Genomic DNA, 284,787 nt, shown 5'->3' on the forward strand with positions numbered 1-284,787 from the left:
TGTCCTACAGAGGTGCAAAGGACCAGCCCAGGAAAGCCCAGCTGCCTTTGGGCCCAGAGCAGCCCTGCAGACATCAGCCGGGGCAGCGTGTCTTGGACAAGGCAGAATCTTCACCATGTGGATGAGCAAGGCTTCTCTTGGCCCCAAATCACAGCCTGCAGGTGCTGGTGATGCCATGTGTGCCTCCTTGCTTTTAGGATCCTGCAGGGGAGCAGGATAAGCTCAGCCAAAGACCTGGCCCTTCCCAAAGCCTGACCACTGGCTCTGCAGACTTGTCCCAGCATTGCACCCCCAGCACCCAGGGACCTTCTGAAAGAACCAGCAGAAACTCCTGGCCCTCTTGGCCCACCCACTATGTGTTATTCCCCCCCTTTTTAGCAGCATCCTCAGGTGATTCAGAGGCAGTAAGGACCATCCTGGCTCTGACCATCCAGGATTCACAGCCCCTCACAGCAGCTCTTCCCTCAGCCCTGTTGGAGAGCCCATAGGCCAGTGGTGTTCAGGCTCTTGTGTGGCCTCAGTCATTGAGAGGACAGAACCTCATCCATTCCCCAGACCCAATTTCAGAACCTTTAAATGGGTTTCCAACCCTGACATCCCAGCATTGTTTTGGGGATTCAGCATCTCAGTGGTGACTGACTGCTGTCCCCAAGGCTGAGGGTTCTGTGGTGAGGGGGGCTCCAGCAGCTTGCTGCACCTTTCTGGCAAGCAGCCCCACCCAAAGCCAGACCCCCAATTTCTGCATGTCCACCCCCTCTCTGTGGCTCACACCAAGCTTCCAGCACCTGCCCCAGTGCCATGGGGAATGCTGAGCGGGTGACAAGGGACATGGCAGGAGTGCTGGGACAGGCACAGCCTGGCAAATCCCCATCTATGCAGGACTCCCTGGCCCCATCCACAGCGGGTGCAGGGGCACAGGCTGGAGGAGCTGCTTCTCTCCAAATCCTTTTTTGCTTTTGTATTTTTCTTTCTTCTTTTCCTGCCTTCTCCAGAAGGGCCCAGATGCCTTTACTTTGGCTGGGCTCCCTTGGCCAGCAGCCCATGGAGGCACCAGGAACGCCGTGTGTGAGTGCGTGAGCCTGTGTGTGCAATATTAATACACAGAAATGGAAGACGACCAGCACATAAACATTCTTTACTGTTTGGGTCACAGCCCGGGGAGCTGTAAGAGCCTTTCTGCTGGTTTGAACACACAGACTAAATACAGAGGGAGCAAGTAGAGCAGAGAGGATGATAAGCTGGGAGAGACAGGGTGGGAGGATGAGCAAGAAGAAGTGAGGAGGACCCCCTGCACACCATGGGGTCTGACAGGAGTGGGCAGGGGAGGTGTTGGTGCAAGGCTGGGAGCTCCCAAGGACACCCACATCTGCTCCACACAGAGGGCTAGGCTGGAGGTGGGAGACAGATCAGCTTGGGGCTGCTCATCACGCATATTTTTCTGCATTAAAGGTAAAATAATAATAATGATGGAAGTTGGCTGAGGGCTGAAATAACCAGGATTCCTGTGCAGATCTCGTTAGAGTGGCTTCAGTGTCAATTTGGGAATAAGGAGGAGGGGGCTATGCTGGAAGTATTTCTGCAGCAGGCGAGGGGAAGGACGGTCTCTCCGGAGCTAACAAGACCCAGCTGGCTCCCAACTGCGGCCGAGAGTGTTAAATCAGAAACTATTCCGTCAACAGCCAGTTTGGCCAAATATGAAACATTTCCAGGGAATCAATGGCCGGTGCTGGTGACGCAGAAGCCAATAGTCTTGACTTCTTTTCCAGAGCCTCCAGAAATACGCTCGTCATTTTGGACTTAAAGGGACAGGCTGCACTTTTGCCGCTCATCTCGGCGGCGTTGGGCTGAGAAATCCACATGGAGCAGCGAGCACGGCGGCTGGGCTGGTTTAATCCACTGGTTAATGCTTGCAAAGGGCCCCAGGGGGGTTGGACCTGCCAAGCTGCTCCACATGACAAATCTGAACTGGCCGTGTTGTCCTCCCCAAATGTTTTCCGTGGAGATGAGCTCAGACTTGATCTCCGTGCGGCTGAGCTCCGACCGCTGCTGCCCTCATCCTCCACCGGGGTCTGAGCCTTTGACCCTCACCTGTGCAGAGCACGATGGAAAACAAATGTTCAGGCTGGGCCCATGGGGCTCCAGGAGAGCAGGGAGCCACCAAACCCTCTGGCACAGACAGGGCTGACGGGTGTCTGCCTCTGCACTTGGTGACACATTAAAGTCCCAGTCTGCACAAGGGCGAGGCCAGCAGCAGGGCTGCAGCCAGCATGTCTCAAGAACATTTAGCTCTATTAGGAATAAAACAGGGCAAATGGTGTAACTTTTTCTCTAGGTCTTCAGCCACTCAGGTGTTCTCCCAGTTTCCAAGGCACTGAGATATCCCAGTGGTTTGTCCCAGACTTCCTTCCAACCTGGGTCACACTCATCCCATCCCAGCAGGGAAGCACCACCCAGGGCACCTCATAAGGCACAGCTAAGCAAGGCAGATAAATCAATAGAGTATAAAATAGTGACCCCTGGGGATAACATCTTGAGGAATACATTGAGTGCAGGTAGCCTGGTGTGCAAGCTGCAGGAAAGTTTCCTTAACAGACAGAAGGGGTAAAAAAAAAAAAAAAAAAAAAAAAAAAACCACAAAAAAAACCAAAAACAACAAAAACCTAACCCAGTATCAGATAATAGTAAATAACTTGACAATGCAGCAATAAGGTCTGTGGAGCTGTACTTGCTGCTACTTGGCCTATACTGCTGTTTGGAGCAAGGCAAAACCTGCCCAGGTCTGAGCTTTGCAGTGCCCATGCATCCATTCCCTTTGGCATCTTCCCTGTCTCAGAAAGCTCCTTCCCCATTCCTGTCCCTGATGGGTCATCAGGGATCTTCCTCCTAAATGGAATTTGGTTGAGGACATGCCCACAGCTGCAGCTTGGTGCTGTAAGAAAGTCCTAAAAACCAACCTCCCACCATGGGTAATCAGGATTTTCTTCCACATAGCCAAAAGCTGCTGATCAGGGCTCCCTGGAGCAAAGCTGTCCAGCTGCTGGGACACTGGTGACATGGTCTGGCTTTTCCCAGGGTGTGCTGAAGCACACGAGGCTCCTCCTGCTCTGCACAGCTCCCAGCTCGAGCAGGTGAAGGGCACTCTGCATCCACAGCATTGCCAGCTGAATGTGTACTCCAGTCGTGGCTGGACTTTAAAGGCTGGGTTGGTGGTCTCCTCTGGTGATCATAGCTTTTATCAGGGGCCAGGGAGCTGGAAAAAGGAGCCAAGCATCCTGTTTCTTTTTTTCTGCTGTAAGCAGCCTGCATTCCCACCAGCTGCTCCAGCCACAAAAATAATCCTGGGAGTTCTCCTGTTGAACAAACTTGGGGAAAGAGTGAAATGGAGAGGTTAACCTGGGGTGGGGGGCAGCCAGAAGCTGGGCAGCATTAGAAGCAGAGGAGGAGGCATTTGGAGCTCCCTGTAGAAAGGGGCTCTGCTGGGGTATGGCAAGTGTGTCCCATTGCTTCAGGGGTGAAAATAGAACAACTTCTGTCCAGAGGGAACTGGGGTGGCAAATGCCCTTGACATGGCAAGGGATCAGCAGGGCTAGCAAGCTCCTGGGTGGCTCCTGGGCAAGAGCTCTGCCAGTTAAGGGCAGAGCAGGGCAGGGAGACTTGAGCTGATGGGTGGAGAAGGAGATTGTGGCCATGCCACAAGGAAAACTGAGAATGAGCCATGAACCCACAGGTTGTGTCCTGTTCCCCATCCCTTGCACCCTGCTGTGCCTGCACCTATCATTCATGTTGATGCTCCCCTCCACTGTTTCCAGAGGTACTTCCAGCATGGAACGTTCTATTTAAAGGGAATTTTTCCTTTCTCTTTCCTTTCCCCCCCCCCACCCCGGTTTGAATGAGAAGCCAAGGGGCTGTAAAATGCAGTTTCCCACCTAGCTGAACCAGAGGAAATGATGCTGACAAAAAGTTTAAGTTACCCCATTGCAGCAGTAAGAAGCACCAGTTTTTGGAGATGGACAGAAAAGCTGGAGTGGATGAGGTGGACCTTGACTTGGGAGAAGAGGGGCTTGGCTCTCCCACTGCTTCCTAAACAGCACGCAAGGCACAGCTGGGAAGATGCAGGGGGCTCAGAACAAAAGTGTCCCCCCAGCTCCTCTGCTCCTGGCAGCTGCCATGGCCCAGAGCCCTGTGAAACACCTCGTGCCTCCATGTACAGATCAACCTCCCGCTGGAGCTGGGCACTAACAGGCAGAGCAGAGCAGAGCAGAGCAGAGCAGAGCAGAGCAGCTCCTGCACCTCCCATGGATCCAGGCCACCTCTCCCCAGATGGTTTCTCCTCCTGGGATGCCCCTGTGGAAGGGATGTCCGTGCCAAACCCTGTCCATCCCGGTGGGCTGGCTAATGAACCAAGCCCGGTTTGGCTCACCCGGCGTTGGGCAGGGAGGTCAGCCAGCTCCTGGGGAAGCTCTGGAAGCTGGCAGGGGGCAGGTCTGCCAGGGGCGCCGGGAGGAGGTCACTTCAGCCGGGTCCCCTCGGCCAGGGGCTGCCGAGAATAGTTATTTCAGGGAATACTTTGCTCTCAAAGTCACAGAGCCACCGATGGGACACGAGCAGGCACCAGAGAGGGACAGTGAGAGCCTGTATCCATCTGCTGCTGCTCCAAACAGGCAGGGATCTAAGCAATCTAAGCATCAGGAAGGCAAGAAACACCTCAGTGTCCCTGCAGGCACCAGCAAAGTGATGTGCATAGATGCAAAAGAGGTCAGGGGCAAATCTCTGCTCCCAACAGAAGGGCAGTTGAGATATTTGGGGTATTTTGGCTCTCCTGAAAGCTTTTTTCAGACTCCAAACTGCCAGCTGCAATGAAAATGAGCACTAGGACCATCCCATGTTGCATGAGGGGTGAGCTAAGGAGTGCCAATGCAAATGCCTGGGGCAGGGGGCCAAATCCAGCTCCAGTTGAAGGTTTGGCTATGCTGGCACTGCCAAGGAACACAAATCCTGGCCCTGGATGCAGTGGCCAGTGGGTAAATAAGAGGCAGCCCCTCCTCCCTGAGCAGTCACAACTCCACAGCATTTGCAGGCAACAGGGTCTGACCAAACGCTGGAGGTCAGGACCTCCTGGAGTCACTCATTCCCAATTAACAAGTCAGCTGCACACCAAGATCTGCCAGGTTTTGCAGAAAGCATCCAGGGACAGATACAGGCTGGCTCTGTGAGCATTGTACACCTCCACCATGGGACCCTGCCTCTGGCCAGAGCCTCAGAGCTCTTTCTGGGCCAGGGCCAAGCTCCCTGGGGATGCTCCAGAGAGCAGCTGAAGATCCTGGACTTGTTTGCACCCTTCAAGCCAAGCACGACAGGATCTTCTGCTCTGCTTCCATTCTCTGGCCTGGGTGGATTTTGGGATAGCACTGTCTATCCTCAAGTTCTCAGCTGCTGAATGCCACTGCTGGACTCATGGCTGGGATATTATCCCCTGTACATGTTGTCCTCAGCCTCTGAGACTGCCCAAACTCCATGACTCTTCAAGCTTCAATTTTGGGAAAATTCTGGCACTTGCTGCTTGGGTCTCTCTCATACTGTTCTCTTCTCATGCTGAGCCCAGCAATGGTCCAGTCACACAGGCAGATCCCCCTTTTATTCAGAACAAAGCAAAGAGGCAATTATTTTCAAGTGTTCTTGTTAATGGTACAACCTTGTTTGCAGTCCTCTTGGATATAAGGAATTCTGCCTGGGATGTGCTCCATCCTCTCTGGATGATGCCTTAATGAACCTTTAACAGCAGTGGTAGTCAAAGCATGACCCCTCCTGGGGCAGTGTCCTTCCTGAAGGCTGAAAACTGCCTTGGGGTTATAATTTTCTACACCAGACTCCAGTGATGGGGAGTTTGAAATTCAGACTCTCCCTGGTGAAATCTGGACATGCTGCAGCTCTGCCCCAGCAATGGCTCTAAACTGTGCTACTCCAAGCTGTGAAATATTTAGGACCTAATTGTGAGTTTACCTCCTCCTGCTCCAGATTCAGAAGCCACACTGGTCAGCCCAGTCAGCTTTGCACGCTGCTACACTGGGAGAAAACAGAGATAAAAACATCCTGTAGGGCAGGAGCAGGATGGTGATTAATCCTTGGAAAAGGCTAACTGACGTGACCATCAATAACTACAGTAACTTGTTATGGCTGCCTCATTCCAGGAGGATTACATGCCTGAACACTCCTTAAAACATCTAATGAATGTCATTTTGTTTTTACTCTCGGTGCTCATGCAAGTGAAGCACTTGGCAGCGCCAGCCAGAACCATGGGGAGAGCCGGCAGGGCTGCCCCAGCTTCCCACACGCCGGTGCTCCTGCACCTCCCTGCTGCCCTGAAATATCCTTGCTGGGTGCTCCTGCTTTCCTGCTGCCAGCTCTGTCCCACCAGGATCCTTGCTGTGCCCAAGTGCTGGCTGTCCCTGGCTTCAGCTGCCTTGGGTGACATCTGGCTGCAGGACACCTTCACCCTGGCACAGGCACCGTGGCTCTCACCTTGCTCCTGCTCTGAAAGCAGAGTGTTAATCAAGCAGAACATGGGTCAGATTTTTTCCTGCCTCGCCCCCATTTGGGGGATTTCTATGGCAACATTCACAGAGAAAGATGGCAAAGGCACAAGGGCTGACACAAGTTGTGTTTCACAGAATCACAGCATCACGAAGGGCTTGGCTTGGGAGAAGACTTCAAGACCATCAATTCCAACCCCCCTGCCATGGGCGGGGACACCTTCCACTAGAACAATTTGCTCAAACCCCATTGGACCTGAACTTGAACATTTCCAGGGATGGGGTTTGTCTGCTCCACCCTCATATTCCTCCTCCTTGTCCCTGATGAGAAAGCAAACCAAACCAGCCACAAATCTGCCATTGAAGACCAATAGCCACGAGCCCTGCAGGCATCAGCAAGCCAAGGCAAGGTGTGGAGTGACAAGGGAGGGTTTTCCAGCCCCAAGCTTGTCTTGGTATGCACCACCACAGCCATGAAAGTTACTTGCATCTGTGAGATCCATTTCCTCTTAATTTTGCCAAGGAATGTTCTTTAAAAAGGAAGAATAGTGAAAGCAAAGCTGTGAAAGGTGTGTTTTGCACTGCAGGACTGTATCATTTTGCCTCTTCTGAGCAGAGAAGCAATGATGAACTGCATCTCAGCAGGCTGGGCTAGGAATCACTGCAGACATGCTCACATCCCTGCCACATTTCAGGGAGGGGCAGAGGGAGTTCTGGAAAAGGTTGTGTACAGCTCCAGATCCTGAGGGTTAATTCTCTGCCTTGTTCATGCTGGACAGGGGCATTATCAGTGAAATACAGGAGCCACTGTTTTTCTCCAAAACCCCACCATTAATCCATTATAGCTCCAAGGAAGGCTTTTATATTTTCTGCTGGCAAGGCTGTCTGGATTCGTTCCAGACTCACCCCTCATCCCCACACCAGGGGCAGCCAGGACTCCTGCCTCACCCTGCTGTGGATTCATTTTTTCAAGGTGCTGACAGTTTCTTGCCTGCTGATGCTGTGGGAGACTTTCTGGATCCCGAACAAAGGTTTTTGAAAATGTCTGGAGATGCTCTCTGGAGTCACAGTGTCTGACCCCACCGACAGCCTGCAGCCAAGCAAAGAGACCTTGGCACTGTCGGGGACATCAAAGCAGATCCAGACTCTGGGAACCCACCCCGCTCCTCCCCACATCCTGCCAGTATAAGCAGCCTCACCAGTTAGTTACTGGGATTCCTTAAACGAGGCTGTCTGCAGAGGTGCAGCCCAGCCCAGCCCTGTGCACAGCTCACACCTGACCTTCCCTGATTTCTGCAGCCCTGGGCTTGGCTTTTCCTATTAGCAGAGGACCTTTCTGCTGCTTCTCGTACTCTCAGCCTCATATTTCAAATTCCTTCGCAGCTGTGTCTGGTTTTCATTTGAACAGATTACATTTCGATAGATCTATCTATATATAATACAATGAGAAAGGATTTTCAAGGTAATAAATGGAACATGTGAGCCTAATTATTCAGGATGACCCAATGCAATTCGGTAAGTCCAGCGAGCTGTTTATATTGGCAAGATGAGAACAAAATATCATTGGGTATGGTCATTACTCTTATAAGATTTCAATATATATACATTGTCAGGAGTCCCTGAGTTATGAAGTCCTCCTCACTGGAGGAATAAACATGCTGGGTAGTAATCCTGGAAGCAATCAAAATGCCTTCAGCTCAGTGCCTGCAAAGCCCTTCTCTCTGCAGCCAGCCCTGAGCCCGTGGGCCTTGCTCACAGCCCAGACTCACCCACAGATGGTTTATCTCGCTCTGAGGCCCTGGGCAGAGCTTGGAGAGTGAGCAGAGAGGCAGAAATAGGATTCTTGGCGTTTCAGGTTGAATTACTGGAGCTGTCTATGAGTGGCCCCACTGGTCAAATAGGAAAAAATAACATGAGGGAGTTGGCTTCGCTTTCAATATGGCTGGGGGAGCCTGACGGGAGTCTGCTCCTGCCTGCTGGCCTGGGAATGGCCTCAGGTGTCCTGGGATGGGGCAGGCAGGACTGGCTGCTCTGTGCTTTGTCCAGGACATCCCACCTGGGACTCTGTCCCTGTTCCCCACCCAGCTGAGCATGCCTGGGCAGCAGCTCCTCCATTTGTGGCTGCAAGAGTGGGCTCTGCTGGGAAGGATGCATGGAAAAGGGCTGGCCTCCACTCCTACCTCTTGTGCATACCTTCCTGCCACCTGAGAAAACTTTTGGAGCTTCTTTATTGCCGTCCTTCACCTGTGATCCAGGGAAGTGGGACACTGTGGGGATGCAGGTTAGGGCAGCACTCACACAGCAGATGCCAGAAATGCCACATCAGCCCTTCAGCTTCCACAGGAAGCCTCCAGCTGCACAGGAACCTCTCTGTGATGGTGGAGCCCCTCCAAGAACCAGGGAGAATGGCACTCTGCCAGCTCCTGGGTGCAGCCCTGGCTTTGCCCTGGGACCCCAGGGAGTGTCACAGGGTGCAGGGGCATTGGGGCTGAAAATACTCAAGTCCCAGCTGTGGTTACTGCCTGTCCAGTGACACACAGCTTAACCCCCACAGCTCAGCCCCTGCTTGTTCCCAACAGGGCACCCAGGAAACTCCTGGCAAGGTTCTCCAATGGCTAAAGGACTCAGCCCTCAGCTGCTCCTTTATCTGGGGGGTATAAATCAGCCCAATAGACAGCATTTCTCTTTCAGAGAGAAGTTAACTTTCCACTGAATACACTGAGCTGACAAGCAGTGAAGCCTTGGCTGTTTACCCCAGAGCCCAGGCGTCATGGTCCACATGGCTGGAAGTCTCAGCAGGGCTCTATTCACTTTGATTTTACACCAGGGTTAACTAGACCCCGGCAATTATCCCCTTTTAACAAGGCAGTGTTTACACCTATGAGAAAGGGTCAGCTCCTGACTTGCTCACTTCGGCTGGAAGGAGAGTATTGCTCATGGCAGCTGGAGAGGTGATGTGACCGCAGGGGGGAAAGAAAAGATGGGAAGAAAGAAAAAAGTGGAAATAGGAAAGGTGATCTTAAAGCTCAGATGAAAAATATCCCCCATGATCTTTGACTCCACAGCTTTCTCCCTCCCCATCCCTCCTTCCCCCACCAGGATGCGACGCAGCCTCGGAGTGCACACAGAGATAGTTGGAAGCTGGGATATGTTGATGGATTTCTTAGCTCCTGGGCTATTAAATGTCTGGACCAGCTAATTTCAAAGCAAACAAGCAAAGGCCAAATGACAAATGGTTTGGGAGGCTCTTCAGGAGGAGGATGGAGTTTTACGACCACCAAGGGCACAGTTGCTGCCATTAAATCTGTGGACAAAGGGGAAAAATAAGATCTGATTTATTTGGTGATGGTGGAAAATATTATCCACGCTAGAATTTATTGATCATTGCATCCTCCCAGTTTTCAAGGCCTCTTTCTTGTGCATATGGAACATATACATATCTTTCTGCACATATGAGGCTGAATACATAGTGGCTCCTGCACCTGAGGAATTTTTGCAGGCTCTGCTGGCCGTGGGGCAGGAGCCAGCAGAGCAGGACTGTGGAGCAGCTCTCTACAGTGAGGGACAGGTCACCGTGGGGCTGGGGCTGCTCTTCAGCCAGACAAGGGGCTGTGGAATTATTGGGAATTACTTGACCCTGGCAGGTCTCTTCCTTCCTGCTGGGCACTGATCAGCAGGTCACTGCTGTAGGATCCTTCCTCTCCCATCCTGCCCCCTCAACCCTGTGCCTGCCCTGCCTGCTGTCCCCAGAGCACTGTGGAGACACAGAATCGTGTTTGGAAAACCCTGCAAGGTCACCAAGTGTGACACAGACATGGGACACAGACATCATTAACCCAGCACTGCCAAGGCCACCACTGACCTGTGTGTGCCCAAGTGCCACATCTGCACATCTTTTAAATCCCTCCAGGGATGGTGACTCCACCACTGCCCTGGGGCAGCCTGTGCCAAGGCTGGATAACCCTTTACATGAAGAAATTTTTCCTCATCTCCAGTCTGAACCTCCCCTGGCACAAGCTGAGGTCATTTTCTCTTGTCCTGTTGCTTCTTGCTTAGGAGAGACCGGCCCCTGCCTCACATCCACGAGGAGGAATGCTGTCCCTGGGGAAGGATAAACTGGCCCAAGCAGCCCTGCACACCCATGGTGAGGGGAAAGCAGACCTTGAGGAGGTTTAGTCTCTGCAAAAGGGAGCAGGGACACACTGCAAAGTACTGTCAGCAGTGTTTCCCAGTGCTCCCAGCCAGGCTTGGGGGCCCGGGGAGCCCAGCTGCCTCTGTTACCTGGCTCAGGGAGCAGGATTGCTTCCCACAGCCAGCACGGGTGGTGGGAGCAAAATTCAAGATGGCAAATGAAAAGAGGGCAGGTTTGGGCCCCCGGGAGCCTTTCTGGAGCTGGAGGCTCTCTAAGCCAGTCCATCTGGAGAAGAGAGAGCCAGGCTCTGCAGGGATAGCCGGAAATAACAGCAATTTATGCAGTTATGTTTCCAGATTTTTTTCCTCTAACTATCAAATAATACCATAAGGAAAAAATAAAAAGAAAAAAAAGGAGAAAGGAAATAGAAAAAGCAATATAGGGACTAGAGCTTTTAATCCTCTCTGCGTTCCCAGAGAAATCCAGGGGCTCTTTCCACCCTTTAACTCACTCCTGCTCTCCATTAAAGCCTCCTCCAGTAGATCCAGGGAGAGAAGCCCAACTGTTCTACACACGTTCTGGGACACCTTTTCCCTCTGCAAACCATCAGATGCCAAACCTGACCCCTGCAGCTTTTTTGGGTGACCACGGTGGCTCTTCTGTGGCAGGTGACATCTGCAGAGCCTCCAGCCCGGCAGCCCAGGGAAAGCAGGAGCTGCTGCTGGGGGATGTGTGGGAGCCAAGCGCTGCTCCTGGAGCAGCACCGAGTCCTCCCGCCGTGCCAGGACCATGCTCCCCGGTCAGCCCCGGCATCCCGGGGGTGTGTCCATCCCACGGCCCCGCGGTGCTGCTGAGCCGCTGGGGAATGACAGGAAAATTGCTTTTACAGAGGGAGGGAAAGGCTCCCGGCCCTGCTCCACAGCCCTGTGCTACCTCTGAGTGCTCGGGATGTGCTTTGGCTCAGAGCAGAGCCCTGTTCCCTCTGCTCCCTGCAGTCACCATCGCCCAGCCCAGCCCAAGGGCTGTGCCCAGGTGCCAGGTGTGATGGCACGGAGTGCCTGCATCCCCAGCATCCTGCTGGGAAGGAGAGACAGGCAAAAAGCAGCTGGGGAGGCAGTGAGGCAGAGAGCCCTGCGAGCACAGAGCCCCTGCAGTGCCACACATCTGTTTTCCTTGATTTGGGGAGCAAAGGCCAGGGCAAAGGTGGGTTGCCCAGACCACCCACAGCCCTTGGTGGTGACAGGGAGTGATGAGCCACAAGGGACCTGCCATCCCCTCCACAGCAGAGCCACAGCCAGGCAGGCCATGCAGAGGGGATGGATTCCTCTGGTGGTGCCTGCTCCCAACAGCCTGAGGATGGGTGAGGGCCTGCATTGCCTGGACAGCAGGGTTAGATCCAATAAACCATAAACAGCACAGTCTGCTTTTCCTCTAGCATAGCATCTGGAAATGAGGTGAGGAAAACAGTTTTGGGTGGATTGAGTGCTCCCATTGCACCTCTCAGGTTGGGAATCAGGGAGAAGATGGTTAACTGTATCCTCCCACCTGTCAGGCAGAAAATAAACAGTGCTCAGAGAGCTGCTGGAGCTCTTGCCTGTGACACAGATGGACTAGGGTACAGGTGCTCATACCCAAATCTCCCCTTTGGAGACCACTGAGAGTATTTAAGTGAGTGGAATGCCCCAATGAACACCTCTTCCTAAGGCTCCTTTCTTGCTGGGGTAGGAGCATGTGATACCCAAGCAGACTGTCCTGATCAGTGAGGATGGGGGGCCCTGGGAATGATGATTTTCTGCCTCAGCCCTGAATTAAACATCAAATTTTTTTTTTCTTTCCTTGGAACAAACTGGGAAGAGATTTGTGCTGCTTCCAGGAGAGAGCAGAGCCTTTCAGCATGCTCATGCATCAGTTGGACTCAATGCCCAAAGCACGGTGCAGGATTTCTGGCATCACCCAGGCTTGCTGGATGAGCTTCCCAAGGGACAGACAGAGCTCGGGGTGAGCCAGGCCCTGTCAGCACAGACCCCCCTCGATGGGTGCAGACAGAGGACATGCAGCCCGCACACTGTGCAAACAGCAGAGGATCTCTCTTGGCACTGGAGCTGTTTTCTCTTCCCAGAGTAAAATGCCCAAGTACTTGCTATATTTAGAGCCCGGAGTTTTTCAGGAAACACAAAGAAGCTTGTGTGAAGCTCCATATTTACCTCTGGAGATGGCTCCTGGCCTCCTGACTAGAGCTGGCTCCAAAGCCCACTGTTGCATCGGTGCCAGCCCCACGTGTCCTTCCTGCCCCACCAGGCATCCCACAGGCATTGGGGGTCCCTGAAATGCCCTTGGCCCAGGGCAAGCTCTGTGGGCTCTGACCAGCCGCCTTTTCACGGGGGAAAAGCTTAGGAAAGCCGGCAGAGGGCCAGGGCTGCAAGGGGAAGAGCAGCAGTGCCTGACTCCTGCTGCCACCCAGCCCTGGCAGCGAGGGCTGCTGGCGCTGGATGGCAGAGGGCACTGGAGGTGGCAAAGCCATCCCATAAAAAAAGCTTCTCCGGCTTTTAATGTTTTTACCTCGAGAGGAAAAGGAAAAGGTTGCATTTTTGACTAAGTTAAAGCCTTGCCACCCCTCCTTGGCGTCCCCATCCCCATCACCCACCCGCAGCTGCAGGGCAGCCTCCCTCCAGCGCTCCCCTTTCCCAGCTGGATGGCTTCCCAGCAAGGAGCAGCAGGAGAAATCTTGGCTTCTGGTGGGGAAAGGCAGCCAGCGGCAGGGAAGGGCGGGGAGGGAAAGCGATGCATTCCCAATGCCGAGCGCAGCATCCTCGCAAGCATCCCCGTAATTGCAGCCACATGCTGGCTCCCACAGCCCTCTCCTCCGAGCCCCAGATCCCCTTCTCCGCTCCTGGGGCTGCCGTACAGCCCTCCCCGACCCAGACATGCCTTTCATCTCCTGCTTTAGGCCGAGAGAGAGCTGCACCCGTTCTGCATCACGGACCTGTAAACCCAGCGGGGGCAGCGGGGAATTTCCAACACACCCTTAGGCCACAGAGAAAAATGATGGACCCTGGATTACAGCGGTCCCCAGGCCCTACTTTCTCTTTCTTTCCTCCCTCTCTCCTCCAACATGAATATTTATCCCCTCGTCTGGGCTGTCTTCTCGGCGGCCGTCGCCACCGGCATTCCTGCAGGAATTTCTCCTTCTCCCGCCGCCGAGCGCAGCCCGGGGCCGGGGCGAGGCGGGGGCAGCGCTTTTCAGCGCCAGTCCCCCATCCTCGATGCAGAGTAAACATTGTCCCTCTCACAAAGGCGGGCATTGTGGCAGGACCGGGGAAGGCGAGCGGGAGGAGGCGCGGGGGAGATGAAGTGCGAGCTGCAGGGAGGGAGGGCACGGCAGAGCCCCCTGAGAAGAGGGCGAACGGGATGTGAATATAAATTCTGTAAATATTTTCTTTAGGGTGCTGCATGTAATCCCAGGAAATAGATCCAGTTTCACGGGAGAGTGGGGGGAGCGGGACTGGCTTTGCCACGGGTTTCTCCACATTGATCGAAAACCCGATGGAGAGGTGGGGGAGCAGCCCAGGCAGCTCGGGAGAGCACCAGAACCTCCCTCTGCCACCGTCCTGCCTTCCCTCCACGCCCAGCCAGCACCAGCAGTGCCTTGCCCCCTGTGCTGTCCCCACTTGCACTCTTTAGGCTCTTCTCCCTCCGGGTAACACCTGGCCAGGATGGTAAAGCAGAGGAGAAGGAGGGTCCAGCTCTGAAGCAAAGGGTTTAGACTCCATCAGCCACATCACCCTGAGCAGGGACAAGGTTCTGAGCCGAGCTGGGGGCACGTGGCGCCCAAAACAGGGGTAGGGACAGCTCAGCCTGGCCATGACCCAGTAAGTCAAGCGCCAAGCTTGAGATTTATCTAAAGGGGACAACCCTGGTGTGCTATGGGCAGCAGCAGCAGCAGCAGCCATGGGACAGCCCCACCATCCCCCTTCCTGCCCAGGAGCTGCTGTGCCCTTTCCTCACCCACCTGGGCCGGCTGCCCTTTGCCAGCGAGGGGACAGGAGGTGGGATGCCTCGGGCTGGCCATGCCAGAGGGGAGCTGCTGCCTGTCCTGGGATGGGGCAGGGGCTTTCCCAGCCCTCCCACAGAGCTGCTCCGGGAGGATGAGCCTTTACCCCGTTCCAGTTGGACGAGCCATTGAGTCTCCTTCAGAAAAGGATTACCAAACCATCCAATTATGCTTTCCTTTCTGCCTGTCTCCCCTCCTTTGATGGCCTTTGTTGCTGTATGAAACAACTGTGTCCAGAAGTCAGGCTTTCCACGGACACTTCCCCTAATGGTGGCTCTCCACATGCCCAGGTCCATCCCGGGAGCCCCATTTACCCTCCTGCAGGCACAGCTGCTCTCCCCACCCCACAACCCGCTTGCCTTAGGGCTCTGAGCAAAGCACCCACTGCTGGGCAGGAGCCAGGACCATCTCTGCATCCCATCACTCCTGTGGCAGCTCATCCACATCCTCAGGTCAGGCCTCTGGGGCTGAGGATCTCCTGATGCTTTTGGTTATCCCACATCATCCCCCCACAAAGGGCAGAGGCCGGGAGGCAACCATGCTCCACCCGCTCCCTGAGCCGTGTGCAGGCACAGAAACCCCTGATTCTGAGGCATTTCTAGGAATTCAACAGTTAGTCTACAATTATTATTATCCCCTTGCTCACAGGGGATCCCTGCCACCACCAGCTGGTCCCCCATGGCCCCGGGGGAATGACTGCATGCCGTGGTCACAGTCCCCTGTCACCAGGGCCACCATGAAAAGTGGCATTGGTGGTGGGGCAGTGGGGAGGTCAGAAGTATAACTGCATTGCAGAAGAGATTAGAGCAGTTCAGGGAGGTCCTGGGGGGCTGCAGGGGGCTGACCCAGAGGTGTGCCTCACCCTTTCACTGCCAGGAGCATCCCTGCACACTTACTTCATTCCTCCTGTCCCAGTGCCTGTCGCTGGCTCATAGTTGAGAGGTGATGTGGGGCTCCCCAGGCCTTTGATCTGCTGCAGCACAGCTGTTCCCAGACCTTTATGTAAGGGACAAGAAATGTGACTGAAATAACCGACAGGGTGAGCAGAAGCAAGTGTGAAAGGCTATAAATAAATATGACACAATAGCTGTGGTCACTGCTAAATAAGTTTTAAATTGAATTGATGGTATAAATAGAGTGGAAAGCAAAGATGCCACCAGCAGGTGACACGGATTGGAGTGGGGAATGACCAGGGTGATGCAAGTGCAAACACATGGAGGCTCCACATGTTCTCATTGCCCTGCTCCATCCTTGCTGTCTGTCAGCCATGGAAGTGGTTGTTTTGCCCTCTCCTGCTTTACAGGGGATGTTGAGCAACAGCCAGTACCCATCAGTGAGTCCTCCTGAGGGTCAGAGTGCCCCTGAGAGGGGAGAGGGCTACAGGGGGATGGGGAAAAGCCAGTGGGACCAGAGGCTCCTCCTTCCTTACCTCCCCTTGGCCATGCTGGACCTGGGTGATCCAGGCAGGGTGGGATGTGCCAGCCCAGCCCTCGAGGTACATGAAGAAGGCTGAGCCCCTTTGAGGGATGTAGAAGCTCAGGCTCCTCTTACCACCCTCCCAGAGCCCCCTTGGACAGCTGACAGCCTCACATGTGGCATCCATGCAGCCATTAAATGGAGTTTACATTTCACTTTCAGTGTTTAAAACCTTTTCTGCCTTTCCTTTCTTTTCTTTCCCCAGCAAATGTGTTATCCCTTGCTCCAGCAGGTCCTGGCCCTTCAAGGGGCTGCAACACTTGGCAAAGAGCTGTACCTGCATTGACTCCCTTGCTGGCTGATGCAGAAGCCTTGTGAGCTCCTTAAACCAGCCATTTCGCACCTATCCTCCAAATTCCAGAGGCACAAATGCTTTGGACACCTCAGTTCCAAACCCAATTGAGAGTGCAAGGGCTGCTTCTGGTATAAGCACCGCACTTCCCACGTAACCAGGGCAGCATCCCATGTGCTTGGCCACAAAAACAGACCAAGGAGCAGAGCCAGGGACCTGCCCCCCTTGGCTGACCTTACTCTTCTGGGCACAGCAATTCAGCAATGCCCTAGAGACTCTCAGCAAACACTGAACACTGAGATCAGCCATGGTGGGGACAGTGATGTGCTGCTGTCCAAGCTGTGCCACAAAGGGGCCCGCTCTGCCAACCTCCATCAGTGCCAGCACAGGATGCTGCCAGCTCCACAAAGCTCAGCAGCACGTGGGAAGACATCCCATCCGTGCTTGGTGGGGCAGAGACCTCTTCTGATTTCATCCATGGATGATTTGCCCAGCTCAGATTCACAGCAATCCTGGCAAGCTGGAAAACTTCACCACTCTTTTCTCCCTCTTTTCCACCTTCCTTGCTGTGGGTGCAAACCAATCTCTCTCCCAATTAATATTTTGGGCAAACACCCCCCTTGGCAGAGAGCTCTGGGCTGGTTCAGCTCCATGCACGGGCGCAGCGGGAGAACAGGGGGGAACGTGTGGGAAGGGGCGAGGGGCTGCAGATCAGGGCTGATATGGCCTGGCATTTTGGCAGAATTTTCTAGGACAGTTTGTACAGTGTCTTGCCCATACAATGGTTATGTCTAGCCGCTGCACTGCAGCTCTCATTTCCATGAGCAAGGAATTCAACCGAAAAGTAAACAGGAAAAAACGTTACATCTCGCAGTTTATAAATATATACGGAATTATTTAGGCAGTCAGGCCAATTTGCACAGATGCCGCATATATGCTGTGACAGATCTCTGTGTTGTTTTGGAGCCACCCCTTGTGAATGGGAAACAGGGCTGGTTTCTTGCCATGTCTGCATGAAATATCGGCATCCTCCTGCAAGCTGGCTGCCAGCAGCGAGTGCTCCGGCTCTTGGGAACAGCTCTGTGAGCTGATGTGAGCTATTTGCACGTAGTGCTCACAGACTCGAGCCCCCACGTTTCCAACTTGGGCTGCACAAGGCCTTGGGAAGAGGCAGGGGAGTTTTTCCTGGGGGTTGCGTTGGGGATTTCAGCCTGAGATCCGATGGGACAGACCTTTGGTGGGATGGGGGAGGGATTGTCCTGGCACAGACATCTCCAGGGTGAGTCAGCATTCTGGAGTCCCAGTTCCCTGTGTCTGACAGCCAAGGGTTCCCAGGGCCTGGGACACAGATGGGCACAGGCAGGGCAGAGTTGCCTCCAACCCCACACTGCCCAGGGGAACAAGGGACCTTAGCCCTCATCCCATCAACCTCCTCCTCAGGGAGCATCCCACTGTGCCCTCCTCCTGGAGCCACAGTTCAGATCAAAATGATGGGAGTGGGCTTTTTCACTTCCTCCCCCTCTTACACCCAGCCTGAGCCCAGAGGTTTATTCAACCTGACAGGCGAGTGACTTGAGTGTTTGAAGTGATGTCTTAATTGCAGGACATCCTCCGTGGCGTTTTCTGGCTACGGCCAGTAAAAGAAACTTCTCTTTGCCGTCCTCCCTGTGCCCCCCCAGCACCACTGAGCCGTGCCCAGCCACGAGAGCTGCTCAGACAGTGGGGATATTGTTTTGGCCATTGCCTGAATGGCCCAGCCTCCTCAGCTGTAAAATTACCTAGAGGATAACTAAACAAATCACAGACAAACACTTCTTTAAAGGCACTGCTTACTTTGCAGCAGCCATTTCCCGCTGCCCGCCACATGTGCTCATGCTGGGTTTTTTTTTCCTCCTCCTCTCAAGGGTGACACAGTTGCAATGCCCTTGCAGGGCTTTGGATGGGGAAGAAGGGACGTGAGGGAGCATGGGGGATGCCATAGGCTCTTCTGGACCAGGCTCTGCTCAGCCCAAACCCAGGAGATGGAGATTTTACAATGCCAAGGCATCCACAGCAAACAGAGATCAGCTCCATGGGCAGGTCAGTGTTGGAGCTGGGAAGAGGATGGTGTTTCTAAAGGTTCAACTCTAACCCATTGCCTGCAGAGTCTGGGTCTTTTCCTAAAGGAATACTGGTCCAAAGTCCACTGTAGTCAGTGGAAAAGCTGTCCCAGATTCCAGCACCATTCATGACCCAAAGGGGTTGCAGAGCTCCTGGGGACACACCCAAGAGTTAAGGGATGATAAAACCCCTCTGGACTGTACTGGTTAAACAGGGAGGTCAGCACAGGTCCCCTCTGGGAGGTTTTGCTGCTTTCCAATTCTCCCTTATAAATAGGAGAAAAGTTCTGGCCAAATCCTCCTTCAGAGTCAATCTAAGCATTTCCTGAGTCGGTGTTGATTTCACAGATTAAAACTGGTCAAAAACAACCTGGTTGCAATCCAGACAGCATTAATTTTAGGAAAAAGACCTTAAGGAATTTCCTTTGAGTTTGTTCTGATGGTAGGGGCTGCGCTCTTCCCACCCAGAACCTTGTTTGCTTTTGGAATACGTGCGATAAACACATGGACGTCGAGCCCCAGCTACAAGCAGGAAGGCTGCCTTCTGCTGCAAAGGCTTTATTTTTTTCTCTTTTTTTTGTAAAATTATGGGTTCCTAGTTAAGCTGAGGTTATGCCTTTAATTCCAGATCTGCCAGTGTGCCACTAACCCAAAGTATGACAACTGCACCCAAGTTTCCATGTTCATGAGGGCTACAGTAAAAGCCTGGGCTTTGGCGTGGGGAAGCAAGAAAGGAATTTAGGATCAAAAATCCCATTGATCCCATAATAAAGGGATGTCAAATAAATCCCTCTGTATTCCTGCAGCCTGTCAGAGTGAGACTTTCCTTTCTGTTGTAGTTTACCCATTCAGAGAGAGCGTGCCCTTGCAAAGACAGAGGTGGAAATCTAAAACACAACACCACAGCGTGTGCTGTGAAAATATGCGCAGCCCAACCAAGGCAGATCCCAAACTTTGGCAGATTCCTAAGATCAGGAAATTCCTTGAGAGTTCGGGAAATTCTCCAGCACTGAACCCAAGCCATTTCACTTGCAGAAGATATCAAGTTCTCCTCCTCCTCCTCTTTTTTCTGTTTGTTGGTGATGGGTCAGTGGGACCTTGGCGAGCGCACGTTGCTGTACAGTGAGACAGAGGATTAGCAAACCCTGCCGAGGGCCAAGCGCAGATGCAGGGCCTGCAGGAACAGCTGCTTGCAAAGGGAAGAGGGTGAAGCCAAGTATCAGCCATGAGCTCCAAGCAGGTCTGGAAGGAGCCCAAGCTGGTATCAGTTACTCTTTCTTCCCTGTGCATAAATAACCACCTGTTATTTATGGCCATCCCCATCGCACCCGCGTGCCTGCGGTGTCGCCTCAGGGGATGGGGCAGAGCTGGCTGCAGCAACAGGACATGAAGGGCCCCTCTTTGAACCCAAAAATAACTGCCACTCATCCCCTTGCCTCAAGTGATGTGGATGATGGCAGGGTTTCAGCCCAGCTGTTCCCACATTAGGTATATCCAGAGTCACCCAGTGCTTGGGGTCACGGGAGAGCTGTGCTGCCCATGGCTTGGAACAAGCAGGTCATGGCCACAGCCAAGAAAAAGCAGGGCTGAGATATGGAAAAACTTCCTGCTGTCCCAGGACCCCATCTCCAGGCAAAATATCCATGGCTAGGCAAAAATAGGCACAAAACAGATTCAGATGTGCAGGATAAATTAATCCCAGGTGGGCTGCTCTCCATCATTCACCGCAGAAGCATTCATTTGCCATTGGGACAATCCTCATCCAAGCAGGTGCATCCCAGGAAGTTCTGTGTGCCTTGTGCCTCTAAAATGCAGGAGATGGGAGAGAAGGGACAAACCTCAGGCTGTTTCTTCACAAGTGCAGCCTCTGCACTTGGCCATCACCCCTGTGGGCCCACCATGTACAGGGAAACCTGTATCCACAGCTGTCCCTCATGTCCCTCTCTCTTGCTGAAGTCACCCCAGCAGACCTGCCTTGCTGTCGTTCCCTTGCCTGCATGAACTAGGTGCCTGTGGGTGAATTTACAAAAAAAAAATCACCTAAGAAGTTTGTTTGTATTGTTGCCCTTCGATATTCCCCACATCCCAAATTAAAAAGTATTTTCTTTCTGCTCCTGTGGTGCTTTTCTTCCACTGTGCGCAGCAGTGAGGTCACTGAGCAGAGGTTTTGTGACTCAGTTGCTGGGTGGCTGACATCATCCTGTTCCCAGGAAAGGCAAAGGTGACTCAGCTGGACATACAGATAAGGAAGAATATGGATCTTCCTAAAATCCAAAGGCACAGCTCTGCAAAGACCAGGCTGAGCCATGCAGAAACAATCAAACATATCAGCTGGTTTGGGCTGGAAGGCACCTTAAAGATCATCTAAACAGTTCTGGGATGTTTCTTTAGCCCAAAAGCAGTGAAAATGTTTAGTGTACCAGGGACAGTCCCTAGAGCACACTGACACAGGAGCCCTGAAGCCACACAATTCCCCAAAGCCAGGGCTCCTCAAGCCCTGCAGACAGCAGAGTCTATAGGATAATGTGATTATCTGGGGATGAGCTGGCACCAAGCCCTGTCCCACATCCATGGATCCAGCATCTCAGGCACCTCTTCTCATGGCTGATCCTCTCTGAGGGCACCAGGGACCCCCATGGTCTCAGACAGGCTGAACAAGCCCCTGACCTGCCAGAGCCCTCTCCAGCAGAGGCAGGATGGACAGGAATTGTCAGGATGGACAGGAATTGCCTTGCAAGGAGCCCTCCTGCCAAAGCTCCCCAGCTGCACCAGTACCTTTCCTCACAGCCCATGGCTTCAGCTCTGCTCCTGCCAGCACAGCTCTGTGCCTGACACAGCCTCAAGCCTGCACTCCAAAGGCATTTTCCCCTCTAACACCTTCCTTTGGCTTCAGGGATATCCTTTCAGATAGGCAGGAGCTGACTAACTTTTTTCTTGCCCTAGGGATCTCTCTCAGATCTTTACCTGCTCACAGAGCAACCTTTTCTCTCATACCCTGGATACCCTGGGAAACAAAACCCCTGCTCCTCCCCTAGCCCTGGCATCAACCTTTTATAGCATTCCCAGGCTCCTGCTCAGATGAGATCAGGGCTGCCCCTCCTTGGGGCTCCCAGGGCCAGCACCCCACCACCACAGGTTCCCAGAACCCCAGCATCAACGTGGGGTTCAGTGGGAGGGTGTGATCTCCTCCTTTCCTCAGCCTTCATCCTCTTCACCCTGACCTGTGTGCTGCTGAATCCTGGGACTGCTCCCGCTCCATCTCCTTGGCTGTTGCCTGTTAATGCTTTCATCCCTGGAATCCTGGCATAGCTGGGGAAAGTTTTTTTATGCACATCACCTCCTGCCTGCCCCTTCATCCTTGCTAAATCTCCCACTGCCAGTCTCCCTGCACATTTTCCTGAAGGAAAGATGCTAATGGATATATAAATAAAGCAACCTGCGTATTCTTTTCCCTGCTCAGAGCTTGTATAACCTGTGGTTGACCCCTCCTAGTCCTCCCTAAACCACAAGCCCAGTATGTGCTGCCGCCGCTGCTGCTGCTCTGGCATTTTTATGAATGGCCGTGAGCCCAGGGAAGAGACGTGAGCCTGGATTTGGAACAGCTCCATCCCTTCCACCGCCGCGCTAATCTTGACAAACGATCAGCGTGTGCCTTTCGAAACCAGAGATAAGGCTGCCCGACCACTTCAAGTTACTGCACTTTCCCACGAAGAAAGGGATTTTGTTCTCAGCCCCTGGCTTCCCCCAGAGCCTGGGCGAGCCCAGGTGCCCCCAGCCCACAGTCTGGGGGACACACTCTGCAGTCACAGCCCTGGGACTGCGGCCAGGGGCTAGTTCACAACAAAGCCCTGGCAACCTCCAAACAAGGCAGATGTGACTTTGCCTGGGTTTCTGATGCACCAGGGATGCCTCCTACCTGCACACATGCATCCCCTTCCTGTTGAGACCAAAGGGAGAAGTGGTCCACGCCCAGCAAGGAGCAGGGATGTGGCAGAAGCACGTGCTGGGAGCCAAAAAGAGCTCCCAGTCCTGTCGCTGAATCATGAGCATGGTGGACTTTCTTTGAGCTCAGTTTTAGCTGGGAACTGGAGCACCTGCAGAACTATCACTGCTCTGCTTGAGCTGGTACCCCACTGCACTGCCGTGGCATTTGGGACATGCATCCTGCCTGGAAGTTTGGGCAACACAGTGTCCCTGTCCCTCCCTGGGGCTGGGGAAGCAGTGTGGGATAGCTGTGGGACCTTCCCAGGGATTGTGACACGGGAGAATGAGCCCTGAGTGGGTCCTGATGGATGTGCACCTGGGAAACCCAGGCTGTCCAGAAGGGTCCCTTTCTCACACAGACACAGACACGCTGCCAAGAGAAAAAGGCCTCTGTGAGTGCCAATTCAAGGAATGCCTTTGATCCAGTGGGAATCACTAGGGAGAAACTCTGCCTCTAAATAGAGCTGCTCTCTTGCCTTGCCACTTTGGGAAATGAATTTGTACTTGGAAAAAACTCAGGCTGGGAGAGCTCTTGGGAAGCCATCCAATCCATTTCCCTACCCCAAATTGGTCCTGACAGGTTTGTTTTTTTTTTTTTTATCTAACCTTTACTTTAAAATCTCCAGATGGCTCAATACAGTCTCCTCCAGGGCTATATTATTTTTACTAGCAGATACTGTTTTATTACTAATATTCAACTTAAATTTCCCTTGCTGCAATCTGCTCCTATCCCATGGCAACAGAGAGAGCAACTGCCCTCTTACTGCCCAGCATGGTGGGGGTTTTTCCACCAGTGGTACCTATTTAAAGCTCAGCATTAAGGTGGGCAAGGCTGGTCCTGGCCAAGATCAGGCTGATTGCAGAGCTCCTGGGCTGTGCTATCACTTTTGCTGTCTCAGTGGGTCTGGTGGTACAAGAGCACACAGCACCCCTGTGCAGGCACCAAACCTCGTACCCAGATGGGAATGGGAGGTCAGGGGCTGCTGGCTTGTTGACCCATGAAGGGAGGCAATTACTCAGCTGATTGGGCCATGCAAGTGTTAATTAAAAAGCATGGGAAGCAGACCAGGTCACTGTTTGGTGTCATCCACTTGTGAAATTAGCCTCGTGGTGGTTCCCCCAGCCCTCCCCAGGAGCTGGGGCAGGGCAGCAGCTGCCTGTAGAGCCTCTGCTCTTGCTCTCATCTCTTCCTGCTCAGCTCCTGCTTCTGGGTGCCTCCTGTGTCCTGCATAATGTTCCCTCTGGATCCTTGGTAGGAAAAACTACCTGTTTGTTTCTGGAGTGGCTTGGAGCATAGCTGTGCAGGAGTGAGAGGTGGAACCAAAATAATCAGCTCCTGATAGTCCAAGTGGAGAGGGAAGCTCCCTAGGCACATGGTGAGCCATTGTAGGATGTGCTCATATGGAATCACCGATGGACACAACCCTCCTGGTTAGATCCCTGTGGGTAGGGTTTTCCCAGCATCCAGATTCGAGCAGCTGCAGCAGCTCTGATCTGATCCCCTTTACTCTCCAGGTAAAGCCAGGGGAGAAAGCAGACCTTTCCTCTGGGAAGCACCAGGGGCTGGTGCTCCCTGACCAGAGAGCAGCTCTGCAGAGCCTTCTGGCAGACGTTCAGTGTGGCAAAGCCCTTCCATCCTGCTGGAGAGCTCAGTGCTCAGCATGTACTTCACAGCTCTGGGAGATGGGGTTTGGCATCTTCTCTATCAGCCCTGGGACATGCCAAGGTTGGGAGGATGCCCTGGGAGAAAGGAGTCTCCTGTTGGTTCTCCACATGAGACCTCTCCAAAGCCAGGTTGCCATGCCAGGCTCCTCATGGGCACCCTCCTGTGCCTGGCCAGGGCTTGCAGTGTGGTGGGGACTGGCAGAAGCACAGCTGAGCACCAGAGAGTTCAACCTGAGCTGCTCCCTGAGAAGAGCAACTTCACAAATCCCAGCTTCCTGCTGCTCTGTGTCTCATGGCTGGATTAGCTCACAGCTAATAGGGCACATGAGAGTTTTCCCCATTATTTGGGGCACCCATAATGGCTCTTTCCTGTACGGATTCCTTGATGTCTTACAAAAGAGTTGATGATGAATCCATTTCCTCAGTTGGGACCTAAGTTTGGCGTTCTCTTGTCTACTCAGATGTCTTTTTTCATAAACAATTAGACAATAGAACAAGAAAATGGGATTCAGTATCTCTGAGGATCCTGCCTCACTCTGAAATCTGGCAGAAAGGGATTTGGTGCTTCAAAGGTGGGTTTGGACAGCAGTGCCAGCCAGGCAGACACACCCACCCACGAGCAATGGCTCCCACCTCCCCTCCTTTCCCAGCCAAGCTGGTGAGAATGAACGAGCACTTTTACCTCAGCCCCGTGGTGCCCATTCAGCACAGCACAGCTCCAGGGCTGGGGCCAAGGGCTCTTTCTGAAACCCTGCAACACCAGATGTTTTTTTCCGGAGGCCTCAGACACACACGTGCAGCATGCTGTTATTAGAACTGGCTCACACTCCCTGCGCACAGGGAAAAAAAATTAAGGCTGTGCTCAAGCTTCGTTCTCCACTTTGGCATCCAGCATTCAAGCAGGCAGGCTCAGTCGGCTTTTGTTTGGTTTTATAGAATTGCTTGTGGACCATCCCTCCTGCAGCATCCCAGTGGAGCGGAACGATTCAATGCACCAGCTGGAGGAGGATTGCTTCATGTGCTGCCAAATGTACCACGTACAAACCATGCTGCAGCACCTCTGGGGTGCAGCCTGACAGGCCAGGGCGGCTCAGCAACACCCTGCAGCAGCTTGAACCAAGAGGATGCGCTGCTTCAGTGCTCAGGCTTCCTCCTCTTGGTTTTCTGCCTGGTCTGTCCAGCTTGCCTCTCCCAGCTCAGCCTTCTGATGGATTTTTCTTCTCCTGATAATGTTTCCGTACTCACCTCAGACCGAGCCAAAGACACATTTTAACTGAAAAAGGGCGTTTGTCTCAGTGTCTTATCATCTCTGTCTCAGCCCAAGCCTTGATGCCTCCTTCCCCCAGCAGCAGGTTTCATTCCTTCATTTGGAATTTCACACAACCACCTTTTCTTAGCCACCTCTTGTTTTTCTCCAAGAATTTCGGAGAAGCATGGCATACCTTGTCATGGTGCTTCCTTGGCTTCTGAGGAGTCTCATAAAAAAAACCTCTGGTGAGGTTTTGGTGGGATGCTCAAGGGTGTAACTGCCTACATATATCACAAAATTTCCTGCTCCCTGGCACAGCTTCACCTCTGCAGGGCTTCAATATGACCTCCACTGGGTAGCACCGGGGATGTTACCCCCTCCCAAAATGCCCAGTGCCCCAGGTGGGGGCTTTTTCCCCCTTATCTAACAGCCGTGGCTCACACAAAGGGTCCTGGACCGCTGTGGTTAATGGTGTGGAGCCTGGGGAGGGCTGGCAGGGCAGGGCAGGGTGCTCAGGGTGCACCCTGTAGTGGGTCACCTGTGGGTGGGGGCATCGGGGTGTGGGATAGCAGGGATCTCTGCAGGGCAGCATGGCAAGGAGACACAAACATGCCTTCCAGAGCCATGAAAGGCGAAATGTGCTGGGCTATGGGACATCCGGGGCTCTGCAGGGAAAGGTGAGCGACTCCCCCCTCACTCCTGGAGCCTGGAGCCAAAGCCACAATCTGGGGAGGGCTCCAAAACAGCACCACTTCCCTCTCCCCCTTCCTGCAGGGGCTGGTTCGCTGGGAGATGCTCGATGCACCAGGTTGGTGCTAGCCGTATGATTGACATGACTGACATGATTGACAGCTGCCAATCTCCAGCAGCACAGAGTTAGGGTCGCTTCGGCCTTTGTCTCGCTTGTGCTCCGGGATGAAGCGGGGCAGAGCTGGGGACTGGGGGGAACCAGAGGGCTCAGAGCCCGCTGCACCTGCTACCCCGTGGGGCAAACGCCCAGTGCGCAGGGATGGGGCATGGGGAGAAGGGGAGAAGGGGAGAAGAGGGGGCCGGGAGAGGGTGGGAGCCCCTCGCAGCCCCCGCCGGGGTCGGCGGCGAGCTCCGCCCGCTGCAGCAGCGCTGGCAGGGGCTGCACGGGGGGAGAACGGGGGTCGGGGGGCTTCGCTTTGTCTCCCCGCCCGCGGGGCCGGGGTCGGCGGCCGTGGGAGGGCGGGAGGAGGAGCGCGGCCCGCCCCCGCCGCCGCCGTACAAAAGGGGACGGGCGGGCGGCGGAGCGGCGTGTGCCGCCGGGCAGGGCCGGGCAGGGCTAGGGACAAGGACAGGGACAGCGACAGCGACAGCGACAGGCAGGGCCGGGGCCGGGCAGGGCGCAGCGGGCGGCGCTCCGCTCCCCTCCGCAGCGCTGTCCCGGCGGGGCCTTGCGTCTGTCCCGCCCCGTCCCATCCCATCCCGTTATCCCATCCCATCCCGTTATCCCATCCCACCCCATTATCCCATCCCATCCCATTATCCCATCCCATCCCATCCCATCCCATCCCATCCCGTCCCGTCCCGTCCCCTCCCGTCCCGTCCCATCCCATCCTGCTCCAGCGCCGGGACCATGCGGCGGGCGCGGGCGCTGCGCCGCCGCGGAGCGCTGCTCGCCTGCCTCTCCTTGGGGACGCTGCTGGCCCTCGCCGACGCCAAGGGTGCCTTCTACCCCCCCGCCGCCCCCCTGCCCTACGGCGGCAGGTACAGCCTCTACACAGCCGGCTCCAGCCCGCAGCTCGGCCCCGGCAAGCCCGTGGGCAAGCACAAGTAAGCGACCTCCGGCCGTGGCCGCGCAACCCATCCGGAGAGCACCGGGAGCCGCCGTACCCGGGCACCGAGCCGGGGCTCCATCCCTTACCGGGAGCTGACCGCGGCCGCCGGGCACCGGCCACGCGTCTGGGCTCTCCGGGCAGCATCCTCGGGGGACGGGCTGCCGCGGGTACTCAAACCCCGGTGCTGACCGTGGGTACCTTCCGCAGGGCATCCCTGGCTGGGCAGGAGTCCCTGGGTACCGGCCGCGGCATCCCTCGCTCCGTATCATCCGCCCGGTACGGAGCGAGGGCTGGCGGCAGCGCGGCACTGTCCGAATGTCTCGGTGGCCCCCTCCATCTAGAGGAGGGTCTGGGAGTTGTATTTCCAGGGCTGGGGACACGTGTGCGGTGCGGGACGGGGCTGGAGGAGGCGGGGATGGGGGTGCCCGTGTGCGGTTTTGGGGAAGGTGCGTGTACCTGCCCTGCGTGACATCGGCGCGGGGGCCGGGGGGCGATGTGCGGGAGGGGAGCACGGCAGCGCACAGACCTACGTGTGAAAACAGCTTGCTTTGGAGGGAATTGCTTGTAAAATACATACACACTGGAGTTTAAATATGTTTTCAAGAAACCTGGAAAGCTCAGGCAGTGAGGAATGTGGGTTTTACACAAACTGTAGACTTTTTTCCGTTCAGTTGCATAAGAGCTGTTACATTGGGGGTGGAGAGGGGGGTGTTGCTTTCCTCTCTGCTTGTTTGCTAGAGCAGTTTCTGCCGGGCTCCTATGAAACAGGGAGGATGTGGGGTTACAAACAAGCTGAAACGAATAAAGTAACACTAGAGATGAACAATACTGGCAGTGCCAGTGAGAGCTTTCAAAAACCCATAACATTTTCCAGCTGCTCACTCTAAAAACATCAGGCTGGAGCTATAAAACTGCTTGCCACAGGTGTGTGAGAAGGGAAGGGGTTCTGAGAGGGAGAGTGAGCCAGAACCCACTAACCCGAGCAGTCACAGGTAGGCAGGGCTTATTAGTAGTGGCTAGTAGATCTGCCTGCATTAACTACCAGCTAACTTAGAGGCAGCTGGTGGTGTGTTTGTAAGCAGGTCCTGGATTCATGGATAGACAGTGATCCTAAGTTTCCACACACATACATGAACTCCCTTGCCTCCAGCTGAGAGAAGTGGCCAGCCTTCCTTCTCCTGTGGTCCTGTGCACGGATGAATGAGTCACTTGAGGAGCAGGGAGCAGCACAGTGCCCTGCTCATCCTCTGAGCCTGGCAGCCCCTTGCCAGGGCAGAGCTGCTCAGGTCTGGGCAGGAAATGCCAGTCACAAATGGGAGTGGTGTGCCCATCCCAGGGGATCAGAGAGGGCTGGGGTGGCTGTGCTGCTGCAGCTCCTGGAGGGAGCAAGTGGGATGTGCTGGGGATGTGGGATCAGGGCATCCCTGCTGGAAGGGAGCAGAGAGAGGCTTGGAGGGAGGATGACCCTGCTCACACCTTGCTGCTTCACAAAGAGAGCTCCTGCCCTGGGTGGGCTGTTGGAGATGGTGCAGTCTGCTCAGGGTCTCTGAATGGGGGCACTGGGAGGCAGCTGGGGTTGCTGCAGCTCAGCTGCCTGGTCTCAGGCTGGGATGCAGTCAGAGTTCCCTGGCATGGCCATCACATGGCCTGTGGAGAGCAGCCTCGGGGCTGAGCACAGAAACGAGCTGCAGGGCCTCAGCCCAGCTCTCATGGGCTTGCCATGATAGTCTAGATGATGCTGAGGCACTTCTAGCAGATGGAGGTACAGGAAAGGGACTGTGACTGTCAGGATGGAGCAGAAGGGTTTGGTAAGAAGGGCTATGGTGTCTCCTGTTTGAATGTTTGTGTGTGTACGCATGCACAGGGTGTGTGTGCACAGCCCTCCCCCAGCCCCCCATGTCACACTCAGGGGCCAGAGCAGCAGCACTTTGGCTCACCCTGAGTGGAGAAAGATCAGTGAAGGAAGGACAAGCACTGATGGCAAACAGGTGAAAACAAAGTACGTTCCCTACCCATCCATACCACCTCCCAGCTGGCACAGGGGAAGCCACGTCCTCCCGCCTCACTGAACACCTCTCCGCACCTGCAGCTTGCGCTGCCCCATCTGCTCCATCCCGCTGACCTCCTGCCTCAGCTCTGCTCTGCACCGTGGGCCTGTGCCCTCCTCTCCTCCCGCTCTGCCGTCTGCCACGTCCCCCTGCCCTTAATCCCTGCCTTACCACACATCCCTGCTGTCCCTGCCCCTGTGGACCAAGTCCATCTGCTCCTGCCGGCAGCCCTGCCTTCAGCTGGAGCAGCCTTGGCCTCCATCTGTCCTACCAGCAGTCCTCCATCCTTCCCACACGCTGCCTTCCTCCCAGCCAGCCCATCCTCAGCGCCTGGCTTTGCTCTTGGCTCAGGAAAGCTGACTGGTACCGGTGGCACTCAGCTGCAGGCAGATGGCAGGAGGGAAGAGGCTCTCTGCACTCACTGTCCTGGAGCTCTGAGCGGGTTTCCAGCCTCCACCACAGATCTACTCTGTGTCCCTGCCTCCCTGATGGAGGGACCCATGGTGCTGGAGCAGCATCTCCTCTCTGTGCCTTGTCTGTGGCAGCACCCACAGCAAGGGCTGAAGGCTTTTGGGTTGGGTCCTGCACTGGTAGCACTCCAGGAGCTGCAGCAGGATAGACCACCCCTGCCAGGCACTGCTGGAGCTATTTCTGGGATGCTACTCCTGCAACTGCTGCTGCTGGGATTCTGATTGTCCTCACAGCCTGTCTCACCACACAGTCCATACTGTGCCAAGCACAGCCCAGCTCTGGGGACACCACCAGCACTGGTGACAGCATGGCTGTGACTGTGACAGGAACCCCACTCCTGCAGCATGGTTGTGCTGCCCCTCCCTAGCAGCTGCCCGAGCTGGGGGGCTCCTTCCAGCTCCTGTCCCCACACCTCACTGGCAGTGCCTGGCAGTGCAGGCACTGCTGTCTGTGGGCAGGGGGTGACAGTGCCTCGCTGTGTTTCCCCCAGGAGCTACTGTGCCTACGTGGTGCAGCGCAACGTGACGTGCACGCTGCAGGACGGGGCCGAGAGCTACGTCAAGGCTGAGTACCACAAGTGCAGCTGGGGACCCAAGTGCCCAGGGAAAGTGCTGTGAGTATGGGTGACACTGGGGCATGGCTCCCTTCCCCTCCCAAAGACCTTTATCTCCTGTGCCACCTTTCTGACCATGAGCCCACTTTCCAGAGGACAGTGAAAGGGGCTGAAGGACTTTTCCTGGACATGGCAGTCAGTGGCAGGGCAGTGGTGTTGGGAGGAGGCGAGGTGGGATCTGTCAGGAGGGAGAGGGAGTTCTATCCCTCCTCAGAAACCATCAGGGGAGGTTTAGATTGGATATCAGGAGAAGGTTTTCACCCAGGTGAACACTGAAAAAGGCTCCCCAGGGAAGTTGATCATGACACCAAGCCTGACAGAGCTGAAGAAGCATTGGGACAATGCTTTCAGGCACATGGTGTGATTTTTGGGGGTGTTCTGTGCAGTTGCTGGGCACAATTATCCTTATGGGTCCCTTCAAACTCAGGATATTCAACGATTCAGAAATAAATCTGGAAATCATGGGAAGTGGGAAGGTGCCTGTGCAGGTGTGTAGGAAGGCAGTTTGTCATGGATCTGCAATGTGGCAGAATGATGGCAACTTAGTGAGAACCTGGCTATGAGGACAAGGAAATGGAGCCTGTGGCTGGGGATGGCTCAATGCTTCCTGCTCCAGGAAAATGCTTGCAAAACTCTACCACCTCGTCAGTGCTGGAGGGAAACACTTTAGTGTGCCACAGCTGGAGCCGCTGGTGGTGCAGGGCAGACACAGGGCTTTGTGCCTCACCACCCTTCAGGGATGCTGCTCCGTGTGGAAAAGCTGTTCTCTGCATCCTCCGCAGGCTGGAGGAGTGGAGCAGAGCTGAGCACAGAGGAAAACTGGGATGAGAGAAGGTTTTGTCAGAGCTTAGCACCCATCCTGTGGCAGCTGGCTGTGACTCTCCATGTCCCAGTGGTGCCACGGGCTCTGCTCACATCCTCTCCTGGCGGAGACAGGCAGCCAGACCCACTCGCTCACTTGTTCTTCCCATCACAAGTGTTTTAGCAGCATTTGGGGACGTCAGGACATCCTGCAGCTGCTGGTACCCATGGAGGAGATCTCCAAAGCCTCTCCCATCTCCACGATGTCCTGTTTGACTCCTTCAAACAAAGGCAGGGTGAAACCAGAGTGTTTTCTGAGGGCAGATGGAGCCACAGCTGAATTTTCTGCGGAGCCTCAGATGCTGCATCTATGGACAAAATGGAACATGAGTTTTCCACGTGCCAGGGCCATCAGCAAATGTTTGTGCAGCTGGCTGCAAATACTTCCCCTTGCTGTTGTTTGGAGCAGGGGTAGAAAGATTTGGAGGTGCCCAAGGCTCTGAGCTCCTCTGCAGAGGCTGGGATGACACAGAGAAGGTGCTGGGATGACACAGAGAAGGTGCTCTGCCTTGTGGATGCCACCCTCCTCCTTTCTTCACCCCCTGACAGTGTCTGGATCAGGAATCTCCCATGGTACATCCAGGCAGGTTTCTACACACTACAACAGAAGGAAAGATCATTGAAACTCAGCAGCATCTGTGAAGAGGTGTAATAAGGAGAGCTTGTTTTGAAACTGTCCCTTTGGGAAATTGATGTTGAGAAATTTTGAAGAGATTCAAAGAGCAGAGGCCTTGAGTTTGGTTCATCCCCCTGCCCTGTGGTGTGTATGGAGGTGGCTGTATCTCGCTGGGAACCGTGTGGCAGCAGCACTGCCAGGGGCTGCAGCCTGGGCTGGAGACACTGTGGATTCAGACAAGGACATGGGTGGCAGGGAATCAGCCCCATGTGCTGCCCTGACTGATGGATTAGTGCCTTCTGCAGCCCCTCTGCAGCACGGATGGCTGCGCTGCTCCTCCAAGACCTTCTGCTGAACATGCTGGAGAAGAACAAGAGGCTGATGGTGTGTGTTGTTGCGAAAAGCAAACTTCAAGATTTTCAGGCCCTGGTAAATTCAGATTGGAAATTTCCAAAAGGCAGGCTTAAAGCTTTGGTATTTAGGGGTGGTGAGAAAAGTGCTGTGTTCAGCTCTGTAGAGCTCAGCTCAGCTGGTGGGGGAGCAGAGGGGCCAGCAGGGCCCAGTTCCATCACTGCTGCCTCACAGGAAAGCAGGGAGCAGCTGAATCCTCCCCCACGGCTGGTGGGACCCCATCCAGAGCGAGAGCAGAGGAAGAAGGTGTGAGGTGGGCTTGCACCCTGTGTGCTGGTTATGGGAGGACCAATGCTGTAGTACCCAAATTCGTGATGGAGACACTTCCCAGAGCATCCCAGCTGGGGCAGGAGGCACTGTAAAGAGCCATCCCTCCATGCACTTCACAGCATCACCCTGGAGACCCTCACCAGGCCAGCCTAAGCCCCTTTAGGCTTCCCAGCAAACTGATGCCCTGCACACAGAGAGAAAACACCTTTCCAAAGGTATTTCAGCTCTCATGGCTTCCAGACAGGATTACAGTTGAGAAGAGGATTTTTTTGATCCCACTAGGAAATTCTATAGGTAAATTCAAAGTGCAAGCCATTTTTACAAGCAGTCCACTTCCCTCTTGGAAGCGATGTGAGCTTGCAGGGCTCTTGAAATCAGTTCCATCATTTCATCTTGTGCTCTGCTGGCCAGAAGTTGCCAAACAGTGTGGCATCTGTCACAGTGGTCACCTCTGAGGCCAGGGACTGCAGCAATACATTAGAGCTGCAGCTCTAAATCAACACAGTACCCCAGGTTAAAAAATAGTCGGCCAGAACCCCACTGTAATGCTGCACTGATCTATGGTGCAGCAAGAGCTCTTGGAGGAGATGGGCCATGGTCTGCAGGTGCAGCACAAGGGTTTCAGCCAGGCTTCCCCATGTGCCCAGATCTCCCACATCCAACAGGACTGTGACCCTGCTCTATTGACCCTGCTCTACTGCTTGATGTTGAGGTTCCTTCTCTAAACTGTTTTCTCTCTCCTGGCAAGGTACCGCACCTTCTTCAGGCCCAAATACAAGATTGGATACAAGACAGTGACCGAGCTGTCCTGGAGGTGCTGCCCAGGCTTCATGGGAGAAGGGTGCCATGACAGCCCAACAGACCAGCCTGGCCTTCTGCCCCAGCATCCCAGCCCTAAAATGCCCCCTGGGCAAAAGATGTTTCCAATGCCCAGACTTCCTCCCTATCCCAAAAGCCATCCTGACCTGTTTCCAGGACCAAAGAAGAATCAATATGGTGAGATCTTACTTCATGTCCCCAGGTCACCACACCACTGTCATGCACTCAAACCTCCAGGTTCTCTCTGTTCCAGAGCAGAGCATGAATCTGGCAAAAATTCAGTTGGTGACATGTTTTCTATCAGAGACCTGACATTTGATTGCTTTGAGAACCATTTGCTTTTAAAATTTTGTTTCTTTTAAAACATGCAGCTTCAAAATTGCCTTTCCTCATTGATTCAGAGCATTTTCCCATTAATTATGGGGTTGATAGGGTGCATCTCAAGATGAAGCTCTCTGGGCTGTTGTCATCACCTGTTGTTGAACTTGGGACAGAGGGCTGGATCCCAAGAGGAAAGAGGGTTTCCTGATAGCTTTAGGAGAGGTGTGGGCTGAGATTTTGCTGAAATGACAATAACAGAGGGCAGGACACAAGGTTATTATGGGAAAGGACTCGAAGGAGGGAAGTTGCAGGAGCACCACAGCCCTCACTGTGCCCTCTCTATTTCTTTCCCTGTGCAGGCAGGAAGCTGCCTGGCCTCTTCGGGGACCGCCTGGATCGGCTGGAGGAGGAGGTGAGGCGCCTTTCCCAGTCCTACGACAGCCTGCACACCATGGTGAGCGGGCTGGGGGACCGCCTGCGGTTGGCCATCCAGGAGGACACCACCAAGATGATCGGCTCCCTGATGAACAGCCCGGGCACGCCAGACTCATCCGTGGGCTTCGGCATCATTCCCGACGGGCTGGTGGATGTGGCAGACAAAGCCGACATCGCCACGTACCCTCCCGTAGGGGAGATCCTGACCAAAGTGACCGAGGTGAGCGACGTGCTGAAAACCAAGGCAGATCTGCTGCACGAGGTCCAGGGCATGGTCCTGGACCACGACGGGCAGATCAAGCACCTGCTGGAATCTGCCCGGCCCTCGCCCCTCACGTCCATCGACCTGCTGGAGGAGTATGTGGACACGAGGCTGAGCAACCTGCGTGGAGAGCTGCTCGACGGCTTCGAGAAGAAGCTGGGCAAGATCCAGACCACGTGTGATTTCCGCATCCAAGAGGTGCGGCAGCAGTGCGAGGAGGAGAAAGCTGCCAACCTGCGGCTGCAGCAGACACTGGATGGGAAGGAGCTGGAGATCAAGAAAGAGATCTCTCAGCTGGAGACCCAAATCCAAGGGCTGACGGTGGTGGAAAGCTGCTGCAGCAACCTGGACTACCTCACCGATCGCATGAACATCCTCGAGAAAGGCCTTCACAGCATCTCTGAGTCCCAGAAGAATCTGCACTCACGCCTGGATGGAGAAATCTCCACTGTCACCCTAGGGAACCTCTTTGAAGGGCGCTTTGAGGACCTGGAAGCCAGGCTCAATGCTACAGAGAGAGAAACTGGGAGCTGCTGCTCTGGTATAGAGGACAGCATGAAAGGCACAGTGATGGCAGAGGTGGATGGCATGAGGACTGCCTTTGAAGACAAAATGCAGACCCTGGAGGACAGGTTCATGACCATCGTGGGGGAGCTGAACAATGTCAGTTCTCCCATGGGCATGGACGGAGCAGTGGTGCCTGTGCTGGAAGGGGAGCTTGCCAGCATGAGGAAACGGACAGATGAAACACTGGAGGTGTTGCAGAATCGCCTCATCACGCTGGAGAACACCTGCTCCCTGGGCTGCACCTCTGCCTCCAAAGATGTGGAGACCTTTCGGACAGAGATCGAGGACTGCCAGAACAAGAACCAGGACCTGCTCCTCCGGATGGACAGCAATTATGACCTCCTGCGCAAGCTGAACGCCACCATCCTAGAGATCCAGCGGCGAATCGAGGAGGAAGCATCGGGAGCTTTGCAAGGGGAGATCACCTTGCTAAAAATCAACCTGAACACTGTGAGCAAGTCTCTGACAGGGCTCAAGGACTCCGTCTCCCAGTACTCAGACACCGTAACACACGTCAACTCCTCACTAGATGAGCACGAGCGGAAGATTGAGGATGAGGTCCACTCCATCCAGGAGAAAGTCAACGACCAAGGTTCCCAGCTTTTCTTCAGCAACCGCCGTGTCCTGAACCTCAAGGGAGACCTGGAGCGGCTCAAAGCCAGGATTGTCAGTGACCTGAGCTCCTGCAAGAACGTGGCCCACAGCCTGCAGCAGGAGGTCTCTCACTTTGACGAGCGGGTGGCGCGGGTGGAGAGCGCCTGCGGCAGGCTGGGGGCCATCACCGGCAGCCTGGACGACATCAGGGAGGAGCTGGAGAAACACACGGGCAGTCTGTGGGACTACATGGACCACATGAACGGGACACTGGCTGCCCACTCTCAGGAAATAACAGGACTGAAGGACAACTTGCTTGACTGCCAAGCCAAGGTCTCTGAGCTGGCGGAACAGGTCGGGCACTTGGAGGAGAAGGCGGAGAGGAGGCAGCATTAGCCACACTGCCATGCCACGTGTCTTCCTTCTCCTGTGAAGGACAGGATTAAATTATATCACACAGACTCGCTCCAATGTGACAACAGTTCTTGGGATATTTTTTTTATGAAAAGCTGCTACATTTTGTTCCCCCTAATCTTTTTGGTCCCACTTCTCCTTAACTCCACCATGCTGGTGCTCCCCTGCTGATGCTCAGCAACTGTCCTGACCCTGGTGCAGCAGTGTCACTCCCTCCTGGCTGGGGGTGTTTCTTTGGGTCCTGGGCTGATGACTCAAGAAGGACAATTCAAGAGTAAGCTGGAGGCAGAAACTTTTTTTTTTCATTTTATTTTTGTGGATTTATCATTTCTTGAACAATAGAACCATGTAGTTATCAGCTGAGGAATAGTTTCTCTGAGCTAAAGACCACCTGCATCTTAATTCAGAGACTGAGTAGAGCCAGGGTTCCTTGCAGGGAACAAAACTCACCACAGGAATTGTTGATTTCAAAGAACACACGTATTCACACGTCCCTCCGGGAACTGGCTTCCCTTCTCCGAGATGGCAGCCCTCCTTGTGTATGGTAAATCCATTTATAATGCTCCCTCCTCCATGTAGATGCATATGCCTTATGGAGCATATGAGGGTGTGCATTAGGAAAACACATATGCATATATATATATATATATATATATATATGGTATGTGTATGTATATTTTTGAACAATCCTGTGTCATGGTGCCTATCTGATTCCAGTTTCCTAATGCTGCCCCCATATCCTTTGCCATATTCCAAAGACCACACTGAGCAGTCAAAAGCTGTGGCAGCAGTGTTTGGAGAGAGCCCCATGGTTCTGGGGGCTTTGCAATCCCACTTTGCTGGGCTCTCTGGTTACACCCGGGACTGACATGATGGTGATGGAAAACACGTGTCTTCCCTGAGGAGAGCTGTGTCCATAGGTCTCTGCAGAGATCAAGCTGGGCACAGAGCAGTCCTGTCCTCCAGCTCTGGCTCTCTCCTGTTTAATTGCTTAAACTGTGAACTCCATCATCTCATCCCAGGCAGGGGAGTTACAGCTGCTCCAGGGTGGGAGTGCAGCAGTGGAGGAGCAGGAGCCTGTGTCCTCTTCATGCTCTTCTGATCCCACTGGGATGCCAGTAGCCCTGGGACCAATACCAATGTGGAACAAGGCAGGGCATCTGTGAGAACACCTCTGGAGACCTGTCCTCAGCTCAGAATGAAAAACTCACATAATTTACCCAGGCTGACTCTGGTTTCCTACAAATAGGCAGGCTGCAAAACATTGTCCATGTTCCTGAGCAGCTCCAGCCTTGCCCTACAGAGCTGTTGCACACAGAATCCACCTGTCCCCAGGAGCCCACCATGGGCACCCTCCGCTGATCAGCCAATGGGGACTTCATTACTGGGATGAGGAGGAAATTAAAGAGCCTCCATCCAAGCAACTCTGGCACTTTATAGCAGAGGAACATACTTTTCTCTCAGCATTGTAGCTCATGAAGCCTTCCACACCAGCCAGCCTTTGGCTCTCAGTGCCTGTCACCCTCACCAGGCTGTCCCTGTTCTTCTGCACCATGATTCCCTTCTTGAGCCCCGATTGCATAAAGGAGCAGCTCTGTGCTCTGACTAGTACAAACCAGCAGCAGCTCCCAGCAGAGATTCATCTGTGTGGTGGTGTGCGTTTTGTAGGATTTCACAAAGTTTTGTTATATGCGTTAGGAGTTTAATGCTAGGAAGTTTCAGTTGGTATTGTTCCTTGTATCCCCATTCCTTCCCCTCACAATAGCTTCTCCCAGGTTCTTCACTCCTCAGTCTTCCCACCACTCGGCTATCCCTCAGAGTGCCAGTGTCCCTGTTCCTCCCCTCTTTCCCTTAAATAGATGTGTCAATCCAGGTTGTGCTGCCCACCTCCCCTGTCTGTCATTGTATCCGACCCCATTTGGTTCTGGAAGATTCCCTGTCTGTCACCCATGTTCTCATAGTTGGCTGGTCTCCGAGGCTTCTCCCCTCCCCTGTCTTTTCCTCATTTGTTGTAACCCATGATGTGATTCTCCTGTAATCTGTCTCCATTGGTATCCCATGTTGCCACCCCTTCACACCCACACCCTTTATAAACTGTAGCCGGATCCCATTTTCCTTGGCACTTGTCCCTGGAATGAAGTCTCTGTGGGCTTCACACAAGTGTCTTCTCCTTTATCCCTTCACCTTGGCCCCTCGTAGCACCTCAGCACTGCTGCACACACCGCCCCTGGTAATCTCAGTGCAGACCCAGGGGCAGCCACCCTCCTAACCCTCACCGGCCACACCGGGGAATTGCTAGCTGGCACCTTGACACCCAGTGGCTGCACAGAAGCTGTTACACATCTGGGCACTTTTTCTCTCCCAGAACATCTGGGTGAGCGCCCTTAAACATGCTTGCAGGCTAGGGAGTACCACAGGGATCACTGAGCCCAGTAGCCACACCATGTTCCCCTGAGGCAGTAAAAGCTCAGTCCCCTTCCAGAGGAGCATGATCTGTGGGAGCATAAAGAGGACACATGGCCCTCCCATCACTTGCCCAGCCCTGCCAGCTCACAGCACCAGAATTCACTCTCACTGCTCTGGGCTTTGCTGATTTGGAGCTACTCTCCAGCTGCTGAGACACTTCTCCAGCTGCTGAGACACTTCTCCAGCTGAGGAACAACCTCCTGCTGCCACTGGGCATCCTGCAAAACCTGCCCTTTGACAACAAAACCTAATTTTTTCCTCCAGCCTAAGGAAGGAGTCTCAAGCCAACCCTGAGTGCTTTGTGATGGGCCAGGGGAGCCCTCACCCTGCAGGAGGAGCATCCTGCCTAAGCCCCTTTGCCATCCCGTCACACCAGGGAGAAAACCAAAGAGGAAACCAAGCCAAGGGCCAGGCTCCCTGTTCCCCAGCCAGGGCTGGGTTAGAGTGGCTGAACAGGAACAACTTCCCCAGGAAAGAGGGAGCCAGGACTGGCCATAACAGAAATAGGACAATGAAGAAGTCTGACCTTCTGGAAAATGGTGCTATGTTTAGACTATTCCTGACTAGTCACTTGAAGCTATGGACAGTTTGTTATTTTCAGTTCTCAGCTATTCATGTTTAAAAAGTGAAAGGAACTTTGTAAAAAACTGGGCATTTTTTAAAAATTGCTTGCAGAGTAAGGAATTACTGGCCATGGGATTGTCCTTGCATGGGCAGCTTCCTAAGGCGGTTGATAACTGATCCTGTTAAAAGACTGTGTTCTATTGTTTTTAAAACCATGTCTATTTGTTCAGATTTTAAAAGCTGAAAAACTGTTTGTACTGGAAAGGAAAAAAAATAAAGTATTTCTTGCTGAGGTTTCCAGGATCAAAATTACTTGTGTGGCTTCCAGAAGTGGTAGACAAGGAGATGAGTTACACTCACACACAGGGGTCAGGGAAGGAGAAGGTAGATGGCAGACTAGAGGAAGGAGCCCAGCAGTGCTTCTGCCTTTGTTTTACTTTATAACCTCCCATGAAGAAAGAGTTTGGGATCCTCAGGCTGGAAAAGAGAGGGCCATGGGGGGCCTCACTGCAACCATGCAGGACTTGAAGGGTCCCATAGGAAAGACAGGGACAGTATTCAACAGGGTCTGTGGTGGGAGGAGAAGGGGGGATGGCTTTCAGCTGCAGGAGGTCAATTTAGGTTGTATCTAAGAAAACTGGCATTTTACTAAGGGTGGTGAAGCATAGGCCCAGGCTGTGCACAGAGGCTGTGGATGCCCCAGCCCAGGGAATGTCCAAGGCCAGGCTGGATGAGGCGCTGAGCAACCTGGTCTGGAGAGAGGTTGCTTGGGTTGGAACAAGATGAACTTTAGGGTCTTTAGGGTCCTTCCTGAGCAAAATCATGATAGGATTCCCTTTTTCAACAGCCACCATTGCCCAAATCTGAGTGGTCCTGGAGCTCCTGTGAGTCATGATGGAACATAGCAAGTCTCTAAGACAAGCAAATGATTGGCCCGGTAACCACCCCACCCTGATCAAAGTACAACATGCATGAAGGGAAAAGTGCCATTGGTGACACTTGGCTGAGTCCAGATATCTTCCTGCTGCCTGGATTCTTGCCATCCATCCCTGCAGGATGCCCACTTTTGTCCCAATGAAGGTACAGTGCCATTCCATGGAGGTGGAAACCTCCAAACTGCCTGGGTGGGCTGGAGCTCTGTGGGGTTGGTGTGGGACAGGGACCCCACTGTGAGGTTTTTCTCCCTGTGCAGGCTGTCACAGACACTGAGGAGGAGATGGAAGTCAATGTGAAGATTGATAGAGAAGAGAAGATGGGTAAGGTTGATAGAGAAGAGAGTATGGCTATAGATGTTGAAGAGAATGGAGATGAAGAAATGGAGGTGGATGTGGAGGATTATGTTGAAGACATGGAAGTGGATGAAAAAGGTGAGGAGGAGGCCATGGTCTTGGGATGAAGACCAAGCCCAGCAGCAGGACAGGCAGGTGCTGCCGTGCCCTGCCCAGAGGCAGGGTGGGTCCCCTGCTGCCAGGCTGGGGCTGGGCTGGGTGGCCCCGCTCAGGGACACGGTGCCTGGGGGCCCCTGGGTTCTGGTGGCACAAGCACCACCCCAGCCTGCCCTGCGCTCACTTTGGGCCATGCTTTGGGTGCCACTGCCTGGGGCCCTGCCCTCAGCCCCTGCCAGGCTCAGTGCTGGCAGCAGAGTCCAGCTCTGCCTGGGTCCCAGGCAGGCTCAGTGCTGGCAGCAGAGTCCAGCTCTGCCTGGGTCCCAGCCTGGGGGCACAGGGAACAGCCCTCTGTGCCTGACTGGAGTGACCGTGTCGCTTGTTTTTCTTCCAGGACTGATGGAGGCACCAGGCAGCGATGCCATCCTTCTGGATATATGTTTTAGAGTTTTATGTTAAGTTTTAATCTATAAATTCGTTTTAGAGTTTCTTATTCTCTTCTGTACATAAATTTCTTACATTGTTATATAGTTTTTTGTAATGTAAATGCTTTTTATAGGTTGTTGTTATAAAGATCCTTACATTGAAAATATATTATGTAGTTTGTTTTTGTTGCTCTTCTGTAACTAAACAATCTTTATTTTTCACACCCCAGCTCTATTTACATTTGCTTTGGGCACAGGAAACATTTGCAGGGTTGTGGGTGCCTGGGGCTGGAGGTCCCTGGGGCTGCTGGCATGGCCACGCTGGGGCAATTTGTGCACAGAAAGGTCCCATTGACAGGTCACACTCTCCTTGCAGTTGCTTTGGATGTGCATGGCAAACGTAGAGGCAAATCCCAGCGGGGATCCCATGGGGGAGCAGGGCTGAGCCTGTGTGGAATTGCAGAGCCTCATCCAGGGCTCTTCCCTGTGTGTCCCTGGTGCTACTGACGCTGTGCTGGGCTGCAGGCACCCCCTGCTCCTGGGCACCCTGAGGGGCAGGAGACAGCCTGGAGTGAGCCTCAGCACACGGATCTCTGGCTTTTGCAAGGTCTCCTGTCCATTCAGCCCCATGTATGTAGAGAATAAGCCTGCATTTGTTTTCTGTTTTAATTAATTTTGCTACTTTAGCTAAATGTAGTAATTAAAAAAAAAAAAAAAAAAGGAAAAAGAGCCATTTTCTAGAAGCTGATCCCATGACCCCAAGACCCACTTGGTAGGATGCTTGAGCAGAAAAAACCTAATAACATGTAAGAAAGGACTTGGATCCTGGCTCCCACTTCTATGCACATGGCTAGAGCAGACAAGAGGCAGCCTGGCTTAAGGCACTATTTACTATTGGTTTTTGTTAAAAACATGCTGTCGTGCAGGGTGGCTGTGGCAGGGGCGTGACTGTCCCCCTGCGAGCTCTGCAATTCCCAGTTATGGGCTGGTCCAGCACAGGGACAGATAACGACAACACGGGGCTTAGCGTGTTCCAGAACGGGTTTATTGGGTGGAGAAAATGGAGCCTCAAGACCAGCTTGGAAGGGCAAACAGAAGGTTTTATACAGAAACTCAGAAGCCGGGTGTAGGAACAATAACCAATGAGGGTAGAACTGGGGAAGAGTCTAAGGCAGGACTAACATATCATAAACTTATCAGGGGAAATAGGGGAGTGGAATAACACAAAGTAACAATTAGGGTGTAGAGTGTAACTAAATGGACAGGGAACACTCTGGAAGAAGGGGAGGGGACTAGAAGGAGTGACAGGGAATGTTTTAGGGAAAGGGGCAGGGAAAGGGAGGATTGACAATTTGGAGGGGAGAAGGTTAGGGAAGAGCTTGGGAAGATTGACAACTGGGGAGGGAAGGAGATTAGGGAAGAGAATGGGGGCAATCCTGAACTCTAAAACAAAACACACCACAACAACACTCAAAACCCCAGCATCTTCCATCGACCTTTACAAGCTGGTGGGCAGTTTCAGCTACCAAACTGCAGGTAGCTGGACTGTCTGGAACACTGGTCATACCAGAGGTAGTAATAGCTATGTCAGAGGTTCATCAATAAATACAACAGTGAACAACCAGAACCTTTTAAAAAGAGCCAGACTTTAGAGAAACTACAAACACCAGAAGAGACCCAACTTTCAGGAATTTGTGTTTAGCAACTGGAGTTTTTGTAGAGTCAGAGCTCCCTCTTACTCCCTTTGGCTTCCTGCTAAGGGGTGTCATGGCCTCTATTACAAGTGCAAAATACTCAAGCAGCAAACAGGGAGGACAAGGTGCACCTGGAGCATTTAGTCCTGGCAAAGAACATGCAGGACAGCTCTGGGTCAGCTCTCCACAAGGATGGGGTTAGGGCAAGCCATCCAAGTCAGCATCAGGCAATGGAGGTCTCCTGTAGGCAAAGTGGCTGTACTGTGGGGACACCAGAGCAGTGCTCCCCCTCTGTCCCACAGGAGGGAAGAAGACCTCCACCAGCTCCGACAGCTGCTCATACCTGTCGGGGTAAGAAAGAAGTTACATTGGGGTCATTGAATGTTTGTTTGATGCTTCTCTGCATCAAAGCCAGGTCGTCCCAAAGATGCAGAGGAAAGAACACTTTGCTTACGTTGACTTTTGGTTCTTTGAGAGCTCCTGGATCAGCTCTCCCTTGGGGTTTACAGTGAATATGTGGCTCTCTGGCAGCCCCACTTGCTTGTAAGTGTAGACATCCTGCCCAAGGAAGGCCAGCATGGCATGAGAGCTGCAGGAAGGCACCACCACCCAGCCTGAGCCCTCCCTGCACACTCGAAGACCACTCACATTGGGCCTGTTCCCAAAGCCCGCGTAGAAGGGACACTTTGTAGTAAACAATTTTTGGATGTCTGTCAGGCAGGTGACCTTGAACACCTCTGGCTTCTTCTCAATCACTTCCCTGCAGCACAAGAGACACGGTCACAGTGGCATCAGCTGGCCAGGACTGTGGGCACCAAACCTGTCTGGCGCTCAGGGAAGTGATTTGAAGGGTAAAAGGTTTTGTGCATCAGAAGCTTCACTGTGAAGCTCCAGCAAGGTCAGGCAGCTCCCCTGCTGCCTCCCATTAAAGTCATTGTGCACCAAGAAGGGTAGAGTATTTTAGGGCTGGGGCATCCCTCAGGGTCAAGCTGGGGAAGGGGGTGCTGTCCTCAGGGATATATGAAGTGCAGGAAAAGACAGTACCTGTGGAAGGCAGACCAGAGGCTACTGGGGGACAGCAGCATGGGGCCCATGGGGAGGCCACAGCCTTGCTCATTGACCCATTTGAGGTAGCCTTTGGTGATGTGGGCCATGCCAATAGCCCTGGCTGAGCAGTAGAGGAACTTATAGCCATTCCTAGAGAGAATACAGGGAGCCTCTGTTGAGTTGTGGCCTGGGCAAGGCATTCTCCTGCTCTGAGGAGGAAGAGGTAGCCAAGTACCTGGCCTAAGACCAGTAAGTAAGGTGGCTCCACAAAGAACATGAATCCCTTATCTGGAAACCCAGACTAAACCCAATCCCCACCTGCCTCACACTGGAAGCCCCTGCACCACCCTCCATGCTCGTCCCAACAGCCGCACACCCACCCAGCCCAGCAGCACGGCCCCCATTGCTGCTCAGCACCCTCACACAGCACTTTCATCCCACAGCACTTCCTGTCAATCGGGGAGGGCTGTACCCAGCCCTTGCAGACACCCGGGCGGGGGACAGCTCGGCAGAGGTGGTACCGGGTGGCCAGAGGCAGCAGAGATGCCAGTCGAGTCCCTGCAAGCCTCGGGAGTGCATCTCTCCCACATTCCTCCAGGGCCAGAACGAGCCATCCACAGGCCCACAGTGCCTCTCAGTGGCTACGGGAGTCAAGCACCAAGCTAGAGGCTCCGCAGGGACTCACTGCTGGTGTCACCCCTCGCAGGTGAGTCCCCTGGGTTGTAGGAAGCGATCGCTGGGTGCCCAGAGATACCAGCACCACAGTGTTGGAGACCCTCGTGCCACCTCTCCCAGGTATGACTTTAGGTGGTCTTGTCTCCTCTGCTGCTCAGCTATATCTTCCCAGCAAAGCCTCCACTGACACACACTCCTTCCAGGGAAGGTAATGCCAGCATCTGCTCCCACGGGACCCTCTGCTTTCACCCCTCAACATCACATAGGCAGTGCAGCCAGCATCAGCCACCACTGAGAGCAGGTAGTGCAGCTATCTGGGCCTGCATCAGTGAGTAAGAAGCCCTGACTCTGACTCAATCAGCTTCCCACTTCCCCTTGAACTCAGCTGATCCAATACCTACAGGTGGATTTTGTGGAAGAGTTTAACAATCCCACGGTGAGTCCAATCTTTACCCAGCTGTGGCAAGATATGTCCAAGAGTATCCGATCTCAAAGGAAAAGAGGCCAGGTTAGTGTCATCCAACGTGGCGAGTATCCACCCCCACCCCAGTCAGGTTTGTGCTCCCTTCTCCCTTCCTATGCAAGCCTTTAAAGGAGACTTTCCCCTAACAGGGGAAAACAAGGATTTTGGGGTGGGAGAAAGCCTTTTACTTGGTGATGGTGCCATCGATGTCTGAGATCACCACTTTTTCGTTCCAGTTCCACAGGTAGATGGTGGCCTCACAGCGGCACGTACCCTGGTACTGAGTCGTCACGCTGAATGCCACCTCGTTGGGGCCATCCTGCAGATTTAACCTTCCCTGGGGCAGAGTGGCATCAAAAGTGTTACACCAGCACCAATTCACACCCCTCCAAGGCTTGCCAGAGGCCAAACTGCCACCCAGCCAGGCCAGAGATCTCAAGACTCTACAGGGCGGTCAATAAGGGCAAAATATTTGGATGTCCTATGAAAACATGAGGTCAGGAGTAGAGAAATCCCTGTTTAAGGGTTGTCTCACCCCTACACACATGGACAGTGAAGATGGAGGAATAAATACATACAATTTGCTTAGAGGAGAGCCTCAGGGATTTCTTGAAGGTTGGCAGGGGATTGTGAGTGGCAGTTTCCACTGTGGATATGTCCCCAGGGTGCTGGGGCTCATTGTCACTGGGTGACTCCATTTCCTCCCACCTACACAAAAAAGGGAAGGGGTCAGCCAGAGTCCTAAATAAACTTTCTACCCTTTTTTATTAGGCAAACCTAAGAATAATTAGTCACATAGGAGAACAGGAGTATCCAGACTCCAGAAGATGGCCTGGGAGGAAGGCACTCGCCTCTGCTGAGCAGTGTCACACCACAGTGTCCCCACGCTGGCTTTCCTTGGCCTTGGCTGCTGCTGCAGGCAGGGAGCGGTGTGCTGGTTCTGGTTAATTTTCTTCAGTGACTGACATGTAGCTGTGTTCTGAATTTTCACAATATTATCAACACTGTGTTGAGCTGTGGGCTCAACACAGTGTTGATAACAGAGATGTTTCTATTATTGCTGAGCAGGGCTTGCACAGAGCTTAAGAGCAAGAGCAGGGGCTGCTTTGCTTTTCTTCCAGTTGAAACAGAAATGCCAAAAGAGGTATGGCTGCAGTCCCTGCCTTCACAGGGACACTCTGGTGGAAGGGGAAGCACAGCCTGGTGCTGTGGTGGGACAGAGAGACCAGCAAGCACATGTGGCGCCCAGGGACCTAGCATGATGGGCACATAGCAGGAGGTCTCACCACTACAAGGTCCACATTACTGCATTACCAGGTGCTGCTCTGCTGCTCAGGCATTAACAGACCAAAGGGGACAAATAGCAACCTTAAGAAGTCACCTTGTCAGGTCCTGGAGGTCCTCATAGTCAACCTCAGGCCATCCCTAGGACCCTGCTGCCACCCCTGCCAGCCAGCAGAATGATGCCTGTCCCCTGGGGACATGGTTGCTACACCCACTGCTGCAAACATACCCCCTCTGTTGGGAATTCTCTCCTCCTCCAGGACAACCAATACCTCCTCTCTTTCTTGGGCATCTTCTCCTTTACCAATTGGTCAATGATGTTCTGTGAACATGGCAGAACAGGTCAGTCCTCAGCCCAGACCCTGCTGAGAATTACAGCCAGTAAATGATGATACCACTGACCTCAGGAATGTTCCTCTGGAAAGCCTGCAGGGCCAGGACTATGGGACCAGCCACTGCCCAGTTGTAATACCTGCAAAAAGAGGGATGAGTACATGACCATCCTGCAGCATGGCCAGGTCCCACAACTACTTTGGTACAATCATGCTCTGGGATGGAGTCACATTCCTACAGGAAAGTTTCCACAGGGACAAAGGGGACATGCTGACCATTGTGGGATGAAGCAGCAGGAAGAGCAGGCCACTCACTTCTTGTTGACCATTATCACCAGGTTTGGGTCACTGATGAGCCTTGGATTCTCAGCAAACTGCTGGTAGGAAACCATGTGTTCCATGAACTTCTCTGGTGGGACAAAGGCTGTGTCATGCCATTGGAGGATAGAAAGCATTTCAGGGCTGCAGACTGCCCCTCTCCTCCTGCCTACCATGAGAGATTGGCCTGTTGCCCCTGAGGCCCCCACACAGTGACAGGGCAACTGTGGGCATCGAGTCAGAGTCCATGGGGCTGTTGGCAGGCAAGGTGGATGGCAGCTGGATACACACAGGGTTGTTGGGGTCTGTCACAGGCCTCAAACTCTGCTCTGTGTCACTGTCAGCAAGGGAAGAAATGGTGGTGACACCAGAGAATAGCTTTAAACATACCTCCATCCTTTGTGCCAGGGGAATTGCTCAAAAATGTCTGAGCTTGGCCACCTGGGGCAACTCATACCTCCTGGCCAAATAGAGAGCCACTGGCTTCTTGTCCAGCTCAGAGAAGTCTTCCAGGTTAATGGTACTGGGATCCAAGTGAGGACTTCTTTTGATGGATCCTCAATGCAGAGACAGAAGAGAGAGAGCTTAGCTGAATCTCCTTTACAATCACCCCAGCATCTACTGAGAAAGCCAAAAGCATTTTCCTTATATCCATGAACCATATAAACAGGGCAGACATTTTCCTACTGGAAAAGCTGCAGTAAGTCAACAGCAACAGAAGTGCCTCAAGACACCTGCACAAACATGATCCCTAAATACACTGTGAAGGAGGGCACATTAAATGCTTCTCTGCTATTTTCCCTGACTTAGCAAAGTCAGGATGAAGACAGAAGTCAAGCCAGGAGTTACATTGAAGGGACAACCCAGGTGCTCATCTGAGTCAGACATATCTGCAGGCTTAAACACCACTTCAAGCAGCACCAGTCACCTTCTTACCTTGTCTTCTCTGCCTCTCCAGCTGGGACGTGGGGCTTTCTGAGCCCACCTGCCTTGGAGCAGTGGCTCCCTCAAAGGCCTCCACATCTGGCTGAACCTCTGGCACAACATTCACATCTCTCTTCTGTTTCTCTTGTGGGACTGAGTAGGCCCCCAAAAATCTCTTTGTCCTGACAGCATGGAGGATGTTCCTCAGCCTGGAGATGCTGTTCCCAGCCTGGGGTGCAAGTGTTGGCTCAGTTGCAGACACAGCTGAGGAATGGCCCTGAGATTCTGCTGGGCTTGAATCCCCTCCCAGATGTTCAGAGGTGGCAACAAGAGGGGTTGCCTCATCCACTGGGACCAGTGTTGCAGAGATGGTGGTTGCTGCAGCAGCAGTGATCTTTGTGGAATTGGTTGATTCAACTTGCACCAATTTATTCATCTCAAGGAAAGCAGAAGAACAGGTTTGAGGGTGGGAAGTTGCCCAAAGCATCACACAGAAAAGGACAACTTCCCTAAGGCTGTCTGGCCACAGCCTCCTCTGCTTTCTGCAGGTCTTTTGGACACTCATTCCCAGCAGAAGAGCAAGAGGAGGGACTTACCTGAGGAAGCCTTCCCCACATCCACTTCATGTGGGATTCAGCTGCTAGAGAAAAACTTTCCCGTGGTTTGATCTCCAGTTCAGAATCACTTTTGGAAGAATACTGATGGCCCAACATGAAGCTGCAGGAAGAGAAGGTGATGTGAGGCCTCACGTACGCTGCAGCCCCATGCTGTCCTATCAGTGCAAGGACATTTAGGGCCAAGAACCCTGTAATGCTGGTTTCTCATAAAGTCACTTCTACCCTATAAGACTGTCACTCCTAAAGGACCAAGACCTATGGAAGCTGAGGCCCAAGGAAGCAAAGTGCCAGCAGCTGCCCAGAGTGGCTCATCAGCAGACAGCCCTGTGCACACAGGCTTCTCACACCTGTGACCATGTCCACAAGTGTTCTCTGTGATTTCTGAGCTTTCCTGCAGCCACATCATGTCAAGCTAGAAAAGCTCTCTTCTCCTGACACCTTCAAGTCACTTTTCTACATCTCTTTCCCTACCATGGTGTGTGTGCCCTACTTCCACCAGAGCTGAGCAGAACACCTTGGCTCTGCCCATTACCTGTCCACTTTGAGCACCACCCCATCGGAGCATGGGTATATCTCTTGGGGCTGCAACAACCCAGTTACTTCAACAAGATCAACAAGGGATAAATGTGCTGCACCACTGCAAAGGAGGAAAGAGAGGGAACTTGTGCTACTCTCAAGCAGCAGTCTCCTCTCCACAAAACTGGTAATACCCAGTTTCACCATTCCCCCTGGCTTTCTACTCCATGGGCCCCAGCTTGCAAATGCTTTCCTCCTATTTCAGTACTTCTGGGCATCACCAAATGAACCCACAGGCTTGACCTACTACATCACTCTGCCCAGACCTAGCAGCTCACCTTGGGGCTGGCAGCTCATTTTCGGTCTCATCACAGCTGTCAGAATCTGAGTCCAACACCTCTTTCTTCTTGGGCCTTCTCTTGTGTTGCCTCCTCTTGTGCAGGATCACTCCAATGCTCGAGGCCTCCTGCCCACAGGAGGGTTCAACAGCATCCTTTGGGCACCGCTTCTTGCAGATGGGGGATGTGCAGAGGAAAAAAGGGATGCTGCCGTGGAACAGGGATGGGACAGAGCCCATCAGCTCCCTCCAGCAGACTCCTTTTCAGCCTAGCACTCCTTGCTCTCTGTAGAGTATATTACAGAACTGCACAACCAACACCACAGAACCCTCAGCTCAGTGATTTTGTGGCCTGGCCTAAAAGGAAAGGATTTGTAGCTACAACATGTGAATAAAGGAATGTTAGGATGATCCAGCCACAAGCTAAAGACATCCTTAACATGGGCAAGGAGAGACAGGCAGAAGATGGCACCACAATACCAGAATTACCAAGGTTGCAGATGGGATTTGGCTCCAGTGCCCTTTCCTACTTCCAAACCCAGCCCAAACCAGCAGTGACCACAAGTATGCCTGAGAGAAGAGCTGCCAGGATTTCTGTAAGCCACAACTATCTCATCCCACTTCCCACTGGAGTGGGCAGCCTGCCACAGCATCTGTCTCATTCTCATCTCTGTCACAAGATCCTCTGAGAGGCCAAACTCCAAGATATCCACCTGTCTGGCCAGCAGCCATGCCCATTGGTGGAGGCCAGTCTGGGATGCAGATATTTGGTCTAATAGTCCCTCAGAGTGCAGCCACGTGGGTTGCAAGGTCCTTTGAGCAGGAACCTTTCCAGACACAGAAAACATCAGATGGGACAATGAAGTCACTCTGGGGAAGAGCAGCATTCCAAACCTGGTCATTCTAACTCAACACGGCACTTCCAGGGAGTCAACCATGACACAGACATTCAGCACCTCCTCATAACCAACCTCATGCTCCTCTAACTCCTCGACAAAGAAGGCTTCTCCATTGTTTCCCAGCTTCATGTGCAGATCCACAGGCTTTCCATTGATTTCAATGTCAACCTAGCAAGGGACAGAAGCAGCCTTTCCATCTGAACCCCTTCATCCACTGGAGCACAGGGGCACTTCCAGATGGAGAGGATGGGTTGAAGTTGCTCACAGGGCTGACAGCCACGCAGCCTTTGAGGCAAGGGACCTCTCCCAATTTTCCTGGAGAGCACATTCCTCCCTGGAAATGGAATTCCTCCCTGGGCTCCATTTGGGAGCTTCCCCTCAAAAACTTGGGAAGCACCCCTTTCAGTGGTCTCCCATTCCCCTCAAAGTCTTTCCATAACCTGTGGGTTATAGAAGATCCCGGGTCTAGAGACACTGGAAAGGAAGCGTGGCCCCAGGGCAGGCATCACTTACCACCTTCTCCTTGGAGCGCAGCACCCCCAGCTTCCCAAAGCGCACATGAAATGGGGAGCACTTGAAGGAGTTGTCGGGCTGCCTCACCACGACCACATCGATGCAGCCTGACAGGGTGGCGGGGTTCAGATCCTGGTACAGCTCCTTCACTGTGGCAAAGACACTCTCAGCCAGCTGCCCCACATAGTTCATGGTTTGAGACTGCAAGTGAGAGACATAAATAGACCCATGTAGGGGAAGAGAACTCCAGCAACTAAAGGCAATGTGAGTTAACTGTAGGAGAGTTATATCATGGCTGCAACACAGTCCCATCATGGGGACAGGTAAGCCTCTAGAGAAACTGAGGCAAATACCTGAGGGCTTTGATGAAGATCAGCTAGTGCCTCCAGAAACAGAAAACAGGACAGAAGCCAGAGCATGAGTTATTGCATCCAGCTTGGAGGAGAGATGCCCTTGCCATTGGGATACACCATCACATTTCCTCCTTGAGAGGGCAAATACAACCTCATAGCAGCACCACACAGTCAAGCTGTCAACATCCCATTCAAACAAGAATTGGGCTGGCAGGAGACATCCTGTCCTGCACTGTCCTTAGAAATTCCCAAACAACTCATGTCAGAGAGGTAGGAAGTCTGAGCTGCTCCATACACCACACACTCACTCCGAAAAAAGTCCAAACCTAACATTTCCCACTCAGAGGGAAAGGCATCCCACTTAGGCATTGCAGAATTGGCCAGATGTGGCTCCTCTACAAGCCAGAACTCCTGTGCTGGACAGCACGGGCAGGTGATGGTGTGGTGTTCCCAGAGAGTCGCAGCACAGCACCCAGTGCACACTCAACCCAAAGGGCAGCTGGGGGGAGTTGGTTCCTTACCCAAAGGGATGATGACAAGCATGTGCCACTCGACAAGCCCTCTGCTCCAGCAGGTATCCAGCCTCTCTGATCCGTTTTGCATAAGCTCAGCCCTGTCCCATTCCCAGACATCCCTCCTGGAAGGCAGTCTGAGTGGGCAGATGTGGTTCCCACTCAATGTCCCGTCCCTCACCTCTGCCTGGCAGCCAGGAGTAAGCCCAAATCCCAGATCCTCTCTGGAGGGTGATAGCAGGGAAATGCTAGCCAGCTCCCGAAGCTTCGGTGGCTCCATCAGCTCTGCTGTGGGCAGGGCTCGGATCATGGGGCCTCTCACCAACCTGCTGAGCCCAGCTTTTCCAGGCATTGCTGCTGGGGCAGGCAGCCCTCCAGCTGCTTTCCTGCCTTGCCAGAGGGCCTAGCAGCAAACGAGAGACAGCTCCTCTCTGCATATGGGGGCAGTTTTGGAGAGGAGGAATGATCAGACTGACCCTGATGCTCCCTGGGCAGCACTTACAAGCTTCCAGTTGAGACATACACTGACACAGACCTGGGAAGTGCATAGGGAAAGTCTTGGGCAGAGAAATCCCAAAGGATTTAGGGTGGGGGCTTGGAAATGATCCCCAGATATGATGCACTGAGCACCATCTTCATGAGCAGGGTGCAAGAGCTCAACACAACACTGCAGCCACACAGCAAAACAAGTGCCAGGGCCAGGTCCCCTCTGCAGAACCACTGTCCACCCTTGCCTCAATGGGTAGCTGCCCCCTCCCCAAGCTGCAGACTGCATGGTACAGTTTTCAGCTCAATGAATTTAATTCCCTATGGGCCTCACCTGGGAAGGCTTGAGGAGGGCAGGGAATGGAGAGAAAGAGACTTTTCCCTGCAGGCCTTGGCCCCACCATGGACGGAGCAGGCCTGTCAGGGAGGTGAAGGGTAGGTTATAGTCTGGAGAGACATTAATAGGCAGACATAGCAAAGGAAATGGACTTCAAGTAATATTTAATAAATAATCTCTCTAGAGGAATGGGGCATCTCCAGCGCTCAGCCCCCAAACCTGCCAGGATCCACCATGCAGCTCTTGTGGAGTATGAAGGGGACAGTCCTCCCCTGTCGACAGCTCACATCAACCTCCGGACCCAAAGAGCTGCCCAAATAAACCTGGTGCTTTGCTGACACCCGTGTGCTTTGCTCCTGGGACACCCTGCCAGTGGCACACCCTGCCCACATCCACAGACACATCCACAGACACATAAACACCCACATCCACATCCACAGCCACATCGATATCCACATCCACAGACACATCCACATCCATATCCACAGACACATACACACTGACATCCACATCCACAGCCACAGCCACAGCCACATCCACATCCATATCCACAGACACATACACACTGACATCCACAGCCACAGCCACAGCCACAGCCACAGCCACATCCACATCCATATCCACAGACACATACACACCGACGTCCACATCCACACCCACACCAACATCCACATCCACATCCATATCCACATCCACACCCACACCGACATCCACATCCACATCCACACCAAGATCCACATCCACACCCACATCCACACCCACACCAACATCCACACCCACACCCACACCCACACCCACAGCGCACTCCCATCCATCGCACACTGCAAGCCAGCAGTGCCTTCCTCCCCCATTACCTGGGCAGGTGCTGGGCCTCAGCGGCTCCTCGGCTCCGGGCAGGGAGAGCCCGGGCTGCCCTGTGCAGGGCAGGGCACAGCGCTGCCGCTCGGCTCCCGTCCGCCGGCCGCCGGGGCGGGCCCAGCAGCCGCGGGCCGCGCAGCCCGAGGGCCCGGCGGGCCGGCGCTGCCGGGGCTGGCACCGGCCCGGGGCCATCCCGCGGCCCGTCCCGCGGCCCCTTTGCTCCAGCAGCCCCGGCACAGTGCCCCGTGCCCACGGACACCCTTCCTGCCCCAGCCCGCCGCCCCGCAAGGACACGCTGAAGCCACATCAAGGGTGGCCAAACCCCAGGGGCTCCTCTGCCCTGCGTTGTCTCCATGGGGATGGGAAAAGAGGGCACGCTGAAAGGAAAGCACGTCAAAGCAGACACTTTAAGAAAAATTGATGCTCTCCAGATCTCAGGGAGCCTGAGGGCAGTGGGGAAGTGATGTGGGAGTAGATGGGTGGGCTCAGGTGGGAAACTGAGGTGGTGGGGCTTTTTTGTGGCCCCCAAAAAGCGCATTGACGCCCACCATACTGTAACTACAGGGCAGAGATGTGTCTGGCGTGGGCTTTGTCCTGTATTTCCCTGACTTCTGTGCTGCAGCCTCTCTGCTGGGTTTTGGAGTGATGGGGATTGAGTGGTGGCACTTTAGGGATGGAGGTTGTCCAACACATCACTCATGGAGATGACATTGTGCTGTGAGGGCAGGGAAGCACCAAAGATTGAGGGTAGCTGCTTAGGACATCTTTAGACCCTGAGAAGAAGGATCCAAAGCTTGTTGGTCCCAGATGATGGGTTGATCGGCAGAAATGCCACAGCTCATTCCTAAGTAAGCCCTCTTAGCACCCAGTGCCTCACTTTCCTCATCCTTGCTGATGGCAACCAGAGGCACAAGTTGGAGACACAGTTCCCCTTCTGCCTGTCCAGTGCCAAGCATGGCCTGAGCACAAGTCCCAACATGGGAACTTTCCTGAAGGCTGTGACAAATCTGCTGAGGAATGAAGCTTATTTTCCAGCCGCTTAGTCTCCTGAGAGTTCTGCCCCTCGGTGAAATTGGACTGAAAGCAGCTATTGTGGATGGCCTGGCATGGCTGCAGTCCCTGGGGAGGGTGGGCTGGCACTGCAGGGCAGGCGGGTGACACTTCAGGTGATGTCCTTAGACTAGTGCTTGCTAATGCCACTGGAGTGGGTCTCACCCAGGACAGGGGTTTATATTCTGGAAGCCCTGAGGGTGTAACACAAACCCCAGGGCTGGAACACGAAAGCAAGGACAGATCTCACTGCAGATGTCTGGTAACTGGGGAGACTGCAAATACCTGGTAACTGATAAAAAATGCTGCAGAGGACATTCAGCAAAGGACATCTGAGCACAGGACACCATTTCTTCCTCAGCCAGCTGAGTGCATATGCAAATGAACACGGAGAAGGAACAAAATGCCAGCAGGAGCAAGCGGGCAGCTCAGCCTTGCTGTGGCTCCAAGCCCCCACCCTCTGCATACAAGGATGAGCTCCTGGCACTTGGGCACCCTGCAGAAGTACAGACCTCTTCGCTTACCTCCAAGGCTTCTTGCCCAGCTGGTTTTCCCCACCAATCTGTATTCCTGGTTCCTGACACACCAACCTTTGCTTGTGCCCCCATGCCCCTGCAGCAGATCCCCAGGTGTGCCATGGCTGTTCTGAGTGATGGCTGTTCCTCTTTGCATCCTTCCCTGCAATCCTGGCTTTTACTTCCCTCTCCTTTCTTTCTTTCTCCTCCAAAAAGCCTAGAACACTTTTAATTGACATGGTAATTTTTTTGCAAAGCTATAAAATCATCATTGGTTCCTGCCAGCTGCTTTTCATACTTCCTTTACTCCCCTTTTCTCTTTTTTGGAAGGTGAGTCTTGCATATCCATCCCTACTTGTGCTTGCAATCCTGCACCCCCCAATTACTCTGTGAATCTTGTACATCCTCCCCCAGGAGCTGCTCCATCAGGGAGAGGTTTCTTCCCTCTTTTGGGAACTCCACAACCCACAGATGTTTGCAATGAGCCTTTGCATAACAGATTTCTTTATTAGTCAACTGAGACGCAGTATTTTCAGCTCCTTGCATTCCATGTAGCTCACAGGCACATCCAACTTAGCAGCTTTTGTCCTGCATCCCAGCACTCCCCATCCTTTCTGGATGGCAGCCTTCATCCCTAAAGGAGCACCTCTGCCTTGTGAGTTCCCCATACCTCCACTGACTGTTGTGCTGAAAGCCCTACATCCTGAGATCCTGAGCTCCTCTAGGAAAACTCCATCCATCCATCCATCCATCCATCCATCCATCCATCCATCCATCCATCCATCCATCCACTTATCAGTTGGGAGCACCCACAAACTGCCCAGAAGCCTCCTAAATTTTCCTCTCTCCCAAAAAGCAATTTATGTCTTCAGTCACAGGGTTGGAGAGTGGACAAACTGTGTCAAAAAGATGGGCTTCTTCTTCCCCCTCTTCACATTTTGACAGCTGCTGCAGCCCAGCCAGGCTACAGCAAATTCTCCAACTGCCTCCAAGGTGGGAGTTCATGAGGGGTTTGCCTCCTCCTTTGACCAATACATTATTTCTCTGGGATTTTCTCAGCTGTTTGATTTAATATTTGAGCTGCCTGGGATGCATCTCCTTGCATCCTGCCTTGCTCCATGCCTCTTCAGAGGCCTGAAATGTCACAGGGAGGTCAGATAATCCAGCAGTGAGGCCGACTCACTGGCCAACCCACCTGGCATCATGCTGGCTGACACCTGACACAGCTCAGCTCCCAGAGATGCTGCAGAGGACAGGAGGGGAACCAAGCTGACTAAAAAAAAAAGGGTCTTACTTTGCTTTTTAGACAAGCAAAGCTGGGGCTGGAACAGGAGAAATCCCTCCAGCTGTGGGGCTCAGCCAGTAGCTGGGGACACCAGTACTATTTGCTGGCTGGAAGCCCACACTGCAAACCCCTGCAGCATCTGAATCCTCTTTTCGCCCCAGAGTGAGGAAGCTGTGTTCTCCTGTTCCCTTTCCCACCTGGAAGGATGCTCCAGAACCTCACTGTTCTGTGGCACAGTCCTCTGATGACTACTAGCCTGGCTCCTTTCTCCCTGGGTCTGCTGTCTTTACCTTCACCAGTGTCCCCTTCACATGGGGGTTTCTGGAGATGCTTGCAAAATCCAGGCAGCAGCCAGGCAGGCTGAGGCACAGCTGTAAGGATGCCTTTTCCTGAATGCTGTGCACTGAGCAGATGCTGCAGGCACCACATGTGTGGTGAGGGATGGCCAGAGCGTGGGGCTGGGTGACAGCAGTCAATCAACCCATCACGTCCAAGGTCCTTGTGCCAGGCAGCTCCCAGGAGCAGCTGCTTGCTGCTGGCAGGGTTTTCATCCCTGACTGACATTCCTCTGCTGTGACCCTCCAGGGAATCACTGCCAGACACTGGGATGTGAAAGGGCTTTCTCATTATCGTGGCCCTTTCTCCCAGCACGGAGAATCAGCATTTTAAGAGGAGGGGGAGCATCAGGAAGGTTGGCAGAGCTTCCCGACCCTCAGCTGACTGGGCTGGGGCTCCCATTTCCTTTCCTGGACCAACAAAGAGCTCCAGAGGCTTGTGAAAGGAGTGATTCAGCAAAACAGGATGAGAGGAGAGGCAGAAACACCAAGTCAGCACAGCTGGATGGGTACAAATTCTCATCCTGTGAAAGCCGTGGGGAGCAAGGCTCAGGTGTCCTACTCCCTCAGGCACAGGGACAACTCCTGAAAATCCAGCTGTTCTGCATACTAGCCCTGGAGACAGGAATATAACAGGAAAACAGTGTTGGTTTTGTTTTTTCTTTCCCATTCCCAGAAAAATCAAGTCAGACTGGCCTGGCATGTGATGGAGTGGGTGGGAAAGCCATTTTGTCTGAAGAGGAGGAAATGCCATCCTCAGTCCCCAGTCACAAGCATTGAAAAAGCTGAATTACAGCAGTAGGACTGGTTGAAACCATCCACTCTGGTTTAAAAACATGCTCTGCTGATTTGGCTCCTAGTTTCTGACCTGTTGGAAGTTCACATTTCTTCTGTAAACACAAAGGGTTCAAGCTTACTTAATAAAAAAAAAAAAAACAACCCAGAAAGCTGCAATTCCCATGCAGTTGTGTGACTCCAAGAGCCAGGGCTTGCAGAGAAATCCAGCAATACCCTCAAACCGAGACAGCTGAGAGCCCTGAGCAAAACATGGTCCTGAAAAATGAAGTCTCTGAATTGCGAGCCCTCAGCTTTTGCATCCCAGCTCCTAACAATCCAGCCAGGATATGCACTCTAAAGCAAATAGCTTTAGATAAGCAATACATTTACATCAATGCAACTGACCATCAGCTCCAAATCCAGGAAGAGTAAGATAATGTGCACATTCAGGCAGCTGGAAAATCTTTTATCTTTTGTCCAAAGCTGGTGTCTGATTTCAAGACAAGATCTTTCCAAGACACACTTTGTTTAGACGAAATAGTTTGTGCTCGGTTCGGTTCCTGACCTGTTCACAGCAGGCTGGGAATAACGCTGCCAAAGCCTTGGGGTGTAGTGGTTTGGGCACCCCAAGCACTTCTCCACTCCGGGGAGTGCCGGGGGCTCTGGGGTCCAGCCCCCAAGCGCAGCTCACCCCGTGGCTGGAGCCTGCCCGCAGCAGCCTCCCTCCCTCCCGGGGGGACAGTCCCACCTGCCCGGGGGACAGCGGCTGGGAGAGGGGAGAGGCTGGGGACTTCCAGCCACAACCATCCGTGCCGGCTCCACGCCTTGGGCACCGTGCAGGGCTGTGCCCCGAGCCGCCCGCGGCTTGACAACGCTGATGGAGATCGCGGACCGACCGGACTGTACTCGTCGCCCTCCTCCGGTTCCACCGGAGCCCGGCGCCGGCGGGCCGGTTGAGCTCCCTGCGGGGAGCGGGGGACAGCGGGGTGCACCGGTGTGCATCGCTCCGTGCCCGGCCCCGGCTCTGGCCGCACGCCCACCACCCTCCCCGTGTTCGGTGCCGCTCCCCGGTACGCGCACCCCACGGGCGCTCGGGGGCTGCTGCGAGCACTCGGGGGCAAAGCCCCGGTGCAGCCGCCCGCCGCACTCCCCAGTGCCCGGTCCCGGTCCAGATCTCAGTCTCGGTGCCCGGTCCCTATCCCGATCCAGATCCCAGTCCCAGTGCCCAGTCCCGGTGCCCTGTCCTTATCCCGATCCCGATCCCGATCCCAGTCCAGGTGCCCTGTCCCGATCCCGGTCCCAGTCCCGATCCCAGTCCCGGTGCCCTGTCCCGGTCCCAGTCCCGATCCCGATCCCGGTGCCCGGTCCCAGTCTCGATCCCGGTCCCGGTGTCCTTTCCCGATCCCGATCCCGATCCCAGTCCCGGTGCCCTGTCCCGATCCCGGTCCCAGTCCCGATCCCTGTCCCGGTCCCATTCCCGATCCCAGTCCCGGTGCCCGGTCCCGGTCCCAGTCTCGATCCCGGTCCCGGTGCCCTGTCCCGATCCCGGTCCCGGTCCCGATCCCGGTGCCCTGTCCCGGTCCCAGTCCCTGTCCCAGTCCCGGTCCCGGTGCCCTGTCCCGGTCTCAGTCCCAGTCCCGATCCCGGTGCCCTGTCCCGGTGCCCTGTCCCGGTCCCGATGCCCGGTCCCGGTCCCGATGCCCAGTCCCAGTCCCAGTCCCGATCCCCGGTCCCGGTGCCGGTGCCGCTCCCGGGACTGCCCCGACCCCGGCGGGTGTCCCCGCGCGCACGCGCGCTGCGGCCGGCTGCGGTGACGTCACGCCGCCCGCCCGGCGGCGGAGCGCGGCTGATGCCGGTGTGTGTCGCGCCCGCCCGCCCCGCGCTCCCCCCGCCGATGCCCGCGCTCGGCGGCGCCCGCCCGCCCCGCCGCGCCGCCCGCCCCGCGCTCGGGGCCGGGGCCTCCGCCGGACCGCACCGCCCCGCACCGCCCCGCACCGAGCCCCGCCGAGCCGCCGCGACCTGCCGCGGGTGAGTGCCCAGCGCCCGGCGCGCCGGGGAGGGTCCCACGCCCCGCGCTGCTCTCCCGCCCGCACCCGCTGCCGCCGGTACCGCACAGCCCCGGCAGGTGCGGGGCAGCGGGGCCGAGGCGCTCGCACGCCCCCGTGCCCGTGCGGGGCGCCCACCCGAGGATCGGGACACGCGTGGAGCCCCCCGCCCCGCCGCCGCCCCGGTGCGCCCAGCCCTGCCCTGCCGCTGGCCGCGGAGCGGCGGGGCCGCGCTGCCGTGGGCTCGCCAGAATTAAAATTTAAATAAATCCACATAAAAATCGGGTCCCGCCGCTCTGGGAGCTTTGCGTGAGCACCCGGCTGCGTGGGGCGGCCCGGGACCCACTCAGCTGCGTGGGGCGGCTCGGAACCCCTCCTCTCCCGGCGTGGTCTGGGTTGTTTTTCTTTTAAGCCTGGGTTTTTAGAGGAAGAGAAGTGCTTTTTTCTAGCTGTCAGTGGCTGCTCGCTCTGTGGGCAGCAGACCCCACTCGTGTCGCAGCTAGGGGCTTGGAGGGCCGGTCACAGTGGGGATTTGGAGCTCTTGGTGTTGAGCAGTGCCAGGTTTAAAGTGCCGGTGCTTGGGACAAACCGGGATGTGAGCAGACGGCATCTCCGTGTTCTCACAGGTAGGAGAACCGAGCGGCCGCTAAGTGCCGAGCCCGAGGCCGCGCAGGAAATCTGTGGCGGAGCCGGGACTAAACCCCACATTTCCCGTTCGGTGCTTTTCTTGCCTGGCGGGGGACCGTGGTTTAACCTCACCCTCTCGGGCTGCCGGGGTAAAGTCCTGCCCGGGCTATGCCAGCTCCTAGCCAGGGCTCCTGCGGTGGCAGCCGGGCGTGTGGCCAGGTGCCAGCAGAACGACGCCTCTCCGCTGCAAGAGGTGGATTTGGAGAGCAGAGATGTCCCTTTGGATGGATGCAGGTCCAAGGTGGAGACTGACTTTGTGCAGCTCGGGTGTCACATTGGCTTGGCAAGCTGGCCTGTGTGAGAAGTGGCCTCATCCTGCTGCTCAGACAATACAGTTTTTCAAAGGAGTTCTCTGCTATTCTGATTACCTGATGGGAAACTTTTGGGAGAGTGGGAGGTGATGTGTCTTGTAAGGCCATGTGGTGTACCTAGAAAAGCTCATATACAAGCCTTCCTTGATCTGATTTTTCCCATTTCTGCCGACTAAAGGCATGAACTCTGCCCAGCCATGGGCTTTCTCTCTGCACAGTGCTGTAGGGTGGCTCCAGTTGAACAGGGAGGGTTTCCCTGCTCTTCTCCCTGACCACCTACTCTGGCTGCAGTCCCTGAACAAGGATCATGGTGTCCTGAGGAACACTTCTCCATGGATAGGAAGCCAGAAGTTTACTTCATTATCTGGAACAGTTTATTCTAAACTAATCTCTCTTTAGGAGATGAAGGGAAAAACACCCAGATGCTCAGATGCATTTTATTTACCGTAAAAGAAAACAGCAATTTAATGATAACTTCTATTAACTAGGTTGGGTCTGTGACCTTGATGTATTTTACAGCGTAGCTGAGAAGAGGGAGCAGACTGTTCCAGTCTGTTTATTGTTTCCTCTTAGTGCATCCCAGTAACTCGCAACACATGGATGCCCACACAGTTCTGGAGTCCTGACCCACCTTTGGGGGTGGGAAAGAGGAGGCTGTTGGATCTGATTTGTTTCAGATACAACCTAATCTGTAGCTGGTGTTAATTATATTATAGATGAGTTGGGATTTAGCATAGGTTTTTGTGACAGGGCTCAGCCTCCACAATTCTTGCTACTGTAGAAAAGCTGTAGTAACTTGAAGCCCTGAAGTCACTCGTGGGAGCACACCCCTATCAATAAATTCCTTGTTGTAAAGCCAAGTGAAACCAGCCCCATGGGGACTGCTGGCTTTCATCGGGGAGGCACAGGGGTGGATGCAGTTGGTGCTGCCGCCTGGAGCAGGGTAGCCTGCAGCAGGTGAGCCAGGCTGGTACCAAGAACCATCTGGGTTGTCAGTGTGGGGAGATTTAAACAGCAGTGTGGCTCCAGTTCTCCTTTATACAAGTGTGTCTCCTTGCTCTGCAGGGTTTTCCTTCTATTTAGACCTCCCTCCTGCTCCTCCTCTCCAAAAGCTCTGTCCCCTGGTGTATGCGAGCTTCTCCCTCTGCTTTGGTTACTATGGTGTTACTATGTAAAAACAGCTCATCTCGTAGCTCCTGGAATTATCTGCACCTTGGGTTTGCATTCCAGCCCTGGGACACGGGCCTGTGTCCATCCCTTGTCCAGCCTTTCCCTGTCTGTGTGATGGGACAGGTCTGGAGGCAGTGTTGTCTGCAGGGCACGGCTGTGCCTTGGTCCCATGGGACCTTCTCCAGGTTTCTGGGCACCAGGACCCCTCTGCTTTGTGCCAGGCTGTCACACACGTGCATCTCTTGCTATTCCTCAATGTGGGACAGTACCTGGGCTGTGATGAGCCCTGCAAGACCCGCTCACATTCATCCCCTCCAGGGACTGGGCTGATGGCAGAGAGGGCATCAGCTCTCCGTGAAAACTGTTGGGAATGGAGACAAACAACTGAGAGTCTGTAGAAACCTGTGCAAACAAAAGGCAGAAGCGGGGAGCAGACATCTCCTCCCATCCTGCTCAGCCCCCCCCAGCTTGTGCAAGTTAACCCCCATGGGCTGGCTTGTTGCTGCACACTTTGAGGCAATGGGTCTTTTGCTTCCAATCGCCTGCTATTGTTATTCCTTCCTGTGTTTCCACCTGATTTGCATGTAAAAAAGCATGAGGGAGGTTCACCCCGTGGAGAGGTCCTTGGTTTGCTCACAGCTAATGTAAATTATTGTCTCTGTCATTCTTGCAGGGGGCTGGGATCACCCTGCAATAGAAGGATTTTGTTGGGAGAGCAGGAGCCCAGAGCCAGGTCCAGGTTCCCCCCGCCCTGCTCATCCTAAGGGTGATTTGCCCCATGCAGACACACAACCATGCTGAGTTGTTTATGTCTTTGCATTAACTACATAAGAGATCAGGAGGATTATGTTAATAACTGAAACACCTGCTCCAGGTGGAATGAGTCTAGTCCTGCTATGGACACTATTTTGGAGATCCTGCTTGCTGGTGCCTGATGGTCTTTGTGGTGCAGGTCAGCAGCCTCTCTCCCTCTGGCAGCTGTGATGACTCTTCTGCTTCATAGAGCGGGATGATGCTTCTAATTATAAAGGAAAAAGTCTTGTGCTTCTCCCCTCCTTTGTTTGTTTGCTTTTTCTCTTTCTTTTTTTTCTTTTTTTCTCTTGACAAATGTTCTGAATAACAATGCTTAAAATGCAAATGTAGTGAGCTCGCCGAAGTGGTTGGGAAGGCCTGGTTGTGGTGGAGCTCAGGAGCTGGTGATGACACATGGCACAAGAGCAGAGCCCAGAGCTGGCTTGTCACCAGAGCAGTCACAGCCATGGCAGCCGTGGCTCATCTCCACATGGGGGACACTCTCATGTCCTTCAAAGGCTTTGTGGTTTCTCTTTCCTCTCCCCATTCAGAGGGACTCTGAGAGTGCCCTCTCCTTGTTCTACAGGCACAAGAAGGGAACATTTAACTGGACTCCCTTTTATCTGTGTGTTCTTCACCTCTTATTACTATATTTTTTTTTTTAATTAGAAATAGAAAAATTGGACAATGAGCCTTCTAAACTGCATGTCCAGTTGCAGTCATGGCATCTGTAAGGTTCCTCCTACTGCAGGCCAGCTTTGCCCTTGCTGTTCCAGCCAGGTCCCTCATGTGTTTTAGCACTTGCTTGGGGAAAAAAAAATGAAATAAAATAACATGGTGTTGAGGTTGCAAAAGTTTCCATTATAGCTCCACCCACACTCCTACCCAGTAATGCTCAGAAAATTCAGTCTGGGTGATGGGGCTTCCCTGCCTGCTTTGCTGCTGGGCTCTTGGGGGGAAGGGGAATGGCTTTTTTTTTTTTTTTTTTTTTTTTTTTTTAAATTTAATACAGAGATGCTTGAGAGCCATGTCAGGAATAGGGTGAGGAATGAGCTCTGGCGCCTGGCTCCTCAATGAAGAGCCTGGGTGGTGCAGGTTTAATGTGAGAGCACTCAAAAATTCACTGAGGAACAGGCAGATAAATCAGTGGAAAGGGACTTTCATGGGGGCAAGGTGGTTCTTTGCTCTTTGTGTCAGTGTTGTTTAACTCTTCTTCTCCTGAAGAAGTGCCTTGATGTTGTTTTCAGGCTGATTTTGTCCCACTGGTGTGAAGGCATCAGTTTGCTCCTCTGGGAAGGATGAGAAGGGAGTTAGTTGCTCCTGGAACATGGCTTGGTGTGCAGGATGCTTCCAAATGCTCTGCTCTCATGCCTCAGTAAATAAAAAGGTTTTCATGGGACTTACAAAAAACTTCTCTTTTGGAAATAGGTCAAGCAAATATTTATTTCCCTAAGGTGTCATGCCAGTGTTGCACAAATACTTGATTGGGTAGTCATTTTATTTTTCCCTGCTTTGTTTCTTCCTAAGCACATTCAGTTCTTTTTTTCCAGTGGTTTAAGGACACATATTAATAATTGTATGTAATCAGTCCTGTCCCTCTCTCCATCTGGAAGTCTGTGCATCTTCTGTGGGCTTGTGCCCTACCATTGCAGTGCTGTAAATTGGAAGCTGTGACACTTTTTTCTTTACATCCAGATGCTTCTCAGCTGTGAGAATAATTTTTGTTTTCCAAAAGAGTTTCAGGTCAGCGGTGGTCCAGCTGCTGCAATGAATTTAAAAACAAAACTCCCAGAATACAGCAAAGCTCAACAAAATGGCCATTCTGGTGTCTTGCTTTCCTGTCCTAAAGCCTCAGCTGTGGTATTGCTGGTGTCCTTTTGGAAAGGAAGTCCAATGCTTGGGTTAACCCACAAATGGAGAATGCAGTTACTGCCAAAAGCTTGTGCTCTGCTGTCTGGTGGAGCTTCTGTCTTCCCCAAATAATCAGGGATCATTTGGTATCTGTCTTTAAAGAGGCATTGAAACTTCTTGCCTGCTCTTAAAATGGTAAAAGTAAAGTTTAGTTAGGAGGACCAAAATTAGGCTTGAAGTCTTGGATACTTGATCTTAGAGCTCTTCAGCTCCAGATGTCCTCAGTGTAGGAGTAGCAAGGGTCTGAGCTGGAGTGCACTGGAGTACTTGGAGTATACTTTGTGTAGGAGGATGTTTGAGATGAGGTTGTCTTGGACGCTTTTTGATGTGTAGCATATTTAATGAACTGAAGTCTTGGGTCTGTGTGTGAAGGATCCAAATGGATTCCTGGCTCCTTGTGCTTGTACACAGGGTAGGCTGCAGTGGCTGAAGACCATCCTGGTGACTCCAGGTCCTGCCTTGGGGCATGGGAAGCACAAGGATCATTCCAGCTTCCAATGATGGAAAGCACTGGCCTTGCTCTTACAGCCTGCAGCCTTCAGGCTCTGGTCAGCCTTGCAGAGGTGGTCACCTCTCAAGCAGCACCTTGAGCAGGTGGCTTTGGACCCCTTGAAGGGGTGAATGTGATGCCATTTTTCTTAGCCCTGCTAAGACAGGTGTTTACACTTTGCATTAAAGGTTAATTGGCTTTTACACTGCTTCCTGGTTGTGGGGTGGCCCTTGGAGATGGATCAGCCTGACCTGTGCTGGAAGTTGTGCAAGCCTGCTGTGTGCTGTGCTTTGATTTGTTAAACAGGATGTAAAAGCAGGGTCCCCATCTGAAATGTATCCTGCTCTTTCTTTCTTTGCTAGGAATCATTTCCACGTCAGAAAACATTTAAGAGAAGGGAAGTGTCTCTGTTTTATAGAGGCAGAGCTGACTTAAACCCAAAACTCTGAGCACAGACACCCTCAGCTGTGCTGGCACAGGGGAGGCAGGCTGTGGTCTGGGCTGTGAGCAAGCAAATGATGTGAATATTTCATTTAGATCATAATCCACCTGTTGGGCTTTGCTCCCCCAGCCCTGCATGCACTGGGAAGTGCAGCAGATGTTTTAAATGGCAGCCAGCACTCCCTGCTCCAGTGTCTGGCATCTCCATGTTGCTTTGCAGGCAGGAAAGACGGAGACTGAGGATGATGTAGCAACTGCTGCAGGTCCTTTTTTTTTAGTTATTTTTCCTCTGTCCTGTCTGCCTCCGTGGTGTGGTGTTGTCCTGCTCTCCCAGCCTGTGCTGAGCTGTGGTTACTGTGCCATGTGCCAGCATAATTTCTGGAGGTTGGAAATTTGGCCCTGGGAACACAGTAGGGCTTATTAGAGCACTAGAAATGAAGGTTCTGTGGAGTTGGTGTACTGGGGGTTAATTTTACAAAACTCGTGTCCAGTGAGCAGTCACTGTGTGTCCACCTGCTCCTAACCCTTTTCCAAGTTCCTTTTGCTACTCTGTGCTCTCCTGATTTTCCTAGCATCTCTTTCTTTGTCAGTTCTTTAGATGTGTTTTTTCAATCTTATTTTCTGCTGTGGGTTCACCTGTGTGTTTCCCTTTGGTGTTGCAGGACTTTGCTTTTCTTGTAGAACAGGATTTAGGTCTCCGAGCAGTTTGTGGGTGCTGAGCAATTTGTGGCAAGCAGGAGATTGGGGTGTTAAAGGAATTTTTAAAAAGCCTTCGTGGTCCTACTTTGATCTTCTCTGGCACCCGGGATAGGTTTTGATTGTTTGTTTTGGTGGGGTTTTTTTGTGGTTTTTTTTTTTTTTTTTTGTAGTTTTCAAGGGGATGGTTGGAAGGGAGAGCATTGGGGTGAGAAGCAGCCTTTGCTTTGAGGGGTAACCACAAATAAACAGTGCTGCAAGGCAAACACTGCATCCCTTGTGTGCTCAAAGCCCTGCTGTTGACAATATTGTTGTGCTTGTCCAGGTGAAATGAGATGGTAAACAGTATTTGAGATGCAGCAGTGAAATTAGGGATCTCTCTAAAAAAAGGGTTTCCATAAGGACAACCTGAGAGCAGGATAAGGTGGTCCTTGCTGCTGGGTGTTGTTGGGCTGGGGTTGCTCTGCCCCTTGTGCTCTTCTGGTGTGAGGATGAAGCCACCGCAGTCCCCCAGAGCTGCTCAAGGGCAGGGGACATCATTCCTGCCTCTCTGTGGGCATTTCAGCATTGCTGGAGCCTCAGCCTTGGAAATGGGGGCTCGTTTCAAGTGGAACAGGCTATGGTTGGTGTGAGGCAGTGGAGGATGGGGGGAGCAGCAGAGGTGTTGATGAACATGGGAGGATTGCATTGCCTTCCCAAAATACCTGCTCTGTGGATTTCATTTCTGCTCCAATCCTTAATGCTGGGAAATGCCTTGTGCATCTGCTCTGCTGGGGCTGTGTTTGTCAGGGCATTGTAGGCATAAGGCTGGGAACAAAATGGGAAAAAACACCCCCATGCTGAATGTAAAATGTCATTGATTTCTTTCTCTGTTTTTTTTGTATTTTTCTTCTAATTTAATCAATTCCCTACTGGGTTGTAAATTCCGAATGTGAATGGGAAATAATCTCACCAGTACAATAATTAGCATGTAACCAGCAGATGAAGAAAACCCAAACTGCTGAGCTGATTGGTGAATGCTGACTGTTTTCTGAATTAATTTCAATAATCACATCTCCCATTAAAAAGAAGACAGGGTGGGGAGGAAGTCTTAAATTTTCGTCAAGCTCAATGTAGCGAAAAATGGTATGTGCAGTGTTGCTGTTCTGCATGTGATTAGAAAAAAGAGCTGAGGGACGTTCTTGGAACTGAATTAGCAACAAAGTATTGCTAATTTTACAACCAAGTAAATTAGCTCAATTTCACCTGCTTTTTTGGGAAGAGAAATAGAATTTTAAGTCAAATATCCATAATTTTATGTAGGCGTCTTAACAGTGTTTTCTTCTGGTAGAAGAAAACATTCCCTTGCAGTCGTGCTTTGTTGCAAGATGCAAAAACAAGTCCACTGGAATAGTAGTGAAATATGGTCATTAGTAGTGAAATACATTAAGTGTGCATCCATCCAGCTCCCAAATATTTTGTTCTTGTGCTTTGAAGGGAGAGCTGGAAATTGGTGTTTGGGAAGGGTGATTTCAGAGCTTGCAGGAGCTGCACACCCCCTTGGCACAGGGATCTGCAGCCCTGCTCTGCTCTGCCTTCCACTCCTGCTTTTTTTGGGCTGGTTCTGCCCCAAAGTGGGTGGTGTTTGGAGGAGGTAGAAATCCTCTCTCAGCCTTGATACCTCCATGGTGTCACACCCAGACAGCACAAGGAAAGGTCACCTCTGCAGAGCTGTACCTGGCAGCTGGTCTAATTATGCACCTGAATTCGAAGTCAGGATGAGCAGAGATGATTTTATCTCCTAATGATGTTTTTCCCCTCATGGCCATGGCCACCTCACCCTCAGGGCTTGTTTTTCCAACAGCAAAGCACAGGTGATGCTGCTACCAGCTGTTGGACCAGAGCATCACTTTAGAGATGCTTTTTCATTCCAGTTTAAACTCAGTTTTAGGAACATTTGTGAAGTTATGATAGAGCTTGGTGCTTGAAGGCTTAATTTTTTTCATTTATAAGTGCAGGGATTATCTGCTGAAATCCTGGGCATACAAGAGGTGGGGCCACATGTGCTGCAATGGTGGAAATACTGGAGTGTGTGATGGAGCCACCTTCTAATTAATGCAAAATGCTCATTCAGGCATGAGGCTGGTGATTCCATGTGCTCCCTGTTTTCATTGTGAGGAATGACACCTGCCCAGAGACAGGGCACTGACAGCCAGGAGGGAGAGCAGGTCCCACAGAGCATCTCTGGTGTGTGGCACTCAGGTCCTGTCCCTCCCAAAGCCTCAGGATGTGCTGGTGTATGATATTATTGTCATATATTATTTAAAAAACAATTTGAAAAAGCCAGGCCAACCCATGTGCTTTGAAACAGAATTTGTTATTTTATCAATTCGAGCTTGGGAAGGTCTGCAGGTGGAGCAGTATGGGATTTTTGTTGCATGTTTTCCTAATGTTAGAGACTGTCTCAAAAATGTATCACATTGCTTCATTTCCCCTCCACACTTGATTTTTTTTTTTTTTAAAGCTAATGCCAACAACCCTACAATAACCAGTGTGGGAATATGCACATTTTGCACCCAGTTAATTTTTTTTTTTTTTTTTTGTGAAAAGCAAGATTTTGCTGGCAATCATATTATTAGCTATGGATAAAAATATATGTTTTAAACCATCTCACTGATGGCTTCTGATTTTTGCCTTTTAAAAATGCAATTAATCAAGTTAGAGACTGAAAAAAATCAAAGTAGAGACTGAGAAAAGTCATTTGAGGTGAGTAAAGAAATTGGCTTTTTTTGTTTAATGAAAGTTCAAAAAATGGCCCACTGCCACTGCGTATGTTAAGGTTACCTTAAATACAGAGTGTCCTTCAGTGCTGACAGGCATCCCAAACACCTTTTATAATAAACCTCTAATTATAGCTTAGTGACTTTGTAGGTTCTCTGGATCAGCTTGGGAATATTGCACTGAAATCAGGGAGAATTTTTATATTTTCTGTGTCTTATGTGTGACCAGATTCAGAGCTGGACTTGTTGAGTCCACTCTGAGCACCACACTGGTGAGTGTAGTACACAGTGATGCATTTATGCTGTGTTAGAGAATTGTGCTTGCTGCTTCATGATGCAATTTTGGGGTTAAACTCTGCATTTTGGGAACTACTTCCTGAATGCAGCAGTGTGGATTCCCAAATCCAGACCCCAGCTGAGCTGGTTGGAAAAGGGCTGGGCTGGTGGCCAGTGCCTGCAGCCCATGGCTGCCTCCTGATGTCTGGCTCTTGGATTACAGCCCAGCACTCAGAACCAGAGACCTCAGTGAAAATCTCGGCTTCTTAAAGGGAAACAAAACCTCCAGAGCTTTGTGGTTGTGGAGAAAAGCTGGGAAATGGGAATTCTTGGGCAGAGAGTGGTAGGGAGATGCATTAACCTGGTTGTTTCCCACTATTCCAGACTGGGAGCAGGGCCATGGGGTCCTGGGCTTGACTTTTGGCTTTAGAAGCTGGCATGGCAGACACTGCTAGGTTGGTTCTTTTCTCTTCTGTTTATTTGTTTCTTCCCTCCTTCATTTTAATACTGTCTCCTGGGAGATTCCAGCTGAAGTCTATGAATTGCTGGGATGTTTCTTTTCCCCGTCTCGTGGACGCTGGGTCCAGTTTGGCTGTGGGTTGTTTCTGGCACAAAGGGAGGAGCAGCAGGACAGAGGAGCTGTGCTTGTGTTGGGTGTGTGTGTGTCTGGATGTCCTGCAGAGGTGCCCTGAAGGTGTTACACACTCGAGTTTGGGCTCAGCCACGCTTCCACAGCAGCAGCAGAGCCACTGCTCTGTGCCACCGAGGCTTGTCCCCCATCAGGAGCTCGGTGTGTCCATCCCCCAGGTTTTGATGGACCTTACTGAGTCAGTGTGGGGTTTTACTTCCATTTATATTTCTCTTACAAACCTTGGAGGTTTGTGAGATGATTGATCTGATGCTAAGGGATAACTTTGGACAGCTTTCTGTTGGTCCAGAAACTCTTGGAGAGGCCTGGGAGGTTCCCCCCAAAAAGTAGTCACCAGTGGGACACTGCAGAATCCTGAGGATGGATCAAATCAAGTGATAGTTCATCAAAAGTTCCTTCTGCTTGGCCATCAGTCCTTGAAAATCTAGATCACTTTGCCCTCCTACTAGAGAGATTTTCTCCAGAACTGTGTATTTTTTCCACATCCTAATCAATTTAAGGTCCTCATGACCTCAGGAGATGGAGCTTCTCTTATGCTGATGCTCCCTGCAAAGGGCATCTTTTCTCTCTCCAACTATTTTGGAGCTCGTGATAAAATTGCAAGGCTTTGGCAGTGCCCGTTTGGGTGCTATTTGCGTGCCAAAGCCTGCTGAATACATCTTTTATCACAGATTTGTAACAGTAGCTGTTGGAGGGGAGCTTCACGGGAGAAGTGCTTTCAGAAGAATGCTTTTGTAAGAGAACACTCTCCTGAAAAAAAAAAAAAAAAAAAAAAAAAGGAAAAAAGGACAAAAGAAAAAAAACCCAACATTTTTCATGTTGTAAAATTTGCCCATTAATTTGGGTGAATCAGGTTTTGCTTCCATTTCTAGACAGTTTGGTCTGTCCTCTTTGTACAAGCAACCACTGTTATTCTCCAGGCATTTTTTGGGAAAAAAAAAAAAAAAAAAAGACATGTAGATTCATCTAAGAAATGCCAGAATCCTTGTTTTGTGTAACTGTCCCCAGGCTGAGCCCCAGCCAGGTCCCTGCAGGAACTGGGATTGGGACCCAGCTGGCACTTTGCTCAGGCTGGCCTGGTTCATGGTGTGGAGGAAGAGGGATCTGTTCATCTGGTCCATCTCAGTAGGAGAATTTAAGGAGAAGAAGAGGCAGGAGGGTTTCTGAGCAGCAGATGGAGTGGCAGTGAGGAGGTGCAGCCTCTGGGACAGGGCTCAGCTCTTGTCCCTGCTCGGGGTCCCACTTGGCCCTTTGTGGCTGCTGTCTCTGCAGAGCCTGGTGTTCCTCAATGGCAGAAACATGAAGCTTGTCCTCCCACCTCTGCCTCACAATTATCAGTGCTTTTCCTTTAATAAAAGGATTTTTCGTGGGAAAACTTGCCTTCAAATCACTCTAGAGTCCAAAAGTGTTCTGGCTGCTGAGCATCCCATCTCCAAGGAGGGGGACACGGTGCTGTGCTCCATTTCCAGTTTTGGTTTGGACCATCATACATTGTTCTTAAGTAGCCATTTACTCTCCTTCCCATCACTCTGGCACAGGAGCAACAGAATAAAACATTAAAAAAGGAATGTGATTGTAATCCTGTAAAAACTGTCAGAGGAATTTGGCAGTGGTTGCAGCCTGTGAGTGTAATACATAATATTATATTCATTTTTTTAAATTATTAAATTTCAAGCTGACAGTTTAAATGACAAATCACCTTAAAAAGATATTATGGACAGTGTAAAGATTGTCAATGTGTTTTTTCTTTGTTAACTATGGAGTTTTCAAGGTCTATGCACCCCCCAAAAAATAGGAACCTTTGGTTTTTGGCAAGCTGCACGTGGAAGCTGAGAGCAATGAGGTCTCTTGTATTAATAATTTGTATTATAATAGCATTGTCACTGCTGGTTCCCAGGCTTTTTTTATCCCCGAGTTAATGGCAGGGCTGCCTGTCAAAGGGATTCTTTCTGGAAAAAAATTATTTTTGCTTTTGTTGTCTCTTTGCTCCCAGAAAATCATGTGTGAATGGCACCAGTAACTGCAGCTGGGAGGGGCTGGACTTAAGGGCAGAAGAAGTGTTCAGCCATGTTATTGAATGTATTGACAGTTTAAATGTGGTGTTCAGCATGGGAAGCAGATCCCGGGGGACTGACAGAGTTCCCCATCCCAGAATATCCCAGCTCACAGCAGGAGCTGAAGTTAAAGATGCCAAAACCTCCAGGCAGTGCAGGAATGGAGCCACAGCTTCCCACATCCTGCTGTAGGCCTGGGATTTTTGGATGAAAGGTGCTCTGCTGTTTCCTCAACTGGAAAATCATACAGATGATCAGAGCCCCATCAGGCTTTGAATAAAACATGGAACAAAGTGATGATTACTGCTCTCAAGTAATAGATAGTTAAATTTCTCTTTGTGTCCCCTGTGGTTCTCAGAGCATCTTTTGGGTAGTGAGATGAAAATGAGAGGAGTGGGAGTCTGTTGTTTCCTTTTCTTGGATGACAAGCTGACTATCATTTGATGACTTTTAATGCTCTGTGTTGTATACACCTGTTTGGTTGTTTTTAAACCCAACCTGAATAGTCTTTGAAATTTTTAATGCTCTGCAGTAGGAACTTTTAGCGTCATGGGAATATTCCATCATTCCTTCTCTTTGCAATGGAAAAAATTATTCTCATAGACATGGATTGGACCATGACCTGCTTGTAAATTCTTGGGGGTTGGGCATAGAACTCAACTGAAAATAAACATCAGCATCAGGAGTAGTATAGTGCAGAAGGATGGGGGAAAGTGTCCTCATCTGGTCCTGGCAGGAGAGAGAAGAGGAGTTTGGCTGGAGGAGACCCAGAGAGTTGTAAGGAGATTGGAGGTCTAGAAATCCCTCCTCTGAACAAACCTGTTTGGTCGAGATGGTAGAAGAGCAAGGCAGGATATATATCTTCAGCTGCCTGAAAGGGAAGGGGGTGGTTGTTTTCTGCATACACAGTGGGAAGAGCAAGAGGTCACACTCCTAAAATTGCAGAGAAAAAAGTTCAGATTAAATAATGGGCAAAATTAAGGCAGTACTTTGCCTGAAAGTGACAACAGGATTTGATGGTCTGAAGAGTTTGTGAAGCACCATTTGTTTGAAATTAAATCAACTTGGAAATATCTTTCTGATATTTCTTGATGGGCATTGATGCATGAGGAAGATGCAGTTTATTCCCCTGAAGTGGGAGTTGTCTCACTGCTGTCCTGTGCTCCCTTCCCTCCTGGCCTGGAGTGGTGAGGCTGGAGAAGGTTGTTTTTGGTCTAAAATAAGCAAGAGATGAGAAATTACGTTCTGTGGCTTAAATTTTCAGGCACTTAAAAAGATTGAAGCGACTAAACATAATGTAAATTTGCACACTTCCCTACAAAAGCAGATGTTGCCTAGAAATTTTTTATGCTCTTTGGTTCTGAAATTGAATGTTATGAACATTAAATTGTACAACTTGCCTCTCTCAGTGGTGAAGCTTTTCCAGGACACTGGTTCACTTGAGTTGAGAGACAGAGAGGGAAGTGAATGATGTTGCCTTTAGTACACCTATTTTTCTTTAAAGAAATATCTGTGAAGTTGAGTTCCCAGCCCTGTAAATACTGGAGAAATAGAAACAGCCACTTCAGAGATCCTGAATGGTGACTTGTCAGTCCATTAATTGTACCTTGGGAATGGTAACTTTTTAAAATCAGTGTTCCACAAACAGCAGGGGCTGCAGGACCAGACAGTCTCTGCTGGGCAGTGTCAGAAGGTCTCACATGTCTGAGAAGTTTTCTTCAGGTCCATGTGGACACTTCAGGAAGGTGCCCATCTCTCCCAAAGCTGGAATTTTGCAAAGTGTCTTCAGAGCTCAGCGATTTCCTAGTTCTGAGAACTGCAAGAAAAGATGAAGGATCCCTCAATGTCTCTCCTTTGGAGACTGGTGGGCAGGGGAATTGTTTATGTCTTTTTCTGTATAATTTTGTTCTTCCTCAGCCCAACCTCTGTGTGGACAGAGAGGTGGGCTTGGGACTGCTGTGTGTGCTTGTGTGAGTCTCAGGTTAAACCAGCCTTTGCTCTGCAAGGAGGCTTTATTCTGGGACAGCCTAGTTCCCTTTTCAGCCACATTAAAAAAAATCCCAAAAGAGAGCAAGAAGATCTGTTAAGATCCCAAAAGGGACTCAACGGCTGTTAAAAAAAAAAAAAAATCTGAGGTGGGGTTGTCAGGTAAAAGAAAACAGAATAATCTCTAGTTTTGAGCCTTTGCAGTGGATTTGGTTTTGAAATGTTCAATCCCTCAGTGGATCTCACACAGGGGTGCTGCCGGGGGCTGGAATTTTTATCTCCCCCTTCTTGAGCCCATTGGTCCAGCTGGTTCAGACACTGCAGTGCCAAACCTCCAGGTACAGTAAGATGGCTTACTGTGCATGTTGAATTTGCTGTTTGGGGCAGTTCTCCATTCTGGAGCTGTTAGCAGGTTTTGAGCTGCTCAGTCAAGCCTTGGGAAGCCGTGAGGACAGCAGTGGGATGGTAATGATGGCTGTGGTTCTGGCAGACAGTGCAAATAACTGAGACAGAAGGACCTCAGTGTATCTTGGCTGTTGGATGCTGGGATTTTAATATCTGAAAGAAGTTAGGGGAAAAGCATGCCTTGGTTGTCCTTGTTGCTGTTCCAGTTTCAGTGATAAGCAGCTGAGCTGTTTGCATGTTCTGCTCCGAGGAAACCCCAGTCCCTGCCCTCTCACCCCAGCCCCTTCTATGTTATTCTTCTTGAAGCAGCAATTCCAGGGAATTTAAGGAGGAGCTGCCAGGGTAATCATAGCTCATGGTGCCAAATTTGCAGGGGCTTTACTCCATATTTCAGAACAGGGTTTTGGAAGACTCAGATTTATCTCAGCCTCCAGCTTAAGTTTCTATTTCAGCCACCTTTAATTTCTAGAAGCGCAAAGCTGTTCTGACTGCTGTGATCGAGGTCACTCTTTAATTTAGGTACTCCAAGGAATGCCAAATCTTGTTTGTTAAAATCTTAGGCATATGCTGAATCCCTGAAGCAGTGTGTGAAGGATATTAAATGTACCATGGAGAGGGGCAGCACTGTTACAGGAGGAGGAATGGCAGATAAGCAGTGGGGCCATGCTGTTATCGCTCTGTTGGGAGGTGCTGGGGTTGTGCAAGTCGATATAGGACATTTACACAAATTGCTGGAATAAAAACCCACTCCATCAGCAGTCTACTATTTGTTTCTTATTATATGTTAAATTTTTTCTGGCACAGCAAAGTTTGTCACCTGTTATGTCAAGGTCTCGGCATTCAACGCTGGGATCTTTCCAATATGTGCTGAAACCTAATTGGTTAGGGGTAAGCCTTCCCTACATTTTAGGGGAGGAAAAAAAAAGAAAAGCGAGAAAGAAAAGAAAAAACTGTGGCATCTAGCAGGCATTGAAAGCATTTTTTCTTGTTCTGTCAAGTCTTGTGATTTGCCAGACTTAGGCCTCCTGATTTTCTCCCGCCTGGTTCTGGGCTTGCTTTGCTTTTCCTGTGAATTAAATTGGGAGAATAACATATAGCAAATAATGTGTAACAAATAACATTGAGCAGCCAGCACTGCAGGTCTGGGGAAAGCTTTTTCCAAGCATGGCTCTGCAGCAGGGAACGTCGAGATACCTGAGTGCTTAGTGAGGGAAAAAAACTTTGTGTCCTTCTACCCTTGTCCAATTGCTTTTTTTTTTTTTTTTTAATCCTGTTGAGTTTGGTCTGTAAAATTACAGCCAAAGTGGGAATTTCTTGTCTGCAGGGTTTTGGATGGGTTTGGGGAGCCCTTTCTGAGTTGTAATGCATCTGTGCCAGTTATTAGGTGAAATCTCTCTGTGCCACTTACTTATTTAATCCAAGAAATGCAACATTTGTGTGCAAAGCATGTGGTCATCAGGATCCAACCTGAGAAGCAGATCAGTGGGGCTCTGGCAGGGTACTTTAGGGGCTGGAGCTGGCTGAAGCACAGGGACACTTCACAGAATCTTAGAATCACAGAATGGTTTGGGCTGGGAGGGACCTTAAAGATCACATAGTTCCAGCCCTCCTGCCATTGGGCATGGGACACTTGGGACATGCTGCTGGGAGAGGAGGACCTGTCACTGCTCAGGCAGGAGCAACAAAAGTTTAAATTTTCCTTTACTTGGACAATCACAATCTAATTTTCCTTGTTTTCATCCTTGTTCCAAGCTCTAGCTCACCTTTTTCTAGGGTGACGCTTTGTTTTTCAATATGCTGTTTTCTCCCCTGATCTGAACTTAATCCCAGAAATCCACTTGGCTGCTTATCTCTTTAGACAGTAAAGTTTAGAATTTAGGAAATACATGGAGCTGGCTCTGCTGCTTCTCCAGTAGTGAGGGAACAGGGATTGGATGGCAGTGGGGGAAATGAAGGGGAGAAAAGAAGGCCACAGCTACGAGCAGAGCTGCACGTTATATTTAGCTGCTGCTGTGGCAGTCAGGGTGCTGTGGTTGCTGCTCCAAATATGTTCTGGCCAGTTGAGGTTTCCAGCCCTGTAATGGACCAAGTCCCCAGGGAGCTGGGCAGCAGTGTCACTGGTTTCCAGCTCACTGCAGCTGGGAGATTGCTTTCATGGGGTTCAGGGCTTGGTGATAATTCAGCAGACTTGGTTAACTTCTGAAAAATAATGTCTTTACTAATTGAGAGGGAGAATAAACCCCCAAATATGGGTGTTTAGGGTGCTTCAGTGGGGATATCCTGTGGGAGCATGGCAGGGTGGACACCTCCAACTGATCAGTGTTTTGTTTTTGCTTTTAGCCTTTGCTAACCAAGGGCTGCCTTCTCCTTTAGGGGTGCAGCAGTAATTTTTGGTGTAATGTCTTCTCTTCCAGCCCTGAATCCTGGTGCTGCTGAGGCAACTGCAGGCACTTTAAAGATGTGGGTGAGCACAGAGGAGGGGCAGGAGAACGACAGGCTCAGGACGTGTTCCCTCGAGCAGGTAGGACACTGCTGTCACCTCGGGCACTGTGTGTGATGTGGAACTTTCTGTCCTGTGCAGCCTGGATAGGGAAATGTGGTGTATTCCAGTGTGTCACAGAGATCTCTGTGCAGGCTGCTGGAGCCTGATGGCTGAAGGAGGTGATGCTGCAGTGATTGGCTCTGCTGCCTTGAGAGCAGGGGTTACTCTGTGGTCAGATCAAGCTTGGCTTATGCTTCCAGGTGTCCCTGAGAAGGGGGAAATTTTTATTTTCTTTGCTTTTGGATATCACTCCTTGAACAAAGCAGAGTTAAGACAGCTTGTGTGTTTGTACTTTTCTCCTGGCTGGCTCCTCTTTTTGTGTGCTAGTTGCTGATTTACTTTATTTCCATATCACTTAATAAATATCCATCTGTCCCATGGTGTGGATGAGGGGTCAGGAGAGATGCTTTTTCCCTTTGGCTTCTGTGGATGGAAGAAGTGTGCTTGGAAATAACATTCCAGTTTTCCATTACACGTTCCAGGCTTTTGAAGAAGAAATTGGGTCTCATAGCAGAGCCAAGCTATTTTATTTGTACAAAAAGTAAGCTCCATGGTTGGACATTAGTGAGCAGACTAGCAGGGAATTTGTTCACCCAATTCATGGCTGTGTGATAAATGACAGTGTCCCTGTGGAAATGGGGATATTCAAACTCTGGAGTGGTTTTTACCCAGCTTGTGCTGCATCTGGAGACTGCTTGTTTCTAGAATTTATTAAATAATCAGCGTTGGGAGTGCAGGAACTGGACTAATGCTGTTTGCTGCAGCTTTCCTGACACACTTCCAGTTCTGTAGCCTGTTAAACTGGTCAGAATAAACTAAGGTACCCTGCTGAAGCATGTGATGTGCTGGGATCCACGTGCACCCTCAGCCTCCTGAGAGCTGTCCTCCTTGAAATTCCCTCCATTAATTTCATCTAGATGGGTCCTCAAAACCTTATGGCAGTAATTGTGCAAATGCAGTGAACATTGTGGCTCTCTGGTTGTCTGTTTTCCAGGAGGAAGAGGGTGAAGCTTTGGTAGCTTCACTCTGCCTTTGTAAACAGAGTCAGTCTCTTAGGAGGGAAAGCAGGGAGAAGGGCATTAAATTTTATATCCCTTGGTATCTGCCATGGAAAGACACCAATAATGGATGTGGAAGGTTCATATGAAAGGTGTCTGGGTAAATAAGAAGGATCCCTTTATGTTCCAATTGCAGAAAAAGACATTGTTCATTACTGAAGGGCTAGCACCCAGAGATGGCTTGTGTAGTGTGCCATCCTCCCTGCAAGCTCACGGTCCTGTCTTGGCCCACAAAGGCTTTTCAGTGTCTTCTGGGGGAGCTTTAAGAACCAAACTGAGGATCTTTGCTGCTGAAGTTGGCCCCTTTCTCTCTGCTCCTCTTTTTCCCCCACCCTCCTGTGGTGTCCTCTCCCTCCCAATTCATTTGTTTTTAAAATGATTGTGCCATTGTGTGCATCAATACGTGCATGGCCTGTCTTGTTTTTCTCTTGGCCTGAAAGTCCAAAGCAAATCTGTTTATGGTTTTGGTGAGCTAATTCTTCCCCACCCTAGATTTTTAAATAGACTCTTTCTTTACCAAGCTTGCAGAGCTTGCAGGATGTATTGAAGTAATGGGAAAAATATGTTGTGTGTTAACCTTCCTTTTTTTGTAAAACTTTATTTACAAGACCCTATTCCTGGCAGCGCATCTGGGAAGTGAATATCTGGATGCTGGAGAAAGTAGAAAACTTTGAAATACCAAAATGGGCATTTAATGCTTTTGGGAAGGAAATGTTTTGAGTTTTCCACGTTGAGTGCTTGCATTGTGAAGCAAAGTCTAGTGAGCTGTGCTCAGTTGTCCCTTTAATTATTTATCTTCTCTTGCAAATCCCAGTTTCTAGGCTAGGCTGTTCCCTGGGCTGTCTGTTACCTTCAAACAGGCTCCTCCAAGGCAGCTGCTGACCCAGACCTTGCAGCTGAAGGTAAGAGCAGCAAGGAATGCTCTTGGCCTGTAAATAGTGCCTTGGATAAAGGGCTTGGTATGTCACTGGTGTGTTGGAAATGTTATTTTTGCCTCTTGATTTCATCCTTCCTGCAAATCAATCTCAGACCTGTGTGTTTAGGTTAGCAGCCTTCCCTGCATCCTTGTGGGGGTTGCAGAGCTCCGTGTGCAGCATTTTCACCAGGGTGCTTTGGCTGCTGGAGGCAGAGCTCAGCTCTGCCGTGGGAGACTGGAGAAGCCCCAGGGACACCCCTGGCCATGATGCCTGGCTGCTGGCTTCCTTCCCAGCCCTTGTGCTGGCTCTCTCCTGTAGCCTGTAGCCTGCCCTGCCACGGCACCTCCTTGCCTTCAGCCTGGCTGTGAGTTATTTCTACTGAAAACTCTGAACTGCTTGTGGCTGCCATAGGGCAGGAGCTCTTTGTGGAGATGTGGGGCTTTGTGCAGCCTGTCTTGTCTTTCTCTTGTCCTGAAAGTGCTAAGCAAATCTGTTTATGGTCTTGGTGAGCTAATTCTGTGTGGGGTTGCTGTCCCTGCCCATGGCAGCAGGGCTGGACTGAGGTGATCTTTAAGGTCTCTTCCAATGCAAACCATTTTGTGATTCTATGGCCATTACATGTGCAAATGCACTTCTGCAGCCCCAGCTTTTTAGGGCTCGGCTGTGCCTCTGGGTACTCCTGTAACATAAATAAGCAGGAGTAGGATTTCAAAGCAAGCAAATTTTTGACATAGTTGATGTCACGCCTCTTCAGCCCTGTGTTTAGGGCCCAAGGATCTGCAGGCCCACAGCTGCTAGTTTGGTCTTGTTGCTAATAACCCTCTGGAGGTGTTTCTGCTGAGCTGGTTCTTGCAGAGGGCTGAGGGGTTCACCCTGATCTGGTGGTGTCAGGGAAGACAGGACCCGTGGTGGGAAAAACAGGAGGTGCTTTGACAGAACTGGGTGCCCTGCATGAAGCTGCAGCACTGGACGTGCTCCTCACTGGGGTTTATGGTGTGGAGGGACAGCAAGGACTTCTGGTGAGTAGCCTTAAAGCAGAAAGGGCTGGGGCAGGGTTATCCCACTCATGCAGCCCTTCTTCCACCCAGAGCCTCTGCTCTGCCAGTGAAGAACAGATGGGGAAAAGAGATTTCATTTCCTCACCCTGAGAGGTAAATTTTTCACTGGAGTTTTGTTCACCTGCGAATCTGCAGCAGAGCTCAAGCAAAGAATTCCCCACACAAAGGCTTTGCAAAACGGGATTGTCCTTTGCCCATCTAATTTGGTAGCACGTGGGGTTTTTTTCTGTGACAGAGTCTTAGAAGAGGTGAATCTGTCTTTTTTCCTATTCTCTCTGTTAAACTGGCAGTGTTTGTGCTCTCTAGGAAGGTGATGGCTGGGGGCTGGCACTGACCAGTGCCCCTCAGTCCCCAGGCAGGGGCTGTAGCCCTGAGCATGGAGCTCTGAAGCCTCTCTTAGCTCCTCTTTTCCTCTCTCCCTAGTCACTGTGTGTAACTGCAAAGTTTCCCAACTTGCAGATCAGATGGGGTTTTCCAAATGCTCTTGCATCCTTTTCCCTCATTCCTCCCTTCCTGCTCTTACTTCTTACTGACCTATTTGCTCAGGACATGTATACAATATCAGTGTGACAAATTAAATTGCTTGTACTCGGAATGATGAGGCCACTGGATGCACAAACTTCTTGGCTAGCCCCGCACTAACAGTTTTGACTCCTGCCCCTCACATTGTATTTTGTGAAAGGCAAATTCCATCCTGCATATCCCTTTCCAATCCTATTGCCTAACACTTCCACTATTTGTCATCAGCTGAAAGGGATCTGAGCACTGCAGATATCCACAGATGTGGTTTGATTGTCTGCTGTGTTACAAACCACATCTGTGTATCAGGAGGGCTTGGCTTTGCTGTTCCCTTTGCAGGGCTTCTCCCCGTGCTGAGGTTTGGGATGTGCAGTGGTTCTGCTGCTCCTCTGGTGAGGTGAGCAGTGCCTCAGGAAGGCAGGAGGCTCCCAGGAGCAGCCAGGCTGGATGCTCCAGAGATGCCCCCAGCCAGCCCTGTCTGGCAGGGGTGCCCTGAGGCTGGGGAAGGCTCCAGTGGAGGCTGTGCCCAGCCTCTGTGAAGCAACTGGGGTATGCTTGAACAGGTTTTATTTATGAAGGGAAAGAACTGTGCCTGTGGCCTGTGAAAGTCTGGATAAAGTCCATTCTGTAGTTTTGTACCAACACAAACCAGTGGCACGTCAGGTTCAAGGAGAGGCCTGATGCAAAGGGAGAGGCTTTGGGATGTCTGGCTCAGAGCTAAGGCAGCAAATATACTGGGTCCTCAGAGGTATTTGTGAAAGAAGACATAAATCCAAGGTGAAATGGCGAGTTCTTACTCAGCACTCTTCAAACTGGACTGGAGGCCACTCCTTAAAACAAAGGGATTCACTGCAGAGGAAAACCAGCTTTATTAACCAGCTTTATTTCCCAGCTTGATCTGGAGCCTTGTAATCATTTTGGTGGTTCAGCTCTCTGCAGCACTGAGGAGTTGTCTGTTCCAGTGCACTGAGCACACTGCAAGTTTTATTTTATTTCCAAAAAAGCCCTTTAAGCATGTTGGGCTGTAAGGGAAACTTGTAATAATTCCCTCTGCCAGTATAATTCAGTGGCAGTGAAACTAGGAGGGTGTCTGACTAAAGGTGACCCATTAAAGGGTGATTTCTGATAAATAACTAGACTGGAGACTCACAAATCCTGAGTTTAATTACTGACTTTGCTATAAGCTTCCTGTGACCTTGGGCGAGTTTTAAAATTGCTTTGTGCCTCATTTCCCTTTCAGTAACACACTGGTGACAGCATTTCCCTTCCAGCCAGGAGCTGTGGCAGTGGGAAGGTGTCTGTACCCTTTTCTATAGCTGCTGTGTGAAGAACCTGGATGGACTAGGAAGCATGACCATCTCATGGGCCTCTTTTCTGTTTTCCTGGGGAAAACAGAACAGGATATCAATTTAAAGGGTTTTTCAGGTACGCAGGGAATATGTTCCATTAGGTCCTGGGGCTCCTGGCATAACTGCACTAGCAAGGTGGTTGTTCCTTGAGTTGTAAAGGCTTCCTTAGCACTGCTCTCAGCTCTTGAGCTTTAAATTGATGCCAGTTTGGGCAGAGCAGGATTCTGGTGCTCCTGTGCTGCCTTCCTGCTTTGGACCTGGGTGAATGCTAAGGAGAGGCAATGGCTGTGGGGATAAAGTATTGTGGCTGCCATGGGGCAGGAGCTCTCTGTGGAGGTGTGGGGCTTTGTGCAGCCTGCTATGGGGTTGCTGTCCCTGCCCATGGCAGCAGGGCTGGACTAAGATGATCTTTAAGGTCCCTTCCAATGCAAACCATTCTGTGATTCTATGGCCATTACATGTGCAAATGCACTGCTGCACTTCCCCATGACAGTGTGCAGACAGACCTTGGGCAGATAATTTAATTTCTCCCTGCTTCTTCCCTGTCTGCTCCTTCCCAGTGTAGGGTAACAGCACTGACCACCCCTTTTCCCACTCCCTAAATGCCAGGAGAAGCTTTCCAGCATGCTTGAAATGTGCTAAAACCTCGTGGTTGGAATAGCAGACATCTAGGGGGAACAAGGGGCTGGCTGTCTCCTGTGTGCTGCTCTGAAGGCTTCCTGCCATTTCCATGGGATGAGCTTTTTGAAGCCCTCACATGACAGCTGCCCTGGGGGAAACTTCCTTCTGGCTGCTCTGTTCCAGGTACAGCAGAGCTGAGAAGGAGTGATGCTGAGCCTGCTTTGTCCTGGGGACATGCAGCCCCTTTCCCTTTGCCAAATCCAGGGGAATCTGCCAGCTTGAAACCCCCACCTTGTGGCAGTGAGTGAGCTCCAGCTGGTGTGGGATGCTGTGGGTGGATGGAAATGACATCTTTGGGATGTGGCAGAAATCAGGCCTCGTGGTGGTTGTGGGTGGGAAAATGCTCTTGGGGACTATCTGACTATCCAGAAATATTAAAAATACTGTTATCTGTATTTCCCTCTGGTCACACAGTTGGTCCAGTGGTTTGTGCAGGCTGTTTAGAACAAGCATTGTAAATTGTGGCCACTCTTTCATCTTTGGTGTGAATATATCATACAAAATTTCTATCAGCTGTGCAAGAGGCATGGCCCAGCAGCTGGAAAAATCCATCCATTTTGGACAGAAGCTTTGCTTTCATCTCCATCTTTCTCTTCTCAAGAGCCAAAACCCTAACCCCCTTCTCCTTCAAGGTATCCTGAGTTACTGACTGTCCTGCTGGGATGCTGCAAGGCTGGGCAGCTGGCAGCATGTGGGCTCCAGGGCACAGCAACAGGCTGGAGCTGCTTCTAAACCAGGGATTGTAAATCTCAGGCTACAGGTAGGTCTGTCTGTTCCCTCAGCCTCTGCCTGTAACTAGGAGTAAAAATGTCTTGAACAGCACCCCTGACACTAGTGAAAGGGAAGAAATTTAATTCAATGTACAGGATGTGGTATCATTAAGCACTTCTGCTGTCTAACCTTCTTGTTTTTCCATTTTGTGGTTTGTGTGATCTTCCTGCTGGGCCAACAAACATTTAAGGCTGTGGATTTTTCCCCAAGTTGTGAGACTTTTAGTTGTTCAAGCCACACTTTGTGTGTGGGGGAGGGTGAGCTCCAAGCTGATGTGTGTGGAAGATCACACGGATGTGTGACTTCTAAAAGTCTCCAGGGTTGTCTGTTGGAGGATCTTGGAGCTCTGGGGAGAGGCTTTGCACATGTCTCTTGGGAAATTCTAAAATGCCATGGAAATAACTAGTGACCAAGGAAGGGAGGGATGTGGGGAAGATGCCAGGCAACAAGGAGGAGGCTGGCAGCAATTTCCTAATGGAGCTGAACCCTGGTGAATGGTTTCAGAGCACTGATGTACTCTGGGGGATGGCAAGGGACTGTACCCTGAATATCCCACAGAAAGGGAGCTGCCATCCCGTGGGACCTTGCCCAGGATGGCAGCTTGACTCATTTAAACAGTGAGGATGTCTCCTGCACTGGCAGCTTCTCAGCACTCACCAGCACTTGCAGGTGATGATGAGACTTGTGTCAAATTTGGGAAGGGTGGAGAGGATGAAGGGTACAGGGTAGGAGAAGCCACCCGTGAATTTTGCATGTTTCCCCTGTGGTTGCTGCTTGCTTTTGATGTGAAAACAGATGGTCCAGAAGAACCCTAAACACGGTGGCAGTGCTTTGGACAGTGCTGCCAGCCATTCTCCCAGCCATCCCTGGCAGGCATGTGCAGTGTTACAGCAGAAATCCACGGAGAGCTCCCTGAAGGAGCCCTGCTGCTCTGCCTGCTCCGGCCCTTCGGGAGGCAGCTCCATGTGGAATTGATGGCAAGGGTGTTGCTCTCGTGGGTTCCTCTGCCCTGTCTGCTCCCGACGGGATCAGGGACGAGTCCTGCAGCGTGTGAGCACTGTCCCCTGGCTGCCCTGACGTGGGAGGCTTCTATTCCCTTGATCCTGTGTGGTGGGTGAGGATGGGCTTGTGCTTGGAGGGAGCTCCCGCTGTCCTGAGCTGTATCCAGCGTGACACGCTGTCATTTTGGTGCAGCATCATGAAGATGCTCCCAGCTCGGTTCACTCCTAGCCCAAAGAAGAGGGCAGGTGCCTGGAGGACCACGTTCTCCTAACCTGGCTGTGATTTTGGGCTGCTGGCTCAGAAATGAAATGCTCCATCATGGCATTACCAGTCGGTCATCCCCATTCCTGTGTGTGCAGGCTGCCTGCTGACACAGCATGCATGTTTTTACCTTACTATCCCCCGTGCTGACTCCTGCAGTTTACTTTATCCTGCTGTTTTCTTAGTGCTGTGAAACACAGTTAATTATGTTGCTGTGCCCTTTACCCTAACGAGGATAATGGATGTTTTAAACTACTGTAATGAGACAACCCTTCATTTGTATCTGAAAAGCCAGAAGGGGTTCTTGATTTCTGTCTTGCTGGAGTTCTAACATAGTCATAGTGATGCCTTTGGTGTAAATCAGAAATATTTCTATTATTCAGGGAACACTTTGCAATGAGAACTTTTCCATGTTCATTTCAAGGGCTAGGAAATTTTAAATTTGCAACAGATGGATTTTTTCTAAAGGCTTCGGGTTAAGTCAGCTCTAAGGAAAGACAGTCTTCATATTGCAAACTGATTTTTTTTTTATTGACTCTTATTTCTTTTCATTCCCTTATTCCCATGAAGGATGTTGTTCCCCTCTGCTACTCCTGCACCCAGTCTAACCTAAGTTCATGCAATTGTTTGTGAAGGGTGGGATGGTTTCAGGAGGGCAAAATGCAGCAGTCAGCTCTCCTGTGAGCACTGTCATGGTAGGAAACAGGCACAAATCCTTTTTGTTTTCTCTCATCACTCCCCTTTGTCACCTGTCTGCAAGTCTGATTTGGCAAATAGAGCAGCTATTAGTGAACTCCTCACTGTGAACTGGGGTGGTGAGATGGTAACAAAGTCTCTTTGCACTTGTATGGACATATAAAATACTTAGAAAAGTAATCTAGTACAGCTATTGGAGATGTACTAGTAGGTTCACACCTGGCTGCATGCACAGAAAATGAGGATTTCCTTGGGCTGTCATTTCTAGGGATGGATTTTTGAAGCCTGTGGCCAAGACCTGAAGATAGGTTTGCTATCAGTTGGTGGTGATTGGGCTGTACTTGCATAATGATAGTAATTTCCTTCTTCTTATATCCTAAATTTGATTTATAAGACCATACTGCAGTGTGACTTTTAAGTGTTTGTCTCTGCTGGCAGCTGGCAATGTATTAGCTGTGATCCTTTACAGAAATAAGTGTTCAGTGTTGGAGCTAAATTGAATAATATGGTGGTGTTTGTGTCTTAATCTTCCAAATAGCTCTGTTAAGTTTGCTACATTGAGGTCTGAAAGGCTTAAAAATAATAAACTCCGGTGTATAGAGCTTTGAATGCAGAGTGGAAGCTTAGTAATTGCTGGCAGTTCATGGGCCGACTCACTAAAACATGGCAAGGAGGCAATTCTCCCAGCATGCCTGAATCTTTTAAAAGAATCTTCTTGTATCAAGGCCTTGTTATCCACAAGGTACAAAGTACATCCATTTGAATTCAGGCTTGTGGGACTCAGTCCAAAACCCCAAACCCTTTAGTTGCAGTGTCATATAAATTTAAAATTTGCCTTTTGTCCTCCTCATCAGTTTGCTGGGAGCTGCTTGCATCCCGAGCTTTTGGGCAGGTTAGGTGGAGTGGGCTCATCTTGGTTGTCAGCAGAGAACTGAACTCCTGAGCCCCCATCCCAGTTCCCAACCTCTTGCTCTTCACAGGAAGTGGGGAAAAAACCTAAATACATGGTGGTTTGTTTCTTTTTAATGAGGTTCTCAGGGAATCAAGTGTCAAAGGAAGAGCTCTGAAATCAGGGATCTGGCTTTGCTGTTTCTTCTTAGAAGATGTCTGTGGTTCCCCTGCATCCTTGTGAATGAGTTTTTAAATGAGGAGTTGCAAACAGCAACTAAGGAAAAGGCTGGTTGGACTAGCAGGAATGATTTAAAAAACAAACAACAAACAAAAAAAACCCAAAAAACCAATCCCCCCTCCAGCCCCCCAGGAAAAAAAAAAAAAAAAAAAAACAAAAAACCCAACAAATCTCAAAACAAAACAGGAGAAGGAAAGGAGGAGAATGTGATTTGTTTATCACAACTGAACTTGAAACTAATTTTAAATGTCTGTCTTCTGGGAGTAAGGAAATTCCCTTAGCTTCCAGCAGTAAATAACTGGGATGCTTTCAGCTCACAGCTGATCCAGAGGATGGTGAATTTTCAACTTAAAAAAATAATTGACTCTCCAGTAAGGCCACTCCATTCCAAGTGTCACTAAACAGCTGGAGGAAGAGGAGAGTCCTGTCTGGCATGGTTCATTTCACAAATAACCCTTGAACTTTGTTCTGTGTCTCTGAGTTCTGTCCAGAGTGTCTTGACAAATAATTTTGAACAAATACAGTTTCTAACCAGGGAGCAAATGACCAGGATTGCATCTGGGTGGCAGGTGCATGATCCAGATGCCCAGATTTTGCCCAGAGAGATCTCAAATCACGTCTCAAATCCATTTTTCTCTTGCTATCAATCCTAAAAGACATGGTGGGTATTTCAGAGAAAGGGAGAAGGTTGTCCCTTGGAAAATCTTGGGGGTCAGTGAATGAGGGTGTGGTGGTAAGGATGGTTGTTCTCCGTGCCAAGCTCTTCTTGGCAACTGAGTGGTGAAGGATTTAATGCTGGCTATGGTGAGCAGGATTTCCAAAATTCAGCTTCTCCCCAGGCTCATCTCAGCAAAGGGTTTGGCTGTCAGAATACTGAGCTCTCTTAATGGTCTGCCCTCTCTGTGCCAGCAGGGCCTGTCCTGTGCAGTCCAGTTGGGATTTCTGGAAGTCTGTCACTTATGTAGGTGCTAAAAAGGAACTGAACTTATTTGGGAACTGGTGTTCCAGCTGAAGGAGCTGAGCACTTGCCAGTCTGACCATATGCTTCTGAAGTCCTTGTGGTTCAGTGCTTTAGTCCAGGATATTGTCTATTTAAGGCAATGGAAGGAAGCCCTGTGCCACTCTTGCAGAGTAGGTATGTGAACTTTAAGCACCAGGACCAAATGGTAGTTCTAGAATTAGATGGTGTCCCTAATTTCCCTCTTCAGTTTTAAGTGGATGCAGCATTCTTCACTTACAGCCTCGACTGTTGTGTTGCATTGTTGTATGGGGTTGAACATCTGCCCCTTCCAGCCACAAAAGTGGCTGTGTTCCAGTGGTGGGTGGTTTCTTTCTATTCAGGGATCCTCTGAGGCCTGGAAAAGCTTGAGTATTAGGCATGACATACTGTCAACTGCTGCAGATCTCCTTGGCTCCGTCCTCCCAACATCTGCAAGGCCGGAGTTGTCCACCTTGGCCTGTCCATGTACAGTGCACAGAGCAGAAAGGCCCAATTCCTACCAGCTGCTGCTGAGCAGGGAGTGGGACCTCACCAGGAACCTGCCCATCCCATGGAGGAAACATTTGTGGTCCCAGCCTGTAGCAGAAGAGAGGGAAGAGCTATCTCCAGCTCCCTCAGGAGGGGTGTGTTGCTGGGACCACAGTCCTGGGATCTTTCCCCACTCGCAGCACCCTGGTTTGGGATGCTCATCCTCCATCCAGCTCTGCTGTAGCCCTGCAGTCCTGTGGGGTGGCAGGGGATGGAGCAGGCAGAGCAGCAGACCTGGCAGGAGCACCGTGCACCACATTAAAGGCTTGGATGCTAAAGCAGAGCCCTGGTGAGGGACAAGGTGCCTGTCTCACACAGGTCTCTCAGCCCAGTGCTTTTTTCCCTGCAGCATTGTTTCTCTGATTGACTGGCAGTTGGCTTGGCAAAAGCCTTTTGAATATTCATTTGGCTGACGGGAGATGAGAGTGTGGTAGCTCCTTGAAATCAGCTTGGGGAGGGGAAGCAAATAAGACTGTCTTTTTCTCACTCCTAGTGCTACTTGAACTCTCTCAAATGCATGCTTCACATGGATAAATGATTGTGGATGCCTCAGCCTACCTAACAAGCCTGTTGTTGTACAGCAAAAATTATAGTGCCTGCATACTTGCCATCCTCATTTAAAAGCCCATTCCTCATTAATATCACTTTATACATATTATGGCAGCTCGAAGTGCCATTCCTCTTCTCCCCACCCATTTCCTTGTCTGGCTGTGACATACAGGAACTACACCCAGTGCTTGACTCGCCTCTCCTGACCTTTTGTAACTTGGCTCCAAACTCCTTTTTTTGGGTCTTTTGCAAAACACTGTCAGAAGGGAAAAATCCTTTGTTAAAACACAGCCAACTCCTGCCTCAACGTGGAACAGTTTGTTCTGCTGAAAGAATGAGCCAGTTCAGTGAGCAGAAAAACATTGCCATAAACCAGCGGGCTCAATAAGCTGCAAACGCCATCGGCTGCGCGCAGCGTCTGAAAGGACGACTCTGAAGCAGAATGCATGGGGATGGAAAAAAATAATCCACAATCCCAACCTGCCAAACCCTGCTTCTTTGCTTTCAGACGAAGTATTTTGCAGTTTTCTTTTTGGTTATAGCAACTGTAAGTGGAGGAATGGGAGCTGAGGCTGAGCCAGGATGTAACACAGCTCTCGAAGCTGTATATTGCAAAAGGGCACAGGGGATGAAGTAATCCAAAAATGCTCAGCTGGGAAGGGGCTGCAGCACTCGTAGTCATCAGGCTGTGCTGCAGATGATCAGCTCCAGCGCCTCTGGTACTGTTTAGTAGCTTGGTTTAGTCCTTCCCACCCACATCTTGTTTTAAAGCTCTGGGCACTCTTTACTTCCCTGGAATTGCTGCGGGTCTGTCCATTTTGTGGCTGCTCAGTAACTGGGGATCAGCCTGGTGATCAGCCTGGCTTCAGCAAGAGCTTCTTCATTCCACAGGGGACTTGGATGCTTGGTGAGAAACCTGTGTGACAGGCTTTTGGGGTTGTGTCTGCAGTGGGGTCATTTTGGTGCTGGTATAAAAGCTGACACTGGTTTTCTTTTAACAGTAAATGTGCTGGCATTAGAGCTGTGGTTCCCAAATTTGGGGTGATGGCCCCTTGATTAAGGTCACCCGTTTGGAGGTGATGGTGCAAGCCTGGCAGTGGGGTTGTGAGCAGAGGTACATCAGAAAGGTGGGCTCCAAGGCTTCTCCAAGCTGATTCCTTGCGAAGGGGCAGGCTGTAGCTGTGCTGAGAGCACAGTGGGGCTGTGGCATCTGTGCCTACTCTGTTGCCATTGGGTGCTCACACCTGTGAGCTCCTCAGCAGTTCAGCCAAGTGTTCCCTGCTGATTTAAAAGTCTCAAGTATCCTTGTTGGAAATTTGACGTGGGTCCATGCAGCATTGGGAGGGGACGAGAGAGACATGGACAAATATCTACCTCTGGTGCTTATTCATTCCTCTGAGTTCCCCAGTAGATTTTTGTCTTGGAGCCAGTTCCGTAATTTCAGATAGTAAAACACAAAGAAGTGTATTTTAGGTGTAACCTATACATCTTCACTTATATTCTGAAGGGCTGCATCTGCCAAAGCTGGCCGTGTCCTAGGGAAATGGTGGTGCTTGACCATGAGCTCCAAGGGTGGATCACAAGGTGTGTGGTACATCTGAAGGTGGTGTGGCAGGATATAATTGATGTGTGAGGTACCTGTGTTTCAGATGGAATCACAAACAAAGCCCTGACAATGCAAGCAAAGATAAAACATCCTAGAGAAATCACAAGGGGCTGAAATGGGAGCTCCAGTGTGTTTGCCAGCATGGTCATACCGTCCTGTTCAGGCACAAACCAGCCTGCTGGCAGTCACCAGCTGAGTGTGAGGTGACGGGACACCCACAACGTGATGAGCTAAGGGACTTCTTTAAGCTCCATTAATGCTATCTGGTGTCCTCTGCTGGTAGTGCTAACCTCTTGAGCTGGCTCTGTTGGGATGTGATTATCTGTCTGCTGGGCCTTTTGCTTTGGGGGAATGCCGGGAATGTTTTGCAGCATGGACAGAATCTTTGGATGGAAGCTATGGAGGTGGGTGCCTGGATTGCTGGAACTGTGAACCCTGCTAAGGTAGTGCAATGCAGAGCTAATCTGTAATGAAGCTTCTGTGCCAAAAGAGATTATTACTTTTTTGGAAGATGTTAATGGTATGATTACATAACATTTATTTTGTGCTCAATCAAATGGATGAAGGCAGAGGAAAAGGAGTGAATTAATGTTAGTGATGTTCAAACAGAAGCACGCAAAGCTCTGAGGGATGATCAGTGGTTTTGTTTTGATGTGCATTGTGGTGGTTGTTTTTTATTCCTCACATTCTCTTGAAATATAGCACACAGGCTTGTCTCTAAGGGGGGCACGTTGCCAGTAGTCTAAAGGTTATATTATCCCAGTGACCTATTTTTATACTCTAATCGTGTTCTGTTTCAGCCAGCTCTTTCTAACCTTCCATCTTGACCAGTTTTGTGCTTGTCTGGGGAAAAAAAAAAAAAAAAAAAAGGCAGACATAATTGCCCTTAGTCCCTGAGTGCTGAAGCAGCCTCTGCCCAGATACCAACACACAGGAGAGGTGCTGCTGTTGCAGCACAAGAGCAATCCAACCACACAGCTCGGAAATGGGTGACTAGTTGAGACAGGGGGATGAGGAGCACTGTGGGGCAGAGGAGAGAGGGCTTCTCTTAAAGGCAGGTTTAAAATGGAGAAGTCCAGCAATTTGGAGAAGGGTGAAATTTTAATGAATAGCTCTGTTTAACTGGTCTAAATGGAAAAGACACTTTTCTGCTCTAGGCCTGCCAAGGGATGGAGAATGAATACGATTGTTCGGTCATCCGGCTCCCACTGCATTTAGACTGTACCCACAGATTCAAAGCCAGGCTTAAGCTACAAAGCACCCTGACCAGTTGGCATAAAGAGAAATTGTTCCTTAGTACAAACGTTGACTGTGATGCTGCTTGAAGCTGAAAACTGCTGAAATTTGTGCGTGTGTTTGTACATTTGTGCCGTGTGAAATAATAAGATGTGAAGAGCCTTTCTTGCCTGCGTGGCCTCTCTGGGGCTGAGGTTATTGTATGGTTGGAGTGCCTGCAGAGTTAGTGTGGTACCAATCTGCTCTGGAGGGGAAAATCTCACTAACTGCTCATTGATGAACTTGCAGTCCTGAATGGGGTTAAAGCCCCAAAGAATTAAGTGTGTCACAACCTTGGCCTGGGTTATGAGCCAGGCTTTGGTGGCAGACACTACCTCCAGGTGCAAGGGCATGGCCTGGGGATGTGTGCCAGAAGCCAGGGTGATGCTCTGCTGCTGGCATTTTTAGGCTGCTGGAGATGTTCCCGTGCTGCGACTTCCTCCCAGCTGCAGCCTCTGCAGAGCTCCTCAGGGAGGGTGCTGGACTCCAGCTAGCTGGGATGCACAACTGCAGAGTGGGAACAGAGGAGCTCAGCCCTGCCAAATCCTGCCCTTTCTTTTCCTTCACAGAGTCACGCTGGCACAGCTGGCAGAGAGGTCCTTCCCACACCTCAGAAGTTTTTCTGGAGAGGTGATCTGTCCCTAATGGCTGTGTCTGTCCATATGGAATGACAGGGATGTGGCTTGGAGAGGTCTTTGCTGAGATGTCCATCCACACAGTGTGTCCCTGGGATGGATTAGCAGGAGCCCCCACTGGGCATCTTTTAGCAATAAATAATTCAGGCTGGTGGAATTCCTACATGACTTCTCATGAACAGATTGCAAAGGCAGAAGGAATGTTAATGCCCAGCCAGAGAGGAAGAGTCCCAGGACTCCCTGGCTGGCAACAGGGTGGCCATGGGCCTGCACCCCAAATACCTGTTTATCCTCCCTTCTCCAGCACCATGGCAAGTGCACCCAGTCCCAGGCTACTGAGCTGGCTCCCAGGGCAAACTGAGTGCCTGTCATGCTGGGGGACCTGCTGTCAAACACAGTGGGATGTTTGTGGGGATGGGAAGGGGAAGGGGGCTCAGCCCTCAGGTTTGGGTTGATGGTGCTGGCCACAGGGATCGTTTATTTAATGGCCTGGCTAATTGCAGTGTGATTGGGCAGTCATCTGGAACTCCCAGAGACAGTGCTGCATCTTTGGACCCTGGCTGGAGGTAGAGCCTGAAGGGGAGAGGAAAAAACCTCAAAAACATCAATTTTTTCTCGTCCTTTGATTTTTTTCTCTTTCCCCCCTCATATGATGCTATCAGCTGGGGCCTGCAAAGCTTCAACTTAAAAACAAACCACTTTTATTTCAAGTGCCAATATTGTGCTTGGCTCCATATGAGACAGAAACATTAACTTTGTCTCTGACCTGGGGAGCATGTCTGCCTGCCTAGCAGGCACTGAAAGTGTTGAGAAAACTGTTATTTTTCTTCTATTTTGGTGCCGATTTTTTAAAATCTGATTTTTTTATTGATTTCATTTTATTTTAACGGAGCATTCCCTCTTCAGCAAAGCACCAGAGCCCACAAAGCACGCAGCCATCCTTTTGTGTCCCCATGGAGCTTTGTCCCTGGTGTCAGTGTTGGCACCCAGGAGCTGGGGCAGGGGAGGGCAGCTGTCCCTGTATTCCCATGCCTGGGCAGTGGGACTGGAGCTGCTGTGTCCTGGTGCTGCTGCCTGGTGGGTTTTCTGGTCGCTGTTTCTAGGCGAGGTTTGCAAAAGGTCACAAAAAATTAATCTGCTAACTGGGGACCTTGGCGCTGCATGCAGTGAATGTTTTGCATTAGCAACCTAACTCGTTAATTCAGTGAAACATTTAAAACCAAACCAGTTATATCCAGCCAAGCTGGAAAAAGCTGAAAGTTCATACTCAGCAGTGCAGATTTCGAAACCTCCCTTTGTTAATCTCTGTAGAAGTAAATTTTCTGCTATTGCAGAGCTCACTGTGCCTGGTCTGGGCATTGTTTCCCTCAGCAGAGGCAAAGCTGCTCTGCAGAGGGTTGGTTTTGTACCTGGAACTGCCACCTTTCCCTCCAGCCTTAGTTTCTGTGAGCATCACTGGGAAAGAATTGGTTTTACCCTGCTTTAAGTCAGTTTTCCATCAAACTTCCAGCAGCCGGGATGGTTTAGGTGCATTGAACATTTCACCTGCTTACTCTGCTACCTTGCTATTAAATTAGCAGGTATAAATTAAATAGGAACCATGAATTTTAAGTAAAATAACTTTGTCTTCCTGGCTCCAGGTAACTCTTCCATTCAGCTTTGTTTTGTTTTCCAGTTAATCATAAAATAATTCATAGGAAATGGAGTTCTTCACTCAAAGCTGTGCAGATGGGTCTGAGTGGTGATATATACACTGAGATCAGTTATAAGGATCTTTTTCAATTGATTATTTTTTCTGCCATTAATTTACCCTATCCCTTAGAACAGCCTCACTTACTTTAATGAGGGAGAAATCAGTGAATTATCCATTCTGTTATATATTAGTGGTGTATTAAAGTATTAAGTGCATTCCAGAAGGTGAGCAGTGACTAAAACATGCTCCCAACATGTAGTTATGCAACTGTTCTTCCATGGAAATGAAATGGACAAACAGTACACTTGATTAATTTTTTTTCCCCCAGTAAATTGCCACTGTGATTCACTTCCAGCTAAAATTTGCAATCTGGGTTCTCAGATGGCATTAAATACTGGAGCCCCGCAGGAGAGATGTGGTGGCTGGGGTTTCTTTGATTGCATTTTTAAGGAAAGTTGTTGGAGAGAGCACAGAGTTTGATGCAAATGTGCTGGTAAATGAAATGCAGAGCTTTCAGGTTCTCTGTAGGTGGGTCAGGCCATTCACACTTACCCAAAATAACAGCGATGGAGTGCTGGGAAGAGGCACTTTGTTAATGTGGCACAATGGGGGTCTTTGTAAGTCGCAGTTGCTTTGTATCCAATTTACTCTGTTGACAGATAAAAATCATCTTTTTGATATCTGGAGACTCCATAAACACTGGGTCAGATCTATCAGGGACTGGAGCTATGTCAGTAATAGAGACTCTGGAGTTTGCTGGAAAGAAAAAAGGTTGCAGAGGGCCCAGCAGCTTCTCTCTGTGCTAAAGCTGCAGGATAAAATGAAATAAGTATTCTCTTTTACCATCGCTTCCCTGACATGAAACTCCTCTCAGCCTTTAAAGCTGTATTTTGTAGCCTTCAGGCTGATCTTACTGCTTTTTCCCCAATTGACTCGACTTGGAAAGGTCATGGCAGCCTGCTAGACTGTGTAATATTTAACTTAGCATCAAAATGAGGATCTCAGGATTGGTGTCAAATGGATGCTGTTCCCCTCTGAATAGCACAGCCCATTCATAGTCATCCAAATATTCCACTTGCTAATGCTAATGAATAACTTTCTGGCCCTCTGCAGAGGGCAGGACTAACCACGGGAAGGTGGGATGAGAGTGGCACAAAGCAGGTATTGAGATGTGCAATCCTCACTGCCTAAATCCAGTTCACGCCTTTAATACCTGGTTTATTTATAGAATTTTTTTTTAAAGTTATGGCTTCTAGCTCTTCACCATGCCTGAGCCTAGTAAGCAGTCTTTTCTGATGCCAAGTTCAGTGATGACTAACAGTGTTTACAGGACTGTTTTGTAATCTCAGATCAGCCCACATTAACGGGAAGTTGCGTTTTCCAGTCAGACTTTCAAACGGTGCCTGAGAGCTGCTGAGGCCAGAGCCAGCCATCCAGGCTCTCCCGTTTGGAAAAAATTATGTCAGCTTTCAGAACAAGCTCTTTAAAAAAATCTAATAAAGTTAGGGAGGTCATTTGAAATTGAACTTCCTCCATTTGATTTTTTTAAAAATTTCTTTTGCATGAGGATCTTTCATTCCTCTGTTGTAAAAACTACCAACAAAACTAAGCACAGGAGGTATTGCATAAGCACCAACAAGGCATTTGCCTGGTCTGCATTTCTCAGTGCATGAGATCAGCTCCAAATATCTGATCTGAGAAAGCTGCTGGTGCACAACTGCTTTAACTGATAGGAATTACCTCTGTGAGTCATCTCATAGGATGGTAAGTGTGTTTGGTTTGGTTTTTTTTTTAAAGTTCAAGTTTTTATGAGTGTTTTTATAAAGCTCAGTTGCTGTTACTGTAAATCTCAGGGAAATCTGGCACAGAGTCTTTGTAATATGAATCAGTGCGTCCATATGCCTCCAAGTGACCTTGCAGTCTGGAAAAATACCATTTTATCCCTCTGTTGAAGAGGAAAAAAAAGCAGAGTTGCTGTAGAAAAGGTTGACAGAGGGGTGTCACCAGGCAGATGATTCCTGGTGCCTGCTACAGCAGCTTTACTGCCCTGGGGTCATGATCTCAAGCACAGAGCATTTGCTGTGCAAGTGAGAAAGCTACATCAGGCCAGGAATAAGGTTGTGGCTAATGCCTCAACCAGCCCTGACCTTCCACAGGCTGGAGCATTTCAGGGTCTGCTTTAGCTTCAGAGGAGGCAAAAAAAATAAAGGAAAAAGTTATTGTTGGTTGGTCGGGTTTTGCTTATTTTTGTTTAGTTTTGGTTTTAAATGTAACAAATCTCTGGTTAGCCCAAGGCCAGTGAGATGGGCTTGCACTGACGAGAAATTACACTTTGTTAGGGAATACCCCAGTGCACTGGGGGTGTGACTGCCAAAAGCTGCAGAGGTGGTGGGAGGGGAAGCCTAGGAGCCAGGAACATTGTGATGCTGCTCTTGAGCTTTGAGGCCTTTACTTTGCCTTGCAGCTCCACATGAGGACTCACAGATGGTGTTGGAACAGGAATGAAGTGTACACAGGATGGGAAGGGCATCTCCCAAATGCTTTGCAGGCTTGCTGAGCAAGGAGGGCTAAAATACTGCAGCCTCCTCGCTCGTAGCAGCAGCTCTGGGTGTCTGCAGAGACTCTTGGCACAGGCACAGTGCTCTGAGCTGGCAAGAAACTTCCTGACAGGGTGGATAGAAAATGCTGATTTTGAAGAAATTTAAGTGTTCTGGGGGGAGTATGTGCATTTTTCATCCTTTTTTGTGATGGAAAGCAGGCATTTTTCCAGGGGACCCTGCCTGGTGTCACCTCCTGTGTGAGGCAGAGCTGGGACCTGGGCACACAGGGAGCCCAGACACTGCTCTCCCTGCTGAAACACCAAGGATGGGTCTTGACAGGGTAGAATGAGGAGAAAATTCAGTGGTTTTTCTCCTTAAATGAGAATTTGATGTGGACTGTAAAAGTGTTTGTGTGTTTGGTTTGAAACAGGTAGTTCACAGGTTTAGGTGTGAAAAATACAGTAAATCCAAGGTCAAGTTAGATTTGTCCAATAAAACAAGAAAAATTATTTATTGAGTGAAGCAGTTAAATACTAGAGCAGTTGTACTTTGTCTAATACTGAGGGAACTAACCCCTCCTCCCTCTCTTTATCCTCAGGTTCAGTGGCAAATATGAACATTTGTCGATAACTCCTTGGGACATCATGAGTTTGCTGGAATCTGGACCACAGAGCATTTGCAATAGTGCTTTCTAAATTTGAATTTCATTTAAATGAAAGAAAAATAGTCCTCTGGATCAACTGTAGCGATGGCTAGCAAAAGGAAATCCACAACTCCCTGCATGATACCAGTAAAAACCCTGGTGCTCCAGGAGACCGAACAGGATGCTGGAGAAGATGATCCTGAAGGAACACAAGCAGAGGCTCCTGCAGAAGGACCAGCAGCGAGTGATGCTGGGGCCAGCAACAGCAATAGTGGAGCTTTGTCCAACGGGCACCGCGGCATTGCCGACGGTGACACTTACATCTGCAAGCCTTGTGACTTCGGGTCTCAAGACCTTCACCAGTTCTTTGGGCACTTGGAGTCTGAGCACTCAGACTTCAGCAAAGACCCCGCGTTTGCGTGTGTCGGGTGCAGCTTCCTGGCCAACAGCCACGAAGGGCTCTCCCACCACAACACCGAGGCGCACGCCGGCGAGACCGGCTTTGTCTGGAGGCTGGTGAAGCAGGACAGTCGTACAACCGTGGAGCAAAGTCTCTGTGAGGCCACCAGCAGCCATGACCTGCCAGGAGAGGTCCCTGAGGAAGGAGCAGACGGCCAGTGTGAAATTATCATTACCAAAACCCCTATCATGAAGATAATGAAGGGTAAACCCGAGGCCAAAAAAATCCACACGCTGAAGGAGAATGTGTCGAGTCAGCTGGGTGGTGAGTCAGAGATGAAGGATGGAGAGCATTCATTCTCAAATGGGTCGGTGCCAGTCAGCCAGCCCACTGCAAGTTCATCAAAGTCATCCCACATAGTGAATGGCTCCATCATAGGAAACGTGCCTGTTCTGCCGGCGGGTGTTGCACAGCTTGTGTCTCTGCAGCAGCAGCCCCCCCTGCATCAGCAGCTCCCTACATCCAAGTCCCTTCCCAAGGTGATGATCCCACTGAGCAGCATTCCCACATACAATGCCGCCATGGACTCCAACAGCTTCCTGAAAAACTCTTTCAACAAGTTCCCCTACCCCACCAAAGCTGAGCTCTGCTACTTGACTGTGGTGACCAAGTACCCAGAGGAGCAGCTGAAGATCTGGTTCACTGCCCAGAGGCTGAAGCAGGGCATTAGCTGGTCACCAGAGGAGATCGAAGATGCCAGGAAGAAGATGTTCAACACTGTTATTCAGTCTGTGCCACAACCCACCATTACAGTGCTGAACACGCCCCTGGTTGCAAATCCTGGGACTGTTCCCCATCTTATCCAGGCAACTTTACCAGGCCACGTGGTGGGGCAGCCAGAGGGGACAGGGGGGCTGCTGGTCACACAGCCCATCATGGCAAACGGGTTAAAGGGCACCAGCTCCTCTTTCACCTTGGCAGTGACTTCTGTCCCCAAGCCACAGCCGGCAGCGCAGCACAGCACCGTGAGCTCCAGCAACACATCCGGGGTCAAGGTGGTCAACAGCGCCCAGACCCTGCTCACCGCCTGCCCTGCCATCTCCTCCCAGACCTTCCTGGATCCCAATGTCTACAAAAATAAGAAGTCGCATGAGCAGCTCTCAGCCCTCAAAGGCAGCTTCTGCAGAAACCAGTTCCCTGGCCAGGCTGAAGTCGAGCGGCTGACAAAGATCACGGGTTTGTCCACCAAGGAGATCCGAAAATGGTTCAGCGACAGGAGGTACCACTACAGGAATGTGAGAGGCGGCCGGGCCGTCTTCCCTGGAGACAGTGCTCTTGATTCCCTGCCCGAAATCACCTTAGACGTCCCACCCAGAGGAGCTGAGCTGAGCCCTGCAGCAGTGGCGGCTACGCCGGCCCCTCACCACCCAGCACGGCGGCAGTCGTGGCACCAGGCGCCTGACTTCACCCCAACCAAGTACAAGGAGCGAGCGCCGGAGCAGCTGAAGGCCCTGGAGAGCAGTTTTGCCCAAAATCCACTTCCTGCAGAGGAAGAGGTGAACCGCCTGAGGGGGGAGACAAAGATGACACGGAGGGAGATCGACAGCTGGTTCTCGGAGAGGAGGAAGAAGAAGGTGGCGGAGGAGAATAAGAAAGTGGAGGAGGTGGCTCAGCAGGAGGACGAGGAGGCAGAGAATGGCGGCGGGGAAGGGGAAGACTCCTCGGATGAGCAGAAGGCCACGAGTGAAAACGGCTCAGTCGACGCCTCCGGCAGCAACCCGAACTCGGCGGAGCGGAAGGTGAGTCCCATCAAAATCAACCTGAAAAACCTGCGAGTGACCGAGTCCAACGGCAAAAACGAGGTACCGGGGACCGGCGCAAATGAAAAGGGGGACGGCAGCTCCAGCCGGCCGCCCACCCCTCCCAAAACCAAACTGAACTTCAAAAAAACGGCCCAGCAGCGGCATCTGCTGAAGCAAATGTTCGTGCAGACCCAGCGCCCCACGAACCAGGAGTATGATGCCATCGTGTCCCAGACGGGCCTGCCGCGGGCCGAGGTCATTCGCTGGTTCGGGGACAGCCGCTATGGCTACAAGAACGGGCAGCTGAAGTGGTATGAGAACTACCGGCGGGGGGTCTTCCCCCCGGGGCTGGTGGAGGTCAGCCCCGCCGGCCGGGAGGTGCTCGAGGACTACTACGAGAAGCACAAGGGGCTGCGGGAGGAGGACGTGCCCGGCCTCTGCGAGCGCGCCCGCCTCGGCGCCCAGCAGCTCAAGGTGTGGTTTGCGGCGAAGGCCGAGGAGGAGGGCAGGGGCTCCGGCCCCGAGGCGGCCGGCAGCGGGACAGGGCCGTGCGGAGCCGGCGCCGAGGCGTCGGAGAGCAGCCAGGCGTGGGAGCCGGGCGGCCGGGAGGGCAGCGCCGGGACCCCCGACGCCCCCGGCCCACCGCCCGCCACTGGGCTGGGTAAGGCCCCTGCCTCGGCGTGGGAGGGCTGGGGTGGCACGGGGCTCCCGTGGTTCGGAGGCAGGCTCGGCGAAGAGCTTCGTGGTTGAGGTTTGACTGAGGAAGTGGTGAGCGGGTCTGTCTGAAGGAAAGGCGTAAAGGAAGGACAGTGAGGAGGGTCTGGCAGGATGGTATGAGCGCCACTGCCTGCCTGCCTTTCCTGCCTTGGTCAGAAGAGAAACCGAATCCTGGCTTTATTTCAAGCTGGAGTAAAACTTTAGGAGTGTCTGGTTATTTTAGAAGATGACCCATAGATTTATTTATTTATTTATTTATTTGGGAAGAAAGGGTCCTGGCTGCTTGTCCTGTGCCACTAGTTCCTTCCATGTGCCTGCCTGATCTCCAGCAGCAGTCACAGCAGCCTGCCTTTCTCTCTCCTGCTGCCTGCTTTCCAGATGTGAACATCCTTCTTTGGTGTGGAGAAAGGTGAAGGTGGTGAAGGTGGAGGCTGCAAAGGCAAGGAGGGGACATGGAGTCTCCAGAAGTCACTTTTGGAAGGCGGTGTGTCTGTGTGTGTATGTATGTGTGGTGGAGAGGAGAGCTATTTTCCAAGCCCTTTGTGGGCTTTTCTGCAGTGCAGCTGGGGGCTGCTTCCTGCCTGGTAGGGTTCCCACCAGATGGGGATGGCTGAGTGCTGACCCTGTCCCATGGTGGTCCATGCATGCAGCTCCTTGCTGGCCAGCTGGGATCTTCTCCAGTCCCACTGCCTTGCTTTGGAGCTTCCCACACTCCTCTGCTATGGCTGCAGGCCTTAAAAAAATAATTCTAAGAATCGAGTAAAATTCATTGCTTCCCTTCCCATCTAATTTGGAGAAGGTGGAGCATGGGTCCTGAAGGTGTGGATGGGTCTTGGCTTTGCTGTACATCCTCCCCCTTTGCAGGGGAAGGATGAGTTTGGGAACTCGTGGGGAGCCAGCTTTTGTGCTGAGGAGGTGCTGTGCCCCTGCTAGTGCCCTCTGAGATGGCTTTCTGCCAGCCAGAGCGAGGATCCTGTCAAATCTCGTGGCACAGAGGTCCTTAGCAAAGGTGCATCCCTCCTTAGGGGCACAAAGCCAACTCCACTCCCTCAAGGATTTCGGGTTTCCCGGCCCCTCTGGATGTTGCTAGCCCTTCTTTGCAGCTGACTCTATCAAGGCTCCTGATCTTGCCTATCCTGAGACACTCCTGCATCCCCTCCTTCCCACGTGGAGCAAGGCCAGGAGCATCTCTGACACCTCTGTTCTTTTTCAGAAACAGACTGAACCCAAGCCAGCAGCCCCGGAGGATCCGCTCTTACCCTTGAGAAGAAATTTGTGATCTTTAAGAAACCCATGGGCCGGCCTGACCCAAGCCTGAGGAGCAGGACGTGGTGACGAAGCACTGCCATACCTGAGGCCTTTGGGCACAGCACACGAGGCAGCACGTGCTCGAGCTGGGCACTCGGTGCTGAGCTCTGGGTGGCCCAGAGGAGGGGCTGGGAGCTGGCTGAGGCAGGGGCTCAGCTCGCACCCAGGAAATAGGATGCTCCTGTTTGCTTCCCAGTGACAGACTTTCAGATTTCATATTCATATACCGATGCCTACAGCTGCCTATACAAGCATAACAAATCTCAGACATTGTGTAAACAAGGTCATTGCTTAGATATGGACTATCATGGCATAGTACTTGTTTCTTTTTTCTTTTTTTTTTCATCTGTCCATTATGGTGTTTGTTCTCTAAAGGTTGGCATGGCTGCATATATCCCTCTGCCCTTTCTGATCCTTAAGCCCTGGCAGTGAAGAGCTTTGTGGGCACATAGGTGTGAGTGTATTAGGAAGAAAACTGTCAATCTTGAATTTGAGTGAGATTCTCATCCCTCCAGATGAGGTTAGAGTGAGCATTGCATACTCTCTGATAAGCAGCAGGTTCCCAGACCTAGGCAGCAAAGGAGATGGAGTTTGGTGTCATTTGTCCCTTGCTGGCTAGAACACTTTCCCCTGTGCTCCTGGAGACTGACTGTAACAGGCTGTTAAATCTCCAAGTCTCTCTTTAATATCTGAGAACTAGCACATAATAATTTTTGCATCCTGACCTGGAATCCTTTTCATTGTTTGGAGAGAACAGTCTGTTCTTCAGAGAACAAACGCAGAGTCACAGCGTGGCTGTGAGTGGTTCAAGTCATTGTTGTCACCAAGGCAGCGGCTCTGCTGCCACCAGGAAGTTTTCTTCTTGCAGCCCTACATGGCAGGTCCTCCTGCAGCACCGCTGGTGATTTCAAGTGTTTGTTCCAGTCCTTTTTGTTTCTCTTTTCTCATTTTTCTGCTTTTTTTTTCCCCAGGCCATGTGCAATAGTTCTGGCAAAGGAGCAAAATAAATTTCCCAGTTGTCCTGCCTGCTGCCCAGTACCTGTATGTTTTTAATGTGTGTTGTCTTGTGTGGTTGCTCTGTGATGCAACTGCTTGAACATTTTTGCTTTAAATATTCTTTTCTAGTAGAAAACAAAGTCTAGAAGGGAAACTCTTGAGCTGAATAGTCCAGCCAAATGCTGTGTCAGATCATTCTGTCACAAACTAATCAAATCCCAACTCCAAATTGGTTCCATGTTTTGCCTTCACTTTTGCTCTTGGAAGGCTAGTCCAGAAATTGACTGCCTTTGAGTGGTTAGAAACTGTATTTAAATTTCTAGTTTGAATTAATTTGTGGCTGGTACATTCCTGGTTTGTTTTGGAGCCAACATTGTCCTTTAACTTAAATAGTTTTTGGTGTTTATCTGCTGATGTATTTATGGAGAGTAGTCATAGCTCCCTATTTTTTGCCAAGCCAACTCAGCCAAGCTTTTTCAGTAGAAGGTTTTTATTTAGTGAGAGCTTTTTAATGTGGGAGACTTTATTGTTGGTGGTAAATGATATTTATTAGGAGGGTGGGTAGCAAACCCCAAAGGATCGGATCCAGAGATTTACAAAAAATCTGTTTTAAAAACAAAAAAGCTCTTTCAGAACCTCTTCCAAAGATGGTGTCTGATTTCTACCTTTAATTGCCCTTGCTTTTGCAATTCTTTCTTCGCCCCCTCTTCTAGAGGCCGCCTTGCTCAGCTGCTGGAAGGGGCTGTGGCTGCTCAGTGCTTTGGCAGAGGCTTCCCCTCGCCTGGTGGGATGTGCTGGGTGCTTGTGCCTGAGCTCACAGGGCTTCCCAGGTGTGACACTGTGGCCAAGTGTGACCGTCTGCTCCAGACAGAGGTGACCTGCACCCCACAGAGAGCGGGGTGACACCTTGGATGTGGCACTTGCACTGTGCATCCCACAGCCAGACCAGCCACCCCACCACGCTGTGAGCAGGGGTGGCACTGACCTGGAGCAGCCTGTGTGGCACCAGGCTCCCTAAATTTGCCTTTGGGAGCATTGCTGATGGTCATGACACAGCTGGAGGCATGGCCAGCAGCCATCCCACCTTGGCTGGAGATGGCTCAGCTGGTGGCATCCCCCTGGCTCTCTTTGGGGACAAGGGACAGCTCCAGGGGTTTACCCTCATGGGTGCAATCCTGTGCACCCCAAAATATCAGAGAGGGTGGCAGAATCTGGGTGGTTCTAGAGCTTTGAAAGCAGATCTGGGAGTTGTGCAGCCTGAGAATGTGGATGTATGTACAGTGTCACCTTCAGAGAACAAATACAGGTAGGTCAATTTACTCTGTAGTGTCTGTGTACATGCAGGTTTATTTAACTACACATATATACAGTTCAAATATGCCATTGATTCTTTATTGCATTATGATGTACATTAAAAATGTACACTTTAACTAACTACTTGCTATATAAATACGTTGGAAGTGTAGTTTGCCCATTCAAGGTGATTTTCTGTGGGATTTTTGGTGTACACTTAAGGGCCTATGGCTGATTGGAAGAGTGATCCCCACTCCATCTACAGGAATGCTTAAGGACTATGGTATGAACTGGTCCCTTCAAATCATGTTTTGATACACTAGCTGAAATATTTTGCACTTGGATTGCATTCAAACAGTTTTCCAGAAAAATTGAAAAGAAGTCTTGTGAGCTAGAGGGAGAATTTCCCGGTGTACACAGAAAAACCAGCCTTGAGGGTTGGAAGCTGCTGAGGTTTTTGAGCTTTGTCTCCATGCATTCATACAAGCACAGCAGGAGTTTTCTTTCTTTTGGGTGAGAGGAATTTTTAAAAGTGGTTCCATGCAGAGTCCCCTTGGACATGGCAATGGGGCTGGCAGACGCCTTTGCATGGGGAGGGTAAGATTTAGAGACAAAAAAGAAATCAAAACATGATCGAGTTCCCTTTCTAACTCCTACATTCCTTGTTATCTGCATTTTTTAGTTGACTTGAAATCTCCATAAAAGTATAAGCTGAAGATCTTTGAGGGTTTAGCTCTGTGGTTTTCTGTTTCTCAGCTGAGGAGGAGAAACAGGTGCCATCTCCAAACAGACTTGGGTTTTAGTGCAGGACATTGGAAAAGTGTTTGCATCTGAAACTGAAAAGAAAAATTGAGAGGTGGCTTGACAGTCCCAACAGCAGCTCTTGTGGTGTTAAGAGGAAGTGTCACCACAATTCTTCACAGTGTGTGAATATTTATCATCATCTAATCAAAGATGACTATCTTGACTTGAAAGGGGTGTAAGATCGAGGTGATGTAGCCAGCATCAGTAAGGAAGGGAAATTAAATTCTCCACCTCCACCCGCTGTGCCTGAGCTTGGGCTTGGCAGGCACAGCAGAAACCATCAATTTTAATCCGTGTGAATCTTGTTACTTATGTCTCTGAGGCTGCTTAGATTAAGGGCACAATCCAATTGCTTAATAACCCAAAACCCTGATTTGTGCTTGCCCTGGCTTGCTCGTGGGAAGGGCTGCTGCTTCTCCTGGTGCAAGGAACTGAGTTTCTTTATTCATTGATGTCAGCAGCCCCTGCCATGAGATTTCTAGACATTGTTCCATGTTTCATTTGGGTACCTGATTTTTCAGCTCTGTAATTAGCATCCTTGAAATTTTTTTTTCTTTTTTTTTAGCAGAGCACTAAACAATGATCTACAGTCTCCTATCTCCACTTGCCTGAGAGCTGAGTGATGCTGCACATCAGGCTTGCAGCGTGGTGGGAGGATGGGCACAGGTGCTTGCAGGTACTTAGTGTGATTTCATGTCCCTTCCCTGAGCTGGTCACCAGAAGCCACCAGCAAAAGCAGTAGCTGCTGGCAGAGGAACACGGTAGTCCTTAACCTGGTTGAAGGATGCTCACCAGAGCTGTAAGATACCTACTGGGTTAATTTTTGTTATGTGTCCCCTGACAGTTCAAGAGAAGGTATTAGGCTGGTTTTTCATTTAGGGTTTTGGGTATTTCATTTTTTTAATTGGAAAGCAACAGGTTTTGGTCATCTGCAGAAATGTTATATTGTTTTCCCTGCAGCCCCTCTCTTACAGATGTAACAGAGGTGAACTGATCAGAAGCTTGCTCTTTGGGAATCAGATGAAAAAGTTGATTTTCAGCACTTGGGCACAAATTACAAAGTGAATGGGATGCTGCACTCTACTACTACTACTAGGTGACAGTATTCAAAATGCTTGTAAATGTCTCCTCCCTGTTGCCCAGATAATTTTGGCTTTGCTTCTTCAAATCAGTCAAGGTCCTGATGTGATTCAGCTCACCTGTCACTTCAGCTCTGGTGTCACTTCTCAGCTGATCCCAAAACCAGCTGGGTAAGATTAGGCAACACAATCCATGGAAGGGAACGAGGCACATGCAGGCTATCCCTGTTCTTTTCACTGAGAAATTTAGTTTCTCCTGTATGTTTTACTGGCAGTGGTGTGTGCCAGGAATGTTGGATTTGCATCAGAAAACTTTAAAGCAGAGCAAAGGAGCTCAGTTATGTAAGCAGTGAAGTTTTATTTATTTATTTTTTAGATTTTGGGGTTTCTTGTTATGGCCCAAGTGCTCTGTTGGCTGACGTTTGGCATATTCTGATGGCACAATTAAAGCCCTCTTTTCCCTGTACTGATGAAGGTGGTGTTAGGATTCTTGCTTACTGGTGCTAGTGAAAGTTGGGCTAGGAATCCATGGCATAGAAAATTTCTAGCTAAAATTGCACTTTCTCTCTGCCCCATCTGGCTCGTGGTGGTGTTATGGGTACGTGGCTGTGATTCCCCTTGCACATACTAACATTGCACTAAAAGAGAGACTTTGGGAACAGCGTGTTGATCACTTTGTTTCTCAGCAGACCACAAAGTCAGCCTAATGGGGTCTCTTTTTTTTTTTTTTTTTTTTTTTTTTAATTATTGTTATTTAGAAATCATGCTGGTGCTGAATGACCTGGAATTTTTGCTTGGATTTATCCAAAGGAAAATGTAACTGTAGCTGCAACGGGACCTTTCATAAGGGTGGCCGGTGCAGTGAGGGAGCAGGGTGAGAGCTCTGCTGTGTAAAGCTGTCTTTGTACCGGGGAGGTGTGGGGGTTTCCAGGGGGGTTGTTACTTTGGTTTTTTGTTGTTTTTTTTTCCAAGACCACAATTTTAAATGGTCACCTTGGCAATCGTGTGAAACAGGAAATAGTTTTTACTTTTGGTAAAGGTTTTAAAGAGGAAACAAAAAAAGCTGCCTGTGATTGTGGGCTGTAGCTATTATTAGGGCTAGGGTAGCTTGTACGTGCTATGGACTTTACCTGCTCTTATTCTGAGGGCAAGAACTCCCTATAGCAACAATGCCACTTCTGAGAAGTGAACGGCAAGTTTCCCTTCCTTTTGTATATGTGGATGTGAGGGTGGGCAAGGGGAAGAGCTTGCTTGTACAGTTTGTTGAAATGAAACCAGACATTTTTGGTTGTTCCTAAATAAAGAGCGTAAAAATCAAACGTGAGTTGAGTGGTGCTTGCACTGGGGTTTGGGAGGGTCCTTGAGTCCAGGAATGGTTGTGCCTGCCTTCCAGCTCGTGGGCTGGGAGTGCACCATCACAACCTCCTCATTTATTTTAAAACAATGACAACTTTTGCATAGGGTAAGGCCATGAGTGAGTGCCCAGACACCTCTGCCCTAGTGGTGCTTCTTCATCCCAGAGTTCTGTCCTCAACCTGCTTCAGAACAGCACAGGCAGCTGGAGCACATAACTTTGTTTTATCCTTTTGAGTGAACATAGGATAAAACCTGGGGCTGTTCCTGGTTATTTTTCTTCTCCTGAAGACAGGAGGAAGGAGGGAGCAACACAACCTCTTTAGGAATGGCTGCACCTCAGCTCTGCGCTGATCTGCAGGGCACAGACCACCAGACACCTGAGCCAGCACACGCATAATACTGACACTTTTATTGTCATTTAAAGCTAGAGCGGCCCTGTAAATGTAGAGTTTCACTACTGGACCCTTCGGCAGTGGCTATACAGGTCAGATGTGGTGTCACCAGGACAGACAGAGGTGCTGCTGTGGTCACTGCAGTCACACCTGCCCAGAGCTCTGGGCATGGACACAGCACGGGGTGGCTGCAGCCAGGCTCCAGCAGCTGCACAGGATCTCTGGATTACACAGAGCAGTGACGCAGAGGCTGGATGGGAGCTTTTAGGTCTCTTCCTGTGATTACAGACAGTTTTTCTCTGGCCTCCGGCAGCCTGTCCGCACTGACGCGCTTCTTAAGGGCTTCGTGGTGAAGGTTGGTGGGTGCTTGGGGTTGGTTCGGGGTGGGGTTTATTTCCAGTTTTTTTTTTTTTTTTTTTAGTTCTCCACTCGAACACACTTCAGCAGAGAAACTGGAAAAGCTGCCTGAAAGTAGGCCATAGCAGTGCCGTTTCCATAGAAACCAGTTCACAGCGTGCTGTGAGATTCACAAGCACTGGAGGTGCTTTCGCCCGCCGGGGTGGGCTACAGCCGGTTGTCCCCGTTGACCCGGGTCCTCCGCAGTACCCTGGAGAGGGGCACAGAGAGGGGACACAGCTCAGCCTCACCGTGCCACGACCGAGCACAATGCTCTGGTGGGCTCAAGTTTCCCACTGGAGTAAGGTGGGGGCTCAGCCACATCCCCCATGGCTGGGGATAATGCCACCAGCTGTGGTGTCCCACCCTGCTCCCACAGCAGTGACTCTCACAAGCACTGGCACAACTTCCAGCTCAAACTTAGGGTTTCCACGCAGCAAAAAAAGCTGCAGCTCCGCTTTGGGTCAGGGGGAGGCTGCATTCATCTGCCTCCAGCCAGACTAAATGCAGAGGGGGCTGTATGATGCAGGGGAAGAGCTGAATGAGCACTGGCCTCACCTTCGCTCCCGGCTCTCAAAGTGGTCAGCGAGCTGCTCTGGGGGCACACGGAAATCCTCGAAAGGCTGCTGGTACCGCAGCTCAAAGGACCCCTCTCTGCCTCTGCTTGCCAGCAGCTGGCTGGAGCCATCCCCTGCTCGTTCCCGTAGGGATGAAGCATTGAAGAGGTTTATTTCTCCGTTTTCCTGCTTGGATGAGGCAAAAAATGCTGTAGTCAATCAAGGGGTTGTGATTTCAAAGCATCTATCCTGTAGTAAGGGCAGTTGTGCAGGGCCCTGGCTGCCCTGCAGGGTGTCCAGGGCTCCTGGGGGCTTGGGGTTTGCAATGTGCAGCTGCTCTAACAGCCGCTGCTGGCACCCACCAGCACCATTTTAAATGAAGAAATAAAAGAACCATCTGTCTCAGAAGGAGCCCTGCCCTCTGTTTATGCCAACAGGGACAGCCCCAGGCCAGCCAGCTCTGTGATCCTGAGCTGCAATGTCCCTGGAGCACAGACAGGCACTGAGACAAATCCGCCTTCCCCAGCTTTTGCTGATGGGATTTCCAGGCAAGCCAAACCCAGTGCAGGCAGGACCCTGCCTGAAACACCCTGACTGCTGCAGGAGGCAAAGCCAGTGCTTGCTTTCCTGCTGGGCATCACTATGGAGCAGCACTGGGAATTCAGCCATCCACAGGCACTCAGGCCAGGCACCACCAAGCCTCACTGCCCCAGCTGGAGCAGGAGAGTGGGCAGGGTCAGGCTGGGCTCACTGGCTCTGCTCCTCAGCCCTCAAGCATGGTCACCTTCTTGTGTGTGCAGCCACTCTCACCTTGCAAGGGAAAATGTCTATCTTGACAAGCAGAGAAGCCAGCTCCAGGTTCTCACTGTAGTTGTTCTTGAGGGGAACAGCTCGGAAACCTACGGCAGAGACAGCCCTGGTGTCACTCCCTGCACAGGAACTGAGAAGGCAGTGCCCTGGCACAGAACTCAAGGGGGTTTTTCTCTCGCAAGACCCTTTTTCTCTTCTGACAAGAGAAGCTGTGGCTGCCCCATCCCTGGAAGTGTCCAAAGTCAGCTTGGATGGGGCTCAGAGCAGCCTGGGATAGTGGAAGGTGTCCCTGCCCATGGCAGTGGGGCTGGAACAAGATGGCCTTTAGGGTCCCTTCTAATCCAAACCAATTCCAATCCATTCAGTCCATGATTCTGTGACTCTCCAAACTCCCAAATTTCCCTCAAAGTGGCAGGTGGCCCCAAGGGCTGTTAGCAAATGGCTCTGCCTTCCTTTAACTGGTTGGGGATGTGACCTGTCATGGGGACAGGCTGAGCCAGCCTGGGGCCCAACAACACCTTCCCATAAAGCTCAGCATCTCCCTGGCTAACAGCGTGAACTGGTGAGGACCACCATGACCTCCCTCCCTGCTCTCCCAAGTGCTTCACCTGTCTTCAAGCCTTTCACCAGGAAGGTGGCCTGAGCCAGGAAGTTCTCGTCGCTGAACATGTCCTCCTCGTACACCACAAAGCGGAGGAAGGCAAACTCAGGGTTGCTGACCTGAAAGTGGAATTGCTTCGGGGTCCAGAGAGGGTTCAGGCCGTTGTCAGCTGCTCACAAAACACAAATGTCAGTGGGCAGTTCCACTGAGTTCTTCCACTGCCCCCATGACTGATGCTGGGCTCTGGGGCAGCACGAGGGCAGCTCCCAGCTCAGTGCCAGGCTTTGCTGCAGAGCCCACGCCTCACACCAGGATCAGGAGTGATGGTGCATCCCTCTCCCTTCCCTTCCCCACCCCACTCACCCACGATCTCTGTTTTCTGCTTGGCATTGTCATACTCAGCACCAGACACCTCCACCTCCACGAAGGGACAAACAATTCCCCTTCCATTTTTGGGAAGGTGCCGGGCCCCCAGGACCTGAGTAGAGAGCAGGAGAGACTTGGTAAGAGACAAGAACAAAAGGGAAAAAATGTGTTTGAATACCAAGACATTTTCTTCCCAAATAAATCACCCTGGCTCTGCTAATTGGAGAGAGAAGCAGCACTGACAGCCAGCCTAGCCAGCAGCTCGGAGAGAAATAGTTCCCACCCCTGGAAGCTGCTATAGTGTTCTTGATCCTCTGTTTGACTTGTAAGCCATAAAAAAAAGCAGCTGAACTGCTCCAGGTTCCTGCCTGCTGCTGGCACAGCCAGGCCTGGGCCACAGCATCCCTCCCCCAGCTGGCCAAGCTGGAGCTGGGCTCCCAGCCCAGCTGGGAGCACTATGCTGGACCCCTCATCTTTGCTGAAACTTCTCAGCCCTCCTGCCTTGGTGCAAGGAGGAAAAGGAGCTGCTCTCCAGCACTGCTGTGCCTCGTGCCTGCAGCACAGTCTGTGCTGCCCTCGGCTGACAAGCTGCAGCAGAAAGCAGTGCAGCTCCCTCCTGCCCGTGGCCATATGTCGCTCCAGCGTGCTGTCGGCACGCTGCTGCTGCAGGGGAAGGACCTGCTGCCAGCACTGGATCATGTGCTTTGAGTCATGCTGGGCTCGAGATGGCTTCTCCATCCATGAAAGCTGGCTTTGGTGGGGACAGCAGGCAGTTCTGCCAGACAACGAGAGGCTGAGCCTGTCTCTTAAAGGCAACAGTGACTGGCTATGGCACAATGACTCTTGACACTTGGGGGTGGCAGCCGCGTCCTGAGATGCAGGAAGAGCTTGGGAAAACAGATGGGGCAGGGAATTTTTAGGGAGACAGTGGGCATGGGGTCAGTAGTGCAGAGGGTACATAATAGGGTGTCCTCTTGGAGAAGGGCTGTGGCTTTTTTAGGTGGGATCACTCCAAAACAGAAGTGGCTGCAGAGGAAACCTGTGAGCACCTGAAGGCAGGATCTCCACTGCATCCTCCCCAAGGTTTACACAAGCTGAAGAGACTGGCAAAGGAGACTGTTGACCCTAGCTTGGTTCTGAGACCACAGGGAATGCCTGTACAGGCTGCTGGTCCAAACATGAGAGCCAGCTGCTTTGGCACAGCCCTCCAAAGCTTTGCCTGGTGAGCTCTCCCATGTCCCTGCAGAGCCTCTGCTGTGCAGGTCAGAGCTAGCACAGGAACAATCCAGCCTCAGTTGCACCATTAGGGAAGTAGAAAAAAACTCATTAAGCATCCACAACCCCTCCTCTGTTATTCCCACCCTCAGCCCCCCTCCTCTTACCATCACCAGCTGCACAACACAGAAATGGCCCGAAAAGTTTGCCCTGACCTCGAGCATCTTCCCAAAAGGGGCCATGAGCAAGGGGAAATGGAAACATGGAGCCTGGAGCGAGTGACAAGGAGGGGACAAAGCACAGCTCTTGTGTTGTTAGCCTGTGGATGCAGTCCCGGCCAGGCTCTGGGGACAGGGATGCCACCTCTGCAGGTTGGGGATGCCACCTGCTGGCACTGGGACCTGGACAGGAGGAGTCCTGCGGGGAGCATCCAGGGATGCTCCTGCTGCTCCTCCCCAGGCACCCTCAGCAGCCTCTGTGAGCCCAGAAAAACCATCCTGCCACCCCGAATCTGCTATAACCACTGGGGTCTGACCTTGCATTGCCCCACACCAGGAGGAGGTACTGACCTCAATGGAGATGGAGAGTGGTTCTGTGCCCCGCAACGTGCTCTTGTCAAAGGGGTCAAAGATGTCATCCCTCATGTTGGTCGGCTGCAGGACGTACCCACACTGGCCACTGGACATGAACAAGGCCTGGTTCATCTGCATGGGCTTGTCTAGAGAGCACAGGTAGGAGATACAGGAGATGAGGGATACTCTGTGCACAAGCTGGATCATCACCCCCATCACTGATGCTTCTCAGGAAGCCCTTGGCAAGAGGAGCTGGCTCACCCCTTGGCAGTGCTGAGCAATGTGTCCCCACTGCAGCCTGTGCAAGTGTCAGGGCCATGAGGTGACTCTCTCATGCACAATCTGCCCAACTACCCACTGCTCCGTGGGTCACCTCCCTCTTTTCCTCTTATTTTCAGCTTTCCGTGCGCTGCCTGTAGCGTTTGCCAAACACCCTGTGAGATGCTTGAATTCACAGAAGGAATGAAAAAGCCAGCAGGAACAAAGAGGCAGGTTTTTTGCTGGTGTGTCGGTGAGCTGAGCAGGCTCACAGCAGGATCTGGCAAAGGCCAGGGAAAGGAAGGCTGGACTGCATGGCAGGAGCAGGAATGGAAGCTGGGGAAAGGCAAGAAGAGCAGCCAGCTGGACTCAGACCATGCAACCAGCTGGTGTCCCCAGCCTGGGGCAGCACCATCCCCTTTGGCACCTTCCCTGCCTGCCCTGCTTACCACCAGGGACCTGGGAGAACCCCCTGCCTCCTCTCCATTTCATCTTTTTCTCATAATGGCACAATCCCCAGGCTCAGTGCAGCTCCTTGGCTCAATCCAGCCCTCTGGAGCATGTTAACCCAGCTCTCACTGCCTGCAGAGCCCCTCCAAGCCCCTGTTTGCCAGGAGCAGGGCTCAGCAGGAGGCTCAGAGGAGGCACAGGACACCCCCAGGAGCCAGCCCACCCTCCCTGCCTGCTGCCCTCACCCGGGGTCTGGAAGTTGAGTGCCACCAGCTGGCTGCCACAGATCCACATGGGCAGGGGGTCGTAGTTGGAGGAGTCGAGGCGCTGGCCCTTGGGGTAGATGCGGGAGAGCTGCAGGCGGTTGTACTGCAGGAACTTCTTGCCCTTGATCTTGTTGACGTACTTCTCCGCCTTGGTCTCGGGAAAGGAGGACATGTCCCGGTAACAGGCCCTCTCTGTGCCGATCTCTGGAGGGGACAGCACCGTGTGAGGCAGCAGCACACTCCCTTTGCTGACACTTAACCAGCCCAGCTCCTTCCTGATGCCATCCTCTCAGCCCTGGCCTGGCCACCAGGGCTGTGCAGACCCTGCTGTGCCACAGTGGGTGTTTGCCAGTACCCAACTCCAATGAGAGCAACAACGCAGCCCCCACTGAGCAGGCATGATGCTTCCCCCCAGCCCCAGTCCCTCAGCAGCTGCTCTGTGTGCTGACAGACCCCAGGAACCAAGGGATACCCTTTGGAGCTACACCCAGAACTCCAAGGTAAACTGGGGATTTGGACACCTAGCCTCTGCTAAGATCTAGCCAAAGCAGCCCCTTGGGGTACACCACAGGGTCCGTAATGCCACAGTGACTGCCTGTGAGGGCCACCAGCTCAGCAGATGCTCACTCTCTTCATCAAAGGGCACAGGTCGGCAATAGACCACCAGTTCTGAAAGCTCCAGAGCAATCTTCTTTCTCCTCTCCATCATCTTCCCTTCAGAGAGCTGCCAAGAGAGGGTGAGAGAGGTGTCAGGCCAGGTAGGAGCAGCGGTGATGGATGACCCAACTCACAAGCTGACCCTCACTGCTTGGTGTGGCTCCTGCCCACACTGTGGGGACCACCAGCAGATCTGCCAGGTCTGCATGGGGGACATCACACACGTAGGGCTGGGTAGGTCCTACATCCTGCCCAGAGCAAGACTGGCACTGGTACCAGCAGAGGGCATCTGTAGCCTTGCACCCTCCACTGATGGAGACCTCTCACTTACTGAGCACTCACCCAGTTGTCCAATTTTTCCAAATATCCAGCCTGAACCTCTCAAGCTGTATGGCCACCACCCTTTGCCACGTTGTCCAAGATTTCTCTGGCTTTACCATCTCTGCAACAGCTCTGCCAGCCATCACAGGCTGTCACCTCACCACCCCCAACCTGCTCCTGGGCTCCTGGAAAACCCAGCACTTGGCAGGAGCTGCCTCCTCCCCTGCCACGGGCTCCCCAGGCTCACCCTGGCATCAGCTGTCTGAGCTGCCTCCCGGATCTTCTTCACCCAGTCCAGCAGGTCCTCGTGCGTGTCGGCCGCCACGTCCAGGGACAGGCGTGACACCGAGGACATGCTGATGGAGAAGACGAAGAGGCGATTGTTCTTCCCCTCGGGGCGGATGGCTGCGTGGGACAGGGAGCAGGGGACAAGGTCACTGCAGGTGCTGAGCCAAGCCCTTCACAGGCAGGAAGGGAGAAGACAGGCAAAGGGACTCATGGCTACCCTGGCACTCCACAGCTACAGGGAACTCCCATTTCTGGGCGCTGGAGGCAACACACGGAGCCCAGGCAGCAGTAAGTGAGGCTGAGAAGCCTCAGGGGGCTTTGCAATGCTCCCTCCCTGGCACTCACCGATCTGGCAGGAGGGCACGTCCAGGACCCCTCCGAGCAGGTCTCCCAGGGGGCTGTTCTCATCCAGCTGCTGCTGGGAAGGAAGCACAGCAGGATGGTGCTGGGAACAGTGGGCAGAGCAGCCAGGCTCGGGGGGCACAAACCCTCCTTGCTGTGCTCATGGCCATACTCACCTCCCGCTCTGGCTCCAGGCTTGTGGGACTGGTAATTTCCTCTACATAGTTGGAAGGGAACCACAGCTGCTTTTTGCCACCATAATCTCCTCTCCACCTGGAAGGGAGGGAAGGGACAATGTCAGCACCCAGCACAGGACACCAGAGTGTTCTGAGTCGGGATGAGGGGAACAGCTCTTCCATCATCTGCTTTCAGGGTTTGTGAGGCTTTGGAACTGTGCCCTCATGGGTAATTCCCAGACAGACCCACCCCTAGAGTGGACACACCTTTGTGTGGATGGTGACGGCATAGTTTGACCATATCCCCTAGGGAAAAGGGAGGCTCAGGACCAACTCACCAGCCTCCTTCCTGCTTCTCCACATTCTGGATGATGGCATTTTTGGTGAAGGTGAGCTCGTCTTCCCTCTGTGCCTTGTAGTCAAACAAGGCTTTGACTGCACACTGCAATGAGGAGGGGTCCCATGAGGCTGGCAGGGAATGCCCACAGGATGAGAGATCACCTCCCACCACAGATGTGCTTGTTGGGGGGCTGTGAGGCTCATCATGTGCAGGCAGGCAGCATCCAGCCCTGCTGCCAGGCCCTAGTGACACCTTGCAGAGCAAATCAAGGCCCCCATTTACGCCAAAGCAGAGCTCACAAGTGTGGTTTGGCCCCACACAGGCACTCCCCTCTGTCCCAAGAGCCACTGAGGGGCTTTAGTTTGGAGAGCTCAGAACAAGAGGCAGCCCAGCCTGGGAACCTGGAGGTTCAACCTCCACTGTCTCTCTCTTCATGGTCTAGAAATGGGTGTGCAAACTAATACAGCTCTTAGAAAATGAAAAGATCCTTGCTAAACCCTCCAGCCCTGCAGTTTGTTTTGTGCCAAACAGTGAGAGTGTACCTTGAAGGTGGGCATGGGGTTGGCTTCCACATAGAACCCAGGGTGGCGTCCCTCGTACAGGGCTCCATAGTCTGGCTCCTGGGGAAGCAAAGGGACATTGGTTACAGCAATGACTGCAGGAGAAAAGGTTCCGTACCTTGGGCTAGGTGGGAGAATGCCCCAGGAAGGCACAAGACCAAAGATGATGCTGCAGACAGCCAACAGCAGCCCAAGCCTGCCTCAGAGAGGCAGCACCAAACTCCACTCCAGTGTCAGGAAGCCCCAAGAGGTGTGGGCTGCAAAGCACAGAGATGGCTCACACACCACCACCGCAAGGCACCAGCTCAAAAACGACCATCATTCTTGGGCTCCTGCACTCACCGCTGTCCCAATCTTCTCCAGGGTCTCCTCGTTGATGGGGTAGCGCAGCTTCATCTTGCGGTACAGCGGGTGCTTCTCGTAGTAGCTGATCAAGTCCACCAGGCTCTCGAATTCAGAGTTGCCCAGCAGCACGGTCTGGCCCTCCTGCTGCACCCGGCAGTGCTTGATCTTCCCTTCTGCCCTGGAGGGAGGAAACACCGGGAGAAGCCACTTAGCACCTGGCAAGAGAGGGTCTCCGCCAAAATAAAGACACCAAGGAAAAGGTGTCCCTGGTGGGGTGGCTGAGCACAGCCGGGAGGAAGAGCAGGCTCTCAAGGACGTATTCAAGGGCCATCCCACAGCAACAGGAGTTCTGGGAGAGCTCGAGGCTGGCTGATGGCACCTGTCCTGCTCTCTCACACACTGCAGCAGCCTGGCTCCACGTCCAGCACCCACCCCCCCTGTCCCAGGACCACACCTGAAGGAGATGGCGTAGGAGCTGGGCTCGCTCCTCTTGCGCACCAGGAAGGCTCCATCGCGGGGCACCCGCATCAGCATGTGCTCGGCCTGGGCCCGCGTGAGGTTGGCGTGGTACCACCTGGCAGGACAGACATTGTTGTGCACAGCTCACACACACCCAGCCCATCCCACACCCCTGCCACAGCACCTGGCTTCCCCTCCAGCCCCTACAAGGCTCCTTGAATCCTCCAGAGGAAGACAGGCACTGCAATGGGGCAGGCAGAATCAGAGCCTTTGGTGAGGTGTGGCAGGGCATCCCAACCAAACCCAGCAGCTCTGTGCTCTGCACTGAGCCTCCATGGCATTCAGCTCCATGAACAACGAAGCTGGCCAGCACGGCTGCTGTGACAGAGCTCCATGGGGAGAAAGTGGGGACCAGAAAGCTCCAGCAAGGGAGGAATGGCTGAGGAGAGACCTGGGAGAGCTTCCCACAGTGTCCTGGCTGCCTGGGGACACACAAGTGCACTCACTCTTTGCTCTCGTGGGCATTGGTCTGTGGCACTGGCTCCGTCAGCCTCATCTCAAACTCGTTGCACCTCAGTGGCACCTCCTGGTAGTGGGTGATGAGGTCGTAGAGGCTGTCGAACACCAGGTTGTCCGTCAGGAAGAACTTGGGGCTGCCGGCGTCCTGCCGCGAGTGGATCCGGCAGTGCTGCACCTTCCCATTGCGCCTGGGGAACAAGGAGGGGTGGAGGGGGTAAGCCAGGCTCGCCAGGGAGATTTTGCACCTGCCTCAGGCACAGCTCCAGCCTGACCTGGCATTCCTGCCCCACAGGAGAGTGACTGCTGGCATGGTTGGCATGATGCTGGGGCACAGAGACAGGGCAGAGACTGCTCGCAGGGCAGCAGGAATGGGACCCCACCACTGAGGAAAACATCAATAGGAAACAACCCCCAGAGCGACACAGGGCAGTGGGCTGGCACTGGGCCCTCACCAGAAGGAGAGGGTGTAGTCTCCCACGAAGGTCTCGCTCTCTCTGACGAGGAAGGAGCCGTCGGGGGCCCCTGTCTCGATGCAGTATTCCGTCAGCAGCCGCTCCGCGATGTGCCGCCCGTCGCGGCCCGCTCCCAGCTTCCCGTGGAACCACTTCTCCGTGGAGTGAAGCTCCGTGCTGTTGCTCACCTGGCAGGGGGGAAAAGCCATCGCCTTGGGTTACTGAGGGCAGGCTCACGATGATGGAATCTGCTTTGCTGGGACCAGGGAGCTCCTGAAGCAGCTCCCATCCTTCCCACCACAGGATCTCCCCCTGAAGTCAGCTGGCAAGGGCAATGTTCAGCCCCTTGGGCAGTAAAGTCCTTTCCTCAGGGAACAACTCACAGTCCCACAGGAGAGCCCTCACCTCCTTTTGCTCTTCCTCATCCTCGTTTCCTTGGTCACTGGTGGTCTCCCCAGAATAATAGATCTTGCTGCTGGTCAGCACAAAGTAATGTGGGTTCCACTCCTGCAAGGAAATTAATTCTGGCAAAGAGACCCCTGGGGAATCACCAAACTGCCCACCATCCACCCATGGGATCATCTCCTCCTGACCAGTACAAGCAGGGAGGGACAAGCAGGTTTGTGAAGGAAAGCCACCAACACTGATTCCAGTGAGTCACAGGAGCTTCTAAGACATCCCCCAGATCTGAGGCATGGATTTATCAGTAGCAAAAAACCCAGCATGTGATAAATCACACTGCAAACACTCCAACATTTAATAAAAGGAGATGACCAAATGAAGAGCAAATAAATGCAAAACAAAACAAAACAAAAAAAAAAAAACCCAGTCTGTATGGACTCAGCACAGGGGCAATCTGATGTCAAGATATCAGAGATGGTTATGTGGATTTACCATTGAATTTTACTGTTTTTAAAAAAAACCCTGTTCCATTTGCATGTGGCTTTGCCGGACAGACCCTCAGCAGAGTAAAGCTGCTGAAGGTGGGCTGTGAGTAAAGGCACACAGTGATGAACATCAGTGCTTTACAAAGATAAACCCTTGCTCAGGTTTCTCAGGTATGCAGGCACTTGGCAGGAGGCAGGGCTGGAAGCACAGCCATCTCCAGCAATTCCTGCAGCACAAATCACAGACTGCAGTGCCTTGGCCCAGAGCTCCCTCTAGCTCAGCCTTCTGCCTCTAGCAAAGGCCCACAGGAGATTCCTAGGGAAAAGCACTGGGAGAGCCAGCATAAAATGCCCCCAGCCTTCAGGGACACCTGAGAGACCAGACAGACCAAAAGCCTCCTCAATCATTTGTACCACAGCCCTTCCTTCCAGCACACACAGGACCTGACAGAGCCACCACATCACTGACAGAGCCTTCAGAGCAGGAACAGGGGCACCATGGCTGACATACATGATTGATGGGGTCTTCCAGGTAGAGGATCCCATTCTTGATGGAGTTGCTGATGTCATTCTCTGAGTACATCACTGACGTGGGCAGCTCCTCGTAAGCGCTGCCCTCCGCCAGCTTCTTGTGCTGTGGGATGAGAGAGGGGGTCAGGCACCCAAAAAGCAGCATAGATTTCCTGGTGAACAGCCCTAAAAGCCCAGGTCTGCTGCAGTGAAGTCCTCCAGATTAGAATAAACAAGACCCATGCCACAGGGATCATCACATGGCACTCAAGTCCCACCCCTTCTTCCCAAAGGTGGTTCCTGAAGCAGAAATACCAGTGCCCCCCATGCCCTCAAAGAAAAGCAGCACCCAGCTGCTGAGCTCTTTTCCCAGCAGATTCTCTGAAGTGAGAGAGCGTTTTTGTATCCAGTTGTTCTTAGCATCAGGTCTCCACTTCCATCCCTACACTGCCAACAATCCAAGGGCAGCTGCCTTCAGTCCCATACCCTCACCCCCTTCTCTCACTTAGGAGCCTTGCTGGGCAAGGGAATTCACCTTGATGAGAATCTTCCTCTTGAGCTGGTTTGGAGATGGAAGGCCATCAGCAGAAATATCGACTGGCTTGGTCAAGAGCATGTCTCCAAAAACCTTCTTGAAATTCTGAGCCATGTTCCTCTGCTGAGCAATGCTGCAGTGGTCCTCAATGGACAGAATGACAGGGAAGCTGGGAAAAGGAGCAGAGCCATCAAACCCAGCATGGGATCTGGATGGAACCAAGGACTTCTGACCTCTGTCTAAAAGCCTGGCCTCTATGCCCTCCAGGAGCAGGTCACATCAACAGCTATCTGTGCTGCCTGTAGCCACCCTTCAGGAGTACACAGGGTGGAAAAGGACTGGCAAACTACTGGGGTTTACCTAAAGCCCTCCTCCCACAACATTTTTCTGAGGACAATCTCCCTTTGGCTGGCAGACATGACACACTTTCTTCCCACCACATCCAGGCCTTGTGCTGCACCTCTGGATAAAGTGAGCTTCACTTTGCTACAGCCTTGGCTCCACCCTCTCTCTGCTCTGCTGGCTGAAGTCCTGCTGTACTCACTCAGAGGTGACAAAGGCGTGCTCCTTGATAGTGACCAAGACATCAGAGAACTTGATCTTGGTGGTTAAGGTGTGTCCGTGGTAGATGACCGGCATCCCATCGGGGCCGTCCCAGCAATCCACTGGAAGAGACCACAGGGGAAACTTAGCCCAAAGGCTGGAATAGAGACAGGACATGGACATGAGGTGCACTGAGCCAGGTGCTACTGGGAAATGTCCTGGAAGGCAATAAAGGAGTGAGGTGATCAGTGAAACCCCAGATCCTTCTGTGGGACCAAAACCTTGGGCACAGATCACTCGGTCCCGCAAAGCGAACGACCTCAGCTCCTTCTGCACATCATGGTGTTAACGTTGCTACTGGCCACAGCAACCTTCAGCTCTGCCTTCCTTGCAAAGCCTCCCCTGAGCACCACAAGTGCTGTGATGACAGACAGAGGGGCCACTCCTGGTACTCACGTTCGATGCAGCGGCAGCCCATGCGCAGGCAGCGGGCGTAGGCCTCCAGCGAGGACTCGCTCGAGAACTGATCCCCCGTCAGGTACCTTCCAGGTGAGACAACACATCAGCACAGGGACAAGCCCACCGTGGGCACAGCTGTCTGCTGGGACGCTGTGGACCTGCCTCTGCCCCACGGGAATGGCAGGAGTGGTGCTTCTCCACACCTGCCACTTTCCCCGGGCGAGGGGTTCAGCTCTGCCCCGCTGCAAGGGGCTGCCAGCACTCCTCTGAGGTCCTGAGATAAACCTCAGACAGCAACATCAGCACTGGTGCCACAAAGAGCCCCCTGCAGCCTGAGAGCAGAGTTAGACCAGGATCTCACTGCCTGCCCTCAGGGCTGCTCAGCTGGCTTAGGCTCTCAGTCCTTTAGATTTGGGTTAACATGAACACAGAGCACAGACAGAGCCTGTCTGCACAGAAAGCAGTTCCTGCAAAATTATTCTAGCAGCAGAGAGAGGAAAATGGCCAATTTCAGCCTGACAGGGTTTATCACATCTGTCCTGAGAGGCTCTGGAGAACGACACTGCTAATGGTGAGAAATTACCAGAGCAACAGCTCAGGATGTGAAAGCACCTGAAGGCCTCTGCAAATGTGTGCTGCTGACAATGTCTGAGCAAAACATTTATGGCTAAATGACAGAAGGGAGGAGTGCGGCACCAAGAGGAAGGTCTCTGATGTACTGGCCTTGGTTTGGAAAAGTCTACTTGACACATCACTGGAATCAGGCAAAATCAGGATACTCCCACCCTAGCATGAGAAAAGGATGCAGAGAGCAGCTGGTTGGAGTTCTCCCCTTCTCCTTACGTGTTATGTGAGGAGGAGATCCAGTAATGGGAGAGAGGGTTGTTCATGTTCTCCAGACACACCATGTCCAGTTGTGAGTTCCAGATGCTGTTCTCTTTGGAAAACAGGAAGGTGAGAAACTGCTCAGGAAGAAACAGAAACAAGTTAATGATGCAGAGGAGCCAGCTGCTGTGGTTTAACTTCACACACATCTCCCATTCTGTGCCAGCAGACATCCAGCTCAGACTGACCAGGGCTGCCCACAGCACACCAGCTACCTGAGTGACCACAGCTTGGGCACTGCCACCTACCCACTGAGCTCTGCCAGACATCTCTGTGCCAGACCCTTTGACCCAGCTAGAGACAGATTAATGGCTCTGCATTTTATTTTGCAGCTCACATGGTAGGCAATAGCTTACTAAGGCCATGTGGGTCAAGGACTTTGGCTTAGTCCAGAGTGCCAGTGACATGGTCATCTCTAGCCGTTTTTATTCTTTATTCAGCTCTTCTTGCTTTGAAGAGATCCTTACATACCCCAAGGCAGCCTTAAACCAAAGGCAGCCCCTCTCCTCCTCCAGATGAACTGCCTGGTGAGTACTCCCAGCTGCACATACTCAGCACTAAAGGACAGCCCAGAGGCCATTCCCTTTGCCAACCACATCCATCTCCCAGGAGCTGTGACCCTTCCAGCACCCCCACCCTGCAGCAAAGGCACAGACAGCAGAGCTGTCCCACCACAGCACACATCACACCAGGGATGTCATCCCCTGCATCACCCCACAACCACACATGCCACCTTCAAGGTGTCTTACTTCGTCCAGGGAGAAATAAGGCTCGTCAATCTCCCTCAAAGGGTCTCTCAGGAAGTTGAACATGAATTCCTGTACCTGAAGGGTATCTGCAGCCCAGAGCTCCTGCAAAGCCCAGGGGAGACATAAAAGAAGCCATTTCAGAATGTATTACTGCAAACCACATGCAGCTCATCCAGTTTGAAGCTTTAACCATTAAGGAGGTGGTTTTTGATGCAAGGCCATCTCTGCCAGGAACTCAGCTGTCAGCACAAATGCTGCATAGCACACAAGGAGGAAATGTGCCCTTCTTCTGAGTGGGCTTCATTTTCTCAATGCCATGCATTTTTCTCTCTGATAGCTCCTTTGAACAACATCTGCCATCCCTCCTCCTTCAGCAGCAGAAGCCAACCCAGCTTCCTTTGGCTCTCTCACCCCGAGTTTCTTTCATTAGCCACCAAAACACTGCATCTCCCCACTGGTTAACTCCCTGCTGGCTGCAGACCGCAGGCAGGGAGGTGGCAGTGGGGACAGGGCAGATCAGGAGCCACAAGCCATGGCAGTGCTTCTGCCAGCCAGCCCTGCCCTCCTGGAGGAGACCAGCAATGAGACAGGAACCTGGCAAGAGCCAGGGGGTCTGTGCTGCTCACAAATGCACTGCTGGTGCCTGCATGTGTGTCTGCACATGCATGCCGTGCTTGCTGAGTGACCCAAGATTGCTTTTAAATTGAAGAATCAGCAGCTGAATCCACCAGCTGCTCCTCAGGAACTGCTGACACCTCCTGGACAACAGGATGGACACGACTTCTTGGCTGCAGCAAACCTTTGGTAACCAGCTGAGGTCACGGGGACTGGGTCAGCCTCCACTGATCAGTTCCTGCCTCCTGGGACCCCCACTCCTCACAGAACTCCTGGTTCCTTTTCTGGCCATGGTGCCCAGTTCAGGTTTGCCCTCCCCAGCACCTCCCCTACAACTGCTCCTGCTCCAGAAGGATGAGCTGTGCCAGGCAGAGCAGTCCTCAGCCCAACCATCCCAGCCCCACAGCAAGGCTGCCCTCGGAGCACTGGACCCCTAACATCACCAGTGCCTACCCCACTGTCCCTCCCACTGCCTGTGCTGAGCTCACCCTCTGGTACTCCAGCAAAAACTTCTGCAGCTCCAGCAGCGACACCCTGAAGTGCTCAGACCTTTCTACACCCCTGACAAGCAGAGAGAGAGAGAAGTTTCAGTCACCAGTGCAGCACATCACTGAGATGCCATCTGCCACCTCCCTGGCAGTGCAGCCAGATGTGCCCTGAGCATGCAGCACTGCAGGAGCAGAGTGGGATCAGCAGAGAGCTGAGCAGAGCAAACACATGTCCACACCTCAGAACCAGGGACTACTCCAGGGTTCACACTGACAAGGGCGTGATAACATTAAATTCTGGTGAAGGGAAGCAAAAACCATTAGAGGGATGGATTAGTGAAAAAAAAAAAAAAATAGAGGGTGTGGTTTGAACCTGAGTGTAAAGAACTAAATAGGTGCAGGGCAGTTAAGGGGTGACTGCAGACAGCACAGACCTACAGGTATGCAGAGAACATGGGCTCATGGAGACAAGACACAGGGACTGAAGAAGGGAACTGTTTGTAGCTGATAATCTCGAAAGACTGGTGCATGACTGCTGTAAGTCACAATGGACAGCCAAGGGCCATGCTGGGCACTAACACCACAAAATCCAAAGTGGACTGGGCAGAGCTGGCAGAGGGATGAGCCAGATGGTCTGCTCAGGGTCCTGACATCTCTTTTCTATGGTTATAGGAAAAAAAAAAGGAAGGAAACCATTGGGAATTACCTGGACAAGTCAGTAAGTCTTTCACTCTTTAGCTCCTGTGTCTAAATTCAAGCTCTTTCTATCACAGCCAAGGTGAGCAGAGGGCAGGGAAGGGCACAGCTGGCAATGGCACCAGAGGCACTGCCTGGGTGGGGAAGGCTCTGCAGCCAGCACAAGCATAATCCCTGGGAGATGGCTCGAGGTCTGATCACTTCACATCAACCAACTGACCTGAGCTGGATCTCACTGGGATGTCTGGGGGGGAGAGAGCCCTCCCTGCCCCAGGCTAAAGTGCCTACAGCAATGATGCTTTTTCAGAGCACAGAACCACAGGCAGCACAGGAGCAGGAAGAGTGCAACATCCCTCATCCCAACATGCTGCTGCAGGCCCCAAAGCATGTTATGGAGCAAAAGAGAACAGTCCCTTCTACAGAAAACACAGAGAATTATCCACCTTTCCAAGAACGGGACATCCATCTGCAAAAGAAGAAGCACAAGCATTAGGTTTGCACTCAGTAACTTCTTTACTCCCAAGAGAAGAGCTCACCCTGAGGGCAGCAGGGTTAAAAAGTCAATTAATTGGGAATGCCCAGTAACAAATATGGTTTCTCCCTTCCCTCTCCTCCCCTGGAGAATTCAGCTCTTACGGTTTTCTGGGCGCTGAACATCAGGCTGCGGTAGAGCTGTGCAAACTGCCCGTACGTGATGTCCCCGTTCCTCTGCTCCACATCCTGAAAAACAAATAAACCCAGAGGTTTTACAGAGGCCACAGGTAACTCTGCATGGCTTAAGGAATGTCTCTTCCCACCAGTATCCCAGGGGAAAGAAGGGGGAGAAAAAAGGCCAAAACCTGTTCAGACTTTGCTTCCTGCACAATGGCTTCAAGTTGTGCCAGGGGAGGATTAGATTGGAGATTTTGAAAAATTCATGGAAACAGTGGTCAGGCATTGGAACAGGTGACCCAGGCAGTGGTGGAGTCACCATCCCTGCAGGTGCTCAAAAAACATGTTCCACTTGGGATATGGTTTAGTAGACATGGCAGTGCTAGACTCAATGGTTGGACTCAATGATTTTAGAGGGTTTTTCCCATCTTAACAAATCTGCCACAGTCTCTGCCAGGGCCAGCGGGACCCTGCAGTGCCCAGGGCACAGGCACATCTAAAATGAGTTTCACAATTCCCCAAGCTCACCCTCATGAAGGCAACCCACACATTGATAAATGCCACCACTTACTGAATACTTAAAAAAGGATAATTTGATTTTTTGTTTGCCCAGAATATCTGAAGCATCTGGAAACTGCAAGAGCCAAAGTGTGTGCTTCCTTTGGATACACCACTCTTTGGCCTTGGAGTTCTGTGCTGGTAGGAAGGAGATGACCCTTCATCCCCGGGTCAGTGGTGATGCTGGCAGAGCATCACTTGCTGGCAGTGGGTGCCAGAGCCAGGGTACAGGAGCTGGCAGCTGGTCTGCAATCTACCCCACCAGCACCAGCCCATGACTGGAGCCAGGAGCAATGAGGGGAGTGTGGGAGGCAGGGTGGGGTAAGGAGAGAGTGCTGGCCACAAATGGGCCAGGGTGCGGCACCCAGTGGGAGCTGGCACCTCTTCAGTCACCACCGTGGGTGGGGGCCCTCCCAGGAAAGGCTGGGAGGCTCTGCAGTATGCAAACACTCCCTGGGAGTTTAACCAGCAGCAGGTTTTGCTCAGAGGCAGGCAATGGGCTGCTGAGGGTCCCTGGTGCTGAGGGGGAGGGCAGAGGGGTCCACGCTCACCGTGAGTCTCTCCCGCAGGAACCTCATGTTGGGGACCCGGTAGTTGACCTGGGACAGCATGTTCTTCAGATCCTTGGCAGAGATCCTGGGAAAGAGGGGAGACATGTTGAGGAGGTCTGGGATGGAGGGGGTCTCTCCCTGGGGCTGGAACATGCACAGAGAGGCCGTGCCCAAAGGGAAATCAGCTGTGACACGAGGATGGACGCGTGACCCCAGAGCGATGCTGAGGCTGGGAACAGCGGGCAAGATGTGGGAGCAGAGAGAGATGGGGATGTCAGTGGGGACTGCAAACACTGCTCCTGCAACTCCTGACAGAGCAGAGAGAGCCCAGCACCCTCTGCCCAACTGAACTGATGCCACAGCTGACAGGCAGCACCCACTGCTTTAAATGAGCGACCAGGAAGAAGCATTTTCCAAGTATCTCTGCCCCAACATGGATGCTGGGTGAACAACTCCCTTCCAACACCCACTCCCTGGCCTGCTGGAGGAGGACATGCCCTCTAAGTGGTTAGGACTCAGCTAACCAAAGGTGCTGGTTCCCAGACCAGGGAAAGCTCCAGTGCCAGCCCTGAGCAGGATCCCACACCCCAGCAGGCAGAGACAGGCAGGAAGGAGCTCGAGGCTGCCCTTGCCTGTTCCGGAGCTGTCCCCACATGGGGCACCAGGCCTGCAGCAAGGAAGAATGAGGATGCCTCCCATCTGCAGGATTTAGAAGCTGAGGGGTCTGTGTCCAATCATTTTCTGGCAGCTCCTGCCTTAAAAGCAAGTCCTGGGAGTCCACCCCTGCAATCACAGATGGTGCTTCTGTCCCCCACTGAGCACATGGGAACACAGGATCCTACAGGATGCTCCCCCATCCCACAAAGCACAGGAAAAGTCTGGAAATCCTTATGGCTTTGGGGTGCAAATATAAAAATACCAGGGAAGATGTCCTGCACAGGTGCACGGTGGCATTCACATGTGACATCTTTTTTACCCTCTTCCCTGAAAGCAGGGTGATCTCAAGCAGCACAGGAAGGAGGAGGGATGGAGAGAGCTCCACGGAGAGGAGAAAGCAGCTGGTGTCAGGCGCTGCAGAGAGCAGGGCTGGACACAGAGAGCCCTTGTCCTTGTTCCTGGGCTCAGAGCCCTGGGGACACACACACGGCCACAGCAGACCTGGCCCTGCTCCTGTGCCGTGCCCAAGGCCAGCACCATCCCATCCAAGGACTTTGCAGTGTCCTGCCACTTACTGGCAGAACAGAAAAAGAAAAAGAAGGAAAAAAAAGGCTGAGAAACGGCCCCAGCCTCCCCTTCCCTCACAGCTGTACAGTCAGCAACACACACTGAGCACCACACACAAGGATCTCCCCTGCACCTCTGCCTCTCTGGGCAGGTGAAGTTACCCTGGGGGCTCACAGTGAGTGTTCTGGGGAGGAGATTCTGCCCTTTCCCTTCTCCAACACACCCAGCATCCATAGTCATGTGCGGGGTGCTGTGTGACCCCCCCCCCCCCGGGCAGGGGGTCACAGCTATGGGGTCCTGGGTGACAGAGAAATGTGTGGAGTGACCAGGAGTACAGCCAGAGATACCCTCACATGTCAGGAACCACAGCATGGAACAGTTGTCCCCAACAGGACACATAGAGTCCCCAGGGCTGCCCAGCAGCAATCCCTCCTTGGTGGGAGCATGAGACTGCAAAAAAGCTCATGGAAAGAAGAGCAGGAGAGGCTGGAAGAGCAGAACCAGCAGCAGCCATCCCTGGAGACTCGCTGGAGCTGGCACTCAGCTCTGGTGATGCTGAACTGTTTCACAGGAGGTGCTGGATCACAGCCCTGCTCGCTGCTGTGACAAGAGCAAGCCCTGTCAGAGCTGTGACCAGCATTTCCCTCTTGGCTGCAGAAGGAGGACAGGGTATGGAAGGATTTTATTTATTGCGTGTTATTCATCATCTTAAAGTGCTGCAGACCTTGGATAAACAGCTTAGTAGTATTTTCAGACTAGAAAGTGAAAACAAAATAAACTGATTTTTTCTATGGAACAATTTTTAGGGTTTCATGACAAACAGGCCAGAGGCCCAGCCTTCTCACAGGGGATGGAAACATTCCCCTGCCAGCCCTCAGTGCTGAAAATGCTGCTCCCAGCCATGGGCAGCTCTCCTGGACAGAGGTGAAACAGTCTCCTCCACAGCAATTAGGAAAAAAAAACCCAGCATCCTGTTATCCTGCTCTTTCCACCTAACCTCCCTTGGAAAAACAAATACCCAAAGGGCCAGCAGCCAGTGGAAACAGCCACCATCTGCTGGTGCTGCAAGGGATGGCCCGGCCCCCAGCAGGGGAAGGCAGAGAGAAGAAAGGGCTCCAGCACAAGAGGCTGAGGCATGGGGTTCACAAATGCTGGGAATGATTTCTGCAGCTGCCAAAATCCTATCTGTTCTGGAAAGGATCAAGGATGGTGTGCAAGTGGGGTTTTTTTAAAAGAAAATCACAACTCACTGTTCCCTTTGAAAACCCACTTCCAGGCTGAGAAGCAAAAGCAAACAGCTCCTTGACATTAAATTTAATGCTGAAATGCCTCACAGGGGCCAAGATTTAATCCAGGAGATGTGTATGTCACCTTGCAGAAAACCTCTACTTTGCAGAAAACACATGGGTGCCTGTAAAATGTTTGTTAATGAGAAGACCCCAAATCTTTTCACATCCCTTCTGTTGATGTTTTCTCCTCTCTGCCTGGGCTGGAGCAGCAGCTCTCCTAATTAAGGGTTTTGCACTGAAACCTCTCCCTGTGGGTGACAGGTAAGGAATACATTGGATTTTGCTGCTTTAATTCTAAATGCTAATAGAAAGATGATATCAATAGTAACAACAGGGATACAACAGGCTGGCTGTCAGCTCTGCTGATCTGCCTTGGGCAGACAGATCTATACATGCAATCTCCTTTTGTACTGCTGGGATGCCATTTCATCAGTTTTACTGCATAACCAGAAGGGAAAAAAGGACCAATTATTTCCACTTTTCCTGCACTCCTCTTCCAAAACCTCCCCTGCACCTCCCTTAGTGCTCTGCATTGCAGAATTAGGAAATACCGTGCCCAGTCACCACTGTGTATACAACCCAAGCCCGGATTCAAAAGGTGTGTGGCTCATGCAGAGCAGCTGCAACAGATTAAAGCTCCTCTTCTTCCCTTTCAGCCTCTGTGGGGATTTATCCCTCCTCCACAAAATCCCCGAGCACCCAGCAGTGCTCTCGTCACACCACACTATAAATCACTGCAAAGGTAAAAATGTCCAGTGAAGCAGGACCTGCCCCATGCAACACGGTCCTGCCCTGCTCCTGGACAGGCTCAATTTGTGCCCTGGCTCGCTGTCCTGGGGGGGTAACAACAAGGACAAAGCAGAGGATGCTCTGGACCCCAGTGTTCTCCAGGCAGCCCTCTCTGGACAACAGAGCCTGGAAAAGGGGCAGGTGGGATCCAGCCCAGCTGGAGGCACGGCTGATGCCCCCAGGGGAGCACATTAACACAGGAATCAATGCTGAAAGGTTAATGGGCTCAGTTAACATCACAGGGGAGAAGCATGGCCCATGATGGAAGGAGGCAAACAACAGCAGCTCAGAAAGAGCCAGCACTGGGACTGGAAAACTGGTGATGGCAGTGGGACAGAGAGCAGAGCACGGTGGAACTCACCCCCCCAACAGGAAAATGTCCCCTCCCTTATCTCATGGTGAATCATGACCCAATTCCCTTCCCTCTCCTCTTCAAGACAAGCATAACATTTTACTTGCTAGGACACACTGAGTACTCACCCAAGAGCCCCACAAGCCAAGCAATGGGATGATCCATGCCCTTATGGGCCTCAGAAAAGGAGAACAGAACAAACAAGGTGGAGAGTAATAAACACAACCCAGTTCAGCCCTGATGGGGTGCCCTGAACTGCCTCTTGGCTCTTTGATGTCTGCTTCCTTGGGTGGTGCCAGGTGGGGGAAAGGTGGTTCACAGCTGTGGGCTCTCAGGGGGTTATTGGGTCTAAACAGCTGAGAAATAGGTCAGGAAAACAAGACAGCTTTTTAATACTTCTTTTAATTCAGTGAAAAGAGAAGTTTGGGACTTGGATTAAGGTTCCTTGGAAATGAGCATTAAAAGCCTAAAGGACCCAACAAAAAGCCCAGGGGCTGGGGCTTCAGGCCAAAGGTGAACCCTTCCAGCTCAAACCCTCCTCTGAACACGAGTGCAGCTTCTCCCTCCTTACCTGTCCTCCCGGTTGCGATCCAGGGAGTAGAACTGCTTCCGGAGCCACCTGCACAGGGAGGCACAAACAGGCACACACTCAGCTCCTCAACAACCAGCCCCTGCTCCAACCTCTCTCTGGAAGATGCTCAGTGCCACACCACCCACTCCCACATCCCTCCTTCCCACCAGAGAACCCGGCTCTGCCCCCTTTCACAGGCAGCCTACGCTATTTTCATACAAGTTCTGCTTTAAAAATGCCTCTGCACTGAAGTGCTACAGATAACACAGGCTGTGCAGACAGGGAAACATCAATTTGTGGTGAAACTCCTTCTCCCTGATGCATGAGATCAAACGCTGGGGTCAGCAGGATGAAGCTTCTGGAGTGCAGATGCAGAAGTGCTGGGTTAGCACAGCTCAGAGAGGGAATGAGATGTCACTGTGCTCACCTTTTTCTGTCAAAACAGACAGAAGGGAGAAAAAAGAAAACAAGTGCAGGAAAAAGACAGGCTTTCCTCACCTTTCAATCTGCAGGGGGGTGGGTGCCCTCAGAGTGTCTGCCACCAGCCAGTTCAGCCCCTTGAGCCACATATTGACCTCATCCTCAGAAGTGGCTGTAGAAAATGCACGGGAGAAGTGGGAAGAAGGGACACACAGGCTTGATCACCAACCCAAACCTCTTGGGACTATCCCCAGCACCTTACATGCCCTACTCCTTGCTTCATCCCCCTTCTGGTAACATTTGCCACGCAGATGCTCTGGCTGGCTCCTCTCCCTGCCAAGCTCCTGCTCCTCTCCTGTGGGATGGATGTGGCTGCCTGGACCTCTTGCCCCGTGTGTCCCACTCCCTCCCCCTCCAGTTCCCAACAACTCAGAGTTATCTTTGTCCCCAAGCAGTGAAACTGTTTGGGCCCTGTGAGGATGAAGTTCTGGCTCAAGCCTGTCTGGCACAAGCCAGGGCCAGGAGGAGTTTACCCTGCAAGCTGAGGGTCTTCAGCCGGAATTCTGTGCCGTAGAGGACAACGAAGCAGTGCGAGTGGTCAGGTCGGAAACACGGATCCTCCTGGTAGCGGTCAAAATCACGGGAGTTCCTGCCTGGACGGATCTCTTTGATCTCACGAATATCCACTAAGAGAAAGGGAAAACAAAGGAGACCTTCAGGGAATAGCTTGGAGTTCCCAGGGCATTGGAGAAGGAAGGAGACAGGTGAAGTGGATTTAGTCATGCAAAGAGCTGGGTTAGCACCTATTGCACGATGGCAGCCTCAGGCCTAAGCCCTGTAAGCACAGCCCCCTCTTACCATTCCCTAGGAGGTTTCCCCAGCCAAAACCCCCCAGTTACCTCTGTGTTCCCCAAAAATGGCTGCATGTCTCCCCCCCAGGGATCCCAGGAAAGGGGCAGCTGTGAGGAGAAGGAGCTGAAGAGACACTGATAACAGCAGCATCTCACAGCCTCCCTCCCCAGAGGAAATTCTGGGAAAGAACTCCTATTGCCATAGAACAAAGAGAAAACAACAGCAGCAGCAAGGCAAAAAAAAACCAAAAAACAAAACAAACAAAAAAACCAAAACAAAAACACAACAACGAAACCCAACCCAAACCCAAGAATTTTTGCTTCCTGGAAAAATAGTTTCTTAAATGCTCGTGGGAATCAAATAACAACATTTCTGAGTCACATTTCCAAAGCAGATGATGCTTCTGAACAATGCAGGACGGAGACTACTGCAAACCTGGCATGTAATTCATCCCAATTAAACCCCACTTACTGCACTCACTGTGGATCATCTCGCCTTTCATTTCTGTTTACTGTAGTTTAAAACTAGACAGAAATGTGACCTGCCCATCACCCACAGCACTAAACTGCATCATGAGAGATGATGCTCTCTCCAAACCCACAGCAAGGCAGGGATTGACTTTGGGAGGACTTGTAAAGCACAAAGAATGTGGGATCCTCTTCTGGATCCTGCTCCTGTGCAGCACTCGGGGTGCACCTGGAGACAGTGGCAGCCTGCTCACTGCCTGCCACAGGACATATCCAGACTGACCACTCTATGAATTTTGGGGGTGTCCTGTGCAGAGTCAGGAGTTGGACTTCATGATCCTTGTGGGTCCCTCCCAGCTCAGGATATTCTATGAATCTAATAACCCTGCAATGCTAATAAAGTTGTGGCAAGAGCACAGAAAGACTCAGTTCCTTGGGGCTGCATAGGAAGGACAGACAAGCTTCCTAAAATAAGCAAGAATGTGACTTTTTGAGGCATCATCTACCCTTTGGAAAGGAGCTGTCTGGCAGCTCAAATGTTATGGCATGCCCTGCCATAACCTTACCCGTGTGCTCCTATCCTTAGGGACACAGCAGGTTACTTTAGCCTGTAAAAACCCATATCACAGCTCAGGTCTTTGCATCCAGGACACATACAGTGGGGCTGAAGGCTAATCCTGTCCTTGGAGGATGCAATGGGGGAAAACATGTCAGATGACTTTCCAAGGTAATAACTACCAAAGGAAGGTGCTGGAATATTCCTGCCCTGCCTTTGCACCACACTGCAAGCATATTGTCTGCCCTCTGGGATGCTGCAGAGCTGGCTGTGCCTTGTGCTCACCCCTCCCTGCACAGAGCACCAGCAGGTTACTACCGAGCGAGGCAGAGCTGGTGTTACAAAGTGCATACCTAAAATCCACGCAGTGGAGAGAGCCCCGGAGCAAGTGAGGTGCTTATCAAGGACAAAAGCACGCAGGGAATTCCTGGGGCAAAGGGCAGCCTTCCTGAGGATCAGGCAGGAACCTCCAGCCCACGCATACTTGCAGCTGCTTGCTCCTCTCTCTCGCCCTCCCAAACCTGCCTGAGTGTGCTGGGGAAGGCAGCTGGGCTTTGGTTTGTGCAGCCCTCTTCTCACCACAGAGCAGCACAGCAGCCTCGCCCCCAGCACCCTGCCAGCCCCCTGGCAGCTGGAATGAAGCGACTCTGAGCAGGAAGCCTGGCAAGCACAAATGGCACCATCCCCAAGCACCAGGGCTGAGCCAGGCTGTCCTGCACCAGCCCTCCCTCTGGAAGCACAGGAGCCAGCAGGGAAAGCAGGGCAGAGGGGGTTTGCTGGAGCCCAGGTCTCACAGAACACTCTGCAGGCTCTGCCCTGCTCAGCACCAGCGATTTCCCATCAGTGGTGCCACGGGCTCCGTGACACGGCCCGCGTGTGTCCCACCGTGGGGCTGCACCTCGAGTCCCTGCAGGGAAAGGCTCACCAAGGATGTGGGCAAAGACACTGGGTTAAGCACTGCTGGGGTCCCAGCTCCACAGGCACGCCTGGCCAGGTGACCTGGGGCAAGCCCTCTGAGGACAAGTCCTCTGTCACCAAGGTGAGCCACATCTCCTCCTCCCCGAGCTGCCCTCTCCCAGGGCGTGCTGGGGAGGCAGAGTGCACAAACTGGTCCTTATCCTCCTGGGATGTGGCAAGAGAGGAAGAACTTGGTCCCACGGCGATGGCAGAGGCAGAGGGAAGCTCTCTGATGGAGTATGAACCCTGCTGCAGCCTGGCAGAGCTGGATGCCCCAGAGGAGAGCCAGCAGCAAGCAGGGGTGGATGAGCAGAGGATGAGATTGGAGCCTGGAATGGGCTGGCTCCTCTCCAGCCCTCCTGGGCGGGTGTGCAGGCAGGAGCCAGGAGAGGCTCCGGGAAGGAGGCAGCAAAGCCCATCCAGCCCAGAGATGCTCTGAGCTCCCCACATTGCTCCACAGTGCACACTGAGCCATCCCATGGCTCTACAAACAGCTGTGCCCTTCACAACCTCCCAAACTTCCCCGCAGCCCACTGCCAGAAGAAACAGCCTGGCCCTCCCTTTGTCTCCAGCACTGAAAAAAAAAAAAAAGAAAAAAGAAAAAAAAGTCACTTCTGGGCAAAGAGCCCTCTTTCAGCAGGAGTGGGTTGCATCAGAAAGAAAAAACTGACCCCAGATCCACCTCGTCACCATGTCAGAAAAAATCCCACCAAATTACCCTCTGGTTACATGAAAACCAGATCCACCCTTGAAGTCATTTAAAACTGAAACTTCATCCAAGCCTCATTTACCCACTGATGGATAGGGTGTTGTAACGTGTAAGGATAAGGACAGCCTGGAACAAACTCTGAGGGTTGCAAAATCGCCACCTCCAGAGGATTTTTGGAAAGATGGAAAACTGATTAAATTTTTTAAAAAAATTTAAAACCTGACAAAAAGAGCATTTAGCCAGATTACTTTCCAGGATGGGTTTATCAGAGACAGCCTCCAAGCAAACATCCACCCCCTCAACAGGCTTTGCTGGGTCTGTGTCTCCCTGGGGAGAAATGGTGCAGTGAGAGCCACAGGGGTCACTGCCAGCCCAGCCCGACCTCAGCTGGCTGACATGGACTGATCCTGCCCGGGGGCAGCAGAAAAGCCTCCAGCCTACTCATTCTGGCACAGAAAAAGAGGTTAAAAAAAGAGTCTTCCTGCTATTTAGCATTGTGGATCCCACTGAGCACAGCCATGTGGTCATCCCCAGGCTTCCCATCACTGGAGGGGCACCAGAGGGTCAGGTGGCCCCCAGGGAGAAAGAGGAAAAAGACCTGTATGTGAGTAAAATAGAAGAAAAATCTATTATGCAATGGCAAGGCAGTGCCACCTCCCTTTTAATACTTCAGCAGAATCCCCCTGAAGTGGACATTTGGGCCAGCAGGAGCTGCAGGAGCCTGGAGGAGGATCCTGGCTCACCTGCTCCTGCTGGCACCCACCAGCCGGGTGCTCCCCCCACCAGCATCCCTGCCCCTGGCTCTGCTGCTGCAACCCAACACCGGCTGCAAGGAGGACAAAAACCCACCACAGCTCCCCCGGGAGCCCTAAGTGCTGGGCTGGCCGGGGGCCAGGGCCCTCAGCACCTCTCAGTCTGGAGCCCAGCCCCTGGCTGCGGGGGCAGTCGGGCTGAGCTGGGCTCTGGCACAGCCTAGGAATTAGGGTGGCTCTTAGGGCACGCGTGTCACACCCGTAAGGAACAGGAACATCCCCTCTGCATCCCTGCCAGAGGAAGCCAAGCACTCGGCCCAAGCAATCAGGAGTGTGGTACATCAGTGTTGTGCTCAGAGTGACAACAGCTCAGCCCCTCAAGGCCACAAGCTTCCCTTCATGGACAAGCCCAGAGCAGGCACAGTGAGGCTGAACTGAACATCCCTGCTCGGAGGGAGACAAGGTTACCACATCCCCCTCCTGCTCAGCAGCGGCTATCGGGTTTCCAGAGGAAGAGCAAGTGCCATTAGCAGATGGCTTATCCAGACAGGACAGCAAGAAACCAGCTGAGGCCTCTCGTTTGACCTTAACTGGTTTTCCAGAGGGCAGGGAGCATGGCTGAGCCATCCACCGGGACCGACAATCGCCAAAGCAGCAGCACCCTGTGCTCCAGAGCATCCCTCATCCCCTGTGAACTAAAAGGCAACAAACTCAGCCATTTCAGTTAAGCACTCAAATCCACTTAAAACATCCCCTCACTTCCCTTGTTGTCCCAGGGAGGAGCCATCCTGGTGCCCAGGGGATCAGTGGGTCCCACTGCTCTTGCTGCTACAACATGCAGGTGGTACCTCTGCCTCAGGAAAAGAATCAGGCAAAGCTATTTTCCCCTCCAGACTCAGCTCAGCTGTGTCTCAGGTTGCTCTAACAAGGTGCTTCATCTCACCTGCATCAGCAAACTGGATTTTTTGCTCCAAGCCACTGGATTTTGCTATGAAGCAATTGTCTCAGTATCACTACCCCAATGCCAGCAACATCCATGCAGAAAGTACCTTGGGAGGGAGATGCTGTAGGGAAGAATAGCTCAATGGGCTGGAGATGGGACAACAGGGAGTTCCTGACTAGCCAGAGTGACTGGGGCTAGTCTGGGTCCTCTCAGCAATCCTGTCACTCGATGTGGAGTGAGAGGATCTGGCAGGGAGCTTGAACAGCACCAGGGAAGGGGCAGCAGTGCCAGCAGTGTACCCCAGGCAGCCCATGCAGGGCACATGGGGATGTGCTGGCTGCTCTGTGGGCACCGGGGCTTCCTGCCCGAGCCTCTGCCTGCCACAGCCTCTGCTGTGCCCCCCGTCACATGTCCTGTGGCTTCTGAGCTCCTATTCCTCCCTCCCCTGTTCACCCCCACTAAATCCTTATCACCTGCAGAGGAAGCTGCAGGAGATGTGCAGGGAGATTAGGAGATGCTGCTGAGAGGATGTGAGGAAGAGACCTCCCCTCCTCCACCCCACACACATCCATGTTCGGGCTGGAGCAGCGATGCAGAGGTCCTGCCCAGACATGGCTTCTGCAGGGCACCATGGCCTCTTCCCAGGCATCAGCCTCATGCAGGTGGCCTTGAAAAGCTCTTGAACATCCTCTTGATGTGAGAATCAGAGGCAGCTGTGGGCTGGCAGCTGCCTGACCTGTTATCACGGGCACATCTCTCCCACTCCCCCTCAGCTGCAAGAAAATACGTGTCAAAAACCAAAGCTGATCCTCCAAGTGAGCAGAGCAGGATGCTGCTACCTCCTCACAGCCTCTGCCCACAGCCAGTGGGGAGCTCAAGGAGACAGGCAGCAGATGGCAGATGCCAGGTGAGGGCTCCAGCAATCCTGGAATGTGTTGGGGTTCCCTCTTGTCCTCCATGGCAATTTTGTCTTTGTGGAGCTGTGGGGTTTTGTACCAAATCCCAAGCTGGGCATCCAGGGCTGCTGGTGGTACCCAGTGCCACATTCAAGGCTGGCACCTCTGAGAGCCATGGACTTGTTGCACTATCACCATACAGGACACAGGAGCACGTTTCCACCCTAAAGAGAGGCAGAGCTGCTCCAGCTGAGGCAAAGCCACAGTTTTTGCTTCCACAGATGCTGCTCTAAGACGTTGGTGTCCCTGTCCCAGATGAAATCAGGCTGGTGGCAGCCAGCAGAGAGACCCTTCAGTCACTGCCCTGTCTGAGAGGCACAAAGTTCCACTGACTCATCTGGAAAAGGGAAGCTCAGCACTGGTGCTCTGGACAGTCTTCCTAGGGAAGGCTCCCAGTCCACCCCCAAGGTGACCTTTCTGCTGCATGGCATGGCAGGTTCCAACCCCCTCAGCCCTGCTGGGGTGAGAAATGAAATTACTTTTAAGGAGCAAAATAAACTGGAGGGAGAATGGGATGAAGATGTGTGAGCACAGCTCCTGCCTCTGCCACTCTCCCTCCCTCCAGGGAAGATCTTCCAGCTGGAAGGAGAGCCAGAGGTGGGCAGGGACAGATTGATGAGGCACCTCAGTACCTGCTGTGGTCAGCATGGAAGAGGCTGAAGGAAGCTGCTCTCTGGACAGGCCCTTCATGGAAGGGCTGAACAGGGAACCCTTCTGTGCAAAGTCTCTGCATCCCTCTCCTGGACCTTCCAGGGTCACTGATGTCCCCAGGCTCTCAGCCAGCCGGAGTGCTCACTGCCAGTGAGGGGACCAAGCAGACTGGCAGAAACCAAGAGGGCAGAATCCAGAATCCACCAGAGGTGGCAATCCAGCAGTTCTGAATGCACAGCTCACAGCCTGACAGCTAGGAGCCTGGCAGGGCCACTGAGGAAACCCTGGCAGAGGTGGATCTGGGGACCTGACTGTCCAACAGCAGCAAGATCTCCTTGGAGCATTTTGGGGATTTCTGCACTCAACAAAGGCGCCTTCCCAACTTTCATGCCCAGGGGCCATGCCCTGTCACAAAGCAATTGAAGTCCCAGGACAAGGCACAAAGGCAAAGAGTGAAAACCAAAGGACAGAAAAGATTTGTCACAGTGGCAGGAAATGTCAGTGATGTTCAAATGCTGTGACTCAGTTTTCATCCACCCCAGCAGACGATGCAATCAAGTTCCCGTGACAGCAATTTAACACAGAGATCCTGCTGGCCAGAACCCTCAGCTGGGTTCTGCTGGCCAGAACATTCCTCAGTTGGGTTCTGCTGGCCAGAACGTTCCTCAGTTGGGTTCTGCTGGCCAGAACCCTCCGTGGGCAGCAGGGAAGTGGCTTGTCCCTGTCCCCCTACCAGGGCTTGAACTCTGCAGTGTGAGGGCAACACTGGGAAGAGAAGGATGAAGATCCCAACTGCTGCTGAGCTGTTGGAGGTCACCACAACGACCCCTCCCTATCCCATGCTCAACTCAAAAGCTGTTCTGAGACTGGCAGGGTTGAGTATTTGCCACAGCACAGATGTGACTTCCAGATGTGTTCCCACCCCTCGATCTCCCTCTGTGCCACTGTCTGCAGAGAGGCCCAGGGGCTGGACCACCTCAACCACAAAATGCAGAGGCACCTCCTCCTGTCACCTCCTCCTCCTTGGATTCTCCACCTGAGTCACTTCTACCCACCCCACCACACACCAGACAGACACAAAGTTATCAGAGCAGCTGCTGGAGAAATCAAACCTGTCCCAAAGTGGTTAGAAATGGAAACAGCGACTCTCCTCTTCCCTTTCCACCAGATTGGCTCTATCTGCACTGACCACGATGGGACCTCCCTGGGCTGGTTTCACCTTCCCATGCCAAGGCAAGATTTTGGGGGATAACCAGCCAATGGCACTTCCTTACAGCACCATCCAACTGAAGATGTCCAGGCACCGAGCAGACACTGACAGCATTTTCAGTTTATGGGGGAGAAGCAGAAGCTCATGGTGATGGTGTGAAACCACTTGGGACTGTTTGTTTTAAATTACCTCAGCTGGGATTTATTTGGTCCCCAGAACTGGAGACCTCTTCCTGTTTGTACCCAACATGTTCCATATCAAACCTGATGTATCAATGCTTCAAAAATTTCATTTCCTCACTTCTAGAGCTCTTCATAACATGCCCCAGAGCCTGAGCTGCTGGAGGTTACAGACAATAATCCAGCTGGCAGCAAGACCTTGAGAACAGGCTGACACAAGGCACTACAGGACACGTGAGACAGAGTAGAGGGAAAAAAAAAACAATAAAAATCAATTTCTGCTGCTTTGCTGGGACATAGAGACAAGCAGAGCCAACTCCCCACTGCCCTGGCACTGCCTGGGGTCTGCTCTGGAATCAGTGACACAGCTTTTGGGTCTTCTGAAGCTGAGGAGGGCTGTGAGCTGGCAGGGATTAACAGGACAAGGACTGCAAGCTCAGGAGAGAAGGAGAGTATCCAGAGTGCCCTGGAAGCCTGGCAAGAGGAGCCAGAGATGGAGGAGTGATGTCCAAGGGCAGGTATCCAAGCACAGGAGCTCGGAGAGACGAGGCAGCAGGCTCTGTGCTCTGCTCTGATGAGCCAGGGGCACGAGAGCCTCACACCAAGAAGGACCTTGACAGGCAGCAAACAAACCCAGGCAGCCCCTGCCCCACCTGCTGCCAGCTGGGAAGCAGATTTATGGGGCACAGATCTCCAGGGCAGGGAGCCAAGGGGGTGAAAGTCCTCTTGGACATTCCCTGCTCCCAGCAGGGCCGAGCCCCACCTGCAGCCAGCCCCGTGGCCTGACCTGGGCTGAGGATGAGGAGGTGAGGAGGAGCAGGAGGAGGGATGAAGGATGCACTGGCACATGCAGGGGGGATGTCCTTTAATCACCACACCATCAGCACTTCTGGGAGCAAGTAAACAGGAAAAGGACTCTCAAGCAGCTGTCTGCCCAGCTCCCTGCAGAGCACAGCCTGCAGTGACAGCCCTCCTGCATGTGGTGATTTCCAGCTCTGCCTGGTGCAGCCCTGCCACGGGTGATGCTCAGAGGGAGCAGGGTGGGGCTCTGCACAGGATCCCAGGAGATCACAGAGGGAATCAGAGGGGCTCCAGCAGATGCAGAGCAGGACAGCTGGAGCAGCTCCCAGAGCCAGGAGGCAGCAGAGCACCCACAGCATGGCTGTGTGTCACCCAGAGCACAGCAGCCCTCCTGCAGCCATCCCTCCTGTGGGATCCTGGCTGTGCAGGGGACACACCACACATCCAGCTCCTGGAGGATGGAGTTTGGAGCTAGCAGAAATGGCAACCTTTGTCCCCAAGATACTTCAGGCAGTAGGTCACTTCCCAGAGGACCACGACTGGGAAGGCAGGAGTCCTGCACACCCCTCCATATGGATAAAGGCTTGGGGTGGGCTGCAAACACAAGGCAGCACAGCTCTGGGATTCCATATGTTAAGGCAAGAAAAAAAAAAGAGTAATATTCCAAGAAAAAGAAAATAAATGTGTTTGTAATGGGTTGGGGAAAAGCACAACCTGTCACAGTCCTGCCCCTTCTGCTATGGCTTTTGGCCACTGCATCCTTAAGGCCAGTGGGCAAACAGCTCAGCAGAACATCTCACATCAGAGGAGAGCATGTGCTGGACCATGACCTTCCCTGGGATGATTTTAAACCAGCACCATGGGTTTGCCTGGCTAGGACAGCCAGGAACGCTTTGGGACACTCTACTGACAGCACAAGGAGGGACTGACCCAAACCTGAGAGCCACAAATGTTTAAAAACAGAAGGGAGGACCTGCCCTGCAGAGGGAAACAAGGGAGAGGTCCATCCCAGATTCTGAAAGGCTTCCCATGGCTCCCCAGCCAGCCAAATTCAGGACCCCAGATCAAGCTAAAGAGCCACCAGACCACAGGGACAGCAGAGATGGAGCTAAAAAGCAGTTTGAAAATCACAGAGACTTTCAGAGTATGGGCTGCCAGCATCCTAAAGCTCTGCTGATTTGTACAGCCATAGTGTGGCCAGCTTCTGCTAGAGACATCAGCCCATGGCTGTTTGGGTGCTCCACAAGCCTGAATCCTCCTGCCATCCAGGGTATCAAGGTGTTCAACAGATGACAAGGACAGATCGAGTGCCAGCAAGGTACTCAGAGATAAGGACACCTGGGACAGGAGGCATGAGCCTGGCAGCCCAGAAGCAGACAGCCCTGGCCTAGAGTTCCAAGTGCTGGGGGAACTCCAGAAAGGCTGAAATTCTCAGAAATGAGGAAGTTTCTCATTGGAATCAATGTCAAAAAGCTTTTTCCATCTAAAACAGCACTTTGTTCAAAGTAAGAATACTCAAAACTTAAAGATTGAAACCGTTTTGAAGGAGAGATTTTTCCAGCACTACAGAGTCCCTTTAGGAATGGCTGCTGTCACCATGTCCCTTCCTGAGGGCTCTCCCTGGTCTGGAACACACTCTCCCACCATGGTCTGATGTAACACCTCCGCAGCAAAACCACGCTCGGCGGAACAGATGAGCAGGAAAAAGCCATGAGATCAGGCAGGCAGCCCCCCTGTGCAGGCAGGACACAGCACGGCCAGGGCATGGGCTGGCTCTTCAGCTGGGCTCATATGGGGCAGCAGCAGCAGCCACCACGACCAGGGGAGCTGAGGAGCCCCACGGGTTTCTGTGAGCATCCCCAGATGTCAGGCTCCACACAGCTGCTGTACATCTGTTGAACACCTAGAGCTGCTCTCTCCTTTTACCCCCCTCTAGACAGGTATCCCCCTCTAGTTCCACCATCCACTTCCCAAGCCTGTTTGGCCAAGGGCAAAGAGGAAGGATGTGGGGGAAACTTTCCAAAAGCATTGTAAGAGCTTCAAAATGTTCTGATTTCTACTGCCCTTAAACCTCAGAGAACACTAGAAAAGTAAAAAATTCTTCTCCACTGACTTCACCCATTTCCTTCTACTGTATGGTGAGGCACAGCCAATGGTTTATAACTCAGAGCTGCTCGGGTTTTCTGTGCTCAAAGGCCCACACCTCCTCACCACATGCTGCAAGTTCTTCCTGGGCTCCCCACACCCTCCTGCACCATGAGCTTTACCCTGGGTCTCACAGGACCTGCAGCAGCTCAGGACAGGGACACAGCACGGGGGCTGGCTGCAGCCCTGCCAGCCCACCCGGCTCCTGGAGCCACTGTCACACACCTCTGAGCCCAGAGCCACCAGCCCAGCTCCTGGCTGAGCCAGCATTAAGCACAGACTGTCACTGCTGGCCTCTTCACCTACCAGCCCACCACCAGTGTGGAGCTGGGCTATTCCTGCAGGACAGCAACCACAGGCTGGTCTCAAAGGCTGCTCACAGCTCCTGCCAGCCTGCCCCACGGCCTGGATGAGATGCTCAGCACAAACTGTCTGTCCAGCACCCCAGCAGGATCCCACTTCAGCAGAGACGGAGGAGTTGGACACACAATCAAACGTGTTCCACCTCCAGCAGCTTCTGAAGCTGCCATCCAGAGGCTGAGCTGCTGCAGCTCAAGCAGAAGTTTGTGTGATGTAGCCAGAACTGTAAGTGAGGGTCTGTTCTGAGAGCCCCTGCTCCATTCCAAGGGTTCCCATCCTGGCCAGGCTGCCCATCACAGCACACTTTGATGTGGGTCAGTTCCAACAGGACACAACAGCCCCAGTGCTCTCTGGAGAGAAAGGTCCCAGCCCAAGAGCAGTGCCCAGGTTCCCAGGAACACAGAATTTACACCAAGTCTGCTCTCCTGGGCAACTCACTGGCCAAGACTGCCCTGCCACATGCAGCACTTTGGGACTGGGGCCTCAGGGCTGGGGACTTTAGCACTGACTCAAGGCTGCAGAGCCTTTCCTCCTGTGTCTGCAATCTGTAAAATATGCAGGAGGTCACAGCCTGCTCACACAGGGCCAGGCCATGGGCATGGCTGACAGTCAGCATGTCCTGGGGGTGTTCACAGGGCAGCCACTGCCATCAGATAAAGCCAGCAAACCTTTGAGATAAGGATGACCATCCTCACCAGCCCAGCTGTGCAGGTAAAGCTGCTCAAACAGAGCAGCAGAGAGATCCCAGACTGGGCTGGGCAGCTGCTGGCTCAGCTCCTCAGCGTGGAGATGGGGAAATCCTGTACAAAATCCCCCAACAGAACAGCCCCAGTGACGGGAGGTGACAGAGCTGAGCGTGGCAGCTCTTGGCACATGCTCTGCAAGGCCAGATGCTCAGATCCAGCTCACTCAGGTGCTCCTGCTGCCACACATGGTGTCCAGCCATGGCGAGGAGAAAGCCAAGCCCTGAAACACTCAGCCCCTTGATGTTGGTGAGAAATAATCAGTCCAAGACTTCGCAAAACCTCTCCAGCACATTCTAATTAGTGGGCTTGAACCCCATAAGGCAATTCCTTCCACGTGGCTGACTGGCAGAGGAAGGAACCAGACGGATGGATGACGTGGGTGCAGGTACTAGAGGAAAACACCAGCCAGCCAACTTCCAGCTGCTCTCCAGGTTGCAGAGAAGCTTTTGAGATGCCAAGGGAGGAGGTGACACGTCCTACTGCATGGGGAGGGGTTTTCTAACCTGCTGCTCCTGGAAGATGCTACCAAGAGTAAAGCTGGGATGACAAAGGGATATGTGAAGTGAGGGGAGAGGCTGTTTCAGTTTGGAGGTGAAGGCAGAGCAGAGCTCACTTGCTTTGTGGGTAGCATAAATGCCCTTGTTGGCAGGAAGGGGGACGCAAAAAACCTGCCCTCAAGAAGCTCCCACAGCACAGCATCACAGGGGAAGCTTCAACCATCCCGACACTCACAAGCCACACTCTCCCCTTCCCACCCCTGCTCCAGGCACCTCAGGGGGAGCTCCCTCCTCCCACTCCTGCCCACTGCAGGGGCTGCATCCTGCACCCCAAGAGGAGCTCACTCTGAAGCTATTTTTTCCTTGAAAACCATTTCTGGCTCATTTGTTTCTTAAGAGCTTCAAGCTCCTCAGCTTAAGCAAATGGCCCCAAAAAAAGATAATTAAAGAAGCTGTGCCCCAGTGGACTAATGAAAGAGGCTGGTGCTTGAAACGGCCGAGGCGAGTACAGCCACACTTCAGAGCCACTTTGCATTAATATTTTACAGCTCATTTCTTTTCTTTTACACAGGCAATAGCTTTTCTCCACCTCCAAGGGACTGAGCTCATTTCACTGAAAGCAAGAATGCAACCAGGGTTTTTGTGAGGTAGTTTTTTTTTTTCCCCTCTCTCTCCCCTATAAAACAAACATCTGCTCCAAATTTTCAGCTCACTCTTTGAGCAAACTCTCCGAATTTTCTGACGTGTTTCAAGGCAAACTGTTCAATTTGAAGCTGGCCTATAACCCCCCCAGCATGAGAAGGTAAGAATGCAAGACCCTTTTTTATTAAAAATAAAGCATCAGTTAACACAGGAAGTTTAAAAGAAAATAAATGCATGAAAGACAACTGACTTGAGGGATTAGCTCTACTTTGCTCTGGGTGCTTAACAAAAAGAATAGAAAATTATTAGCACTCTTCCTATTGTAGCAGCCAGGCCCTCTGCAGAGTTGATTAGCAAGAAAGCAACGCGTTGGTAATTAAACCTGGCTGGAACCCTATGAATAAAAACAAGTAGTAATTGAAAAAAAAAAAGCCCTTTTTTTGGCACGAACCAGGATTGAGTTTTGCACAGTTTTGAAGAAGTACAGGAGGAGGCAACTGCTTTGGAAAGGGAAAGGCTTCCTGCCCAGGGGAGCTTATCCCTCCTCCCCAGCCCTCAGCTCAGGGAGATTCTCAGAGCCCTGGCGAGAGCTGAAGAGCTCAGGGAGGAGCAGGGTCCTGTCCAAGAGGAGAGGCTGGAGCTGGCTGGAGCCCTGCTCACAGAGGGCAGAGTGGGGACACACACAGGGTCTTCATGCAGCGCTCCCAAAGCGCTCCACAAGGGTCATAAGGCTGGGGACAAGGACAGGGCTGTCACTCCAGCAAGGGCTCTCTGCTCTCCGTCCCACAGCACCTCCTGGCTCCTGGGCAGGCAAGGCTGGGCAGCTTCATGGTGGTCAGTGAGGCCAGCTGGTTACCTGCCCATCTGCTGCACATGTGGTGATGAACACAGAATCTTTAGGGTAGGAAAAGTCCTCTGAGACCACCCAGTCCAACCATTAACCCAGCACTGCCAGGTCCACCACTGAACCATGCCCCAGGTGCCACATCTACACAGGCTCCTCCCCATCCAGCAGCCCCCTGGTCCTACCTCACTGCTGTCAGGAGATGCTGAAGCACAGAGAGATCATTGTCCTGAAGTGCCAAAAGTTCCTTGCAGAGGCCAGTCAGACCCTGCTGGCTTCAGTAACTTGAAATAAAGGTGGCACATCACCTCTGGGCACAGCAGCAAGGCAGAGGGAGGGAACTCAGAGTGACAGCACCAGGCTGTTGAGGCACCAAAAGCACAGAGGACAGAAGTTCCCTGGATCTCTCTCCAGCAGTGGGGTGATCTTCAAGCTGCTCAGGTTCTGCTCCCCTCTAAGCTCCACATCAGTGTGCACAGAAAGCCAAGCACCACCCAAATGTTGTTTTCAAGGCAAAGAACTGGCTGCCTGTTGCAGAGATCAGAAGCACTGACAGACCAGCCCCCGCAGATCCTGGGGCAGCAGCTGCTCCATGACACCTCTGACAGTGATGGCAAAGCTCCAAAACGAGCACCACCACACCGAGGAACGATGGCAGGGGCTGTGCCCTCTCCTCCTGGCACACTGCAGCTTTAGCCCACGTGCAGCTGACCTCTGTCCCTTCATGCACTGCCCACCCTGCAACAGGAGCTTCCCAAGCTGCAGCCACAGGGGCTGTGCTCTTCCCAACACTGTCAGCCATGGAGCCAGGTCACCCATCCCTCTCTGGGAGAAACACACATCTCCTTTCTGCACAGCCCACAGGAGCAGAGAAAGGAGCACAGATCCTCTGTCGCTGGTGTCCATGGAGACCTCTCCAAGACATGGCCATCCACACAGACATGCCCCAAGCCCAAAACCTCCATATGCAATATACCGTGGATGTTCACCTGTTCTGAAATGGATAAAACCCCAGAATCATTCCTACTTAGACATTTAACATGTATCCAGAGCAGTCTAAAACTCCCTAGTGTTCTCCAGCGCTCAAAAACCACAAGAACATCCATTGCTGACCCATGGACACAGCAATCTTTGATCTGTAAGTCCCCAGACACCATTTGGAGGAGATGCTGTTCCATGGGAAGGAACACCTCATCCCCTGACAGCTGGCTACTCTCCTCATAGTGCAAGCTGAGGCCAAACCAGAACCACCACAAAAAGTAAAACCCAGTGTCCCTACCAGCCCCAGTCTACTGCTCCCTGTGCTGGCATGGCTTCTTTTCATGGGGAGAACTGGATCAGTCATTGCCCATACCCTGCACTGAAAGCGATGAGCTCAACTCCAGATTATTCCCCCTCTGGTTCTCTGGTTCCCACCATGGCCATGGCAATGTTGACCTCAAGGGGATGAGCCAGGAGGGGAATACCTTGAAGTGGAGCTGTCACACACCCAGCATTTCCCAGGCATCCTCTTTCTGCCCAGAAAGCACATCCAGATAAAAACAGGGAAGCTGGCCAAGAACCTGGTACTGCTGGCCATCGATCCCATGGCTTTGCCTTGCCTGCCTAGAAACCCAGGCACTACTTGTGTACACAGGTTGGTATTTCCAGCTGGAGCCCCACAGTTCTGTCCAGGAAGTGTTAAAGCAAAGCTCTGCTCCTCAGCCCTGCAAGCTCAGGGTGCTGGGTGACACCAGAGGAGGGGACTGAGGGCAGGGTGAGCTGCTCTGGTGAGAGAGGATGCCATGGGGAAAGCATCTGGCATCAGAGAGATGAGGCTGAAGATACAGCAGCTCTTCAGCCTGATGTCCTCTGTGTCCAGCAAGGCCCACCTGGCCACTTGGGAGGGTCACACATAGTGTGAGATCACCACGAGCACAGGGAGGCACACATGGGGAGCCCAGAGACCAAAACCACCAGCCAGACACCTTGCCTGTGGCACAGTAGAGAGGCCCCAAGGAATTTTTCTTTGTGACATTAAAAGAAACAGTCATCTCGGTCCCTGGGACACTCTCTTTGCTTTCACTGCTCTTGGATGTCTGCACAGCACAAGGATTCCTTGCAGCTGTGGCTTTATCATTGTCAGGCCCACAACTCTGGTACAGAAACTGAAGTTCTCCAGATTTCCCCAAAAGGTTACAGGGACACACCCAGGTCTGTCCCCAGGAACAACCACCCATGCAGACACCTCTGTCCCCCATGGGCACACGTGGTCTGTGGGCTCTGCCCAAGACCAGAATCTCCCCAGCAAGACCAATGTTTGTTCTGCCTGAGTTTGAGAACAGCTCAAGCCCAGGGTCAATGAAATGCTGCTCTCACACTGCCTCACTGCTCCCACAGGCCCTTCTGGGAAAGAGATGGGGGAGCTGCACGTCCTCATGATGCTAAAGACTCCCTCCAAATCTGCCTGTAGACCCCACAGGGCGCAAGGTAGAGGACTCAAAGGGTCCCAGGGCAAACCAAAGCCCCAGATTAGCATTTTGTGGACCTGCTACAGAGGTGTGGCCACCATCTCCATGCCCCTTCCTCATCAAAGCCCCTTGTACTAATAGCATCCCAGCTTTCCATCCTGGACCAGCAGCACTTGCCAGGAGAGATGACAACCCCTCCCTGGCCTTGCTGGGCCTCTGCCACATCCCTCAGCATGGGGAAGGCCAGTGCCACAGCCAGTACCAGCTCTCCCACCACTTGGCCTTCGTGCACGTCCCCTCTTCCTCACGTCCCACACAGAGCAGAGCCCCTGTCCTCGTGCTGGTGCACACAGGGGCAGGAAGGATAATTTAAGAAAACCTGGGAAACCAACACCAAGTTTAAGAGTGCAGAGCATGCCAGATCTCACCCCCTTCCCACCTTACGGCCCTGCATAAGAAACCTGGTTTTACACTCAGGTTTCATCCTTTCCTCTGTCCTCCTCGCCCCCATCCAGCACAGGAAGCCGGGGCTCAGCACACCCTGTGCCAGCACCCTCGGGCTGATGCGCAGAGGGCAACGGGGAAGAGGACGGAACTACAGCACAATATTTTGGGTTGGTTTTCCTACTGTTTAACCTTTTCCGTTCGATCTCATCTGTTGCTCCGAGGTGCAACCGCAAAAGGGCTCACACTAGTCCTGCCTCCTTCTGAGGTTCCCTACCGCCCTTAGGTGCTGCTCGCCAAGGCACCACCCGGGAAAACACCGCGTTTATCCCAGGGGAAGTTTGGTGCCGAACAGGGATGCGGAAAGTTGGGAGGCGGCGCTGGGCGGGGGCAGCGGCGGTACCGGCCCGCGCATCCCCCGCGCATCCCCCGCGCATCCCCCGCGCATCCCCCGCGCACAGGGCGGTCGGGGTCGGCCCCACGCTGGGACCCGGACTCCTCTCCGCCCCCCAGGCTGCCCGCGGGGAGATGCCGGGCGCGGAGAGCCTGGAGGTTCATTATTTTTATTTTATTTTATTTTTCCCGTGCCCCTCTCCTCGCCACCGAGCCCCGGCTCCCGGCGGGGCTCCAGCCCCTCGGCCGCCCCTTCCCGCCGGGCTCCGCCGCGCACTCACCGGCCCCCTCCACCTTCTCGGAGCCGCGGCTCCAGGTGACCTGCCGCGTCTCCAGCTTCACCTGGAAAGTTTTCCGCTCGGGTCGCTGCGACTTTTTGGAGTAGAAGAGGGTCATGACGGTGCCCATCTCCAAGCTGCGGCACAGCTGCGCCGCCTCCGCCTCGCTGGGCGCCCCGGGGCCGGCGCCCGGCCCGGCCGCCATCGGCGCGGCGAACAAAGGGGAGCGGGAGCGCCCGAGCCCCGCCGCGCCCCGCGCCGCCGCCGCGGGAGGGAGCGGAGGAGGAGGAGGAGGAGGAGAGAGAGAAGGAGGAGCGAGGAAGGAGGAGGAGGAGGGAGGGGAAGGGGCGGAGCGCTGCCGGCGCGGAGGGCGGGCGCGCAGCGTGCGGGGAGCGCGCAGCCGGTGCTGCGGGGCTCGGAGCATCCCCGCACAGCGCGGCTCCTTCGTGCTGCGGGATGGAGTGCCACAGACCGCCCAGCACGCTGGGAACCGTGCGACCCTCCGCACCATGGGGGACCGGGGGACTCTGCACCCCATGGCACCGGCTCCCCTGCGGGACGGGGGGACTCTGCAGCCCATGAGATGTCTGGGGATCGGAGAATCTGCACCCCATGGCACCCCTGGGGATCGGGGACTGTGCACCCCATGGCACCCCTGGGGATCGGGGACTGTGCACCCCATGGCACACCTAGGGGACCACCCTGCACCCCGCAGGTCCCCCGTGGGCCACACAGCCCACAGGATACCTTAGGGCCGTGGCACCCACAGCAGGGTTTGTGTGGGATCCTGGCATGCCACGTGTGGAGTTCCAGCAGTGCATCCCACGATGGCTTTTCCGGGGGACAGAGCCCTCTGTATGGCTGGCACTGTGGTGTGGCTTCTTGATGAAGCCAGGTCTGCGTTTGCTGGAGTTTCCTCCACACGGATCCCAGCTGGATCCGTGCTGGCATGGAAAACAGGACCGGGCTTGCAGGGTGGCCTGTGGCATCCCACCCCTGGGGGACCTGTAGGGAGCCGGGGGTCACTGGACACTCTCCAGCTGTTCTCTGGCCCCACAAAAAACAGGGGTTAGAGACCACACAAAAGCAGGGTTAGCAAGGGGATAAGTGGTTGAATTGGGAAGCGTTTCAGTGCAGTTTGCTCCATTCATGTGGTTAAAGCCTGTGATTTCCCTTTCTGTGTGCCTCTGACCTTCTTCCCCATGCCCTCCTTTACATTAGGACATCCCATGGCACACGGTGCTCAGGCTTTCCCATTTATATGTATAAATGTATAAATATGGGTTAATGCTTGGACCTGATGATCTTAGAGGACTTTTCCAACTTTATCAATCCCATTATTTTTTTTCTTTTTTCCAAACCTCATGATGCTGTGAATACACACACGTACACACACGTGCCCACAGGCCCATGGCAAGGCAGCCTGTGCTCAGCAGCCCTTATCTCAGCCCCCCAGCTCACAGCTGGGACTGGGAGGGTGTCATCTTCTTAGTGAGGGGCCCATCCCTGAGTGGATTCCACATGTGAGCAGCTCTCTGTGTCCTACTGCTCCACCTGCCTCCACAGGGACATTCCCCAGCACACATGCATCCACACACAGTAGGAGCCCTATAAGGTCGTTTAGGATCCTACCTGGCGTCTGGGCATCAAACAGGCAAGGTGAGAGTCTAAACCTGTCCTGATAGAAGTGAGCAGTGTATGACAGCACTGTAAGGATGCTGGGGATGTGCTGAGCTGAGCCAGAGCTGCTGGAGCCTGGGCTCGGTGCTGGCACAGCACTCCGGGCCTCATTCTCTCCGGGGTGAGCCGCCGTGGGAAGTGGCTCCTGGCTTGTGTAATGGCCTCGCTTGGGACCGGCAGGAAACAGCCGGCTCCCAGTGGTCTTAAAATAGCTGAGCATTGTGGGCACACCCTTGTTTTTGAGGGCAAAACCTGGGAATGGAGTGTGGCCATCGAAGAAGCAGAACAGGTAACTCCCTTGTTCCCAAACACTGCCAGCTCCTGCTGATGGAGAGCACCTGGCAAGGTGTGTCCTCAGCTCGGAGCTCGGGGTGGCTGAGGCCAACACGTGGAGGATGTGGTTTACAATGAGCTGTTTGCAGTGGATATTTTTTATTTTCTAAGTTTGACTGATCATCTTTTAGCCTTGCATTAGCTCTCTGTGTCTAAGATGCTGCATGCCAAGGAATTCCTCTGTTTAATTTGACAGCAGAGGAAATTTGATAGCCCTTGTGTGCCTGCTGTCTGTCAGCCCCATTTGGTGGCCCCAGCTCCTGTACCAGCCAGGCTGTGAACAATCATCCCCACCCCTCAGGGCAGTAAAAACTTCCATTATATTCCTGTTTTGCTTTTGAAGAAATTCTCTGGACTGTGCTCATCATATGGCTGTGGAAGCCTGCGGGTCTTGCAATCTCCCCTTGCCAACGCCTCAGGGAAAAGGGGGATTTTCCCCTCGGAGTGGCCCCAGCACCTCCCCCTTCAGAGTTCCGGAGCACGGGATGCCATCCCCCATATCCTGCAGGATTCGTGGAGCAGCTGCATCCTCCCACCGGGAACAGGCCAATGCCAGGTGACCTCCGGCTTAAGGACAGCCCCAGGCATGCTCAAAGCCCGGGGAACAGAATCCAGGGACACAGCACTGCGAGCCCACCCCACAGGCAGGTGCGGGGGTCCCTGCAGCGCAGCATCCCTCTGCCCAGTGGGTGCCTGATACTCAAGGAAGTGGTGCAGACCCTGGGCGAGATGCCTCTCTCCGGGTTATTTCTTCATTCCTGCCTGCTCTGCGCTGCCCGGGCTGGGTGAAGACAACACCAGCCGAGAGAATCCCCACGGGGGAATTGCTGCCGTGGTGCTGCAGGGAGCAGGGCGCGGAGGGCCCCGGGGGAAGGCGGTGCGGAGCTGCCCGGGCTGGTGCTGTGCCGGGATGCGGGGCAGAGCCGCCCGGGGCTGCGGGGGCTCGCTCTCCGGGAGCCGGGCACAGCCGTGCCCGCAGGCTGCCTCCCCACAGCCCCTGCCCGGCGCTGCAAATTCCCTCTGGGTGACAGCCGGCACCCGGCGAGAAACCCACTGCAGCTCCCGCTCCCTGTCCCCGCACTTCTTTAATATCGAATTCACCCGGTTTCAATTTTCAACCCCGGAATCCTTAAGACTTCAAGGGGGATGGGGCTGCATCCTGCAGGGTTTTGCACCTCCCCTTGGCCACCAGGCCCTGTGCTGCACAAGATCCAGTTCAAAGCTACATTTGTGTCCTCTCCCCCGGTCATGTCACTGCTGCCTCAGTTTCCCTGGCTGCCAAACACAGGCCCGGTTGTGGGGGTGGTGGCACTAGGGCAGGCGAGCACAGGCGCTGCAGCAGAGGGATGCAAGACAGGATGTGGCAGGTTTGTGGCCATTTCTCCGTTTGCACAGTGAGTCAGTGGGGTCTGGGAATTCTCCGTGGGGTGTGTGGTCCTCAGCATGCTGTGCCACAGGCAAAGCCACCGATTAAACCCTCCTCAGCCCCCTGCCCAGGACAGAGCCTGTGCTCCCCAGTGCTGGGAGGGAGCAGGGGGAATTTTCAAGGGTGGGTTTTGCACCAACATCCTTCTCCTTCTTGCTGACCGAGAGGCACAACACGCTCCAGCCTTGGCCATCAGACACAGATCTCCCAGCCTGGCCAGAGAACCCCACCATGCCCAGGTGGATCTGCCAGCAGCAATTCTGGGGTGGGGGACCCCCTCTATGGGAGAACATCCCTTCCCACTGCATTCCCCAATTCCCTGTTCAAGAATACTAGAATTTGTAAGATAGGGGATAACTGGGCCAGGTCAGCAGGCGGGAAGCAGGGCCGTATAAATAGAAATGATATTTTTACAGGCTGCATTGTTCAGCCACGGGCAGGCTGGGAGCACAATGAGCCCCTTTCCCTCTCCACTGGCATTTTCACCGCTGCACCTTGGAAAGGCCCCAGAGAGCAAACTCCTGCCAGACTCCGAGCTTGTGCAGCCACAACAAAGTGCCTGCGGATCGCAGCGAGCAGCAGGAAGCAGCTCAGGGCTGGCTGCCCAGAGCCTGGCCCCACAGCCACCCTCGGGGGTCTGGGAGCCCACCCCAGCTCTGGGATCACGGGGAGGTGCTTGCAGAGGAGCCAGGGCTCTGCCTGCTCCACAATCCCCAAGGACACCAGGCCAGGGCTGCTCCCAGCACCAGGGGGGAGAATGCATCCATCAGCCTCATCACCCGAGTCCTTGCCCAGCCTCCCGCCCTTCCCAGGCACGGAGGGGAAGGAGGTGCCCTCCCTCCATCCTGCTCTGTGCAGAGGGCTGGGGCTGAATAAAAGGCAGCAGAGAAACCAGGCGGAGCAGCTCTGGGCTCACTGCATCCCCCTGCTCCTGCTCTCTGCTGTCCTGGGCAGGGCTTCCCCCAGGGCAAAGCAAACTGCGAGCTGTGCCTGCGTGGAAAGCCAGGGTGGGCACCACGGAGGGGGCAGCACAATCACAGCAAGGCAGGGATGGGCACATCCTTCAGGGAATTCCTGCTGGGGCTGGGAACAGGAACTGCATCCCACCATCATCACCAGCCCAGCGACCACGGGGGCCTCACATCCAGGGCTGGAGGTGAAAGAACACAGAGACACCGACACTCAGTTAAGTTGTAGGAATTTATTTTAAATAACCTACACTTGATTAAAAGGGAATTCATGATAAAAATAGAAGATACTTGTTGAGGAAAGGCTGCAGGAAATGGTCTTGCACACACACTACGCTAACGATGCCTCTAAGACTAATGATTATAGCAAAAAAAGGTTTCACATTAAAATTCTGCTTTTTAATTTTTAAAATTTTTTTACACAATTACAAAAGAAAAAAATAAAAGCCCTAAAATCTTGATTATTTTCCTTTTTGGACCAATGCTCATTTCCCTCGAAATTTATTGACCTGTGAAACTTCTTTTTACACAATAAAATCTTTCAAGTAAAAGAGGGGAGTGGGGCTTAGAAAAAAAGGGGGAGGGAAAAGGTAAAACAGTCTGACAAACCTAAAAAGTAGATAATTCTTGGAAGTGTACAGAGCATGTTCAGAACAAAGGGTGATGGGAATGTCATTTGTTTCCAATTTCACTTGTCCTCAAATTCCACACACATCTTTCCCTCACACGGCCCCCTCCCCCCACCCGCTCCCAAACCTACATGATCTTTAAGATCATAAAGAAAGAAAACTGTTTAAATATTTTAAAATAATTAAAAAGAAATAAAAATTCACATTTAAAATAGGAACACTCTAGTCAGGAGGCCGATTTCCCATCATTATTTGCTCTGAACAAATGTGGTGGATATTTGTAATTCATGTTCCAATGCCACGACTGTTTCAAGTGACAAATTGAAAAAGATTTGGGTATTTCCATGACTATAGTGACAGCTGTAACAGGTGCGTTGGGTTCCTTAAATTTTGTTTATTTGTTAAATTCTGAAATGGGGCGGGAGGGGAAGGGCAGGGGTTAAGGAGTCCATTTTCTATTAAAATATAGAAGTTATTGCAAAACCCTAACTGTAAAAACGCACCAATATAATTGGATTTTGTATACAGTAGCTAAAGATTCCCACGCTCTCAGTGTGATGGTGAATTTGCCTGGCGGAAGGTTGACAAATCCCCCATCCACTTGCCCTGCCTCAAGAGAAAAACCACACAAACCAGACAGCTAGAATTTGGATCTCTGAAACATTTTTAAATAAGTTGTCCATAGGACAACTGGCTCAGCTCCTTTAAGATATTTCCAGGTTATGCTTTCTGCAAGATGTTGGCTGTTTTATCTGATGCTCACTTGCCCCTTTCCTCCCCCTTCCCCAGCATCCAAGGACAAGTAAGGCTCACAGTTTATCAATCTCCCTAAAAACCAGGCTACTCCCTTTTCCCATAAAATTCATCTCAATAAAAACAGGTTAAAACTCATAGTCTTCCTCTGCCATGTCGATAGCCCAGGCAAATTTCTCTCGCTGGGTTTTGTTATAAATCTTCTCTATAGGAATTCCCCACTTCTTACACCTGCAGGAGAGGAGATGCTGTTAGAGTTAGGGATAAAAGGAAGGCCAGACACCCTGCCCTTGTTGCTATGTGGGGGGACAGCACAGAGGTGAAGGGCTGGGGTGGGTCACCCCAGCACACCCCAGGCAGAGGCTTACCAAGCAACAGAGATCCTGGGATCCAGATAGTTGAGTTTGGAGGTGCCCAAAGCAATCTGCTTGTTCTCCTCCCTATCTGTAGCCTGAACCTCCAGCTTCATCAGCTGCTCCTCGATCCTCTGCACTGCTTTCTTCTTGCTCTCCACTGTCCTGGGGTGGCAAAGAACAAAGCATTGAAATCCTACAGCACTGTGGGAACCCAAAGGGACTCTGCTCAAGGTATGCAATGCCACCAGCCACACAGGACAGCTGTGTCAGCACAGATGGTGACAACAACACACTCAGCACATGCAATTAAGAACTGACATTTTCCAAGAGGCAGAGCGGGAGTCTTAAGCAGCAGTTTTGTTTTAAAGGGTTGGAAGCAACAGCCTGAACTGTTCTGATGCTACACACCCACTCCCACACCAGCCCATCTATCCCTCAGCAAGTCATGCTGTGATCCTGCTTCTAGTGCTCCTGTAACTCAGCTCCCCGTGGCTGCTCTGCAGAGCCCACACAGAGCCCCAGCACATGGTCTGTGCCGTGGGCTTCCAACGGGGAGTGCAGAACTCAGGGAGGTGCCTGTGCAATTAATTAATTAATTAATTGTGCCAGCCCTGGCTCCCCAGGAACACAGCAATGCTGCAGATTGCTCCTGGGCAGCAGTGGGGTGGGTGAGCACTGGCAGGGCTCAGCATGAGTGACCATGTCAGGAACAGCAGGTCAGACCACCCCGCAGGTGGCCGTTTCTTCATGCACAGAATGAAAAGGGCAAAAGAAAGCCCTCCCAAATCACAGTCCAGGAAAGTGGAATACAGGGTGTAGGGCCCCTTCTGGGAGCGTTGCACAGCCCAGTAACACCAGCCTTACTTTTTAGACTTCTCATCCCTCCGGACCTTGGCATCAGCTTTGGCGCTTTTCAGTTCCCTCCTGGCATCAGCTAATTGCTCCTTCTTGGCATCAATCTAGGAGAGGCAAAACCAGATGGCAGCACTGAGAAAAAGCTGCTGACAGCTGTGCCAGTCACCCCTGGGCAGCATGACCCAGGAAAACAGTTTGTGACCGTGTTCAGAATCTACCAGCAGCCACATCCACTCCTGCAGAGCAATCAGGCCACTGACCACTGCACAGCCAAGTGTGGTGAGATATCCCCCTCAGAAAACAGGGCCTCACTCATTTCCAAAGACAAGCTGATGCTGGGAGCTTTCTCACACAGCTACAACCATGCAGGCTGAGGAATTGGCTTGCTCTGGCCTGGCCAACCAACCCCTCCTGGCAGCTTGTCTGCCTTTACTGCATCCCACCACTATCAGCTCTCTGATTGCTACATGGAAGATTGATTCCTGATCCCTCAGTAGAATCAGCCCCAAATCCTACACATTGCAAGGTGTTAACGCCTCAGGCAATTCCCCTTCACTAAGTTTGGGATTCAGGGAAATTCAGCATTTTGCAGCCCCTGTTCAAACACTCCCCTTACACATCCCCAAGCTCTAGGATCTAGGGTGAAGGCAGCCATGTTAGGTGTTATGGAAGCAGGGGACACTGCAGTGCCAAACCAGAACTCCTTATTGTGAAAGTTATTCTAAAGCCAGACCAGGAACAGACCTAACCCCTTTGGACCTCATGGCCTTCACCAGAAACAATCTGCAAAGGAAGAGGTCAAGTGAGAGGGGAATAATGTACTATGTACCACTGACAGTGGCCTGGGATTCACACAACAGGGGTGGCTGCCCAGTCCAGGTTCTTTAGGGAACACAGATCAGAGCCAGAGACTGCTTCTCTCAAGTTTCAAAGGCAGCAGAACACACAGCTATAGGATGAAGGGCAGAAAAAGGGTTTGGCCTTGTTCTTTACAGGTAAAAGACAACTCAGAGAAGCCCCCTGCAGCTCAGTGCTCCTCTCTGAGCAGGCCCATATGTGATACACACCACCAACTCCTGACAGGGAAAAGCAGGTCCTGCTTTCACCCCAAGGGAAAGGAATGCTGACTCCTGAGATGCAGCACTTGGAGCCCTGCTGCCTCAGAGCTGGGCAGAGGGAGGTACCTTGCTCTGCAGGTTCATCATGGATTTCTCGAAGGTTTTGGGTGGAGCTCTCTGGTGGTTACACAGAATGGCCACCGCTCTGTTGGCACGGTTGTAGGAGAGGATCTTTGCTGGGATGTTGTCATCCGCTGTGAAGGACAGGAGAGTGGTGAACAAGTGATTTCTCCAGGGTATGGTGCCACAGCCAGAGTCCAGTCTCAACACTACAGTCCCAAGTCTAGCCACTTCCATCCCAGCCCCTAACTCCTTCTGGATGCTCCTCATCACCACTGACACCATCTCAAATCAACAGAGGGGAAGCACAGCCAGAGCAGTGGACAGCAGGACCACCCTGCCCAGGACACTGCTGGGCTTCACGGGTCCTACGTGCCCACTTGCTAACACTGCAAAGTGCAAGGCAGCACTGCTCACAGGGGCTGTGCAGGAGCAGCCAAGAAGCATGGGGCTGATACACATGCATCTGTCTTGCCTGTCATCTACAGCACCTGACAATTAACAGAAAGCAAACAGATTTGGTAAAAGATAGGCATAACCTGGGAAGCACACCCTGGCGTGCTCACAAGTCAGTTCTGTTTTGCCCCAGTGCTGAGTTGCTCAACTACCCCAAAAGACTGACGGCAGATTTTTGGTCAGACCTCAGCTGCCTGACATTTGCACTGGGAGAACTGTAACAAGGAAGTGGTGAACAGATACACAGCTTGTGGCTCAGCCAAGGAAGCCAGATCTGTATTGCAGGGTAAGATCTCTTCCCCTCACAGCTTCAAGGGCAGGACTTACGATTCGTGAGCTCCTTGAGCTGCTGCTGTAGCGTGATGGAGGCATTGTAAGTACGGAATACCTTGGCTGTCAGTCCCTCCATAAGGTCTTGAAGGTGTTTATTTAAGATACTGGTCTAAAGAAGCAGAAAGGAGATGGCAGTGAGCACTAGGAATGACCACAGCATTTGTGAAACCTCTGGATCTATGGCTGACACACACTTGCAGCTCATGGCTGAGACCTGGTCTACTCAGACCTGACCACAACAGAATAGCCACAGCATGACTGAAACCACAGCAAAAGTGAACAAAGAACCAACAAGTATTAGATTGGTAACAAGTACCACACGTGGCCAAAAAGGATTTCTTTGGTGTGGAGGTTTTGGTTTCCAGTAACAATAAACATGCCTGGACCACCACAGTGCTCCCACACAGAGCCAAGTGTGCAGACAGGGATGGCACATGATAAATCTGTCACCTCACGCATTCAACACCTCTGAACTCTGAAAGAACCTCCCCAGGTCAGAGCCAGGAAGGCTCACCAGGACCAAGGCCCACTGCTTTGGGAACCTGTGGGCAAGTCAGACACTACACTGAGACAGACTCTCACTGCTTCGAGGTGCTCTGGAAGGAAATTTCCAGTGTAACCATTTCTGGAACGGAGCAGCTGTCACTGCCTGGTGCAGAGCAAGCCTGTTCAGGATGCTCCCCCACCCTCACCATGAACTATGTGCTTACATTGAGGCGGTCAAAGAGGTCATCCTCAGGCTGCTTGTTCTCCATGAACAGCTGAAGATTCTTAAACACCTGCAGGAAAAGAACACCAGGAACATCAGGCACACACACCAGACAGCGCTGGGCAGTACTAAGTTGTTCAAAAGCAGGACTGCCAGGGAGCCATTAAAGTGCTTTCAGGGAACAGTGATGATGCTGGATTTTACTTCCCAGCAGGCAAAGACCATCTCCTAATGCAAAGCTTGTGCTGCAGGTTCCTCCCCAGCAACACGAGTCCTGAGCCTTCAATGCCCTCTCACCCTCTGGATCAAAATTACACTCAGGAAACTTAACTGCTCTGCTGTAGCTGCCTAACAGAGAAAGAGACCCCAAAGCTCCTGCCTTTTCCTTACTCTCCCATTATTACTTGCGCCCAAGAGACCCCTGAGCCATTTCCCATGGACTGAAGCTCCTAGAAACCAACCCTGCTGCATTGTTTTATACAATTTAATCCCAAACATGTCTCACTGGGGTAGAGAGAATACTCAAAGCATCTTTCATTACAGCAGAGACCACACATCCCAGCTCTGCATGCTCCAATTCTCCAGCTTCTCAACAACACACATTCTTCCATAGACACCTAATATACAAAGATTTTTAGTTCCACAATACTCAACTCCCCATTTTAAGAACTGAAAAAATACCTAGGGATACCAATAAATTTAAATAGAAAAATATGTTTTCTTCTTTACACAGTGAACCAAGAATTCCAGCACACATTAATTTCTAGAGCAGCAGTAGTTTCATTTTTTTTCAGTTGTTTTGCTCCTCAAGGCACCAACATTTATTGCTGGCTGTCATGACAATTACCACAGTATTATACACAGGGTATCTAACTCAGACCACAGAGTTGTGGGCCAGATGCAAAGCTGTTACACCCAAAGACATTATGGATAATGCCCTCCATGTTCACACTGCTATATAGGGATTGATTCTGAAATTAGGTCAAAATTACAGCAGATTTGAAAACTGGTGGATGGCAGAAATAAAAGAATTAACATGGCATAAGAAGTCATAGGCCAGAGGTATCAGTGCACCTTCTCTGTAGGCTCTGGCGTAGCCAAGATCAAGATCTTCTGTGAGAGGGCTCAGCTCCAAGGTGACCCAAACCACTGTGACAGAGGTGTCTATTGTCAGAGCCCCAGTCAAACTGCTGCTCTGCCAGTGCCAGCAGCACTCAGAACCATTTATGCTGTAACTTGTCACACAGGTCTGCAACTCCACCATCTACAGGTGACAAAACTAACTCTGATCATGAGAATGAGACCCAGGAAGCTTGTCTAACACAGATGTTACAGTTCTGTATGTCAACTCTTCACACTGAGACCGCAGGGAAGAGCTGCAAGATGTCTGAACATCTCATCTACTGGGCTGTGTCATACCACAAGGATGTCACACTAACTGACTTATTTTCTGTCTCTGTATCTGAGCAGTGATAAAGCAACCAGTTAATGCCATCCAGACTGTACTGACCACATCTCTGTGCTCTTCAGTCTGTGGAGGTGCTTGTGGAGGTGCCTTACCCTCTTCTCCACAGGGACCTTGTTGTAGTATCGGATGGAGTCCTTCCCGAGGAAGTCGAACTCAACCACGTATTCCTGCCCATCCAGCTCAGGATGCAGCTTGATGTGCTCTACTCTCAGAGAGCAGCAGCCCACGGTGTCAGCTGTCTCTCCTTCTTCTTTTTCATTACCAGCTCTCAGGGCAAGCTACATTTACATCAAGACAAGAGAGGTAAGGAATTCAAACTATCCCCAGAATAAAGATATACTGCAAACCTTCAGATGCTGGCCTAGAACCAGCAGGGTCCAGAGGAGAATATATATATATATATATTTTTTTTTTAAGAGTTTAAGCCACGATGCTTTACCAGCTTTTGCTCATTAAGTAACTCAAACTGTGAGACAGGCTGGACTAATGGAAATTAATTTCAAAAAGTGTGTCAGTTTTTAAAAATCAAATTGACTTCCATGTGAACTCTACTTGAAACAATTCATATGGTTCAGTTGTTCATCTTCTATGGTCCTACCTATTCACTAAATACATTTCAAATAGCATACAGGTTAAATAAATATTGGCTTGTATAAATTATCTAAAGGCTACATTTGACTGCATAAAACCCACACATTTTAACAGTGCTGGATAAAACAATTTCTAACTTTTGAAATCTTCAGTGGTCATATGAAACCACAATTATTCACATCAAAGTTGCCTGGTTTACATCAAACCATTTTGAACATAACCTGTTTAGTTGGTCAAGACACCATATGCTACTAGGGAACAGCTCTCTGGGAACTGATTTTATGTTGCTTTAAATGCATCAACACAACTACAGTTTTCTTTATGCCATGGTGAAAAAATTAGCAAAATTACAAAACCTCACAACTGTGACCTCATACTGAAGAGGTGACAAACCAGAAGAAATTCCCAGCAGGAAAACTGAAGCAGCTAGAGACAAAAGGCCCACACAAAGTTCCCACTAATCCAACTGGGTGATTCTGGAGCCAGGCTGTGAGTTTTGCCTGAATTGAACAATGCTGCCTGAAATAGCTGTGTTTAGTACAATAGTTTATTGCTCTGGATTCCAGGTAATGGGAAGGAAAAGGAGCCTGCCCACCAGGAAGTCTCAGGATACCTTAGTAACTGGGCTCAATTCTGCCTTCAAAGACAAGCATTTCCAAGTGTTCCCAGCAGGATAGGGAAGGTGAGAGGAGCCAAGGAAGGAGCCTCACCTTATCAATGAAGTACAGTGCCACAGCCCTCTGCCGTACTTTCATCTCTTTGGATTTCCAGTCTTCTCGGTATTGATTCCGGATTTTATCTACACACTTCTTCAACCTCCGAGCTGTCTCGTACTTCTGCCAGTCCTTCTCACCCTGCAGGGAAGTTGGAACAGGGTCAGCACTGCAGAGAAGGCAGAGGACTAGCTCCAATGTGCATCTCAAGGCTTTGCAAGCCCCTGTGTGGCAAACAGTCTCGCTGTACAAAAGCACTGAGATGCTGCTGCTGCACAGCTCAGCTTCACACTGTGCTGCCACACAGCTGCAGGTCGTTCAGATTTCCATGATATTAAATACTTCCATGGAAGCAACTAGAGAGAGACACAAAAGACACATCTTCCCTGCTTCTCAAAATACAAATGGTTTCCTTTGCTTTATTCAGATGGCACTTATGTTCTTTCAGCTGTGTAATTAAATACCCTTAAAAGGCAAAAGCAACATCAACAGTTCATCATCATTATTATATATTCAAGACACAGCAAAAAGAGGGCAGGAATTCACAAGGAATACAGATATTTTTCCTCCTGTATTTGTAGGACAAACTCCTTGTTTCCAATCCAGGAAAAAATCTCTCAGAAAAAGACTTCATGAAGGGAGCTTAAATTCTTGCTTTTATGGACTTGATCCACAGACTGGGTATTTGCTCCCACAGCAGGAGTTTGTTTTCCTTCAGTCATGAGCTCCTTACCAGCCTTCTCAGCCAGAAGCCTGGCCAGGTTTTTAATTTTACAAACAACTAATTAGCAACCCATGGTTAGAACTTCACTACAGTACCAGGCAGGGGAAGTTAAGGCCAAATGTATGTGAAATATCCACCAGAGCAAGACTGTTCTTGGATAAATTGCTTCCTTTTAGGTTTACACAGGTTAAAGGATTCCTACTAGAAATGCCACAATGCTTTTCAGGAGACATTTTCCAGATTTTGCCTGCTCTCCTGGGCAGTAACTCTATCCTCTCTTTTCAAGGGGGAACAGAAGCACAGAAGGTTCCCCATGTTTTTCAACCACTGTAGGATGAAACATCCAGGTACAGCTTTACCTCCTGTCTCTCTCCTAACCACGAGCTACATTTGCTTCTTGGAAACATGACCAAGAAGATTGCATTGGTTTTGCTTTTTTAACTGCATCTTTACCTTAATTCTTGAGCTAGGGTTCAACATGATGTATTTGATAGAGCCTTGGATGTTCTCAGTCCACGAAACCAGCCAGGTCACTTTGTTATCATGCCGAACCTCCTTCCATTTGTGTCCTGGTGGAGGGGCGGGGATTTTGGAATCCCTACAGAGAATTAGAAAACAGACCATAAAAGCTAGTTAAAGAAAATCCTACCAGCATCAAAACAGAGATGGTAATTAACAGCATTACACAAAGAAAGTGTAGGAGAAGGAACTGAGGCAACAGAAGTGCATTATCTCCATAAGCAGGAAACCAAGTAAATCAAAATGAACGAAGATTGGGAATATAACTGCTACCAACATGTACCTGCTGAACATATACTGTAATTGCTAGGACCAGATTTTATGTGTGAACACTGTATAAAATAATGTGGATACTTATGAAGACTAGAGAGAGTAAAGAAAAGCCCACCAAACCTTATCCTTCAATATCAAGGAAGACAAGGTAGGGCAACCTATCTATAAGAAAATTATTCTGGAAATACTATCGGGAAAGGCAGTTCAGGCAGATGTAGGCTGTAGGCGTGAGGCAGAAAATATGTTGAAGAAGTTCTACATGAAACCCATGATTGCCTTGCTCAGTCTTTGCTTGTATGACTCAGTTTCTTATCCATACTAGAACAAGATAAGCTGCATCCCTAATCCTACATGTTTGAGTATCAACTTATACAGGGTTTTAAAAAATGAGCTCTAGAAAGCAAAGCCAAGGCGTGAAGCATGCAGTGCTCACTTGCTGCAGTTTATGATGATGTCTTCGGGCATGATGCGCCTCTTCAACATCCCCATTTTGGGATGGTTCCCACGACCTCGGAAGAGACCTGGGGGCTCAATCTTGAAGTTGGCAATCCTCTCCTTGTGGTTGTCCATCACACAGTAACCATACTCCTTCAATAGCCGCTCATTCTCCTCTTTGATTTTCTGGGAACAGCCGAAAGCAAAGATGATATGGCACAAGCAGCACCACACGCACCTTTATATGCCAAGACTTGAAACATTTTTATATTTACGCCACACAAAGGCTGAAGACCCAACCTAAAAACAGATCCCTATCATGGCAAGTGTATCAGACTGGTCAGAAAAGCATTCATAAAATTCACACAACACAAACTGGAAAAAGGGAAAGAATGTGTGAAAACTCTCTGAAAAGTTGTATTTGAGGGAAGCAGATCAGTGCTGGTGAAGGTAACTACAGTTTTGCCACAACAGGAGGGGTTGTATCTCCATGCATGTATCTCAGCTTCAAGGGTACCCCCAGCACAGTACTGCTACTTTTTATCTTATACTGAGCATTTGACATCCACTGGACTTCCTATCTTGTTTATGTATAAAAATTATGTGTATAAAAGACTTCAGTGTTTGAACTCGGCATCAGAAAGCAGGAAAAGGAATGTCTCCAGGCTGCTGCATGTCAAGCCTGTGTCAGCAAATGATTTCACAAGCAGAACACAGTCTTCTAAGAAAGAATGTGCTGAGATTTCACTGCATACTTCTGTGTCTGAACTCTAATTATATAGAAGGAAAAATAAAAACACTACAGCTCAAAATAAAACATCTGACCCACAGACAGCACTGCTGCACCAGCTAAGAAACAGAAAAAGCCATTTCTGCTTCATTTTAAGAGCTATCATGGACAGGAACTGAAGGGCTCACCCGCATTTATCAAACGGAAACAGCAGGAAGACAAGGGCTCTCAATTTGTTGGGATCCCTCTGATCCCAAAGGCTGTAATTCCAAGGTGCCAGGCCTTTCATTCAAAGGACAACTACTAGAGCATTGCAGAAGATCAACTGAGAACTTGGGGAATGTTTCCACCTACTGACATCCATTGCAGTTAATTTAATTCTTAACCTACAAGACACTGTAGCCATGCTACTGGATAATAAAATTCATTTTTATTCAAAAAACAGTATTACTTGATGTTTAAGATTTCTTCTCTCATTTTATTCACTAATAGCATTGCTGCATCCTTTCCCCCATCCTGATCTAAACCATCCTTAACTGACTATCCACTGCTCATAATTTCCCAGGGACCAATGCACCCAGAGGCAACACCTCTGATTCTCTTTATTGACTTAAGCAGTTAAGTTTACTTAAGCAGTTACTTTCTTTCCTTAAGCAGGATCAGCCCTATCAATACCATTTCAAGTCAGGATGAAGATTCAGCTGTAAACACAGTGCTCTGCCCTACCTGAGCTGCACAGTGCATACTCCTACAGCCCACATGAATGCAATAACCTGGTGAAAAACAGTGACGTATGCACAGCGAGGGGAATGACTGCACAAAGATGTTTACAACCACAAAGCCTCCTCGAATTCCCACTGGTACCTGTTTCTCCTCCTTGGACATCTGTTTCCTAGCTTCCGACTGAGCTTTGAAATACTGGCTCATGTGGGTGAAGTCACACTTGCTGAGGCTGGTGATAGTGCTCTTCTCTTCAGAGGTCATTTCCTTGCAGAAAGAAAGCAGTGCTTTAAGTTTATACACACACACAAAGAGCTTACCCTGCTCCAGGCAGCCTAAACAGGGACAACAGGCAGGTTCTCACAATAACACCCCCCTCCCCCAGTATCTCCAAATTCCTGTACAGGCTCACTGCAGCTGAGGTCAGAGGGGAAAGGACAGACAGCAGATCCTATGGAGCATTGGCCTTGAAGGGTTCTGATCTCCCCAAGCACTGGGCAATGCTGCACCACTTTCCAAAGAACTCCCACACCCTGACTGGGACTGCTGAGGGATGAGGAGAAAAACCTAGAAATATACCGAGGAAAACTGCACCAAACTTATCTAAAGGCTTGCTGTTATGGCTGATGACTGAAGGGAACATCTCTGTTTTAGTTCTTTGGAAGGGGTTTCTTTCTAGTAAATCTGGCTCTTACACAAGTCACGTACCAGGCAAGTCGGGTACACCCCATGGTGCCGCAACAGAGGGACCTGACTTTGTTGGTTTAGAAAGGGTCTTTCCTGGTGAAACTACAGGAAAAATGGGAAACTCTGTGTGCATGGAACAGCAGCCCCTCTTCTCTGGTCAGTGCTGAGACATGTCCACAGTCACTGCAGCCCAGGACTATGTGCATACCTTTCTCCAGTCCTTGAAGAAGTTTTTCCTGAAGATCTCCTTTGTAGTGTACTCATGATCAAGCATTTTCGCAAAGAATGTGGCAACTTCTTCTGCTTTGGTACTCAGCTTCATGACTTTACCTACAAAGAAAGGTTTTCTTCTTATAAAGAAAATGGTAAACAGGAATCAAAGTCATAAAGAGAACATAGTAGCTACCCTAAAGGATTATATTTTTACTACAGAGAAGTTTGTCTTAAAACATTACATAATACAGCAACTTGAATGGACAAAGGAAACAGAGAAGTGCAACTGCTTGACTTCCACCACAAACATTTTGAAAAAAAAATTTCCTCTGGAATCTAAACATTAAATAAGCAACAGCAATTTGATGTGAGGCAGGTCTGGGCTGCAGGGCAGGAAGGGGAAAAGGCCTGCTGCAGGAAACCCTCTGCTGAGCCACCTCCATGCTGGGCGTGCTCCTGGGGAGACACTGCTGTTTGATGTCAAAAAAGCAGGGATTTTATTAAATTTCATATTCCAGCACTCAAGACATATGGGAAATACAGTCCCTGTATTCCTTTTCAGTGCACAGACAAACTCCACCTTGGAACACCCCTTCCAGCCTTTAGCTACTTGTAGGCAGGAAGAGCCCTTCCTCTGGATACACTGCAAATAGGCTGGGAAGAGATGCCAAATATTGAACTCGCTCTCATTGTAAGGAAACGTGTCAGGGTTCTGCTAATTGTTCCCTCTGCTGTGGGAATGCACTCCTGCATCTCCCAGCAGGCTCAAAAGGCAGTCATTTTTAAGAAAGACTGAGCTGTCAGTGAATGGAGGGGTCACATTCCAGCTTCTCTGCATGACTGCAGCACAAAGTGGAATTGCTGCAAGGGGAGACTGAAGCACAAGGAAAGAGGCTGCTGCTGCATCGAGGCTGTGCACTCAACATCTAACATTCTTATCAAGCTTTTCTTGGTCCTGACTGCATTCCTGATGAAACACGGGGTGCCAGCCACCCCTCTGAAGGATTCTGCACGCAGCTCACATCTCCAACTAGTTTAGTTGCAAGAAATATTTGAAGTTCCAATGCTTGGCCGTCAATACATGGGGATTTTTAACAACCATTTTACTGCACACAAGTGAACACAAGAAACTGTTCAATCTGTGCTCTTGGAAAAAAAAAATACCATGCTTTGGGTTTACTACATATTTTCAAAAGTTGCATCATCTCTAAAATTAAAGCATGGGAGTCAGCTATAAAGCCTTAAAAGATCTATAAAGCCTTGTAAAACAGGACTTAGCAAAACGTCCTCTCAATGATCTGAGAATATTCCACAATTAAATTAAACCAACAGTAACTCTGCCAATTTTTAAGCTGTAACCTAAAATACAGCATTTGTTTGCTTATAACAGGAAATGGGGGAAGGGAGAGACAGCAAGGGAAACTGTTTTTCCAGACTGCAATTTCAGCTTAACAGAGGCTATTGAGTTAGTAACATGTTATGGGGCTAAAATGTCTGATATTTTTCCCAGCTAGCTGAAGGATCAGTCACCTTTATATAATCACTTTAGAATATATTTAATTGGAAACAATTGCCTTTTTTTTTTTTTCCTAAGGTTTGAAAAGACTCTTAGTGACAGAGCTGGTAAAGAAAGGATTTATTGCAGGGGCATGACTATTAGTTACCCGATTTAAAACTGAAAACCAGAGCAACCAGGGGACATAATGAACAGAAGAAACCCCATGGCCACGACTGCAGCTGCCACCACCTACACTCCTACCTTGCCCCATCTACAGAAAAATGGGCAAGCTGGAACCACCTCTGGCCTATGAGCAGTGACTGGTTAACCCACAGGCTGGGTTTGGCATTTCAAGCTCCTTCCCAGAGTCACTATCACAGGCACTTCCAAGAGCCCCAGCAATTTTTATGTGAGATGAAAGCAGGCAGTGAATCCCTAGGCCAGGGACAGATTCCTCTGGTGTGAGCCGGCTGCTGGCCAGCCACAGCCTCATTACTGGGCTCTACAAATCACCCCGGGATAATCCTGAAATGAGACAATGCCTTGTGAGCACAGACAGAGGCTCTCAGCAGCTGCTGTGTAAATCAGACAGCTGATTTTTTGCCTAGTTTCTCAAGGAATACTTATGGGATGTCTTTATTTGCCAGACCCCCTCCCTGCCCAGCCTATGACTATTGAGCTTATTGATGAATTTCTGTGATGACAGAGGCAGAGGTTGCAGAAATCCCTGCAGAGGCTCTGTGAAATAGATGGCTGGAGAGAAGAGGAGCTTATTGCTGTCTGCACCAAGGGATAGCACAGTGCAATCTGCCCCTCCCCTTCTCTAGACAACAGGAGAGATCATGCATTTTTCAGTAGAAGAGAATAATTTCCAACTTTGTATCAGCCCTTATCAAACCCTAAGAAAGAAGGCTGCAGACATCTTTGATCACTGTGCTACTTGCTTGGAGATGGCCTTTAATAGGCTACAGCATATTTATTCCACTACTTTTCTGCTGAAAATGTAATGCCACCTATTCCTCAGTATTTAAAAACATTGTGTCATGTCACATGAAAACAGCACGTTGCTCCTGGAAGAGTTCCATGTGCAGATGGCCCCATCACCAAAAATTACATTTTCATCCATTCAAAATACCTCCCACTTAATTCAATCCTGGGTTAATTTGATCCTTCATTTAACATGATCACAGAAAGGAAACACACAGGTCATCAAGTCCAGGCTCCAACAGGCATCACATCATGTAATCCCTTCCACGTGAGTCTCTACCAGCCAGGCAGCCCAGGATACTTGAATCCCACACCAATTAGTTCTACCACAGGCAGTGGTCAGGGAATGGGACCATGACTTACATGAGAGGGCTCTGTCCTTGAGACCAGGGTCATCCCATTAATTCCTACAAGATCCTAATCATCTGTACCCAAATTCAATTTTCTTTTCTTTCACTCATGCCACCAAATGATGATGAATTTCACCATGGATGATGGAAGTTGCAGTTCTTGAGGTTAAAGAAAACAAAAGCAAGCCTAAAGGTGACCAGTGATGAGGTAGCTACAATTACATACTCCACTGGTCACTGCTACTCTGAGGCATCAGACACCCTCATTCTGCTAAGGAACCTGAGAGATTCAGCCCCATAAGGAACTGAGAGCAGGTTCATCCCTGTGTCACTGCAATGAGCAGAATTCAGCAGGCTCAGCTAAACTCCTTTCCTTCCACAGACTTCACTTTGCTGCTGAGGAGCTGATTTAAGTGAACCACTAAAACACAACCACCTCCTCAGCTCTTCAGTACCCTGAAGAACACAGCAATACCCTGAGATGTTTATTTCTCTTTCTAGCAAGTAGAAACACGGATTAACTCACCATCATAATAAAACTTGACATTTTCAGGCAGAGGTTCATATGGTGGAGCAAATACAGGACCTTTGTGCTCTAGGAACTTCCATTTAATGCCTTCAGGGTAGCGCTCTTCTTCCCACCTTCAAGAGAGAAATATGAACCAATACAATTTTAAGCTCCCAATCTTAATTTTATTACTGTGTGGGTATGAGAGTATGCTACATCAGCAAGAAATCGCTGCTTTGTCGGGTACAGACCAACAACAAATACTCAATGTACTATCACCATTTAATTCCTTTTTTTCCTCCTTTTCTTTTTCCGAAAGCACAGTCACATCCATAAGCAGAACACCTTGGGCTGCAGATTATCTGATGCCATCCTACTCCTCACCTCTCATTTGCTCCTCTTTTCACAAAATCACATAGCTGAAATTGCTTAGATCTTAAGAAAATAAGACTTGGACCCTGTAAACCAGCTAGGATCATGCCAAATTAGTTTCAGCTGTGATCCAACATCAGGTCCAGGATGCCTGCTCAGCAAAGTCAAACAATTGTGGTATATTATGCAGCTGCTTTGAGATGTGGACAATATGCCATTAAGGGCAGAGATAAAGAAGCAGATGTTTATTTATGACCTAAATGAGAACAAACCTGCTTGGACAAGAAAGACTAAAATCTGCTCTGTCATTTTATATTCATTCAAATTCTCTGGGTAAGAAAAGCATACTTGAAGAAAAACAGCAGCCCAGAAAACTGAATGTTTGCCTTTAAGACACTGTAAAAATGCTCTATAAAAATGCTTTGCAAGTGATGCATTTGGTATCACAACACAGCAAGGCGGGCGCCACCAATCCCACATTCCAAGGGAACAGGGTCAGCAATTCATCTGCAGAGAAAAGGGTCCTGCCAGGCCAGGATCCTCCCCCCAGTTCCCAGTGCCCAGGCCACTGATTCCACACTGCTCCCCTCCAAGCTCCTTTCATGATTACCACAACATTACTGCTACATGCTGCTGGCACAGGATTCCCTGCTGGGAAAGGCTATTTCACCTCAGCGATCAATCAACTGCAAGACCATTAACCTGTCACAGCACTCAGTCTCTGAATTGCCCAGACAACTTTGTTGAGCAGCCATGACAATAAAAAAAGAGGTTTAAGCTTCTGTCTGGTGTCAGTCCTAAGGAGCAGCATTCCCATTCCAGGTGCCACAGCAGCTGAGCAAAGATGTGCTGCCTGCATCTCAGGAGCTGTGATGCACTGACTGATTGCTTCATCTCTACCGAGATAAAAGTCACAGCATGGAAGATAAACACTGTACAACAGTTTCTGCTAGAAGACACTCAAAATGTTTCACTTGTGTCTGTACATCAACAATTTAGGAACAGCAGCAACACAGCAGCTGGCTGGAGTTTGAAAGGCACCATCTTTGACCACACCACTGGACCTGACTTCTGATGAGAAGCAACAGCTTTAACAGCAAAGCACCCAAACCCAGCTATCAGTACAGAACTGCATGTCAGACTTCAGTCCCTGACTGAAAAGAAGGCTCGAGTAAACCATGTTGATATAAGAAACCAATATTGACACAGATTCCAAATATTTACAATCCTAATGATTGTTGTGTTTTGCTGTTTTTTTACTAATTAGAAGCTAGAAATATAAATGTTTTGTCAAACATAGGCCTAGGTTCTTCCATCCAGAAGCTCCTTTCAGCAAAATAAATCTAAACCACTCTCGGCCAGAATAAGCTTCTTCTCTCTGACAATGAGCAATTTTATTCCAGTAAGAACAAAATAAGGGCATCATTCACAGTAGTTACTGCTTTTCAGGACAGGTTTGTCATTCTTGTTTTTTAAAATTTATTCCTCTGGTATTTACTTGGTGAAAAAATCAGTACCTCTATTACTTCCTGTTCTTTTACAAAGGATGCATGTAAAAGCAGTACTAGAAAGGCAGCAGTTTAAATAGACAGTAGAAGGACATTGTGCCTTCTGGGAAGGCTACAAGGGAACATGGAATTCATGGGGTAGTTTCTAAGCTCAAAACTACCAGAAAGTGTGCCCCCAAAAGACCACAAACCGTCCCCAATCCCACCTCCACCTTCCTAAACATCACACATAAGCATTAAGACAAAAGATAAAAGTGAGTCTCCTGAGTGTAGCTAATTTTTCATCCTCATTTAATTTCAAACACGAAAAGCATTACAGCACCACTGTCCTTGGCAGTTTCTGGTTCTAAAGCAACGTTGTACACATGATTTTGTGGGAGAATTCTGCCTATTAGGAAAGCTGCCTCACTGATTCCAGCAACATCTCATCAGTCATATAGGCTTCTTAATTAAATCCCACATCAAGCTTGTCTAAATATGCCAGGGTGGCTCAGGGAGGAAAAGTTGGAGAAGATCTTTCAAGTGGAATGAAAAGAGAGAACATTCTTGAGAAAAAAAACTAGAACATACCTCAGGGATATGTTATTTCAAGGAAATGAACTTGCTGTAACACAAGGTGGGAGAAGTGCTCCTAAGGTGCACTTGTGGATCACATTCTTCACACGCTGACAGGGCGTGAAAATGACCTCTGCAAGAGCTGCACTCGGTGATGAATGAGGCCAGTGCCTTGGGGATGTCTGCATCAAGCATTCAAACAAGTGAGGGTGAAAATGCTCAAGGCAGCAAGCACTTGAGGAAGCAGCCAAAAAAAAGGTATCAGACGCTCAGAAAATTGACTCAGATGGAACATAAAATGCCCTTAAGAGAAACAAGTGAAGTGCAGATGAAACCTTGTCCTGCAAAGAAACGCTATACAAAGCTGCAGCTGGATGACAGGAACATCAGCAGAAGGATGCAGCTAGCTGGTGCCAAATTCTGCAAAATTCTTGCTTTCTAAGGCACTTCTCATCAGCAGTAAGCACAAACTGCAGGGCTTAACACTGCTAAAGGGGCCTGTGCTGCCCAGGCAGGTGAGGGGGGAACAGCCCAGCTTTCCAGTAAAGGTCTGCTGTTCAAGGATACAGCTCACAATAAAAGGGAGCTGGGATTAGAGCTGAGACAAAGCCAAAAAAAACCCAGATCGTTAAGGCTTAAAAAGACCTTCTGTAGTTTTCCTATTGCTTTATGTCCCTGTGGTTTGGTAATGTTACAGCACATTAAAAATATGCTGTCAAAGGATTTGAGAAAAAAGCGGATTGTTCAGGAAAAAGGGGAGTTTGGGGGAGAGGCTAGAAACCCAAGTTGCTAAAAGAGTATTCAAATATGAAAAAGATTTGCAAGTGCTGATGTTCTGAGGAAGTTGTGACAGTCAAAGAGAAATATATAAAGACTATGAACATTACACAGGATTTTTTTTTCTTTTTAAGGATGAATCAGTAATAGTGTCAATAAAGGAGTAAAGGATTGAACCTGAAAGGATTGAACAAGATTACAAAGACTTTCCTCAACTCTACAAAACTATTAAAAACATTCAAATGATCTGAGAAAATATCAAGGAAACATCCTTGAAAGGCCATAAAAATACATTACAGGTGGGCAGAAAACACACATGCTTTCAAGAAGTACATATACATTAAAATGAGGGAAGTCCTAAGGCCAAAACTTCAAAACACACAAATGGTAGCTCCCTCAAATCTAGAAATAACAGCTTAAATTACTATGGAGAGTTAAAAAAAAAAATCCAGCAGGTTTCTTACACAGAGCACTACTGATGTATCACAGGTCTGTCTTCCAAATGAACCACAAAGGTCAGACTTATTTAAAAATGATACTAAAAAAAATTAAGAGTGGTTGAAAGTACAACTTCAGTGATGTTACTTAAGGATCCTGGGCAGGACATAAAGTGTTTTTCATTTAAAACTCATTTTCAGAAATCATTTGTCAAACAGGCTGAGCTAACTGGCCACTTGATCAAGTTTCATTTTTGTGCCAGAGGCAGGAGCAGTTTTGAGAGGCACAGCTGATACCCACTCATGCTGTACTTCTACGGAACATGGCTAAGTTCTACTAGATAAATACTAGATAAAATACTGCTTAACACAGTTAAGCACTCTACTAGTTAAGAACTCTACTAGTTCTACTAGATAAAATACTGCTTAACACATCTGCACTCATTAATATATTCCTTAATCCACCTGCACCTATTAATATATTCCTGCTGACACCCCCAAGCCTACAAGCTTTCATACTGCTCTCAAGAGTGTCAGCACAGAGCAGCTTCTGGGCACAAGAATATTGGTATCTGATCATTATAGGCAGCTCCTACAGCACAGATAGGGAAGAAAAAAAAAAAAACAAACCTACCCAGACAACCCCACTAAAACACTTATTTCCTGTTTTAGGGATATCACTTCTACTTCAGAGGATGAACACAGTGAATGAGATATTTATTTAGAGCTTACCAGAAAGTAAGCCAATTATTCAGAACAAATCCTCATGAATCAACAGAAGAGAAAGCCAGATGTGCTTATTCAGCCAGCATGGGAGGTACAGGCAAGTCCAGGTGCAGATGGGAGCCCACAGCACTGACTATATATAGTTACCATTTCCATTTTTGCTCCTCTTCTTTTTTCGGCTTCTTTCTTTTGTCTGCTTCGGGGACTTTCTTATCTTTGCTCTTGACTTTCTTTGCTTTGCTGTCCTGCAAAATGAGTAAGATCCTGTTAGAACAAGCTACTCTATTTCCCCCTCCCCTGAAAAGAACTAAAATACTCTCTTGGGGTATATAAGAGCTGAACTCCTGTGGCTTCACCACATAAATGTGCTCTTAGATCATCCCATTAAGTCAAAGTCTGCTGATGGTCCCACTCAAGTTTTCAGCCAAATTCTTTTACTTTACACTGGGGACATGCTAAATGCACACAGCCAGTTATCACCTGATAAGGGCCAAGTCTGGGCCATGGGAAGGGAATTGCTGTGTTACAGAACCTCCTCCCTGGCCTGCACTGGTGTGTCTGGTCTGGCAAATGCTGCAGAGCACAACCACCATAATCAGGTGGTTTATCTTGGTGCATGCTCAGTGTAGAGACACTTCCTTTGAAGGGAAGAATTAAATTAACCCTATTGCCCAGAGGTGCTGCAACATGTGTCTCACAACGGTGTCTTAGCTAGATGTGTAGTTTGTCAGTCTCAAATTATAGCTAACCTTTTGCAAAACCCTCTCCAAAGAAATTTCTACCTAGGCTCCATCTAAATGCTTTAAGCTTCCTTCTAGTATCTAATCTCTTTTCCATCTCCACTGCCTCTGAACCCTGCAATTAGCACATGTTGTGAGCAAGGCTCCCCTGCCCCCTGCCAGCTCCTTAACAGAAGGACTGTGAATTGCCTGAACAGCCTAGAAGTTCATGTCCTAAAGGCATGTTCTCCATCCTTTGTTTTAAGGGTTGGAAAGGAATTTTCCCTGACTTTTTATAAATTACAGTTCAGATAAATTAATATCTGCACCATAAGTGGGGATCTGCCACACACAGCTCTGTTCCAGACAAAATCAGATTCCCTTTGCTCTGCATAATCCCACACCAAATAGCATGGCTCTTCTTTATCATAAAAATGAATTTGTCTGTTATAGTACCTCTTCTTCCTCTTGTTTCCTTTTCTTTGCTTTCTTGATGTCTTCTGTTTTGATTTTCTTCGGTTTGTAGTCAGCACTGAGAACAAAAAGACTTGCTGATGAAATCGATCCATTTTCCAGTACAAATAAAGAGAAGTCACAGACATACAAAATTTATGTGCACAAGCTTGCAGCATAGCTGGCACTTTTAATTTATAAAGAATATAATTTATACCCTGCTCTTTCAGAAGACTCAATAATCCCAATCCAGAACAACAGTTTACAAATCCTACAAGATGTTATTATCAATACCTTTCCACAAGTTTCACTGCTGAAACAAACATCTTCCTCAATGAAGAATCGATTCAAAAGCATTATTATCCATGCGGTGATTCCACGGGATGGTATAAATGGGTATAACCTTATTGGCATGTTCTATCCCAACTCTCTTTCCAGTCATCAGACTGGGATCTTGCCCACAAGACTCACTCTTTGCACCCCCTACTAGTTCAAACAATAGTGAAATTGAGTACTGGCAAATGACATAAATACAACCTCATTTCCACTGAGGTTGGAAAAGACCTCTGAGATCATCCAGTCCAACCTATGACTCAACACTGCCTTGTTAACCAGACCAGGACACTGAGTGCCATGTCCAGTCTTTCCTTAAACACCTCCAGGGACAGTGACTCCACCAACTCCCTGGGCAGCCCATTCCAATGTCGAATCACCCTTTCTGTGAAGAAATTCCTCCTAATGTCCAACCTAAAGCTCCCTTGGTGCAGCCTAAGACCATGTGCTATCCCTTGTTCTGGGGAGCAGAGCCTGACCCCCAACTGGCTGCACCCTCCTGTCAGGGAGTGCTGGAGAGTGATAAGGTCTGAGAGTGATAAGGTCACCCCTGAGCTTTCTGTTCTCCAGGCTGAGGCCCCCCAGCTGCTCCTCACTGAACTTCTGCTCCAGACCCTTCCCGAGCTCCACTGCCTTCTTCTGGACTTCCTCCCACACCTTGATGTCCTTCCTGAATTGAACTTGAGGTGCCCTCACCAGTGCCCAGTAAAGGGGCAGAATCACCTCCCTGGTCCTGCTGGCCACTATTCCTGATACAGGCATGTGCCATTGGCCTTCTTGGCCACCTGGGCTCCTGTTCAGCTGCTGTTGACCACCATTCCCAGGGCCTTTTCTGCTGGGCCCTTTCCAGCAACTCTGCCTCCAGCCTGGAGCAGTGCAGAGGGTTGTGGTCAAAGTGTCAGAACCGGCACTTGGTCTTGTTGAACACCATGCTGGTGGTCTCAGCCCATTGATGCCCATGACAGCCTCCAACCACCACATCTCCCACCTGCCCTTCTGTCTGTGAACAGCAGGTCCAGCAGGGTACTACCCCTGTAAGGCCACAGCTGTCCTTACCAGAAAGTTCTTTTCCACACACTCCAGGAACCTCCCAGCCTGCCTCCTCTCTGCTGTGTTGAGTTTCCAGTAGGTATCCAGCAGGTTAAAGTCTCCCACAAGAACAAGGGCTGGCAGTGGTGAAATGTCAGCCAGCCACTCATAGCATTGCTCATCCACCTCATCCTCCTGGTTGGGTGGTCTGGAGCAAGGTTCTCAGCAGGATATCTGCATTACCAGCCTTCCCTTTGATGGTCATCCATAGGCACTCAACCTTATTGTCACTATTCTTGAGCTCTACGCAGACAAAACACACCCTAATGTACAGGAACACCCCAATTCTTAATCTTTCCATTGCAGATGTGAGAGGGGAAGTCCTACAAACCTAGCAGAAGGCAGCAAGTGATTACACAAAAGAAAAGATGTCCCACCCATGTCTCTTGGAAACAGACCTGCAGGGATGGAGCACCACCATGGTGAAACCCTTCCAACCCTTTAACTCCTGACTGCTAATAAAGACAAACTGTGAAGAGCTGGATGGGTACAATGGAAGATCCCAGCAAGATGGAACTGAGCTTGTATTTCAGTGGGTTCCTGTGTCAGGAAAACATCAAGGGTGTTTCTCTTTGAGACAACAACCCTCAGTGTAACTTATGACACATTGAGACTCCAGGCAAACCACGCCAGCCAGTGCAGGCAAACCTCCCCCTACCTCTGAACAGGCTGACAGTGCATTTTTTACTTCTTGTGCAGTCATTTCCTTGCCCAACAGAAACCACTGCAGCCACTTAGTTACGTTAATATCTCACGTGCTCACATTTCTGCTTTACAGTCTTCATCAGCCTTTACCTGCCTTCTGGGGTTTTTCTTTTTCATTTACTGGTTCTGCAACTTTTCACAGCACTATCTGCAGCAGGAGGTAGTGGCATTTTGCCTTGCACAGCACAAATACTGCCCCTGTCCTGCTCAGAGAACTTGTAACAGCATAAGAAGTCAGGTCTGAGACCTCCAGTACCCACCTCAAGACGTCTGTGCTGACAACTTGAAATTCCACCTGCTCCCTTCAATGTTCTCCTTTTGAAACTAAAGGCAAACATCCAAGTCACCAGCACCCACACTACTTACTCATCATCCTCTCGAGGTCTCTTCAGGGGTTTGGAGTCCTCTTTAGGTGATGCATAAAACCCATCATCATCTGGTTCATCTTTAATACGTGGTGGACTACAAAAAGAAGCAAAGAAACACAGTGCTACTTTCAAATATGAAGTTTCTTGGAAACCAGCAACAACTAAGTTTTAAGAAATAATCATCTGCAAAATGGGCACATCTTCCATGGAATGTGCTGCCATCACAAGACAGCAAAGGCTTGAGATGTGTCATTTTCTGAATACTCACAGACAGTGTAAGGAGAGTAATTCAATGTCTACACATTTGCCATTTCTCAAGAAATATCAAGTTCAATTTCAACGGCTCAAAGCTCATTTTATTTCTCTGAGGTTTTGAGTAAAAAACAACTGTAGCTTCCAGCACTTTCAAATACACTTAAAAACTGAAATGCCTGTGTGGAGTCAAATGCAAGATGTTATTTAGTTTCAACTCAATATCCTTATTGAGCCTTCTAAGACAGAAAAAGATTATCAACTAAACAATGATTTGAAAGCTATTCACTGGAACATTTTACCAACTAAATATTGAGGCATGTGAAAACCAGAAAAGGAAACAAAGATTTGGCAAAGTTAAACACATCAGTCTCTTTTCACTGTCCAAACTGGAGGAAGCAAACAATCCTGTCCCTTTCAACAGACCACAAAAGTTAGGCTCAATGTTTCCAGCCATAATGTCAATTATGTCATAATTAGCAATAAGAAAAAAAATAGTGTATGGGTGCAAGAGACACTATTCTGTTAGACAAATTTGTTATTTCTAGACTTTAGAGAAGCATTTCACTGATCTACATAAAGAAAAAGACGTTTCAAAGTGTCCAATATTACATTTGGAAGCACTTAGTGCCATCTTGGGCTTCCTTATTCATGTCCTACCAACAATTTCTATATCAAATTAACCCAGCTTCCAAGCCAAGATGTGGATTCTACAATCAGGTTGAAGAAGGAGTTAAAATAAGCAGCATTCAGCTTTGTAGACCATAGTCAGCAGGAGACATTAGGGGGTCTCATGTTAGCTGGCAGTGTGTCCATGAAGCAGAACAAGCAGTTTGCTCCTTCACAGCTATAAAGCCACTGCAGTGCTGGAAGATGCAGCTCAGGGGAGATACAAACAAGCTGCTCTATGAAGCCATTTCTGTTCCATCACCTGGAATTGACTAAGACACAAGTCTGCAGCACAAAGAGAGTTGCAAAACATCAAAAAAAGGTAATCATCCCACTTAATATATTCTCCCTTTCAGGCAGAAATGCAGAACTACAGTGTATAAAGTCACTAGGAATTTTAACTATTATAACACTGAAACATTGCACAAGGTTTTGTAATGGAAGAAATGAAGTGTGAGTCTGTGAAAAGAAAGGATCTGTATGACCAAGATGAACCTTGACTTGCATTGTTTGCAAGACTGCAACACTGCTCATCATATCAAGTCTTAAGGAAGAAAATCAAAACCATCTAAGTGAGGACATTCTTCTCTGCAGAACTCATAAAATAATATTTCAGAAGGAAAAATAAATTAATTAAATAATTACTCTTAGACATCACTTGGCCCTGAAGAAGGCACAAATGCAATGGCTCTTCCAGCCTTTTCTCAAGCACATAAAAAATGCTCTTGGACCTAAGGAGGATTCAGTTATGTTGATAGGAGAGCATCCAACATCCCTGGTGAGATTAGCACATCGAGCTATTCTGCTGAACAGCAGAGGCCAGAGAGAGTTATTGTCTGCTCCACCATGGAACACCCGAATGTCACTGCCTTCTACTTCCAGAGTATTCCCCCACGGGCCTGGAGATGGCGCCTCTGCCCTGCGCCAAGCCCGACTCCTTCCTCTGCCTTTTAAAATAAGAGCCGGGAAATGAAAGAGATGGAAGAACTCATGTCAACAGGGCACATTCGAAACAAACAAAGAATACCTAAAAGGCATGGGCCAGGCTGGTGCCTTCTCCCAACCTCTCTGTATCCACAGAATGTGGTGAGACTGGAAAGATTTTGTTTGTTTTGATTTTAAGTGGGCTCACAAACTGAAAGAATTCATGAACTAAGTACTGTTCTTGACTAACAGATATGAATGCATGCATCCACCATACCACACACCTTCAAGTAAGTCAGTGGACTGGATTTAGCACCTTAAAAATAACCAATGGCTGGACTGTAAACAAGTCACAAGAGATCTCGGCTGACTATTAAGAAAATGTACTCTTCTATCAATTGCTCACTTTATGTTTTTAATAAGACTACTTAGTGATGACTGAGACAACACTCAGGTCCAGGAGGTGCTAATATAAGCGGGAATTTAGTACTAGCGTAGGACACCTATGCATTTCCTGAAGGTATTTCTAATTGTACATGTCACTCATCACTCCTCTGCAAAGGCTTCAGGCTGCAGTCACAACACAGGAGAGACACAGAGGCAACCTGGACTGGCTTTGCTAGGTCTTGTCTCCAGCAGACTGTCTGCAGGGTTCAAGTTCCAGTTCTACAACAGAGGCTCTTTCAAGTTCAGCTACCAGTGTTCCCATAGCTCCGTCTGTCGTCAGGAGAATCCAGCTCCTGAGTACTCAGACAAACCCAGCACATGGAGGCAGACACCAGGTATTCCACAGCTCCCATCTCTAGTTACTGGGTAAGCAGATCTACCCATTCTCATAATTGAGAAGAACATATCTACTGAAGGGTTTAAGAGTGCCCCAATTTTTTCTGAAGACCAATTGAGAGGATTCAAACACAGAGCACCAGTGAAAAATCAAACTGCAGCTTTTTCCAAATCATAGACCTGATTTCTTACCTGGAGAAACCATTTTCCTTTTCCTTCTTTATTTTTATATCACCAGAAGATGACTTCATCTGAAAAACATAAAAAGTAGGAGGCGATTAGCATTTTCCAACATACAACACAGAGTGTTTAACTTGCAGAAGGAACTGTGACTATCTCCGTCCCCTGTAGTCCTTAGTGAGCTACATGACAGAGGCAACATTTTCTGAAAGTTTTAGTCAATTCAGTACTTTTTGGCCCTCCAATTTCCTCAGCAAATTGGAATTAAGTATATAGTTTGTTCTTGCATGGACTGAATGTGAGATGACTGATTTTTCTCCCTTGTCTCTGAACCCAAGCTTGGCAAAGTGAAATGTAATGGGAGAAAATGTGGAGCCAGTGGACAAAGCTCCACAGTGGAACTGTTTCTATTCACATACCTGCAGGTAAAGCCCTTGAGTTTGTAACTATCACTCCACAAAAAATGTGTCTAGGTTAGCATGGGACTAATTCTGTCCAAGTTGATAAAAACTCGGAAGCACAAGCTACATCTAACCCACTGAGTTTGCACTATTCAGTATTATAAGCCAGAGCCATCCTCTTGTCTCTCCCACAGGAGACACCCACCTTCTCTTCCTTTCTCTTCTCCTTGTCTTTATCTTTGTGTTTGTCTTTGTGTTTCTCTGAGCTGCCATCTTTGTGTTTGGTTTTCTCCTTGTCTTTGTGTTTCTTTTCCGAGGAATCTTTGTGCTCACTGCAAGACAAGAGAGTGTGTTTGCAGAGGAGAACACAAGGAGATTTGACTAATACAATTTCCAGTGGTAAAGAGTCACAGGTTTTGATGATTACAAACCCTAAAAAATAAGGCATCACCTTAACAGGAAGATCCACCACAGTCTCCTGTCAGGCATGACCCGTTCTCCCTGGGAGGAAGAAGAACAGGAGGGATACCACAACATCCCAGCTGCCAAGCCTCCACTTCAGGACATCCATCAGCCTGGATTGCTGAGGAAATCCACAGCTGCTACACTTAAAGCTCAACACTTTAGGCTGAATTCCCACTGTCTCTGCTTTTCCTCTTTTTCCTAGTCCACATAAAAGGTCACTGGAACAGAGCTGCCAGCCCCGTCAATGCCCGTGTCAGCTTTTGCTCAGACAACAGTTTGTCATTGTAGCAGCTCTCATCTCTGGAACTTAAAGAGAAAAGCGCTGATCTCTATTATTCCCAAACAGATGGGAAAACCAGAGCAAACAGGATATGTGATGTCCTTGTGTTTATGCAAAGTCAAACAGAAAAGGCAGGAATAATGCTGCAATCCTCATCTGGAGCTGTTGCTGCTGCCACAGCCAGCCCAGCTCTGCTGGAACAGCCCCATGGTGTGGGGCAAGGACCCAACAAAGGTGTTTCCAAGTGAGAGTCTGGTCTGTAACTACTCTGGTGTTATGAATAGCAGTACTGAGAGTTTAATACCTAGAGTCTTTAGTCAGAACACAGGAGAAAATGCATACAAGGAGAAGAAAATCAACCTTTATTATTCTATTTCTACCCACTTCTGATTTCTGAGACATCAGGATAAATTTGTATCAAGTTTTAATTTTTCTTATCAGCTAGAAAGACACATGGCTGTTTTCAAATGAAAATGAGGTTTCTCATGGAATGACAAACCTTGAAGTCAAAAGTGAGGCAATACTCTCAGGAGACTCAGAATAGAAACATCAAGAACTGGCCACAAGGATTAGCAGCAGCGGTGTGGAAGCCAAGCAACAAGCTTGGCAATTCTACAGGCCTTCAATACACACTTATAAGGTTGTGTGGACTCCCTGAGGTCACCCAGGGCTTTAGCAAGTCAAAGACATGGTGCAAATCAGCATGGGTAGGCACTAACCAAGCTGCATTCCTCATGCTGGCTCTGTTCACACTCTCCCTTCTCAGCACTTGACTCCCATCACTGCTGTTCTCTGGGACACACTGTGCTTCTCCTCAGGATTACAAAATGCACTACAAAAAGCTTTTCTAGAAAAAGGCACTTTCCTTATTTCAGTTATTTCAACACTCAGGTGCAAGCCCAAACCAATCTGGGTGAACACAGCCCTGAAAAACAAGCCAGGAATGCTGGGCAAGAACATGAGCTTTTAAAATTACAAATTCTTTAAGATTTCTTTCTAACACAGAAACAGCCTGCAAAAAGGTTGATGGCTACAGAGAGCGAGCAGCACATAAACCAGTTCCCACAGTCTGTGTGTGATTAGGAACAAGGTAATCACAGTCAGAAATACAGAAACCCACACCCAGCTTATACCTGCAGACACCAGTGTGGACAAATGCATGTGAACCTGCCAAAGGTCTAAATAATTCAAGCCCAGAGTAGCTTGAATAATAACACTCCAATAAATATACATTGAATAAATGGAATAAACACACATCAGCCATCCAAGCTCAAGCATGAAAATCCATCTCTGAAGGAAATCAGTATAGTCACATACTGTGTGACACTAAGAGACCAGCAGCAAGAGAAACGAGTTTCATTTTAACTCTCTAGCAACCTCTTCATACAAAGCAGTGAAGGCCTATCTGAACATCAAAAGGCAACAGGCACTCTAGAAATGCTTGTAGTTCGACACACAGCACCACATGTTGCCTGTGAGCAGACTCAACAACTGCAGACTATTCTTACCCAGCAGATCATGTTATGTACAGTGTGCTCAGGCCATGCGAGTACAGACACGGAACATCCTGACACTGGATCCTGGAAATCCACTACACGCCTGCTAAGCTCCTGCTCATCCCAGGTTCTGAACCCTGTTTATTCATCACTATTCCAAGCTCAAGACACCTATTTAATTTTCCTTTGTTCTAACCAGATTCACTGACTGTCTGAAAGCAAAGACCTCACACATTACCAATAATTTTTAAACTCAGGAAGGTCTGGAAATTCTGATATGATATCTTGCAGCGGTATCTGTATGCCAGATACCCCACTTGCCAAAGATTTAAGCTTGACAATTTAAGAGGTATCTCAACCTGCATAAATTTAAACCAATGCTCATAATAATAACAACAGCATTCAATATCAATAATCAATAGTCAGCCTTCCTATATCAATCCAAGTTGTGGGTGCCACATCCCTGTATTGAAGGCCAGGTTGGACAGGACTAAAACCACCTCGTCTGGTGGAAGGTGTCCCTGCCCATGGCAGGGCATGGAATGAGATGAGCCTATGGTGCCTTTGAACCCAAAACATTCTGTGATTCTACAATTCTAATGTGTAAAAAAAAAAAAAATCATAACAAATACACACATGGCTCAGACCCACCTTGTTCTTTGCAAGTTTACTTGTGTTTATTTTCTGACTCTTTCTTGTTCTTATTTGATATTTAAATCCTACCTGAAATAGCATGTTTTACTCAGACATTAATTTGGATTGTTAAAGCTGCAACCACTGGAGTTAGTGCTCTGAGGTAAAGTTCATGGCAGTGGCTGTTGCTTGAGAATTTGGAATAGTAAAAAAAAAAAAACACACACACACAAAAAAAAAAAAGAGAAACAAATTGGTTTTCCAAAGCACCATGCTCAATCTCACTACCAGCCAAAAGCACTAGCTTTCAGTACATGACTGGAAGAGCCCTGAGATTTACACAAAGCATGATTAAAAGCAAACTAATGGATGACAATCTAGATCAGTAAAGCTAAGATTGAAACAGAAACAAAATCCCATTGGTCTAGAGAGGCAGAGGAAATATTTGTGTGTGCTGAATGCTTACAGACTACAGCTGGAATAAAAAAAAGTGCTAAAACTTAGGCTTGTTTAAGGAGAAGCTCAAATGACATCCCTCTTGAAAGACAAGTAAGTGGCCAGCATTGAAAAGCTGTCATGCAATCTAATCTCAATTTTTCAGTGTAGTTTCTCAGATTTTTGAGCATCAGAGCCAGAATCAAGAAGTCTGGCTTCCTGACTCAGTCTTAGCTGTTGGTCTTAATTTATTTTTTTATCATAAGACTATCTTTCGCCTTTGCTCTGTAATGAGCAGTAAATTTCTCACCCCAGCAATGTGGGCTCAGATAACCTAAGGAAACTCTGTCTCCAGTTTCACTCAGCAGCTTCATTTTCCAAAGATCAGCACTGGTGGCTTGGCCCCGAGGTCTTGCTTGCTGCTGCTCCTGGTGCCTGGGAGGAATTCCCTAGATAAAAATCTGATATCATGTACTTTTTACTCCAATGTTAAAAGAGAGCATACATTTCTTTCCCTTATTTGTAAGTAGCCTACTTGCCAGCCCTCTTTCCAAACAGTGGACCACAGCTCTCCTACAGCTCAGCACAAAACCTGACATGTGCCATCAAGGAAGGCTTCTCTTGGAAGGATGGAAATCTCCATCTCCCAGAAAATCTCCCTTGGAAATGAACTGATAACAAAGGCCTCAAGCAACAATCCTTAAAAGAGGAACTTCTTTTTTTCTCCCAAAGCAAAGCAAGTTGCTCGCATATTAACTGCAGTCAAGCTGAGCTGCTTTGGTCTTTCACTTGGCTCAAATACACATGTGATCCTACAGGGATCACAATTTAACCACCACACTAATCTCAAAAGAAAAGATAAGGCAACAGGATACCATCCTTACCCTGAAGATGAAGATTCAGCTTTCTATCAGAAAGCTATTTCAGACAATCCCAAAGCTATTATTAGGAGGGACTGGGAACAATTTAAAGATCAGAAGCCTATCTTCCTGGTCAATTCAAAACTGGAAGAAAAAAAATCACTTTTCTTTAAAGAAAGCAAGCAAAATGGTCTCAAGATCACATGCACACTGCTAATTTTATCTTGAATTCATTGTTCAGAGCTCTGTGAATCCTTTGTTACCTTTCCTGCACATACTTCTCTGCCAACAAGCCAGCTTGGAGTCATGGAAGTAGGACAGCAAAACCCCTGTAAAACAGAGGGAAGCTCCAAGGGAAGCTAGCCTGAAAACAGGACAGCTGGATCACAAGAATTGCTCATACCCAGCCCTGCTGACAAAGTAAGGTCTTCCTTCTCACCCACACCGCTGCAGTTGCATCACTGCTACAGAACCCAAGACTTATGCCTTGAGAAGGTGTTTAATGCTGACAAAACTGCACTGTTAGTGTTTTTTAAGGTAACCAAGTGCAGCAGGAGATCACATTAACACAGGCAGAACAAGGGATTACATCATCTACAGGTGTATCATGGTACAACTGGCTTAGTTCAGACAAAGGCTGGGTGAGCACACACATCTCCTGAAGCACTCCATCCTTTGTGCCAGCTTGCTTACTGTCTTCCATTTACAGTTTTAGCATAAACAAGGACATCCAAAGGCTGTGGAGACTTCAGGCTGAAGCATATGAAGTAGAAAATGCATCAGAAGAAGCCATTTCCCTTGTAAGCATGGATGTATTTCCCAATGAGAATGCCTGCAGGAGAGAAAGGAGAGGGAGAGGAAGGGAGCCAGGCACCTGGCAGCAGCTGCTCAGCCTGAGATCACATGGGAAAGTCACAAGTGGAAAGTGTTTCCAAAGAGCAGCAGATGTGCAGATCACAGCTTCCTCCTTCAAACTGCAACAGCTTTGCAGTAATTTAACACTGCGTTCTTCAGGTGCCATTTATGTACGTTAATAATCCCTTCCCAGGCCCTTTCCATTCCAGCTTCAAAACCACAAGCTGGGAAGGATGCATTATCTAAAGTGTCTCTTATTTCCTCTCTCTGCTGTAATTAGCTCGTGACAGGGAATCTGCTACCAGCGAGTGCCAGCGCCGCTTGCCATCGGAGCTGTGCCTACTGGGGAGCTGCTGCAGCACAACTGAAGCGTAAAATAACAGGGAGTTGTGATTTCAGTGCAGCCTAAAACACGATGGGGACAGGACACAGGTGACACAGCCCTTGTCTCGTTTGACGCAATACAGTATTAATGGAAACCTGTGATCACGTCCAGGCTGATGCACACCAAGGGAGAGCTGCCTGTGCAGGGAGCACTTCCAAAGCAACAGCACCCCAGGGAAGGACAGCCTTTCAGCCGGATTGCAGGGTGTTATGCTGTTACAGGGTTATCATATGGAATTACAGGGAATAAACATGTGAGCCCCAAAGGTTTTGCTGGGTTTCTGGCAATGAAATAAAACAGCCTGAAACCATTCTTCCCACTGGTGAAAGAAGTCTTTTCACAGATAACAGATCAAGCCTTCAGCAAGAGGAACAAGATAAAAAGCTGGACTGATCAACAGCTTGTAAAAATTTTAGGAATGAGAACAATATTCACACATTGAAATGAGGATCATGCTTAGCACATGCTTTCTATGGACATGTGAGAATTAGGCAGACTACTAAATAAAAAAGCAAAAAAAATGTCACTACTGGAAAGCAGTGTCACATTAGAAAACTGCTCAAGGTGAATTGTGCACTAAAATGGAGTAGAAAAACAAACCCACCCATGCTAGCGAACAGCAGGTGTGAAGTCTTTTTTTTAATTGCCTTTACCCCTACATCAGGTATCCCTGCCTCTTTGTGCCCCCAGCACACACCATTCAAAGCAGACCAGGATCCCAAAATAAACCAGAGGAGGTGTGCAAGAAACTGAACTGAAATTTATCTTCGTCCATGGCTAGCAAACGCCCGGAATCTGTGTTTTCCCTAGCAAATCCATAAAATTAGAAGATGCCAGTGAAGATCAGGTCTGTGAATCCTTTCTGCATTCCAAGCTTCGGTTCATCCCAAGCTGTGATCACAAGGGATTTAGTAAATGGAGGAAATATGCAATCTGACGGAAGATTTTCTTCCTGCGGCTGCGGTGCTTGTCGGGCTGGCAGCACGGTTGAGCACTGCAGAGCAGCACCCTGCTCCCATCCCTGTCACAGCCAGCCCTGCCCTCCCCAGGCTCCTGGCAGCCCACTCTCCCTGCAGAGAGCCCAGGGCAGCTGGCACACACACACCTGTTACTGCCAACACTTCCAACCTGCTCTCCAACGAGGCTTGGCTTCAAAGAACCTGTTATTCCATTATTTTATGTGGTCTACTTGTCTGAAACACTCGACTCCCACAGATCAGAAACCTATTGCCACATGGGATTTGTTTCATTTTATTTTTATAACCACTGACATTTATATTTAATGGACGTGTATTAGATTTTTGTTTGGAGACTGGGAAGTATGGGGCTGAGAAAATGAGCAAAAAACCACAGTTTGTTGGACAGTGATGTGGATTTATTTCTTGATACAGACTGTTCTTAAGTGGGCTTTGCTTTTGCTTTCCTTGAGGGGTGATGGGGAGGTCTGAGGCACATAAATGTTCTCTCCCAGTTTACTACAGCTGTAAATGAGTGGTTAAGACACAGAAGTGTCATCTTGTGAGTGGGAGAGAAGGAAAGCAAGAACCAAAATTAAGAAGTCCTACATACCATTCCACACACTTCTGTCATATGAAATCAAAATTGTCTATTTTAGGTATTTCAGAGACTTATCTTGGCAGTTTAGATCCTTCAAAGTCTGGATACAGGAAACATTTATTCTCTTGCATTGGAGTTGTACTGTCTTCTTGATGCAGGTTTTATTTTAAAAGCCTTTTTTGAGTACAGGACAGGAAATGAAACTGTCAAACTATTACAGACAGACACAAAAATGATCTGCTTCAAACACAACCACACATTGCTCTTAACTGTGCCCAGTGTGCACTGTGCTTCACAGAATGCAATCAGGGGCTCTTCACACACCACAGGTAAAATGTCACAGAGGTACCAACCCAAGTCTCCCAGAAAACAATGGCTTTGATATCTGCTAAAGCACCATTCAACCTCTTTTGAGAACTACGAAAGACACAGCACAGCTTTTGTGGGAACACAGCAGCTTTTCTGAAATACAGAATGGATTTTGTGAAGATTTGATGCAATTCAATAAATCTAAGATAAACTTAATTTACAGCCTTTTATCATGTTCTTTAAAAAAATCTTCATATGGGTAAAAAACACTGAAACCCATCTACCCTGTTCTTGTTTCCCGGAAATTTGTTCTTTAATTTCTACTACAGTCATAGCTATTTTTCACTTTTTTCTCATTGTCAGAGGAGAAACTTCAGTACAAACAGGCAGGCTTTTTTTCCTTCCAACAATGGTCACCTAAAATCTCATTCTCACAGCAACTTACATTTACAGAATTGCATGGGTGACAGCTGAATCAAAGCATTTAGGGAGGAAATGTTTAAATTTCAATTATTTCCACGAAATTCTGTTACAAGTCTGCTTTTTTTACGCAGCAAGCAGCCAAGTACCCTGTACATGACTGAGCATGAATGGGATAGTGAAGATTCTGGAGCACTCCTAAAGGAGCAATCCAAACACGATCACAGGCATGTCCATGTATGTTAACTTCCCAGACAACCAACTCCAAAACCAAATCTCAAGATTCAACACTATAATACATTCATTTTTAAGGTGGCAGCTTTGAAAGGTAGTGTGCACTCAGTCTAGGAGAGTGAAGCCCTCCCTTGTGAAGGAGCGTGAGAGGCAAAGCATTATTGTGTAATCTCTCCCCAAAAAATGCCTTCTACAAACCCCCTGAACACGCATGAACTCAGTCATGCCACCCACAGACAGGGACCTTGTTTTGGGAGCCGAGGATGCAGCAGATACTGTGCTCACAGGACACACAAGCACTTAACACAGCCATGAAAACAACTGGGAACATTAGGCACAGTGCCTAGAAAACATGATACCTTTCCCAGAGGGCTTTCAAGACAACATGGTAGGGAGGAAGGAAGTACTTCAAGATAAGGCATGATTACATGTCACCTCCTGAGCTACACCTCAAAACATCACAGCCATTCTACCTTCTTTCCGCTGTTTTGGTATTTATTGTTTGCAAAGTCAGCTACAAGTTATGAGCCGTAATTAATTCTTCCAGTTAAAAACATGCTGACCATTTCCAACTCCTACACAAATGAAGTCAAAGCATTAATGAATTTGGGGGTTTAAAGACAGTACTTACATTACTCCTTACAAAAGAATGTGCTCTGCTTAGATTTCAGGAAAATGGTTTTTCAAGCAAAGCAGTGAACATTTGGATATGTCAGGCAGTCAGTTTTAGGGTGCATGATGATCAAGAAAATGGAAACCAGAAATCAAGGCAATACAGATGTGTGAACAAAGGCAAAGAACATGTCCAAAGCATTTCATCCTCATTGTGAGAGCCAGCAAATGCAAGTTATTTGGCCTAGGGGTTTTTCCCCATCAAAGACACATTATGGAACAGTAGGCTTGTGTAACTTCTCATAAGATCACAGAAAATTCAAATAAAGTGTGTTCCAAATAAAACAAACCCACTTCTCTGCACAGACTCTCTCCTTTTAATGCTTCTTTTTAATAGGAATCATTGTTAATACAAACTTTTTTGTTCCTTTTCGGACAGTACTATCACAGTTGCACAGCAATTACTTAATACACTTGCTTGCCCACAGCATAAACACTATCTGTCATTCACGAAGTGTCACACCAGAAACTTTCCCTCCTGGGACTCATTTTTCCAAGTTTTGGTGACAATTTAGGCTCCATGACACTTGTGTGTCAGGACTACAACAAGGAAAATTTCCCTGAGTAACATCCTAGCTGTGACCTACTTGCTCTGTGCTCCACCATACCGAATCATCACACAGACCTCCACATCCTGGCTCCTGCAGCTCACAGCCCAGGTTAGGGAGCAACTGGACCAAGGAATTCAGCAGCTCAGGAGCTACAGGCCATCACATCAATGTGGGTGACCTGGCAAGTGACTGGCATCAAACACCCTCCCCATCCAGTGGCAGTGTAGTGTATAAATCACACTGGACAAAACAGCACACAATCCTTTGGGATTCATCTAACCCAGCAGTTAGTTTCCCAGTGCTGCCTCACACAGCTGAGATATTCAGCCACTGTGGTGGCAGACAAGGACACCACCATTGTTCTGGGGGACCTTCTTTCCAGGCACTTCTAATTAGGAGAAGGCTTAGTAGCCACATGGGGGTCTCACTATGCTAAAGCAGTGGAGGTTTATACCAGCATGAAGAGAACTCCACATTTCTGGCAAACAACTGGAACCACACACAAAATATTATGAACAAAACCCATCAATCTGCATGAAGATGAGGCTGAGCTAGTTTTCTACACTTTTAACAACACTGACCTACAATAATCTTTTATACATTGGTATCAGCTCACATTTTCAAGATACACAGCTTCAGCCACCCACATGGAAATGTAGGCAATGACAAAAATCAGGCTTAAAGCACCTACACTTACAAAACCACACTCAAAATGTAGCAATTCCATACTCATTTATTATCAGAGTAATTCTTGCAATACCGCACATTCAATGGTGGTTTAGCCTATGAAGACTTCATCCACTTTTTCCTCACCTATTACTGTGCTTGGACTTTTCCCGGTCTTTTTCTTTGTCCTTCTTGTGCTCTTTATGCCGGTGTTCTCGGTCTTTGTGTTTATCTTTGTGTTTGTGAGAATCTGTAAGCAGAGAGGCAAAACAGAATAAATTAAATTGGGAGAAAACTCCACACCTCCCTCATGAACCTCTGCAGTTTTCCCCACCGCATTCTAGTATTTCTGTGATTCAAAATTTGTTACAAAAATCTTCATTTCAGAGGTCCTAAATGGATTCACCTTGGCAACAGCTGCATTTACATGGTCTTTAGTTCAATGACCTTTAAATGCTTTATAGACCCTGAAGAAATGCAACCCTTCCATTAGCTAGGTACCTATTGATATAGCAAGTTCAACCTTATTTGGCAGATGGGCAGCCTGGCTCCCTATGCCTCCAAGTATTCATGCTGAATACACAGAAAAGGATATAGGAACAAAGCATAAAGCTGAGGCATTAGGCCTGTTGAATCCCAAAATTTAATACTTCTACTTTCACAAGTATTAAATTGTGACAAAGCATCCCTCCCTTCTCCCTGCTGTGAATTAAAACCATTTTATTCTTATCCCCAACAGTATATAACATGACAGGCAGAAAGCAAGGAAAATGGGGAGTAACGGCAGAAAATGAAAAGGGCGAAAAGAAGCAAGAATTCTCTCCTCCTGCTTCTCTATTGCAGGACACATTTACCTCCCTCCGATAACAGCCCCACCAAGCAAATGCAACCTGACAGCTGTAATGAGCTGTGTTGGTGGTCACCCACCTACACAGGTCAGGGCGGGTCCCAATTATGTGACAGGTCAGAAATGGGAGTTGGCACTCAAGTGAATCTACAGGAACACAGTAATTTTATTGCTATCAGCTTCTACTCTGAGTGACACTTCCCATCCTCTATGACAACTGTGCTGTACAATGAAGTCCTTTAAAGCACCAAGGAAATGAATTTGGCAGAGAAAAAGAGCAACACAGTTGGAACTGCAAATAAATGCATTTACAAGCATTTTTTTACAAGTATATTAAAAAGGAGAAGAGGCTTAACTCACACCTCAAAACCACCTCAAAAGGCCATTTACAGTGAAGATCAGTATAATGAGAGGAATATATGCAATACCCAAAGATTCCCCCCAGGTTTTGTTTTGAACATGCCACTCAAAGTAACCAGAGTTAAACAGGCTCTTCAGGAAACCTAAAATCTGTGCTGACTTTGGCAATAGATTTTCAGATACCAGTGCTTGAATTTCCACCAGAGATCTTGGGTGCTTCGTTAATTGTAAAGATGCTACCATGCCCCTAAAAAAGATTCCTATCCCTGCACTAAGAATAGAAAACTGCAACAAAAGGATTTTGTGACTTTCACTATCACATGGGAAATGCACTGCAGAGCCAGGAAAAAGCCTCATCCTCCTGACTCTAAGTCTTTTGCCACAAATTCATTTTTCTCCTTAACTGACACCAGCTCTTAAAACCTCAAAACATTAATACGGATTTAGAAGAAACATACCCACAGAAAATGATTTTAACCTATTGCTTTCTGTAACTTCAGGGTTTGCTTTCAGACACCTGCAGAAAGACAGCATAAACCACCATGGGAAATACTGACATTGAAACCTCCAAGTTGCCCTCTGCTCCTTTCCTCCTGAATTCAGCAATGTTTCCCAGTGCTCTGTGTACACAGTGCACACGTTTAAATCGCAGGGCTTAAGTTTTCTGTATTTTGATAAACACGTGGCAGTTATGTTGAACATTTGGTGTCACAGCACAAAGCTCCCAACAGTTTTCGAGTACCTAAAGAGCAAAATCCCTTTCGCAGCAGGCAGAGTCTGTAGGCATCTCCAGCAAATTGTGTGGGGACCAGACACCCACACGCTCTGAACTGCAGAGAAGCAATTTCTCTGAGCCCTTCTTCCCACCAGGACAACACACATTTCACTGGCAAAATGTTTTCGCAGTGCGTTTCTCACTTGTGATTCCTCAGTTCAGCCAGGAGCTGGAAGCTCTGGCTGTTTGCAAACTGCCTGGGGTTTATTCCACAGAGGGTTTACTCACTGATTCCCACAGCCCTGGCTGCAGCAAACAGCAGCTATTTACACTTGATGAATAGGTAAATTGCGAGAGAAACCAGTGTGATGCTATACACAGAGCTATGTACAGTCACTGTATAGCACACACACAATCAATTTTTCCTATCAACCGATCAATGGAAAATGTGTGTGACTGTGCTCAGTGCTATTCTCTTTAGAACTAACAGCCACACGATGACTTGTCACCAAGAAAAGCACACAACAGAACAGTTTACCTTGATCATCAGATTTTCATGCAGCTGACTTGTGCTTTACAGCTGAAATTAATATTTACTCTTGGAAAGTAGTTCCAGGGATATACCCTAGAACTGCTTGAACTGAATATCTGTTTCCTCAATGCTTGGCTCTGCTTACAATGATTTGGGATTTTCAGGCAATTAAAGCCTGGTACTGCAGGGGGGAAAAAAAAAAAAGAATAAAAAAGAGCTTGACCAGTTAAACTAGCTCTGCTTGCTAGGATTTGTTGCCAGACAGCTTTCCCTTGTTGCCTACCAAAGAACTGCTAACAGAAGGTCTTCCATGGAGCTATTCTGGCTCAAAGGCCACTGAGGCTGGGAAACAATGGGTCCTGTGCATGGTCTCAAACCAAAAGCAAAAAGATGTCAAGGCAGAACTGCCTGGTGTCTCTCACAATGAGTTACATTTTAAATGTAGTACTTCCATGGAGGTCTACCTCCCAGGCATATCACCTAAGGATTAAATTATTCTGGAATATTTGCCTAGTATTCAAACTCCACGGTGTTGCTTTCTGACACAATGCCATGAGGTAGGTTAAGAACGAAGACTTCAAAAGAGTTTATTAAGTTGTCTTGAACTGACATATGTATGTCCTCAGAAGGCATTAAAGCTCTTGGTCTTTCTTTTCTTGTTGAGGGTGGACCTGGATGAAGTCCAGGAGACTGGGACATTAAAAAAGCACAGGATTCTCTTTTTCTTTTTTTTTTTTTTTTGGCGTTCTACAAAAAAATGCTTTGTTCCAGACTAGCTTTATCTAGAAGTCCATGCCAATGGTAATTTGGTGGCTGACATGAAACAAGTTTAAGACATTTCACTCCAATTTGTGTACCCACTTGCCAGGAAGCAGGGCAGCATCACCTCCGACTGAACTACACAGGCAACAGATGACTGGGTTGGGAACGGGGCCACCTCACTCCAAGCCTCATCAGCACACAGACAATCAAAGGGAAGTGTTCCTGTCTGCAATGTATCTCCCTTGATATATTTAGCATATTGATTCCTAGAAGAATCTTCCAGCCTCCAGTAACTCTCCCCCAGCTTGCAGCTGATTAGTAGTTGACTAAGTCCAGCTTCACATCAGCTACGGAAAGAGCTCTGACATTATCACACATTCAGATTTGTTTCCTGCCTTATATGCCTTCCAGTAAGTATGTCTGATCCCTCTAACACTATACAAGATAAATACTATTCCTTCTCCAAGATCATTGGCAAAATCTACCATCTACTGTGAGTAAATTTTAAACCCCCGAAAGCTTACGTGACATTTAAATATTTTTGAAAATGCAAAGTCTCTCTTTAGCACAAGGTTATAGCGGGGACAGGGGTTATGCTCACTGGGCAAGCATCCATTACCCCTGAGGCTTTCCCTTCAGTATCCTCTAACCCAAACAGAGCTTTTGGCATCTCTTCTGTTCTAGAAAGCTTGATGTCTCTGGCACTGGATCTCTGTCTGTTAATGCTGAGCCTGGTATGTCTCCAAAAGATTACCACAGTCCCTGTACTATTCCTGCCATTCCCCTGTACCTCCAACAAATCACGAGCAGCTCTGCATTTTTGCAGGGTTGATTCATCTTTTAACTCTGTTAGATTACAAGGACGTTGATGTAAGGATGGGAAATTCTAAGCACTTTTGGTCTGCGGTTCTGTGCTGTTCCCTGCTCCGCCTTCGCTCCAGCGCTGAGTCCCCAGGGAAAGGCTGAGTCATAACCCTATTTGCAATACTTGTATATATGTCTGCCTGGAACAGGGAAGTTTTACTCTTTATCCAGGAGCAGAACTGTAAAAGGTCAGGCATCTCCAACTGCAGCATGGCAAGAACAGGGATGAAGGCAAAGAAAGCCTCTTCCAGCAGGCAGTTCTCACCTGGAGAGGAAGAGTCCCAACAGATGGCAGAGGTGAGCGGTCCCCTTTCATAACAAGGACAACCCTTGGCTTAATTAGTCTGGTAACAAAACAATTATGTGGGACTGTGATGTTTTAATTTGTGAGCCAAATTAATTTGCCACAAAAACACTTCTGAACACCTGTCTCTGCACACCTTCCAAAATACTACTTATATGTCACAATCAAGGGAAGTCTGACTACTTCCTACATTAATATTTCAGTTTTGACAGCAACTTTTCTAATAAAATACTGAAATGAGAGAGGGACATAAGCTTTTGTATGCCCAATCAGCACAGCTGTCAAGAGAATAGTGTTGGCACATGATACAGGATGCTACAGATGTCTTTTTATCCCACTCCACCACCCACTTTTATTTCATTTCTATCATTTTGCGCTAGAATTTTTTTTTAAAGAACTGAAAAAAAGGTGTGAGCACAATCTGGTTCCTTCTAATTTTTCCCCAATTAAGTGAGGTAGCCAGCAAATTAACACCTGGTAACCTCAATTTCTAGTCAACAGTAGCTTTTCCAGATAAATATTAGCCTTTCAAATTTGATGTCTTTCTGTTCACCTTCTTCTAAGTTTTTGTGACTACAATTTGAGTAGCTCATTAAACTGCTTACAGAGAGGTTTCTTTGTTCTTTAAAATGTCTTTCTAGATTCTATGGACAAGGACTTTTTGAATTTTCCTTCTGGTTCCAGAAACACCCTCTTTTCTTTTCCTCTGAGTATGCTGAGTATGCTTGACTTTATGCATCATCCCAATATTTCTCTACACTGATGTCCAGAAAGGTGATTTAAGCTTTCTGGATTCTTGGAATCACAATCTGTGCCCAAAATCTGAGGACACAGCATGAAAAATCCATCTTGTTACCAACATTTTTAACTTCTTGTCATTCTAGTAACACTTATGCTTCAGATGAGTGGCTGAAATTTCTACCCTGAGTTAAATACAATTCCTCAGTGTTGTGTGTTACAGGAGAAGCAAACAAGTTCTCAAGGCTTTCAGGATCATTGGTGTTCATGAGAACTGGGCTCTCTCTAGTACTCAACTTGAAGCATGAGCAAGAAACCCTCTGCTATTGGCAGGGATAAAACCAGCAGGGTCTTTCCAGCCTCTCTGGAAAGGAGAAGAGTCTTAAAAAAGACTTCTCCAGTTCCACTGCTAAATTATGCAGCTGAAAGTGAGGTAACTCTAACACTGGATCAGGTTCAAAAGCTGGTCAAGTTCAAAACCTTCCTGCCACTGGAGAGATGGTCAGTCCCTCCTCAGCTGAAACACCACCTTCATGTAAGGCCATGTACTCCACAGCAGCCTCTTTACTAGTTAGCCTGAATTCTTCTCACTGGTTGTGATGCAATAGTAAGCAAAGCTTAAAGTCTCTTTATTATTGTCTAAATGAAAGAATTTTACTGCTTTTTTTCCCTCCCCCACAGGCTCACCTTTTAAGCATTCATACTAAAATGCAGATTATCAGAAAGAGACTTAGTTTCAAGAGTGTTTTTTTCCATTGATTTTGTCAAATCATATTACTTTTAGAGTTTTAATCTCTTGTATTTTGTATATAAAGACTACTATTAAAATTACCACATTTTAGTTGATGAAATGATGCCAGGAAGGGTTATGAGTGTTCAAACATGTGAATGTAGTCCAAGGTGTCTAAAATATTATTCATGTTCCTGGCAAAGAACACATACTTTTGCCCTTGGCATCTGACCAGAATGATCCAGTGTTGCACTAACTTCTACAATACACAGATACCAGCCAGTAGAGAGTGTAACATTCAGTCATTATCCAAGATCTTTAACACAGATAGTGACAGGGTTATAGTACATTACCTAAACAGGCAATGCAATCCCACGTGTAAAGGTCACTCTGTGAGGTGTTGGTCAATTTATAAATCTTGCCTGAGAAAGCAAACATGGTGCAGAGTTAAAAAATCCTATCTGCCTGCCCTGTGTGGCTCAGAAAAACCCCTGTATGACAAAGATGGCATGGTGTGAGGCACAGGGACCCTCACTCCTGAATGGGTCTAGACAAGTCATCTGACTTTACATGTTTTGATTTAATAATTTAAAACCCATGTATAATAATCCCACCTGAGTAATCTGGTAGAGGTCTAAACTTTTCTAAAACATTTGTATTCCAGTTAGAGGAAATCACATTATGGCCATGGTGTTCAAGTAACTGATTAAACAGCACTTCTGGATAAAATGGATTGACACTGTTGTAGCCCAGAAAAGAGAGAAGAGAAGCTCCTGAGCAGAAAACAGAACTGCAGCTAGGTATGGGAGACAACACCTTACCCAATAAAGCAAGGCAGACAAAGAAAACCAAAGGGTACATATGAAAGGTACAGAAACTGGAAAACCTCCCTACACAGCTACACGTGTCAAGAGCAGAAAACCATACCCAGAAGGCACTGTTCAGAGAGATGATGGTATTATGGATGATACACTGGAGTAGAAAACCATAATCTAAAATAAACTTCCCAAGTGAAACTGGATATGTCACTTCCCGGCCCTATTTACACAACTGCAGAATCCACATAAAACATTTACCCTGAGAAAGCATTGCAGGTCTGTTTGCTGTGCTGGTTTATTTCTGCAATAACTCACTGCAAAACATTTGGAATACTGAAATGAGAGTGACTGAAACAGTGAAACCACCACTTGACTCTCCCATAACCTAAGCCTGAAATTCAATAGCAGAAGTAGGATCTGGGTTTTCAGTCAAAAAAGGAAAGAAAATACAAAGATAATGAAGCAAGACTGTCTGGCTTCTGCTTCTTCATTTCATAACGCCATACTTAATGGCAAAGATACCCATTCCAAAAGCAACTCGACACAAAACCTTTTACCAGTGTTTATAGATACCTCCACAATCTATATTGCTACAGAAATCTAAATCCTTAAAACCCTCCTTGAAGTCAAATTTAAATGAAATAAGTTACTGTGCTATCACAAGCTTATTTCATTTCAGGTGCCTCACTGGGTCAGGTGCAGCAGTCCAGGGATGCTGACAATTCCAACACTTCACTGTTTCCCTCCATAAACCAGATGAAATCTGAGTTTTATCGTTTACTGCAAAACAACTAAACTAACTGTGACTAAGCACAAGTGGAATACACAATGCAGCTCTTTACTGCAGTCATTCATTTTCCAATCTTACAAAAAATACAAGAAAGTAGTTGTGGAAACTCAAAAAGGGAGCCTGGAGAAGTACAGCAGAACAACCCAACAGTTTTTCCTTTCTAGGGCAGGAACTTTATTACTAAAACTCCTCCAGAGAGCATTCTTCCTTTTTCTAAGGGCTCAAATGAAGGAATATAGCACAAATGAATAGATTTGAGTCTATTCATTTCCCAGACTATATTTACTCTGAGACAAAACCTGTTTTGAGCTGAGCCAGAATTGACAACACCACATGGTACCCAATTTTGCCAAAGTTTGGAAACTTAGTACTTTTGCTAGAAACAGTAAAACCAATGACCTTGTAAACCCTCTCCACACTTCAGCCGTTATTTGAGGCAAAAGATACTCCAGGGCCAGACAGATATTATGTCTTTTTCCTTAAAAGGACTGATCTGGGAAACTTGGCTTCAGAACAGGACAGACCCCTTAGATACTGCATTCTTCATTAATCTTGCCATTTGAAGGCCCAGTATTCCTTGCTTTTGAATAGAGGGAGAAGAAAAAAACAAAGGAATGACTTGGTGATGAATCTTCACAGGAGAATAGAGACAGGTGGATAGAGAATTGCCTCCAGCCATTCTCAGTCCTTTAGAACAGCTCCACCAACCTCAAGAAGTTCCCCTACGTTCCAGTTTTAGTATGTAAGCAAGCATAAACATAGCTTGTTTAAAATACGGAGTTTGCCAAACAAGAATAATGCACTTTTTGCTCCACTGAAACCTCAGGACAGTTTCAATCTAAGGAAGAGAGGTAAAACAACATGACAGCACTGCTAACAGGGACAGCACATGGTGGCCACAGGACAGGGCAAGCTGGTGTGTACACTTGTCCATACCCCAGACATTAAAAGCTTATCAGGGAGACATTAAGGATGCCAGAAAAAAACCTGACTGATCACTCCTACCTTGTGTGACTGGAGCCTGTGGGAGATGAAGTTAACCTGAAGCAAATGTCACTGCTGGCATTTCATCAATCTCACCCAGACTGCAAAAGCTCGGGAGGCAAAGCAAGACGTGCTTTAAGAGCCTCTTCAGAAAGAGGACAAACACTCTTAGTGCACATGTTTTGAGATCTTCTTCAAGTTTTTTTTCAGCCACACTGGATTAATTGCTTATTTTCTGTGCACCTCACTTTTTCACCTGCTGGGGAAGCAGCTAATACTCTGTGGGTAATTAATGCTTAAGTAATTGAGATAGCTGTGCGGCATACAGGGATGCTGACCTTAAGAAACTGCTACACTACAGGCATCCTGCAACAAAACAACTAATGGTGGAGACAGAAGCAGCAAGTTTAATGACTTGTCAGCACCTTTTACATGGCCTCTTCCCAAATAGGTGGCATGTTCACATATACCCGTTCCACAGCAAATCTTAGCTGTTGTAACAAATGCATAAAATCACTGCTAGTAAAATTGCAGTAGACAATATTACACAAAAAAAAAAAAGTCCAAGGAAGCCTTATAAAGCATGAAAATACATGTTTGATCAGTACAGAAAGACTAAATTAATAGCTGCTTCTTACACATGCCAAAGGGCTCCCGACTGAGAGACAACAATGAAGTTTCAATCCATTATTTGCATTCAAAACCAAAAAAGTTCCATGTGAACAGAAACATGGAAACATGTGTTTCCAGGGATTCCCAAGATGTAAAACATTCTCCTGTAATTGTATATATAAGAGTCAGAGACTGAAACCCATTAGTATGTTTCCATTAACAAAGCAGAATAAAACAGAACAGCAAATTAAAACTTCAGGGAAATGACCAGCGTCAGTGAACAGCTTAAAATGCTGCTGTGCTGGCATGAAGAGAGGAGAGTCCAGAGTAGTCTCTTAAGGAACCAAGAGCAAACTCATTCTTGTCCCTAGTGGTATTTATTCTTATAAGGCTACACTCCTCTAAGTGGAAGTACTTATTTTCCATTGCCTCCTCCATTCAGAACTGGAGTTCCTTGCCTTCCCTTACTGGGGTAAAAATGGTTTCAGCAATTTTTTCCTACTGCTTTATGAGTCTACAACCACATGAATAAACAAAGTTCTGCACTGCACGTCCATCTTTTAAAAAGAAGCAAAACTAAGACACACTTTTGCCTCAAAATTTAACCGCCATATAGCCCACACTTCCTACACATCAGGAGGCTGAAAGTGGGATCTAAAGAGCACAAGCAGATCTAGGGGAAACAAGTTTAATCGTAGTTACCTCTGAGGTTTCAAAAGCATTACACATATTGTAGCTCCTTCTGCATCCCCATTTGCTAATACACAAATATACAGGACTGGAATCCTGAAGGACTTACAGGTACATTAAGTGACTGTGTCTGAGCACAAACAGCTGTTACAAATCGACAGGAGGGGGAAAAAGTAGTTGATAAAAGCAAGTTCCTTGTGGATTTCAAGTGTACTAATACTGAAAAGTTTTACTACACCAGCTAATCTCAGGCTTTTCCAAATTCCCCCCTGCTTCTTCCCTATTGCGCAAAACACAGTTAACATAACCGGCACGGCAGGACAGACGGACTCGCCAGGAAAGCCTGGACAACTGCTCACAAACCAGTCTGTCATCCAGGGGTGTAAAACTAGCTTAAAATTATGAAAGAAGGTAAAATTTCAGGGTATTCAAATAGATAATGCAAGGGGGACTAATCCTATTTCACAGTCAGAAAGAAACCAACCTTTAGCACAGATCCACAGCTTAGCGCACAAACCGTCACGCGGTGCTGTCACACAAAATCTTTTCTCGGGAAGAGACAAAGGGAGGGATGCAGGCACCACCGAGGGATGTGTGTGAGACAAAGAGAACTGCCCGGGGTCACCCACCGGCAGCTGAGGAGAAAGAACATGGGGCACACGCCTCCAGAGAGCCAGGGCAGAAGGTGAGCAAACAGGGCAATCCCAACATTTACAGCCCTGTTTAGACTTCGGAGCTATCAGGGACTGCAGGAGATAACCTATCCCTTACTTCAACATTATCTAAAGCGAACTCCTTTTTTTTATTAACCCTTATTTTTCTGGTTTGCAGGAATCTTTTCCTTTAGGAGTTCTTGGCGAACCATTCGGGCTGCAGAATTTTGGGGACAAAACATTACTTTTCATCAGCCCCTTCCCAGGAGGGATGTGCAAGACAGGTGGACTGAAACACCAAGTGCACATACACCAGAGGCACTTGAACTCTTTGGTTGCTTCCAAACTCAAAGAACCTGAGACAGTGCTCAGCTGCAGCACAAGAACCAAACCCAAACCTCCAGCACAGCATGCAGTGACAGTGCTGCCGCCTCAGTGCAGACACAGTTAGGAGAGAGCTGGACCACCTTTGGGAGAATTTTATCAAAGAATTGCCCCAGGAACAGCTCTGGGAGTTACTTCAACAGACTGGGTCAAGAGCAAAGAGAATTTTTTGGTGCAATCTGTCACAAGTTCACACTGCAGACAAGAGAACTTCATGTTCTGTACAGCATCCGCACACTGAGTCAGTGCCCCCAGCACAAGCTCTTTCCGCCTCCAAATGCTCTTTACACCATCATTAGCCTGGAAAGGTGCAAACAGCACAATTTGTGATGCAAAGGCAACAGCTGATTATTGCATGCAAACTTACAAGGTGAACCAGGAGAAAACAGGGGCGAACAACAAAAAATCCTAGTCCTTACAGACAATAATAAGAGACTTCAGCCATATTTTAAAATATGGTATTATTTTGGGGTGTTAAGTTTAAAAACTGTAGTAGAGTACAAGAAAACTGTTGTGTTGTCAGGAGTAATTACCCTGCAATGATGTAAACTAGAAAAACATTTTCTCTTGCTGGCTGTACAAACCACTTGTGTACTTGGATTCATGGAAAATAAGTTTTTTGTAAAGACTACCTGAAACCCTAACCTTGACACTTCCTTAGCACAAGAGTGATGCCCCAAGAGCAGCTCACACAGTGCCTGTGTTTACACCAACACCACACAAGGACAGGGCTGGTGTGTTTGACCATCCTGGGTTTAATCCAGAACAAGGGATCCCCCAAGGAAAAATTTAACAAATCAGGGGGGGGGGGGGGAAAGCAGTCACATTGAACTGCCTCTCCTGCAGCAGTGGATGCGCAGCCTGTGTCAGCAGCCAGGATCACACAGTTTATACACATGGGAGTGGTACATGCTCAGCGTCCTCAGGGAGAGGCTCTAAAGGCATTTGTTCAAAGCCTTTTATTAACCATGCCTTGACAGCTCCGCGTGGCTTTGGCCAGTGCTGGTCTCCTGCTTGCTGTAGGGAGGAAAGACTCAAGAGGCAGCACCCTTGGGAACAAGTCTCTGCAATGCTTGGTTTGAGAGTGTAAACTGAATGCACAAGACAAAAAAAGTGGCTGGTAGAAGCTTTAAATCACTTCTACCAAGCAATACCACTGCTTTATGCACTGGAGTCAGATTATTCTCCAACCTGTTTAACATCATTCTCATTAAGCTGAACTGATGGGGTAGCATGGCCAAAGTCTTAGCAGAAGTTTGTTTCACAAGACTGAGAACTTATTTTTATTACACTTGAACTGGTTCCTCACTGTAGGAGCAACTCCCACACTGATCCCAGACAGGATTTTTTGGTTGTTTTTTCCCCCCTCGTAGCTACAGTGATTCCTTTAAAGTGAGGCCTCCACTGGATGGATACAGCCCGATTTCACTTCTGTCCCCATTGTGGGTGAGTTAATTGATCACTCACCCACAAGAGGCCAATTCCAGCAGTGTCTAGAAGCATTTTATCAGAATCTGCCTTGCCACAAGTCCCATTCTCAAGTCAAGGGAGGGAATGCAATTCCCCTGCCTTAAAGGGATTTTACCACAATTAGCATACAAGAAGAAATCTGATTCCAGCTAAAACACACAAGAAAGTAAACAAAAGGCAAATGTTTAATGACAGCTGAGATTTCTGCACTTCTGTACTCCTGAGTCCTCTGAAGGAAGGGAAAGAGATTGCAGAAAGAAGGATCAGCAGAGCAGTGTAAGACAAGGTAGTTTTAAATTAAGACTATGACTGCAATATTTTAATAAGTACAGCTCCTAGATATGGTGCAATAAATTCCACTGGAAGCCTTCAATTTACAAAATGTTACTTTAAGTCACTGATTTTAATCTCTTCATGCAGCTATAATCTGTTTATTATGTTAAATCCAGGCCAAATCTCACTAGTTGACAACTGTTACATTACACCACTACAAATACCTGAATATAAAGCATAACCTATTGACACAGGATAAAAGGCTGTGGCTACATTATTATGCATGGTACACTCCTAGCTTCTTCAATTAAAAAATTGCATGCAATGTATTATCAGTTTAGTGAGGGTTTTTAAATGTAATTTTGTTTCCTGGTTTGTTTCCTTTTTTTTTTTTCATTTTTTAAAAACTAATAGCTGGCATCTCTTCATGGAACACACAGCCAACATTTTCAGATTCCACCCCATGAAAAACTCAAATCTGCCTTGAATAAGACATGAAGGGGAGGAAATGTTTATGTAATTTGTTTCCCATCTAAAAGAAAGCAAGCATAGCCCTCAAAAACTGAACTGAATCAATTCTGGTTACCTTATTCCTCAATTTTAAGAGCAGTCCTTTCTTTACCTATGCAGAAATGACAAGTTGTGGAAACAGCTTTTTCTTTTTAGCTTTCAAATGCCCTCCACTACCACAGTCACTAAATGAGCTGTTTAAACCAAAGGAAATAGGTTGCAGGTGCAGAGTTTCATCAAAAGTTCATTTATCACTACACTTCAAACTCCAAGTGCTTAGCTAAAGGCTCCCATCATATCAGAGCTTCTGCTTTACAGCTACTGCAACATAATCACATTCTCTACTTAACAGTTTTCTGAACATGGAACCTGGTATTTTTAAAATGTTGACTGGTGAGAGGGGTAGAAACGTGCTTGAAAAACTATGAGTACTACAGAAGTGACCGTAAAGATTCAAGGTTCTGTTATTTCTCTTTAATATAACCTAAAGTGAGAAACCCAAGTAATAAATCTTATTTTCAGGGGTATTCCAATGCATTAGGAAATATTTATTTCCACTTCATTATTTTATAGCAGAAATAGGCAAAGGAAACAAGATGAACATCTAAGACTATTTACAGTCTCATAATTTATTCCTGAATGATTCAGATGTAATGCTATGAAATATTTTGAAATTTCTTGGCTGCCAGTTTTATATATATTGAAGCAATTTTTTTAAAGTTATGATAATTCCTACAAGTGTCAAAATTAAATCAATACATCTATTAAAATTTATTATCAATTTCAGATGAAAGACTAATACCAGCGTGGAAGCTGCAGCCACTCCAGCTGATTTAGCAGTTTGTTCTTACACCAAGAGCCCAGAGCAGCAGCTGCACCATTCCCTCCTATTCTGATCTGCCAAATATTTCAAGCCTGTGCTAGACAAAACCACACAAGGGAGTGAGAGCACTATCCAGGTATCCAGCAGAGAGCCAGGCTCACTCTCCTCTGAGCAAGTTCAGCTTTACCCAGGAGTGCCCCAGCAGTTTCTGAAACTGCAATACCCAAATACATTTAATCTGTTTGAGTTTCCAAGCATTTTAGCAACATTATTCTTCAAGTTTTGAAGAGTACCACATTATTTTTGAACTAGCAATTATCTTATTTCCTGTACTCCAGTCTCCAGCAGACCAGGGAAAATTTGCCCATTTTCCTGTGGTCACAACTGCGACCTGTGATCACCTTTTACTTGATCCTCTCAGATGTCAAAAGGCTCAGACAGTGAAACCCTGGAGCCTTCTGCTTTCATTAATGGGCTGTGCAATACTAAACAGGGCCCATAAGTGGGGAAAGCTGCATGACAAGTAGCCCTAATACCAGAAGAAAGCATAATTGTGAATAACCTGTTCTGAAAATTAGCAAACAACATGAGATACTTAACTTCACAGGCCACTCTCAAAAAGCAGCTGCTCCAACAGATCAAAATACTCTTGAAGAAAATGGTTTAATAAAATTGAGAATTAAGTAACAGCTTGTAATGGGAATATTTTCTTCTCCTGATGTTGTATTAAATACCCCACATTTCTAGGATACAATTAAAGTTCAACCTGATTTCCTAAGTACATGTTTGTGCCTCTACCAGGTAAAGCAGTGCAGTAGTCTCTGCTCAAGAAAAGATCTACGGCCAGAGTTCAGCATTAGGTTTTCACAAGAAGAGACTTTAGAGTATGAGTTACTTCAGATAAAATATAAAACAAGGCACTTTCTGTCACTGCTGTCACTGTGACAAGCATTGGAATCCTGTTGCACTTCACAGTAAGACAGCTACCCTGATTCAGTATCTGCAATTTTCCTTTTTAAGTGAAAGCCATAAGCACAGACAAGTAAAACAAGGAGGTAATTTGCTAATACCAAGCATAATATGCTAAAAAAAAATAATCTAACTTTGCTACTATTAAAAGTCTACAGTTAAGGTCATGCCCAGCATCTGCTCCATAATGGAGTGTTTTATGAACTGCGTGTACATCTGATGTACAAGGGTAATTCTGGGTGGATTAGGTGCAAGGGAAAACTGCAGTGACCTACTGGGTGTACAAAGATGCCTGACAACCTAAATCCATGCCTTTTTAAAGTACCAATCTCCCCAGGTAATTTGATCTGAATGTAATTAAATTCATTCAGACGACAAGATGTGGGAAATCACATACCTGTAGTCAGCAAAGTGCTAACCATACCACCTAGTAGTATATACACACTGTAAGAATACCTGGCAGTGATGGGGAAATGGCAGGAAAGATTTAAGAAAGAGCCTGAGCTTACAGGATGAGGAACTGAACAAGTGTCCCTGACACTTGCTGAGCAAATGACACCACCTTCAGAACTGGATATAACAGACCTGTCACAAACCTAGAAATGACACAAATCTGCATTAATTCTTGAGCCTTCAAACACTTCATGGATGCTTAGAAGAAAGCTCTTCTGAATACTGTATCTTTCCTGAACTGAAAACCAGTGGAAAACTTACTTGTCTGGCCTCTGGAGCTACTGTGATAAAAATTACTATTGTACTTGTTTGTAGTCCATACAATACACTATTTTATAAATACTTTTCTTAGTACTGGGGAAAACCAAAGTCAGGCCATGTTTGACTCTGGTCACCTATGGAGATAATTGCCAAAGACTAATTCCAAAGCTCTGCTGAAACTAAAATGTTAATACACACAAAAAGACAGTATAAAAATTTATCTTAGGAAAAAAAAAAGCCACACACTAACAAATTCCCTTTGGAATTCAAGTTTTCTTACTCTGAATTAGAATCTGACCATAAAGCTCCTGTGCTAGGGTGAATGGACGGGGTATTTACAAAAAGGGAGAAAAACCACAAAAACTTAAATTAAAACCAAACTAATTCTGCCCTTTATAAATGAAGCTCACATCTGTTTTGAACACTGTTTCATGCTATTGTGAAATACAGCTACAGGGGACTTATTTTACAAAACAATGCTCCACAGCTTAATTCCCTACAAAGGAAACCATTTAAAAATACACCCTAAGTTCAGTACACAAAGACTTAGCAAAGCTCCCATCCCTCAGAAACGTGGCTGTGGTGTCAGCATCGTTTCACATTCTCACCAAGCACACTGAGCAGCAATGGGCACAGCCCAAGCACAGATGAGTGCAGCAGTGCAAGATGCTACAAGCTCCTGGGAGATGCAGTGCCCCTGCTGAACTCACTATCCCTGCTGTCAGCATACCCAGCTTGCTGAAGTGCATGCAGGCCAGATTGAGCTGGAGTGCAAAGACAACACCGGCAGCTTTGAAGAAAAATCTATCAAATTCCTGAAAGAGGCAAATATTGCCCAGGATGAGTGTTGCAGGAGAGGCCCACTCATGAACACAGGGAAGGAGAATTTTAACTCAGGCTATGGTTCAAATGTAAATCCATGTTTTGTTGTGCACAGACAAGCTCGTGTTTTGACAGTGATGCGGAGCAAAACCATAAACTGACAATTATGCATCAGTGGCCAGAAGTCACAACAACAGGGCAGGACAGGAAGGAAGGGGAAAATATGTTAGACAGAAAGCAGTGCTTCCAGAACAACAGTTTTACACCTCCACCTGTGAAACAAGAAAATGATGCACTTGCCATTTCAACTGCTTCTGTTTTTTGCCCAGGATTCAATATAAGAATTAAATTACTAGGATAGCCATCTTATTGCCAGCTGCAGCCTCCATCTACTGCAAGACAAGCTACAGGTTGGGGCAAATAAAACTACACCGTGCTCGGCTCTCCCAAGACCTCATACTGACAACTAAAGCTACCAAGCACAGAGCATCAAGAGCCAAGCTATACTTTTTATATCTATACAAAAGCCTAAAACCCAGAAAGCAGCTTCCTTTAGACAGAGGTGATGCTGAATAAGCCCAATTGATGATAAAAGAAAGACACTGTTTATGACAGCTACCAAAATCCAGAGAGCAGCATATTTTAAATTAGAAGACTCTATCTACTCATAAAAACAGGTATTTCAAGGACAGCCTGCTTATGCTCCCTAATGAAGTGCAGGTGACATACACAGCTATGATGACATGACTCAGACAAGATGACGGCTCCTCTGAAAGTCCTCCAGATTTTGGAGTAGGAAGAAGGCAAGAGGATAGGACATTGCAAAAGTGTAAAACGCTCTTGAAAAATGCAAATGTTTTCCACATTCATGTCCAAAGGTATCCTGGACAGCTGGAGAGATGTCCCATCTGATGGAGCAATGCGAAGTAACCCAAACACCTACACACTTCTAGGATGACAACTTGCGAGTACCAGAGTTAACAGCATTGACATTCAGACTCTGATTTGTGCCAGTGCTTGCTTACTGCAAAGATGGATGGAGATGACACCTACAGAGGGATTGGGCAACACTGCAGAAGTGAATCAAGGTCACTGTTATGAGTTCATCTCATTTATCCTGCAATGCATTTCTGTCCACATGAACCTACTGCCCCTGGGTGTCTGACCATCCTGGGTGTCTGACTGCTCATGCTGTGCACAGTAACACAACCTGCACCTTACTTTGTCTACTGCAGAAAGCACTCAAAGACTTGTGCTCTGTATCCCTGAGCAAACACACTGCAAGAATCTCATCTTCAGCCAAAACCCATGCTGAAACCCAAGTGTTGAGGGGAAGCACCAGCAAGGAAAGTTAACTCTGATCCACACATCAAAGGGTTTGCTGTGCACAAGCAGCATTACCACAGATACAGCACATTTTAACAGCCTCAATGACATTCCCGGTCCTCAAAAGAAAAGCAGGCTGCCTTTTATTCCCCATCTGGTGGTCATTAAGTCTAGAGAACAAACCTCAGAGTACGTCACTAGCTCTCCTTCATCCCTCCATTTTGTACATGCTGCTTGTGTTACAATGAATCATCCCCTTCACATGGATCTCCAAAGAGCTCCAGCTTCCCGTTTCCCAAAAGGCTGGATTAAACTGGAGAGTGCTCGTCTGACTTGTAAGGTGCCTTCCTAAGGCAAGTTTAAACCAGTACCTGCCCATCCCAGCTATTTTATCTTCCCAAAAACTGATCTTACTCACACACTCACCAGCATTCACAAACTGGGAGAAGGCATAATTTGCTCTTCCTATTGCTCCAGGCCCAATTAGGAGACACTCATAGCAAGGTGGCCGGTATGGTGCAAGAGACTGACATACCTGATACCAGAACCCTGCACACAAACCAGGAAGACATTGTCTCTCTACTGCAAATCCAGTGATTTCACTAATTGCAGAACCTTCCACACAACATTTCTAATTTGTATTGTGTAATAAGTACTTGTAAAATAATATAGTACCACAGAAAAAAATGCCCAACTTAGCTCCTGAGATGAGATTTGCATATAACAATATGCTAAAACTGCAGAAGCTCCTCTGTTTTTTGGGGTTGTTTTGTGCTGCCCTTTGATAGACATCTCAGTCTTAAGTTGGAGAAGGAATTAAAAGTCAGAAGCAAGTGTCCAAGATGGAACTGCATCTCCATCCTAGTCAGACAGATGTACATCTATTTCTGTGCTGGAGAAAATCACTCCGACTATGTTCTGGTTTCTCCACCTCTGATAAGAGCATAGTACTCACTCTTTTCCCACTGTGTTGCCTATTTAAACAATATGGCCTTAGGACAAGATAACAATGTATTTTACAGCACAGAGAACCTTAACCCCAGACACAGCATCCATGAGTAACAAAATGTCCCTCCCTGGTGCTTCCTGCCTTCAGCTTCAAAAATCTCTCTCTTCACATTCAACCCTTCACCCTCATGTCCTGAGCAGAGCACCAAGCACTCCAGACAAGCTGACAGCTGGCAAGGCAGCACTGCACCAAACCAGAACCTGGAATAAGAACTGCCAGCTTATCAGCTACTCATCTGCCTAAGGACAGCACAAACTCCATCCAGCTGCATCTGCTGCAGAGCAGATGAAGGAAGGCAGCCTTCCACTTGGTTATCAGGTCTCCAAAGAGACTGTATGTAACAGGGGGTCTGTCTCCTGTCACCACTTGTACTTTTCTCCTCCTAAAACTCTGCTTACAAGTTGTGCCTAAACCCTAACTCCAGAAATCTCTGCCTTTTACTTAGAAGATCACCACGTTTCTCAACTCTACCTCCAGCTACTGAAAAATCTGCAACAGATACTGTACTTTAAAGGAAGAAAAAAACATGGAAGCATCTTCTCTCCTAAAAGGTCCTTATAAACCACCTCGGCAAAACAAGAAAGTGCAACCTCAGAGGAAGAAGAGCAGCTATTTTGACAAGTCTAGCCCTTATTCAAATACCAGAATAAACCTTGAGTAGTAAAATATTGCCATCAATAAAAAGTTCAACTAAAGTACATTGCCCTGGCCCTAAAGTACAGGTCATCTATTCCATGTTACATACACAGGAAAAGCTGTTGCAATGTTGTTCAATTGAAAATGTGTACAGAAGTGACAAATGAAAGAAAAAATGTTCTGGATAGCACTCTACAAGTTCATGCTCTCGTGTGTCAGAAGCTGTGTTAGGCAACAGAGCAGAGTATGTGACAAATGCCAGGAAAAAATTAAAAAGCTATCTGCACTTGGAGATTGCTCCATTCCTAGGAATTTTTTTTACTTTTTAACGTCTCTGGCCAATGTCTAAAAAAACTGTTCTTAAAATTATTCCCTTTAGACACTGCCACACATCTAGCTGCACCAAATTGACATGACATTTCGATGGAAACAAGACAACTTTCAATTTCCTGCTGCATACACTGAGCAGTAGAGTGAGCCCAACACTTCAGAAATTCCAGAGCATTTGGTAAAACTTATTTCAGGGCAGCCAACAGTGGGTTTTAGAAAGAAAAGCTGTGTGCAGTTTATGCATGTTCAACACTGGATCTCATATTTCATTTCTTCTTATCATTTATTCTTAAACACAGCAAAATATTCAACTATTGAGGTCCTGGATGCTTGCTGCAAAATTAGTAACACTATGCAAATCAATGACTGGAATTACAAAATGAGCAATAAGGAATAAAAGCCACCAGGGTCTTATTTTTAGAAAGTCATTGAAAAATAGCATTATGGAAGAAAAATTGACATCTTGAAGAACCAGAACTATGCCTTCATTGAGAATGTAAGAGTATTTCTCCCCGAAATAAAGCTGCACTATGTGCTGAATGCTCTGTGTGTGAAAGAGACTGTCAGCTGTACACTGCAGCTGATGAGTCCTAGCAGGCACTTAGCTAGTTGTCCAAACAACTAAAACATCAGTATGTTATCAACACTATTCTCATACTAAAGCCGAAAGCACAGCACTGTACCAACTACTACAAAGAAACTTAACTCTAGCCTGCCCAAAACCAGGACGTAAGTATAGCCCCACCATGGAACATGAGTTTAATGGACATGGCTAAAGATGAGTTACATAGACTGATCAAAATATTTTAGTGAAGCTACAAGTACATTCCAAGCTTTCCTGAGGCAGAAATCAATCTCTCTCCAGTGATGGAAAGATACAGGCAGCTGTAGAATTACTCTGCTGCAAAGCTGAATACCATGAATGTCCATCTGCCTGTAACATGACTATGCTGGGCAGAATTATGAAGGAAAATCTCCATCTTTTGGTGGACACCATGAGGCTCAGCATTCTGCAATACTGATAGAGGAGGAAGTCATTGTCTTGCTAATACTCCCTAAAAAGCTCCTTCTCTGACGAAGGTATAAGATAAAAATACATACAGGGACACCCACACAGCTCACAACTGCACAAAGCATATGGCAAGCTTGTGAACATGAACAAATACACTCACGTCAAAAATATCGATAAGGAGCCCAAAAACCTCTATTGATCGGAAGCTCTGTGGGAAGCAACTTTTGTCTCTTTGAGTCTGACAGGAGCATCCAATTAAAACCATTTCCCAACAGTCTGAGGCGGTCCCTCTTTACTCTGCCATCATCCCAATTTCAGAAGTCAACACCTTCAAACTTAGAAAGGGATTTAAGAACTCCAGGAGGAGATGCAGGTTGTTTTTCTTGACAAGCACCTACACTAACTTTCCTGCTGCGCCTCCAGTGATCCTGCACTGCCCCCATCCCATCAAGATAAGCATTTCAGACATTTTCCAGCCCCTGCCTCCAAAGCCTCCCAAGACAGGAGTAAGGCATACTCACTGCTGCCCGTCCTTGGGACTCCTTCATATTGGGAGCAGGCAGATCCCAAAGCCAGAGCTGCTGTCAGTGCAAGTCATTCTTCCAAACTGAACTACTGCTGCAACCACCTTTGAGAGAAACTGTTCAGACTCAAGCAACAGCCATGAAACAAGAAGAATTTCCCAAGGGTGAAGCAGCAGCAGAGTATTTTACTCTAGCAGAGAAACAGGCCTTGAGATGATGGAAAACATCACCAAAACTCTGTAACAACACTAGAAAATTTGTGAGGCAATTCTTACTTGAACTGCTGTCCTTCTCCTACTCATCTCCCCTCATTACAGAACTCCATCTCTATCATTAGTATTAATAGAGAACTAATTGCCAAGGTCTCCCACGTCTCCAAAAGCATCAAGTCTGATCTCCACTAGTTGGAGGATCTCCCAGATTATTGTTTGTTGCAAGAACTGCACGAAACTGTATTTCCTGCCACCACGCCTGCTGACACAGACAGGGATTTAAAAAGAAAAAAATCCTAATTTTTTCTCAAAGAAGTCAGAGAATTATTGATGCTAAGTACATGTTACAAAAGAACGAATTTCAGGAAGACTGACTACTGCTCCACATTCTCCACTACCATTCTCAACTCTGGAGCTCTCACTTGTTCATCAGCTGAGCAGCTACAGAAGTCAAATTTAGAAACCAAATTTCCACTTGAAAACATGCAGGTATGTTCATATTTCTGAAGCCAAAACCAATTTTTTAATCCTCCCTATAACATGCAGGTCACAAGAATCCAAAATTAACTTCACCCTTTCTTTTCACATCACCTCCTGAAAGTCCTAACTCTCGCTGTGACACCGCAAGATATTACAGCATTTGACTAAGATCAGGAGTTTAAAAAGCAAGCATTCAAGATGAAAATATTTCCAACTATAAACCTCATTAAATCCACTGGAACTATTTAGCATTTATGTCAGCCAGGACATTTTGAACAAACGCTGTGCTAAAAATACTGTAGTCTCATACACACCGGGAAACCACTACTACAACGTGTTCAGCTGAGCTAGGAAATAGCAGGAGCCTGCAGCAGAAAAGGCTCTCTCTGCTCTGCCTGGAACAGCACTTCCATGCTGTAGTAATTCCAGTGTTCAACCACTGATGGACAGTGGAAGCCACCAGAGCACACACAGAGGAACTCGCTGGAGCAGGCAGCTACTGGCAGAGTAAGGACAACAGTAACCGAGAACACTGTTTAAAAGGAGTAATCCTACTGCAGATATGAACTGGGTTTTAAATTTATTTTCTACTGGTTTTTTTTTTGTTTTTTTTTTTTGAGAAGAGCAGAACAGCAGCAAACTCGCTGCTGAAACCACAGCAAGCCCATACCCTTCTCTCATTCCCTGACCAGGAGGAACCATTCTGAAATCTAAAGATGATCCACATTTGAATGCTGACAGTGCTGAACAGCTCAGAACAGAGAGTCCTGCAGGGAGAAGGTACAGGCAGATATGTCATATGCTCTGTCAAAAGGGACAATCCCAGGACAGCAAGATAATAAATGCTGATTTCAACATCACGTATCTTCTCTCAGATTTGGAAAGCTAAGACACAAATCTTCAAAAACCCAGGCAGAAGCAGAATATATAACACTAAATAGATTTTGCTCCAATGTTTTGGTGTGAGGTTTTCTATAAAATAGGGAGCAGTAGCTATAAAATTGGAAGCCACAAAATCAATTAAATTTCATAAGCCAATAAATATTTGTGAATGCTCTACATGTTCTACAAGGATACAAGAAACTGTATCAGCACAACCAGCTCAAGAGGACTTTAAAGAGAAATTGTCCCATCTCGAAAAGCCACAGGAAAAAAAAATCTGCAATTATTTCCTAGGTTAAACAGTATTTCTCTTAAATAGCCACTGTGACATTAAAGCCCATCACTGCAGTCTAGTAACAAAAAAAGCAGATACACTGTCAGTGCTCCACTGATTTTAACAGAACTACAGCAATTTACAACACCAGGAAGAATCTGACCTGGAACCTCCCTCTAACAGGGCAGTGGCTTGTGCTATTTCAGCAGGTATTACTTTAACAGGAATCCAGTGAAATCATTAACAGAGGAATTTGAGTCAATGAGATGTTAAGTACTTGCTATAATTACATATTATTGCAGTTTCTGCTGACAGTGCAACTCAGGAGGTTGGAATTCAATGAACTATCTAACGAATATCTGAAGTCACACAGTTGTAAATGAAATTAAATCTGATTTGTACTTGATCACATTTATGAGCTGTGTGCCTAATTTACATGAAGCCATATAAAAAAAGCACACTTTTACACAGGTCCCCGGTTCAAAATACTTCATGTTTTACAAAGTAAACACAGAAGCCCTGATAACACATTAATAACAGAGAGTGCTTAACACTGGAGTGAAAGGAGAAATATCTTAAGAAAACCTGCTAAGAGGAAGAAACACACGGGCCATTAACCCCCAAAACACATCTTCCAGCACATTTAAGTAATTTTGCTGAGTTTTAACAAAAACACAAGTCAGCTGCAGCTCCCAGAAATGAACTCAACTCCCCACTCCCACCAGACACCCATTAAGTTTTAACCTAGATGCTGAATGTGTCAGAACAATTAACACAACAGACCTCAAGGTCTTTAGCAAAGCCCTTCTAAGGCTTCTGCTGGGGAAAATAGATGCAACCACGTAGCACATGATAGTGAAGAACAGCTTACCAACAATATGTTTATTTACATTTCTCAGAAGTGTCATGAATGACAAATTTACTTCAGAGTACTCTCACCTATCACAATCTGAAGATTCCCATAGTGAAGCTACACTGTCATATCCTAAAACAAGCCCTGGGAGAGATTGCTGTGAACATATTGAAAATCAATGCAAAAAATGCAAAAACAAAATTAAGAAATTTTGCAGAGATTGGCATCTTAAGTGAAATACTTCTGAAATAAAAAAAAGAAAGAAAAAAAAAAAGACAAAAAAAAACCCCTAAGTGGTTGCAGACTTAAAAAGCTACCCAAGTATTGTTCTGAGGCTGTGGGCAGCACTTCCCACAATGCAGGCTCACCACCAGCACTGCAGTCTGGAGCCATGCAAGGAAGGAACAAGCTACATTATTTTAGATTCTCATCTCCCTGTATCACAGAAAAGGCAAAGGAAATTTTCAGCAGAGATATCAATCTGCACCTAAATACTATTAATTACCTTTTGTACTTTGGATCCCTTGCCAAACGTTTGACATTTAAAGCATTCCTGAGACATGTTCCCAGGGCACTTAAAAGACAGTTTCTCCCTGACATGTCACACACACACAGAGCACAGGCAGTGCCTTCATGCTTCCTAAATCTGTGCAGTTTGTTTAGCACAGTGGCTCTAACAGCAGTGCTAAGGTACACACAGCCCTATGCCAGAAGTGGCCCTGCTCTCCTTCAAAAAACTCTCACCCATCCAGAAGGTGCCAGCAAAGGCAGCAGCAAGGAAGCACAAATCTGGTCTCCAACAGACTGTTTCACAACCACTGAGAAATCCTAAAGATCTCTGCTATGTTGCTCTACAGTTTGTTAGCATTTAAATCACCCACACCTCGTATTGCACAGCTCTGTCATACATGAAACATGAATTTAATGCAAAACACAAAACGTGCTGAAATTCCTTAACTTGTAAAGCATTTGGTTCAGCACTCCTGTTATTTAATTTGAATTTCCCTCTTGCTCATTCCTTCATGTTGCCAGCTTGATAAATACACAGATGCCCCATGAGCGCTTGGGCCAACATAAAAAGCCTGCCAGCTCCTGATAAGATGCTGCAGCAGTAAGGGCTTCTTTTTTTTTTTCCCCAAAAAAAATACTCACTGTTAAAGCAAGCCCCTCCTTCAAAAATGTTTGAATTCCAGAAGCCACCTCGGTGATGCTGGACAAATTCACACTTGACTCTTGTTAATGCGCTGTAATGGTTACTCCAGTAATACTTGACCTCAAATTGCATCTTAACATTACTGGCCAAATCAACTGGAAGTAAAAAGCACTGCTTGGGGTGATGTCCTCAGTCTCCACACTGAGCAGTTCTGGATTTTGCACAAGTTCTGATCACAGGCTGCTGAGCAGCCAAGGCACTAATAGTAGTTAGTAGCATTTAGTAGTTTTGGAATGCAATTTGATTATTTTGCAAACAAAAGTAATTTTTATGTACTGCACTCTGCAAACACAATGGGAGAGCTCAAAGTCAAGATAAATTGCTTTTAGTCTCAACACTGCCCTCAGTAGTAAGAGGTTGTTACATCCAACCTGCGTAACAAAGCTCTTAAAGGCAAAACTCAATAGAATCCAAATCTGTGGAGGTGGGGACATTTTCAGCATCCGAACTGTAGCTGGAAACAACAGTTTTGGACTCCATTTCCCTTCTGAATGCTGAAGACTGCAAAGATGTTACCTGCAGAAAAGGCTGGCTGTATCAGCACATTGCTCTCAGCATGGTCTGAAAACAGGCACTGCTAGGACTGAACATGGAAAATTCTTTGCAATGCGTACAGATACTAAAAATACAGCTAAGGTGAAAAAAAATACCCACTACAGCCAAACAGGGGGGAGAACCTGGATATTGAAATGCAGTGCAATTACTCAAGTTGGAATTTGCCCAGGACACTCTTGCTTAGAGTGATCTGGCTATTTAATGACAAGAAATAGCCAAGAACATGTACTTACTGTCGGCACCCCCTCTCATACCCAACACTACTCTGCTATCAATGAAATGGGTGTGTAACCAGACCCAGGCTCCAGCTACAACCAGGCTGTGCCGTGGTGACCTGCAATGGGCAGATCCACCCAACCTATTGCAGCTGCAACAACTTGTGTGACCACAACCCGAGGTAGTGTGTCCATTGACCCAGATAGAAACATTAATAACAACAGGAAGCTTCAAAGTGCTCAAGCTGCCCTATTACTGATACACTAGCCAAAAGTCACCCCAAACACTCTTTATTAACAAAAATGTTTATTGCTGCTACACTCAACACTTAGAATGACTCAGTACCAGCCCCCAGGAAAAACTTCCCTTCCCCCAAATGTGAAGTACAGGAGGCTTAAAAGGAGAGTTTGGCTTTACTGTTTATCGCTGCCTGACAATAATCAAAGTACAAACCAATTCTAAATATCTTGGGGGGGGGGGTGGGGGGAACCAGCACATTTGGGATTCCTACTACCCACTCCTAATCTTTGCCATTAAATAAGATGAAAATAAGAAAATAAGAGCAAGAGCCTCAGGTCTCTGCCTGAAGGAGAACCTCTGTTCTCACATCCGTGCGTGACGATTCCTGATGCACCAGTGCAAAGAGCTCCTGTGCAGAGGAAACAAGGCTCAGAGCAAGCAGAGGTGACAGATTTTCAGGGAGATCTGGGGTGGTCACAAGGTCAAAGAGTCCAGTGTCTATTCAGCATTATTCCCACAGCAAGACTAACAGGGTTACACGTACCTTCCAGTGCTGAAAAGGGTTTTGGGGCCTCTGATTAATGACAATGATGTTACATGACTGCCACAAATAATTACAATAGGAGGGAAAGGGTGCTGATGCCTACACTGGTATGGATTTGTTGGGTGCACTTGATTTACCAGGAATTCCGTTTTTTCATCAAGGTGTCTTACTTTGAATTTCTGTATTGAATTCCTTCAACACATGGTAGAAATAAAAACCACAGGAGTTTCAAGAGCTCTATGACTAAAACTCTTAGAAGAATAAAACAGCACATGGTCACAATAGAGGAGAAAAATCCCTCTGAAGGGTTCACTGGAAGATGGAGTCAAAAGGTGAAATATACATCGTTTCCTCTATGTACAACAGAACTAAATAACTAAAGCTTACCAAGGAGTATTTTTCCCTAAATCAAGATGATCTTTAGATGAAGCAAGTATTTTCCAGCACAAGAAGGCTACAAGCATTCCTATATATGCTTATATTTAAATTGCTTCAAGAGTTACACCCGTACATCTTGGGAAATCCACTGCACCCCTTTTTTCCTGATAAGAATTATTCATAGAGCCCAGCTATAAATTCAGAATGGAAATAGAGAGTTCAAAACATGCATATTTGACACTGTCTGCTCCCTGCTGCACACACACAATCACATTCCAATGAACTGACAGAAGAAAAGGTGCTCGCAAGCGTAGATCTGTAAATATTTACATGCAGTAGCCTACAAGGCAACCAGGCACGTGGACATCATCCAGAAAAGCATTCTAAAAATTAGTGTAACTATAAGTCAAGCAGATATTTTCAACCAACATTTTTGTCCTCTACCATCTCAGCAGTCAGGGGACAGCTCAGAGCTCCTCACATATCCCAAATAGTGACAGTAAAACACGCACACACACAAAGGTTGGTTGTATACCCTCAACTCCCCTTCACCCTACTTAAGCCCTTCAATTTGACAACTATCAAGTGAGGCAGGCTTGCAATCAGCTTGCTTCCTATAAAAATGAATAAATTATCAGAAAAAATTAGCAGTCATCAGGCTGATTAGAAAATACAATATTGTATGTATATATACATATATGAACATAAATATACATATAGACATATATTTATATATATTAATATATAAATATATACATATACAAAAAATTATATGTAAGCACATATATATATAAATATAAATATATATATATATTAGACTACAGGACGCTTGTAAATGTTTCTGAACAAAATGAAGTTAGCTTGCAAAGTCCCTGAAGTGATGCTGTCTACCTTTCTGGAATTGTCTACACTATGGTCTGTTAGGTTCTTTAAAGTAGGTCTTTATTTTAATTTTAAAAAACCCATCTAACAAGGTAAAGTCACATCACTTAAATAGCCAAGAAAAAAACATAAGACTGATCTTAAAATGGATGCAGCAGCTTCTTTTAAAGAGCAACATGTTGCAATCACCTTTCATTTTAGGGGAAGGAAGGGATTCCCTCAAAGGAACAGAGACGGGGAGCAGTGGGGGGAGGGAGCCTGCGATTAAAAAAAAAAAAAAAAAAAAAAAAAGGCGACTTGGGATTTTTAATTTTTGGTTTTTTTAAACTAAAAACTTTGCTTTCCCCTCGGTTACAAGGGGCTGGTGGCGGGGATGGCGGCCCGGTGCCTCTGCAGAGGCGGCTCGGCGGCAGCTCGGGGAGGAGGAGAAGGAGAGAAAAGCCACAGAGAGAGAGAGAGAGAAAAAGAAAATGGCGCAGAGACTAAGTCCCGACCGTCGACAAGGCGACTTTCCAGGGAGGAATCGGGGCCCAAAGGCGACCCCGGCAGAGCCGCTGCGCTCGGATCGGGGCCCTGCGGTGCCCCCACTCGGGGCGGCGGGGGTCGGGGGCGGCCGATCCCGGCGGGAAAGGGGCGCTTTTGGCAGCTCGATGGGAACAATGGGGCCGGTGAGCGCGGAGCCGGGACTTAGTCTCTGGGACGCCATGTCTGTGCGAGGGGCGCGCCGGGGCCGCACTCACCGTTCGCTCGGAAATCCGCCTCGATCTGCGGGGAGAGCACACAGGGACACACCGTCAGCACGCCCGGCTCCGCGGCGCTCCGGGGGACCCCCGCCCCCGCCCTCACCCTCATTTTTAGGGGAATTAAATACGAAAGGAGAAAAGCCCGGCGCGATGCGGAAGGTGATGGGGGAACCGGTGAAGCGCCTCCCCGGCCCCCGCGCAGCTCATGAGCGGACCCCTCCCGACCCCCCAAAGGGCAGCGAGCCGGGGAAGCGTGGCAGCCGCCCCCTCCCCTTCTCAGCCCAGCCCGGGGGTCACACGCGGGTCCCCGCTCCCGCCGCCCCCCATCCCACCGCGGGGGGACAGCTGGGCTGACAGGGCTCTGCCCAGACTTATGGGGGCGGCCGCAGGGCACGGTCCCCCCGCTGGGGTTACGGGGGGTGGCGAGGCGGCCAGCCCAGGGCCGGCACGGGGAGATGCGAGCACCGCGGCGGGGGTCCCCCGGGAGCGCGCCCCGCGGGCGGCCACGGGGCGCTCACCTGGGAATCGTTGTGCAGCTGGTCCCCGCTCATGCCGGAGGCGCGGGCGGCCGGGCGGAGCGGGAGGAGCGGCGGGCAGAGGAGCGCCGGGCGGAGCGGGACGCGGGGAGCGCAGCGCGGTTGTGTAACAGACTAAGTCCCGCTTTCGGCGCTCTGCGCATGCGCGGCGCCTTTTAAACCGGCGGGGAGCGGCCTGGCGGGCAGGGGGCGGGAAGCGGCCGCGCGCTGATTTGCATGCGAGCCACGCCCCCAGAGACGGCATGATTTGCATGCAGGCCACGCCCCGCCGGCGTGACCGCTCCGACCCGCTGCCCCTCCACCATGCGCTACGCCGGCTCGCTGCTTTACATATCCGGTCCCGCCCTTTCCTCTCCCTCCTCCAATGGCGCGGCAAAACCGGGCGCTCATTTACATGTTAAGCCCCGCCCCCTCCCCGCGGCCGCCCGGCCCGGTGCATTGTGTAAGAACTCGTGCCGCTCCGTGCGCACAGCGCGCATGCGCTACCTCTCCGCCCCGCCGGTTATTTGCATACAAGCCCCGCCCCCGCGCAGGCCCCGCCCCCAGGGCCGCATGGCGGGCGGGCCGCTCTGAGGGGCGGCGCTGCCGCTGCTGCCCGCGGTAACCCCTCCGTGACAGCCCCCGCGGCTGTGCGGCCCTCGGGGCTTCTCCCGGAGTCCCGCCGCGCCAGACCCCCGCAGGCACCAGCTCATGAGCAGTCAGAGCATGTCCTAGTGAGGGGAGGCGGGCGGGTGCGCGCACCTGTCCCGCAGACCCCTCGTTATCAGGCTGTGTTATCTGTGCGGCTGACCCTCGCTGCCGGTCTCTGCCCGCCACCGCGCCAGGCTGGAGTGCGGAGGCCGCAGGAACCACGGGGAGATGCTGGGGGGGAAGCACATCAGGCAGGTTTGGGCTCACTTGACTCCTTTTAGTCAAGGACAGCACTGGTGCATTGCATACAAGAGCATTAAAAAGGGATCAGCCCGCAAGGTTTTTCTTCTGGCATAGCAGAGTCTTAAATTTTTTCTCCTGAAAAAAAAAAAAAAAAAAAGGAAGGTAAAAGGGGGCCAAAGCTTTATTTTCTTTTAGGTAATGTGATAGTGAAGCACGTGCCTGCTTAGAAAAACACCCCTCCTTCCTCAGCCCAAACCTGAAGACATTTATTTCTGTTCCGCAGCAGCGCTTATAAACGGGTTTTCTTGTCGGTGTACTAAATGGCAGGTTTAGTATGCATGGCTGGTACGTGTCTCACAGGACTGCCTCCAGTCTTCTTGGAGCTTCCATCCTCTGCTGCAACACAGACTGTACCTTTCCTCAGCTTCTTTACACAACCAGAGCTTTGATTTGACACTAAAATAACCTGGCGCTGCCAGGCTATCTGAAGAGATACATCAAAATGTAAGCAGTGACAGCAGCCACCTATTTGCACTGCATATTTATATCCTGCAAAGGGAAAACTCTGTCACTTTCTTACCGTCTTCAGAAGAGGATCTAAGGACTTCCTTTTTTTACCGAGTGCAGGCAAATATTTCTGGAGCTGTTTATTATGCAAACTGCTTTAGTCACTGTTAGATTTTTAAATATAAACATAATGAAAGAGCTGTTTCAGACATCAGGAAGAGGTGTGTGCCCCTGGTTCACAAGAATGAGGTGAAAGCAGGCTTTGCCCTGGGTTTGAGCCCCTCCTTGCTGCCATCCAGGGCTGCAGGGCTGTGCCTTTTGAGACAGCCTGGGAGCGGGCTGGCACCTCCTGCTTCCAACATTAGAAATTCCTAAAAGCTCTTCCTTTGAAGCAGCAATTTCACTTTCAAACCTCACATCTTTGTCTCCCCAAGAAGCCCTTGCTCAGGTGGCTGTGCCTGCCACAAGAAAGGGACCCTCCACCATCCCCGGCACGCTGCAGCTGCAGCCAGCCCTGTGCAGGGGAAGGCAGCCCGGCCCCTTCCCGCAGCTGCCACCTTCGCAGGCGTTTGCAAGCACGTCTGGTCGCAAAGCAGAGCCCCCGAAACCGGCACACGAGAGGTTTAGCGCTGTGCTGCCGGCAGGAGCCTGCTGACAGCCGCGTGGGAGAGCTCGGAAGGAGCAGGGAGCTTCCCAGTTTGGTATCTCAGGTCCTGACTGCCGCGGTAGCAGTGCCAGAGCCATTAGTGACGAGCAAAACCTTGTGCTCGAACGTCAAACACCTCTCACTCCACGGAGGGAACCTGCAGCCGAGGCAGCAGCTTCGAGCTGTCTCCCAGGAGTCGCTTCCCATCTGCTGCACGGAGCCTCCTTCTCTGCAGCTATTCGAAACCCACCTGAACACAAACCTGTGCGACCTGCTGGAGGAGGCTGGGTGTTCCCAGAGGCGCCTCCCAAACGCAGCCACTCCGTGCGATCCTTTTTGTCCCCAGTCTTCCACAGGGTTATCCTGGAGCCTGCAGGGAGTCCCTGCTCTGCTGTCAGAAGCCAAGAGGCAGGGAAATACACAGCTTGTTCAAAGCACATTAAACCATAACACCTGTGTGGCCCCATCTGTTGCAACGAGCTATATGATAAAAAAAACCTTATGATCTCCAGGCCTATAACCTGCAGTACCACCGTCCAGGAGGCTGAACTTCCCTCACTCCCTTCCACGCTGGCATCCCTTGGGACACGGGAGGCTCTCCCACGAGAGGAAGGCTCGTATAGGACACACCACTCTACAACCCTGTGAAAGTGATCGTGGCCCCAAACCTGCCAGAGAAGCATTTGGACAACGCTCTTAAGCCCAGGGGAATTCTTGGAGTTGTCCTAAGTGGGAGATGGACTCAGTGATCCTTGTGCGTCCCTTCCAGCTCGGGAGATTCCGAGTCTAAGCAGCCCTTTCCACGGTGGAGGCTGGCAATGAAGGGGTTAACGTGTTTGGACCCGCTTCCCTGGCGAGGCTGTGCACACCCCATCAAGATAAATGGGGGAAGTTCACACCTCGGAGTGCTGTGATCTCTCTCCAGGGTTCCCTGGGACCAGTACATCACCATCGGGTTAATGTAGCCTAGGTGATTGCCTGCAAAAAGAAACAGCTGGAAACTATGTGTTTAAATTAAATAATAAATCACCCGGGATACAAATCCAGTAGAAAAGCCTTCAGTTCTTTTTCCTGGTGAACGGTGAGATTTGATTTATCTGGTGCACTGGGCCTCACACTGTGCTCAGGGTGCATATTTTGGGAGAGGGAGGTGGGTGCTGTTTTCCTGGCCAGCTTTGCAGTCCTGTATCAGGATGGGATCCTACACCGTGCTCCAGCCTGAGTCCACACTCTTCTGCACAGACCAACACAAGGCAAGAAACCTCGACAGCCAAACCCCTAAACCCTCCACAGCCCTCTTTCCAAGCCTTGCTCCTAGCCTCAGGTGAAGCCATCTTCATTGTGTTCCTTCAGTTGATTCTCCTTTATATTTAACTTGATTATATGCTACACTTCAAGTTTGAAAGTGAAACAAAACTGGTAATTAAATACGCTCATATCTTGGTATTTCTGATTACAATATCAGAAGTTCAGGCCTTAAGAGCACAACACTGCCAACTCATTCAATTTTATTAGCAGTTCCACAGATCCAAGTTCACTTGTTTAGTTTTCCTTTATATAATTTTGTAAAAATCTCTACTTTTGTCAGAGGCAGAGGCCAGTTTCTAGTGTTTATGTTTTAGGAGAAAAAAAAAAAAAGCAACAAAAGCCCTCCATCTGAATATGAAACAAACGCATGTTGTTTGTGAAGAGGTAACAAAGAACCAAAATGCATTTACAAAATTTACACATTTAAACCCCAAAATCTAATTTTTAAAGGCCTGTAGTGATGTCTTTAGTCTCAGCTCATTTGTAAGAGCTATGGTTTGGATATTTCTATCACTACTGTACATTTTTTTCACAGCCAGAGACCTGCCTGATGTGCAGGATTCCCAACTGGCGTCATCCTCTAAACCTGCTGTCTCTAAAACCAAGTGACACTGGTACAAAATAAGAACAGTCAGATACACGACTCCCCACTCATTTTTCATTAGCATGACCTGCTCAAAACACTCATACTTATTATGTACTGTCGGATGCATTGAAACTAAATTATCTCAGTGCTCTGAAAGAAATGCACTTTAATAAACTGCAGCAATTATTCACAGTTTTATATGTAAGGCAAGGGAGCAAATTAAGCAGAACCAGCAGATAGGATTGTAAGTGGGAGCTTTCAAAGGTCAGTCTTAATTACAGTTTCACCTGGGATGGGAGAAGCTTGCAGAAGTCCTGGGAAATTACCAGTCAGAAAGCAATAGCTGGTATCACTTGAACTTCATTATGTCCTCATTTGCCTTGGTTAAGGGAAACAGCAGTGGTAGAGAGGCTGGTGTAATGGAAAGGAGAACATTCGGATCACAATCCAAGGAGCACGTTCCTGGATTTTCAGCTAACATTCCCAAGCACATGCCGTGATGGTTTGTGGCTGCTGCACGGCCAGTGTGCAACACCAAATGCAGTCAGGCACATACATCCCTCTGTGCCTCATTGCCTTCTTGCTCCTAGCAAATAAAAGCGACTCTCCTGCTCGAGAAAACAATGAGAAGCCCATAAACAACACCTCGCTTCAGCGTGGCCTCCTCATTTTGCCGTGCAGAGCAGTCAGTGCCCGGTATTTGGAGATTGCCCCACCGCGGGGCTCCCGGCAGCAAAGCGTGGGTGCATTGGGAGCCCCGGAGCACGTGAGAAAAGCCACCCTTGCATAACTTGGCAGGCGTGGGAGGCAATAGGATGGCTCTTTTAAAGCGTTCACATGTTGCAAATATAGCTGAGATAAGGAGCCATTTCATATAATCTGTGCCCCTGGAATGAATTTCTCATGAATTTAGGCTAGCTGGTTTCACTTTTATCTCCTGTAGTTGATTTCAGTGGCTGTTTCTCACACTATGACATAATTCTGTGATGCAGATTCCTGACATTGCAAGGAAAAGTGTCCAAGCATTTCTATTCACATCAGAACTGCTATTAAAAATACCCAGAGTTAAATTTGGTACCCACAGTTAATAAATGGCTCTCCTTCACAGTACAATGAGATAATATTTCCCCTGTCTACAGTTTTCCATCCAAAGGAGAGAAGAATCCCCATTTTGGGAAAGAAACTGCTCACTTGGAGTGTTTCCATTTCTGGAGTTGCGCCATGTGGAGAATGCTGGGCCCAACTCCAGGAGATCCAAGCAGCCTAAACCCATCCAAAATCCACGGGAGCTCTGATACTTGTCACTCCAAGTGCCAGTCCAGACGTATCCCAGAGACTGGCCCTGCTGAACTCGGGAACACTTTAGAAAAGGAGCCTTTAAAGACTTTGCTCGAGTCAGTGGCAAGCACTGAAAATTCAGCAGAGACTCTTGGCACAGCTTCCCTGTGACGTGCCAGTTGCCATCGCCCTTCTGTCCCATGCCAAAAATCTGCTTTTAGCTGGAGGGCTCTGAGACAGCCTAAACTCAGCATAGCCTGGAAAACTCAGTGGGAGAGAGCCCCGAAAAATGCAAAATGCGGGGAACTAACCTTAAGGTGGCTTTGCCCTCCAGGCTGGAGAGGAGTCCGGCCAAACGTGGGTGCATTCCGACTTGAAAGCTCAATTGAGGTGTGAATTGCTCAGGCCTTAGTCAGGAGGTGACATGTGGCCCCATTAATGCTTTGGTGGCCCCATGCAGTGGGAAGGAGAGCCCTGTGCTCGCAGGGCTGCTTGGCTCTTGCACAATTTTCTCTTCATGTCTGTGCTCACTGAACCGCTGCTTTCTCACGGCAGAGGTGGCCCCAGGAGTGCTGTATCCTTCTTGGTGCACCCAGCTGTCTGGGGCATCCCACCCTGAACTCCTTCCAGCACAGTCCTTGGACAACCAGAAAAGCTCTGGCAGCTCTTCCTGAGTGCCTCAGCTCTCTTCTGCAGCTCTTTCCGAGCTCTGGATAGACCTGGTACCCTCGTGGCACAAAAAGAAAATAAACCAGAAGGTCTTTTGCAAGCTGACACTTGGTAAAGGTGATATAGAGACCAACCCTCCCTTAGAGGCTGAAAGCCTCTTACTTTAAGGAGGGTCTGTTGTAGGTTACTCTCGTTTTGGCCTCTCTGTGCTTCAACTCATCATCTGGCAGGTGAGGCTCCTGGTTCCTCCCTGCCACTGGAGGTAAAGGGTGAGAGATGCAGGTGTGGGATCCTCTGCTGATCAGGTGAGAGTGACCCAAAGTAGTGGGGGTATTTTCAGGTCTGAGCTAATCAGCCTGATTAATACTCCTATTACTGAGCAGTTGTAGCTCAAGGTGGAGTTTGTTAAGGTCTCTCCTCTCCCTGGAGGTGGGTTAGCTCTTAGCATCCCCTCCCAGGACATCAAACTGTGCCAGAGTCCAAACCAGGTGCAAATCCTTGGGTTAATATCAGCATGCGGTGAACCACCGGCAGAGGCAAGTGCAGAACACGTCAGGGCTGTTCATTCAGGGCAGGGCTGCTAGGGTTCACCCCAGGGAGCAAACCCAGCAGCACCTGCACCCTGGGTGCTAAGCATGAATTCCATGTCACAGCTGGATGCAATGTCCACACGTAGCCTCACAACAGGCTGCAGAGGTTCTGCAGGGATGTTAGTGTCTAAGCCTAGGGCTGTCCTGCTGTCAGGCTAAGGCTGCTGGCTCTGAAAATCCAATAATCAAATCTGTACGTTAGATAGCCCTGCTTAAAAATGCCCATATCACTGGCTTTAAATATATTTATCATGGTTTTTGCTGGAACATAAATATTTCCTAAAATAACTTGCAATGTTAGTATTGTAGCAGAGCTACGAAAGCTAAAGCATGAACCCTTGATCAGGAAATCCACCAAAACCTCAAGTGGAAATAACTGCTTTAATGTAATTTTGTCAAGGAGGAAGTAATGAAGATACTTCATAAGGAAACAATAATCAATTTCAGATAATGAATGAAAATAATGATGAAACTGATTTTTAAAATAAAGAGGTTTTTGGCATGCTCTTTTTATTTTTAAAAGAGGGTTGTTATCTTCATTGGAATTTAGATTTTTAAGCTCTCTAAACCCTTCTGGAACATTAAGAAATATTTCTATGTCCTTTAGAGCTCTTGAGAAAATGTGAGATGAATATTGTCAAGGCCAAGGATTTCATACCTCCTTTCAAAAATCCCTAGCCTAGAAATAATGAGACTAGATTTAAAATAATAAATGTAACTTTCTGTTTCAGTTCTTTGCCCTGATGTCTTGGAGGTGCTTTTTATTATCATTTATTAAAATGAGGTGGAATAGAAACATGGACCTGATCTGCTCAATATAGCTGCACTGATTTAACACAGCAGCAAATCAGTTTAATTAGATCAGTGATTAGACCTTATGTGAGCACTCTTCCATGCTAAGAGAAGCTTGCACTGCAGGTGAATTACATCTTTGGGTCAGACAAACAAACTGCTGCCTTAATAACAACAACAACAATAATAACGACAATAACAATGACAACAACAATGTTTTTCCTTTAATACAGATTTTTTTTCTGGATGAAGCCAGAAAATGGGCAGGTAAGTGGTGAGGAGGAAAGTTGCAATCACCCCCTGTGTCAAGGTGGTAGGATAAACATATAGTGGTAACCTCTAAACCCTGTTCAACAACATGTCCTTGTCTGGTTGGGCAGGATGGAGCAAGACAAAGCACGCAGACCATAACTAGAAAAAGGATTGTCCAGCAGATCGAGTCCTTGGTCTGTACCATCTATGTCTGACTCAACATTTATGTTGATAGAGAGAGAGATGGCCAGGCAAAAATCATCACTGCTTTAGAGAGCCCAGGTGTTGTGGAGACAGCTCAGAGATGTGGATAAGCAGCTATCTAAAATGGTATTTAACCTAATCTAAGGCCTCTGTCCATGCTGATGAAGATGCTTATCTTTTGCTACTGCTCCCAGAACAACAGGAGCTCTGTGCAAGCAGCCCCTGGTGTCTGCTTGGAGCAGGGGTAGAGCTGGTCTGGGCACACACACGGGCAGCTGGCAGCAGGATCAGCCCTTCTCAAGACAGGGAGCTTTTCTTAATGTGTCTGAGGGGTTTCTTGCATGCAGCCCCAAGACCTCCTGGCAGCAGGCTGTGACACAGATAGCAGATGACTTCCTAAGGCTTTTATCAGGGTAGTACACTGTGGGAATCCAGGGCATTCCTCTGGCTGCCCTGGAAGGTCTGGGACCCTGGCAGGGGTCAGGAACCCCCCTGGACAGAGCCCCCAGAGACACTGTCTGTGATCTCTGGCCATGGAAAAGAGTTTTCAACCTTACAGGATGAATTACAAGCTCTGAGTGTTTGATATGAGTAATAATTAAGTGTGGCACGGGTGCAAAAGTAAAATTTTAGGATTCTAGATTAGGAGTTCAAAGGGAACAAGATGGAGGAAATTGGGTGTGTCTTGTCCTTTTTCTCCTTCTTCATGCCCTCCGTGTTTCACTGTAGTGTTGGCATTTTTCTATTAGTTTAAGTTGGGGACAAACTGTTCAACGAAAATGATAAATATTGGCACATTATTATAAATATAGCACACATAGTTTCTAGTATTTAATGTTTGTAACATCCCGCTGAGGGGCAGAACCTCATACACTGCCCTGCAGGACAGAGCTGTGGCAGGGCAGCAGAACATGTTAGAGATAAGCAAAAATAAACAACCTTAAAAACAGCAGACGTATTATGACTTCTTCTTTAGCAACAGGGCAAAAAGAGACTTTTTACAATGTTGGAATCATCAATACCACAGATTCCGACAGTGCACCTCTGAATTCATCACGGAGATATGTGAGTATTAACTCTTGGTAATAAAGCAAGGGTGTGCAGATGCAATTATAAGGAGAGGCTTAGCCAGCTCTAAGTACGTGGTTTGAAATATAGGCTTAAATATCTTTCTGTAGGGTTGCTATACCCTACAGAAAGATATTTATACCTAGGGTTGGTATAAGCAGTGTGTTTGTAGAAAATCAGCCTGGTGGCAAAGCAAAGCATAGCTTGTATTACAGCCCAGCCACATGGATGTGAAGAAGCCTTAAAAAATAAATAAAAGTAACAAGGAACCCATGGGAAAGTGTAACTTCAGAGCCTGGAGCTGGAGTGAGAAGACAGAAATAGTGGTTTTGTCCAGCTCTTGGTCTCCCTGAGTTCTTGCTGCCGTGGACTGGGATACAAATTTCCCTTCAGGCACACAGGAGAGGCTCCATGAGCCCATTGCAGCTGCTGCAGCCAGGCTCTGTGGCCCCGAGGGGAGCAGCCAGCAGGGACATTGTGGGGGAGATAGGAGGAGGAAGAAAGGTCTGGAGAGGATGGAGATGCTACTGCTGTCTGCTTCCAGGCACCAAGTGAGAACCCACCCAGGTGAGACCAGCTCCTTTCTCACCTCAAGCTGGGCCACAACTCTGGGTGCTGCTGTCCCCCTTTTCCTTTTCCCAGACCCTCCAGATGCAGCAGAAGGAAGAGAGCTGGAGATGGGGCTGTACAGCCATGAAATGTCACAGAGCAGCAATTTCCGTTCATTTTGCTGTGAAGACCACAGCCCCTGCAGTGCTGGGAACTGTTTTTTGATGATCATACTTAGAGCAATCAAGATGCAGAAGAAATAAATGCAAATACACTGGGCCAGCTGCTGGCACAATGCTGAGCCAAAGCCACTCTGCAAACAGCAAGAAAGGTTTGTTATGGTTCACAGAGCTCCAGGAAGGGTCCCAAGCCAGACATGCAGAGGGGAGGGGACACAAGGCACCAGAGCAGCTACTCACTTCCAGTGTGGTCTGGAAGCACAGGGTGAAATCCTGGCTCCTGGGAAGCTGTGGGTGCTGAGCATCAACACCAGCAGAAAACATTTGAGGTGTGAGAGCTCAGTGTCTGAGTGACAGGATCCTGATGAGCCCTGACCCGCCTCAGAGAGGTGCTGGAAGGGTTTTCCCAGGAGGATGGGCAGAGCTCTTGGGCACACAAGGTGTTGGGCAAGTGAACAAGCTGTCACTGTCAGGTTTACATGATGTGCCTCGAGCGTGTGATGCTGCTGAGCGCTTTGCCAGCTCCGTGTCTTCGTTTCGCAGGGAGTGTGTTGAAATCAGCCATCCTTCATCTGTGTTGTGTTAGCTGCTGGTAAAAACACGAAGCGTGGTGGTGCAGAAGGGCTGCAGGCCAGCTGCTTGAATGGCCTGCCTGCCTGAGGTCCCAGTGTGATCCCAGTGGGGATGCCTCTCTCCCAGGAAAGCCTTTGGATGGCTGGAATTTCCAGCCCAGCGTAGCAGAGGAAAGCAGCTCCAACTCAGGCTGTGCTGCTGCACCAGGGGTGAGGACTCAGGAGCTGTTTCCCATGCAGTGGTGCCAGCTGGCACCCTGGCACAGGCAGCTCACGAGTTGTAATCCAAAATAGTTCCCAACAAGTGGGCATGGGGCCAGCCTGGGGCTGGCAGGGGAGCAGGGCACTGTGCCCTCTGTGGGGTGCAGGCTGTACACCCCAAAGCTCTGCCATCCCCATCCTGTGCTGCTCCTGATGCCAGGGAAATCCCGCTGTGCCTCCTCCCTGGAGTGAGACACCCAGGCTGGCAGGGACTGCTGTCACCAGAGCAGGGCACTCATTCATAAATCCAGCACTGGCCAGGATGGGGCTTAGGGGAGGAGTTGGGAACGGAGCAGGGAACAGGGACTGCTTTGTTGGGATGGAGCTGGCCTGGAGAGCGTGTGTGCACGGATGGAGCTGGGGGAAGAGGATTGCTGGCTTTGTGGTGGAAGGCTCAGGGTCAGCTGCTGCTTGCACTGCTCGTGGCACGGCTCAGCCCACCCGTGGCTCCCAGCAGCACCCTGAGCCCCTGCCTGGGGTCAGCACACCCCAACCTCTGCTCTCTTCTTCCCAGAGCAGGCCTGGGAAGGGCTCACAGAGGGGAATGGTGGGAAAACCCCCTCATGCCAGCACACAGGACAACCCCCAGAGACTGCAGGCTCTTCTGGCTGCTCGCTTGCTTGAGGGTCCTCCTCAAGGCCTCAGTTTCCCCAGCTGCAAAATGGAAAGGGTGATACTATCTCCTTGAAGGGCTTCAGAGGGAAAATCCTGCAGGAAAAGCTGGCAAGGACAGGAGCTGCCATCAGCATTGCTGGCTCTGAGGGAGGATGGGGATGGGTGCTGAGCAAGGTGAGAGGGTCCCAGCTGGCAGAGAGTGGCAGGCCTGAGCTTGGCAGCAGCTCATGGGCGCTGGACAGACAGTGGGGCAAGTGCTGCCAGTGCCCATGGCCATCAGCAGTGCCCACAATGCCTGCAAGGACCTAATCCACTCACACACAGTGCTGTGATACCTGCAAGGAGTGACTGGAGTCACTGGGGCCCATACAGCTCCGGGGTGCAGCACCTGGCCCAGGCATTCCAGCATCATCCCCTTCCTCACTGAGATGGGCCAGATAACTGACTTCATCAAGGATGGACTCTGGGATCTTCCCAAACTCCACCACATCACCATTGTACTCTGCCTCTCTGGCTCACCCTGCTCTGCTCACACCGCTCCAGCAGCCCTGGAGTTACTCCTAATTTACACCTCATCTGGCCTAATTTTTTTTTAATCCTTCGTACCAAATTGCTGGTGTGTGTCTGAGATCAAATTATTTTCATGACCATTATAAAAACTAATAAACTTCAGCAAAGCCTCTGGAAGCCCCATTGCTGTGTTTGTGCACGTGTATGGTCACCAGGGCAGGAAGCATTAGAGCTGTCAGCACATCCAGGCCCATACAGGCACCCCCGGGGCTGTCAGCCGTGGTAACAGTGCTCAGGACCATGTACTGCAACTGCCTGATAGGTAACTTAAATATAATGAACTTGATTAGCACCAACCCAAATTGCTGTGAGCACGAGAGCTGGGGGAAAGGGCTCTTGGAAGGGTTTTCTGCTTCAGCCAGAGCATAAATTCACATCTGTGGGTGAGAAGGTGCTTTTGCCCTTTCTGTTCACTCTACTCCTGTCTCATGTACCAGCGTCAGTGTGACTGTGTCCCATCACACCCCTGTCCTGAGGCAGGGATGGGGACGTGGCCCTGGGAGCAGCTGATGGTCACGGTCACCAACAAAGGCAGGAGATGCCCCAAATACAAGTGCAGTGGGTTGGAAATCTCCTCAGCTCTCAGTTCCATGACCTTTGGGACCTCCAGTCTCTGATTAGCATGGGCTTTGTGCTGCAAGGGGCTTTGCTGGGTCCTAGTGCTGCTGCCCTGTGGAGGCCCCCGAGCCTGGCTGCCTCCCCCTGCCATGGGCTAAGTGCTGCCCTTCCATCAGTGCTGGAGCAGCTCCTTCTTGCCATGGATGGCACCAGGAGCTGGCTCAGCCACAAGTGATGTGCACTCACAGGTCCTGCCCTCCTTCTTCCACCCACCCGTGCATAGCCCATGGTGGCACTACACACTAGAAAGTGAATTTTCAGGGCCACACCTTGAAATGGGCAGCTCAGATTTGTTTCTGAATTACTGTGCCTGGCTTCCTCTCTTGAATTGGGGTTGGGGGGGCTGTGGGAGGTGGGGGTGGTTCTGGAGAGTAGAAATCTCGAGGTTTTATTGCACTTGTGAGGCTGTCTGTCCTCCAATTGCCCTGATCACCTCTCCCTGCCTCATGCAGAGGTACACGAGAGGAAAAGTCCCGGGACAAGGGAGATGTGTTGGTGGGGGCACGGGGCTGAGCTGCATCACCTTGTCTGCCTTGATGTATTATCTCCTTTTCTGCTGCTCTCTGCTGCACCCTTCTGTGGCAGGGCTGCAGGACTGATCTGCCCTGCTAGCAGCTCCATCAGCAGCCTCCAGCCTTGGGAACCAGCAGTAAGGAGCAACAGCAAAGCATTAACATGTCTCTGGTCTCTCCTGATAATTAAAGAGCCCTGCAGATGAGCAGGTTGAGTTGTCCCATGTGTGCCTGCTGAAATCTTCCACCACTTGCCAGCAGAGGAGCCTGCCTTGTCAATGCTTGCAGCTGACAGCACCTGCTTGGATTTTCATGTTTTTACACTGGTCATTTTTAGAATTCAAAAGTTGCAGCCCATTTAATTTTTTTACGTTTCATTCATCTTGGCAACTGAAAACAGCCTGAGCAGTTTCGGTTCCTTTTTTTGTTCTTCTTTGTTTATTAAATCATCAGTTTCATTCTCAGACCATGTCTTTGCTGCCGCTGCTGCTGCTGCTGCTGCCGCTGCTGCTGCTGAAAAAAAAAAAAAAAAATTATATATATATATATATATATATATATATATACACACGTCTTCAGATTAAGAGATTTGTCTTGGTTTAAAAGCTACTGGTAGAATGGCCCAAAAAAGTGCCACCTCCATGTGTTCTGTAACCATAAATCCTGACCATAAACCCTAGATTCTCCCACTGGTAGCCAAACTGATCCTGAGTGATCAATGTCAAAGACTTATTTTTCCAATTCAGAAATGGATTAGATACTGTGCTTCTGAATTTCCAGGATACTCACCACAGGACCAGGGCGTGGGGCTGTGCCTGTCTGGGGTTTCCTTGTGCACAGGATGAAGCAGCCCTGAGGCTCTGGGCTCATACAAGCCCAAATCTCTGCACCCCAGTCCCCCTCCTCTGCCCTGGACACACACAAACTGCATGAAGTATCTGACTAAAAATGAAAACTGAGTGATAGACACTGTGATTTCAGATGAAAGTGTATTATCCATGTGCATTTGTGCAAAGGCCACAAAACACAGCAGAAAATACTCAGCACTGTGACATGGGAAGGGAAGGGAAGGGAAGGGAAGGGAAGGGAAGGGAAGGGAAGGGAAGGGAAGGGAAGGGAAGGGAAGGGAAGGGAAGGGAAGGGAAGGGAAGGGAAGGGAAGGGAAGGGGAGGGGAGGGGAGGGAAGGGAGCTGTGTCACTGTAGGAATAGTGAAGGGATGCCATAGATTATTGGAGGTGAACATCCAAATCCAAACTACAAAAAATCTTTCTTGCTGGGCCCAGGCCACAAGCATTTCCCATCCCAGGGCTGGAGTGCATTAAGCCTGGAAAGCTGAAGCCCCCAGTGCCCAGCCAGGGTGGGTTCAGAGGCTCACTGCAGGGCTCTGCTGAGCTCTCAGGGTGCTGGGTTATTTATTAGTCACACCACGCAGAGCTGCTGTCACCCTTCACTTTGCATGCCTGAGATGGGATTAACATCTGGCAAGTGCCACAACGAGACTGTCTGGTCAGCCCCAGCTCCTCACCCCATTCCTCAGCTTGTGGCTGAGTCCTTGCCCACTTGGGCTGGGAGAATGAAAATAAACAGAGTCACAGCTCTGCTGCCAGTCAGGCAGAGGGGATGGCTTCAAGCCTTCATTTGGATTGGTTACAGCAGCAACAAAGTTATAAGAGGAACTGATATTTTTATTCTTTTCATTTGCATTTGAAATGTCACTCTGGGGACTTCATTATTATTGTTACTGCAAATGCTGCCTTGATTTTTCCAGTCCTGACCGTGCTCCACACACAGATACTGGGACTGATCTCCTGCCCTGCAGAGACCAGCCATCCAAATTTCAATGCCAGGCAGAAATTAATTGGAGTAGGAGGCAAGCAGACATTAAATGGGGTGGGAGAGAAGCATACACTCTTCACCTGAGGAGCATGTTACACATCTGCTTCTGCATTCGAGTCCACTTTGGCAAACTGATAAAATCAGCTTGGCAACAATAAAGTTCCTCCTGAGTGTTGTGATTTATTTGTGATTAATTCCTACATAGAGCAGAAGTTTTTATTTTAAAGATATTCTTCTTGCTAGTAATTTTGGAGTAACACCCATGGGAGAGCTGCAGTGGCTGGGACCCTCTCTCTTTAGGTGCTCTACAGACTCAGGAGCTGTATTGCAGCTGTACCTCAGAGGAGCTGAATGAGAAGCTAAATCCTGTTTTTTTCCTAGGAAACCTCACCAGACTCCCTGCACCCAAACCCGTTATTGCAGCAGCAAGAAAGTCTCGTGAGCAATGTGTGTGGCCAGGGAAGGTGCAGTTGTTGCACATGAAAGGAGTCTGGGTCCTGGAAACCAACCCTTGGATGTTTTCCCAGCACAATGTGCTTGTAGGAGAATAACAAACAGAAGATCACAGGGGGCTTTACCAGGTCATGCACCATCTGGTCTCTCATTCTTGGCTCCAGCAAGGCTGAAGGGCTTGTCTCAGCCCACCATCACTCCTGGAAATGGTTAGCATGTGTGAGGGCTCCTGGCAGTCCCCAGCCCTGGCCAGGGAGAGCAGGGCTTTGAGAGGAAACTGAGGTGGGCTGGCTTCCTCTGACCCTCCTGGTTACACAGAAATATGTGGGTGCTCAGATCTATGCTCAGCTCACCAAACTGAGCTGGAGTCCATCTCACTGAGTCAGGGGATGCTGTGATGTGAAGCACTCGTGTTGGTGAGGCAGTGAGAAGACAAGAACCTGCTGCACCTCATGGCTGTGAGCAGGAGCTGCTCTCTTCACCCTCCTTACCCAGGCCTTGCCAAGAGCCATCTCCAAGTGCTCTGCATCCAGCTGGTGATGGCTGCTACCATCTCTGTCACCCTGCCAGCAGGGTTGTCCTCTCCTGGGCAAAGCTGCTTGGCTCCCTCAGGCTTTGGTGTGGCTGGAACTCTCTCAGCTGTGTGTGACAAGCAACAGAGAGCTGCTGCCAAAAGGGGCTGGGATCTGCAGTGGTGCTTTTATTTCAGATGTTCACGTTCTTTTCTCCTAGAAAACACTCCAGCTCTTCTTCCTCAGCAGGGAAAAAAAAAAAAAAAAAAGGTTGCAGGAATGGATCTGGAACATACTAATAACTGCACCTGCCTCTTGGGGCACATATCAGTCTTCTCACAATGTTCCCATGGAGATGACCCAATCCTTCTCTTCCACAGTTATTGAACCTGCTGCACAGACAGGGAAAGTTTGTTAAATCCAAATCTCTGAACGTCCAGCTTGCAAAAATTCTTTTGGGAAGGGAGATGTAGGGACTGGAGCTGCAGCAGGGCCACCCCCTGCTTCAGCCCAGGGCAGGGAAGCAGCGCCCGGCCCGGAGTTCAGCCCCTGGGAAGGAAGGGAAAGATCAAAGGAGGGGAACACCCGTCTGATGCCTGAGGTGACCCAGGGGAGTCACAGGGTGACCCAAGCCCATGTTTACTCCAGTGTGATGTTGCTGCCTGCCCTGCTGCTGCCCTGCAGGCTCTGGAGTGAAAAGGAATGAGCCTGGAGGGCTTCTACTCCAGCCTTGGGAGAAAACAGCGTGCAGAAGTCATGGCTGCATCTGCTGATTAGTGACCAGCTCTACTCATGGCTAGGATAGGCCATGTTCTAGCTGATAAGGACAAAACATGGGAGGAATGTCAGAAAAATATAGCTGTTGGACCTTTACTCAATTAATTCCTCACTTTTCCAAGTCACCTCTGGGGAACAAAAAAAGGCTTGGAATACACTAGCACAGATTCCCAGTGATTGCAATGTGCAGCTGGAATTGCTGCACATTTAAACATGGCCAACTGGCCTATTGCTTCCCAATTTTTGCTGGATGCACCCTGCCATTGATAAAAGTTTTAGGAAGAGCCCCATAACCCACATAAGCTGCTGCTCTAACACAACCCTGAGAGTCACAACAGAAATGGACCAAATTTCTGGATGAGCCAGGTCAGATTTGAGTGACAATTTTTTTGTCTATTCACAGTGACAAATGTAATTATCATATCCTGCATCAAGGCAGAACCTGTCAGTGTCAGTGACGATCCCATGGAGATAATACAGCCTTGGGCACCCAAATTAACTCTGGAGCACTTTCAAGCACAGTTGGGTGAGGGGCTGGGCAGGGAGCAGAGGAGAGTGCAGACACCATGGCAAGGGCTCTTTGGGTCTGTCTGTGAGACATCTCCAAGGGCCAGATCTGCCATGGCTTTCCCATGGGAGCCTCTTCCCACTCATTTTCTGCACTGTGCCCCCTACTTTGATCTTTGCCTCCTCCTCCTCTAAATCTGCCAGCTGGTGACCATGCCATAACTTCCCAGGTTGAAACCTCTCTGGGCTAAAAAAAAAGAAGAAAAAAAAAAAAAAAAAAAAAAAAAAAAAAAAAAAAGAGCAAAAATACCCTCTTTATCACCCCAGACCCCTCACAACACCATCATTCTTCTTAAGTGTGTGCTAAATATGCTATATAAAAATAAAATGTATATTTTCTGATGACACAGAATCCTAGTCTTAAAATGCAATTTATGAGTGAGGCAGAAATCACCGATGGCCAGCATTGCTTCTGCTAACTCATGAGAAAAAGGCTTTTTTCTGAAATTGTGCCTATGGTGTTATTGGCAGTGATTATTCTTATGAAAACCTCACCAAGTTTACCCAAAGTCCCTTGCAGACATTCCCTGGAGTCACTATATCACAGGGGGCACTCCCAGCTTCCCCACAGTGTTTGGTAAATTGGGGTTTGGGCCACAAGTGAAATGAGTTCGGCTGTTTCCCCTTTTCTCCAGCAGAGATGGCACAGTTTTCTTTTACTCCAATCCCACCTGAAGCTCAGGTGTTGGAATCCAAAGTCAGCATGGACACAGGCACATTTAGCAGGATTTTTTCACATGCTTCTCCCCCCGACTCCAGCAAAGAGCTAAGTGCTTAGAGTTAAGAGAGGGTGAGATTTAGCTTTAAAAGTAATGAATTTTTATCATGTAAGAGGATATTTGCAAAGTTTAATGAATCAGATATTGAAATCTGATAGGAGGGGCTCTGAACGCCTGACCTGTGCTTTTTCCTGACACTCTGCTCAAGGCATCCCTGCTCTGTTCCAGCTTTAACCAAATCCCCCAGCCCCATGCCATGATCCCCATCATCACACGTGTGTTTGTCCCAAATGCCCCGCTGGGATGTACTGGAAGGTGTCACTGTGTAGTGGGGCACAGCAGAGGCCATGCCCATGCCAGGACACTCGTGTGCCACAGGCACTGCCACAGGGCAGGTCCCACCCTTCCCTGGGCAAGAGGGCAGCAGGAGAGCCGGGCAGGGCAAGAGGGGAGCCACGGCCAGGGCTCCCCACCGGCGGTCTCCGGGCTGGCCACGGGAGAAGTCCCTGAGCAGCCCCGGCTCGGGGGGAAAGCAGGAGCGAGAGCTGCGAGCACCATCGTGTGGCACGGGCTGCGCTGGCATGTGCTTTGCACAGAGATCTGCTGCGCTGGCATGTGCTCTGCACAGAGATCTGCTGTGCTTCCACTGCTGCACATCCCTCCCTGCTGGACACCGCACACCGCGCATCCCACACTGCACACCCCTCCCTGCTGCACATCACACCCTGCTGCACATCCCACCCTGCTGGACATCGCACACCGCACATCCCACACTGCACACCCCTCCCTGCTGCACATCACACCCTGCTTCACATCCCACCCTGCTGGACACCGCACACCGCACATCCCACCCTGCACATCCCATCCTGCTGGACATCCCACCCTGCACATCGCACACCGCACATCACACCCTGCACATCACACCCTACACATCCCACCCTGCTGCACATCCCACCCTGCTGCACATCACACCCTGCTGCACATCTCACCCTGCTGCACATCACACCCTGCTGCACATCCCACCCTGCACATCCCACCCTCCTGCACATCCCACCCTGCACATCACACACTGCTGCACATCCCTCCCTGCTGCACATCCCACCCTGCTGCTCATCCCACACTGCACATCCCGCACTGCTAAACATTCCAAACTGCTGCACACCCCACACTGCTGCACATTCCACTGCTGATGGACTGCACACACAGCTGCATGGGCTGCAGGCTGCCACGCAGGCTGAACTGTGCCCTGCTCCAGGCACAGTGCCCTGCTCCAGCCCTGCCCAGCTCCAGGGGCTGCAATAACCAGCAGCAGTGTTTTTTGACACCCTACCACTCGCACACATCCACTTGTCCACACACCAGGCACCAGGGGAGTGCTTGCCCCACCTGTAACCATGGGAATCACTGTACAGAGTCAAACAGACCCACACTCACTGAAAAGGCCAATTCTTCAGCTTCTCATGGGCATGGTTGCTCTGGGTCTGGCTGGCAGCTCCCTCTGTGCCACCACCACTGCTGGCTCATGTGCCTGGTCACTTCCACCACCATAAATCAGACCTGAGCAGAATGCTCTGGTGACTTTTACAGAAAAAGAAATTAAAGCCTTTGTAAACCTCTGCAAGAGGGGCACTGTCTCCACATGATGGCCTTGTCTCCTTTCCTGGGGTTCTTTGACCACCCCCTCTCTGCAGCCTCACTGCCTTGTGCTCCAGCTGAGGCAATTCCTTCATTTCAAGCAAAAAGTTTCATTCCAATATTGCCCTTCACTGGGATTTGGCTAGGTTCAGCTGATACACTAAGAAGATCTTACAGTGTACAATTCTGGAGTTAAATGTTGGTGCACAAACAAAATTATCCCTCCTTAACAGAATATTAAGAGAGAAAAGAGAAATGAGGTTTCAGTTTGTTACTTGATGCTAGAGGAGAGCCCCAAATCGAGAGTGAACCTCCTGATCCTGAACCTCTTGGGTGTGTCAGGGACCACAGAACATCCCAGACCCCTCCGTGCATCTGAACTCGTTCACAGCAACTCTCTGTGCCTCAGTTTCCCCACAGGACAGCGAGGAGCCCCGTGCTGCCCTGCAGCTGGCGATGCCTTGGCACCCAGCGGTGGAACACCCAAGGGTGAGGCTCAGTGCAGGGAAACTTTCTCCTCTGGAATCGAGATTGATGGCACAGCCCGGGGCTGCGGCTGCAGGCTCCCAGAAGATGGCACTCGTGGTCTGCAGATCGAGCAGCACTCTCTGATGATGGCTACAGCAAGAGAGCCCATAAATAGCCCTGGACAAGCTGTCAGGCAGCCTGATTTAAGCACCAGAAATAGTGAAACTGTGGAGGTTTCTCAAAAATTAATTTTTCTAAAATGGGAGAAAGATGAAGCCAAGCCATTTTTTACCTGCTTCCCTTGCAAGCCTCTTCCCCATGAGGAAATCAAATTTAACTCCTTTGTGGCTGCCCCAGCAGCATCCGTGGCCTTTGGTGGGGCTGGATCCCACCTGTTCTGTGGCACTGCTGGGGTACCCACACCTTTCCCCTCCCCACTGCCCTCCCCAGGGCACAGCTGGCTGATGCTGCAGCACAGGATGGGGCAGGCTGTAAAATTTCTATCCCTTGTCATCATTTACTTGGGATATTTGGAAAAAATTCTACACTGCAAGGGTGGTCAACATTGGAACAGGGTTCCCAGAGGAGCGGTGGAATTGCTGTCCTTGGTAATGCTCCAAAAGGGTGTGGCTGTGGTGCCCGGGGACATGGGTTACTGACGGGCTTGGCAGTGCTGGGTTAATGCTTTGACTCTGTGATTTTAGAGGTCTTTTCCAACCTTAATAATTTAGTGATCAGGGCAGGGCTAATTTAGGAAGGAAGAGGTGATTACCATCCCCCCCTCTCAACTGTAGATCTGCAGGTCCTTAGTCTCGTTTACACAGCAGCTCTAGAGACACACACTTTAGCTTTAAGTTTAAGCATAAATACTGAGCTCCTGTTACTCCTCACACTGACAGCTTGGGCACAGATTTACTGAGATGTCAGGAGGGTGATCTCCCTCCTCACACTTCAGCAAGCACCTACCCCAAAACACCCAGGACTTTAGCTTCTGCTGTGGTACTTAATTAAGACTTTTTCTTCCTGAGATCTCTTTTGAGTCCTGCAGAGCCAAGTCCCTCAGTGGGAGTGGATTAGCTAAGCCCTCAACAGTCATGTCCTGGCAGGGAAGGTGTCCCTGAGGACCAGATGTACCTGTAAACAGGCAAAGGTGCTCATCCTAACCCCTGCATGGCCTGGCAGGGCAGGGGAGGTGGCAGCCATGAGGACAGATGACCTACAGCCTGGTTCCAAGGCAGCTCCGTGGGCAAAAGGCAGAACAAGCATTGCATTGTGTTTCCCACTGCTCCAGGCCTTGAGGATGGTGATGGGTTGGAGGCACCAAGCCCCTGACAGGGCACAGACGTGCTCAAGCCACTGGGACAAGCTGTTACAATGCATGAGTTGAGGGGCAGGCTTGTGGGGATGCCTCTGGTGTAGGAGGGATGATGGAGATTAAACACCAAGAGGGGAAGAGCTGTGCCAAGGACCAGAGCAGGAAAACGTGACCTCTCCATCTGAAAAACCAACAAAATGGTCATGGAGAGCTCACACCCCTGCTGGAGAGATGGGAGGGATGTACCCAGCTCTGCCTGCAGGAGCATGCTCCCCTCCAGCTCTGGGACAGACACACAGGAAAGGAACAGGAGAATAAACAAAACTGCCTCTCTCCTCCCTCACCCAAACCCACTCAGTGTAAATTATGCCTTAATTATTGAGCACTGACTGCCCCCTATAAATTATGGATCTGTCACTATGTGTTGTTCCCCCAGGAGGTGCTGGGTGATTTTTGCAGTCCCTCTGCAGCTGCAAACCTGCCTGGGCCCATCAACCTTGCAAAAGAATTCTCAAAAAGGTTTTTGTTTTGTTTTGTATATTTTCCTGCTTTTCTTTAAAACAGCTATAAATTGTGCAATGATTTAACAATTATTTGCTGCTGATTTGAGGGTTCCCTCTTGGTTATGGATCCTGTTTTAAATGTACCAATCACATCTACATCCCCTTAATTCTCTCCACTCCTGTCATCTGGGATGGTGTGATTGTTTGGCCTCCTGTACTGCAGGTGCTCAGCCACTGCTGCTCTGTGACAGAAGTGCAAGCTGCAGCCAAAAAGCAAAGACATGTTATTGGGGTAGAAAAAGAGAGGTTTAATCTGAGATTTTACTGACCATGCCCAAACTGAGAATAAGACACTCACCCAAAGAACATTTGTGCTCCACTCAATATTTTCAGAGTGGTAGAGCAATGAGATCTGGACAAGTCAGCAAAGTCAATAACAGGGCTGGGAGCAAAGTACCAGCATGATGGGAAAATAGCTATTATATACTGCATTTACATGGGGTTCTTAATTACAGATATTAATCAATAAAAAATAAAATGCATATGATCTATAGCCATGTAAAACCAAGAGACAAGGGAGTCCAGACACAGAGTATTCACTATGGACTTAGGCCAGTGATGAATAAAGAAGATCAAAAAAGCTTCTTTAAGGTAATGGAACTTTGTTCTTGCTAAGATAAATCATATTTTTAGCACAAGATCATGAGAAAGAATTGACTCTAAATGCATTTGTGGGCAGACATCAAGGTGAAGAAGCTGGGGATGGTTTTGGTCCAAGCTCAGAAGGTTGGAAACTGGATTGAGTATATTTGAGTTTACTGCACAATGACAGGGTGAGGGACATCCCTGCACCCAGAGCCACCCTGGCTTTGCCCAGGTTATCCTCTGGTGCCCTCAACATTCCTGCTGTGGGATCACCTGGCACTTCACCCCATCCTCAGATACTAAAGGAAAAAGCTGGGACTGCATCTGCCTGAATTGAGGCTGAGTAGAGCTGGAGTCTGCCAGAGCAGACCTGATGCCACAGCACCTGCACCTCAGCAGGAGAATAAGGGTGTGCAAGAGAAAAAAGGGAAAATAAGAATTCCTGCTGCACTCTTGTGATCCAGCACAGGAAGCATCAGGCCCAGTCATGGGGTTTTAGAGAATCTCTACCTTTTTTGTAGCTGCTTTCCAAGCAGAAAGGAGTCTTGGAAGTTTAAGGCTAGCATTTGCAGAGTACTTCTCAGCTAATTTTGGAAGAGAAAAATGACATTGAAGCTGAGCAGCCCTGGTGTGTCTTGCATTGCTCTTTAACACAAGTGTGAAAATACCAATAGGTTCTGTAGGGTTTCTTAGGGAAAGATCCCAAAAGACACAGCCAGTCCAGTGGCTGCAGAGATGCTTTGGCAGTGCCATCACCTCAGTGACACTTTCGCAGCATCTCTCTCTGCAGGGAGAGGGGATTGTGCAGAGCTCCTCAGCTGCACAGCCTGGCAAGGCAGCACCGAGCTGTCTGATGTGTCATTTGAGACTCTGCTTTCTCCTTGAGATCACACAATTACTGGGTGTAATTGTTTAATAGAGTCACAGCATCGTCCTCTTGTGAGAGGCAAGGGAACTGACCACATCTCTTTGTCAAGGCAGAAATCCTAGGGGTCTAGATTAGCCAATTACCATAACCTACAAGTGTTGTGCAAGGTACTTTGGATAGATGAAACTGATTTAGGGGTCTGATAACTTGTCAGTTCAAAACAACAAACAAAAATTTTCCCTTGTGTGATGGCTGGAGAAGTTCTGATTTTTGTCAGCTCCTCACCTCAGTTTTAAAATCACAGTGGAGCTCCTTCTTCTTGTATTTGTAGGTGCTTCTTGCCGTGCAGAGCTCAATCCTGAACACCACACTGCTGCTCAGTCTCAGGGTGCTGTGAGGTTTGGATGCCTGGGGAAAAACAGCCAATCTGGGAATGTTTCTCCTGATCTGGATTACATGGTTGAGACATTTGTGTGATGTCCAGTGCTGAAAACATGAGAAATGGACTTGTTTCCTCAATGTGCAATTTCAGGACCATTCCTGACAAACGAAGCCATCTGCTTACCTTAATCAAGGCATCTTGTTATGGGCTGGTCCTAGGAGTGAGTATTAAACATACTGCTCTGTGGCATTATTTATGACTTGCACTGACACCGCATCACTCTGTTATCCATACTTATAGAAAAAGACCCACTGTAAGTATAATTAGTTAATAAATCACCATGAGTGATAAACAGAATGATGGATGCAGGTTTCAGTTGATCACTTTTTTATTAAGGAGAGATAAATCAGCATCATATTGTTGCTGTAAACCTTTCAAATTGGTCAAAAATCTTGCAATGCTGAAATGCAGCAGGGAGGTGATTAACGTGTCAATTGTGCAGCAACAAATTGCACCTGATAATTGATATCAATCAATCCTTTTAATTCCTCTCCCATGTAATGGGTGTTATACATCATCCTGCTCTCCTGCCTCTTCACCATGGCTTCTGCAACCTTTTCTCCACACCCAGGCACCTCTGCAGGCATCTCCTCCAGCCTCAGCCCATCTCCTGTGCTTGGCTGCTGCAGATCCTGCAAAGCCTTTCAGCCTCTCACCCTGCATTGCTTTTCTGGACTCTGACCCCAGTTGGTATAAGAAAAGGCCAAGACAGCCCTCACACAACCTTCTGGCTTTATTTTTGCAAATAACATCACTCTGTCAGAGCTACAAGCCTCACTGATAAAGGTTGGGTAAAGCTTCAAAAGGCAAAGGCTGTGGAGAAGTGATGGTAACAGATTAAGTTGGGTCCTGCCATCCGTATCCAGGTGCTCACCCCAGGCTGAATTAAAATCTAGCAGCTTTGACCTGCTTATGTAATAAAATGAGAAATTGGCAACAAGGGGGCAAAATCCTTTCCTCCCAAGGAACAGGTCAGGCACAGGGGGAAAGCACTGCAGCTCTCACAGGAAGGGGCTGAAGCAGAGATGCAGTGACAGCCTTGGCTTTGCACAAGCTTTTTTGGGTCCCTTGGTGATTAGCCACTGCTTTAAAAAGTAAATCTTTATTTTCTTAACGCTGGACTCACAGCCCTTTCTGGTGTCTTCAATATCCCAAATGAGAAACCCCAGAATTTAACCCCTTTTCTTGTATGTAATGGCCAGGGAGGATTATCTACAGAGCTTGAGAGCTGTCTGCAGTGGTTGCATCCCTGGCACCAGGGAAAGGGCCTTCTCCTGCATCATTTACTGTAGGATTTGGCCACACCAGAGTCTCTCTACTCTGTGCTCATACTAACTAAATGGAGACCAGAGACCTTCCCTGAGTGCCTGGGGTCAGACACCACAGGGACAGGGCTTGCACCAAGGATGCTACTTTAACCCACACCTCCAGTTAAACAGTGTTTTGATGCCCTTTTCCAAGACAAACAGTTTATAGTGCAAAATTCTGCCTGCAGCTCAATGCAGAGGTGGTAAAAAAGTGCTTAGGAATTACTTTCAGCTACAGTTTTGCCAGATTGAAACAGGGAAGCTTACTTGGAGCAGGCTGAGAGCTTGGCCTGTGCTGCACATTCTGAGGAGTCAGATGTGCAGCAGACAGGAGCTGTGTGCTTTGCCAGCTGGAGAGAGCTCTGCGAGGACCCAGCTATATTTAGCCAACAGTGAAATATGTGCCTTTCTGCCCTGCTCCCAAGGGAGTTTGCTACTTCCTCCAAAAGACCACACCACCTTTTATAGCCCATGTGTTTGCATGGCAGAGTCCAGCTAACAGGCAGGATATTATTGGAAGCAATCATTTTTCTCTTTGCAATGTGGCCATACATTCACAGCTCGTTCTTGGTGGTCCCCTTGGTGCCACATGTACAGTTCCACTGGAATTACCAGGCACATCAGTGCCCTGGATTTCACTTGTCCAGTGAACAAAAACCAAAGCTGAGCAGCTCTTACAATGGAGTTGGTGGGGAGAGGGGCTTTACCTTGAGTCACAAGTGGATCCTCAGCGCTGTAATCCCCTGATCATGTCCTCAGCTGGTGGGTATCCACATGGCTCCATGGGAATGATGGAGCTTCCACAGGTGGAGGAGAGGGGTGGCATCTCCCACTCTCACAAAACCTCTTTCCTGCCCTATTCCCATTCAGCCTGGCTCTATCTTTTCCTGCCTTTTTCTGTTTTATCATGGTTTCCCCTCTGTGTACATCGTATCTGTCAGGTCTCATATCCCCATGACATAGCATCCTCTCATATTATACTTGCCATAATACAAAGAAGATGAATATTGCCCCATAAATGCCTCTTAAGTTAATGTGAAACTACATCTTGCTACATCATGTATTCAACAAGCCATCATATTCCTCATAAATTTTGAGGAGCATTTTACCTTCTTGAAACGATTGGCTTGTGTGTCCAGCCAGGAAATAATCACAGCCCATGGCCTGGGCTGGCTGCAGGGGCTGTAAATCATCCCAGGGCTGAGCAGCCATCCTGCCCTCCCCTCCCCAGCCCCGAGTGCTGCTGATTGGCTTTATGGCATCAGCTCAGCACGAGTGACCCTGCTCAGCTGCCAGCCCTTAAATCAGCACCAGACAGGTGTCAGTCTCTATGGAGAAGAGCCTCACTTCTTCCTTGGGATGGAAAGAGATTTCTGATGCTGCAGCATCGATCCACTAACAGCAATCAGCACTCAGGCACACATTACATACTAACAGCCTATCACTTTTTATTTCACTGGGTTATTTCTGACACTTCCCCTTCTGCAGTGGTGAGTACACAGCACTGGAAACACTCAGTTTCTGAATACTCACCAGATTTTCCATTTTGTCATGGGCCTATGGAGCTCAGAGACCTTCCTGCACCCAAGAATCACACACTAAGCTGCAAACTCTGCTACCCTTTCTCAGTGGGCAGGGACCAAAAGGGAGGACTCTTGGGATGCTCAGCTTGAAGGAGATGTGAATTTACTCACAGAACAGGGACCACTGACCATTTAAATTGCTCTGTGTAGGAAGAACCACAAGCCATAAAGATGCCCAGATCACATGAATGGACTTGTTTTATTAAAATAAAGCAGGTGATCTGCTCACTCTGGTATTGTTCAGGACAGAATAAAGACCAGGGAAGCAAAAGCAGCCAACCCTCCCTCCCAACTCACACCAGACCCTTTTTTCCCTGGTAGCCACTGTGACCTTTAAGCCACAATTGTGGGCTGAACGCTGCAGCAAATGAGTTTCCAGGCCTCCCTTGGCAGCCATTCCCCTTGACAAAATCCATCATGCACTTTGGCCTGAACAGCTAGTTCCAACATTTGGTTTTGGGGAGGCTTATCAGGAGAGACACCAGATAATGCATGCTGTATATGCCTGGAGTACACTTAGCTACATCTTTGTATTAAATCCCTTATTTTTCCATACACAGCTTTTGCTGCCAGTGGCAGCCCAGATAAAGCCAAGTGACAGCAGCTTAAATGCTGTTTTCATCACATTTTTTCCTACTTGACAAAAGATTCCCCTCTCCACGAGCAGGGTCAGACTCCCCTTGGAGCTGGACATGCCCATGGTCTTCAGGCAGCATCTCCCAGTGAAGCCCACCCTGCCCTGGCTGTTCCTGCCATGTTTTCCCTGGACAGCTGAACTGCCTGGAGCCTTCCTTGGAAAAGGAAATGAATTTCCTCCCGGCTGCCACTTCTCTGCAGAATTGCCTTTTGGGAAGCTTCAATAACACCAATTCCCTCCTGCATTCAAGTACCCCTGAACGAATGACCCTGCTAGTGGTGCAGTTTTTCCCTGTGCCCACCTCCCCCTGTCTCCCTCTCCCCCAACTTTGATTTGATCAGGCCAAATCTGAAATGATGTGTGAAAGTAATGATATTTTGTAATTAAATCTCTGGTGATGGCGCCTCTAATTTGTGGTACATGCATTGTTCATAAGGAAAAAGGCATCAATTCATTTTCTGACTGGCTACTCCAGGGACTCGTAATTAGACCCAGTTCATCTCTTGCTGCCTTGCATATTAAAGAGCTACTGAAACGCAAAGGGAATTTGGGAAAGGGATTTTTTTTTTTTAAAAAAACCTTCTAATAATGTTAGCTCAATTAGAAACACTCAGGAATTAAAAAAAAAAAAAAAAAAAAAAAAAGAAAGTTCTGGATCATCCAGAAAATAGAAGCATAATTTTGAACAAGTGGACCAGGGCAGGGCCTTCACTGACCAGGGACCAGTTTTACCTGTTTCAGCATTATTTGTAAAAGAAAAACATGTAGCAATACAGGTCACAGAATCCTGTCTTCAGATGTTACTCTTCTGCTCTGCCTCCAGAATAAAAGGGAGAGAACTTTGATTTTATACCATTTGAAGAGAAACATCAAGGAAACACATGAAACAGCACAGCATTGTGAAAAGGGAAACAAGACAGCAGAGACAAAGGTTATTTTGTAGGGTCAATGCTATAACTGTATTTACATATCACATTATTGTACATTCACAGGATTTGCTGGGAATATTTTAAACAAGTCTTACATGGAAAGTGCTTGGTCCTGACAATGTTACCAAATAACATAATGAAAGCAAATTCAGTAGGTACTGGCTGTAATGAGCAACAGCCCCCAAAGATTCCCTGAGCTTCCCACTTGCAGCAGCATGAGAAACTACATTCCCATCCCACAAGGATTTTAAGAGAACAAATTCCCTCCCTCAACTAGCACAAAGTTGAAGTCTCAAAAGCACTTATGTCCTGGTTACCCAGCAAAAAAAAGTCACTGGGGTCAGAAGAGTTTGGATTTAACCTTTTTAACACTTTAAATGAATCAATTCTGCCAGTGTTTGCTTCCCAATGAGAAGCTGCTTCAATATTAAAGTCAAACACTAACAAAGATGCTGAAACCAAACACTGACATCTTCAAAACTTTTTCCTGCCTTCTCATTCACTCCTCAAGAAAAAAAAAAAATATCCAGAAGAAGATGCACATCTGGAAAATCTGTGTTTCCTGACAAAGCAGCAGCTTTTGAGATCCCTCCCCAGTGCTCTGGGCCCTAGAGCAATGTTGGCAACTTCTTGCCCACTATGGATGATGGTTGTTCTTGCAGCACCAGCTGCAGCAGGTCCCTTAGGCTGGTGGCCATTCAATCCATGCAAATGATAACGTTTTCATGCCCCAAACATCCTGGCACCCCAACAGGCACCCTTTGGGTCTCCTGGTGCACCCAGACACAGGGTATTAATCACAGCAGCCCTCCCAGCCCAGCACAGGGAATTAAAAACCAGCTACAGCTCAAAGCTAAGGTTGTGCTCATCCTCTGAGTTTCACAGGAGGCACATTTATTGTCCCAGCAGCAACAAATCCTTGGCTGGAGGGATTGGAGGGGGCAGCTGCAGAAGTACCTAGGGGGGAGTTTCACTGCACACCCAGCTCTGAAATGTCCCCTGCCAAAACAAGCTCAGGGAAAGGAGCAAGTGATGAAGAAGCAGCTGAGGAACCTGCAGGAGTCAGGATCATCTGTGTCAGGAGCAGCCAGGCTGGCACACACACAGCACAGACCCCAGCCAGGAGCACAAATTCTGGGTATTTGCTGTGGGACCTTTCTGGGTGCAGTTCAAATGCTGCACTTTCTGCTTACGGAAGAGAAGTGACAGAAAAGCAGTGAGCAGGTTTCACCTGGGAATGCACCCTGACCCTGGGTGCTGCAGAGATGGGCAAATATCTTCACAAAATCCACACACTTTTAAAGAGAGCTATTTTCAGTTAATTCCTCTGCTTTTATGGGGAGTCCTAGCATCTGGCAGAGCCTCCCAGCCCTGTGCCATGCTGAGTTCAGCTCCTCTGGCTGGGCAATCCTGCTTTTCCAAGGAGGCTGCAAAGACCCTGCTTCATGGCAGGGCAAAGCAGCCCCAGGGTGGGAATCCTCCTCCCCTGCCCACCCCAGCCCCACTCTCATCTCCAGCCAGGGCCATGCTCAGGGTTCACTCTGTGCCAGGCCATGGCTGTAATTTTGAGCAGGGAAAGGTATCAACATCTCAAAACAGTTTAATTATTCTGAGAATGCTTAGCTATTAGCAAAGACAAGAGAGCTCAGGGCTATTTTTCAGCATTAATTTTCCATTTGAAATGAATTCCTTTTGGTTACACTTTTTAAATGTTTCTTTTAATTAGACGCAATTACTTCAGAAGAATTGCTTTTATTTCTAAGCCTGAGATCTCAATGATAAAGCTGTTAACTGGCTGAGCTGAATGCTGTGTATGGCTCATTTAGCTGGTACACTAAAGTATATTGAACTAGGAAATTATACAGTGAATCAGCTATTAATTCATTTTATGATCCTTTCACTCTAACATCCTGAATGAGATCTTTGGGGGAAATTTAGTCACAATACATATAATTGTTCAACTATATATATGCCACTGGTTTACTGCTCTGAGGTTACTGGCACTGCAGAGATAATCAGAGTGAACTGTGCAAACAGCATTGACTCCTGACTCTGGTGCTGCAGGGAGCATCCTTAAAGCAGGGACAAACAAAGCACAAACCATGGACACATCCCCTGTCCAGAGCTGGGAAAAATAAACCTGAAATTCTGCTGTTTGACGGTCCACACACACCAGTGCTGTCAAAGAAAAACCTTTGCTTTCCCTTCTGGGCCCAGCTGTGTTATCATAATGTTTGGGGCAGGCTGGAGCTTGGTGCTGGCTGAACATCAAACCTTTGCAAGCTACCTACCTAAGAGCTGTGAGGTTTTCTCCAAGGGTTCTGTTCCTTGGAGAAAACCAGTCCATTCCCTCAGACCATGTAGTGATTGAATCACAACTTGTACCTCTCAAACTAAGGGTTATTTAAGCAGCTTCTACAGCACCAGCTGGCCCTGTGTGGGCAGGATCAGCCCTGGTATGAAAAAATACCAATGCAAGGTTGGATCCCCTTCCTGTGTGTCCGTGGCAGCACCTCACCCTGCAGCTCTGCCCCTCCTTTGGGTGTCTTGATGCTGCTGTGTGGGGCAAAAGATGTCACAGTGGCAGGACACATCACACCAGGGAGCAGAAGAGGGGCTCTGACCCTTCACCAGCTCCTCGGAGCCTGCCTTGCAAATCCAAGCCTGGGCTCAGCCCTTTTGGCTTAGTCTAAAAGTTGCCCACGTCACTGCTGGATTTTAGGGAGCTGATGGGCTGTAATGCTGATTTAAACTCATCTTCACAGCTCAAGGGTTAATTAAAAATGTCCGGTGGCCTAAAACAAATAAGGATTTTCAGTTTCCATTTATTTTCCTGTGGGGAACACCTAAATGCCACTCCCATCCCACAATCAGTGTAGGAACCCAAAAGGGATTTTCCAGCAGATCACAAGTCCCTCTAGCTCTGCAGCAGGGCTCAGATGCATGTTAAGTAGTTGTACATACTGCAGAGTCACCATATGGATATCTCTGTAATTGAAAATGTAATGTAAACCTTGGCATCCAGGGCTGTCTTCTGGAGAAATCTTTGTGGAAATGTCATATAATTAATGAATTGCATCAGCTATCAGGGAAAAAGACATTTTAACCATGGGATCATGGGACTTTATTACTGTAGATGGACTAAATCTATATCTTCCAGCATAGATCAGTCCTGACAAAAGTCTGAGGTTGCCAGCTGGCCAGGTTTGTTTTCACTAACTTAGCTCTCTTATTATTTTAATGAAGTTCAACTGATGCTGCATAAAAGCCAATTTCTCTAAATGCTGCCAATAAATTAAAATAAAGATGTTGCGTGTAAAGATTGGCAGGTGTCTCCCCGCAGATTTTATCAAGCTTCCAAGCAGAGCCCCCCACTTCAGCAAAAGCTGTGGCCAAATGCTCCCTGTGGAAAGCAGCAAGGCAATGGAGCTTGGAGCAATTAGCAAAATTGTAATTAGTGCCAAATCAGCACCTATCAGTGGGGGTGTGCACAGAGAGGGTCCCTTTGGGCCATTGGGATGCCAGCCTAGGGTTTGCAGCAGGGGCTTTGTGCTGTGCCAGGGCCTCTGTGGGAACAAGGGATGGATGTCCTGCCCTGGGACTTCAGCCACACCAGGGTGAAGGTGACCAGATTCACACCTGCACGGTGGCCATGGCCACTTCTCTGTAACATGCAGCACTCAGGAAATCCCCACAGCCTGGGGGACTGATCCCCTTGGGACTGCAAGCCCACAAGTGCCTGTGAGCCAGGGCAGGGCTTGGAGCTGGGGCAGAGCCAGACTGCAGGAGGAAGCAATGCAGCTCCTGTTTCCTCTGGCAGAAGGAAAAGCAGCCCAGATTGGCTTGGTTTGGGAATTCAGTGGCAAAGTGCCACAGCCTGCAGGGGAGGAAGTTGTTGAAGTTGTTGGGTGGGCACTCGCTGCAACCTAGGCTTGCCCAAGCACACAGCTCCTGCTGCTCAAAGCACCTACAAGAGGTCAGAGCACTCACACATCCTCCTGGGAAAATCATTCTTCTGGAGAAATCCTTGGGGATTAGGCTGCTGGATTCTGAGAAGAGCATCCAGATCCTCAGGTGGGAGCCACGGCGTCCTGCCTACACAGCTGTGACACCCAAAAGTCCCCAAATCATCTCTGCTGACCTGTCTTGCAGTTCCAAGAGACTTGGTATTTAGCTATTCAGAAGTGTTTCCTTAGTCCACACTAAGGTTAGTATCCAAAAATGTACTGCCCAGGAAGCAGAGTGACCAGGGTTATAACAAAACTATGCATTAATATGAGTCGCTTTAGTTAATTAGCCATATAAATTCATACTAATGTGGTACACTTCATTATATTTATCAATTAACAAAGCAGCTTTCTAGCATTGCCATTTTACATGTTTTCATACATTTAGTTGGTGAACAAATTTCAGTGAAATTCTCTGAAAATTCAGAAAGGCACCTGTGCTCAAGCACTCCTGCCACTTCCAGGAATCCATCCCAAGCTGGATAGCCATCCATAAGGTTTTTGCTATGCACTTTAGTTGTAATTGCACTTATAAATTCCAGATTATTTTGGCAACTTAAGCCACTTGAAAAGTACTTTCCTATTAAAAAAAAAATGAAGTTAGCAGAATTTTGCACAACTCTGCAGCTGAACAGGCCCCATCCACTGCTGGTGTGACAAAGTCTTTGGCTACTGTATCCCACAATTGTCACCAAAGGCTTGTCCATCTTTTCACCAATTTACCCATTTCATAAGAGAGAAGGGGTGGGAAAGGTTTCACAGCTTCAGTTGGAGGCTCAGCCAGCACTGTGCCTTCCCTCCAGAATCTGCCCAAGCCCTGCCTAGGACACACTCATGGGGATACTCAGCCCATTCAGAACAAACACCTTTCCCCCTTAGACCAGAGCTGCAAGTTGAGTCAGCCTGGACTAACTCTACACTCTGCTCCAGCATCCCAGCTGGAGCTGCATACAGACATTTGTGCCCTTGCAGCTCACACAGTTTATTTGTAAATGTCCCATTTTCCCTCCTCTGCCTCCAGCATTCCAGTCTTCATCTCCATTGGCACCTTCCTCCTGATTCATGGTGCTGCTTGACTTCATATCAAGCAGAGGATGGATCTCTCTCTATCAAGAGAGATAAACCTCTCTCCAAAGGGGCAGGTGAGCAGCCTATTGAAACACACAGCCCCGCTCTCTTCTCTTGCATTGCTGCTGCCCAGAAACATACAGCAACAAACAATATGATTCAGTAAAGTTATTGAGTGCCAGGCCTTCACATTTGTCTTCCAGTGACTCTTAAGTCTTCTTTTTCTCTATTGAGTTCCATCTCATTGACTTCCTATAAACACTAATACAGAGCCACAGACCTGCAGACATGCCTGGAATACAACCCACACCTCACAGACACTGCCAGGGGCTGGGCTGGCCTCACAAAGTCCAGACTAATGCAGTACAACTACTACAGCATTCAAAACCAGGGGTCTTCTCCATACCTCAAACAAAGCCAAGCTTATTTTCTATTCATCTCCTTTTCATCTGTGAAATTCAGGAACTTGTTCTGCTTTCTGGGGTTTTTCCTTTCCTTATTTTTTTGCCTCAAATGGAAGCTCATATTTGCATGTATTCTCTCAATTCCCAAAGTTTTTTTTTTTTGTTGTTTTGTTTTGTTTTTTTTTTTTTTTTTTTGGAGAAAACCACTCCCTTCTCAGACAATGAAACCACCAAGCAAGACACCTCACTGCATGACACGGAAATGCTGTTAATGCTGAACCAGGCTCAGAATTCAAAGCGTGCCTCTAATTAATCACCAGCTACCCGGCGTCGTTGGGTGGCATCTTCCATCTTGTTTCCCACACAATGGGCTTCCTCCCCTTTTGTAGTCACACACGTTCCTCTTCCTCCTGGGCCTGATGACTTCCAGCCTCCCCACCCACCCCTCCATCCACCCTGTTGAAATATTAACCCGGGGTGGTGAATGGCTTTGCTGACTGATACATAAGCAAGAGTTGTGTAGCTACCGGTCTGCCACAGCATCAGCCCTGTTTGCATCTGAATGTTATCCCCTCTCAGAGATTGCTGGGACAGCAGGGGATGGACAGACAGAGCAGGGAAGAAGGGCAAAATTCAGAACAGGAGCTGAAGCAAAGCTGAGGGGAGGAAATGGCCATGGGAAACCTGTTTTCAGCTCACCCTCCTACTCCACTTAACTGCCCTGTCATTTTTACTGCATGAAACATCATTCACATCATTATAAACTCCTCTTCCCATGTTCCCTGCAAGCTGCTGCCCCCCCACTCCTGGCTGTGCCCCTTGAGTACATGAGTTAGGGGTTATTATACTTTAGTGTTTATTCTACTCACTAACTTTAGTGTTTATTCTACTCACAGCTGCTGCTGCCAGGCTCTGGTGCAGATCCTTTGCAGAAAGGACATTAGAAGCTGCTCTGCTGGACTAGTTTGCTCTTTGGGTTTGTGCAGTGCACATACCAAGATAATAAATCCTCTGCCTCCTTCAGACCCAAGGCCCAGCCTTTTTGCTGCTCATAAGTTGGACTTTTTTGCAAATTTATTCACAGGTCTCAGCTTTCTTTGGGATCTGGTTAGGAGGGGGTATCCAGGCTGCTCATGGCAGAGGTGAAGCTACAAGTTTGCCTGTGATCCAAACCTGCCTGGAGCTTTGCTTGAGTGATCCCTGGCTGGCAGCAGGATACTCAGCTTGCTCCAGAGCCCTGTGCTTCCCAAATGCAGCCTTGCAGACTCGAGCACAGGTGGACACACACCTTCTCCTAAGCACAAGCACCGAGGGAAACAGCAGCCTGGCAGGGAAGCAGTGCAGCTACCTGTGATTCTTCACACCTTCACAACCTACACCAGCTCCCACACTCTCCTCTGCTTTCCAGCCACTCTTTGTGGGATAAAACAGAATGTGATAAAACATCTGATGATGCAGGTGGCACCATCTGCTCCCTCAGCAGCTGCTGCTACCACTTAACCATGTTTCTCTAGGAAATACTAGAAACCCAAGGTGACCACATAAGAAGCAGCTTTCAGGATTGCTGCAGCACAGGACAGAGCACTTGTCTTGTTAGCAAATCCTCAATGTACAGCCACCAATTGTCATTCCTTTCCTATACACCAGGTGAGGTTCTGGTGTGACAGAAAACTTGACACCAGTGGAATCTAACCAGTCTCCAGTGTGTCTCCAGCCACATATTTATTGGAGAGCTGGACACCAGGCCTCCAGTATAAATCATGGAACTTTCAATGCACGGGCTGGAGTGACCACACTGAGGAGCACTTCAGCTTCTGTTCCATGAGTGCTTTGGGGAGGGAGCAGGTCTATTCTCCATGCAGGGTCTGCCAGATTGGTGCGTGGTGTCTGGGCACAGAGCCTGCTCAGAGTGATGCACTCCCCAGCCAGCTCTGCTCCCTCTGCAGCCACCAGCCAGACCAGGAGAGTGCCTGCAGGAGAAGTGCCTGCAGTGCTTTGGTTTGCAGACCACAGCTATGACTGTGTTCCTGGAGAGGAGGATCCAACCCTATTCTCTAAACCATGCTCTATTCCCATCTTTCCTGTCTGTACCCAGGGCATTGCTCAAGGGGAAGTGCCAGCACAGCCCATGGTCTCCTTCAGGAGTGTTAAGACACCTTTTTTATTTTAAGGGCCACATCCAGCTAAAGTTATCCTCTACTCTTGTTTGAGAAATAGTTCCAACCAAGCCACTTCAGAAAGCACCTCAGGTGTTGCAGAGACAGTTCTGCATGAAGCTCTGGTGATGTTGTCCTTCTGCTGTGAAGCAAGTGAGCCATCTTTACCCATCACCTGCATTTGTTGCTCCTGTAGAGTCCAGTGGGAGTCAGATTCTACTGCTGAAGATCAAGAAATTGCAAACTGAAAGAAAGTAGAAAAAGCTGCTAAAATGGACAGCAAACCAAAGACTTAAAATGTAGGGGGCCAGTGACACACCTGCACAGTTTCTAAGCATGAAAAAGATGATGGTACTATGGTATCCAAGGTACCCTCAAGTGCAGAAACTGAAATGGGTCTTGGGCTTTTCCTGGTGCCTGCATATCCAGGATATTTCATATCAAGGCAGGAACAGTTGAAATAGTGATCAATCATTATTCAGACAAGACACTGATGCTATCATGCATCATGTGGTGGTTATTTCAAATATGTCTGGTCTTGAGGGCAGATATAATAATTTCTCAATCGAACAGAAGTGGTTGGACCCTGACAGTCCATCAGGGCAGAGTCATGTGCTTTCCCCTCTGTTAAAAAGAAGGAAGCTGGTGTGTAGCTTCCCCTCCTTATTTGCAGTTTTCCTTTCCTTTAAAACAGCCTGGCTTTGATCCCACCTCTGCCAGTGTCTCTGTTTTGCTGAGTCCTCTCCAGGTGTGCTGGAAAGGGAGGCTAAACTGCAAAGGGTGCTCACAGTTAAGTTTCAGCAAACTTATCAACCAGATTTCAATCACACAAGCATCTACCAGACCCAGATTACACTCTGTTAATGCAGCTCACTCAAAATCAGGATAGAAATATGTCTCTGAGTCTATAAAAGTAAACCTGGTTTATGACAATTTACAGAGCCTTGTAACTTTTGATTGTTGGTTGCAAACACCAGCTCTTCAAGTAAGGACACAAAGACAATTCAAACCCATTACATCCCACCAGTGCTCCTTCCACAACGGTGGAAGCAGAAGTTACAGAATACAGAGTTAGCAACCCTTCCAGACTCCAGCTCTGCAGCTCAGGGACTCCTCCTGAGCCAGAAAGGATAATTTTGTTTAATGGACATGGCTGGCTATTTCTCCTGTGCATTTGTCTAATTGCATTTGGAAGCCTCCTAAGTGGCCACAGTGGTTCCAGAGCTGAGCTCCACCAGCCCAGCCCAGGCCTTGCAGGGAGGCAGCACCCCACACATCACCTCCAGCATCCAGGGCTGGGCACATGGCTGGAGCCTTCAGGTCACCTTCTGCAGCTTAAGAGGCTGCCAGAGCTGCCAGGTCTTGCACAGGATCTGCTTTGCAGGAGCAGTGCAAAGAAAAAACATTCCACTTGCTGGGATTTGAAACGCTGCTCTCCAACAGTTAATCCTGCCCTCCTCACTAGCTCTGCAATTCAGGGTGAGGACAGATCAATGGACAGCAAGTTTTATCTTCCCTTTAACAAACAGCCCAACCAAAGGTAAAAGATCAGTCCCATCCCTAGGCTAGAAAAAATTGCCTTAGTTTTAAAACAAAATTGTGAGTTGCTGCTGAATTCTTATGTTGAAAGGCTTTTCTTTGATAGGTAAAATGTAACTAGATAAAAGTGAATAACAAGACAAATGCCTTTTCCTTCCCCCTCCACTGCCAGGCTGCCCCTGGCAGACTAACAGCTCTGCCTCTCTGGATACCACTACTCCCCCTTTCTGGGAGACTACTTGAAATGGTAGTTTTTAAGAACTACTATTCCACTCAAAGAGGGGGCAGAGGATGGAGCAGAGTCTGTGTGCTCAGGGAGAGGAAGGTCTCAGCCCACACTTTGGTAGTTTCAAAAGCCCCATCTCTGGGCTCAGAGCAGAGCACTGGGGCTGAGCTGCTGCAGCCACAAAGCCACATCCTGCTCCTCCAGTCCCCGAGCCCCCCACGCCAGCCTTCCATGTCCAGGAGCACTGTTCCACCCTCCTGGATTTCTCAGGACTTTCTTCCCCCCAATATCCAGCTGAGCCCCTGCAGAGCAGGGCTGATGAGGAGGCACCAAACACCCCACAGGCAGAGCCCTTCAAGATGAGATAAGAAAATCTTGTCTGCCTGATTAGAGTGTCTTCCTGCAGGCCAGCATGACCCCAAGGCTCAGTCACATTTGAAAGATGTGCCTTTAGCATCAAAACACCTTTAGGGTCTACCTACCAAGCATTTTCCATGAGGAAGGAGACTCATTGCACAGGGGTGCTGATCACCTTCCAGGAGGAGAGCAGAGGCTGGATAGCACCTGGGTTTGCCACCTTTTCCAAAGAGCTGCCAAATTCATCACTCAGGAGTTTGCTTGTGATGTATTATTTAAAAATATCTAGAAAATACATTATAGATGCAGGGTCTTTTCTTTGCCAGTTCATTTTAATGTTATTGATTATTCTTTAAATCACTTATTTTGATTTTGCGCTGAAGCATTTCGTCTTTGGGCAAAAGTACCAAAAGCAGCTTCTCGATTTATGGATGCAATTTTTGCTTCAGCAATTCATAGTCTGAACAACCCCTGCCTTTTGTCTACACTAGTAAAAGCAATTTTTACATGCAAAAATTCCAGGAAATTTGAATTGCTTTTAGAAATTATCCCTTACATTGATTAATCCTTCCCTTTTTCGGAGTTTGATTGTGAATTCACCTTATGTGTAAAGCTGATGGAGGAACCTTGTCAACCATGGGTTTTGCTTCTCTTTTGAAACATTAGCAATTTACTGGCTTATTGTATTTTCCTTTTTATTTACTAGAACACTATTGAATTTTCTAATGCTAGTACCCAATCACTTAGAGCTGCACAAGAAGAGCCCATGTCCTAACCACAACTAATTTCTCCTCCTGGAAGACAGTTTTGGCAGATTACCTTAAAAAGTAACAAGCTGCTTTCACCGAAGGGCCTGGTGACAAAGCAAATTAGTACCTCTGAAAGGCTAGGGCAAAACAGATATTTATGAAAGCTAACAAAAATTTAATATACAATGCAGCCAGGTTGTGCAGTTGCCCATTACAGGACTGCAGAAATTACTAGTTTTAAATAAATGATCCCTCTCTTCACATCTTGACTCTTTTTCGGCTGTCCTAAGAGTTTTAGTTCAACAAGGGGAAAAGGAAAAGAAAGTTTAAGCTGAAAAACACTTCCCACTCCAAGAACAAGATCTGTGTTCCTTGTGCCTCTGCTGGAGAAGGCAGATCTGCTCCTGCTGTGGTACTGCAAGGGTAGCCTGGAGCATCTTTGCTCTGCACTGAAGTTTCTCTGAAACCCTTTGGAGATCTGTGCCCCAGAACTCGACACTGAAAACACCACCTCGGGGTGCCCACATCACCCCAACAGCTCTGGAGGCTCTGGCATTGCCAGCAGCCTCTCAGCTGCTTCGCTGTGTCTGGAGCTCCTTCCCTTCCCCTGGCAGCAGGATGCTCAGGGATCAGCCTGTGCAGAGCTGTGGTTTGCTGACAGCTGCACTGGGAATTTCCTCAGTTGCAGCTTTGGGCAGCTCTTTGCAGAAGTGAACAACACGTGGCTGCACCAGCAGCCAGCAGAGCCTTCCTCAGAGCATCTGTGCCCATCCCTCTCTTCTGGATGTCCAATCTCAGGGCGAGCTGCCTGAACAAACCTTGGGCTTCTTGCTCCTGCTTGCCATGGCCACACCATACACCAGGCAGTGCTGCACATCCCTGTGCACAGCAGCTTCCCCTGCACAGGGCTGCCCACGGGGAGCAGCACCAGGGCAGGAGCTTTTCCAGCCATGGCAGGGGAAGGGAATAGTTCTGAGCAGAGGGAGGTGGGTCCAACCCCTGTTCTTTCCAGCTGTAGCTCTTTGAGTAATTCCAGGAGTGTCCCTTCAAGAAATGCACCCCATTCTTGTTCTCTGCACTGAGTACTCTCACAGGGAGGGGGGCTTCATTCCTGGGAGTGGAATTCCCCTGCAATTTTTGTTGTTTCAAGCTGAGTTGACATAACCTAGGCCAAGCAGGTAACGCTGCTGCACACCGTGTACCATGACACACATCTCAGAATGGTCTCTGCTAGACTGAGCCTTGATGATCCCTGCTGTGATATCCCCTCCTAGCATCCTCTCCTGACTGAGCACAAAGCTTCATGGCTCATCTGTTTTGACTGGGGAGTCAAACTGCAAGGGCAGCACTGATGCAACAGTCCTGCCATTGTCCAGACACCCGTGCTCTCTCTTCCCTCTCTCCCAAAACTGCACCTCCTGCCCAAACTGCACCTCCTGCCCACTCCTCCTGCCCAAACTGCACCTCCTGCCCACTCCTCCTGCCTCTGGCCCTGCTGTTCCTTACATGTGCACCCCGAGCATCTCCATCCTGCCTGTTCCATGATTAGCTGCTGGAGCTGCAGTTGTTGGAGCTGGGAGTTACCCTAGTCCTGTAGTAAACAAGCAGGAGGTGAGCAAAACGCTTTTAGCCATCAGCTTAAGAGAAATGCTTGTGTCTCAAGACCAGATAAAATGTTATCTATTTAAAAACAAATGAGAAATGGATACTGCCCTAAGATTAGCAAGGTCCAGGAATCAAACTCAGCTCTATGAAAAGAGCCCTGTTATGGCCATTCAAAACTCCAGTTTGTGGGGCTAACACCTCCTACACTGAGCATCATACATTTGGAACGTGTCCTCATGGAAAAGCAATTCCCAGCACAGGCAAGCTAAGTGGCAGTTTCTACTGGTGTTGCTTTGCCAAATTTCTGGCAAGGGCAGGCTCTTGCCACTGCCAAGTGAATTGCACTGCCAGCAAAATTTATTCATATTGGTGGGGCTGAATGGGGGCTCGAGTACCCCCCTAGCACCCCTGTGCCATGGGAGCATACAGCTCCCCCAGCACTAACCTCAGCTCAGGAGCCTCAGATAGCTTCTCCCAGGTACAAATCATCCCCTGACACTTCATGCCCTCTCTCCAACCCCAGGATTTTGTTCCAGACCTGGGAAACAGTGAAAAGCAATCAAACAAACATTTCAGAGTCAGAAAAGGTGTCTGCAGTGGATGTAAATCTGCAGAGTTGCTGGAGCTCTTGCTTCATAAGAACCAGCTCACCCATTTTAAGCTGATTCACTCTCCCACTCCTATCCCTGATAATCTATAACTCTTGCCTCTCCAAGCGTCCAGAGTTAGACAAGACTTCAGATTTGTCCCTGGAGATAATCTCTAGGAACGGTTTTTTAATCCCTAGAGCACTTTGCAAAACAGCATGAGTGTTGTACTGCACTTGGGAAAGTTTAAATGTTATTTCAGTCTCGTGCAGAGGGTATTAAGGCAGTTCTAGGAAGCCAGGGCACTACCAGGGCACAGAGCACTGCCTCAGGAGCACTTCCAGTCCTGGGGCAGAGCTGCTCCCTCAGCCAGGGCTCTGTGCAGTGAGCTCAGCATCCCCAGCCAGGGGGAAGTGGAGCTGGTACCTGCTACAGGCTGTTTCTGGAGATACCACCAGCCCAATGGGGACACACTTCTACAGCCCACAGAGCATCCCTGGCTTCTGTGCAAGAGGCCAAAACCAGACCTGAGCCATGGGGAAGAACCACCCCCTCCCCAATACAAACCTTTGCCAGTGAAATTCCCATGTGCTCATCTCCTTTGTATCCCTCCCAGCAGCTGCCCTGGGAGCCTCCCAGCCATGGGGCAGTGCAGGCACTGCATCCCACTGGCATGCCCAGGCCAGGGCACTGCTCAGTCACAGGTCAGTGGGAGCTGCAGGGATCCTCTGCCTCTGGGAAATTGATCCAGGCTAAAAGCAACTTCAAAAAACCACGTTTAACCTGAACTCTTATCTTTTATCCCTTTAAATATCCAAGCTGCCACTTTGCAAGCCTGAAGCCTGGACTCCAGCTACATTTATTTCCCTCTTTCATCCCAGCTGCAGCTCCTCAGAATTTATCTCTATGGTTAACTTCCCCTTTCATAATATTAGCACAGTTGAAGCACTTGCTTTCCTGTTGCAGGCAGTGATTATATAGCAAATTAACCACAAGCTGTTCAGTCCAAGTCCAGCAGTTGGAAAGATGCTCCTCTGAGTAATGGTTTGTGTAGTTGACGCTTTCATCTGTAATTTGCATTTGTAATAAATGCAGGAATAAAAAATGGGGGCCATATTTTAAAGAATAGCCAGCAATGGCAGGGGCAGGCAGGCAAGCTCATGGGGAGGGAGAGCCCTCAGGGGTTTGAGGGCTGCATCCCAGGGCACCACATTCCCCTGCACAGGGAGGGGAAACACACACCCAGGCTTCTCCTGCACACAAGCAGATTTTACACAGGGAGAAGGGGCTCAGGAAATTCCAGCAGAGGTGCTTGCACTAACAGTGGCACCCAGCACACACAGGCTGTTTGCACATCCCCAGTGGTGCAGGAACTGGAAGCCCAGCTGAATCTTGCATGCCCTGTGGCCTCCCTGCTCATGGTGGGGGTACAACATCCCAAAGATGACAGACCCATGCAGGCTGTGTCCATCCTGCTGAGTGGCAGGGGAACACCTGAGCCAGCTTTGCCAAGCTCCAGCCTGTGGGAAGGGGATCACTTCAGGGGTGTGAAGCACAGCTGGGACAAACTGAGCCCACCAAGGAACAAAACCCTCAAGCTGCAGGTTAATCCCTGCCCAGCAGAGCTGCACACCCAGGGACACTCAAGGATGGAGACATTTAGCCAGAGACCAAGCTGAGTGTAAAGCTAAAACACGGTGGGCAAGTGGTGATGCCTGGAAACAGGAATGCTGCACCAGTGTCCTGGCAAAGGGACAGTACTGGGAGGAGGAGAGGATCTCCAGAGTGCCTTGCTGACCCACCAAGGTGCCAAACCTCTTGTGAGGCCCTGGAAAGGCACTGGGAGCAGGAATGCGACAGCACTGATCCAAGCTTTGCCTCCCACCTGCCTCCTCAGTTATTTTTTATCATTCTTTTGATCCCAATTTCTCAAGTGTGAACCAGGTCACAGTTCCTGTCCAGCCCTGAGCAGCTCACCAGGACATGAACAAAGACCTGTGTTAGTGATTCCTGCCATCACAGCAGCCACAGAGCCTTAGGCAGTCCCCTCCCCTGCATCCCTCCCTCCCAGAGCTTTAGAGAGCCTCTCCCAGGTTACCCCAAATACTGGGGCTCAGCCTGCACACTCTGCCTTGGTGCTCCCTGCCTGTATTTACCACGGAGCACAGGGCACAGCCAGTGCCTGTGCACCTGCCCCAGGGAACTGCTCTGCCAGCTGGGGAGGCTGGGAGGTGACAGTGGTCACAGCATCACACTGATACTGATGCCTCAGGTCTGAGCTTTTACATTTTCCAGATTCTGTGCTGCTTTAGTGTGTGGGTCTGAGCTTCATATTTAGGGGATGGTGAGCTCTCTGCACAGAGCAGGGAGACAGAACAATTCCTTCTCCAGCTGGGGACCAAAGAGAACAGATCCAAATCTCAGCCCAAGAGCACAAACAACATGGGCTGGAGAGAGAAAAACAAGAGGGATGGCACTGCCTGGGCTAAAGGTGTAATTGAACAGTGAACTCCAAATTGAGTACAACTTATAAAAGTGGCCATGCATTTTGGGACCATTTTGGCTCACCTTGGGTGCAGCCCTGGCTGGGCTCTTGTGCTGCCTGAGGTGTATCCATGGAGGAGACCCTTTTAATAAATCCCTACTTTATTCTTTAGCTCTGTCCAGTCTCTGCTCTAGGTCAGCCTTCACAAGGCATCAATACCTTCTGGGAGATGCTCCTGTTTACCTCACTCATAAATCCCAGGTTTTGTGACACAGACCCACAGTCCTGGAGACAGAGAGAGAACAGCAGCAGCAGATTCCATCCCCCTCCCCACGAAAAGCAGCAGCCAGGCAGCCACAAGCAGTTTCCCAGGCCACACGTGTGCTCAGCCCATGCAGGTGAACCTGCACAGCCCTGGGGCTGCTCCAGGGGACTGTTCCCACTGCTCAGCACCTGCCACTCCTGCTCATTTGCTCAGCTGGCCCAAGAGAAGCATCTCTGCTTCCTAGAGAGGACACCAGAGTGAAGGCAAGGAATAAGCCTGTGATTTGTTCCACAAAAAAAACTCTGTTTAATTAAATAAGAAGTTGGACCAGAAGAGCCAGTTCCTTAATAAGATTTGGTAATATAATTATTTGCTACAATTAGGAACCAGCTGAAAATGTTCCTTGCTAACACTTTGGAGAAGCCCAGGATTTTAAAGCTGACTTGTCTGATGCCAGGGACCAATGTTATCTTTGCTTCTGTGTGGCAGCAAGGACATTTTTTCAGCACTATACCATAGTTATTACTTAAAAATCCTGCACACATGCTGTGGAGCTACCAAAAATATATACTAGCCTTCCCAGATGGGCAAACCCAGACCCAGGACTTAAGCCTTCCTTGTAAAACAAAATTCTCTTGCAGTGATGCTGCAGTTCAGCCAGTGCTGGCATGTGCTCTGCTCTCTCCCCACACCCAGCTGCAACAGGGCAGTTTGCCATGCTGAAATGCTCATTTTTCTGACCCCCTCCACAGCCAAACACACTAACCCCAGGTTCAAAGGGTCCCACAGCTTTTAAAGGCTTTCATCTGAGCTGAGATGAACTGAGTTGGGACAGGCAGAGCCCTCCAGCTGCAAGAAATGAAGAGCAAATCAGGTATTTGTGGGCAGGTAGGAGCCACAGCCTCCTGTGCTGGGAACCAGGGGCTCTTCATTTTTCAGTTCTCCAGCAAGCTCTCACAGGTAACACTCCTTCCTCCTGCTCTGCAGCTTTGAGAGGCCTCGTGCTGGGCAGCTCCTGCCTTGCCTGTGGCCTCAAGTCAGAGGGCACTCACTAGCAAGGAGGTACCTGGGCAGAGGGACAGGAGGGACTGGGGAAGGGAACTGTCTTGAGAGGCCTCTGGGAGCACCCCCGAAAGCATAAAGGTAAGAGATGGATGAACAGCATATGCACAGGAGGGAAGTTACACACATTGCACAGAGGGGAGAGGGGGGAAAAAGAAGATTGAATCTTCCTGGAGACCAGTGAGATTCTATAAACATAATCAAAATGTAATAGAAACTTTTTGGCAATGCTGTTAGAAGGAGAAAGCATCAATCTTCATGGAACTCCACTCAACAGGCTTTCTCCAGCTAATCAATCACGGTCAAGACATGGGCCGTCCCATCTGTCTGTGCAAGGGACCAGGAGGAGATTGCTAAGTGCCTGGGCTGGAGCTACCAGCTCAGTACCAGGCAATTCATCATGCAGGAAGGCAAGGGGGGAGCAGGCAGAGAAGGAAAATAATGTATAACACTAATAAAGTTTCTCCCCCCTCCTTCACTCCCAACCAATTTTTAGCGGAGGAGCCCAGGCCGGAGGGGTTGTCAGTGGGGAGGTGGGAAGGGGGAGATGCACTGGGAAGGACTCTGGGCACTCCAGTAAAAAAAGCCATCATCTGCACAGCAGCCCCTGGGCACAGCCCATGCTGCCACCCTGGCTGCTGGCAGCTGCACAGGAGCTGCTCTGCACCCAGCAGTGCTGCTGTCCCTGCCCCTGGAGCTGGGCAGGACACCACAGGGACAGCAGGGCTGGGGACAGGCAGAGGAGAGCCCAGGGCAGCCTGAGCAGCTGGTGCTGGGAGAAGATGCCAAGCCTGTGCCTGAAGACAGCCTATGTTTTCCCCTAAATGTACCATAGCACTTGTGGGGGGACCTGAAAACAGAATAAAGAGGAGTTGAAGGACTTGCAGCCTGTCCCACCTGCAGCAGAGGGGATTTCATGTCCTAACAACATGTACATGCACAGGGTGGGACTGACAGTGCCCACAGGAGTCTGCACTTCACTCAGATCCCCTCTGGCTTTGAGCTGTCACCCCAGTCCCTCCCTTCCCCAGCTGCTCACCCCCTGTCCAGAGGATGCTGCAGCAGGAGCTCGTGCCTTACACCAAGGCTGCCTGCACGGGTACCACCTCCCCTGCAGTGACAAAATGCACCACCCCTCCCTCCCTATCCACCCTCCTCCTTTTAAACCTTGAAGGTTTCTCCCTTCCACCAGGTTTTTGAAGACAAAAAGCACAGGGCAGCAGCCTTTGCCAGAGCCAGTGCTTTAATGCACCACTAAGAGATCCAAACACAACCCAGGTTTGAAATGTTCTGTGCTACTCTTCTCATCAGACCTCAAAGGACTTGACAAAACTGCCCTCACATTTACAAACAAGTAGAAAACCACCACAGGCTTTCCTTCAAGGACTCCTTTGACCTCACTGCAGACTCAAGCCCAGCTCTGCCATTTCCAGTCCTTCCTCTAACACCTGAATTGCCCTGGTATGCATCTAAACACAGTACTGACTTCTCTATAAAGGACCTTTTCTTCCTCATTTTTATGGCACAAGTATTCTTCCCACTAGTGTTTTGGCCAACTTTTGTAGAAATTCCTGCCTATTCAGCACCAGGTGAGTAGGGGAATGGGGAACCAGCAAAATGTGCTCCCATCAACTTCTTAGAATAAAAGGTCATTTGAAATAGAAAACCAATAGAAATTTATGCCCTAAACATTTTTTTTCCTTGTGCTAAATTTAATCTAGTGAATTGCTTGGGCTCTACAGGGGAAACTCAAAGAGTGACAATAAGTAGATGAGAGATTTATTTTTTCAGAATATTTATTCTTCCAGTAAATATAACATTTCTTCCTTTCCTACATGGATAAAAATAGAGCCCACGTAAACATGGAGCAACACAGGAATCTAGCGTCTACTGTAAGTAGAAATATAGTAACAAATTAAGTAGAACTACCTATTAAATAATCTTAACACCCTGAAAGTGAAGTTGCTTCATGTTTAACTCTCACAGGCTGCCCTGTGTCCAGTGACAAGAAGACTTGGTTTAACCATTATAATGGATTTCCTTCTGGTGTCAATCTCATCAAGTGATGCCATTTGTCCTCTTCTGTCAAAGCCCACTTCTCCCCTTTTCAACCCCCTATAATAAAAATGTTGGGCCAAAATTTTTTCTGGGGTTTACTGCCACGAGAAGACAGTGCAAAACTCTTTGTCAACACAGCAACAGAGAAATTATAAGCAGCTCAAAAACTTGAAGTTGCTTAAAATGTACCAAACTATCAGTTATTAGGAATTTAAAGCACTAACACATGGTTTGTAGCCACCTCACCTACACCTAGGTGTGCTTTTAAGCACAGGTAACCATTTATTCCATAAGCCCCAAGGTATTTGTAATCACAGGTAATAATTTATTAACCCTGTACTGCCAGAGTCTGAACATAAAGCACAGCTCATCAAAAACCAAGTTAGAGAGGCCACAAGCCCATGAAGGAGGTCCAGTATGATTTACTGAATTCAGGTCACATTCCCCCCAACTCTCACAGTGAAATTTTAGAAGAGCTGCCACCATCAAGTCCTGCACAAAGACAAGGCAGGGAGCATTGCTTGAGCCCTCTCAGAGGTCACACAAGCCCAGAGAATTCCTTCCTGACTCCAAAAGCCAGGCACAAGCCTCTGGGAAAGCAATCAGCTAGCACAGCCATAGCTCTGCTCAGGTGTCCTCCCCTTTTCCTCCTCTCAGACAAGACAGGACACCTTGTGCCAGAGAAACCAGAGAAGCCACACAGCCCTCAGACCCTTTCAGAGTGCAGCATCCCCCAAAGACTTCACCTCTCCTGAAGATCTGTCCTTCCTCCAGCTGCTCCCCAAGGCAAACCAGCTCCTCCTGCTCCCTTAACTCCTTTATTTCTCATCCCTGTGCCCTGTTCAGCTGCAAGGGGCAGGGAACCTCCTGCCAGAACTGGCAGCAGCTGCTGTGGGGTGTGGGGGTGTCTGCAGGAGCTCTCCCCACCCCAGGTGAGCACAATTCCAGCCTGGCATGGCCAATTTAGGTGGCAGCATTAGGGACAGGTTTCCTGCACAAAACCTCTTCTTTAGTTGATCTGGCCTTGTTCTCAAACCATAACCTCTCTCCCTAATTACCATGAATGTAAATGACCTCTGGGGTAAGGTTTATTGTAACGATAATTGAGCTGTGGGTTTTTAATAACAACCTCCTGGATTTTCCACTTGATTTCCTGATTTGCTTTATATTTCCAGGAGCACATATAAGGGTCTGAGACTTCACCAGGCTGCTTATATCAATCTGACCATGATCTTCACTGGTTCTTCAGAGTGTTTTAAATTGTTAGATGCATCCAAGCTTTTGGATTTTCAAGGAGTCTTAGGGATTTTGGCTGTGTGACATAACTTCCAGACTTGCTGTGGGATGGGGATAGCTGAATTCCATTGTCAAACACAGGCATTTTACTTTTCATCTCAACACAGGCAGCTGAAGTGTAGATCTCATCCAAGTGGAAGAGGGAATGCATCCAAACACTGGTATGAAGTAACAGGGCAGGAGCTCAGTACTAAGATTCAGGCAACTTATTGCCTCAAAGAAAGCTGGGAGAAGAAAATACATTCTGTAAACTGCTGGAAGAACTGAAGTAGTCAAAGCAGTGGAGAGAGTGGATCTCCAGGCAGTGGTGGACTTGGGTGCAGAAGGAAACTTTCAAGGCAAAAGAAGAAGATACACTGCTCAGCCCAGTCCAAGCCATAACCATGCAGACATGAAGGTGAAGACTTGTTTCTTCAAGAACATAAACAGCAAACAAAATCCCATCTTGTTTAAAGATTATTCAGTTTAAGTGGGAGGTTGTGTTTTTACATTATTGCTAATAAAGCGCACCAATAATTAATAAACGTTAACTAGTCCCCAGGGCTTTCCTTTTTTCGCATGTTTATTTTTGTGTTATAAATGCCATCCATTTTCCACAACTCACTAAACTGGTGGATAAGGAAAAGAATCCAAAAGAAGAGCCATAATCCTCAAGGGGAAGAGCAAGCTGTTGTTCCAATCAAGATGTATCCTGACAAGTCAAGTTGTTGAAACCCATTAATTAGCACTTTTGGAAACAGTTGCAAAGTTAATTATTCTTCTCTGAGATGAAAGAAAGCTAATTTCTGGCATTTGCTTTGACAGTGACACGCGCTAACATTTTTAGAGCTGACATCCCTCAAGATAAATGATGCTCTGAAGTGTGCATGCAAACATTTTGACTGGGAGCTACTGTGGTGAGCTGACGGCCCTGGCACCTCTTACTGCAAATATTTTGCATCTGTTGGGATTGCGATCAAAGTTTGGAGGCTGAGAGGAGGGTGGGGAAACTTTTTCAGCTTCAGGGAGGGTGTGGGTGACTGGCTTTGGCTGAGAGGCAATAACATCATGCAGGCAACACAATCTATTCTACTTAGGTAACTCCAATAGGGAATGTAAACCTTTCTGGCTAATTGCTGGCAAAAAGAAAGCCATTATTATACCATTGGAGTTGCCTTGCTGAAGGGTCATATTCTCTTCATGGGCTGGTAGCAGCAGGTGAAACAGAAGGTCCCCAAAATTAAGTTCTCTCTTGGTATGATCAGGTGTCAGTATCAGCTCATGTGTACTTGAATGGGCAAGATTTGGATTGTGGAAACTCAATAAAACTCTTCTTCCAAGCCCCAGTGTCCTCACTGGGAAGAACATTGGTGGGGTTTGGGATTTAGTCCCAAAAGCCCTTTTGCAATTTTGGAAGCTGCTTTGATCGTGTCCTTCGTGGGAAGGGTTTATCTGTAAATATAAGTTATTTAAGCCTCCTCTTAAGAATGTATTTCAATCCAGGATTGCACCATTCCAATAGAATTCAACTATATACCTGAAACCTTGCCCTCATCTTGCAATCTTTAGGGTGTTACAGATCCTCCTTTTTCACTTCAGGCCTTTGGACCACTGGCATGACTCCGTGATGGATCTGGGTTGAATTCTAGGACCCTGGTTCATCAGTTTCTGTCCTCATCTCTGGAACTCTGAAGGGTCAGTGTCAAATGAATGAGGACAATATCTAAAATGTAGGGACTGCTTTACACAGAAGCTGCACTGCCAGGAGAACACGTTAACCAGGGCTGATATTTGGAGAATCCCAGGCTGACAAGCAGGACAGTTTGTCTGATCTGAGAAGGCCAAAATGTTGCTGGTGGGTCCCAGACAACTTTGCTCCTCTGATCCCTGCCTGGTTTGGGGCAGCCTGAGCTGGCCAGGCAGGGGAGGATGTTTCCTGCTCCATCCCCTCCAGTGTGCTCAGCTAAAAGCACTTCAGAGCAATCTTCCTCTCACAGACAACCCTTAGTAAATTATCAACCCACTGTATCATCTGGGGGCCAAACCAACACTTTAGCAACCTGTTGCTCCTTTGATAAGATTCTTCAGAAATAATAAGTGCAGGCAGGTACATGAAGAGAGGAAATTGGTGGTAGAAAAAGTATTTAATTTGCTTTTCAGTCAGCATATAGGGGGAAAAATTGAGCTGGGAAGGTGATCTAAAGGATTCCTTAGTTGGTATGCAATTCACACACAACAGGGCAATCAGGAATGTGGAAACACGGGGTGCAGAGAGCTCCATCCAACGTGGGAGGCAAACACTACCTGTTCCTTCAGGGAGCCAAAAAACATGACGTGTGTTAGCGAGTCCTTGCAGACAGACTGGCCATGCTGAGGCTGCTCAGTAAGGACAAGACTGGAGAAAAAGGCAAATAAATAAATAAATAAAATAAAGAGATTGCCTGGGAGCAGCTCTCTGTGTTGTGAGGAGCAGGGAGGTGGCAGTCCTGAGCTGAGGCTTGTCCTCTGGCACATCCACGCTCTGCTCTTTGCAAATTCCTCCCTCGTACAGAACACTTAGTGCCACACAAATTGCAGGATTATTTTCTCTTAACTGCTAATGGGTTTAGAGAGTGTAACTGGGGGTAGTGCTCAGTAATTTAGTGCCCGAGGGGAAGGCACCTGTATGGGAGATGAACTTTTTTCTTTGGGCACACAGAGTTATGGCAGGAGTACAGGTAAAATGGGAGGTCACTTAGCAGCTCCCCACTTTTCTGAGCTGTGGAAGGTTTAAGAGCTTTGGAGCATTTTTCAGTCAGTGGAAGTAAGGAGAGGTTTTTTCATTTATCAGTTTCAATCTCCTTCTGCAACGTTTGTGATAATACCAAGGTTCACTTAACAGCTGTTGAAGAAAAGATTTCACTCTATTTCACTCTAAACAATTTGCTAATTGTGACTGGTGCTGTGGTGAGTTATGCCCTGAAATTGTATCTTTTAAACCCCCTCTCTGATAATTCCCCCCATTTATTTAAGTATTATTTCAATCAGGATATCTATCAGCCTTGCATTAGGGCATTAGCGGTTGATTTATTTAGCAATGCATATATTTATTTACATTTTAGCTTCCAAGTGAGTCATTCTTCTGACTTTGCTGTCAAAGGTTAAACAGTTTGATCCATCCTGGGGCAGACACAAAATGTGGAATAAACAAGTACAGGGAAAGTGCAGGCCATGAAAGGCAGGATTAACTCTGTGTTTATACCCCTAGCAGGCAACACTCATTCTGTGTTGCAAAACCAGTCTGTACAGTAACACAATTTTTGTACCCCCAGATAAGGAAGTTATGTATTGTAATTCTTGTGGCAGAGTGAGAAAAGAAAATACATGTGAAATTCGAGTGGAAAACCAAAGGTAGGAGAAGAGATAGTGGTTGGAAACCCTTGGGAATGTGAAGTCAGGTCCAGAATGTGGAAACAAAATAAACACACTTTCAGATATATTGTGACTATTTATTTTCTGAGGCCTCTGAAATCCATGTCCCAGTGTGTGCAGAGCGTTCTTAGGGTTTTTTCACACGTTTTGGGCTGTGAGGAGCTGTGCTGGGCCAGCAGCAGCGAGTCCTGACAGGCAGCACATGTTCAGCTGCCTCCGTCCCCATCACGACGCAGCAGCACCTGGAAACACCCAGCTGGAGATGGCTCCTGCTGACACCAACACACTCCAGCCTGCTGCTCAGCTCCTGGCTGCCCTCTCCCCAGGCCAGGTGCAACAGGGACTTTGTTTGGAAGATGACAGAGCCCATTTAAACTGCCTGTTAAAGCGGGGCAGCTGGAGGGGGACAAACGCTGGAGTGCAATGAGGGGAGGTGGCTCACTCAGGGATCTCCTCTCTCTTCAAATGACAGCACAGTGCGAGGGCAGCAGGCATCCAAGGACCACATGGACATCGCAGGACCATGTTCCCATAGATTTCTCCTCCATTTGGTGCTGTCCTGGATGTGTCTGTGTGTTTGTGGTGGGGGATATCAGAGGGCAAAGGTGTGAGTCAAAGTGCTGAGGGTCAGCTCTGCTGAACAGCTTGAAGCCAGCCCAGATGAACTTGACGATCTTACACTTCTTTTCCAAACTTAATGATTCTGTGATAGCCCTACTGACCCCAAATCTTAGCTTGGTGACAACCTGGCTCCTACAGATTTTGGCTGTGAACTAGAGGTTTGGGGAAGTGCATGGGTGCTCTCCAGAGGAGGAATGGAAATCGAACTGGAGCTGTGCAGGCAGGAATGGAGAATGAGACTCCTGAGCTCCTGCCTGGCACTGCTGTATCATGATGATAATGGCTCCCCTTGGGAATACATCAAGGTCTATTTATCAATGTTTGCTGAGCACTTTGAGATCCTTGAACAAGGTGTTCTGAGGCTTGTGATAAATGGCCTTCCTCACACTGTGATGTGGTCCCTAACACATTCCTGTTCTGATGTTATAGAGATAAACCTCAATATTCTGTTAATTTGGAATAGAATTTTTACTTTATATCTGCATGTATTCCTCAATATACTTGCAGTAATTAACTATTAGCTAATGTGTATATCTTTTTTCCTCCCCAATTTATTTCTAATTAACATTGATAAAGGATTGTATTCCTTATGAGTGCAGATGGTTACTTTTTTCTACTTGTATAATTAGACTCATGTCCTGGCTTTGATCTGGATCCTGCTCTGTTGGCTAAAAGGTAAAGAGGTAAAGCACAGAGAAACACAAGTCCCTCTCACTGATCTCCTGTGCACAGAACTCAGTGCTTTGAGTGATAGCTTTTCTGTTAAAATCATTTTATTGGGGTGTGTGTAACTGAACAGAAATCCTTATTGCAGAATCACAGAAAGGTTTGGGTTGGGAGGAACCTTAAAGCTGATCTGGTTCTAGCTCCTTGCCATGGACAGGGACACCTTCCACCAGCCCAGACATGGTGACTGCAGCCCATCCTCTCTGGCTGTTGGGGATGTTGAAACCAGCCTATATGTGCCAAGAAAATGAGGATTCCTTGGGCCTGGCCCCTCCAGGTGTTTATCAGCCCATCTGGGCAGGTCCAAGGATCAAGTCTTGCCTAGAAGGGATTGCAAATTATTTTGTTTGAAGGCGGTTTCAATCCCTTTAGGAGCCCAGTCACTTCTCCATGTTGGGGCATGAGCCCAGCTGTAGGGATGAGCTCTAGCTGCTGATGGGGGCAGCCTGGCAGCTCCACATCCTGCTCCCCCCCTCAGATCTGCAGGGAGGAGTGAGGGGGAAGTGGCCACAATGGCAGGGGATGAAAAAATTCAGCACGGGCAAAATTACCCAAGGAATCTGGAGTGGCCACATGCACGGTACTGGGCTGGGAACCTGATAGTGGCATCAACAGGGACTGATTTCATCAGGCACAATGGATGCACCGAGGTGTAAATCAGGAATAACCTCACCAGTATGAGGGGGAAATCAGTACCGGCCAGCACTGGGATTGATGTGCTGAGTGACAGACGTCCCTCGCTTTTGGTCCTCTCTTTAAAGATCATTTTGCATTATATTGCAATTCCTTTCACAAGGGAAAAAAGAAAAGCCCTCCCTGATTTTCTTGAAGGGACTCAGAGATAAAGACTGATCACATTACGCAGTAATTGGACCTTCATATCTATAATTGCATTGATTTCTCCTAAGTTTCAGGCATTGACTCTGGTGAGTAAGAGAGCATTGCATCAGGGCACGGCTGCCAAGAATCCTCCTGCATTTGGGATGTGTCAGGCTGGGAGGCTCACCATAGTTTGGTAACTGGCACTGCAAATTGCTTTATGAACAGTTTAATGCATTTAAGAGGGTAATAATTTCAGATCCTACCGCACAATTTGTTGCAGTGGTGCAGAAGCATATCTATAAACTTCCAGGGTGAAGGGAGGCAGGAGAAGGAGGGGAAAGAAGAAAGGAAAGCAGAGGGAGGGAGGCACTGCAAGGAGGTGGAAAACCTAATTGTTTTAATCATGCTTGATATTACACTGTGAAATTATAATTAACTTAAGAAGTCAGTCAAAACCAGTTAATAACTAGTGCAACGTGGCTGATTTGAAGTGCTGCATGGAGGGGAGAAGAGCCGACAGCAGCAAAGCTGCTGGGCTTGACCCCTGCAAGCTGAAGCAGGGCAAGAGCCCCGCAGGCAGCTCTGCAGAGGCTCTGCACAAGCTGGGACCAGCACACACAGCATCAGCAAGGCTGGTAGCACCAGTGCTCAGTCCCTCCAACACTCCTGGTGGTGCATTGGGAAGCTCTCTCCAAAGGAGGACCATCAGCAAGCTTCCCTGCACATGGATAGGAGAAACTGAGGCCGTGAGAGAGAAAATGATTTATGACATGTCAGCAGGCCACTTCCAGAAGCAGATCACTTCCAGAGAGGACAGCTGACAGGAGGAAGGATCAGGCCTGACTTTCAGCCTGTGCTGATATGGTACTTAAGCAGGAGCCTCTGGAGAGTACTCAGTTTGCTCTTTAAACATCCCTTTTCTTTTGCTCAATGGAGGGTAAATCTTTTCCAGTGACTCTGTTGCAGCCAGAAGAAATATAGCCCTTAAAATGTTTTGCACATATGGGAAAATCTCAATCTTCTTCAACCATGCAGCTTTATTAAAATATCTGGGAGTATAGGTAAGTGGAAACAGAGTTAGGGCTGCGCTGTCTTCCTTGCCTGTATAGGTGCAACAAGGGTTAATGAGTAGGAGAACACGAGTGCCCTGATGGTATTCATATCCCAAAATACATATATAGATGGGGATAGTGCTGAACCCTGCAGGAGGCTGATAGTGATAAGGGCAGTGACCCTGCAACCAGCTACCAGGACTATAGCAGAAATATTTGTCACTGGGAAGCTGCAGCCAGGGAAGCTCTGTGTGTGTGTGTGCCAGATCCTGCTGTCACTGGCTGCTGTAGCAGGCAGCAACACTGATATTTACAGTCTGCAGGATATATTGGGAGCACTGGGTGGTGGCTAGGTGTCAGCATGGACAGAAAAATAGGAGAGAGAGGAATTAGAGTGGAGTGTGGGAACTGGTCTGAAATCTCTCCTTGAGAGATGTGTATTGAATGGTGGCAGCTGATCTGTGGGGAGCTTTTTCCACGTAGTGCTGTGGAGGCGGGAGAGATGTTCTGAAATGGGAGCAGCACTCCAAGTTTTGGGTATTTCCTGCAGCCAGGTTGGGTGAAGCACACTACCCAGAGTGCTGGGTGTGCTGATGTCCCATCCCCTCAGACTGTGGGCTTTGGCCAGGGACAGCCATAAGAGCAGCATAGCTGGGGCCAGGGCAGGGTCCTGCCAGGCCTGCTCCTGCCAGCAAACTTACAGGGAGGGGATGAGGAGCTTGTGACCATAACTTGTGCAAATATGGCACCAAGACAAGCTCATGGTGCTCCATGTGGATGCTCAGATCGATTTTCTGCATGTTGGACTTCAATGCCTCTCCTGGAGGTGCAGCTCTGAGGGACTTAGAGTGCCTGGCCAGGCTGGGCTGAGCTGGTTTGGTCCTCACCAGGCACCCTAAACCCATCCTTCCCATTCATCTCAAACCCAAGAACAGACAATTTGTTCACAGGATTTTCTTGGTGACGTCCAGTCCATGCTCCCATCCACTCCTCTGTGACCAGGGTCCCTGGTTTAGGGGCTCCATGACCACTGCAGTCATGGGACCAGCTCCAGCAGAGGAGCCCCGCAGCAGGGCTGGGAGGCTGACAAAACCATGCAATTTTGGATGAAGCAGGGGCAATTCCATGGCCAAAGCCCCTGGCCCTGATTTTACCACAGCCACAGGAGCTGTGGCTCCTGCTCTGGGGCACCCATTGAGAGCCCTCGCTGTCATGTGGGGAAGGGTCTTCAGACTCCCTGGAACATCTACAGCACATTTTGGCCTTGCTGCTCAACTTCTGGAGAGGGGTGGAGTGGACTGTTTTGTGTTATGTGTCAATTTTCATATTTGGAAAAATATTACAAACTATAGCTAATCTATTAACTTAGAAAACATCAACAACTGGAAACTTCCTTGAAAGACATCTGTCTGTCCACCTCCGTCCTACAGCTGCTTTGGCTAGGACCTACTGGTAGAACAACCTGACTGAAATCAAAAGCCCTAAAAACACTAAAGGGTTTCTTCCTCACCCTGTCTTTTTTTTTTTTTTTTTTTTTTTTTTTTTATTTTATTCACCATCAGTATTTCTGTGACAACTCAGCCCCAGCAGCCCCAGGGGACAGGACAGAGAGACGAGGAGTGGAAGTGCCCTTTGACTAAGCGGGCATTAAATGTTGGCTAACAACCGAGAGACACCGTGAGACTGGAGAGGGGGGAAAGTTAAAAAGAAAGAAAGAAGAGCTTTTCAATATGAGCATTCATGTAGTTTTGACAGGAGCAATTTATCATGGCTATGAAAGGCGGCTCTGCCTCCAGCGCTGAAAGACAGCCTGGTTAAACTTTTACCTGCCCCTCTGAAAAGGGAGCTGTGCCACAGCCGGGAGGGGACTGCTCCCTGCTCCGGTGATGCATCTTTCCATGGGGCTGGGGGAGGGAAGGGAGGTGGTTCCCAAAGGCTTGTGCCCATCTGTTGTGCACAGAAAGAAGCCCTGACAAGGAAGGGGGGAGGGAGCGTGTGAGCCAGCGAGCTGGGGGCTCCCGGATGGCCGCGCCGTGCCGGGAATGCGGCGATGGGATGGGAACAGGGCTGGGAGCTGCCCCCCAGGAGAGGCTGCAAGTCACCTCCCACCCTTAGCTGCTCTAGAAGCACCAAAGTCTGTGGAGCAACTCTCCCAAGCTGGACAGAGAGGTGACCTGACATCCTGGGGTGGGCAGCAGCGGATGGAGGAGACGCAAAGTGCAGTGCTGGGGTGCAGGACACAGCAAGAGGTGCTGTTGGCATCCCTAGAAATTGTTTGGAAGAAACAGAAGAGATTATGATGAGGAAAAAAAAAACTATGAAAATATCCCCCAGCAATATTCAGCTGAGATATTTTATCTCAGGGTTTGCCATGGGGAAAGGTGTTGGTTCTGTACCAGCTCATGGCAGGCAGGAGCCCAGGCTGGCTGGGATCCTGTGCACAGGCTGTTTTTTGCCATACTCCTGTGTAGATTGACAATTCCCTGAAAAAATAAATTTCTGCTGAGAATAGCGATCTATCTAAAGTAAAGCATTTCACCACAAAGAGTGGATTTCATTTAATTTTTCAATGGAATGGTTAACAACTTCCACAGCCATGCTTTTATCCCAATGACTAGCTGGTATTAGGCTAAATTGTACTGTATTTTCAATGTTTTACATGCTAAAATTATGTTATTGAAGTGGCTGTATTTTACATTGTGTGAAAGAAGCCAGCCAATATCACAATAAATCCTTTTCTTCCCATCAAAATCTTCAGGATTTTCCATTTCCCCTCCTCCCTTGATGAAGATACAATGATATTTTGAAATCTCAGATGAGCAATCAGATCTGACTTTTCCCTGCCTGTGCATCCATCAGCACTTGTCCCTGCTGAAGTATGAGTGGGACAATTTGTATTATTAAAAAGAGGAATGTGCTAAAATATTTCCCACGTTTCAGGACAAAATCCAGCAGTGCTGTTTCACCCGAACAAAATCCAGCCACCCCTGTTTGACAGCTAAACAATTCCCCGAGTGTGACATGGCACACTGGGTTGTCAGGGATGTGTAGTCACATACCAAAGATCTGAACTCACCTATCTTCAACCATTTCAAATTTAAGCTTCTTTTTTAAGCCAGCAATATGATTTCTCTCTGGACCTAAGAGAGGGAAAGAGGGAGATACGACTACAAAAGATTTTCTTCCCCTCTGAAACGCAAGGGCTAAGGCATGGCTAAAGCTAACTGAGAATTAAATTAATCTTATTTCTTACTCTCTGGATGTTTAATTCCTGTCCAAAAGCTGTTGATCACTTTGAGACAGCTCAAAGAAACACAAGTTGTTGTAAGGACTGTTCTGAGAGCCCTCTCACCACGGACAGTGTCTGTGTAGAACGGGAAGCAGAAGGGTATTAAGTGTACGGATATTCCCACCAGGCTTTTCATGTCATTAACGGGTGATCTTCCGACTCTGAAATAACATTTTTTCCCCCTCACATTTCTTATTTCATTATCCCCAGTTCAATACACATCAGTGCAGGATGAGGCAAACTAGTTAGATATATCAGGAATTTTTTAAATTAGGAAGAGATGTATGGGTAGTTAAATACTTGGTCTTCTATTCTACCCTAATTACGTATCAAATTACACTCAAATTATACCCAAAAATAGATGTAGGGAGGTAGTTCTGAACTCTCCAGGAGATATCAGTATAGAAAGGTGAAATGAAGCAGGTGTTGCAAGTAGATCTGAACTAATGCAATATGAAAACCGTGCAGGACCATCATTTTCCATTGTGTCCTGTTATTACCAACATTTGCTTAAAATTTCTTTGCAAACAAGACCCGGTAATGAATGAGTGTTCTCTGGGCCTGGAGGAAGCATTTTATTTTACTAATGCAAGAGAATTTTGCTCTTGATTTTAATGCTGTTCTGATTCTCATTTGTCTTTGTGACAAGAAGAGTGTTCCGGTAATGGAGCAGGTTTGTCAGACTGTCCAGCCACAGGGGAGGTGCTGGGGTGGTGCCTCTTGGACTGGAAAGAACTCAGGCTGCTTTCATGGAAGTGAATGTTGCTGTCATGGCAGTGCTGTAAATCTGCACTGTCCCTGGCACATTACATTGGTTAAGCCAAGCTGTTGTTAGCCCGTGTCCTGATTCACCTGGTAGAATGGTTTTCAAACACTTAAACTGCTTCTCAGAGGATTACAAAACTAACTGAGCTCTGAAAATATTGCCCAGCCTGGAATTTCTTTGAAAATCTTTTGTAGGTGATGGACAAAAGCAGGAGTTCTGCACAGCAGCACAGTGCTGGTTTGGTTTGGAGAGTCTCCAGAGCCCATGGCCCTACCCCCACGCCCCAGAAGGGTGGAGTGTCCTCCAGGACAGGACAGGGCTCCTGCACAGCAGCCAAAGATGTCACTGCAGCCAGCAGTTGTACCTGGCCCATGTCCTGCCTCTTTACCTGCAGGCTCAGTTCAGACACCCACCCACTTCTCTCAGCTGGAGAGAGATTTCTGGCATCAGCTTTGGAAGAAGCAGCAGATGGTCCCTGGAACCAGGTGTCCATCCAGGAGGAATGAGCAGCAAACTCTACAGCTGAGGGGAACATAATCATTCTGTTACTTTTGGAAGAGGAAAAACCTTCTGCAACCTGAAATAAAAACCCAAACAACCCCGCAAACCTGCCAGCATATTTATGGCCTTTGCAGAGCTCAGCATCCAACATCCCCACTGTTATGATGTTAAGAATATCTCAGTGCTGGGGAGCAGTAACAGCAGGTCTGTGAGTGAGATGAGCAGATTCTCACTTTGCATCTGAGGTGTCCTCCATCGGCTGCTGCTGGAGAGACACATGAAAATATATCATAAACAGGGGATTGGTCCCTACTTCTTTATTTCTTCTGGATCCAACATCAGGAGAAGTTGAGAGTGGCCTATAAATAACAGCTGCTCTTCACTCAGCTGAGGTGACAGCAAACCAGACCTCAGCACATGGTGGAACGTGACACACATACTTGTTTGCCACCCTGACAGAAGCACAAACTGGCTTCTGGGTAGAGCCCACATCTGGGGACTGCAGGGCATTCCTCTGGAGCATCAACAGATGCACCATTGATTTTAGACTGGACAAATGTCTGCTGAGAGCAACAGAGGCAGAACTGACAGTCTGGCATGGAGGAAAGGACTGCAGGACCTTTGGTGATGGTCCTGCAGGTTCCAGGTTATTTTCTGTGACTCTGGGAGTCTGTTCAGCTTGCACCTATTAGTTAGGCTCAGTGCCAAACTCTGAGGAATAGGTGGTGAGGGAGCAGCCTAGGGCCTGAGGTGGAAAGCTGCACTCTGGAGTGAGGGCAGGGAAGCTGGCTGGGGAGCATCTCCAGCACGCCACTCACCATGGCAGATTTGAAGATTTTTTTTCCATGAAGAAGCCAAAATCCCCTTTATGAAGCTATGTGGATAGCAAGGCTCAAGTCCTCCAGGGCATCTGACTACTTGTGGGAATGATATCCAAAATAAAGGCATCTGATTACTTAGATCTCAGAAACTGGTGTTAATATTACTGAGGCTGATTCAAAGCTGGAAGCTCATCTGGGCACTCTGGATCTTCCTGAATCTGTTTTCCTTCCCTTGTGTAAGCACTCAGAGAGATCAGCCCATTTGGTGATGGACCATGACCTGACCACCCTGGAAGCTCCACAGAGAAGCCAGAGAGCAGGTCACAGTGGGCTGAAGTCCTCTGCCCCACATTGCCTCTGAAAAGAGAGCAGCAGAAAGGACACAGATACTTAAAGCAATCTAGAAAACCCATGGTCTATTTCCAGCATCTCTTTCATAGGATAATTGCCACTAATCAGAAGTAAACATGCATACATATATTTATACATTCCTGTGCAAATTATGTATTTACATGGAACTGACGGACTTAGACATCACCATTTTTCATGTCATTATGGAGCAACTCAGTCAGCAAATGCTAATAAATATTTGGCTTTTGCAAATGAAATATTTTTTATGTGCTGCACCAACAGGCAGGGTAAGAAATGCTTGCTGGCAGGCGTGCCCTGCCTTGGCTTTTTATTCGGCCTCCCATTGGGCTGCATGGCTGGTGGGATGTGCTGTGTGGGTGTAGGACAAGCAGCAGTGGTGGGGTATAAATATTCTCATCAAAGCCAGGTTTGTTGGTGGTTCCAGTCTGCACTAACATGAAAAAGATCACAATGGCATGAACTTATTGATGGGCAGAGCAGTAGCCTTGGACAGTGTGGTATATAGAAATATGACCCTGAATTTGGACTGATCAGCTGTGTCACTCTTCTTTTGATGGGGAGGTCTGCAAGGAGCACAGTGAGGTCATGTTTCACTCTGTGTTGTAGAGCCTTTTTGTTTGTTTATTTTGCACATGGCTCCTGGTCCATCTGCAGCAGCTTGTGGCTTGACATTTGAAATTCAACCTCTAAGTGGCAATGGCTGGGTTGATCGGATACTTAGGTCACATATGACAGCCTTATTTTCTTGTTGGACACACTTGCCTCCTAGAATTAGAGGCTTGCTTGGTCCACATAGTTACATTTTTATTTTTAGCATTTACCAGTAAAATTTTAGGATGGGAGCTCCAGCTTTTGTTATGTTTGTACAGCACTCAGCAGAGAGTCCTAATATAGCTTGGACTAATTTTTTTGTGCTATAATTCTTAAAGGAAACAGTTAATATACTGGTTCCTTGTATATATTTTTTAAACACTTGAAAAGGGATCTGAATTCAAGTTATAGCAAATTTGTTTAAAATATAAATTTTTAATAAAACCCCATTTTCTTTCCTAATAGAGTATTTTCTAGCCCCTGCTATTTGTCCTTCTGCTGTGCCTGTCTCTCTCATGCTAAGCAGCAGCAGGAACATGTACACCATGTTCTGACATGCCAGACCTGACTTTTCACACTGATGTCCCTTTGCACACCACAGAGGCGCTGCTCCAGAGGGGAAGAAAAAAATCTATTTGCATCAAATCGACTGAGCTCTTTAAGTGCTGAAACTAGTAGACCAAATGAGTTTATTAGATTATCATTGCGGAAGTTAATAAAGAATTAATTTCTCTTCATGTGACATCCAAAGGCAGTTATTTCAGTGGCCTGTCCATTTACACAAAGCCAAGTATTTGTCAAGTGTCAAACTCAATTCCCATGACCCAGGCCTCCTCAATAATTCTGGATTAGGAATACCCTTAAATGACATTACAAAAATTTTATTCCAAGATGCATTGAGCTCCTGGGACTACTCAGGAATTTCAGGTTAGTGAAGGTTATGTAGTCAGCAAAAGCTTGTTGGATATAAGATCTGGAATGGGAGGATAGGGTGTGCAATGTTTTTGTGACAGTGGAAAACAGCATGAATTTTTTTCCAAAAGGGGATCTTCTATTCTCTTTCTCTCCCCTGGAAATAATGCAAAGAGGGTTTATCTGCATTGCAAAATAAGTGGCCACTGTGATCTCCAGCACAGGAAATGCTGCAGTGCTGCTGTAGAAAGAACAGCCTGGGTGCCATGAGGGGGAGGAGGAGGGGGCAGAATTGAGCCATCAGTTGCTGCTCTGGGAATTCAGGGCTATAAAATATCTTCATTCAGAGAAGGAGTCGAGAGTTTTGCACATTCCCGACTACCAAGTCAGACATAACATCAAAGAAAGAGGAATCTCTTTTATGTTTTCCTGTTCTCATTAGATTTAGACTAGAGATAAACTAGATGGAGACTAGGAATAGGGATAGTCTGGCTATAAGGATAATCAGAAGGTGGGGTGGAAGATATCCCAATAGATAGACGAGATACAAGGAAGTAATTTTTTATAGTGAGCTTGGTGGAACACTGGAACAGATTTCCCAGAGAGCTGTGGATGCCCCATCCCTGGGAACATTCAAGGTCAGGCTGAATGGGGCTCTGAGCAGCCTGGTCTGGAGGGAGAAGCTGCTGCTCACTGCAGGTGGGTTGGACTGGGTGACCCTTAAATGTCCCAACCCAAACTGTTCTATAATTCTGTGATTTATCTCTGATGACCAGATACAGAAAGCACAGCCTTGTGTCTTCCTCTAAAAGGGAAATGGTGTAGGGTGGGACTTTGATTATAGGTAAAGGATGGTAAAGAGAAAAAAAAAATCCATTTGCATCACTTGAGCCATCAGAAAAAGAGAATCCCTGTGAATACATTGACTTTATTATATTTCAAGGTTATATGAAAATAGGAAGCTAAATGGTAATCAGTAGGAAGAGGTGCTGAGCACTGGACCCCTCTGGTTGGGATAATGCACCTTTGAAATGTAAACAGACAGTCTCAAGCATTGTTTTAATCATTAGTAATTTTTCATTTGAAGGAGTCACTCCATCATCCCCACAATTGAATTTCCCTCCCTCCCCTCCATCTCTTCCACTTCTCCTTCTTGCCAGGACATTGTAAGTGCTTCCACCCAATCTTCTGATTACACTGGAATAAATCTGCCTGAGAATTGGGGTACCAGACCTTCAGCTGGAAATCTGTCCCTGAAAGTTTCTGCCTGTGGGGGAAACAAGGACCTAACAGTGTATTTCTTCTAATTCCACAGCTGTGTCTTCTTCAGTGATATGTATATGGCTTTGAGCAGACCTTGGGCATTTCCCATCCTTGTTCTTGGGAAATAACTGCCTAATAACTCACTGAAAGGCTTGTGTGGCTCTGAGAGTGAGACCTGGATTCATCTCACCTACCCTTATGATCTGAAAAATGTCGAGAGTGCAATGTTTTTTGCTGCTGAGAAGTTAAGTGACTAATCCAAGCTTGCAGTCTAGACTTCCTCAGATGCCCTGGGAAAAAGGCAAGGTTCTCCACAAACTGATTCATCTGCCCTAAAATGCTTGCCCCAGACAGAAAGAATGAATCCTCCTTCAGAGGTGCCCATTTCTGGTTCTGATTACAGAAGAAACTGGAGCTACCAACTTAGACAAGGTGCCCAGCCTGGACATGTTATGTGGGGTGAGTTGAACCTGCTCAAAGGAGCTTGGCCATGTGAGTAAGACTGATCTAAGTCTTCCTTGTCAAAAACTTGTGGTTACTGTCGCACAATGGTCTTGAGTTAAACAAAACAACAACAAAAAAAGAAAACACATACACAACATTAACAAACACCTTAAAGTTCCCTCCCCCAGGTGAAATCCAGCACGTCATCCTCAGTGCTTGTGACCACGCACGGTGGGTCACCCGTGCAGAGGGAGGGCCAGGGGTGTCCTGGGGTCTCTGCCGTGCCCGCTGTCCTTGTCACCTGGGCTGGGTGATGAAAGCTTTGCCCGCAGCTGGGCCTGGGCTGAGTTGAATCAGCTCAGCTCCGCATCCCGCGGCGCTGTGACGTGGCAGTGACACAAAGGGCAGGGTGAGGACACATGTGATACGGAAACAAGGGTTGTAGAGGAGGAAAAAGAGTTGGAATGGCGATGCTTTCTTTTCTATTGCTGATTGTCTCCGGAAATGCGACTATTCTGGAGGCACATTTCCAAAACAGAAGTAGGGATCTGAGGTATAACCTTTTCCTTTCTCTCAGGAGAGTCTCAAGAGGTGACTTTGATTTAGAGCTCGGCCAGTCTCCTCCTATTGAAAGCCCTTTAATAACCTACTTTTCCTTCTTTTCTTAGCAGAAAACCTTCTTGTCTTTTAATAGCCAATCAAGATGTTCAGGCAGCACAAATTCTGAAACTCCTCCCAGCCAGGAGCCTCCAGGATGAAAGTGTGGCTTGGAGCCTTGGGGCTGCAAATTAGCCTCAGATTTTGCTTTGTTGCTTTGAGCTACCAAAGCCCAGAGCCTGGGCAACAATTCTGGGCACTGTTTGCAAGGACATTTGCATTACTCACTAATGGTCACTGTAAGGTTCAGGAGCATGTAAAACACCTGTCTGAATAACCAGAGACAAAGCTACTTCCACAGGAGCTCATTTTTTGCTTCATTTTTCTTCCTTTACACGCTGCTTCCCTCTGGGTTTGAGCACCGTGTCCCTTGTCACCCTTCTCCAGCCTGGCGGGGCAGCAGGGAGGGGGTGAGCTGGAGCTGTCAGGAGAGGGATGCCCACGGGAGAAGAAGGGGCAGCTCGTGTTCCCAAGGCACAGCAGAGGATGACACAGCTGGGGAGATGTTAAACTTTAACCAGCTGGGCTCACGCCCTTCCCGGGGCCAGCGAGTGCCTGCAGTGCCAAAGCTGAGCTCAGACGATGCTGAGCCGCTGGATGGTGCGTGGGTGAGAACAAGAAGGAGATGATTTTCCATATCTCCCCCCCTTATCCTGCTGTGATGTTGCCTGGTGGGACAGCAGGAGCCCCGGGGAGGGTTTCTGCCCCATCCTGCCTGCCTGGGTGTGGTGCAGAGCTTCCTTGGGGAATGGCTTTGTCTCCGGGTAGTTTCTCTCCCTCCTGTCTCTGGAAGCTGCAGGACCCTGATGAATGACTCCCATATCCTGATCAAAAAGTCTCCCTAACAGTTTTACTGTGTTTGTGTCCCCCTAGTTAAGATAAATTAGACAGGCTAATGAGACTGATTAGTCTTTAGCTGTGACCCTTGGCCTTTAGGATGTACTTTGAGCTAATAGAGAGAATGGGGATTATAGGCTGTGATAATGTGCTTGTGTTGGCCTTTTAAAGGAAAACACATTTATTGCTGCTTAGAGGAAATTGATCTAACTGTGCTGGAAGCATTTCTATGGACTGAATATGGAATTTTTATTAAGTAGGTGACTCAGGTTCAGCCAAGATTGCCAGATTGGAAATGAGCAGGAGATATTTTAGGAAGATTCCACCTGCTGGCTGCCTCTCCAACTGATAACAAGTTTCACTCATCCCAACTGTGATGTGCTGCTCTGCATGTCAGCTGTGGAGCTCTAGGAACTTGGACTGCAATCCCCAGGTCCCCTGGCTCAGGTCCAAGCTAACAAATCATCAAAGACAACCAGTTGTGTTTGCATGTTTACTAAGAGTTCAGCTATTTGATTCCCTTCTCAGTCTGCAAAGCCAAATGGCTCCCTGAGTTAGACGGGGATCCTGAGGCAAACAACGACCCCTCACACAGCCTGTTCAGAGCACAGCAGGGTGCTCAGGGGCCCAATCCTGCCCTAAGGAGGTTTGATTCTGTAGCCTAAAGCCTCACATTTTCTGCTTCATGCACAATAGAAGCAGTTGTGTTCCTGAAAGTTTCCTCTGTTACTATAGCTGGACTTATAAAAATACTCGTTCTTCCTGCAAGCCCTTATGGACTCATGCTCTGGGTGGGTCTCTTCCTCCCTTCCAATATTTCAGAGAGTTTAACTGGTTTTCAGCAAGCTCTGACCAAGTACTGCTCCCACATCCCCTCTGATAAGTCCCCAGGTTTGGGTTTTGGGTGGGTGAAACTGTAAAACACTTTGAGCATCCTCACAAAGGATGATGCAGAATGCTGCTGCACCACTCCCGTGGTGTTCTCCCTCCACTTGGACCAGGTGCAAATGGAAAATGGTGCAGGGAAACCAAAGCAAGGTGAACTCAGACATCACATCTGGGGCTGGGGAGAGCAGCTCTGCAAATCTTACAGGGGAAGAGCCCAGCTGAGCTGCACTGCAGCCAGGGCCAGCCTGGGATCCCAGCAGTAATGCCCTGTTTGCTTTGCCTCTGGACTGTCACAGCACAGCTGGACTGGAGCTGGGAAAATAAATTTGGCTTTAAATAAGTAACTCAATTCGCTTAGCTTAGCTTGATAAACAAGTCCCTGGATGAGCAATGATAGGATGGATTTGAACTCAAACAGAGACCTCAGCCAACCCTGTCCAACCATGGATGCAAACGCATCACTGGCCAGAGATCTGGGTGCTACAGAGACCCCAACCAATAACCAGGCCTGGGAAATTCAAACCCCCTATAAAAAGAAGTTCTAAACAATAAAGCACTCTTTTTGTTAATGACCCTCCCCACATAATACTGGATTACAGCTGTTTTTTGTAAAAACTGATTGACCTTACTCACATCTCATCTCCACCCTCCATTTGCTGACCCATGCTGAGCTGGTTGCCTGGTTTTCCAAAGCTTCATCTCTCACTGGAGGGTGTTCTGTGTCCATCTGACCCTACAAGGAACCAAAGGGGATTAGGTGTGCAAACCCCTGCGCAGTCTCCTGCCACATCTGGTGTACTTTTTTTTTGTTTTTTCTCCATTTCAGTGGAGTAGTGACTGAGCAGCTGTTCTATAAAGCTCAGCAGCTCAACGTGCACTTGCAGTCATGTAAAATCACAAAAGGGCTCTGGGCAAGTTGTAACCCAAGTGAACCCGTGCAAAAAGCTGATTTATTATTTGCAGTGATACCCCCTCTGACATCATCTTGTCATTAATCAGGTGATCCTTGACACTTTCCATATTCAAGCACCTTGCAGTAAATAGTTTTATCAGTCTTTTACAGCCATCACAACTGAAGTCTGACTCAGACAAGGTCAATGTGGACAGACCCATGGGAGCACTGGAGCTGCCTCCTTCCCCACCTCTGCACTGGTCCCTCTTTTCTGAGGAGTGATACAGCTGGTCAAAGGTTTCAGCCACAGCCCTGAAGTCCTGGAAGGGCTCCCCAGCAGCTACAAATCACTTTATAATGCTCTATCACATGTGATGAGTCCTGAACTTTGCCACTTTACCATGCAATGCTTTAGGATAAGAGCAGACGTAGGAGCAGATCCTCAGCCAGCACCACACCAGCTGAGGTGTGGAGTGGAGCTCTGACCATTAACACCAGCTGTCCTGGTGTTGTCCAAATGAAACAGAAAGAGAAGCCAGCTTCCAAATGCAACTCTTTCAGTGAGGACAACCCTGAGATTCCTCAAACAGGATGGAAAAGTGCAGCATCACAGCCCCTGGTTGTTGTCTCTGTTACAGACACCCAAGGAAAATGAACCTTGCAAAGTTTTTTTGCAGGTTTACATGGGGAGAAAAATCAGGAACAATATTTAGCAACAAATCTGTATTACTTCAGCACTGATCTTGCCACAAACCATTGGAAAATGGCTGTGTGAACAATGAGCTGGGAAGGGCTGATCATGAATAAGGTTACTTGTGAAAGGGAGTTTCAAGGAGCAAGCCTGTTAGCAGGTAAGCCAGAGCATTTTAAGTGGAAACATTCTTGTCTTTAATTAAGGATGTTCCTTTTCTCCCTTAAATGTGGACTTTTATATTTGGGTCAAAAGTTATGCCAAGTTTTAGTAACTTTTACTAAATGGGTGTTTTTATTTACTGAAATCCAGCCCATGGTAAATGTGCCTGGTGTCCCTACTGTTTAAATTCAAGGGGAACTTGCTAGATTCTTCCTCCCTGGTGACTTGCTCTTGTG

At 49.1% G+C, this 284,787-nt stretch overlaps 5 protein-coding genes across 6 annotated transcripts; 2 read left to right on the forward strand and 3 right to left on the reverse strand.

Moving 5' to 3' along the window:
* Positions 1–27,078: 27,078 nt before the first annotated feature.
* EMILIN3 (elastin microfibril interfacer 3) lies at positions 27,079–36,352 on the forward strand. The gene is made up of 4 exons (XM_021527892.3): positions 27,079–27,275; positions 30,290–30,412; positions 33,319–33,566; positions 34,070–36,352. Exons 1-4 carry the CDS (start codon positions 27,079–27,081, stop codon positions 35,962–35,964), a joined length of 2,463 nt encoding a protein of 820 aa, XP_021383567.2. The 3' UTR covers positions 35,965–36,352.
* A 6,362-nt stretch (positions 36,353–42,714) lies between these two features.
* LPIN3 (lipin 3) lies at positions 42,715–50,660 on the reverse strand. Its single transcript, XM_077787067.1, has 19 exons — positions 50,442–50,660; positions 50,001–50,096; positions 49,031–49,242; positions 48,709–48,813; positions 48,156–48,276; positions 47,572–47,995; positions 47,093–47,192; positions 46,809–46,972; positions 46,633–46,726; positions 46,388–46,457; positions 46,195–46,307; positions 45,549–45,603; positions 45,280–45,402; positions 44,890–45,038; positions 44,640–44,726; positions 43,561–43,713; positions 43,165–43,276; positions 42,971–43,074; positions 42,715–42,859 (listed from the first exon to the last, which is right to left on the reverse strand). The coding sequence occupies exons 1-19, from the start codon at positions 50,631–50,633 to the stop codon at positions 42,715–42,717; spliced, it is 2,619 nt and encodes an 872-aa protein (XP_077643193.1). The 5' UTR covers positions 50,634–50,660.
* Positions 50,661–58,890: 8,230 nt separating this feature from the next.
* ZHX3 (zinc fingers and homeoboxes 3) lies at positions 58,891–104,938 on the forward strand. The gene is made up of 4 exons (XM_077787028.1): positions 58,891–58,977; positions 76,036–76,142; positions 96,029–98,749; positions 100,206–104,938. The coding sequence occupies exons 3-4, from the start codon at positions 96,179–96,181 to the stop codon at positions 100,269–100,271; spliced, it is 2,637 nt and encodes an 878-aa protein (XP_077643154.1). The 5' UTR covers positions 58,891–58,977; positions 76,036–76,142; positions 96,029–96,178; the 3' UTR covers positions 100,272–104,938.
* A 1,278-nt stretch (positions 104,939–106,216) lies between these two features.
* PLCG1 (phospholipase C gamma 1) lies at positions 106,217–147,014 on the reverse strand. 2 transcript variants are annotated; one of them, XM_021527852.2, is made up of 32 exons: positions 146,778–147,014; positions 129,476–129,628; positions 129,021–129,114; positions 128,523–128,570; positions 124,298–124,382; positions 123,174–123,257; positions 122,981–123,003; positions 121,842–121,914; positions 120,739–120,840; positions 119,948–120,066; positions 119,102–119,187; positions 118,647–118,767; positions 118,103–118,271; positions 117,569–117,691; positions 116,576–116,677; positions 116,171–116,358; positions 115,706–115,906; positions 115,195–115,314; positions 114,738–114,918; positions 114,378–114,455; positions 113,834–113,937; positions 113,496–113,592; positions 113,323–113,392; positions 112,937–113,094; positions 112,339–112,435; positions 111,691–111,915; positions 110,735–110,883; positions 108,948–109,062; positions 108,592–108,753; positions 107,984–108,072; positions 107,175–107,359; positions 106,217–106,827 (listed from the first exon to the last, which is right to left on the reverse strand). In XM_021527852.2, exons 1-32 carry the CDS (start codon positions 146,977–146,979, stop codon positions 106,785–106,787), a joined length of 3,846 nt encoding a protein of 1,281 aa, XP_021383527.1. In that variant the 5' UTR covers positions 146,980–147,014; the 3' UTR covers positions 106,217–106,784. The 2 variants fall into 2 exon arrangements, with proteins under 2 accessions (XP_021383527.1, XP_021383526.1); XM_021527851.2 differs by having other exon boundaries at positions 107,175–107,362.
* A 4,380-nt stretch (positions 147,015–151,394) lies between these two features.
* Positions 151,395–217,291, reverse strand: TOP1 (DNA topoisomerase I). The gene is made up of 21 exons (XM_021527850.3): positions 217,127–217,291; positions 216,606–216,630; positions 188,083–188,185; positions 178,323–178,449; positions 177,729–177,787; positions 174,907–175,002; positions 172,417–172,492; positions 171,389–171,486; positions 166,885–167,000; positions 163,519–163,640; positions 162,768–162,890; positions 161,172–161,359; positions 160,400–160,544; positions 159,220–159,363; positions 158,011–158,196; positions 156,452–156,520; positions 155,736–155,850; positions 154,959–155,086; positions 153,784–153,878; positions 152,932–153,081; positions 151,395–152,794 (listed from the first exon to the last, which is right to left on the reverse strand). The coding sequence occupies exons 1-21, from the start codon at positions 217,157–217,159 to the stop codon at positions 152,692–152,694; spliced, it is 2,301 nt and encodes a 766-aa protein (XP_021383525.1). The 5' UTR covers positions 217,160–217,291; the 3' UTR covers positions 151,395–152,691.
* Positions 217,292–284,787: the final 67,496 nt, after the last annotated feature.

The sequence above is a fragment of the Lonchura striata genome, chromosome 17 (assembly GCF_046129695.1).
Source record: "Lonchura striata isolate bLonStr1 chromosome 17, bLonStr1.mat, whole genome shotgun sequence".
In the NCBI taxonomy this organism is placed as follows: domain Eukaryota; kingdom Metazoa; phylum Chordata; class Aves; order Passeriformes; family Estrildidae; genus Lonchura; species Lonchura striata.

What these genes read in the sequence shown, in the direction of transcription:
- EMILIN3 (XM_021527892.3), top strand. Translation starts at nt 27,079, where the DNA reads ATGCGGCGGGCGCGGGCGCTGCGCCGCCGCGGAGCGCTGCTCGCCTGC. An exon ending in AAGCCCGTGGGCAAGCACAA is followed by an intron (nt 27,276 to 30,289) that starts GTAAGCGACCTC and finishes TGTTTCCCCCAG; the next exon opens with GAGCTACTGTGCCTACGTGG. An exon ending in AAGTGCCCAGGGAAAGTGCT is followed by an intron (nt 30,413 to 33,318) that starts GTGAGTATGGGT and finishes TCTCCTGGCAAG; the next exon opens with GTACCGCACCTTCTTCAGGC.
- LPIN3 (XM_077787067.1), bottom strand. Translation starts at nt 50,633, where the DNA reads ATGAACTATGTGGGGCAGCTGGCTGAGAGTGTCTTTGCCACAGTGAAG. An exon ending in AGGAGTTAGAGGAGCATGAG is followed by an intron (nt 49,243 to 50,000) that starts GTTGGTTATGAG and finishes TCCCTGTTCCAC; the next exon opens with GGCAGCATCCCTTTTTTCCT. An exon ending in CTCTGGTCTGCCTTCCACAG is followed by an intron (nt 43,277 to 43,560) that starts GTACTGTCTTTT and finishes CTTGTGCTGCAG; the next exon opens with GGAAGTGATTGAGAAGAAGC.
- ZHX3 (XM_077787028.1), top strand. Translation starts at nt 96,179, where the DNA reads ATGGCTAGCAAAAGGAAATCCACAACTCCCTGCATGATACCAGTAAAA. An exon ending in TCGGCGCCCAGCAGCTCAAG is followed by an intron (nt 98,750 to 100,205) that starts GTGTGGTTTGCG and finishes GTTCTTTTTCAG; the next exon opens with AAACAGACTGAACCCAAGCC.
- TOP1 (XM_021527850.3), bottom strand. Translation starts at nt 217,159, where the DNA reads ATGAGCGGGGACCAGCTGCACAACGATTCCCAG. An exon ending in GGCGGATTTCCGAGCGAACG is followed by an intron (nt 188,186 to 216,605) that starts GTGAGTGCGGCC and finishes CTCTGCTTACAG; the next exon opens with ATTCTCACAAACACAAAGAT. An exon ending in TGATGAACCTGCAGAGCAAG is followed by an intron (nt 153,879 to 154,958) that starts GTACCTCCCTCT and finishes TGCCTCTCCTAG; the next exon opens with ATTGATGCCAAGAAGGAGCA.
- PLCG1 (XM_021527851.2), bottom strand. Translation starts at nt 146,979, where the DNA reads ATGGCGGCCGGGCCGGGCGCCGGCCCCGGGGCGCCCAGCGAGGCGGAG. An exon ending in TGGAGAAGATTGGGACAGCG is followed by an intron (nt 114,456 to 114,737) that starts GTGAGTGCAGGA and finishes TTGCTTCCCCAG; the next exon opens with GAGCCAGACTATGGAGCCCT. An exon ending in GCCTGGAGCCAGAGCGGGAG is followed by an intron (nt 113,393 to 113,495) that starts GTGAGTATGGCC and finishes CCTTCCCAGCAG; the next exon opens with CAGCTGGATGAGAACAGCCC.